The 288358-nt window shown below is 46.1% G+C and overlaps 5 protein-coding genes and 3 long non-coding RNA genes across 14 annotated transcripts; 3 read left to right on the top strand and 5 right to left on the bottom strand.

Annotated features, from left to right (window-relative positions):
* Window positions 1-50839: 50839 nt before the first annotated feature.
* Window positions 50840-52681, bottom strand: LOC135391408 (uncharacterized). The gene is made up of 2 exons (XM_064621663.1): window positions 52511-52681; window positions 50840-51667 (listed from the first exon to the last, which is right to left on the bottom strand). Exons 1-2 carry the CDS (start codon window positions 52664-52666, stop codon window positions 50840-50842), a joined length of 984 nt encoding a protein of 327 aa, XP_064477733.1. The 5' UTR covers window positions 52667-52681.
* Window positions 52682-61348: 8667 nt separating this feature from the next.
* On the top strand, window positions 61349-64281 carry LOC135392797 (proton-coupled zinc antiporter SLC30A2-like). Of its 2 annotated transcripts, XM_064623514.1 has the most exons (9): window positions 61349-61515; window positions 62585-62660; window positions 62719-62836; window positions 62992-63094; window positions 63146-63292; window positions 63345-63498; window positions 63551-63719; window positions 63777-64017; window positions 64075-64281. In XM_064623514.1, the coding sequence occupies exons 2-9, from the start codon at window positions 62641-62643 to the stop codon at window positions 64218-64220; spliced, it is 1098 nt and encodes a 365-aa protein (XP_064479584.1). In that variant the 5' UTR covers window positions 61349-61515; window positions 62585-62640; the 3' UTR covers window positions 64221-64281. The 2 variants fall into 2 exon arrangements, with proteins under 2 accessions (XP_064479584.1, XP_064479585.1); XM_064623515.1 differs by lacking the exons at window positions 61349-61515; window positions 62585-62660; window positions 62719-62836 and adding an exon at window positions 62892-62935.
* Window positions 64282-74100: 9819 nt separating this feature from the next.
* Window positions 74101-100423, bottom strand: LOC135391317 (probable ATP-dependent RNA helicase DDX52). The gene is made up of 13 exons (XM_064621551.1): window positions 100233-100423; window positions 100017-100128; window positions 99289-99344; window positions 97342-97527; window positions 97199-97279; window positions 93535-93703; window positions 93396-93462; window positions 91712-91915; window positions 89803-89893; window positions 84890-85163; window positions 84433-84508; window positions 74940-75104; window positions 74101-74235 (listed from the first exon to the last, which is right to left on the bottom strand). The coding sequence occupies exons 1-13, from the start codon at window positions 100317-100319 to the stop codon at window positions 74175-74177; spliced, it is 1629 nt and encodes a 542-aa protein (XP_064477621.1). The 5' UTR covers window positions 100320-100423; the 3' UTR covers window positions 74101-74174.
* LOC135391319 (uncharacterized) lies at window positions 80729-84411 on the bottom strand. Of its 2 annotated transcripts, XR_010421906.1 has the most exons (4): window positions 82753-84411; window positions 82529-82614; window positions 82288-82459; window positions 80729-81292 (listed from the first exon to the last, which is right to left on the bottom strand). It is a non-coding gene; the product is annotated as an uncharacterized LOC135391319 (long non-coding RNA). The 2 variants fall into 2 exon arrangements; XR_010421905.1 differs by having other exon boundaries at window positions 82529-84411.
* On the top strand, window positions 83850-85370 carry LOC135391318 (uncharacterized). The gene is made up of 3 exons (XR_010421904.1): window positions 83850-84085; window positions 84863-85179; window positions 85248-85370. It is a non-coding gene; the product is annotated as an uncharacterized LOC135391318 (long non-coding RNA).
* Window positions 100424-108721: 8298 nt separating the features above from the next.
* Window positions 108722-115168, bottom strand: LOC135390474 (uncharacterized). The gene is made up of 8 exons (XM_064620180.1): window positions 115019-115168; window positions 114701-114840; window positions 114346-114504; window positions 114129-114219; window positions 113557-113688; window positions 113289-113466; window positions 110250-110323; window positions 108722-109392 (listed from the first exon to the last, which is right to left on the bottom strand). Exons 1-8 carry the CDS (start codon window positions 115166-115168, stop codon window positions 109111-109113), a joined length of 1206 nt encoding a protein of 401 aa, XP_064476250.1. The 3' UTR covers window positions 108722-109110.
* A 15632-nt stretch (window positions 115169-130800) lies between these two features.
* LOC135391314 (uncharacterized) lies at window positions 130801-259605 on the bottom strand. 5 transcript variants are annotated; one of them, XM_064621549.1, is made up of 5 exons: window positions 230128-230350; window positions 196165-196232; window positions 139620-141990; window positions 136078-136258; window positions 130801-132932 (listed from the first exon to the last, which is right to left on the bottom strand). In XM_064621549.1, the coding sequence occupies exons 3-5, from the start codon at window positions 141938-141940 to the stop codon at window positions 132849-132851; spliced, it is 2586 nt and encodes an 861-aa protein (XP_064477619.1). In that variant the 5' UTR covers window positions 141941-141990; window positions 196165-196232; window positions 230128-230350; the 3' UTR covers window positions 130801-132848. The 5 variants fall into 5 exon arrangements, with proteins under 5 accessions (XP_064477619.1, XP_064477618.1, XP_064477616.1 ...); XM_064621548.1 differs by lacking the exon at window positions 230128-230350 and adding an exon at window positions 221649-221865; XM_064621546.1 differs by lacking the exons at window positions 196165-196232; window positions 230128-230350 and adding an exon at window positions 258537-259605.
* LOC135391316 (uncharacterized) lies at window positions 201763-203981 on the top strand. Its single transcript, XR_010421903.1, has 3 exons — window positions 201763-201975; window positions 202174-202333; window positions 202828-203981. It is a non-coding gene; the product is annotated as an uncharacterized LOC135391316 (long non-coding RNA).
* Window positions 259606-288358: the final 28753 nt, after the last annotated feature.

Here is a 288358-nt window from a genome sequence, read left to right as displayed (position 1 = left end):
AAGACAGGCGGTTTTTGCTAACGATACCTTGTCAGAGTTTCTCCCTGTCTCAGCAGGCATACCTCAAGGATCCGTCCTAGGACCACTTCTTTTCCTCATATACATTAATGATCTACCCCAATCCCTTTCTTGTTCCGTCCGTCTATTTGCTGGCGACTGTGTCATTTATCGTCAGATAGAATCTAGTGCTGATACCGAACCCATTCGAAATGATCTTTTTACAATTTCTCAGTGGTGCAAAACGTGGCTCACGTCACTAAATGTTTCGAAATGCAAAGTTATGACTTTTGCACGTTCTCAAACTAGTCCAAACCCATCCTACTCACTTAACAACACTCAGCTCTCATGCGTTTCAACATATAAGTATCTGGGGCTGCATTTGGATTCGAGTATGCGTTGGGCACTTCATATCCAAAAAGTCGTCGCCGACGCCAATAGGAGCCTCGGGTATCTTCGTACGCACCTTGTGCTTGCACCACCTCATGTAAAACTGCTTTCATACCGCGCATTCGTGCTGCCCAAACTCGAATACGCATCGGCAATATGGGATCCCCATCGAGAGCACTTAATTAAAGCATTAGAGTCAGTTCAAAACAGGGCAATGCGCTTTGTTACATCCAACTATTCTAGAGACGCAAGTGTTTCAAATAATAACCTTGACGTTGATATTCTCGTCAAGACGGTTGATAGCCAGGCTGTGCCTCTTCCATAAAATTTATCAGAACACAAACGCTCGCGATCGTCTCCTAGTCCCTGCTAACTACATTTCATCGCGTCTGGACCACATCCATAAGATTAAGCTACCCCACTGTAACACCACTTCCTTTCTAAAATCATTCTTTCCTAAAACAATTAGTTACTGGAATCTACTGCCTGAACATGTTGCTTGTACTCACGACCTTGCTGGTTTTAAGGCTGCCCTCCTCCAATCCAGAGCTTCAGGTTCATCATGCTCTTCCCATGGTACACGTCCTCATCCCTTATCAACTTGATATTTCATTTTTCACTTTTTGTAATACTTTTGTTACACGTTTCTATTGTACTTTTCTTATGTGCTTCTCTCCACTCCGTTATGTAATACCCCCTGTGGGTCTTTAACGGACTTAAATAAAAAATAAATAAATAAAAAAACTCCCCTTGGGAGGGCCTCGATATTCCCAGTGGCGAAATCCTCGATCTCGAAATTCACGTTCTCGAAACAATGAAAATCAAGGAGAGTGCTCGGTTGCTTCGCAAGATGATGATGATGCAAATTCACTGGTTTTCGATGTCTGTGCAAGTCGTTTAGCGAACGAAAGCCACATTTTAGCAGTCGTTAGGCTTGGCAGGGCGGACACGACGGAGAGCAGCATGTTGGTTAGTTTATTATTAGGTTAGTCCAAGTTTGGTGTTTGCATTTTGATGTCCAGGTTAGTCTCACTTCGTCGTTGGCAGTTTCCCGCGCGCGATTGTGCATTTTATAGTCAGATATCATTTATTTACAGTGGTTTATTTTGAAACGGGGATTTCGATCACTTTTCGAGGTACTCCCCACCCCTTCGCAACGCTACACTACCCTTCAACGACCCTTCACAAACGCTACACAACCGTTCAGATGACCATAGACAACGCTAAAGCAAGACAGCATTCGCAGCCAAACGAGTCTTCCGGGCTAACTCCGATTCAGCTTGGCGGCGCCGCCTCGAAGCCTTCTTTTGCCGTCGCTGGTTCACACAGCTTTCATAACCCTTGGCGTGTCCACGCAGACACGTCTGCTGAACCTGTCGACCACAGCAGCTCCACCTCCACGTCTTCGCGGCTAAAAAAAATGCTTTCACGTCATAACCACATGGTATTACTGCGTCAGACATCATAGTTGATACCCATTGGCCGAAGGACATTGCGCGCTCCGCGATTGGTTGGCAAAGTTTCGCAATAACGTTCTTTCGCGGGCAGTCGGCAGCCGCCGGCTCTAAAGCGAAACGCACCGCCTCCAAAATATTGTCGCCACCAGCGCAGCTGATCTGAAGATCCCTAATTGGCCGCGTGATATATGAGTAAATATTTGGACGCTCATTGGTCTCCGAGAATTGACGTCAGTTTTACTTCGCGCTGATTGGGTGAGAGCCATTTTATTGAAGCGCGAGGACCCGAACGGCCGGTCGAACGGAGAAGAAAGAAAAACGGCGGAGGAGACATCATGTCTGTCCGGCCACGCGTGTTCTCTCGGACTACAACGGTTGTCCTCGCAAACGCTAGCGGGTAGTTTCGATAGAGTTTTGAGTGCTTCAGATTTCGATTGTGGCGAACAGCTAGTGTGAAAACGGAATGGCAAATACAGTTGATCATCACGACAGCGGAAAGACGAGCATGGCAGGGAATCCCTGCATCTCCAAAGGACGCAGAAATCGTTCGTGTGACGTGAGGAAGTCTGAAGTCCTTCCGATGTCCCGCAGGTCAACGGTAAGAAAAGTTCTTGTTACCGAAGGAAGTAATGCAGGTTTATCGTGTGAAGTCTATTACGTACAACATTTACGAGTCAGTCTGTACGTTACGTTAAAGGCGTTTCATAGTGCAGCGCGTTGCCGTAACTTGTGCGTTTCGAATATGCCGCTAATTAAATTATATGAATGGTTATGGTATAGTTTCTCCTCATGCATGTCGCAATCGTTCAGTCACTGTGATCTACGAACGTTTGTGACAAGTGTGCTTTGGTGTTCAAATACGAAATCAACATCGATTGCCTATTCATAACAGTGATTTTCGTACAGAGTTACGCATCATCAATAAATTGTTTTTATTTCATTTTCAGTTCTCGGCATCGGCAACACATGGCCCAGCTGTTTTCGGAAACTGTACACCTGTACACATTGGGTTTGCGAACTGCGGTTGCCTTTTGAACTGCTCTTTGGCGTCCAAGCACCTAAAGCTCCAGTGAGGCCTGTTACAAGATGTGAAAAGATATGTACTGTAACTTTTTCTAAACCGTTCGCGATGACAAATAAACTTGCTTTATCAACCGCAATCGCTTTTTGTTTCTCTGCTTTCGAACAACACATACGTTACTCTCAGCAAGAGCGGAAGAAAAACAGACGAAGCTGAGACCGGGGGGGGGGGGGGGAGGGGGCACGAGAAGAGGCAGACGAAAAACCCAAGGAAAGAAGAAAAAGGAGGTTGAGAAAGGAGGTCGGTCTGCGCATGCGCACTTGACCCCAGCTTTTTTCCCGCGCTGCTGATCTGGGCCGCTGTGAGTGGCTCCTGGAGATCACGTGGTTTGGGCGCCCGCCATTTTCCCTGGACCATTGCGCCTATGGGAGCTTCCGGCGGATGCAGACGGTCTGGCGGGCAGTTACGAGAGAAGAGTTCGCTGGCAGTGGCTCGACGATGTCGGTTGACAGCACCGTATGACAGTATCGTTCAAACAGAAGCGTGGTCGCGGATTTGTTCGTGTTTCAAAGTGGCCCTGCGCGTGTTGTGATGTTTCCCGACACAAGTATCCTACGAACAGTCTTTCCAGTTCAAAACTGGAATGCAGTTGTGAGCTGACGCCTGAGGAACACTTTTGAGCGCCGTCGCATCTTCAAATGCAGTGACAATGGAGACAGGATTCGGTGTCGGTGGAAGAAAAGCATTTCCCGTTTCGTTGTAACCTTTGATGTACTGCAAGCAACGAACGAAGATGCTCACCGTGAAATCGCATGTACTCATATGAGCGTCGCTCGCTTCTAGGAGTAGACTGTGTGTGTGTGTGTTTTTTTTTTAGTTCAAACTTCGTTTGATTGCAGTCTGTCAACGAACACAACGCTTTTGGCTCTGTACGCACGGTGAATATTTCTGTCAGACTTTTGAGTCAGTACGATGCACCAAATAAAAGTGTATTTTGTCCAACATTTGCCTTACATGTTTTATACTGAATATCAAGCGTCAAGCATGAAAACCAGTAAAATTCGATGTAGCCGGGACCGGCCGAAAGGCAAGCCAAACTGAGAGACCACTGATTGGCCGAATGGTAGGCATCATAGTTCATTTTCATTGGTTGCATGTCCAGTGTTGCCTGAATTATCTCGAACTGGGGTTCCAATCCAGGTACCTCCCCGCATTCGAACCTGGGAGGTACCCCGGTTCGAATCCGGGTGCCGGCTGTGCTGTCTGGGGGTTTTCCTCAGGCGCTTTCAGACATATGCCGGCACAGTTCCCTTAGAAGACGGACCAGGACGCACATCCCCCAGGGCGTCAGTCGTGACGTTGCCCACCTCTGTGAGGCCGACAACGGCGAGCCCTTTCACCAGCACCACCACCACCACACATCTCGAACTATAGGCTCTATGGGCATCTGTGGGGGCCTTGCTGCACTGCCGCCTCAGCAGTGCCAGGCAGTGAAACGTGCAGTATAATGCTATTGTTTGGAAATACTCACGTGACCTCTAGCGTCGGGCCAATCGTTGAACGGCGGTTGAGTAGCTTTTTGTTTTGCTTTTTTTTTTCTCCCTGGGTGACGTGTGACGCTGGCGAGACTTGCCCTCTCTCATCTTCCCCTCCCCCGCTCCGCTGCTTTGGAGGTTCCGGGTGGTTCGGGGGGTTGTGGATTTTCGTTCACGTCGAGTGAAATCAATAAGAAAACGTGGAAGTGTTGGGTGTTTCTATCACACAAAGTACTTTATTTTTTGGGATATGTATTTTCAAATCACAAATATGCAGACTGCTGTAGCTGCGCCAAACACGAACATGGCATGAACATTATTTCTGAAGTTCGAGTGATATGCCGAAGCAACTTGCATTCACTGATATCTGATGTCTGGAAGATTTCACAGTGGAACAACAGCATATTGACTGCACAGGCATACACATTCACAGATCCAGCATGACAGAGACAATGTTCATATCCCTTTGCTGCTTGTGTAGGCGTCTGGTGGACCCGTCACAAAGGAACTTCTGAGTAGTATATGGTCTGGTCGAGGGAGACCAGATGAGAATCCTAGGCGCGTTTATTGACCCCTGGGCCGACTTCACTCGCGAATTTTTTTCCCCGCGCGGCGGGCGGCGCGTGTGCAGAGGGTTGTCCGTACGCTGACCGGCGGGGGGAGGGCCGATCGTGCGCTTATCGTTGCGTACTTTTCAGCCTGGGCCGACTCCTTTCGCCATTATTCTGCCTGAGCCAACTTCACTCACATTTTTTTTTCTGTTACAACAGGTGTGCGGTGGGCGGTTTACATGCAGGTATAAACATGCAAAGGATACTCATACACAAAAGTACAACTGCAAATATATTTATTCAAGTCAATACTGCCAGGAATTATGTTGTGACTTTGTGTGGAGGAGAAAAACCCAGCCAAAACCCTGAAGCAGAAGAAACACAATACAATACTCGTAACAAAGAATATACTTATTACAGGTACGATACAATTGCATTGAAGAGGTATCACACATCAAACACAATATTTTTAACGGTAATCATACACACAAGTTTTCAATAAATCGGAATTAAAATGGAATAGCACATTTCATCAAATAAGATATTCTTATTCAATACGATTACAATCAAAATTACGAGTTTAGTTATAAAATGTCTCAGACGTGAGCACCATCATTGCAACAGTGGAGCTTTAATTACAAGTTCTGATAGACATGGTACACATGTGTTCCATCTTATCTGATAAGTAATTTCGAGCACAATATGGAAGCTAAGTTTAATATTCCAACATGACACAAATTTAATTAATCAGTTTCTTATGAAGTGAATAGCGCAGACATAAGGAAATAATTCGAATCAACATGATCAACAGATAGCATTAATATAAAACCAAACCGACATATCCTCCAACGTGTAGGGAAATAATAGCTAAACTATACCATATCAAAACGAGAAACGAACACCACATTTAATCAAAGAATATATTCTTAATCAATATGATTACAATCAAAATTACAAGTTGTATTATAAAAAGTCTAATATTCCTATACTTGACCACCATCATTGCAATAGCGGGATTTTAATTACAAGTGCCGATAGATGTATGTAATTAATTGTGAACAGCAGAAACCCTGGAATACATCATCCTTTTGCATTTTCATCATCTCATCATCAGATTGAACTTTCTGTATTAAGTGTACTGGGGTAGCCAGTTTGACTTCGTCGAAACTTACATCCCCATTTTTTTCTTTATTCACATCACATCACATCACATCACATCCTGGAATACCATGGGACACGAACGACACGAACACAAGAGGAAATAAAATCTATAACGAAGGACACTACATTTAATCAAAGAAGATATTCTTAATCAATACGATTACAATCAAAATTACAAGTTTTATTTTAACAAGTCTGAGTCGCGATCGCTATTATCGCAACACTAATAATTTCCTCATTATCATATTTCTTGTTAAGTGTTTTAAGTAATTTCAAGCACAATAGGGGATCTAAGATGCATATATTTTGTTCCAACATGGCACAGCTTTTAATTAATCAATTTCTTATTAAGTGAATAGCGCAGACGTAAGGAAATAATGAGAAACAACACGATCAACAGATAGCATTAATAGAGAGCCAAACCTGCGCATCATCCAACACGTAAACAACACGTACAGGCAGGAAAATAATAGCGAAACAATCTATAAAAACGAGAAACCTTACAAATTTAGTACTGTGACTAGCACAGGCTTAGCGCTGAAGAACAGAGGAACACTCTAAGCGGGACGTTCTCCAACACGTAAACAACAACAGAGGAAAATAATCTATCATTGAACCATCATAAAATCATCTTCGTGACTTAATCTAATCGAACACCATACAATTTTCATTCTAACGAACGCTACAAACCTTACATTGATGAAGGCATGCAACACATGGGCACGGTACACTTTGAGAGGATCTCAGTTTTTCTTCAAAAGCCGGGCGACATTATCTTTCTGTCTATACGACCAAAGCGAAGCAACTGTGCATGCTTTATCACTCAAAGGGTAGGTGGTAAAGCACTATTCCTTCTTTCAGTAAACGGGGGGGGGAATATAGGTTTATTGCAAAGAGAAAAAAAAACAAAGAAAGAGGGGAAAGGTTAGCCTGGCTCCAAAAGCCGACTTGCTATTCCCGCGTAAAAAAAAAGAAAAGAAAAGAGGCGCAGTCACAGGCTCAGCGCGAGCCCTGTGTCAGTCAGTTCGGATCTGTGAGGCTCAGGTTTGGATGAGCTCAGATCCTGCTCTGATCCGCCAGGAGAATGGGGGCGATGAGGTTTTCAAGGCCTAGGATCGATTGAACTTCTGTGAGAACGGTGCAGTTAGGGCACGCAGTAACTATGGCCTTAATTGCGGCGAACAGCAGTTTTAATATGACCGATGCGACGTCCTCGCCGCGTGTTCGGTCTAGGGCGGCACGGGATGAGGGGGACGGGGATTGGGTGTTACTTGGCATGGCAGGTGCAGGATGCTTAGCCGCTGTGCGCTTCGAAGCGGCCGCTCGAGGATCGCGCGGCGGGAGCGGAGGGTAGTCGCTGTCCGCCCACAAGGGATGCTTCTCAGGGGCAGGGCTGTTGGTAGGCGGATGGCGGGAACCCGTTATACTTGGCGGGGTAGACGCGCGCTTCTTTTTTGGCTTCCTCTTGCGTTCAGCCTTCCTGACTGCTACCAGGGCTTCTTTGTAGCTGCTCGTAGAGCGGGAGCAAACAGGACGCTCTCAAGGTCAGATAAGATAGTACAAAGACGATATATTTTACTGTACATCGCAAATAGATGTCGGCATTATTCGTGGGGATCACTATCTTTCCACATCATTTCCTTGAAACGGAAGTCTTTCGTCAAAGCGGATGACAAGTCGGCTAGGTTTGTACTGAGGCGATATTTTTATTGAACATGTAGAGAAAGTCCAAATTATTCAATGATAGAAACAATACTCAATCAGAAACGAGAAACAAATTTAATTACATCATTTTTTGTAATATCTTGCAATAGAAAGCTCTATATAGAGGAACCAGACAGAAATATCATATGTGAAATGTAACTCAGAAATATGAGGCATTCCCAAATCAGAGATTATTTTTACTAATGTCAGTCGAGTGAACAATTGAAACAAATACAAGACAATAATTATTTCAGGAAGTAACTTTCCAACTCATAGAATATCAATCGAGTGAACACCTGAAACAAGCTCAAAACAATAATTAATTCAGACAAATCATTTCTTAGCAAGCAGTGTGAATACACCACAGAATCTGTACAGAAACTTGTCTTTTTCAATGAATAAACAGGATCAACTAGTGGATTCAAGCGATAAAGTGAGTGATGAAAGCCCACGACTTCAACACCAACATCAAGTTAGGGAAGGGAGGATTCTTGCGCAGTCTTGTACATAGAATCATTGAAAGCACACGTTTTTTCTTACTCATCATATCTTTTTGTAAATCAATTTCCATAATTCTCACGGCAGGTGGATATTAATAACATTCTAAACCAGATAGCATAATAAATTTTGAAACAATAAAATAAGCATAGATATGATTTTAAATAAATGTAGAAGCACACTCGAAAACAGAACAGACAACTGCTATACATTGAAGAGATGGACGGATTTTGTACTCGTTACCATAAGTCATGGGAAGATGTGATCAAAAACTGCCTCGAAAAGGAAGAGCCGCGAAACGATTCCATTATCACTGCATTTCAATACGTCCTAGACATGGTCGTATTCGGAGATATGGTACAAACTACAGAATTGAAGGTGCAAAAATTTGTATGCCGAATCTACAATAGTTATAAAAATATCTGCACATCAACATCGGAAGGGCCACTGGGATTGATAGCGGAGTTTTTGAGGTTTGCTAATGAAGAATTGAAATAGACTAGACCAGATGTAATTGTAATCATTGCAATGGGCATTGCATTCATCAAGAAAGCAGTGAGATTAAACTATCATATACAAACGCTCTATATTGCACGATTCATTACGGATTTGTTGAAATTACACCTAACTATTGAGATGGAAAGTACATAAAAAATCTTATCACATGATATGTTCCACTACCACGGCTACGTAATTATTTTCTTCTACCAGTTCTTGCAACGATGTCGAATGAGCAGAAGTTCAATATTGCTGTGCAAGGTCTGATGTATCATCACTTATTGAAACTCAACGAACATATCAACTGCGGTGGACCACCGGACGCTTTTCATCTAATACTGTCTTGTACGCCATTCAAGCATCTCCATACAAAGAAAGGAAACATCAATAAGAGATTGTGCAAGTTCGTCGCAACAAAGTGCAACTTGCTGAAGCGATACAAATACGGCGACAACGTATCGATTGCATTAATCAACGCTGGATTCAAGCAACCAATAATAAGACACCATTATATAATGCATTCTGAATTCATCAATCAAGACAACAAACGAAAACTTCAGAGTTTGGAATAGGACAATTGTAATTTATCGAAATAAACAAGCGTATAACTGAAATAATAAATGTAATCTTTGTCATCAATATAATGAATTATACGCATCGCAATGAAAACAGTTTGTATTTAGCATGGTTAGATTGAGAACAATGATTGCTAAGGAAACGAATATTCCACACTATGTGCAAGAATTCTCATATGGAATCAGAACTGACCATCAAATAGGTTTTACCCGACTACACGCTGTACAACTTCAACACCCGGATGATAGAATTGCCGGAGAAGGATCAGTCATTGAAATTTAGAGGCATGATACATCACTTTTTGTTTACAAAAGAGGATCACTAATCTTTTGCGAAAACTTATCATATTTCATGAATTAAATTCCACACTGCATGTATATTTGTCACACATTTGGACTAGCATGAGCAACATGCTAGTCCAACAAATGTATAATTGAAAGTATGTCTATAACATCTTTTGACAATATATGTTGAAAGGAATCTCTTATCAAATGCCGCGATGCAAATGGAAGATGTTACAAGCATGACGTGCAGGCGAAGTCTACATTTCTAATCACGTAATCTTCGTAACACACGGCACAAAAACGTGTATGAGATAAATTCTAAGTGGCAATCAGATTTTGGGAGAAGCGAATCACACAATTGTCATCAGAATTGTTTAACCAATACACAATGAGGATGAACACTATGCATAAACACAATTGAACATATGTAATCTTAATTATAATAAGCAGATCAGCGCAGGTCACACATAAACGTAGATCCAATTCACAAAATGTACTCGAGGTTTCCCATAGCCATACTGAAAAACTATCACCCTATTCTTAGTGTCATAGCATCCGGGCACTACAAATGAAAAGGCCATACTTGAATTTTATAAGTTTTTAGCTCATAACGTGGTAAAACGCAAACTCCACACTAAAGATCATTTTCTTGTTTAAATTTTCAAAGTCAAAACTGTACACTCTTTCTTGCATTTTTTAAAGATATCGATTAAAAATTTTGTGCATATAGTCACACATACTATACAAGATATTTGATTGTGGCTTAAATGCTAAAATTTATCGATTCACTTCCAGGAGAAGCGGAGACTACCACACATCAGTAAGTGTTTAATTAACATTTGAGCGGGTGTTGGGATTTACGATCTGTGTTGTAGAATGTGTAATTTCACAATACGCAAGCTTTAGCTCGCTCACGTTGACAAGCACTCTTATGCGGTGACAGAGAATTTCAATCGAAGAGTTTGATATTTTCTATATACAGTACAACGCAATGTGGATTCTCTGTGCCATGGAGATTATTACGAATATTTTCCGAATGAAATTGACTTAAAACTCGAAGAAAGGGTCATCCGCGTCCTCGAAGACGTTTCGGCAACACGCCGGGCCACATTTCCCCAACGCCGTACCCGAAACCGAACGCGATTCTGCGCCCGACGCGTTAACGCGGTACTGCACGCGAGCGTGTTGCTTTTCCCCGAAAAGGGTTCGTCGACGCGGATGACCCTTTCTCCGAGTTTTAAGTAAATTTCATTCCGAAAATATTCGTAATAATCTCCATGGCACAGAGAACCCACATTGCGGTGTACTGTATATAGAAAATATCAAACTCTTCGATTGAAATTCTCTGTCACCGCAAAAGAGTGCTTGTCAACGTGAGCGAGCTAAAGCTTGCATATTGTCAAATTACACATTCTACAACACAGATCGTAAATCGCAACACCCGTTCAAATTTTAATTAAACACTTACTGATGTGTGGTAGTCTCCACTTCTCCTGGAAGTGAATCGATAAATTTTAGCATGTAAGCCACAATCAAATATCTTGTATAGTATGTGTGACTATATGCACAAAGTTTTTAATCTATATCTTTAAAAAATGCAAGAAAGAGTGTACAGTTTTGACTTTGAAAATGTAAACAAGAAAATGATCTTTAGTGTGGAGTTTGCGTTTTACCACGTTATGAGCTAAAGACTTATAAAATTCAAGTATGGCCTTTCCATTTGTAGTGTCCGGATGCTATGACACTAAGAATAGGGTGATAGTTTTTCAGTATGGCTACGGGAAACCTCGAGTACATTTTGTGAATGGGATCTACGTTTATGTGTGACCTGGCTAGTTCCATCTCAAATCGAACAATTCGGTACACTGGATGTCTCGAGTGAAGGAGAAAAAAATATATGTTGAAACCATCGGTGAGTTAGGAGAAATAAACGCTTTCGGAATAGACGATTTCAGAAATTGCATGGATGGCCCACCAGAGAGCGCCGTGTTGCGAAAGCCCCGGTGCACCTTGGGATTTAGTTTTCATGAGTCAGAGAGAAGAAGAGCGCAAACGGACGACGATGTCGTCGCGCGCAGGTTTGAGCGTTCCCTACAGGGCTATTTCTTGTCGCATTGTAGTAATTTCTTGATCTGGCTTTAGACCGCCTAGGGCACAATAGGCTCCTGGGTTGGCAGTGCTGTGTTTGTTTTGGTTTCTCTGCAAAAAAATATCAAAGTTGACTCGAAGCGCCGAAAAACACCATATTCACTGCAACTTTGCGGGCAATGTAAAAAACAGATAAGATTGAGCATTATGCCGTTTAATTTGTCATTCATGGGGCTATCAAATTATATATCATTTGTTACTCTACTCTGTCAGAAACGTAAGTGATATCTCTTTAAGTAACACCATACCACCGGAAAATGGCGAATTTCGGAAGCCTTTATCTAAAAAACCCCACCAAAAAATTTCCTCGAAAATTTTATATGTCGTAGCTAGTCCCTTAGACTAAGCACAGAAGAGAAATCTAAATTCGGACTTGATCGGTATGTGCAGTATGAATTTTTTGCCACCCTTACACACGGAGCGCATTCAAGTGGTGGCCCCGTGTCCCGCGTGTCGCAAAATCGAATTTTCCAAAGGGACTTTCAACTTCTGTCTTCACATGAAAGTAACTGGTACAGTTTGAAGCCGTTCTGAGCGTTTTTGTTCATAATGGTGTTGTAATCGCTGAATGTACATTGTCGAGCAACCAGATGTGCTAGCACTTTTTTGCGGGATGTCACACATGCATTGCAAGTGCTGGGAGCCCGTGAAGAACAGAATGCGTTTGCATCTTTGTAAGAGGTATATCTTTTCAGGGTGATTATAAACAAGCATATTTAGTGTACACATTAAGTCAGGAGAGACGCAGTGACTTCCAGCATTCTTTGAAACATTTCCTTTCTTACGGCTCCATGACCTCGGACGGCGGAAATCACACAAAGGAAAGTGTCGTTGTGTAGTTCTTACGCACACATTCAAGGCTAATTCATGGTGCCTTTTGTGAACCTTACCGAAACAGCCCGACTGGCGCTGCAGTCCAATATGTTCTTCGGTTCGACATGCTGCGACCATGGGAAAATCCTAGTCGGATTAACTCTCGGAAGACACCTTGCGCAAAGTTTCGCATCATTCGCGACTACAGAAGTGCACGGAGTGCCCTTATACAGAGCATGTGAAGACATCTGCATTACTGTACTGTGTCGTCCTGGCATCACACCTACCTCAATGGCCTCTTCGTTGTACAGCGCTGACCGCGTGTATTGCGCTGACAACCGCCTCACACACAGGAAAAAAGTGCTTCGGACAAAGAACTTTCGCTTTGCTTCCGAGATCGTCGTAGCTGCCATAAAGAATGTGGTTCTAGCGGATCAAACCGAAGGTGTACACTCTTAACTCCGTACCCTTTAGTAAAGGGTAAAAAATCGCAATATTTTACCCTCTATTTCAGAAGCTACCAGGTACCCTCTGAGCGACCCCTTTTATAAAAGTTACAAGGAAACCCACTAATTAGAGGTTACGGCCTTCAATCCAGCACCTGCCCGTAAAGGTTACGCCAGCGTGCGGCTTTTTATACAGGATGTTCATTTTTATTCGCAACAGAGTAGCGCTCATTTGGCAGGTGGGGTATGTGAATTTTTGCTAATTAGTCGATCCGTAGTTACAAACACATGCGTCAGGAAATGTCGGAAATGTTTGTAACTACGGATGGGTTAATTTGCGAAAATCAACATAACCCATCTGTCAAATGAGCGCTGGTGTGATGCGAATAAAAACAAACACCCTGTGCGTGGGATATCGACAGACATTTACAGAACACACCAAGGTACCAAAATGAACCAGCAGAAAAGGAGATCTTGAACATATGTATATTACAACAACAGAAGTCTGTCGAGAGGTGACACATTGTGCACAAGTGCGATTCTGATGTGAGGAGAAACCATGGTCGCTTTACCATGTATGTGGAAAAAAGAACTATCTTCTAAGTGAGAAGCAATGCATAAAAGTGCGAGGAAGCTAGCGAGTCAAAACAACTGACCTATGTTTGCTAAGCTGAACACACCCAACGAAATGGAGAATTGCAGCAGAAAAAAATTTATTCCACATTCGTGTTGCAGAGGCGAGCGCAAATGGCAATACAGTATTACATAAAACGCACACAACCTTGAGGAATATGAGTGTACAGTAACGCAGGAGACACTACATTACTGCGTTATCAGCGTTGGAGGCGCTCTGGGACGAGTTTGTGAGGTACTGCATTGCGCTGGTGACGGTATGTGAACCTGCATGTGGGATCCTGGGAGCAAAAGTTTGGGCAATGAGAGTAACATTTACGGAACCATTCAAATCCGTACAAAGCACAAGGTACAAATCAGCATAAATGCGGGAAGGCGCTCAATCCGCGATTGAGTCTTAGAATATCGTAAGAATACAACAAGTAGGAAGCTGCGAATTATATATCTCGATGCATATATCCGCAGCTCGCAAAATGCACGCCGGTGTATTGACTTGGCGACCAAGTAAGAGCAGAAAAGTAGCAAGCGTAAGTGGCGTTCATATGCAGGGCCGCAAAACGCTTGCCATAATCACAACAAACATGCGCTAAGAGCTCTTGCTATCAAAATAACGCACGTACCTAGCACAAAATGTACACTTACCCAGTGTATGAAGTGTGTGAATTAGGGCTGCCGTGGTGACGTTCGTTTTCGGTTATATATTCTTTGCAATATTCGCACTCACTACACTTTCCCCTCAGAACACCGAAAATATACTTGTTTGCTAGCGACATCTAGCTTTTCCGGTGTTCCTGACGATACTATGATAAACGCGAGGAAAACCACTGATTAAAACAGATTACACTTGTTAACGGACGGACGACGAGCGTTAAGCGTTTCAAGGAAACCGCTCTCAGTGTGGATAGACCTAGATCAGGCTCGGCTACGCAGCGAAATCGGAAATCTTGGTGGTTGCGGCATTGACAATTGTTTTCCACCCTTAAAAAAGGAACATACTATCTGTATTTCAGACTGCGAACTTATAATCTGTGTTCATACAGCATTGATAACATGTAGTTGACGTATAGGTGACGCTGAAACAGATAAAAAATAACAGCGTAGATTCGCAACTGTCGTCTCGAATGGGAGGCTGAAACGCGGCATTATGCTGAAAAACAAAAGGAAAACAAACGATAAGAAACTAACAAAGAGATTATCGTTGGAGATTTCGCTTAGAAGTTACAGTGTCGGAGTAGAGGGTACATTTATAAGTTACAACAAGATGTTTTTGTTTTTTCCGAGATGTAACTTCTATTCGTGTTGTAAAGACATGACTTTGGTCGCTTTTAACCTCTAAATATACGTTACAGTGGTGTAACCTATAAGAAATCTCGAAATCTACGTCTATACAGAAGTTACATGTTTCTAAAAGTTACAATAAAAGGTACGGGTTTAAGATATCAGAAATGGCCTAGCTGTGCAGAAGGTGCTTCAAGTACTTCACAGCAAAGGTGGCTGAATCACAGTAAGCAGCAATGTCGCCCACATTTCAAAGAACTGTTTGTGCACCAGCCCGACGTGGTCGAAGAAATCATATCATCTGAAGCCATTAACGTCACACCGCTTAAGTAAAAACGGAAGTTGGTGAAGGCATATGCACAGCGGAAACACTCCCAAATACATGAAGAAATGGGCAGAAAGATAGGCCGTAAAGTGGAGACCGCTTTCGGCGTTGCCTTGCCAGGAACATCCCGGAGTAGAGACCAGGATTGCAGTCAGTTAGCATGTAACGTGAGGAGACCCTATCAAGAAAATCTGACAAGAACCTGCCATCAAAAGTAACATTAAGGAAAGTGGCTCCTACAACAGTCTAAAGCAGTTCATGACACGAGCACTCTCATCCACCCAGGATGTTCTGCATTACTTACGTTATCTTCCTACCTTCGTTACCTTGTCTTCTTCGCTGTCAAGTTGTTTTTATTCTGAGTACTGTAAATATGCTTCGATATGAGCACTGTGGACAAATATACCTCTTATAAAGACGCAAAAGTATTCTAAAGCATTTCTTCACGGACTCCCAACACTTGCAATGCATGTGTGACATCCCGCAAAAAATGCGACCACATCTGGTTGCTCCACAATCTACATTCAGCGCTTACAACACTGTTATGAACGCAAACGCTCACAACGGCTTCAAATGCTAGCAATTAGTTTTCATGTGAAGACAGAAGTTGAAAGACCCTTTGGAAAATTCGATTTTACAACACGCGGGACACAGCGTCACCCCTTGAATGCGCTCCGCGTATAGGGGTGACAAAAAATTTACAGCGCGCCTACCGATCAAGTCCGAATTTTGATTTTTCTTCTGTGCATAGTCCAAGGGACTACCTACAACATATAAAATTTTAGAGGAAAGTTTTTGGTGGGCTTTTTTAGATAAAGGCTTCCGAAATTCGTCATTTTTCGGTGGTATGGTGCTACTTAAAGAGGTATCACTTATGTTCCTGACAGAGTAGGGTGACAAATTATATATAATTTGATAGCCCCATGAATGACAAATTAAACGGAGTAAAGCTCAATCTTATCCGTTTTTTATATCGCCCGTAAAGTTGCAGTGAATATGGAGCATTTCGGCGCTTTGAGTCAACTTCGATATTTTTTTTGCAGACAAACAAAAACCGACACAGCACTGCCAACCCAGGAGCCTATTGTGCCCTAGATGGTCTAAAGCCAGATCAAGAAATTACTACAATGCTACAATAAATAGCCTTGTAGAGAACGCTCAAACCTGCGCGAGATGACACCGTCTTCTGAAAGGCCGTTTTTTCCTCCTCTCCTATTTCCCGAACCGGGCAGCGCAGAGAATTCCGAAAGCGTTTATTTCTCCTAACTCACCGATGGCTTCAACATATATTTTTCACCCGTTCATTCTAGACATCAAGTGTACCGGATTGTTCGATTTGAGATGGAACTAGCCACCTGTGCTGATTTGCTTATTATAATTAAGATTACATATGTTCCATTGTGTTTATGCATAGTGCTCATCCTCATTGTGTATTGGTTAAACAATCATGATGGCAGTTGTGTGATTCGCTTCTCCTAAAATCTGGTTGCCACTTAGAATTTATCTCATATACGTTTTTGTGCCGTGTGTTACGAAGATTACGTGATTAGAAATGTAGACTTCGCCTGCACGTCATGCTTTTCAAGTTTTCGCAAAAGATTAGTGATCCTCTTTATTAAACAAAAAGTGATGTATCATGCCTCTAAATCTCAATGACTGATCCTTCTCCGGCAATTCTATCATCCGGGTGTCGAAGTTGTACAGAGTGTAGTCGGGTAAAACCTATTTGATGGTCAGTTCTGATTCCATATGAGAATTCTTGCACATAGTGTGGAATATTCGTTTCCTTAGCAATCATTGTTCTCAATCTAACCATGCTAAATACAAACTGTTTTCATTGCGATGCGTAGAATTCATTATATTGATGACAGAGATTACATTTATTATTTCAGTTATACGCTTGTTTATTTCGATAAATTACAATTGTCCTATTCCAAACTCTGAAGTTTTCGTTTGTTTTCTTGATTGATGAATTCAGAATGCATTATATAATGATGTCTCATTATTGGTCGCTTGAATCCAGCGTTGATTAATGCAATCGACACGTTGTCGCCGTAGTTGTATCGCTTCAGCAACTTGCACTTTGTTGCGACCAACTTGCACAATCTCTTATTGATGTTTCCTTTCTTTGTATGGAGATTTTTGAATGGCGTACAGTACGACAGTATTAGATGAAAATCGTCCGGTGATCCACCGCAGTTGATATGCTGGTTGAGTTTCAATAAGTGATGATACATCAGACCTTGCACAACAATACTGAACTTCTGCTCATTCGACATCGTCGCAAGAACTGGTAGAAGAAAATAATTACGTAGCCGTGGTAGTAGAACATATCATGTGATAAGATTTTTTATGTACTTTCCATCTCAATAGTTAGGTGTAATTTCAACAAATCCGTAATGAATCGTGCAATATAGACCGCTTGTATATGATAATTTGATCTCACTGCTTTCTTGATGAATGCGATGCCCATTGCAATGATTACAATTACATCTGGTCTAGTCTATTTCAATTCTTTATTAGCTAACCTCAAAAACTCCGCTATCAATCCCAGTGGCCCTTCCAATGTTAATGTGCAGATATTTTTATAACTATTGTAGATTCGGCATACAAATTTTTGCACCTTCAATTCTGTAGTTTGTACCACATCTCCGAATACGACCATGTCTAGGATGTATTGAAATGCAGTGATAATGGAATTGTTTCGCGGCTCTTCCTTTTCGAAGCAGTTTTTTATCACATCTTCCCATGACTTATGGTAACGAGAACAAAATCCGTCCATCTCTTCAATGTATAGCAATTGTCTGTTCTATTTTCGAGTGTGCCTCTACACTTATTTAAAAGCATATCTATGCTCATTTTATTGTTTAAAAATTTATTATGCTATCTGGTTTAGAATGTTATTAATATCCACCTGCCGTGACAATTATGAAAATTGATTTACAAAAAGATATGATGAGTAAGAAAAAACGTGTGCTTTCAATGATTCTATGTACAAGACCGCGCAAGAATCCTCCCTTCCCTAACTTGATGTTGGTGTTGAGGTCGTCGGCTTTCATCACACACTTTATCGCTTGAATCCAACTCGTTGATCCTGTTTATTCATTGAAAAAGACAAGTTTCTGTACAGATTCTGTGGTGTATTCACACTCCTTGCTAAGAAATGATTTGTCTGAATTAATTATTGATGAAAGTTTGTTTTGAGCTTGTTTCAGGTGTTCACTCGATTGATATTCTATGAGTTGGAAAGTTACTTCCTGAAATAATTATTGTCTTGTATTTGTTTCAATTGTTCACTCGACTGACATTAGTAAAAATAATCTCTGATTTGGGAATGCCTCATATTTCTGAGTTGCATTTCACATATGATATTTCTGTGTGGTTCATCTATATAGACCTTTCTATTGCAAGATATTACAAAATATATTACAAAAATTATTTTTGTACCATCTTATCTGACCTTGAGAGCGTCCTGTTTGCTCCCGCTCTACGAGCAGCTAAAAAGAAGCCCTGGTAGCAGTCAGGAAGGCTGAACGCAAGAGGAAGCCAAAAAAGAAGCGCGCGTCTACCCCGCCAAGTATAACGGGTTCCCGCCATCCGCCTACCAACAGCCCTGCCCCTGAGAAGCATCCCTCGTGGGCGGACAGCGACTACCCTCCGCTCCCGCCGCGCGATCCTCGAGCGGCCGCTTCAAAGCGCACAGCGGCTAAGCATCCTGCACCTGCCATGCCAAGTAACACCCAATCCCCGTCCCCCTCATCCCGTGCCGCCCTAGACCGAACACGCGGCGAAGACGTCGCATCGGTCATATTAAAACTGCTGTTCGCCGCAATTAAGGCCATAGTTACTGCGTGCCCTAACTGCACCGTTCTCACAGAAGTTCAATCGATCCTAGGCCTTGAAAACCTCATCGCCCCCATTCTCCTGGCGGATCAGAGCAGGATCTGAGCTCATCCAAACCTGAGCCTCACAGATCCGAACTGACTGACACAGGGCTCGCGCTGAGCCTGTGACTGCGCCTCTTTTCTTTCTCTTTTTTTTACGCGGGAATAGCAAGACGGCTTTTGGAGCCAGGCTGACCTTTCCCCTCTTTGTCTGTTTTTTTCTCTTTGCAATAAACCTATATCCCCCCCCCCTGTTTGCTGAAAGAAGGAATAGTGCTTTACCGCCTACCCTTTGAGTGATAAAGCATGCACAGTTGCTTCGCTTTGGTCGTATAGACAGAAAGATAATGTCGCCCGGCTTTGAAGAAAAACTGAGATCCTCTTACATTGTACCATGCTGGTGTGTTGGATGCCTCCATCAATGTAAGGTTTGTAGCGTTCGTTAGAATGAAAATTGTATGATGTTTGATTAGATTAAGTCACGAAGATGATTTTATGATGGTTCAATGACAGATTATTTTCCTCTGTTGTTGTTTACGTGTTGGAGAACGTGCCGCTTAGAGTGTTCCTCTGTTCTTCATCGCTAAGCCTGTGCTAGTCACAGCATTAAATTTGTAAGGTTTCTCGTTTTGATAGATTGTTTCGCTATTATTTTCCTGCCTCTATCTGTTACGTGTTGGATGATGCGCAGGTTTGGCTCTCTATTAATGCTATCTGTTGAGCGTGTTGTTTCTGATTATTTCCTTACGTCTGCGCTATTCACTTAATACGAAATTGATTAATTAAAAGCTGTGCCATGTTGGAACAAAATATATGCAACTTAGATCCCCTATTGTGCTTGAAATTACTTAAAACACTTAACAAGAAGCATGATAATGAGGAAATTATTAGTGTTGCGATAATAGTGATCGCGACTCAGACTTGTTATAATAAAACTTGTAATTTTGATTGTAATCGTATTGATTAAGAATATCTTCTTTGATTAAATGTAGTGTCCTTTGTTATAGATTTTATTTCCTCTTGTGTTCGTGTCGTTCTTGTCGTCATGTCGTTCGTGTCCCATGGTCTCCCAGGGTCTCTGCTGTTCGCAATTAATTACATACATCTATCGGCACTTGTAATTAAAATCCCGCTGTTGCACTGATGGTGGTCACGTATAGAAATATTAGACTTTTTATAATACAACTTGTAATTTTGATTGTAATCATATTGATTAAATGTGGTGTCCTTTGTTATAGATTTTATTTCCTCTTGTGCTCGTGCCCTTCTTGTCGTCGTGCCGTTCGTGTCCCATGGTCTCCCAGGGTCTCTGCTGTTCGCAATTAATTACATACATCTATTGGCACTTGTAATTAAAATTCCGCTATTGCAATGATGGTGGTCACGTATAGGAATATTAGACTTTTTATAATATCACTTGTAATTTTGATTGTAACCATATTGATTAAGAATATCTTGTTTGATTAAATGTGGTGTCCGTTTCTTCTTTTGATATGGTATAGTTTGGCTATTATTTCCCTACATGTTGGAGGATATGTCGGTTTGGTTCTATGTTAATGCTATCTGTTGATCGTGTTGATTCGAATTATTTCCTGATGTCTGTGCTATTCGCTTCATAAGAAACTGATTAATTAAATTTCTGTCATGTTGGAATACCCAACTTAGCTTCCATATTGTGCTCGAAATTACCTACATCTATCAGAACTTGTAATTAAAGCTCCACTGTTGCAATGATGGTGCTCACGTCTCAGACATTTTATAACTAAACTCCTAATTTTGATTGTAATCGTATTGAATAAGAATATCTTTTTTGATGAAATGTGCTATCCCATTTTAATTCTGATTCATTGAAAACTTGTGTGTATGATTACCGTTAATAAAAAATATTTTGTTTGATGTGTGATACCTCTTCAATGCTATTGTATCGTACCTGTAATAAGTATATTCTTTGTTATGTGCATTGTATTGTGTTTCTTCTGCTTCAGGTTTTTGGCTGGGTTTTTCTCCTCCACACAGAGTCACAACATAATTCCTGGCACTATTGACTTGAATAAATATATTTTCACTTGTACTTTTGTGTATGGCTATCCTTTGCATGTTTATACTTGAATGTAAATCGCCCACCGCACACCTGTTGTAACAAAAAATGTGAGTGAAGTTGGCCCAGGCAGAAAAATGGCGAAAGAAGTTGGCCCAGGCTGAATACGCAACGATATACGACAATATAACGACAATACGCAAGATAAGCGCAAGCGCAGCCCTCCCCCCCCCCCCCCCGGCGGTCAGCGCACGGACAACCCTCCGCACACGCGCCGCCCGCTACGCGCGGCAAAAAATTCGCGAGTGAAGTAGGCCCAGGGGTCAATAAACGCGCCTAGGATTCTCAACTGGTCTCCCTCGACCAGACCACATACTACTCTTGTGCAGCTGGTGTGCCGAAAGATATGAAGATGCTCCAACCGCTCAGGTGCCTTATCCATGTAGATGCTTTTCTGAAGCAGGTATGACTTTAGTGCTTACACCTGAGCAATGAATATCAGAATAGGAATAAGAAACGTGAAAACCAAAAATTCCACTTGCCGAAATGCTGCGCATATGCCACAGGTGTGGTGCTATGCTATGCTAAACGGGAGAATGGAATAGGAACTAGCTTACCTGTCATCGAGTGGTTAGCGGAAAAATTCAGTATTGGTCCTTCTTGAATCGTTGTCGCGCCAAGCAAGCGAAGCAGACCTGCCTTCCACTTATCTATCACTGAATTGGCTTGCAGAAGTATCCAAGAGTCCCCGAGTTTTTCAGAGTCAATGTCGACAACATGTTAAGGGGACGTCCGGACAAGGACACTAAAAACCATCCAAAGCGGTACCGGCATAGATGCTTTGCTGGCGTCCCTGCCGCACCCACCATATTTCGAAACTTTATGCCGAGTTGCTCCGGCACCGCCGACAGGGCGTCACCCGCTTGCGCGTGCCACGGAAAGTTCATAATTTCAAACCGACCAATCAGCACTCGTATAACGGGGGAGCGGCCACAGGAGCCATTGGACTGGTGAGGGTTGAGAAGTCACGCTTCGACGTAAAGATTCTGGCGTTTCATGACGTTTGATGATGCGAAAAGCTCGCAGCGCCTCACTTTATTCTGCAAAGGAACTCGCGAGTTTCATCCCCTTGGCAGTGCCGACGCGCCGGCGCCACGCGTCGCACTCTCCACGCGCCCTCTCCTTCCCTCTTCACTCACCGCGCATGCGCGCCGCGCCTGGCTAGACAGACAGACCACGCCGCGATTCTTGCGTAGCGAGGACTCACGCATTAAAAGACAGAGACAGTGATAGAACTCTTTCTTTCTACTTTAATGCAGAATGGGCACGCTCAAGAAAGCGTGACTCCGGAACTTGTCTGGCGTCGCATGGCCTTCACTCTCTCTACTCCCTCCATGATACTTACTCTCCGCTTGACCCTTTCATTATTGAAAACAAAAAACACAAAAAAGATATCCATGTTCCGAGAAGGGCCTGACCAGATCATTATTCACCCAAATCGCCCGAATCACTTCAAAATTTCATCTCACACGAAACCAGCCTGCACTGGCGTAGTGAGCCACAATGGGTGTCAAATCTCCTCACCCATCGTCATAACATCTGTTTGTTTTTGACCAGATACTTTCGCTTTTCAAGTCACCACAAGCCAAGACTTACCGCAGGCCTATACAGATACGCCGGAGTGCGCGCGACATTTCAGAGATGTGTGGAGTGTGCTTGGAGAAGTATCTCTTGAAGTTAGGTGAGCGAGAACATGGGCGACTCTGGTGCAAAACCCGTGTACATCAGCGACCACACGCCTCTACTCTGTATAACAAGTGCGAGCTGGGACACGGAGGTGATACCACACCTCACAAGTCTGGTATGTGGAACGTATAACATGTGATATAATGACGGCGTTCGGTAATTGCTTAGCGATGGCATGATCAAAGGGCCAATTCTATTGTGTGATGTGATGTGATAGAGGAAGAAAAAAAATGTGAACGTAAGTCCCGACGAAGTCAGACTGGCTACCCCAGACGACTTAGCCAATTCTATTGTGTTCGCGTGTATCGCCGCATCCTGTACGTCCCCGGCGTCACTTCAGAGCTTTTATTAGTTCACTCGGAGGGACACACGTCGGCTATCAGGTTCTGAATATTACGATACCAGCATCTGGCGCTACAACAAATTTCAAAACCATACTCTGGGCGTAATCATAGTTGTCTGATGAAGTAAGACCATGAGTTGCCATTATACTGTGGGCGCGTTGATATGGTTGATATCGATTTGTGCAACTTTGTTCTTTCGAGTAAACAAATGCGGAATATAAAAAAAAATTACGTGGAGGGGCTGGTCGCATAAATTACGACCTGCAAATCTGCATTCATGAACAAAATATGCATTCATGTGAAATAAGAACACGAATCCATAACGTATCGGACATTCAACAAGCTAGGGAGTTTTAGTGTGCCTAACGAATCGTGTTCCCACCCAAGAAGAGGATATGATAAAGTAAGCTGTCAAACCCAAGGTCAGGAATGTGATGTCAGTAAAGTGAAAGAAGTGTAGTGCGATTGGCTTATTTTTTTCGGAACTGTTATCGTGAATACTGTTGTAATCTACTAGAACTCCCTACTATCTTCATCCGTCGTTACACGGTAACAAAATAGAAAGGAAGAACACCGGCTTTGCTTTTGGGTTTTTCGTTGAATTTGCGTTGAGTACGAATTAAAGAAATATGGGTGAGGCATTTCGGGGGACGTTAAATCATTTTAGGTGACATAGGCGGCAAGTGCGCGATCGAATTATTTTGAACATGATGGTAATTGATGTTCTGAGGCTGGAACACGCACACATAGAAGGGACAAATACTTACAACGCCTCGAGTGCCTACCACTTGGAGGAAGGAAAACTAAGGAGGGAGCACGACCGTTTCTTTCCGAATCACAAAAGTGTAGTGGAAGTGACGCATCATGAGGGCGTCATATCGATCAGGTGACTGGAGGCAGCCAATCTGCGGTGAGACATCGCCACAACTGGGACAAACAAACTGGGGCAGCTGCCGGCGTAGATGGCGTTTTGTGGCGCCCGGCGAGATGCTAGAGAGCTGGGAGAGGAGAATTGTTTGTCCCAGTTGCTTCTCCTCACCCAAACTTCCGGAATCGTGCAAAATGACGTCACACTCCCTCCTTATTTTCCTTCCTCCATGGCCTACCATCATGTTCAGTAGATGCCGCTTGCGTCGATCACGTCGTATGAATGTGTGTATGAGTGAGGGAACATATAAGAGTGAAAGTGGGATGAATGAGAGAGTCGTTCGTTTGTCCCTTGAGATGACAACCCCCTTGGAGAAAAAAAAGTGTTAGCTTAGCTCAACTGGTATAGAACCCTGGACCGGTAATCCAGAAGATGTGGGTTCGAGTCCTACAGCTGGCTATCCTTTTCAGTGATTTCCTTCTTTCATCTCCAATTATTTTGTCGCATTAGGCGCAAGGGTGTCACTTGTCCAATTATATGTGAGCTTCAACAAGAGCAACAGTAATCCTTGTGAGCAACATTGATGACTCATGTCTGTCGCACGTATCGATTTGTTTCTGCTGGGACCTTCTCAGTTCATATACCTGTCGAAGCGCAGTCAGAATTGCTAATGGACCGCCAATTGATTGGGCGGTTGCAAAGTAGAGCAGTTGACTTGTGGTGTGTGTGTGAAAGCTACCTAAATAATCGAACTGATGAGAAGGTAAAACTGCACGGGGCTCCAAAAAGTAATCGAAAGAAGGTAACAAGTGCCCATATGTCCTTGTCTACTAATATGGCACGCGTGCCTAGCTATATGACACCCTGCCGTGCTTCTCCCGTGAGCCGTATACCACCAATGCCAAGGTTGCAACTGGCCAGGCCAGTTTGCAACTGTCTCGAACGATTTTAAACTGCAGCTCAACTACGGCGTATAGTCACACAAGGGCGACGAGGAACACGCGTAACCTAGAGCGACAGCTTCACGGAACATTCTAGTGGAAGCTAAAATTGTTCACGCGACGGAAGTTCCGCTGCGTCTTATGATGAGCATTAGCACGGCACCGGAATATCAGGAATGGCGTACTCCGCACACAGCAGACGACACCTGCACTGTCGTCTGCTAAAGAAACGAGCTGCAAGATATATCCCCCTGGCTAGAAGAGCACGAAAAACACGTGCCTTTTTCGTTTATGACGTTTTGCGCATCTTACGCTGGAGTATTCCGGGGAATGTCTCTCGTGTGAGTACACGGTAAGATTAAACTTTCTAAACTCTCAAAGCCGTTATTCGCAGAAACCTCGCTACAATTTCCAATGGAACCAACCGTCCAGTCAAACGTTCCTGAAGTACCTGCACTCAGCCCCTATACATTTTCCCCCATCAGCACTGAAGTACACCACAGGAACGTCACCATCTACGCGGCTTTTCCTCTCGCTATCGCGCAGAGATCCTTTAAACTGATACTTACGCATTATTTATTTCCTTGTCGAGGCTAACGTGCGACTCGGCACTCATACGGAAAGAAAATGCGTTTCGCTAAAAACGAGTGGCAGGATCTTAAGCAGCGGGGGATGTCGAGCTGCGTTCACGCGCCATTTCTTCGCAGACGGCGACAATGGCGGACGACCAGCAGGCGACAGAAGAAGATGTTACGAGATGGCGCGCATGGCAGGTCACGCACATTTCACTCGGCCATTGAGGCGCTCATTTCTTTTAGCTTTGGTTCTCGTTTTTCGCTTCCTTTATATGTATATGTACGTGTCCCTCTGCATCCCAGGCAAAGTAGTGGCGTTTGTTAAACGTGGTACTTGAACGCTTCCCACGGGGCACAAGGAGTTGCTGGTGTAGCACTTGTACTTGCAGTGAGCTATGCATTTGCTTCTCGAGTGGGAAGTTTGTACTCTCTCTCTCTTTCTCTCTCTCTATCTGTCTCTATCTATCTCCCTCTATCTCTGTCTCTTTGAGACGACATATACACGGCGTTCCGACAGACATTTTCCTGTGTTCTGGTCAATTACTCGCTCCGTACGTGTTTCGGTACCAGTCCAAAACGCATTCAAAAATAATAGCCGTAAAGCAGCTAAAGCTTGACATGTATTTCTGCGGATTCCGTTTCCAGAATAATAGCGCGTTATTATGGACGCGGTTGCTCCCACTGGAAAGTGGCAGAGACAGCTTCTTTGAGAGAAAATGGCTGTAGCATATGCATGGCTGTAACGCCAGCTTCTACAAGAAACAGCAAGTCCAGCATGTATTCTTTTTTTGTCCCGGTACTGACAAATCTGACTGTTGCGTCAATCTATCGATCAACGCACCAGTATAAAAAGCGAAACCTGTGTCTATATTTCATTTTGTTCACGCATCGCCTTTTCTGTTGTGTTCTAGTATTGTTTTAGGGAGCTACGAAGACTCGTGGACCCACTTCAATTACAACCTGCACGTGCTTAACTTTGTATTTCGGGTGGGGGGGGGGGTACGCTAAAGTTTGGGTCTACGATAACAGCGCTGGAAGGTAGTGTGTCGTGTGGACCCATCTATTTGCCATGCGGCGTAGCGCATGGTGGTTCATGTTAATGGAAGAAGGTCAGCTGTGTACAGTATTTTAACTCCAGTATGACTTAAACGTATTATGCCCTAGTCAGTCGGCAAACTTAAGGCCGTTAGCTGAACGGCCGTAACTTCACCTGTAGCCCAACCATCATTTCCAAAGACATCGTTCTATGCCCCGATTTGGTAAAAACGGGAGGCATGCGCCTTTTTTGTGACAATTATGATATTTGTCACAAAAAAGGCCTACGCCTCCCATTTTCAACAAATCAGGGCAGAGAACGACGGCATTCGACATGATGGTTGGCTGCAGGTGAAGTTACCGCCGTTCAGCTAACTACCTTAATATACCCCCCCCCCGTCTGACTAGGGTATTTCTGAATACCGATGGAATACCGATGGACGACGCTGAAGTGTGTGGTCGACCTGTCAGTGGAGGCGGAACACTCTCAAAACGAAACTTCACCAGATCGCACGCTGAAGGTCAAGCATTGAACAGAATGATACCTCTATCACTCTTGATTTGAGGAAAGCGCTTGACGTACGCCTTTTCGTGGCAATTAACATTTCTGCATAAGTGTCACAAAAAGTCGTACGTCCCTCATTTTCAACAAATCAGGGGAGGTAACGATGTCATGTTGGCTAGGAGCGTGGTGAAGTTCATCGTTAAGAAGTTCATTCCCCCAGGGCGTCAGTCGTGACGTTGGGGCCGACCACGGCGAGCCCTTTCATCACCACCAACACTTTAAGGGTGTAGGTCAACATTAGAGGCGGGGAAAACATGAACAAAATACACATCACACAGGGGTACGCAGGCGTATTAAACACGGTTAAAACAGAACTTCAACGGATAGCACAGCCCCGCCATTGATTGATATCATTATGTGTCCTGATTCGTTGAAAATGGGAGGAGCGCCTATGCCTGGGACACACTATGCATGTCTCAGGTAGGTGCCTGCCACTGTTTTGAACAAATCGAGACACAACAACAACAGCAGATGATGACGATGACATGGGGTGTTTCACCGCGATGGTGCGGTATCCTACCCCATTGCACGTGGAACATTATGTGAAGATGATGAAGGAAGGATGAAAATACGAGAGCGTCGAGAGCGAGAAATTTTTAAACCGTCTGGAGAAATCCAGTGGACGACAGAAAGTCCATGAACAGGTGAAGGACCCGACGATGGAGCACAGGGTCCTCATAAGGGCCAAGGAGTGCAGCTAAATTGAGAGGCCTCTTGTTGATACGAACAATGCTCATCACACGTATACGCCTTTGCGGGCGGCAGAGTGCACATTCCATAAGAATGTGCTGGGTGATCGCCACGACACCGCAGGTGGAACAGAGGGTTGTGTCACAGCATCTGATCGTGCACTTGAATTGCGGGGTGAAAGACACATTGAGGCGGGGACTACGCAGGAGGAAGGTAAAATGGCGAAATATACGGGCAGGGAAAGAAAACGACAAATTTGGGTCTAGCGAATACATGAATCGGGACACAGATTGATATCGTTCGGAATGGTTGGCTAGGAGCGTGCTACGGGATAAAGTTCGGCAAGCCTCAGACGCTTTCGGACATATATATGGGCACAGTTCCCTTAGAAGTCGGCCCCGGACACACACCCCAGGGCGTCAGTCGTGACGTAGCCCACCTCTGTGAGGCCGACAACCACGAGCCTTTTCACCATCACCACGACCATCAGCGAGCCAGCTTCGACGTCCCTCGCCGTCTGTTTTAACATTGTATACACCCTTGAAACACAGCTTCACCACATAGCACGCAGTAAGCCAACCATTGTACAGAGTGATACCTCTATCACTCTTGATCTTGACGGGTATCTTGATTTATGGGAGGCGCGGGGCGTAGGCCATTTTGTGACACTTAACATTTCTACATCAGGGTCACAAAAAGGCGTACACCTCCCCGTTTTCAACAAATGCGGGGAGAGAACGATGTCATTCGAGATGATGGTTGGCTAGGTGCGTGCTATGTGGTGAAGTTCATTTTTAAGATTGTAGAATAGAGATGAGACCGGTGTCACTGCGAACACTCTTAAAAATGAACTTCACCGCACAGCACGGTCCTAGCCAACCATCCTCTCGAATGATATCGTCGTCTTCCCTGATTTGTTGAAACCGGGAGGCGTACGCCTTTTTTGTGACAATTATGAACAGCATAAGTGTCACAAAAAAGGCGTGCGCCTCCCGTTTTCAACAAATCAGGACTGATAACGATATCATTCGAGATTACGGTTGGCTAGGAGCGTGCTATGCGGTGAAGTTCATTTCTAAGAGTGAAAGACCACGCTCTCAGAAAGGAACTTCACCGTACAGCACGTTGTGCGCCAACCAACCGCACTGCCACAAATGATAGGGTGATCGCTTCTGATTTAAAGAGAAAGAGGGGCGTACGTCGTTACAGGTTGTTTCTTTTTGGCTGCAACAAATTTTCATAAAAGGGTGACTTGTCTTAGGACGCTTTTTCTTTCGTCATTGCGACGTCATTGATTGCTCGACCCCGCAGCATTTATTGACGCACGTGTCATTGATTGACGACGTCATTTCGTCATTGATTATTCGACGGAACTGCTACTAGGAAGCCGTGTTTATTCTCATTTAGAGGACTAATTAACAGAGCTATTTTAATCAACTTTTTTAATTATTGACTTTAGGGAGCACATTGCTATTGTGATATTAAAGTCTGATCTTCACATGATGCGCTCGAACCACTGACGGAGCACGAAAGTAATCGCAGCGCGCCCCACAGACCTAATTATTTCAGCTCTGCCGTCTGTTGCGCACCTCAAGGGATCGGCAAAAGAGCGACGGTAGCGTCGATATCTCCGCCCTCACTTAGAGTCACAGAAAGACGTAATGTTTCGCAATCTTCGTTTCGTTTTGTTTTTCTTTTTTGCTCTGCAAAGAACTTTGCGCATCACCACTACATATCAGCTCGCTCACCGAATCAGAAGCGGTAACCCTATCATTCGTGACAACGGATGGCGGACAACGTGCTATACGGTGAAGTTCTGTTCTGAGAGTTCAGGGAATACATCAGAGCACGACGATGTTCGATCACGGGCATGGGTAGCCAATGTGAATGGTGCGGCAGCGAGCTGCAATATACTTGATTCATTGATTACCTAACCAACTGTATAGGGGCGTCGTGCTACAACGTAGAGATCGAGGGCCGTCTTTCATATGATATTACTTCTGTTTTATTTTGCACAGCACAACAAAAATTGTGTCCTATAAAAATTCTGACTGGATATATAAGCGGTGAAAGACGGACTTTGCGAAGCGAGGGCCCTGATAGAGCCCCCTTCCTGTCTAGATCCGGCACACTGACCAGGAGCACGAATAACGACCTCATATTCTCTACAAACTCTGAGAAGGCGAAACACCTGCTTCGCATCACCATTGGCGAAATAAACGCGACTTGAATGTGAGGTATAAGAGGGGCGCATGACGTGTGGCTGCGTCCGTCCGACCGAACGCTTCTGCTTCCTGGTTCTGTCAGGCAGGATTATTCGCAGAGATGTCTAGGCTGAGCATTTCATTTATGCTCCTTTCAGATCGATGTGGTGATCATGACGTCAACTCCAGTAGGGAGGAAAAAGAAAACGGCGACTTTCTATGGAGGGCCGTCCGTTTATTTATTATCTCCTTTACGTCTACATACTACGAATTTTTACCACTTGCACTCTGATACATTGCAATTTTATTACTCTCCTGTCCACTGGCCATAGTGTCACCTTGTCGTCCAGACGAGCGATAACTGTAGCGCTGAGATAACGGTGGAAGTCATAAATCCTGGCAGCAGGCACGCCGAACGAAGTGTGCCACGAAGTGGGCTTGATTTAGAGAGAGTCGTCTATATTGCTCCTCCCCGTACCAGTATTATTTACGGGGTGCGTGGTAACCTGGACGTGATTCGCATCCCGATGTTTGCGCTTCGTTCACGTGCGATGTCACGTGTGACGCTGGAACGACCAATGGACGGACGCTCTTTGATTTACGACAGAAGAGTCGGTACCGTGAGCACGCTGTTCGTCACCGTCCCGCTAATGCTTTCATTTTGTGTCGTTCTCATTAATTTAACTGAAACCAGATTGTGCGTGACTGCCGCTCTGAGGACATATCGAAATTAGTTGGTGCCGACAAATTTAGAAGGATGCAGTACATGAGTATTGTTTCATACAACGTTAGTACTCTGTTTTTCGTGTAGTTTAGATTGTGTAGTACTTTGTCACGTACCGTAAAACAGTAAAAGTGTTTCGCTATTTCTACGTAGTTTTTTGCTAACTGATGTTATATACCCACTTCCCTCTCTAATTCCCAAAGGTAAAATAAATAAATTAGAGGATTTGCCCCAATTCATGTAATTAATCGATGCATATAGCGTTCGACGCTGCTGCGCGGCCATCCATAGAATTCAATTGCGGCGCTGGTTTAGTACAGCTGACCGACCGTCTGGTATGCAGAATGTATTCTATGGCGACGTTTACATGAATGCGAAGGAAGCGTATCGTGCCCAAGTTGCACTTTGAATGAAGTCTACGTTTCCGTTTACATGTAGGCGTATCGGGTGCAGCGCCACGATAGTTCGGAATTGAGGTAAGTGTGTACCACACGTTGATCATACTGGTAGCGCACAAGACACAAGAACACAGAAGAAACAGACGAACACTTCGCTGTCCCCATGCACTGGACTATAGGTGGTGCAACGCTGTATCGTATTTTAAAATTAGAGGTGGACCTTCGCTCCAAATGTGAAACCAGTCTAGTCCAGCTCACTGGTTTCTTAATTGATAAAAATAAATAAACTGAAAATAACGTAAGGAACATATCCTGTCCTTGAACTTCGACTCCTTCCACTGTGTACTCAGGCTGTTGCCATGTCAGCTCGCAAACCTGGAGGCTGCATCTCTTCCCGAGCTTTTTAAAAGTGCTCTTGATTTCATCTCCGCCTAAGGTCAAGGAGCTCAACACTATAGTCAGTGAGAACATAAGTCATACATTTGATTCCGCCCACACACAAGAATCGCTCCGCGCGCGCGAATGTAGTGCGGCGCGGCCAAGTGGGGCAGTGGGGAGAGAGAGAGCCGGCACTACATCGCGAAGCGAGGGCGTCGTGCAAGGGCTGGTAGCCAATCGCAGGCGACTTCCACGGATGAGTGGGCGGTCCCAATTGTAGAGCTTATGTTGTCACTGACGACAGAGACTTTCCGAGAACCTGCGCGCTCCATACGGCCGATCGGTCGGTCTGTCGCTTCTTAGTGGAGCGGCAAAGATCGGAGCCGAACCAGAAAGCGCTTCCGGGAACCAGAGAAAGAAACCGCTACGATACACGTTGACGCCATCTTTCGTCAAAACAAAACCTATCAGGTGGAAGAAAATTCAAGTGAAACGATCTCAAATGCGAGTAGAATGAACAACAACGTATATGCAAATTACGCAGTCGCCGACATGCACGTACGGAACGCGGAAACACCGCTCTTGGAGCACGAGTGCATGGGCATGGTTCGGCGCCCTTAGGCAAACTGGCAATCGGAAAAGCAGCGGTGGGCTCCCTCGCGAACAGGGACATGTGTGAACGCGTTCATTTAAAACACTGTTCGTCAGCCAGCGCGGAACACCTATGGCTAATCGTCACAGCTGTAGGCGAACAAGGACTCTGTGTACCAGTGCTGTGCATGGCCACGGCAAACGCAATAAAAGCACATAGAACGAGGAAACCTATGGGTGCCCTCACAGACACATCTTGCTCAGGGGAAGACTGGGCACAGTAGTCATAGTGGGCAAGTTCAACTCTCACTGGATGGAGCTATAGATGGAGGAGACAAACTAGTGAACAATTTAAGGGCATGGTGGAACAGCAGAACTTTCAGCACAGCAACAGCAGCAGAACCACCATTTACTAAATATGAGTGACAGCTGCACCGGACAGGTAACATGGAACAGTGAGACACATCATTCGACCATAGATTATGTTCTCACCCAAAAAAGTAAGTTATATAAGCCCGTTTCCTTGTCCATGATATGTAAGTGCCCTGGGACAGCCAGTTCGAATTCGTCGTAACTCACATCCCCATTTTTTTTTATCACATCACCATCACCACCACCTTGTCCATGAGCACCGACAAGACGACGTAAAGAGCAGTGGCAACAACTGTGGCGACCGGAGGACGACCACGACGCGCCTCTGCTGCCACGCGCCACTGCGCCTGCCAACCAGATCTACCGGCACCGCCCTAGCGTGAGACGTACCACGCACATCTGCCCGCTTGGACATTCTACCATCGCTGGTCAGGACTCATGTAGAGGAAGACCATCGTCCTCTACAACCGCACAAAAAATAGGCCTTTAATGGAAAGCAAAACAGAAGAAAATCATAAAGCTGTAGGTTGGTCTGTGGAAGATCAGCAATGAAGACGACGTGGAAAACTTTGCCCATGAACTGGAGAAGAAACAACAACAACTTTACTTTGTGATTATTCCTGCACCTGTATTCGGTCAATACAAGAAATACACGAAGATAAAACAACTACCACAGGAACCTTTTCTGAGCTCGAAAACGAAAAACACATAGTGATTTACATGACGGAGTACTTAACGGAACTCCAAAGGAGCCTAACAGTCGTTATTGGAGTCGTATCACAACCATAACCAGAAACGACCACTTGGGGTTCTTTCGACGTGCGCCGGTAATCTGCAACACGCTGTGCTGGATGCAATGTTTGCCTCCCCCACATTGCTATCGTCCTCGGCAGAGTTTGAATCCGTGATCTTGAGCACTGCAAGCCAACACGTTACAGACTGAGCTACCGAGGAGGAAAAAGAGAACGACTACACTCTAAAAACTGGCGTGGCGGAACTTGCTTCCTGTTGTTGGCCTTGCTTATGTGGGCAGTATCACGACTATAGACGGATGGGATGAGATTAGATATGATAACAGGTGTAGGAATGTTGATGGCCAAGTTAAGATGTGGGGCGGTCACTGCTAGAATTGGGGAGAAGTCCGAGCAAAGAAATTTCTCTCATAGTCTTCGGGCGAGTCCAGACTCCTCGAGAAAGCAGACGAGGCTGCAAGTTTTTGAGTGTCCCTGGAAGAGCCTCTGAGATGTAGGACAAATTCCTGCACCGTTCAAGGTATTTTTTTCGCACCACAGCATGACAATGAAGCAGGATGTGCTCGATAGCTTCAATTTGCTGACAGTGTCCGCAATTTGCGTTGTCTAGAGAGTCAATCTTGAATAATTGGGATTTAGTGAAAGTACTTCCTGTTCGCAACCTGAAGAGCAGGGTTCGTTTACTGTGGGAAAGTCCTTTCAACGGGAGATCAAGTCGATGATTTTGCAGGATGTCCCGGACCTCAGGGTGCTTCTTCTTCTTCTTCATCATCTTACTGGATGGTGTCTGGAGCTATGTGGAGCTATGCCATTGAGGACAAATTTTCTCTTACTGTCTCGTGAAGTTAGAAAACTGTGGAATAGCGCTGTGGTCCGGCAGTGGTGCTGCGGTGTGGCAGGTGCTAGTTGGCCCGCTTTTTCGTTGCCACCGATGCCGACGTTGCTTAGTATGGCAATTGGCCTACACTCTAAAGACAGGATGGTGGTGGTGATGCTGGTGAAAGGGCTCGCCGGTGTCGGACTCACAGTAGTGGGCAATGTCATGACTGGCTCCCTTCAATACATAGCACGCTCTTATCCAATCATCATCCCGAATGACATCGGTGTGCCCCTCGATTGGTTAAAAACGGGTGGCGTACGCCTTTTGGGGTACGCAGCGGGAAACCCACCTTCCCCACGCCAGGCCTGGCATACTGACGGACGTCCTCTTCCTCGAATGTTCTTATGGAGAGCGACTTTCAAAAACTCGCGACCTCGTGCATTTTCTTCAAGGAACGGGCCTCGCGGAAAGACCACTCTAGCGCATCTCTCATCTACAGTGTGCCTCCGTCCCATCAGTATCGGTCAATCTGCCTATGCCCCACTCTGAAATCGTCATCTCTCCTCTCCTCCTCCTTTTTCTTCCCCTATAGTCGTGACGATGCCCACTTGAGTGCGGTCAACAACGGCAAGATACTTCGATGCCCTCCCCCCCCCCCTTTGGAACACTTATGCAGTGCCAAAAAGTGCGTACGCCCCACGCTTTCCACAAATCGAGAGTAATATGACTCTGTGCAATGGTGGGCCTGCACCCTACTATGTGGTCAAGTTCTGTTTTTACAGTGATGCACACTGGTGTGCGGCCAACACTGGCAAGCTATTCCGGCATCACCCCCCTTTGTTTTTAAAGTGTAGACTCTTACAGACAAATCACCATATACTAAGCAACGTCTCACGCTTCTTATGTTCATCCCATATTATAGAATCATGGACTGGTGTCTGAAAAGGCATATTTCAGCGAAACCCACAATGGGCTTCGAAGTGGACGTCGCGGTAGCGTCAACATTTTCACCCAGACACAAGTGATTGAGACCTCGATGGCGGACAAGGCCGAACTAAGCCTGGTGTTCCTGAAATCAGAAAAAGCTTACGACCGTATATCTCACACAAGAGGCTCTAGAGCGAGCTCAGTAAGATTGGGGTGGACGATGAAATAGTTGACGCCCTTCAGAATACCTATAGTCCAACTGCACAGGCATCTACTGTTTGGGGAACTACGAAACCGAAATAATGCCTATTTCGAGAGGGTTACGACAGGGCTGCCCCCTCTCGGCAATACTCTTGAATATACCGGGTGTTTCAGTTAAATCCCCGGGCTAAATAATTCGCGAACCGGTGCACCAATCGAATAACTTTCTTTTTTACAAGTATCTGTCCAATACCGCCTACAAGATGCGTACCGCGTGAATGAGCGTGAGGCGCTCATTATTTAAATAAAAATTCAATTGAGTTTCGTGAAAAAAAGCTAACTTCTAAAGCAGGGCGCCGTCGGCATTAAAATGGGTACTACCCCTTTTGGGACCTTCAGTGGACACCTTTTAGAGAAAAATCTGCCACCGAAGTGGGTCATTTGTTGCAGTAATTAATTGGTTTCGGTTTACGTATTTTTGTCGCGGCTGGTCGCGGCGAAGCGCAAAAGGACGTAATTCATTGGTGTAATTCATTGGTGTAAGGACGTAATTCATTGGTGGACATGGGAGTGAAAGAGCGTCCTTTTGCGCTTCACCGCGACCAGCCGCGACAAAAATATGTAAACCGAAACCAATTAATTACTGCAACAAATGACCCGCTTCGGTTGCAGATTTTTCTCTAAAAGGTATCTACTGAAGGTCCCAGAAGGGGTAGTACCCATTTTAATGCCGACGGCGCCCTGCTCTAGAAGTTAGCTTTTTTCACGAAACTCATTTGAATTGAATTTTTATTTAAATAATGAGCGCCTCCCGCTCATTCACGCGGTGCGCATCTTGTAGGTGGTATTGGACAGATACTTGTAAAAAAGAAAGTTACTCGATTGGTGCACCGGTTCGCGAATTATTTAGTCCGGGGATTTAACTGAAACGCCCGGTATACATAGACGGGGGGGGGGGGGGGGTACTAAAGATGTTAGACAATAAAGACCCTAGTCAACCTTAGCCCCACCCCTGTTCCGACAGACGCTCAACAACAGTCGCGCAGACAGTCGCAGACTACCGAGACTCGGATAGAAACAACGGAGATCCCATGACCTTCGCCGACGGCGCCGTAATTCTTTCTGACTGGCAAAAGAATGCAAGAGCTCCTAGATAGTTGTGAAAAGATAACCAGAGAGGACGACCTTAAGTATAGCAGCGACAAGTCGCAGTGAATGGGATTCAACGCCCAGAGTGTACCCACACTTTTCTTACAAGACGACCTTTGAACAACGTGCAGTTCGTACAAGTATTGGGGTGGGGGTGGGGGGGGTCACCGTTAATTTTCACCAGCTAAAGCTACCTGGAACCTGGCAAGGCATTCCAACAACCCATACACGGTCTGCTTGATACTGTGGAAGACCGAGGCGGTACCAGCATCCACCCAAGAAAATGATGTCGTCAGGTATATGACCACCAAACCCTGCTGGTACTGGACAGGCATGGTACGAGTGGGGCGATGGCTCCCCGGGGGAGGCTGCGCGACGGCTCACTTGGCAGTGACTGATGAGACGGTTGGTCCACATACCGGGAACTCGGAGAACTTCATCCGAAGAGTCTCCCATCCTGGACAGAATATACAACGAGGGGACCACTCGACAATTAGCGAGGTTGGAAAAAGCATAGATTGAGAAATTAACCGTCAAAAAGAACTCGTTACAAGTTAAGTTACCGTGTGCAAAATGTAACTAAGTTAATAACGAAGTTCTTCAGCATGAAATGTAACTCGCAGTTACTGAGTTACTTTAAAAAAAGAACGACTTCCAAGTTACTCCGGACACAAAATAGCATTACGCAGGTGCAGCGCGCGTGAGCAGTTGTGTTAGACCTTGAGTTGCCCGCGGAGGAGTGCAACACGCTTAGATCGTTTTCGTTTATGTCCAGCAGTAGACCTCTCCCTGTTTGTAAACAAATGACGTCATAGTGTTCGATAGCGCCAAAATTTGGTAGAATTGAACTACGCTCGAAGCTAGAGGTGAACAAGGTCGCGCCCGAAAGCCACGGTCTTGAGGGGGTTACGACATGGTCCCTTAAAGGGACGCGACCTTCGGTCCTACTTTTCTTTCAATTGCTTTCAATGGGAGACAGCGAACAAGTGCCCATTCGTGGAACCCAGCCCTCCTTCCGATTTGTTTCAGTTTCAGTGTGTCTACCAATGTCATGATGACATTTCTCTGGTAAAGACCTATTCGAACGCTTTGTACCTCACCCCCTGTGGGCGCACAATGGTTCAGCTTCATTTCAATGGCAGCCGTTCTTACTTCCTGAATAAAATAATGTCATTGGTTGAATATCATGTTTAATGGGAAAAACTGCCATGAAGGAACCGGAGAGAAAGCAAGAACATATGTGGACGTGAGTGAAAAGCGAGTTAAAAGTAACTTGTAACTTAACTTAAGTTACTTTGGCAAAGCTACGTGAAAAAGGAACGAGTTCCTCTGAAAGTTACCACGGCGCAAAAGTACCGAGTTAAGTTACAAGTTACCAAAAAAAAGAACTTAGTTACAGTAACGAGTTACCTCGAACTCTGGGAAAAAGAATGGGCCCGAACCCCCCGTTCGAAAAGATTACATTAATTACTGACTCCTAATTCTCGTTGTTTATGCTCGAGAAGAGATCGCAGCAAAGGAGGAGCGCCTGTGGGAGGAGGCGATGTCAAAGAAGAGAAGCCTGGAGACATACGCGGCCTATATGGAAGCACCAGCACCTGCAGCAAAATATAAGGGAGACAGAGGCAGCGCGCTTTTAATAGGGTGCGTCCTCATTCAAAAAAGGATCGATTAGCTCTTGGAAGAGGGTGGTTATGTCTACTTTATGGAAAGGAAGAGGAAGACCATTCTATTCAGATGTGAGGCACGCAAGGCCCTCAGCACCCTAGAGGAACACAGCAAGTATACGAGGGGAATAGGAAGGTAGTCGGACACTCTACAAACAGAGATTCACCGCATAGCACGCTCCTAGCCAACCATCATCCCGAATGACAACGCCCTCTCCCTTCATTTGATAAAAACGGGGGTGTACGCCATTTTTGTGACACTTATGCAGTACATAATTGCCACAAAAATGACGTACGTTCCCCGTTTTCAGCAGATAAAGGGAAAGAACGATGTCACTCGGGCTGATGGTTAGCTCTAGGAGCGTGCCCATGTGGCGAAGTTCATTCCCCCTTCCCTGCCAGAAAATGCGCGCAGTCGCACCGGGACGGGAATGGAGCGGCGGCCTTGCCGGCTCAGCGCCAACACCATGCGCCATCTACGGGAGTGGGAGCGAAGAACGCAAGCATTGACGAGCCATCCATGATGCATGGTGCGAAGTTGTCAAAAGCGTGCAGTGCGAACTCCTCGCGAGAGCCTGACACGCTTGAACTAACGCACGCCTTTTCTCAAAAGTGTTTAGGTGCCGGACGGAACCAACTAGCTTCCTAAGAGGGAGAGGCAGAATTCTAGCTGTGACAATCTTTACGCTGCATCGGCGGACTGATTGTTTCCTCTCTTCTCTTTTGGACGAAAGATGGCGCCACATGTATCATAGCGCATAGTGGTTTGTGGTTTCTTTCTCCGGTTCTTAAAAGCGCTTTGTGGCCCATACCGGTTCCTTGCCGTTACTCCACGCATCGACCGACCGATCGACCGTATGCAGCGCGCCGGTTCCCGGAAACTCCCGAATATTTTATTCGCTAATGTTTCCGAGAAATGCTCGCTATTCGTCGCGAGAAAACCAGCACGTGACTGTCAACTTGTCGCTGTCGCCATTTTCTCGGCTCTACTATAGTTGCGTATGATAGCCGATCATCGGCGGCGAACGCCTTCCCGTGATCATTCCTGTATACCTGACGCGCATCTTTCGTTCGCGTGCACTGCACACGCTAACAACAGAGCTTCCCCGCACAGCACGCTGCGCGCCAACCATTGCCACAATGATAAAGTTATCGCTTCTGATTCGGAGAGAGAAGAGGCGTACGTCTTTTTGTGTCACCTTGGATATATGATAATTACCACAAAAAGGCGTACGCCCCTCTCTTTCTCTCTCTCTCTCTCATTTTCAACAAATCAGTGCACAGAATGATATCACTCGGAATGACGGTTGGCTAGGAGCGTGCTATGCGGTGCAGTTCAGTTTTTAGAATGTCATTTATACCCAACGCTGTTAAAACAGAACTTCACCGCATAGCACGCTCCTAGCCAACCGTCATTCCGAGTGATATCATTCTGTGCATTGATTTGTTGAAAATGAGAGGAGGCGCCTATCTGGGACAGATTATCTTGTCCCAGATAGGCGCCTCCCCCCTGTTTTGAACAAACCATGACACAGAATGATACCATTCGGTATGATGGTTGGTCAGGAGCGTGCTATGTGGTGAAGTTCTGTTTTAACAGTGTAGTCAGACGGCAAACCTAAAGCCATAGATTGAGAAGTTACCCGTCAAAAAGAACTCGTTACAAGTTAAGTTACCGTGTGCAAAATGTAACTAAGTTAATAACGAAGTTCTTCAGCATGAAATGTAACTCGCAGTTACTGAGTTACTTTAAAAAATAACGAGTTACTTCCAAGTTACTTACTAGGTTACTCCGGACACAAAATAGCATTACGCAGGTGCAGCGCGCGTGAGCAGTTCAGTTAGACCTTGAGTTGCCCGCGGAGGAGTGCAACACGCTTCGATCGTTTTCGTTTATGTCCAACAATAGACCTCTCCCTGTTTGTAAACAAATGACGTCATAGTGTTCGACAGCGCCAAAATTTGGTAAAATTGAACTACGCTCGAAGCTAGAGGTGAACAAGGTCGCGCCCGAAAGCCACGGTCTTGATGGGGTTACGACCTGGTCCCTTAAAGGGACGCGACCCTCGGTCCTACTTTTCTTTCAATTGCTTTCAATGGGAGACAGCGAACAAGTGCCCGTTCGTTGAACCCAGCCCTCCTTCCCATTTGTTTCGGTTTCAGTCTGTCTACCAATGTATGACGTTTCTCTAGTAGAGGTCTATTCGAACGCTTTGCATCTTACCCCCTGTGGGCGCACAATGGTTCAGCTTCATTTCAATGGCAGCGGTTCTTACTTCCTGAATAAAATACTGTCATTGATTGAATATCACGTTTTATGGGAAAAAATGTCATGAAGGAACCGGAGAGAAAGCAAGAAAATATGTGGACGTGAGTGAAAAGCGAGTTAAAAGTAACTTGGAACTTAACTAAAGTTACTTTGGCAAAGTTACCTGAAAAAGGAACGAGTTCCTCTGAAAGTTAGCACGGTGCAAAAGTACCGAGTTAAGTTACAAGTTACCAAAAAAAGGAACTTAGTTACAGTAACGAGTTACCTCGAACTCTGCCTAAAGCCGTTAGCGAGACGGCCGTTACTTCACCTGTACTCCAACCATCATTTCGAATGACATCGTTCTCTGTACCGATTTGTTGAAAATGGGAGGCGTACACCTTTTTGTTACAATTATGCAGTTCATAATTGCCACAAAAAGGCGTACGCCCCCTGTTTTGAACAAATCAGGCCAGAGAACGATGTCATTCGAAATTATGGTTCGACAACAGGTGATGTAACGGCCGTTCTGCTAACGGCCTTAAGTTTGCCGTCTGACTAGGGTATTACAGAGTTTGTATTTTTAAACACTAGCTACGACAGCAGCATAGCTGTTGAGTTACACGGCCTTGCGGATATCCTCAGCGGAAGAGAGTATAAAACTACAAGATGACAATGTACCGAAATTAATTTAACTCATTAACTAGGGAATTTCGGGCAAAAGCGAGATATCAGGATGGAAGACAATCCTCCTTGAAAGCCATTCCATGTTTTAAAAATCCAGAAACCAGCGCGTGCCTCGAAATATTCATCGCTGAATTTGCAATCGCTATGCAATAGAGTCGGATTGTTCGAAATATCGTTCCCGAAATCGGTGTCATGAACATCTCGCAATCTGGATACCCAGTCGCCAAGCATGTTTCGCTTGCGTCCCATCAACATGTCTGCGTTGCAACACCTAGATGCCTTTTCAAGAAGATGACTTGAAGATAACAAGAGGATAACTTGAAGACCACAAGATCACTTGAAGATACTTTGAGAAGTAATCTGTATGTCATCTGTGCTGCCTTGTCCACTTTGAAGAGGAGGTAAAGCATGATCCTCAGGAAAAGGGAAACGAAAACCCTATAGGGGGATTAACGTTTTCTAAGTAGACATGGGAAATGGTCGGAATTACCTCAAAATGCTCTCTTGTCTAGTAGAGCCACGAAATAGGATATACTATGTCGAAATGCCTCTTGCAAGTATAGTTCTAGCATTGTTAAGTGAAATACTGTTGCACAGTCGACTTGGATCAAGAGAACCATCCAGTTATGTCCCCAGAAGTAGACTTCTGGGTCCCGAGCTTCCAAGGGGGGCGGGGGGGGGGGGCTCATATGTAAATGGACATATATTTGTGGGTATGTGCATTGGTAGCCGAGCTGTATTGGGCAATCTCAGGAATTTCAAAGGGTGTTGCAAAAAACAAGATGGTGTAACCCCCTTGTAACCAAGGTAACCCGCGATACGAGGCACTCTCGGACACAGAAGGAAACGACGATATCCCAAAAACGGAACGGACCCTACCAACCAGACGTTACGGCATGGCTTTTCTTGAAGAGTACGCAGTTCCTGGAAGAATCCGAATTGCTGTAAATTTTACAGGCATATGGTTTCTTTTTCTCCGGATTTTTTCTCCAAAATCTGAAAACACTGAACCCTGTAGCATATAACACAGAACTCGGGAAATCTTCTGTCGTGAAGATGTGCTCCAGCACAGTCGATCCTTGTATCACGAGCACAAAACGTACACAAGCTATCCCATTCTTGGATTTTTTCTCAATATATCAGAGCATGCCTTCTACGGTTGAAGGACTAGACAGACACTAGACAGGACTAGACAAAACACTACAGTTGAAAACAGCAGCAGAAAGTAGGGGTTGAAGAGATGCCGCGAAGCCATCAAGAAATAGTGAAATTGTGCAATACACCTCCACGCGTGTTTACCAATAATGGTCCTGTGTTTTCTGCACTTTGTCTTTTCAAAGACAAAATAAGCGGCGAAGAATACGGCGAACGTCCAGTGTATGAACACTGGGGTTCGGTTCTGGATTATATCAGCTAGTTGCAAGCCACTTGTTTCATAAGACTTCCATCTGGTCCCAAGGCTTCGAGATCAGAGCCCGTTTGCATAAAAGTTGAGTACGAGTCACATACTCATTCGGGTCTTGCCAGGACATTGAGCACATGCTCGGTGCGCGAGCAGGAAACGCTGCCAAGTATATCGAGACTTGTACTCAACTTTATGCAAGCACTCAACTTTTATGCTTCCGGCCGAGGACACCAGCAACTTGACACCAGGCACAAGTTGGTAATTCGAACGCTCCACCTCCAATGGATTCCCTCACATGTGGGCATAGACGGCAATGAACAAGCGGACAACCTTGCAGCAGCGCACCAACTTGACGCAAGCGTACCTGCCCCTATTGACCCTGACGCCACGTGCACGGCAATAAGGGATCATATCACCATGGTTCATCTCCAAACAGCAAACACTCCTGCAGAATACGCACCTGCCTGTCTGACCAGAGGACTTCCGAGACACACTGCCACGCTTATACATCGCTTGAGAACGGGAAGTGCCTTTACACCAGCGTTCCTGCATAAACTCGGACGAACAGAGTCACCATACTGCAGCAGCTGTAGAGAACTATCCATATATGCCATCTTCTCCTTCGTTGCGGGAGGTATCACAGCGAAAGGCAATCCCTACTTCAACGTCTTCAGGGCACAGGAACGACTTTACGCTCTTCTAATGACCTCATGCATCATCAAGGGTCAAGATATACCCTAAGGAAAATTCGGGACGCACTCCCCAGCTTCCTAGAAGACACCGGACTTTCGTCAGTTTTGTAATTTCATCCACCCCCTAGCCCCTCTTATTCCTCTTTCCTTTCTTTCTTTCTTTACTATTTCGCTTATGCTTTTCCTCCCTTACTCCCCTCCCTTGGAAATGTAACTTGCCGACATTATTCTGAGCAGGTAGACCACCACCTCAGACGAGCATAGAAATCATAAGGAGAGAAGCTAGCTAGAAGAAAAGCTGGGAGAGAGAGTGATGGGGAAGGGCAAAGGAGCTGTACGGCGAGGACGAGACCTCCTCCCAGCGTCGAAGTACTGGAGGCAGGGGGGTCGGGGTCGGACTTGCTCAGAGAAGCGTGACCACAGGGGAGCTACAATCCGTTGGTCATGGAAGGCGTTGCCTTCCGTTGGCTGCTTCATTCCACTAAACTTGACGCGCTCGTTTTCCTAAGTCCATCACTTGCTATCTAAATTCGGCGTATACTGTGTGAGAATCTCACATGTATTTTTTAAACAAATAAGCAGCGAATATTTACCCACAACATCACTTGCTTGTGTGCTGTCGTTCGTTCGTCACTTTATTATCACGAAACTCGACAGACCAAAGAATGGATTGAGCATGGCCGGTGGTTTCGTTTTTGCCATTTCCGGTTCCCGTTTGTTCGCAGAGCAGCATGAAGATGATGGTTGTGTGTATTCATCTTTGGATTACTGTTGTCTTTGGAAATTCATGCCTACATTCGTTACGATGGGTAACGATTTATCGATTTTGCTCATAAAGCGTACAAACGCCACTTCAACACGTCATAGGCTGTAAACATGTTCATCCGTGTCGATGGAGAGTAAAGGTTGACGGTGCCGCAGGTAATCTCCCAGATAAAATATGATTCACGTTTGATATGAAAATGTTTATCTTGTGATACCGATAGCACTACTCAATTCTGCGCGCATCTAAAAGGTTCCTACGTACTGAACGCAATTACACGGCGTGCCTCGCTTCCTTCGCTGGACGTCATTCCCTCCATCATATGCCTCCATCAGCCTGTTTCTCCGTTTGTTATTCCACGTGACTTCGCAGGGTTGGCAACCAACGAAGCAGCTCCGCCATAGTTAGGGGGCAGAAATTTGTCCACTAACACTGTCCATGACCAACGGGTGGCTGCGCCCGGGCGGTCACGCTAGGGGATAGGAGAATCCCATTGACCGCGCACCAAATACGTTCTCTAGAGTCTTCCTATATTAACTCTATGACTGGAGGCGCCATGATCGAGATTGTGGATTCGTCCACTGCCTTTCCAAGTTCAGGTTCAGGCGCATTCGGCGCCAGGTGCGCATTCGGTGAAGGCCAGGCGCATTCGACGCCCTGGTATCCAGTCCAATCCAAGTGGTGCTTCCTTCCGCTGGGCTCCGTGTGCCATGCCGCGTGCGAAGTCTATTTGTTTTGTCTGCTCTCATCGTGTGTGCTTGGATTGCGTCTTATTCCGTAAGGAACGCGTATCATACTGTTTAAACTTTGTGCTGCGACATTCGAGAACGGCGCACGGAACTCGTAGGAGCAGTGGCATAGCCACGGGGGGCTAGGGGGCGCTCGAGCCCCCCCCCCCTACCTGCCACAGACCTACCCACACAAATCGTGCAAATCCGAGAACATAATATATGTGTGTGGGGGGGGGGGGACCAGTGTGACGATCGCGAAAGTTCTTGCAGTACATGGCGTCCATCTAAGAAGCACTCTTGAATGGTTTTCAAAGTATGCGCTTTTCAAAATACTTCCAATCTCGTGACACCACCTCATTGGTCATGACAGCCTCGTAATCGTACTGTGAACGTCTAAATCAACTATTTTCGTTCCTTTTTTTAATCCTCGGTTTGCAGTGTGCACAAGTATGTGTATGTTGTCGACACAGGATCAGCGGGGAGGGGGGGCGAGTTTTCGTATCGAGCCCCACCCCCCTACCTTGGAGGTCTGGCCACGCCACTGCGTAGGAGACACCGTTCGTAACACGCTAGGCCTACCTTATTTATCACGGCGGCTCGCTTGTTGAGATGCCCCACTTCGCTGGCTTTCCCGCGAGGGACGTTATAAGTACGGTGTGCCGTGTGTCGAGATTTCAGCGCACGTTAAAGGTACTGTAAAGCAGTAGACCTGTAATCTCAGCAAATTTATCTATTCGATAGTACGAGCCCTCGGTACTCTTACGTCATAATTTTCATCACACACAATTTTCATCAAATTAAAATTTAAAATTACGGATAACACTGTGTCGAACCACCACAGTCGCCACCAACTGCGCATTGCTCGCCAAGTACGGCGGCAATACTACATTGCACGCGCATATCACTGTGTCTAAAACAAAATAAGGCTGCGTTCCAATACCTCGCGCCCACGAAGCCGCATGACTAGGCAGCTGAGTAGACCCCTTTGCTTGTCACTATTGGAACAGGCTTGCCTAGCCGAGGCGCCTGTGGCGCCATCTCGTTGCTCACGCAAGAAATGCGTACGGCGCAAGCGCAGCAGGGGCCCTATTCCGAGCCGCTGTCGAGCGACAGCGACGGTGTCGATAGAGGAGTATCGGTAGAAGGCGATAACGAGCACCGGGAACGACACCTGCCACTTTTGGCATTCCCATGTAGCTTTTAACGACAGTGCGCTTGGTTTGTTGACTGTCGGTAGAGATTAAGACGTCTGGGAACGAGACGTCGCACTCTGAGCCAATAGTGTAGCAGGAGGAGAATCACGCGGAATGCCTTATTTTGGAAGCAGACGACGACGACGCGTTGACGATGGAGAAGTCTCGCGCTTATCGCTCAACGCACGAATAATATGAAATTGTGTTGCTGTTCGTGATAGAGCACCGCAGTTTAGTCACGGACATTTTGCTGACGACCTACACGCAATCAGAATCAGTCGCGATATTAAATTCCCAGAGAAGGAGCTGTCAGAACAGTTAACAAGTGGAGAAATGTAAGCTTTAGGCAGACCTTTGTGTATTGTTTGATATGTATGTTAGTGGAGAATTGTCTCTGTGGCAAAGTGGTTTCAATAAAGACGTTTCATCTTATACAAACCCGTTGTCGCCCGATCTAAACACCGGCGCCAACCGTGACCGTGTTTAGCCACGCGACTTGCAGCAGTCTTGACAGCTCTCGCTCCGCTTAACGACAGTATCATCCACCATATCGACAGGGTGGAGGCTGTCGTTCCCGTGAGCGACACTGTCGCTTACTTGCGACGCGTTTGGAGCGCAGGGAATACCAAATTCTCTTCGATAGCGTTACGTTGCGTCACATACCACGTGTTCTCGCTCCCGAACGACACGTTCGCGCTACCGACTTAGATCGGACTCTAATGCGCTAAGCTCTAACGGACTCTAATGCAGGACTCTAATGCGCTAAGTTTGTAGGACATCGCGCATAAACTGTCACATTCACAACTAAACGTGTGTTGCAACTCTCTATGCAGTTTTAAAGAACATACCACTATGTGTAACTTTACATTTAAAGCAGGCAGAAACAGCGGGCACGCTGGTACCGTCAACGCGCGTCTCCATCCCGGCTGTCAGATGGTCAGGCGTGTGGCGGCCCGTGTGTGATGACGAAGACGTGCCTCTGCTGCCACGTGCTACGGCGCTGGCACGGCAGTTCTACCGGCACTGTCCTATAGCGTGAGGCCACGCGCATCTGCCCGCTGGGACATTCCATCGTCGCCGGTCAGGACTCATGTAGAGGAACTCCACCTCCTCTACATTTGGTGACCCGAACAACGAACACCATGTTCGGCATAATTCGGCCCAGTACCGTCCCAAATTTCTGCAAGCCCACCTCCGAAGGTACGGTGCATCGTTCTACCGAGGAACCGCTAGGCGACGACGTCAATTCACCGCGGCTCCACTCATCGCAACGCCCGGTCGCGCAACACCATGGTTCTACCCAGCTCGCTCAACTACTCAGCTCACATCGCCATGGTCTCTCACTCTGCGTCACGTCGCCACATGCTTCGCGATGGCACTCCTCGGGCTTTCACCAGCGGCACCTTCACGAGCATCACGCTCCCATACCGGTCCCGGTACGCCGCTGGCCGGCTGCATGGCCCCATCCTCATCGTAATGCCATTCCCAAGAACCCTGCCCGCCTTGCCTTCCAACCAGGCTTCGATACAGAGTGCTGGTAGCCCATCCAATGGCGCTAAAGAGGCACCGGGACCAACGTTCCACCGGGGACACGAACGGAGGTCACTGAGTTCTACTCCCGGTCTCCCCGTGCTTCGCGATGCTCCTCCCCGGCACTCTTCTTGGCGACACTACGAGCTCACCGCTCACGAACCGGTCGCGGTTCTGTCGCTCCATCCTGCATTACGTTCTGCCTACCTGCCTACTCTGGTCTCCGCTTCAGCCCGCCCCTGGAACCCTCCCGGCCAGATCTTCTGCCCACTCAACACAAGACGCAAGACCAGCAGTCCCTGTACTACGTGTTGCCCATCTTCCTCCTCTTCATGCATCGACGCGGCCCTCAACCGCCAGCTCTACACCGCTCCGCGTCTGAGGGGGGGCGTGATGTGGCGGCCCGTGTGTGATGACGAAGATGTGCCTCTGCTGCCACGTGCTACGGCGCTGGCACGGCAGTTCTACCGGCACCGTCCTAGCGTGAGGCCACGCACATCTGCCCGCTGGGACATTCCATCGTCGCCGGTCAGTACTCATGTAGAGGAACTCCACCTCCTCTACAGGCGTATAACTAGACTGCATCGACGCGCACTAGGCGGTAGCCGACTGAATAGCGGACTTGGCGAGATTTGGAACGAGACTTAACATGGCGGCACTTCCGGTTAGACCGCTAGGCAGTCGACTAACCGGGGTTATACCGGGGTATTGGAACGCAGCCTAAGTCGGTTACGTAGTCCCCACGAACAGCAAGCCAGTCGGGAACATAGATCACTGTTGCTTGAGGAACTTGATGATTATTCCTCGCTCTGAACCGTTTCACTAGCAAATTAAAATATGTAGCCTTCATCCTTCGCTATGTGTTTTATGTTGTGTGTCGCACAACGATATTTTGTTTTTCTCGTTGTGCTGGGTATACAAGCAACAAGCTGTTAAACTACACAGACAGCATAACCTGTCTGTCTGCTGCTGTATGGCACCTTTAAAGAACCCTTAGGCAGGCAAAATTAACCTACAGACCGACAACTGTGGCTTTCGTTCAGGATCATAGTTGTCTCGCGATGTAAAGCCGCGAGTTGTCATTATTAAAGGTGTAGCGGCCGGTGGACAACGACGAAGAATGCCACGCGCCTGGAGCACCTGCCTCAGGTCCACCGGCGCGGCCATGGAGATAGGCCACCGTCATCGCCTCTCCGTGGCATACCATCGTCGCCGGTCGGGCAGACACGCGCCTCACAGCTTCATTAACCATCACTTCTGCCCGATGTTCACCGCACCCCGGCGCTCCTTCACTGCCGGCCGCCACACTCGAGCCTCACGCTCACCTGCCGGTCGCGGCAGCCGACGCCACGGCACGCTTCAGCCGGCGTCTCGGCACCTCTCCACGGCTCGCACAGCCTCACCCTCTCCTCCCCTGGGACTCAGAGCTTCGGCTCCCGTGCCGGTAGCGGCACCTCAGGACCTCCACTTCACCAGCGCCTCCCTGTTTTCCCCGCTCTTCTCGGGCTACCGGATCTGTGATTACTCATCAGCTGTGATGCTTCGCCAACGTCTTCCGTGCCGTCATCCTGTTCAACCGTACATGCTAACCACGGTCGCCCTCGCTGCCCTCCTCCAGTGAAGTCGCGGACATCATCTGCTTTATCGCCGCTCCGCGTCTGAGTGGGGGAGTGATGTAGCGGCCGGTGGACAACGACGAAGAATGCCACGCGCCTGGAGCACCTGCCTCAGTTCCACCGGCGCGGCCATGGAGATAGGCCACCGTCATCGCCTCTCCGTGGCATACCATCATCGCCGGTCGGGGCTCATGTAGAGGAAGAGTATCGTCCTCTACAAAGAGGATATGAACTCTACCAAACTAGCCCGCCGACTGTGTCGGCACCAAACGGCGGTTTTAACTTGTTGGCTTTGACACCATTTGTATAAATGAATCCGATAGGTCCGTATCCAACCAATGCGATCACGGTTACCTCGGCTGGGCTCTGCGGTCGGTCGGTCCACCACTGTTTTTCAACGTGAGCACGCATTTCTTCTTATTTTCATATTCAAGCTTGTGCAGAAAGGTGCCCGCGTGCTCCGTAGACGAAATGCCTACGCTGTGTGCTGTCGTCGTCGTCGTCGTCAGAGCCAGAAAGGAAGTGAACTGCACCACATCGTAGAAAACAAGGCGCGTCAAATGAATGACGCGCAAAAGCATTTATACTGCACGGTCCCACATTTTCTGTCCAACATTTTAGGCCATATTACCAACTCGCGTAAGTTCGTCACTTTTTCTCGCTGCTTCTAGACTGCGGAGAGCAGTCTAGACCTAGCAGTCGGACCTGGAGCAGACGACGTTATGTGTACCTCCGCGTTGGCGTCTGATTGGGTGCTACAATTCTACGAATGACGTAACAATGGCTAGAGGTATCTGGACGGAGGTATCCGAAAAAAGTGCGTTTTTGTATTAACGCTGCACCCGTTATGGAGGAGAAGTATTGAACAAGAACTGGCAAATAGAATTACGAAGCGTAGAAGAACAATATTGCACCTAGTGGACGTGCTCTTTTCTAGGTGGCGCGCCGAACAATCTGGCGACAGCGCCAAAGTGGGAGAATTTTAACTCTCCGGTCGCTCCCCGCGTCGCTTTTCCATCACTACCGAGTTCACTGCCATTCAGAAAAAAACAGATAAGGGAAGTAAACGAAATGTGGACGATTCTTCCGATTAAAAACATGGCCGCTGCACGTTAGTGAGTGCTCGTTTGCGGAAGCTACACGACCGCTTAGCGCCTTCTTTCTCCACTCCGAAACTTTACTGCACGGTCCCAATTACACCCGTAGCTCAACAGCTGCAGATAGGAGCAGTGGCGTAGCTAGACCTCCAAGGTAAGGGGGGCTCGATACGAAAACTCGCCCCTCTCCCCTCGCTGATCCTGTGTGCGACAACACACACATACTTGTGCACACTACAAAGTGTGGATTTAAAAAAAAAAGAGTTGATTTGGACGTTCACAATACGATTACATGTGTAGGCTGCCATGACCAGTAAGGTGGTGTCACGAGATTGGAAGTATTTTGAAAACCATTCAAGAGTGCTGCTAAGATGGACGCCATGATCTGCAAGAACTTTCGTGATCGTCACACTGCCCCCCCCCCATATATTACGTTCTCCTCGGATTTGCACGATTTGCGTGGGTCGCTCCTTGGCAGGTAGGGGGGGGGCTCGTGCCACCCCCCCCTAGCCCCCCCGTGGCTACGCCACTGGATAGGAGTTCCTACCTCCTGTAATAAGTCATCCTTTCCACAACGCAGTAGAACGAAGAAAAAGACCATGGACTGGAGGATACCTTTGCGTGAAACAAACAAACGAAAAGTAATTAGAGTATTGGGTAAAAAAAATACCGGAAAAAAGTATTTGAAATAGACTAGAGCAAAAACAGACTTCCCAAAAAGTACAGAGCAGACACAAAAAGAAATAAAGGTATATTCAAAATAGAGTACTGGAGATATGTACAAGTCTGGCTAAAGTAATGTTTTCCGCCATTTCTGTAAACCAAGTGATGAGCAAGGTGACACATTCCGTGAATTATGGTGCCCGCTACTTCTGCGTCAGCAGGCTGACTTGCTGAACCCTTACGCAGAGCTTCTGCTGCGATAAAAAATTCTTCCTTATTACGGTCCGTGTTCCCTGGGCTGTATCTTCCTCTGCTGCCCACCATAGACTGAACGTCCTCTCTCTCAAAATCGCACCGGATCTTAAGATGCTGCGATGTAGAAACTGCTTTCGAAATATCCGCAAGTAATTCGACGTGGTTAAATTCTTGGAGCAAGCGAGCTACCCTTGTTCCAAAGTCTTCATGCTTGGACAGACTTTGTGATAAGGAGTTTTGAAATCTTGCCAGAAAGTAATGTCGTTGCAGTTCGGGCTTTTGAATGCGGTTTAGATCACGAAAGCATCGCCTGTCTGTTTCTTTCATGAATTGACAGTTGTGTGATAGTAGCAGTCTATAGATGAAGAACGGGTCATTCCGAACTGCTCGGTGCAGTGTTGATTCTGTGTTGCTAGGGTGTAACCATAGCTCAAGGCGAGGGGCACTTTGCAGGCAGTGTTGCACTCGAATACAATCTCTCTCGTCTATGGCTTGGTGCATCTCTTTCCGTATGTGTTCCCATTCTGATGACCTCTCTTCGTACATGACGGGGCGGTTGTCTTGAGGTGACGCTACCGTTGTGGCTGTGCAGAAGCGAGCGTCCTGCAACGAAGTGATGGAAATTAACTTGCTGAAGTTAGATCAATGAACCAGTAACTTGATAACTTGAAGGTGTCGTGACTAATGTAAAGAAGTCAAATATTAGGACACTTTTATATGTGACAGGACAATATTATATGATATGAAATTATATGAGAATTGTCGTAAGAGACATGAAATTAAAGAAGCACTGAAGGACTTCAAAGAAATACGTCTCCGCCAAAGAAATTATACTGCAGCGCCACCGTATGCCAGCGGCAGGTGCCGCATATAGGGCTGTTCCCTCTTTCGTCAGAAATTCGATGACGGCACGATGCCTTATGCTATCCATCGCTTCAGCCATTGCCACCTATAGCGGTGTTTCAACCGGAAGATGGCATCTCCCCAGAACTTCATAATATGCTCTTATTACATTTAAGACGAAAACACATTTGTCAAGAGTAAATATACGTCAGGAAGAAATTTTACATACAACGTTTCAAACACTGTGTTGGCCACTGGTAGTTAAATGCAGTGAAAAAAAAAGGGGCAAGGTGCACAGGGGGGAAAAAAAACGGTGCGACGCAAGGTCGAATGAGAGAGCAGAGCCACGTGACTATTACGTAACTATTATGTACCAGGATGGTGCAATATGCATGCAACATTGCAATAGCGTCACTGTATTGCGTATCATGCATATAGGCTTACCACAAAAATACTTGGTTACAGTAACGAGATTCTTTGCGTGCTTCTTTTTTAAATATCAAACTTCACAACCCTACATTATTCGCGTCACATTGATCGTTCCTCAAGAAACCACACAGCAAGAGGTGCGGACAGTATTCTGAAACAACAGACTCACCTTACCGCGCATCTGTTTCGTGCCTGATGCTCGTCCACTTCAGAATCGTCGGTGCCGCAAGTCCTTTGTATGTGAGGAGACCCGTCGCATGGCAACACGATAACGGTATCGTTTCCACTTTCCACTGGCAAGCACTCGAGCCCAGACGATATGACGCCCATTTCCGAGAACCCTTGCTTTGGGTGTTGGAGATAGGCAATAACTTTTTATCTCTCAGTGGTGGCAGTCTAAGTACCAGTACCGCGACCCCTGACCACAACGCATTTCTCTTTCGTTTTGTCATCTTACCTTCTCATTCCACAATGTTACACGAGTGAAGTTTTCCTTCACGGGTCTTCGCAGTTCAGCCGCAAGCCGACAGGTGCCGGCCAAATGAGGAGGAGCGAAGTGTGACACTTCAAAAATTCGGTTGGAATATCGCAAACATGGTTTTACAGGTTGATTGATTGATTGATTGATTGATTGATTGATTGATTGATTGATTGATTGATTGATTGATTGATTGATTGATTGAAGAGAAAAATATGGGGAAAGTTGTACAGGTTACCGGTAGAGAATATTGAATCGCTTTACAGCACCAGGATGTGCAACGTCGTTTTCGCCTGTTCGCGGTGGTGGCGATGCTGCCAATGAAACATCTCGCCGTCGGCATCACGGAGGCGGGCGGCGTCACGACTAACGCTCTGAAGGAATGTGCGTCCTGGGCTGACTTCTAATGGAAGTGCGCTGACATACATCTGACAGCGTCTGGCGAAAACCCAGGAAAAACGCTGAACAGCACAGCCGGCACCGAGATTCCAACACGAGTACCTCCGCTGTTCTCAACCTGGGACTTCCCACGAACTAAGCCAATCAAGGCACGAATTTTAGCATCCAGAGTTTGCGAAATGGGAAATGTGTTGCCCTCACCGACAGCAAGGCGTCCCTCCTCTTCTTGATGTCGTCCCGCCCCAACCTCATACAAGATATAGACCTTATGGCGTTAGTCTCAAATCATTAGTCTCCGTGCGCTCCTTAGCATCGTTCCCAGCGACGGCACAACAGGGGTGAACTGACAAAATCGCTGTTCCCATTGGGATGAATACTGGAGCATTGTTAGAATATACTGTCGAAAAGGAATGAAATTAAATTCGCGTTTTGAGATGATTCCCAACATCGGTGAGGATGCTCATTGCGATGTGGTCGTACACCACGTTCCTCCGTTAAGCGCTCGGTCCCGAAGACTGAGAGGCTTATGCACTCGCCCGCCTACACTCGGCGTTTACTGACGGACAAATCAACACTCTTGCCAACCCACGATTCCCTCGACAATACTTAGTTCGACCCAGGGCGATCAGCACTCGTTAGAGCACGATGTTGTAATCGTCAAAGGAGTGACTCAGGGGTACAACGATAACAATCCAACACAACGTTTTACTACAATTTTACAAAATTAAAAAGAAACAACCGGTGAATGCTCCAACACGGAGATTAATTATAACTAAATAATACAAGGTGCAATGCTCATTAAGAAAACATTATCTACGTGGAAATGGCATTAACACAGTTTCAACACGGTGACAGAGAATTTCAAAATCTTAGCTGTTTTGCACAGAAGGTCCGAATGTCCATTGTCAGAAAGGTGCTGTGATGAGTCGGGTCGCGTGGCGGGGGTCCTTTTCGGTCTGTGGTCTCTGCGGTATCTTTGCACGACGCATCCAAACAAAGGAACTCGCCGATGTCTCCCCCCGAGGACTGACGTTGCCGGCACACGCTTGTTTCCAAACCACGACTAACCTTTCTTGGTCTCGCTCCTGGTCTGGTTCACTGTTCGTTTTGCTTCTTCTGTTCTTTTTTCTCAAGTCCGGGGAAGGAGGGATTCCAGACTTCCAGATGCACACACACTCGGTGGTGTCACTTGACACAGTCTGCGACCACACGACCAGGGGTTCGCTGCCCTTCCCAGTGTTCGGTCCCCAGACATAAACACTAACTGCTTTTCGCAGGAACAGGGCCATTTCGACGTCTAGACAAAGTACATGACGTAAAAGACAAATGCAGCTCTCGGCTACCGTACTTTTGGCTACATAGTCCACGTTCGAAAAAGTTCCTGAAATGCGCCAGAATCACGGATTTGTGACAAGCATGACTGACGTTAACTTAACATTCCATATAACTGGTGGTGGTGGTGGTGGTGAAAGGGCTCGCCGTTGTCGGCCTACCAGAGGTGGCCAACGTCACGACTGACGCCCTGGGGGAATGTGCGTCCTGGGCCGACTTCTAGGGAAACTGTGCCGACATATATCTGAAAGTGTCTGAGGAAAACCCAGGAAAAACCCCAGACAGCACTGTTCCCCATATAACTATTCATCCCGTAAACACCTGAGTAGCATATCAGCGTTCGAAAGATTACAAAGTTTTAGTACATCGAACGCTACCGCCTTTGTGTACGTATAAGGTATAGCGTTGATGGTTCTGCGCATGCCCATAAGAGAAAGTGAGCTTCGCGCAGTGCGCAAAACCACCAACGCTATCCCTTACGTACGCAAAGGCGATAGCGCACGGTACACTAAAACTCTCTGTCAAGGAAAAAGAAGATTGCTTGCTTCCGCGCGCGATACGCACAGTTGTCCACGTGAGGAGTGCTGGCCGATGCGATATCTTTTCTACACCGGTTCCCAAGCGGGAGAAAACGAACGGGCACGAAGTGTACACGAACGGACACGAAAATGAACGAAAAACACACTGGAAAACGAAGGAACTCGGCAAACGGCAGTCCACGCGAGCACATTTCCTGTGACTACCACGGGATGGGAGCACTAATTGCGGCGCCCATTCCAGCCGGATCCCGCTCCTTTTCTTTCTTGATTTATTTTGTCTCTCTCTCTCTCTCTCTGTGGCAAATTGCCGCAGTTCTCGGCAGGCAGACAGCCCTCTATTTCATTTGGGTTTTGTTTTTTCTTTCTTTCGATAAACAATACTCTCCCCCCCCCCCCCAAGCCGGATCATACTGACGTACTGCTCGCGACACGGTTGTCTGAAATAGCCTGCCAGTAGTTTTGCAGGCTATATTTCCTAGGTTGCCCTCGAACATTCCAATTCCAACATTCTATTGAAAGGTGGGCCATGTGCTGCATGCGTTTCTTACGCAAACTAAATTATCTTGCAACACCTGGAGATTTGAGATTGTTTAAACCACGGGGCGCTGATTTCAACCCCCCCCCCCCAACCGTGTCGCAAACAGTACAACAGGTTCCACGCCAATTATCATGTTTTCTTTTTTTTTTCTCCAATGGGAGCCCGGTCACGTGGGCCTAACTGGTAACACACGCGCAGACGTAGCTGCAAGACGCACCGCCACAGCTGCCACTCCTGCCACTGCACCTCTGCATACCCCCTACAGTTTCGGCTCGTCATCTATTCCTCCCGTGCCCGTGCGCAAGAGTTCAGATCTGAGGCTCCCTCCTACAGCAGTCACATGCAGTCCATCGACCCATCAGTTGCCTTCATCATTGCGTGCCACTGAGGTCGCCACGAGGAATATCTTCAGCACCTATTCCGTCTCAACGTTGCGCGCACCTCATTGCTTCTATACAAAATGGGCCAATCCAGCTCTCCCTGGTGTTCTTGCTGTGGCGAGGTAGTCGATATTTCTCAATTATCTTCTGCACTGCCAGCAGCACCTTCCCCAACGGAAAGCCCACCGTCGCCGTCTAACGCCGCTTGGCTGCAACACAATGTCTATGACCGCCCTCCTTGGTCCCGTTCCTCGTCCTATCCGGTGGGTCAGTCACCACAGCCCTGCTCCGCTTCCTCCAAGATTCGGGCCTTGCGTCCGCCGTCTGACCTGGCGCCATGTCGTGCCTGTGCTGCGCTTCTTTTTTACCTTTCCCCCCTTCCTTCTCTTCTTCTTTGTCTTTTCTATGTTTATGTTGAGTTTCTTTTCTTTTCTTTTTTTATAGCAAGCCGGCATCAGCCTGGCTGACATTTCCTCTTTCGTTTTCTTTCTATTAAACATATTTCCTCCCTCTTTTTCTGGACTCTGGCCACACTCTTCAAACTATTTGTTGCTGAACGAGTAACGAAAGGCGGTCGCCTCTGTGCGGTTTAACTTTAAGGGCTGAAAAAAAAAAGCCAATCAGAAAGGGGGGAAAGAGAGAAAGGAAGCCTGTTTGATTATTTCGCATTTTGCTGCGTAACGTTTGTTGATAGCTGATGGGAGTGGACAACTTTTATCCGATTTGTTAAAAATCCCGCAGTGCTGCACGACAATAAAAACACAACAAAGTAAAACCATGACGCTTTAAGTCATGGATTTTTTTTTTACAAATCGAACAAAGATAGAAAAGTTGATAGCATGCACGCCTTTCAGGCTCACTCAACAACCCGTTGACCAGCTCTCGTGGCATACTGGTTAGGATGACCACTTTCCATGCCGAGACTGGAAGGTGACGCGGGACCGGATCACGGCCCGCACTGGCTGCGCTGCCCTAGGTTTTCCCTGGGTTTTCCGGCAGATTTTCCAGAGGAATGTCGGTACAGTTCCACCTGACGTCGGCCCAGGACGCATACTAACACTCCCCACTCCTTCCTGCTACCCTGTCTTTACTGTCACACGTCTCACCGCTCAAGGTCACAGTTGCTTAGCAGCGCTAACGTGGAATTTTTAAAAAATCAGCTCCTTGCAATCACAGAGCGAAATCAGTATTTTCTAGCAGCCTGAAGTGACAAATTAATTTAATCATCGAAGTTTGACGAAATATTTGGCAACACGATTAGTCGTAGCGTTTTCTAAGATAAGCGCTGATACAGGGGTGGCACAGAGCTGTCATTCAGAAATGTCCTAGCTTTAGTCTTCTTTTTTGCGCGTGTGAGACGCTTTTCGTGCACGTGTAGACAAATCATGGGACCGAAAACCGGAACACCCCTCGACGAGTCCAATAATGTTTCCCTCATGGTCCGCCAGTCGAGCGCTTGTCAGGGCGAGACCACGGTAACGGGAGACTGCCAAGATTGGTTAGAAGCAGACTTGTGCGTAACGCGTTACTAGTAATTGCGTTACTTGTAATCAATTACCTTTTTGAGTAATTTTTCGAGTAATCAGTTACTTTAGTGTCAAAGTAATTTTTCCAGTAATCAATTACTTTTCTGAGTAATCGATTACTCAGTAATTGATTACTTTACCGGCAGAGATTAGATTATCTTTAAGATGTTCTGCCCCAAGTCGAGCCCCTGGTGCCATCAGCCTTTGTTTTGGCTGTTCTACTACAGCACGCGGAGGTCACTGTAATAACGCTCTGGAACTTCAGAGTCTCTCTCCCTAATCTCTTCCTACACCAGTGTGATGGTACCTAAAGCTTTGGAGGTTTAGTGAGTCATGGGGAAGTTCCACGCAATGCTCTTCCACAATCGGGTCAACGTCTTCCCGGGCGTACAGTCAGATCTACTTGTCCTACGTGTTTTTGTTTGTTTTGTTATTTCAGCTGTTCCGCTGTTGAACCTTTTTTTTTTTCTGAGGCACACAAAGACGGTTATAATTTGCGTGAATGCAGAGTAACGACCGAAGTAACGCGTTACTTTTGTACTCGTTACTCAATTACATTCGAAGTCGAGTAATTGGTAATGGCAATCAATTACTTTTTCCACAGAAGTAACGGTAACGGTAATCAATTACTTTTTTCGAGTAACGGGCACAAGTCTGGTTAGAAGTGGCGAGCCATAGTAGGTCCCGACAAGGGTTTACGGAACACGCGAGCGGTGTATTTTCTCCTCGGTGCGACGCTCTAGCGGCAAGCGGAAGCAGGCTTGTTCACTCGTTCAGAGGAGTTAGGGAGCCTCCATGTGCGTCCCCTTTTCACGGAGGCGACAACTCCGTCGTCTGCTACGAGCGCCGCCATCTTGACCCCCACATCGCATCAGGCGTCAGCGGCGGGGTTGCGTTTGTCTCGATTTTTCGCGACAGGAAGAGGGTAAAAGCGGAATGAAGGATATTGGCGTGGCAAAACTGTCATATATGCTAGTACAGCTGGTCATGGGTTGTAAAATATGTTGTTAATGCTTTGTAACGTTTGTCTAAACACATCACTGCACCTGCACACGCAGTCGTGTCTCGACCAACGATTTACAACAGTAAACATGGGAATGTGTATAGACAACAGAAATATGTTAATTGCAAGCAGATTTTATTACAACATCTCATTCAATAGAATAGAATAGAAATAGAAAGAAAAAATGGAAAGGTAGGTCGCACTGGTGCCGTTTTGCTTGAAAACGATGTTTTATCGACATGCTTTTGTCGCAAGTGCACCCTCAATCGCAGTTGTACAAATTTGTCCACGATCACATGATATAGTTCTTCTTTGTGTTGGTCACAAGCTGGAAAATTATTGACCACGTTATTATGAATAAAAGTCGACACAGTCTTGAAAGGTGAGTGCATCGCATAAATGCGTTTCGAAGCAGATATCGCCCTGAATGCCTCTTCACATTGTACGCTGCACGCTGCCCGAAGATTCATTGCACCACGTACGTGTTCACGAAGCTCAATGAGCTTGTTGTGGCTTTCCGGAGATTTGACGTAATTTAATTTAATTTAACATAACTAACCATAAGGTCCTTGTTGGTTCCCATTCTGCTCGCTTTACTTGCGCGAGCCAAACCTCTTTCCGCTTTTCTGGTGCTGGGAAGCGAAACAAACGCGCACCTTTCCGACAGTGATTGGCACACTTCGGCACACAGCACCCTGGCATTGTGCTGCACGACGTATCATGCGAGCAGCGCGCGTTGCAGATCTCCACGCACGCTGGTCTTCGTCCGCCAACCGAATGTATTTGCTCAATCAAATAGGAACTGCTCAAACAAGAGCGAACGCTGGTTCGCGACCTAGCTCTTGAGCCGACAGACCAAACGACCTCATACTATGGTGGCTAGAATATGTACTCATACCAACAATACGGAGATGAACTGAACCTTAGCAGTGGTTCTCAAAGAAATAGAGAAAAGAAAGAAGGAGCACTGTCATGCGTAAAGTGCAATGCAAAAGAACTGTGACCCGAACGTGGTACACGCAGAAAAAATGGGACGGAACACTGGTATTACCCGAGAAAATGACTCGTGGAACGACCGATTTCAGCAGTAATAGAGGCAGTTCCGACACGCTTGTTGCACGCTGGATTTAAAATTCCGGAGGGATGAGTTGCGATATTTGTTCCCAAAACAGACAACGTCGCTAAGATACAGAAGAAATGCAATCACTTGCGTGTACATGTGGCGGATGGCCGCTCGAACGCGCAAAATGCACAGCAGGCAATGGGCATCGTGTAGCAAGTTGGGAGTCAAAATGCTCCGCGCGAGGGCGAGGAGGAAAGGCGGCGTTGGCACGGTTATAGGGTGTCTCCCCCCTGAAAAGCGGAGAAGCCGCAGCAACCCATGGAGGCTCCCTAGGAGGAGTCAGAGCCGTTTGGCTCTGGGAGGAGTGCGCCGGCAGCGACACCAAGACACCAATTCAAGCCATACCGAAACTACAGCGGTGTGTCGTACCCAGCGCTCTACTCCCCCCCCCCCCCCCCCTCTGAACCAGTGAACAGGCCCGCTTCCGCTTGCCGCTATGGCGTCGCACCGAGGAGAAAATACACCGCTCGCGTGTTCCGTAAACTTTTGACCGGACCTGTAGCTACACGGTAGCTACAAGGGGAAAGAACAAAACAGAGTATATGCCCCCAATTGCAGGGCGCGAGAGGTTCTTCCACATCACTTTTGTCGGAAAGAGAGAACACCGAAATGCCCGTGCTCTGAAATATACTAGGCACGGGACCAGCTCCGGTGGCGCAGCGGTAACGCGTGCGCTTGGAGACTGGGAGGTCCGCGGTTCGAATCCGCGGGCCGGCTGTGCCGTCTGGGGTTTTTCCTGGGTTTCCCTCAGATGTGTAATAGGCGTATGCCGCCACAGTTCCCCTGAAGTCGGCCCATGGACGCAGCTATCCTCCCCCCGAGCGGATTCCGCTCGGTCTTCCACTTCACCCTTTCCTCTCCTCCTCTCCACCACCTTTCCCTTCCCGAGAAACATGCCGCCTAATCAGGCAGGCAGACCTCTCGGATTCCTCCCAACGACACTCCTCCCCCCCCCCTCCTCCTCCTAGGCACGGAAGCATAGTTGTTTCGTCAGACCATGACATCCCCGGTATCCACTACTGAAATGCCACTGGGTTCGCGTCATCCTCATGAATCACTTCCTTCTTCAAGTTTTCAGAAATGATTTGCACACAGCTGTTTCTCTTTCTCTCTCTCTCTCTCTCTTCCAGGCGGAATAAGCTTCCCGTCGTGTGTTGACACGCTGGTGCAAGAAGTTGTAAGACGTACGAAAGATGGACGTATACACGATGGAAGAAAAACTCCGAGACTGAGGAACAAGCAACATGACAACAATTTGTTGTTCGGTGTCGCCGCAACGCTAAAACTTTTCGACCATTCCTCCTTGTCTGCAAAGTCTGTTTTACAAAATCGTAAACATGTAAGAAATAGCGCCGTATCTTGGGCTCCTTTGATGCACGAGAAACAAAAAAGAGAGCTAAGAAATGGCTTTTGACACATCGTTCGAACCTCAGTTCCTGATACTGTACCACAAACCTCTTCCCAGACGGAGAAGTCCGCCCTCTGGAATCCATCCTTCGTAGCTCAGTTTTCGTGTTCCTCGAAAACTTTGGACCCCGCGTAGATCGGGAGCGCTTCAATATTCTTCAGTAGGACTTCGGGAAATGCTCACCGATAGCGCGGGGTATCCATGATAATTTTGAGGAGCTGAATCGCCGGGGGTCGCGAGCGGGATTATTTGGCGTGCAATGACCATAGAATGACTCCTACATTTGTCTATCCCGCCGACGAGGGAAATCCATCGCGGCATTTTGTAGGCGTTCGAAACGTTCAATGAAGGTCAGTGATAAACTTGCGGACAAGATAAGACGCTTGCAAGCAGCGCGCACCTTATTTACGTTGGGTGCCGCGTGCACCTGAGGCACATCGAAGGCGTCTCGAGGTAAGTGTGGCTTCTTTTATGGAAGATCAGAATAGTTAGGCCTGTGCATGTAGTCATTTTAAAACCGAGACGAATACGGAGCAAACAGCTGTGTAACGGGGATCGGATACATATTCAGCATGTATACGCAATATCTACGTACGAATCAGAATATCAAGTAGCGCTCGTCGTGTTTCATGCCCTCTCTTGCGCCGTTTTCGGCAGTACGTGTGCATCCTCGGAACTATTCGAATATATTCAGTTTGGAAGTCACATCGATTGGATTTGAATATAGAATTTAGTACGTTCAATTAGGAAACCGAATTTAAAACACAATTATTAGCCCGGGTATTCGAAAAATTCGAATACTGTTTCCACGGCACTGATAAATGTATTCGTACACTGTGGGGAACAACTCTCATCGGTACAGTTTACCGCTTCACCCAGCCCTACTACTGGGTGATCATCCCGTGTTGCCGTTATTAAACGTCCATTACTTTCGGAGAGACGATCTATCTGCTACGTAGTTTAATATGCATGTTTATTACCATATCATGCCCGGCCAAGGACGCCAGCAACTTGGTGGCAGAGTAAAAGTTGCTTAGACAAGCCGTCTTCCGCGAGGGACGTTAAATACGGGGTGCCGTGTGATGAGCTTTCATCGCACGTTAAATGCCCTCAGGTGGGTAAAAGCAATCCACAGACCGACCGCTGTGGCGTCGCTCATGATCGTTGTCTCGCGACGTAAACCCCCAATTATAAAAAATATTAAAAGAACCATATCATGTTATTGTTTATACCTCAATTTGCTAAGTATATTGTTTTTAGCATAATCGCCTAACTTTTAACTAATGACAATTTTCACCATTGTTTGTTTGTTTCACCAAGGCGACTGTAGCCTTAGTTGATTGCGCGCCATTAAAATCATCATCATCATCATCATCATCACCAAATGTATTCGATAAACAAGTCAATTTTGTGTAAAGCGACCAGAGTATAACAGGTCACCACTGTAATCTAACCTCTAACGCGTCAGATCTACCCGAATTTTTTATGCCAATTTTCGAGAGCTCTATGTCAATTTTCAAAGGACGGCAGCTTCTGAGGACAAAAAAGGCAACATTGTGGCTGGGTCATCTTCGTGCAATGGAAGATACCCCACTTCTGTGAGTATTCCATGTGGAAAGTAGTAGTTCCGAATTGGCTGATGGGTTATCCACGCAGGAAGTCACCCGGCAGCGGCCGCTATGAGTCCTTCGTTGCAGCGGGTTCCTCCATCGTCTATCGCTCTGCCGACCCCGAAGCAGAGCAGCCACCGAGAAGACGAAATTCAGCTTATGAGGTGAGGAACACAAATGGCGGCCGCATTCCGCCGAGGTATCGCGTTCCAGTGTAGTGTTTCATTCCTTCGCTGGCCATGCAGTGCAGCGGTTCTTCGCAGGTGTGTGTTCTCTTTTCATGCGTATTTGTACGTGAAAGCTTGCTCTTGTCTCCTAGCACTGCCATCCACCGTCGGAAGATGAAGTGGACACCTTGGCACGAAAGAAACTCATCTTCGCCAGTGTGCTCTGTCTCCTCTTCATGATAGTCGAAGTAGTTGGTGAGCTGCGTTTGAGTCTCGGGAGGAAGTGAGAACGGAAACGTATTTCAGGTGGCCTGCTGGCCAACAGTTTGGCGATCGCCACGGATGCAGCCCACCTTCTAACAGATTTTGCAAGTTTCATGATATCTCTCTTCTCCCTCTGGTTGGCTACGAGACCTGCCACAAAAGGGATGAGCTTTGGATGGTACAGAGCAGGTACTAGTACCTCAAACGAGAAGGCCATACAACTAACTGACATATTTGGCAGAGGTGATAGGGGCTGTGACCTCAGTGTTGCTGATCTGGGTAGTCACCGGGGTCCTGGTCTTTATGGCCGTGCAACGGATCATTAACGATGATTACGACATCGATGCCACCATCATGCTCATCACGGCGGGTCTGGGGATAGTCGTCAACATCATGTGAGTGCAAGAACTACTGGCCCTCTTGATCCCACGCTTGATTACGTTGCAGTATGGGTATCGGTCTGCATGGGGTGTCACACGGTCATTCCCACGACACCCCGAACGATGCGTCGCGGGGGAACCGAAACCTGAACGTTAGAGCAGCTATGATTCATGTCATTGGAGACTTCCTGCAGAGCTTGGGTGTCTTTGTAGCTGCGCTCATAATATTTTTCAAGGTAAGGCAAGGTTCTCTAGTATATACGTGGTGAATCAGACGTCGCTCTTCCATGCAGCCAGAGTACCGCATAGCAGATCCACTCTGCACCTTCTTGTTCTCCGTTCTGGTGCTTCTTACAACGTTGGCCATTCTGCGCGAAGCCCTAACGGTGCTGATGGAAGGAAAGCCCAATAGCATCGACTTCAGGACCGTTCTTCAGCTCCTGGCCCAGCAAGATGGGGTCCACCAAGTGCACAACTTGCGCATATGGGCACTCTCCATGGACAAGATCGCTCTCTCGGCTCATATCGTTATTCGTAAGAAAGGCGGTTGGTGGTTTAAGGAGGGGATCAGTAAGTGGTGTTTCCTTTCAGGGCCCAACGAGGACGGAATGAAAGTCCTCAAGAACTGCTCACGAATGATACGTTCAAACTTGGATATTTTCGAGATGACCTTACAGGTTGAAGAATACAACGAAGGAATGGACGATTGCGCAAAGTGTAATGATAGTCAGACCTGAAAAAAAAAATCCCACAAAACTGCCTCAATAAATCTCTGTACGAATCATTTTGAAAAAGCCACTCATTGGTCCATGCATTTCGTTTGGGATGTGTCTGTTGCAGTCAGTGATGGGCAAGTACCCCTAAATTTACTTAAAAGTTAAGTACAAAGTACCCGGAATCATTGGTACCTGAAGGTACAGTCCAAAGTGCTATGTTTCAATGTACTCCAGGTGAAATACATACAAAGTTCTGGGGAAAGTACTTCAAAGGTACTCAAGTAGTTTACAACATTTGGTGCTGTGAAAATTCGATAAAGAAATATTTTGATTGGTATTGACGGATTTCTTTTTAGCAAGTGCTAGTTCTGAAGCCCAGCTACCCCAGAGAACAGTTATCTTCTTCAAAAATACTGCATCCAGACACAGCAGTTACATACTGATATTTTCAGTTTTTTGTATTTGCATTTTCAGTTGGGTGCTTGAGTAGTTAATTGGGAAGTACTGGAGGGAAGTACTGAGAAAGTACAGTACCAAGTACGCACTTTGAAATGTATTTAAAGTAGTGCTCGGTGGCTTCAAGAACTCCCTATCACTGGTCTGTTGTCCTTCTGAGGAAACCTACGATGTGACCTATATATGACCTGAGTTTTACGATCTGACGTGTTCAACGCTTCTTAACCAAATCATAGATTTCTTCATAAAAATAACGCGTGCAAAGCTCACTTTTCTGTCCGCCTTGCGGAGCTCATCCTGCCCGTTGTCACTGAGAAAGAAAAGTACATCCAACGAAACATCCGCACGCTCATCCCCCGGCGAGCTCCTACATTGTTCGCTCATGCTACCCACTTCTCCCTCATTTGCCACATTCAGTGAGAATGCTCATGAGTAAGCTTTGCCGAGGTATGTTCGCATGTACTGTTGGAACGGCCGAGTTTTACGTCTCCTCACGCATATGATGGCCCAAAGTTAGTGTGGCTGACTCACTCCTTGGATCACTCCTTCCTCCAAGAATCATACGCGGCTTTAGGTGAACCAAAAATAACGTGGGCTTTTTTTTTTCTTCTTCTTTTTTTTTTTTTTTTGTCCCACACAAGCTGACTGCTGTGTGCTAGCGTTGTCATTTATTGAGAGGTGGAGGATGGGACAAAAAAACGCGGAGTGCTATTGTTGTTGCGGAAAAAAATGCTTCAATGAGTATGTTAATAATTGATAACAGGCTTGCGCCGCACTTGCGAGACAGGTTGTACACTCTTAAAAATAATGGGTGTACTTAACTCCTTTTCCTTGCCACATATATCAGGGAGTGTGTTGCACATGCTAGTCAACGATACACATTCCGCTTCCGCGCTATCATCCTCACCCCCTGTTGCCTTTGAAGATAAGAAAGAATCAGAACACACGCTGCATAGAACATAAGACGACGGGCAAGGGGAGTTTTGGTAGCAATGCAAACATGGTGAGTCATGTTTCTTTAGAATTGCTTTGTGTGTGTTAGTACTTGAGTATGGATTACTGATGCGCCTTTATTAGAAAAATATGTAATTGTACCTACGTTACTGTGTTCTTCCGTGCACGCGTCTCATTGAAAAAGCGCTTCGTATGCAGGGGCGTGCAAATTATTGCAAATAAAGAACGGCAAAAATAGTCTCTTTGCCCCGTCGAAAAGAACGCTCCCCGTGAAGAGACCCTTTAACTCCCTACTGGAGAGTAATTGTACACTCCAAAGGGAGTGATATATGTGGCAAGGGTGTACTCCCCAAAAAGGAGTCGCTGTTCACCTTTCTTTTTTTTTAGGCGTGTAGGTGGAGCGCACCTATCTAGCTTTGTCAATACAGCCACGACGCGCGCAAGTGGCCGTGATACAGCGCAGGGTGCGCTTGGGAGCTGAAATGGCGGACTCCGTAGCAGACGGCGCGGGTGTCCTCGCTCTAGAGGGAGCTAGCATTGGCGCCCAACGTCTCTGCAGGGCATGCGGGGGTTTTCCTCACCCAAGTTATCGACTAGAGCAAAGAGCAATTGGAAACAGACTCGTACAGACCGCGTTGTGACACACGTATGGTTATCTTATCACCGATGGTCTTACCATTGCTTGACGAGACGCCTGCCGGTGGAAATTTTTGTTGAACGGCTTGTATTTCCGGCCCCTACTTTGAAAGCTTGTTCCTCGCGCGACCTACTTTTCGGTGGATTTTCGCAAACCGAGATACGTTCCTTCCTTGGATTCCTAGGAAGAGAGGCCTTTCCAGGATAAGATAAGATGGATGGAATCTGTTCAATCGAATTCGTCTTGAAACACTTTGTGTATGTGTGTGTGTCGATCAGGATTTACAGGATGGTTCCTTCTTTGATAACTGCTTACCTTTGTACTGCCGAAAAACTCCACCTATGTGTAAAACCCTTTCGAAAACTACGCTGCCGTTCCTCTCGTAACAAGCATGTGCGGATCATCTAACGACACACTGCAGAAAAGAAGTTTTCATTTTGCAGCGTCGACATCGGCAGGGGTTCGCTGGCGGTCAGTTATCAAAGTACTTCCCGCAGTTATCAGAAGCCATGGATGCCATGGAGGCATCGGATGACTTTCTGCTGTTGTTCAATCGTAGATTGCCTTATGTTCGTCTAGTGCGAAACTGTGTGCCATGACCACTAATATGAGGCGCAGTTCTGTATCGCGCCCATTAAGCTTTAAAAATTAGTGAAAGCGTTTAAAAGTTAAACATCGCAGAACATCTAATAGGGGTCACACATATATGGCCGAAAAATATAATTATCAGACTGCGTGGTCCAGAACCATTTTACATTTGCATGACACCATAAGCACTTCTGCCGCGGCAGACACACAGCCTTGCTAAGCCTAACGGATGTGGAGGCCGCAATCTTGTAAAAGGTACCTAGAGAAGCGGGGAGGGGAAGGCAAAGCCAACGCCACCTAGATACAGAAGGCCTGCTCATTGCCTCCTCTCCCTCCTTCGATTAAGAGTCGGAATTCACCTGCTACTGCGATTCATCGTTCTGCGAATTCAAGACCCCGCAAATGATTATAGCTCACCTGGAACCTGCAGACCTAAATATTTAGACAAAAAGTGCAAGACGCTTTCCAGAAAATCAGTTTTGAGAAAGATTGAGACCTTTTTGCGCTCTATTTCTAAGTTTTCCCGTGTAGTACGCGGGAACGTTCAATCACAACCCCCAGACGACGGTGGTTCGTCTTCATGGCCACGACTGCTGAAAGCACGTTCGTGATTGGCTGTGGCAGTTGAAAACACGATCCTCATTGGCTGACTCTTAATTGTTACGTCATGGCGACGAGTGAGCAGGCTTTCTCTATCTGGGTGGTGTTGGTAAAGCTTCTCTTCCTCCGCGCTTGCTTTAGGCGTTGATGGCAGCAGATTGCCGCCAGTAGGCAACGCAGCTGATCGTCTTGTAGAAGCTGTCGATAAAAGTTAATTTTCGTATGTTTCACACATACGACGTTCATTCTTGTTTCATTTTCGTCGTTGCTTTGTTCAGGAAATTTTTTTTAGTTCACTTTATTTTCTTAAAAACCTTAGTGGTCCCGATACGGATCTAGGTCTATAACTTTATCTCGGCTGACCTCCTTGTACGACACGGAGTTCAAGGCGCACGTACATGAGCAATAAGATACAAATCCCACAGCGAATCAGTGTCTATTATCAATATTAAGGGGGTCAACCAAAGCTAGTGAATGCATCATACAGGTTCTACACAGAATATGAGAAGAAGCGCGGGTTCCAAAATTCTTACCCGCACCTTGCGGCACCCGCGGCTATAGCCCGCGCAACCAACGCCACCTAGATACAGATGGCCCGCTTACTGCCTCCTCTCCCTCCTTCGTTACGTGGACATATAATGTCAGAATTCGTCTGCTACTGCGATTCGCCGTTTTGCGAATTCAAGAACTCACAAATAATTGCAGCTAACTTGGAACCTGTAGACCTGAATCTGCAGACAAAAAGTGCGACACCCCTTCCAGAAAACCAGTCTTGAGGAAGATATGGAACCGTTTTGCACTTTATTTTGAAGTTTTCCCGTTTAGTACGCGGGGACGTTCAACCACTACTCGCAGACGACGGTTGTTCGTCTCCATGGCTACGACCGCTGAAAGCACGTTCGTGATTGGCTACCGCCGTTGCACGATCCTGATTGGCTGACTCTTAATTATTACGTCACGTCGACGAGTGAAGGCTGGTTTAGAGCAGTGTTTCCCAAACTTTTGGCGGTGACGGACCCCCGTAAGCGATGAGAACCAATTCACGCCCCCCCACCCCCACCCCCACCCCCATCTGCACCTGCAAACACACACCGTCACAGCCAGTGCATAACCAGCAACCTCGTCAGCTGCTGCGTGCTTTCGATACAGCTTCAGAAGCGATTCCGGTCCGGTTTCTTCTTCTTGTTTGTATGTGTATGACGCGGACAAACGTGCATTGCAGGACTTTTCTATCAGAAATTAGAAGCTAGCCGTTTAAGCATGCTTGTAGCAATTTTGGAAGTTCTGGGTGTTTGGAAATCGGGCAGCATGTACGAGCGCGTGTTTGCGGGGACGAAAATCCTCACTGAAATATGAGAGACGGTCGCGGACCCCCACGGACACTCTCGCGGACCCCCAGGGGTCCGCGGACCACACTTTGGGAAACACTGGTTTAGAGTACGACGGAGCGGGGCGTAACGACGCGCAGCGCACAGCGAGCCTCCGCCGGTGAGTTCATAGTTCGACAAAACTCGCCGAAGAGCGGCGCGGCGGGAACGCGCGACTCTGGCGCGACTACATCAGCCGCCGTGCGCGGAGTAGAGCGATGCTCTACATCTGGCGGTGGCCAGCGCGCTTTTGAACATCAGTGCGTATACAAGGTGTTTCTTTTTACCTGCAACAAATTTTCTAAAAAAGGGGAGTTGCTTTAGGACACTTTTACTTTTGTCATTGGATTACTCGACGGGGCTGCTACTAGGAACCCAACGGGAATTTGCCGACTACCGATGATCGGCCGGCCATCGACAGTCGGTCGGCAAACGACTTCATTGGCCGAGAATGCTTGAGACAAACATGGTCTAATGTCACCAACAGAGTAGCGCACTAGAGAGACGCTGGCCCCACAGCACGCCCTGGCACCTTGCTGACGTGTTGTTAGAGCCTTGGCATGCATCGTCTGGCCAACATCGGGTGGTCATCGCGAAGAGATTCACCGAAAAGAACGCACAGTCGCTCTTTTTTCGGTAGTAGCAATACATATCACGAGATTTAAACCGTGTCCTGTTCTCTACCCAAGTGGAAAGTGCCGACTGCCAACCATCGGCCAGTGGTCGGTTTGTGATCGGCATGCGACTTAGTCGGCCACTGCACCTTGGACCACCGTCAGTATGATGTCGTTCACAGTTGTTGGCGAACGATGTTGTGCGGCGATTTGCGGGCGGACTACTGCGAGTTTCGCATAATATAGGCGGGCCAATGTCGGCCCTGCACTGCAAACAAACCCGAAAACAATGCAGCTACTACTCGAAACAAAAAACAAGAAAGAAAAGACGCTTTGACAAAAAGTCGGATGACAGGCATGATAGGCAGAGCGAGATTCTCCAAGCCGTCGGCCAGGGGGCAGATCTATACCAAGAACGAGCTCGCTGGCCAAGCACTTGCCAGACACGGCTAGGTTGGCCAGCCAAACTCTTGCCAAGCTTTGTCCAATCTCGGTATGTTTCCTTGGGGAGTGGGAAACGCGGAATGATGTAGCACTCCATAAGTTCAACTTTTGATTGGCCAAGTGATTGTCTCAAACCAAAAGCAGTAAGAAACAGAGACGTTATCTTCATGGTGAGTTAATACGACAAGCAATTCCTCATTTCAGTGTTGTTTGTGTGCGCGTCGACTTAAACTTAGACACCTCACCCTTCATTTTGACTCAGGACCATCAAATTTGTGGAAGCTCACGAGACAATCTATGTAGTATTGTATCTGTTCTTCTTCAGGAAAGAAATGCTTGCGCTTGTCCCATCCTAGAGTTGGCAATACGAGAAACGCAATTGCTTTTCTTTGTTAGCTGTGTGATTCTAGTGGTTTCGGGCATATTGCGAGCTTTTATTATTCTCCTTCTCTCTCTACTTTTTGGCACTTTGAAATGCCATGTCCATTGTGGGAAATTTATGTCCTTTAAAACGGCGTGCTCACTCTCCGTTGTGAGAAACAGGAGCAACAAATAAAGAATGATAAATCGTTATCCTGCGCCGCGAGACAATTGGGTATGAATGACGTCCATGCAACGTCGGGCCTACTGCTCCTTTACTGTGGGGCCCATGGTCGGCCCATCAATAAAAAGAGATTGCTGGCTAAGGTGAAGCCAGGGAGACCCCAAGCTGCAACCAATCTGGGTTTTATGCTGGCACTACCTTGGCCCTATGACGTTTAGGTTGGCCATATACGTTGACCCAACCTCCAGCAGATTAAGTCAGGCCGCGTCAGGCCAATGTCAATCCCCGACCTTGGCCCGGTCACTTTTACGTAGGTCGGGCCGACAACTTTTAGTCTGACACTGTACATTGGGCCGACTTTGTGCCGACATTGTTTTTCCCCTTGGGAAACTACTTTTTCTCAGCCAGGGGACTAATAGACCTCTACCTGTTTGTAAACAAATGACGTCATTGTTCGACAGCGCCACGAGTTTCGTAGAGTTGAACTACGTTCAATGCTAGTGGCGAACAAGGTCGCGCCCGAAAGCCACGGTCTTGAGGGGATTACGATGGCCTCTGAAAGGGACGCGACCTTCGATCCTAGTTTTCTTTCTATAGGAGGCAGCGAACAATTGCCCATTCGTGGAACCCAGCTCTCCCCTTCCGATCTGTTTTGGTTTCGGTGTGTCTACCAACGTCATGATGACGTTTCTCGGGTAGAGGTTTATTAGCTAGAGATATTTTCATCAACTTTTTAATTATTGACTTTAAGGAGCACGTTGCAATTGCGATATTAAAGCCTGATGTCCGCATGATGTGCTCGAGGCACTGATGAAGCGCAAAAGTAATCGCAGCGCGCGCTACGGACCTAAGTATTTGACCGCTGTAGTCTACTGTAAACCGGAAGTGTTCGGCGAAACAGCGTCAGCGACGTTGATATCTCCGCCCTCATTTAACGTCACAGAAAAGCGTCATACGCGATGTAGGGAACCCTTATCGCGGTATGTTTCACGATCGTTGTTTTGTACAATTTCTTTTTTGCTCTCTTTTCTTCCTTCATGTGTTCGGAGTAGAGGTGTGCGCCGTGGGCATTTTTTTCGGCGGCGGCGTAGAGCACGTTGAAGGCCCGGCGGCGGCGGCGTCAGCGGCGTCACGCCGATGCTGTCATATCGGCGTGCGCCCCGTGGGCTGTCAATATGTTCTCTTGTCCAAAGGGGCGCACGAACACGTCAGAGCGGGGGTATTTTCTCCTTCATAGACACCGCGACGGTGGCAGTATTTACTGTACCTTGCACCAAACAAGTGCGTCAGCACTGGATAGTATTATGAAAGAAAACCGAACACACAAGGAACATTAGGAGAAGTAAAGCACTTCAAGAAGGTCGTCGCCCAAGAACTTCGACTGGGCGCTGGAGAAAACAACATAGCTAGATAATCAGAACGACGAGCCATCCCTTTAATAGCAAATACACGTAACAGTTATAGCGAGTGCTGAACGTTCACAGGACGGCGACGCGTGAAAGCTCTGTCCACTGATCCAGTGGCTCGAACGGAAGAATGCGAACGTTAAGCAAAGAATATGACATAAGGCGCACCCACCACGTCATTGAACAGTATTTTTGCAGAGGCTGTAGTTGTCATGGATAAATGCTGTAAAATCATTTAATTTCGCAGCCCTAAATTTTCGCGAATCGAGTAGGGATATATTCGCAACAACTAAATTTCGCGCGCTCCTCGAGTTCCTCGAATTTTCTCGATTCGCAAAATTCGCGAAAATTAAGGTCTCGCGAAATTAAAAGGGCAATCCACGTGAGACGACCAAGTGCTTCGGAGCGATCGAGCTGATTGGTGTAGGTGCTAATCTGTTGGCCAGATAGATCGCTTTCCAACCCAGATAAGGCGAAGCTCGCGTCACTTCTGCGCTCGGAAATTGCGTACTTCTTGTTTCGGCTCATTTGCATAGCGACATTCAGCGTCGGACATTTCAACACACGTGCCCGTTTAAGAATTTCTTAAACATGGAATGGCTTTCAACAATGAATATCTTCCGTTCTGCTATCCCGTTTTTACGCGAAATCCCTTAATTAAAGAATTAATGAATTTGAGGTAATTAATGAACTCAAAAGCGGCATCTATTTCGTTCCGCTATTCTTTAAACAAAAATTTTGTGACGAATAAAAAAACAAAACACCCTGTATATGGATAATGACCAGTGCTATGGTGTTGGTGGATGACCGGCAAACAACCTGCAAGAATTGAACGACAAGTTTTCCTGGTGTTGTGCCTCCAGGAAAACGAAAACTCTAAAGCATAAACAGCATATCAGGAGATGAAATTGTTACTGCTAAAAACACCACAAATGAAGCCTGGAACCTAAGATGAAAGAAAAACAAACAAAATATTAGGTATGGAAGATATTCGTTTATAGAAAGTGGATCAAAATGGGCACATTACACAGCCGCGCCGATTTTTCAACATCGGCGGCGGCGGCGGCGGCGCGCCGACAGTTTTGGTACGGCGGCGACGGCGAGGTCCCGACCTCCGGCGGCGGCGCTTCGGCGCGGCGGCGCACACCTCTAGTTCGGAGTCGCTCGCCGTATCACTCCTCTCATTCTGCTGGGCACGGCTCTCACCAACACCACCTAGATAACACAAGGCCTCTTCTTGCTTCCCTCTCCCTGCGTGTGACATAACGCTAGTTGCTCGAGCCTGATCCCGACTCCAATACCCTCTGCAAGTAACCGAGCGTTCTGCGCATATCTCCTCTCCCGGTTACTCCACTCGGGAAGCCCCATTGGCTACGGCGGCACCCTCCCTCTTCCCTCTCACTGCCTCCTCTCATGCGCAGAGACGCACTTGCACACCGTATGGCTCGATGCATGCTGATGCAAGCGTTGTGCAACTTGCCGGTCAACTCTCCATGCATCTAGTGTCTGTTTCGTGAGATTTTGGCCCGGCCTACATGTCATCTACGTGTGCTCGTCACGAATCAACAAACTCCAAACGCACCAGGATGAAACACACGACCCTTCAGGAAGCCCTAGAAACTTCACTACGAACCAGAAGAGAACAAGTAACGAAGAATTCAGTGTCTTCTATGAAGACTTAAAAAGCAAGTTAGGAGGCATCTGCAACACCTGGACAATGAGTGTGACCGACAAGTGTGTGATGTTTCTCCACATTGAAAGCAACCCATCATTGTAACCATTTAAGCGTTCAAAGGAGTAAAGTAGTATTTTCAAGGTTCAGATAAATATATAAACTTAGAAGCGCTTCATTCAGCAGATGGCCAGTGCATACCACACACTGCATTGGCTTACACCTGCATAAAAGAAGGAAAAAATGCACACATGCAAACATGTGTGCTACGATACATTTTCGAAATGGTGCAGTTTTGGCAATAGGAATCTGAATGCTCACAAAATGGTTCAAACCATTGTTCTATCAATCGAATCTGAATGCTTCCTAACCCCCTATCTCCTGCCATCATATCAGTTTATCTCAAAATAATCAATATTCTTCAAGAGCTTATCCGGTAGAGCTGTTAACTTTTGAAATACCGTCAATTTTTGTCATCTTGCAATGGACCGCTGTACCAGAACTATCGTCTACCATTTCATGCACCACTGGGTTATGTTATCAAGACCACAGCTTTTTTTTTTTTTTTTACCAACACTATGTCATGAATATAACCCACTGAGAGCCAGAGGGGATAACAAAAGTTTTTGCAAACTTTATTTTTTGTTGGTTAAAAAGGCACTGTTCATATGACCTATGCAGAGCACACTGAAGCTACCCTTTATCACCAGTCAGCTTCTGCTTCTTCTGCTTCCTGCTTCTTTCAATGATTCTCCTGTGAAAAGTGGGAAAACAAGTTGGTTTGAAGAAAGCAACTTCTGTCGGATAATGCTGACAAATATTGTTGAGGATGCTTTTACAAAAGATCACAGCTCAAAGGAACTGTAAAGTGAATAGCAAACCTGTAGAAACTGTGTGCTTTTCTGAAAGTTTGTAACTTGGACACTTTGGATACGTAATAACTCTGCTGTACATTGAGCATTTTTTCAGCAATAGAATTTTAAAGATTGCTGCGCTAAGCAAAACTTGCAGACTCCGAGATGCACCAGTCTCGAGGCGACTCATGCGCCATCTGTTGAAAACGCAAGCAACTAGGCGAGCCAGGTAGATCGTAGCGTTCATCATGAGTGCAGTGCGAGTTTTGTTGTCGAAAGTGCGTGGTTGGTGTATGATGGTCCACTACAGGTTTTCCCGCCCATTTTAGTCCAACCTGAATTAGTCCATGTGCCATCTGAAATAATCCAGGTGCTATTCAATTTAATCCGGGTGCCACCTGAATTAATCCATGGTGTTTTTAAGCAATATAACCATGTGTTCACATGTGGGACATCCCCGCAGAATATTCTAGTGAAAGGAACAATAAAAAGTTGCAGACGGGGCTGAAGTTCTGCTGCGTCTTATGTTGGGCATTCGCACGGCGCTGAGATATCGGGAGTTGGAAGTTACAGTATTTAGGTTCACATATTCATAGAAAGGTACCTCTTGTGCCTCTGTTTGGCTAGCTCATCCTTAGGTAAGGTAGATATGTGGTGCCGTTTTATTCCACGTTTCAGGAGGTCCCTCTTCTGGTTTTTGGAAGGACGTGGCAGCTCCAGGAGATACTGGGGCACTTCATATCCTGCTTCAGCAATGACCCTTGCTATACTGTGGAAGTAATTTAGGAGATAACTATAACGCTGAATACAATGTTGAGTATATGGCATGCACAGGTAGTTGCTTTGTACTCGATTCCCCCCAAACACACACACAAACACGAAAATGGTAAGACAAGAGGCTCAAGCATATATTGGTTGTGAATATTTACAGTTAACCTCATGGGAGTCATGGAATAGATGACTACTGTAACGGTCATTGGTTCTGCATGGAATACATTTTTTTCATTTTGGGATAGGTTTGGGTTAAACAACTACTTGTGGGAACTTAAATTCACGAAACACGCAGTCTCGTATCACTCCGTCACTTCAGAGTTCAATCCAAGGTCAGGCTGGAATTACTAATGATTCAGAAACGAGTTATGAAGCAGCGTTATATTTGGTATTGTAATTCCACATTATCACGTTCTTTCTTCAGTCATTTAGGTGACCCACAATGTTCATATTCAGTGCCCAACACCATAACATCAAATTTTTTGGTACTTAAATATGCAAATATTTTGCGCACGCCGAGAAGGCGACTTTTACAGCACGCACTGTAAAACATTTAATATTTGCATGCCCTTAATTTTTGTGAGCTTCGTAAGTATGGAAAATATTTTAGAGACACACAGAAATTTTCAGCCGCTATCGCAAGCTTTAACATGTAATGTAGCTTTTAACTAGGGCCCTCAGTTTTCGGGTTTTATTTTTTGCAAAATTCGGGGGGTAAATATCGGGTTAAAAATCAGGACCTGCAAATTCGGGTTAAATCGGGCTATATACTGTGGAACGGTGTATTTTCGGGTTAAAAAAAAGTAAGATACTTTTTTGTGTTGAAAGTGAAACAACAGAATATTTATTAACTGGCAAGCTGATATTACACTATGCCACCACTGAGGTTTTCACTGACTTGCATTCACAAAAAGAATGAGCTGCATGTTGAGCAATGCATCACCCATGGATGAACGCTGAGGGCGCTGCAGGCAACGTAACTTTGAAAAGCTGCGTTCAACATCGCAGCTGCCTGTAGGCATGCACAATAGTGCAAGTGCAGTGCTTGCGAGTGAGGCGTATCTATCCTGAACAGAGGCCCAGTACTGTAGTATTGAAACATCAGGGTTTGAAGGTGGGGGCTCCTCGAGGTAAGTTTGAAACTGCTGCTTCAGTTCCTCATTAACATCTGTGGCAAGGGCAAACATATCCTTGTAGACATCGAAGTCCTGGCTACAAAGGCCCTTCTTGTAGGGATCTAGAACTTCACTCTTCTCCCAGATGTTTGCCTGATCCAAATTGGATCCTGTTTCGGTGAGGTTGCGCCTTGTCGTGTTCCTCCACTTCTCCAGTAGCTCAAAAGAGAATGTCCTGCAGGTTTTTTTGGCCTCTGTAGATATATCTCTGGGCATTATGACGAGAAGAGTTTTTGCCCTCTCACTTGTTCCAGCAGTTTCCTTTATGTCCTTGAATATCTGCGGCAACTTGACACCAAAGAGGTAGTTGTACTGGGGAAGCAGTAACTTTCCACTTTCAAGGCTACTCTGAATTTCAATCACTGGTCGAAGACACTCCAGCACTAGAACAGCCTTTGCATAAAGCAATGTCTTGCGTCCATGGAGCAGCAGTGCTATATCCTTTGCTTTGTTATGGGAACCAGCATGCAGCTCTGCAACTTCTGTTAAGCAGTCCCAGTTCTCAACTGTGGTCTCAAGGCAAGAGAAGAAGCTTCCCCATCTATGGGGCACCACTGCACATGGTCGCTTGATGTTTGTTGCCTCCACACCATTTGCTACACACAGTGCATAGTACTCACTCAGTAGTTTGTTGGCATGTTTGAACATAGCACCAAACTTAATGGCTGCCTGCTTCACATCAGCTACGGACTCGGAGTTCAAGGCATGACTAACTGTCACATGCAGAAGATGTGGGACGTCACGCACATGGACAGTTTTCACAAGTTCTGCCTCGCGCACGTCCTTCACCATTTTCCTTACATACTCAGCTGAGTCACTGGACACAGCAATGACATCGCGCCAGGTTTTGCCCAGCTTTCTTAGAGCATCCGTCACTACATTGGCAAGTGTAAGACTATTGCACACATTGACCCGTGCCACATCTACTAGCAGCACGCGTTTCTCTTTTCTACTGGGGCTGTAGTAACAGACCAGTGTGTTCACTGTTGGCACACCCGTAACGTCTGGCGATTCATCTACAATCACTGAAATTTTTGACTGGCCAATGTCTTCCGTGATGTCACTCATGTGCTTGTCAAACACCTCTTTCAGGTACTTTGAGCGTAGCTGGGTGCACCCAGGCATGGTCTTTGCAGCTGGACAATAATTTCTCACAAAACTGCCCATGGGCCCATCAGCCTGCTCCAGGCTGACCCCGCTCTCACAAAACGCCTTAAAGGTCAGCTATGCCGATATCCCAAATAGTCGAAACTGTTGTGATATTCTGAAAGCCCACATCCAGCTGTCCCCAAAATACACCTTCATTCTCTCAGTTCGGTACAGTACCATGTCAAAAAAATAGGTAATTCATTCCGAAACACACATGGGCGCAGCCATTTTTATGACGTAAATGCGCCCGAACGGGCATTGTGACGTGTACGCGCCTTCGTACTTGTCAGTGGATTTCAGCTACGGCTTCTCGCGGCTTCACGTATCTGTGCTTGAAGATGGCGGACAGCCGGGTTCCACCGTTCCGCGATAAGTAAACAGTGCAGAAGCTGCGAACTCATTCGCGAACCAACCTCTGTGCGATGTTGTGACTGGAATTCGTCGTTTGTGTTTTGTGAGCACGTACAATTTGTATCAAGTCGCGTCTGCGTTAGCCCCTTTACAGCACTTGCCCATTGTAGAGGCTGACGTTTCGACAGCCGTGTCAGCAAGAAAATGCCGACAGCGTTTTCTTACTGCAGGAAAATTGTGCTATGTATTTGAGAAACCGCATACTGCTATGAGACAAGTTTTACGTACGATTTATCAATGTGCAACAGCGTCGACGACGGTATGTAACGACGAAAGACGTAAAATGAAATACAAATCACATTTTAAACTTTTTGTGAGATTCTGTGCATTTTCCAGAAGCTTTCTTTGAATCATGCACTCCCATGTCACGCTGCGTTGTGTGGTACGCTACAAACTACTGCATTTTATGTCTAACATCTGGATATTGTTTGTAATGAACACCGTCGCACAAAAACATGCACACGAAAGCTCCAGTAGCCATGTGGTTGCACACTATGCAGACGCAAAAGAAGTACCAGAGCACATATTGCCACTTAGAAATGTGGTGCCTGAAGAGTTAGGGCATAGCATAGATCCTAGAAATCAGGTGCACCTTATCCTTCTGTAGAGTGCGCTTTCAATTCACAACTCAGCCCATGGGGTGTAAAAGTACTAAAGGCAATTATGTGACTTGTCGTCGTGGGTGACATCACTGGCCAGCCTCGGGATTAATTCCGTGCTCAGGAATTATTGTACAAATCACTTTGTATGTAGGACGTGATAAGCAATATGTAAGTTGCAACCTTGTCTGCAGCATTCTCAATGGCCTCTTACCTTTACAGTGAGAGACACGTTACCAAACCATTTAAAAAGGGCCGTGTAACTTGAGTTTTTAATTTATAAAAATATAAGTATACAATATGTAATATGAAATAAAAAATAACATTTATAAAAATAATGTATAAAAAATAAATAAAAAGGCTTCATGGAAGCAATCCGTTAGCATACCCATTGCACATGAAGCACAATTATATATGCTTGGACATCATCTAATTAATCTTCTGAACCATATGTGTGGCTGCATATGAAATTTTTTATGCGCATCCTCTACCTTCCTACTCCTACATGTGCACACGAATAACAGTGCATGTATGTGAAGTGGCAAAAAGCAACGCTAGACCCTACCATCATTGTGCCCCTTTAACTTTTCCACATTTATGTCTGGTGAACAGGGAATATCTCACTAGAAAAGAAGACATTTGCGCATTGTTTGGCAAGCAAATAAATATATTTATTTACATTTTCCATAAATCAACAATGTTGTGACCTGGTGCAAATATTAATGTCAACAAGTAAAGTACTTACAAATTATTCCTATGTGCTCAAATGCAGATATGACAATTCTGTTTTTGTACCTCAGCACAGTACAGTTTCAAAATTAACAAACTGCACAGCATCAGCAATCTTAAAGTATCTGAAGAGGGGAATCACATAAAGCTCCAATAATAGACTGTGCAAACAAAGCTAAAAAAAAAACAAAGTACTTCAAGAAAAATCTGAATAATCGGTTGCCGTTGTGATATGTACTACTATGCACAGTTCATTAATGGAACATGTTACCTCATTGCATTGCCTCCATGTCAGCTCTAGAACAGGCAGCTTTTTAGGTCGCTCTTTTCGTGTTTTTCTATTGTCTTTTTTTCTTTTCTGTTTTTGCATTAGCAAGCATGGCCATAGTGAATCACAAGCAACCAAGGGCAGGATGAGACATCTACAATGCGACTGCTAGCTCTAAACTGATATATTTATTAGCAGACTCTGGAATATACACATATGCTGCTAAGAAAATGACAATTTAACCAATAGAATAACAGACAAGAAAAAGGGTTATATATCTTCCCCTCTCCTCATTCTATTTCACACGCAGCCCTAGTATCATTCTGAGTGTGTCCGTGCGTTGCCTTTGAGATAACGTATCTCTGACAGAAGCAAATCCAACAGCGGACTGCTTACGGATGCAACTATCTTGGATTTCTCTAACCACTTGTTATTTAACCGCTGCCTTGAGCTGTGTGTTCTGGAAATTTAGGCAGCATCCAGAGCCCCTGCTGTGTTGCCATGTTTCTCAAGGGCCTGTGTTTCACTATGGCTCTCAGATACAAACTACCCCATTTCAACACAGTAGAAAACACAGATTTGTAAATTGCATCTGTTGATTGCACTGTACATACCCCCCACATAAAGGATCATAGTGGATACTACATCTTGTGCGATAATGTCAGGAACACAAAAAATATAGATTTTAAACCACGCTTACGTCGTCGTAGTAGTATTTGTGTGAAGCTGCGCAATTCCTGTCCTGCAAATAATTTCAACCATATGTTTCATCTGCCAGCGTGATGATCCCCTGAAAAGCAATTCACACTTGGCGGGAACTACCGGTTCTGAAACCTATCCCTGACATGTGTAGCCATCAGGGAGGAAACCCAAGGGCTGCGGTGGAAAAGACAAACACACACGGGCTATGTTCTCTCTGTGTATCAGCTGCTCTGGCTAGGTTCCTATTCACGCTTAATGGCCGTAGCAGTAATGCATGAAGATCACTGCTAAGTTGTGTTGAGAAACACCACTTTATGTTTGCCATGTCTAAATGAAACGTACCTGACATGATCCAAATTAACCGTTCTGAGTCTGGAACACACAAAGAGAAAAACGCAACACACGCCACAACATTAACAGATAGCAAATGAGCTGTAGTGAGCTCCACCTTGGGACAAAGTCAACAAGTACTTCACCAAAAGTCAATGAGCGCCTGAAATGTAACATCTCCAGTGGCGTAGCCCGACCTCAAAGGTAAGGGGGGGGGGGGGGGGGGGGGGGGGGGGGCTCGATACGAAAACTCCCCCCCCCCCCCCCCCGCATATCCTGTGTCGACAACACACACATACTTGTGCACACTTCAAACTGAGGATTAAAAAAGGGAACGAAATAGTTGATTTAGACGTTCACAGTCCGATTACATGTATAGGCTGTCATGACCAATGAAGTGGTGTCACGAGATTGGAAGTATTTTGAAAAGCTCATACTTTGAAAACCATTCAAGAATGCTTCTTAGATAGACGCCATGAACTGCAAGAACTTTCGCGATAGTGACACTGGTCCCCCCCCCCATATATTATGTTCTCGGATTTGCACGATTTGTGTGGGTCGGTCCGTGGCAGGTAGGGGGGGGGGGGCTCGAGCCCCCCCTAGCCCCGCCGTGGCTACACCACTGAACATCTCTGACTGGTAGCAGGATGGCCCACGTTCAATTCCTGGTGCTAGCACTGACTGGCTTTTTCACGAATTATTTGTTTGAAGTTCCGATGTGCTTGAGAACCATTCGTCAACCATTGTATCCTCATGAGGTGATGAGGGTTTGTCATCCCAAAGAGACTCCCTTTCTGGCATGTGTCCTTATGGATGCTCATCACTGCAGAAAAAAAGAAAGAAAGAAAGGGAAAGCATTTAATGACAAGAAATGGATAGTCGCATTTACTGCATAATGATTGTGCACAACAGAAAGAATACTTTTGCACAGAAGGCTGTACTTCTTGATGTCTAACATCAAGTTACAAAATTCCAGAATATATGACATGTTGTAAGGTAGAGAATAAGTAGAGTTATTGAGTTGTCGAGTTGAGTTGAGGGGGCAGTTGTACCCCCTTTTTATTTTATTATATATGATTATATAATTATCTTTATGTCTGTACCACCCCTCGCTCTCTACATTACAACATGTTTTATATTCTGGGATTTTGTAACTTCATGTTAGACATTAACAAGAGCAGCCTTGTGCACGAAAGTCTCGTCTCATTAAAATTTAGATGCTCTCAACAGTCTTCTTTCTGTTGTGAATCTCTATCGCAGCATACCTGCACATTGCTGTTCTACGTACTGTGACTTTGCAGTAAGAGTATGGACTTTGGGTAAAAAGACTACACAGCACTGCTCAGGTATTTTTGCCTATCGAACAGTATGTATGTATGCAGTATGCACACAGTATTTGTGCACCGGACCCACTAAAAATATAGTGAATGTGGCATTGCCCACGGTAATGCACCAAGTTGAACACAATTATTGTAGAATCCAGGTATTTTAGCTTACATGTCAAGCCAGTACCACACCAGTATCCAGTGTGAAGTTGTGACAAATAAATAGTTTCCATTTTTCTTAGCTCTCAGAAAACAGACAGTGAATTAATAAGAGTAGACAATGTTAACATGAATTCTGGGCTATTCTTCAGATGAAGATTCACAGATAGTAAAGGCACCTTCCTCAATGGACGTTGATGACACTGAAAATTCTAAAATGTTATCAGAGGCGACATCAGCTTCGGTGTGTCAAAGGATTGTATGTCCAACAGTAATCCAGCTAACAGTAACAAAAATGTGCAAAAGACAAATTAACTGAACTAATGTAACGTACCTTCTATATCAGACAGTAAAGCTTGTAACACCCCATCCACAGGAACCAGTGTCCAGACACAAAAGTGCTTGAACTGGGAGATAGCAGCTAACCGGAATGGCAATCTTTGTTTTCCACCCTCGAAGCACAGGTTGTAACTTTGAGGGCAGATTTAAAAGTGGTGTCAAAATGTCTGCATGCGAATGCACATGAAAAGTTGAACATAGATGAATACTCAAATTATAACATCACAGTGTCATACCTGTTGGTGGAGGTGGACTGCAATAGCAATTTCTTCATGACCAGATGCAAGCCAGATCATGCTTCATTTCCGCCTTCAGCGTGCACCTGTGATAATTCAGAAGTTAGATTATCAATAGTACTATTGTGTTGTTAATCGTGGTTATATCAGAGCAAGCGCAGTGGGACAGCTGCACAATCGATTCATTAAGCTTGCTATTTTTTTATATCTAAACCTCGACTTACCATTTTTTGCTCTCGTTTTTTGCCTTGATCCTCCGTGGCACGTTCAAAATGTTATGCGTCGGGCACCTCGGATTTTCATCAGACGATTACGTGCCGAGATTCCAAATTGCCTCTGGAGTCGCGCGTAACCTATGATAACATTCGTGGACCAAATCCTTGCAGTGGAAATTAGCAGGCACCACTGTCAGCCAAGAGCTTCGCACTGCTTGGTCTTTTGGCAGCTTATAATAGGTAACACTTGAATGCACCGATGAATTGTTCTAACAGCGTAGCACTCTCGCATCTTCGACAACTTCGCCGTGTCATATTCACGAATCATATCGCTCCAACCCATAAAAGGCAAGGTCAGAACAAGGAAGTGCACTTTCCAAACGACGCTGTGCCAAAAAAAAACATTCACATGCTTTGTTTCCGGCTTAGCAACAACATAACAGCTGTTCGCTTATGTACGATGCACAGAGGAGGAAACGAAAGAAGCCAAGCAGCCAAGCCAAGAGTCCATGCCAAGCCAAAGACAGATAAACCGAGAGCAGTGACGTCGGTGCGCCCGTGCGCAGGGTTTGCCGACGGTCTGACGGCCGGGCGTGGGAACTAAAAAAACTGTTTTCTAAAAAACTACTAACAGTTGGAGCAAGATATTTCGCACACATATTCAGTGTTCGGTAATGAACACACAGCGCGAGTATCGCTCAGTTCTGCGGCACTTCAAAATCGGCATATCTGACCTTTAACACATGCGTAGATCGCGCCATCGGTCATTTTCTCGCGCTCGCGTTGGCGATAGCATGCGTCGAACATCGTTGGCTGTTGATGCATCCTTGCTTTCATCTTTGCATGCCTTGCTGATGCGAGGTGCTCTCGTATGCGGTCATACGGTTTCTTTGCGGGATCCGTAACCATCTCCATGCAGCAACACTTGCACACCAATGTATCCACCTCGACCTCAGCTGTTCGATTTGTGACAACTTCGAGGTCTTCATGTTGAGATGCCCAAGATTCCAGCGATTTACGTTTTCGTCCCATTTTACGCGTTAGCGTCCGAAAGTAAAGAGCCGCGTTTACCGGCACAGAAACAAGCCACCAGACACGGCGCGCGAATCTTCTGATTGGTCGGTTTGGCGAACGCTGGGTGGGGTACGTTGCATGAGATGCTCTGGAGATGGCGCCCCAACCGCGGACTTTTGATCTTTTGAGCTAGCAACACAGCACGAGGAGTGCGTCATAAGGAGGAGGAGTTCCGTGGGGAAGGAAGCGAAGGAAGCCAACGGGGCATGCAACGGGGAGACGAACTACGTTCTATTGGCGCCGCGTAACGCTACGCGAAGCGGACGCGGTAATACCTTTGAATGTAGTGTGCTCCGACTTTTGGCGGGTCGCCAGGTGCGCAGCGTAGACCGCAGTAGTTTCTGCAGTAGCGAGTGGTCGCGGTGACGGGCACATTTTGCGCGCGTGCGAATGAAGTCCTGTGTACGGGTGTTATCGGGTTAAACCCGAACCAGTTTGACTAAAATCGGGGGGTAAAAACGGGTTAAATCGGGTTTTACCCGAAAACCGAGGGCCCTACTTTTAACTTCCATGCAATTTACAGACTCTTATAGTGCACCCGTCCGATTACTCACAAATGTAGCCCTGACGAGAATAAACTCAGCCGTGCACAGCGTACGAATAATATCTGCTTACCTTCTGATGTTCACCACATCCTGTTCTGTGAAAAATGTCACTGCGCGTCCCCTATGTCCTGCTCGCCCTGAGCGGCCTAGAGAAGAACAAATGCCTCAATGCCTGCCACGTCAAGCTTACCATAGGCATGAAATGTACTAAGGCCTCAGCAAAGCAAAGTTGGGGATCTTTCCTATCACTGGAAGTCACAACTTGTTTTCCTTGAAGCTGCTCTGTATACAAACGAATGACATTTGGTGCGAATGTCACTCGTCTGCGTCAGAATGCCACTGAATTTGCTGTGTGACAGGGGTAGAAGAAAAAGATGCACAATCCAGGGCTGCGGAAAATTCCAGTGTTTCCGCAACCTTGAAAATGGCATTTTCAAATTCCATGGTATTCAAGGGTTTCAAGGTCCAGCGTGAACAATGATTTGCACTCCTTCATCTAGGCACTTTGGAAGACTGATTCTGCTTACCGACACGATGGACATAGGAGACAACTGAAGGTGGGACATCGTAGTTCAAAACCAGGCTTACACCCTTAAAATCAATACCACGGGCCATGAGATCCGTGCAGATGAGAACCCAGATCTTTCCAGAGCGGAAGCTTCGAATCACGTTATCACGTTGCGTAAGCGTCCGCTCAGAATGAATAACGTCAACATTGATGCCATCGTAGATGAGCTCATCGAACAGCTCTCGGGCTCTCTCCTTGCTCTGTGTGAAGACCAGGACAGGGGGCTGCAGGCCCTATGGATTAGAACAAGTAGGACTTCATCAATTGCAAAGTTAGTGCTTTTCTGCAATAATGATCTAAACAGGTGCCACTTTCAGGAAATCGGGCAAACAACAAAAAAGGATGACATATGAATCAAGAATGGACTTCCATTGATCCTTCGGCATGATACTTGGGCTGCATTCATCTTCAATGACAATAGCACTGTTGTTAACACTTGATGAACGACCTGAACGTTGTATTTCTGACACACTGCTCACACACCTCCTTATAATTTGGAGTTGGCTGTGCAAAATGTGCGTTTGGAACACGCATGGCATTTTCCACTGCCTGTATTGGTCACTGACTTTGCATTTTGGCAAGTTTATTTTTAGTGATTTTTGGGTTTCACCCACAGTGGCGGTGATAGAAAAAGGGGAGGGGGGGGGGGACAGTTTTCACCAAGTTTAACCCTAAAATGCAAGGCTCTAGTTATACAGGCCATTCCATGATCTACAACACTGACTGCAAGGTCCAGTATGGTCCTCTAGGGGCTACACATCAGCCCATGGGATTTCCATCATGATTGGACAGTCAAAAATGGACTTTTGAGCGGGCACCTTACATCTCCTATCAAGGCACACAACATGACATTACATGTGCCTGATTCAGTGTACAGAAATCGCAAAGTAAGCTTGAGTAGAAGGGGTGATAGCGTTTGAAGAAACAGCAGGCAGACGACGAGTGCGGCAGCTAGCTCCCAAATTGCAGTTCTGGGGAGGGGTGGAATTTTTTTCATTTATTCCATCCTTATGAAGCAGTCTTCATGTCTCAGTGTCCAAACCCTGATATTCAGCAACAACTACTTTCTTTTGGAAAAGATGACTGGGGTGTTTCATTGCCAGGGGTGATACTTGACCCTACTGTTCGCAGTAATTTCTAGAGGTGTGCGAATACAAAAATTACCACTTCGATTCGAGTTCGAGTATTTCATGCCCATTTGCGAATCGAAATCAAATTATTTGGATGAATTTCGAATCGAATTTGAATGTCACAAGATACTCATCCAAATATTTCAAATATCTTACATTTAGCCTTGTTTATAGCTTGAGTTTCGTGAAGAACTCAGTATACCTTGCTACATTCCCAAATACATAATGAAAACAGGTGTGGACCTTGTGGATATTTCTACGGGGAGCTGGCATCTACAATGACGTGAACACTGAAACTGTGATAGTAACATCAGGTATCAGATAACAGGTATCATTTGGCTGTTATGCTTATAATTAGGGAGTGACTTTTTCGGATTAAATGCCTTTCTCAGATTCGGGGGGTAAAAATCGGGCGCTATTTTTAAATCTGTAATTCAGGGAGAAATCGGGCGATAATTGTGCCTTCGGGTGTTTTTGTTTCTCCTCTGGTCTATTAAGTCCTTTCCTAATCTCTCTTTTCTGTTTTTGTTTTTGTTTTTTTTGCGGGATTGTGACCTTCCAGCGGTAATCCCTGAAGGCATAGACAGTGTTGACACACATGGGTGTATTGCTTGGAACGTAAGTGACCCATTCTTACATGTGTTACACGCGGCGACCTTTATTCGTCTTCAGTGGAAACGTCACTTGAGGATTTCATAGTGACTGGAATTCGGGGAGAAATCGGGTTTAACCCAAATTGGTCGGAGGTCAATTGGGGGGGGGGGGGGGGAATAACCAGGCGGAATTGGGTTTAACCCGAAAAAGTCACTCCCTACTTATAATGGCCAACGATTGCTCTTGTCTTTTTGAACAGCTCCTGACAGCCCCGTGTGCTTGTCTTTTGCATCACCAACAGCTAACTGTAGGCTGTGTGCCATGCATGGTATCTCATGCCAAGACAAAGCTCGATGGCCGACTTCATGTTGCGAGCATTGTCCGTGATAATGTACACTGGGCAGATATCAGTTGGAATGCCCCATTTTGTCACCAGTTTGTCAAGAGCTGACGCAATGTTAGCTCCAGTGTGCTTGCCGGAGAAACGAGACGTATTCAGGTGGTAGCGTTTCAAGGAAAATGCTGCATCCAGAAAGTAGCAGGTTAGGCTGATGTACGCCTCGTTTGCGCACAAAAGTCCACATGTCAGACGTGAACTATTATTGTGCTATATATTTAATGTGCTATTACTTCTGTTTTTATTTTTCCATAGCACAAATACACTTGAGCCCTTTTATAACGATATTGATGGGAGCACGAAATCCGATCGGCGTAACAGGGTAACGTTGCAGACTAACTTTCGCGAAACCGCCGGTTGGGATCAAACGGTACAAGCAGAACGCCGCTCAGATATGCACGTTTGTTGTGAGGACGAAAGCATTTTATCTTGTTCTTGATTGATGCAACATTGAGCTGAATGCTTTACAGGGAAACATACCCATCAGTACCATGTAATGTTCCGCACACATTAAGGGAGCACAGAAAGCGCTTCAGTCACGACCATGTTTTCAAACCAAACAGTTAACCTGAGTGGTAAAACACACCATGTGAAGTGATTCACTCGATAGATGCATACATATAACAAAAGTCGATTTTGAAAATCATGACCGCGCGCAATGCTGACAATTCCTGCAACTAGCCGCCAGAGTCGTTTTGACGTCATCGCAGTGCAACCCACTAACTGGTTTTCTTGTTTGGAGGAGCGTCGTCTGCTACACAGAGAAAGAACTGGAACTAGAAGAGAAAAAGAAAAAGAAGTTCGAAAAGCGCCGGCCCAGATTGGAGCACACTCTCTTGTTACCTTGATGACATCACAATCCACCTCGTTTCGGCCTGCAGAGCGAGTCGAGCGGGAACGCGCGCGTCGATGTTCGGGGGCATTTTATTTCAAGAAAAATACTGCGTACAGAGAATTTTTTTGTGTTACATCCTTTACATCCTTTCGCAATTCACCAGAAACAGAAAATCTTTTGGGTGGCTTTCTGGGCTCCTTTAAGGTCGACAACTTCATCCAGTCAATCATTCTCATTATTGGAGCTGCGCTGCCCATTAGGACGCCCCTCGTCCACGAGTAATTCTTCGACACGTGTTTGAGTAGCGATTTGGAGCTGTCTGCCAATTCATATTTTGGAACGCACTGCACTTTGCAACCGTTTGCACTGGTACAAGACCCGTCAAGCACTTGCAATTCCAAGTCTCGCCAGTTCGACTCAAGTCAAGCTACCGTGTTTTTAATTTAAAGCAGCACAGAAGTCATTTTTTAACACCTGTTTTCTTCCTATAAAACTGTTAAGCAGGCCAGTAAGATGCATCGTGCGAAGTAATTCACACCACAGAGTCATAGTTATCGCAGAAATTGAATTTAAAGTACGCCACAGAAAGCGACCGTGCGCAACGGTGGTGGAGAGCAGTACCAGCCTGTGGTCTGCCTGGAACCTCGCGCTGACGCTATAAGGAGAACGCTCGCTGATTGGTCCAGAGAAATGGTGTCTGCTACTCTGCTGTCGTCTTCTACTCGGCTGTTCGGGGTTCTGAAAAAGCACTGCTATTGGTTCGGTCATGATTCGGCTGCTCCTTCTATCCCCAATTCTCCGGGAGAACTGGCAAAACTGGTTTACGGCGGCAAAGGGATAAGGCGCTGACCCCCAATGACCGACGAACCAGAACGAGTTCTCCTCATACTGTCATCGGTGACGTTGCATCGTACATTCTCCTCCCCGTTATACATACCCAGAGTAGTGAGTTAAGGGTGAACGCGCTGAGCCATGCTTATGTGAGCTTTTTTCTGGGAAACAAATTGCACACGTCAAAACCTGTCGCGCTATTCGGCAAAATGACACACACACTTTCATCAGACGTCTTAACCTGATTTTTTTTTTATGACCCCTCTGTACTCCTTTAATGCTCATGGAGCCTATGGCTCTCGAATGTGGCTCCTTCTTTCGTTTTCAATGAACTAATGGAATCTTGCTTCTTGTTTTTTGCACATTGTATGGGCCATAGGAGAATTCTGATCACTATACGCCAGCAAATACTTTCACAACATTCATTATACTTTTTTAAATTCCGTGTCAGCGCTCGAAGCAACTGCGGCTATGAGTGGCATACAGATGTGGACAGATGGAGAGAGGACAGCAGGAAGTAGTGGGGGACAGGGAGGTTAGTATGCGTCTTGCGTCGACTTCAGAGGCAACTGCGCCGACGTTCGTCTGGAAAGTCTTCTGGAAACCCAAAGAAAGCCTGTCGCTGCACAGCCAGACAGTACCGAAGTCTTGTTTACACGTACTTCAGAGGGTGAACTGATGGGAACCCGCAATTTGATCATAATATCAGACGCACATTGACCCAGAACGTTAGTCATGACATTGCCCACCTTTGTGAGGCCGACAACGGTGAGCTCTTTCAGTACTACTACCACCGCCACCACCAATCGTAATAATCGTAGTATTGGAGTTATGGTTATATCAAAGAACGTAATACGCTAACTCGTCTGTAGTCATAAACATTCTATGCGGATACAAATGATTCCTGTGAATATTTAAAAAAGATATCATTAATAAATCCGGCACTGATAGTTACTGCTTAGCGTAGCGTTAGCTGGTGCGATTTCTCCCGGAGGGTTTGCACCAGGAGCTAATGTCAACAGTTGGTGTCTATAGCAAACAACAAAAATAACGCATTCCTGCAAGGTGATCTGAACGCATCTTACCTTTCGCACAAGGTCTCGAAATGCTGTCAGCTTTCCAGACTCATCGCCCACGAACATTAGTTCCTGCTCCACTGCCTCAGTTGCACAATTCCTTTGGATGAAAGCACACATTAGAAAGCATTCTCTACAAGTGCCTTTTTTGAAGCTTGGCAAATTTGCCACTTACACTTGACTATGAACTGAAACAGGTGGCCTAATTTGCATTTGTACATGCAGTTGGGAAAAGTTCTATGAAAGCCAAAAGTGACCTGATGTGCCCATTTTGGTAGATTGGACCCGCTTTTTATGGACACAGGCCCCCTGTCCCACCAGTCTGCTTGTGGGACAGCATTTTGCCAATTAAACTTGATGACGAGTTGGCTAACAAACCATTCCAGAAGCCGATACTTTGTCGAAAGTAAACTTCGCTTTCGTACGCTCTGCTCATGTTGCTGCCTCGGTGGGAGCTTGGTCTTGGTACAATGACAAATCATCGTGGCACTCACAATAGTGATGAAATAAAAAGTGCAAGTACAGCGATTTCGAGGGGCGATTTTCCATTCGTATCTGCAAGTATGACGAAACACTAAAGAGAATACATCCTGGTCAAAGTATTTGATGTGCATTCTGTGTAGTACTATGTAAAAGTAAAAGCTACATAAAAAGTACACGCAGAAATACGAGTACAAATATAAAACATGAAGACAAGTAAGTAAGATAGCAGCACTGGTATGGAAAGAACAGAGTTTGACTTGTTGACTGAAACACCCCTTTCCCTAAAGTGGATGTCCAGCTGATGTGGGGCCTAGGTACAGTTGAAGCTCGATATAATGAAGCTCCTAGGGAACACGATTTCTTTTGTTGCTGTGAATATGTCGTTGTATCAAGCCTAGCGACACATGGCAGCGAGTTGCGGCAGGGAATACAAATTATTTTGCTGTACCACGAATTTCGTTGTTATAGTGCTTCGTTATAACAAGGTTTTGCTGTCATATGGTCACCTTAATGAAAGGTCAAAGCAATATATGAACGAAGAGGACCTTAAAAAAGGAAGGACAAGTCAACAGAAACTATACACTTCTGAGCACTCCCAGCTGCCTTCAACGTATCATACATAATGAGTTACCTCTATAATTAACAATTATAAAAGGATGCTAAGCAGAATGAAAAACTGTGGGTACGTACAAGCATAAACGAATGCATGTGTGCGTTCTAGTCTCTTCATTTTCTCTTTCACATAATAATCAGGCAGGAAGTCAATCAGACATTACAAAAGAGCATGATTATTGCACGTAGCAACTGCTAATGGAAGAAAGAATCTAAGTGAGTTATAAAATCTGGTCCTGGGAACAAGGAAGATGCACACATGCCACTGCACTGCTTATCGCAGTGCAGACCACGTGTGCCTACCTTCACATTCCCAACTTTGAACTGGTGAACAATTATAAAAGTAATAACTGTTTATACCTTCTCAACATTCCCATCCTGCCACCAATTCGATTTCAGAAACTGTTCAGTCCAGTCACAAAAAATATTTTATTGACTCTGCATTACCAGATTAGTAAGACGTGAGCACTTAATGGCGAAGTACCGGAGAAATGTTGGTGAAGTACGGTACAAAGCACACAATTTTCAACGTAGTTAGTAAAGTACAAGCACTCAGAAATGCACTTAAAGTAGTACATGAGTACTGAGTACATATCACTGATAAATTCTAAGCAACTGTCAATTTGAGGATTTCTGAGAAACTGAGGAACCTTCACAAGACAGCAAAGCCAGTGATCAGTTCTTAGCACAGAATCAGTAGTTAATGCTGCGCTCCTGGCACCCATAGTACTAAATCTTGATGCAACCAAAACACATGGTAGCCTTTGCATATCATTTTAAAAGAATCATGAATCAAAATTAAAGTGCTAAGAGTGCAACATACCTTGGTCCAATATAAATACTGAGCAAGGCATCAAGATTGAGTCGACACCACTCCTCGAGCTCAGATGCTGCTGTTGCACTGAAGAGGGCACGGCGCAGTTTGGCCCCACAGCACGCCCTGTATATCTCAGCTAGTTGATCCCTAAAGCCCTGCTGACCAGCTTCAAAAAGTTTGTCAGACTCATCCACAACAAGCCACTCAACGCTGTAAAGCAAGGTCTCCTGTTAATGCTCTCAAAACTGTTGTTACTGTTAGGGATACAAATCACATTTTACAAACAGAACCATATGATATTTTTTTTTGGGGGGGGGAGAATATTTGAGTTCTCGAATTCGAATTGAATATCAATCACTCGAAGTATTCGATTCGCGAATCGAGTATCTAATATTCGGTTCTCCGAATATTCGACTATTCCACAAATATGAACGCCACCACCCCGAAAGTGGGCTTCACCTGATGCTTCCCTGCATGAGGTGAAGCCTGCTTTATGAAATCGCTCGTGCTGCAGGACCAACACAACACAGACGGACCGTTGTTGTTTAGCGTGAGATAACGTTATCCCAAGTCAATTGTGTACACTCCGACTGGGGATGGGGCAGCGTCCCTCCCACATGCGCTTTAGCGGCGCCGTCTGGGAATTTTAACATCCCTTACGTTCACGATTTCAGCAATCCAATATCCCAGGCATGACATACACACTAAAGCGCAGAAGTTAAAGGATGTTCGTGGCAAAGCTGAGGCAGGGCACCAATTTGTTTGTTTCACAAGTGACCTGTGGATGTTCAGAAACTATCACAACCTCATCTGTGTAACATATGCCGCTGCATGGCATCAAATTTTTAAATCAAGATAACTGTCCCAGTATGTGTAGACTCAGCTGAAAAGCCGGAAACACCATAACATAAAATTAAAGAGTAAGGGGGCTTCCCACAGAAGATTCAGGTGTCTCGCTTGTGACAGTTCATGGCAGAAAAATTACACTAAAGACACGGGCTACAAATTGCAAACTTTTAGTGCAAAAGGCATGCATTGTAAAATTTGCACAAACATTCGATATTCGATTTGGTATTCGGCATTTTTTCCCCATTCGATTAGACTTCAAATATTCGAATTCGCACACCCCTAATGATTTTATTTGACCTTATTTATTTGGACGTCCGTATTTTGTACGGTCAAATTCATCAGTGATATCACTCTTGTCCAGCAAAAGGCTTGGATGGTGCAGAGGCAACAATGGTACTGTTTGCGCTCCCTCACCAACTGGGTTATCCTTCCACCTCTCAACATGCTTGTGAATTTGTAAATAAATTTGCAGTGCACAGTCACATGCTCATGTGGTGAAGCAAATACATGTAGACAGTTTCCAAGGCCGCTTTGGAATGAAGGCACTAAGAGCTGATTTCTGCCATTCACTATAAAATTCAATGGCTCAAGATCGACCAGTGACTGTAAATATCGCAAATAAAACAGCAAGAGTGGTCTGAGTACTGTTAAACAAAAAACACTGCAGCTTCTTTCTTCTAATTTTAATGTAATTTGTAAAGTTATAACAAATTTGCGCCGTTGAGTCTGACTGCTGTCAGTCTGACTGCTTGTGCCATTGCCGATGGTAACCAGGTAGGACTCGGAGCATCAAGTTTTAAAGCCGCCAAGTTGTCTGAGAACACATAAAGTGAACACTTACCATTTCAGTGAAATGATGCCTTCCCTCAAAAGATACACGAGACGATTTGGAGTTGTGACCAGGATATCTGCTCCAAAAGATAGCCTAATTAGTCCTCGTGGTACAACACCTGTTAAAGTCACTCATATTGTACACCTACCAAATTTTGCTTTTGTGCCCAGACTTCTCTTGGCAGCATCAGTCTTGCTGAGCACATAAACTCGGAGGCCCGAACCTTCACAAAGTGCCAGGCATTCACGACATGTCTGCCGAGCAAGTTCTCGTGTCGGTGCCACGATGAGACCCCTGAAACCCACCTTACAGGGTTGCTGCATAAACAACATTAAACTTTAGTAATGCCAAAATTCATTTTCCTGCCAATCTGAAACTAGCAATGCCACTCAATGAGATGTGTGTATACATTCAGGAAATACTGCATACATGATGACAAAATAAGTATTTAAATCAATTTAAACATTTATTATACTGAAAAACAAGCTTTTGGACAGAGCCCGTCCATCATCAGGTGCGCGTTTAAGGCAATCATTGTTTAAGGCAGACTCACTTCTTAAAGTGCCACAACGGACTAAATCTCGTGTCTTCAGAATCCTGCCAAAGTTATGTTACTGAAATCTTCTTGTCTCACTTTACATTCGTGCAAAATATTTTGGCTCTAAGCGACACAAAAGCTTGAGAAAATTAATTTTTAGTTTTGAGAACTGCAAACGTCATGTTAGACTCCGACGGAGTGCCCGGCTCTCATCTGGCAATGTTATTGCTCTTTGCGTCTTCCGGGGGGCTCACTCTTTGCACTCCGTTAGCGGAGCCCCGCGTGACATATCCTCAGACTTCTCTGACCTCCGAGAAAACACAAAGGAGGGAGAAGACATTTCTCCCATTTTCCCCTCTTTCGATCAGCGTCACGTGACTTTTCCACCACGTGACCCTCTCCGGACGCTGGCGTCGTTGCTAGGAGACGAGTGCCCTCTCCAGAAGATGATATCTAGAGCCTGAAGCTTTAAGGTTTAACCCGATTCTTCCCCGAATTTGCACCCCGATTTGAAGGTTGCCTCTTTAGGGTGAAACCCGATTTTTACCCGGCAAATTGCCCTCACTGAGACGTCTGTAGGAATGCACACTAACTTGATTGGCAGCAAATGCAGTTACATCACCGTTTGTACCAAACAAGTACAGTTCATTTGAGTAACTGAGCCCGATTTCTCCCCAAATTTAGCATACTGGAAGTTTTCCCCCCCTGAATTTGCATGAATTTAGAGCAGATGTTTGTTTACGCAATCTTTACTCCCTGAATTTAGAAAAAAATATTTACCAAAAACTTCAGGCTCTAATGAAATCATTGCAATTTGTGGGCTTATGATTACTTCACCCACTCCTCACGTCATCGAAACTTGTGGAGGCTCAGCAGATCTTCAAAAATTGACAGAAATGCACAGCGTTCGTAAACAGGATTAAAATTTCGCGTATAGAATCATTGAGGCACCTTCTTTTCATGGACTCAATAAAAATAAACTCTGCTTTCTGAGTCCAGTGTGGCACTTTAAGAAAGTCTACGGGGAATTCTTGTTCACTAGGTTCTCGTAAACCTCGCAAAATTTCTGCACAAAACAGGTACAGGCATGTTCGTCTTGAGTTTACCTCGGGAATGACACATTTTTGAAGCCCTGAAGCCATCCGCTGATTTTTGGCGAATGAAAGTGTGTCAAATTTTCAATACATGGGAGTCTACAGGAGACGCAACAAAGTTGTTTCTCTCAGCACGCACAGCAGCGATAACTGGGCCAAAATGATATCATTCCCTACACTAACACTCTAGAAATTGATTGAAATCCACTAATTCGACAAACTTACTGCAAAGATATTACAAAAGCCAGGAATCATAACGCAGGGAGGAAGAAATATCACCGCCTTAACGTAACATAGACAACAATTTAGTCGGGCGTTTCATCTACCATACGGGAGACATGGGAGCCACGATTCTAGGTATTTTCGTGGCCCCCACAGTTGATCCTGCGCCGAGGTCACAGCGTTGTCATACTTAAAAGTGTCTCCCATTCTTCAGCAGTGGTCAACAAGTTCAGTCTTTAGTCTTGTGGCGTTTGCTGCCTCGTCGATGTCTCGCCTGTGTTCTTTATCACAGTCATGGCAGTCTAGCTTGTACACGCCGCCGCTTTGAGATCCCGTAGTATTTATATATTTTTTTTCCTCCCTGTAAACTTATTGTAGCTTTCCGGATCCCTGTGTATGAAAATGGTGCTTTTGGCGTCTGCTAGCACGTGCTGCGTGCTGGCACTGATTACATCAATCCCTCAGAGCGCGGGGGGGAGGAGGCAAAACAAAGAAAACAATTTTCCGACGGTGCTGCCATCCCTCGTCGGAAGCGCATGTAACCAGATCACATGAGTCCGCCTTGAACAAAGTCCTGCTACTTCTTTCACCCTTAATCAAGCAATGAATCTTTGCTGGAGAACTGCCTTGAAGAGTATTTTTGCGGCTTCACTAATTCACATAATTTTACTCGATCCAAAAATGGATCAGTTCGAAAGACTGAGTTTATCTCAAAGCTGTTTAAGTTGTATTGGTTAAGTTGAAACAGAAGTGGAGCTAGGGTAGAGGACTTGTCATCCTGCTTATAAAGAATGCTATCACATTCGAATGCTTTCTGGCATGTCACTCTTTAGCACAAGTGCTTGTCATAGTTGAGAGTTATTAAAGCGAAAGTTTGCTCTCTGAGCATTCAATTGTATAGCCAGAAAAATATTTTGGGAGGGTTTCTAGGGGACTTCACATATGGAGGAGAATTTTACCCACGTTTCCCCCTCCCAGATGTACTACCAAAGCTACGATTTTGAGAGGATGGGGGTTTGAAGCCCCGAAACCCCTTTGGTTATGCCACTGGGAGCGGCGGAGCTGCACCTATTGCGAGAAGCAAGCGGAAAATCTCACGAGCTCGCGCGACTTTTCCCTCAGTGCTACCTCCTGCACTTCCTCCTCACGTATTCTCTGCACTGGTATGCAAGGGATTCTGCAGCAGGAGAGAACCAAGTCAGCCACCAAGGGGACACCCACATATCGTAAACTAACGTTGTGCATATGTGTTTCTCCACAAAAATTCGAAACATGTGGATTCCGTAGATTCGTGATAATAATTTATACAGCTCAATGTGAAGGAGGGATTCGGTAAATCAGGGAGTACACTACCTGTGGAGAAAAATATCTACGAATTGATGCTTGGAGAGAGAACTGTCCCTTTAAAATTGCACAGCATGAGCGGTATTATACCAATTGCGTAAGACAGTGCAAACAGTCATGAGCGATGTTGCAACGTTGTTGCAACGACGTTGTGCAACGCCATCATCATAGGTTATAGACACACTAAGTGACGGTTCACCAGTAGATACACATATATAGAAAAAACAACAGAAAGAAACTGAATTATCTTTCATTATACCTGACTTGACTTTGCTTAGCTTAAGAGTACTGAAATTAAAATCCAATAGCATCACTAGACATGCCTGCCTGAATGCAACTAAGCAGAAAATACCATAATGAGAAATAGACTCTGCTTTGCTCGTGTCTCACATTTTGCTTGGTTTCACGTTTCGTATTTCATGGAAGGTAGCAAAAATGAAGAAGAAGGTCACCGCTACCAGTATTTGTAGCTGGGTAATAAATTATCGGTACCAACTGGCAATGTGGCTCACACTGTGCCAGAACTACTACTGGTTCCAAAACACACAACAGTGATCATGAGGAGTGCGATGGAGAATGCAGCGCAGGAAACAACACAAGCGTAAAATGCTCACCTTCAGGTGGTGCACAAGTGGGATTAAGAATGCTGCCGTTTTGCCCGAGCCAGTGGGAGCACAACACATTAGCTCTCTTCGCTGGGGCAGAAAACGTAGGGTAAAAGCTCATTAGCAGTGAGGAATTCATTATGCTTCCTTACTTCCATCATAGCTGGAATCGCCTGCATCTGAACAGGAGTTGGTTCTGCGTATCCCAAGGAACGGACATTATTCAGCAGCCACGCCGGCACTTTGTACCTCTTCGTTAGGTCGTCGAAACAAGTCACAGGATAAGGTACATCAGAGCCCTTCACCTTAATCCCGTAGCTTTTCCGTAGCCGACAGACCTAAAGACAGAACGCAAAAGAAAGGTTGAGTAGACTAATAAAGAGAGAATGTGGAACAAAAGAAAAGGTTTTTCTGTAGAACACAGCCAATTAAAGGAGAAGCGAAGGACCTCTCCATACCCTGTTTTTTCTGTGACAGGTTGCAAACAAACAAGCAAAAAAAAAAGCATGATAGCTTATCTACAGGGTGTTTCACCTAACGCGATAAAAAATCCTAACTGGCGACGTACTTGCCGGAGGATTGTGGGACTTTCGGCAATTACCTTGTGGAAACTTTTGCCACCATCGAGGAAGGCTTTGAACAATTTTTAATTGCAGGAAATTTATTTTTTTGAGCTGAAGTTTGAAAATTGCCAAGCGAACCCCACTTTTTTTTTAACAGAAATATTAAGTCCTCCATGGATAACCCCAAACTCAACAAAAACTATGCACAGTATCGCAACAGAAACAGTTGACAAAAATTAGTAAAATTTCCACGTTAGCCCCGCCTGCTTGATTGTCGCAAAGAAGAGCGCACGTAAGGTGTGGGGAGAGGAGGAAGTGTTCCCGCCTCTTGTTTTTCCTTTCTTTCCCTCGCTTTGACCTTGATGCTGGTGACAACCATCTTACCACAAGTAAAATAAAACAACAGTCTTATCACAAAGAAGGCAAAACCAATGAAGGCAGGGACACTTCCTCCTCTAAATCCACATTTCAAGCGCGCTTCTTTGTGAAAATCAGGCAGGCTGGGCTAAAGCGTCACTTTCACTAATTTTTTTCGACTATTTCGGTTGGGATACCGTGCATAGTTTTTGTTGGGTCTGCGGTTATCTGTGGCGGACTTCATATTTTCGTTAAAAAAAAGTGAGGTTCGCTTGGCAACTTTCAAAGTTCAATTGACAAAAATAAATTTCCCACAATTAAAAATTGCCCAAAGCCTGCCTAAATGGCGGCAAAAGTTTCCAGAAGGTAATTGCCGAAAGTCCCACAATCCTTCGGCAAGTACGTCGCCAGTTAGAATTTTTCATCACCTTAGGTTAAACACCCTGTATAGTACACATGGCAGGTATTTGAAATTGTTACACTTTAGTGCCCCTTTAAGCTCACGATGAGAGACTGCAAGCAAATGAGTGAGGTTGACTTAGTGGGGACCTGGGTTGAGCACTGACTCACCAACACTGTGCTCCTTAGATCACGGCAGCAGGTTTAGCAGGCTGTGCCCCCAATGTCATGCTGCTCCGCACAAGGATTATATGTCTAGGTGTTTTTGTAAATTGATTTGCTCAGTCAAAATGTGCAGCCAAATTATTTTCATAATATCTCGTCGCTTTGTTGCTTTACGTAGCGAAACAACGATTATCATGAGTTGCATCACGGTGGTCAGTCTGTGAATGTATCGTGCCCGCCAGAGGATTTTTTAATGTGTGCGATCATCTCGGCATGCCGTATTTAACATCCCTCGTTGAGGATGGTGTGCCCAAGCAACTTGTATCCAGCCACCATGTTGCTTCCGCCGTGGACTGGGTTCAAACTCGTAGAAAATATCTTGAGTGATCACTCCCAATAGGCTACCAGATTAACTGAGCAGAGCTTCGAGCTATCCTATATGTCACTTCATTGCTCCATTTTTTTGGGCAAATCTTGTACTGCTACTCTTGTTCATACGTAAGGTCTTATTAGTCGCGGATGGATGAGCACTAAATAGGAATAAGTACAGCACAGTTGGAGCTATTATCGGCTGACCTATACTGTTAAATGCTGCAGCACATAAGATGGACTTACCTCCTCGAAACGTTGTGCTTCAGTGTTACCAACCTTCTTCTTCTTTTTTGACTTATCTGAGATTAAATAGTGATCGTTATGAGCAACAATGGATATGGACAGCCAGAGCATCTACAAGTATCGATTGTGACTGTTTGAATAGATGTGTTGTGTCACTGCTAAAAAATTTCCACAAGGCTTTGGGACAGAGCTTGGAGTTTAAGACAGATTGGCAATATGTTCCACATTGGTAAGATGCAGTGGCCTGATTTAAGCTTGCAAAATTCATGAATTTGTTGCACCTATGATACCTAAGCGTTACTTCAAAAAGAAACAAAGCCTGCGACTGTCTTACACTTCAAGTCTACAGCGTTATAATTAATAATTGGAGGTTTACGTCACGACACAACTGAGCTACAGCATTATAAGTACACAGCATGCAAAAGAAAGGTTGTGAAGGGCAGGAACGTCAGAGAAGATGTCTTTCTCCTTGATCAGAGTTTAGATGGCACAAACTTGTGTGTTTTTGCGGTGTTTTGAAAATGAGGAAAACATGAATGTCCCAAAACCGAAATGGAACAAAAATCTAAGTTCGTAGTTCCCGCCACCGTTTTATTCCTACGGATGGATGTGCACACAGATTGATGTTGTCGTTTGACAACTTTCAAGGCGCACTGTTAGTCCATGTGAAACAAACCGCTAAAAAATTATTAGGCAATCACTTTTTTACGGGTAATATAGCCGCTTACCATTCGCCGGTTCTGGTGGATCTTGGTTTTGAGTAACGTTTGCGGTGGTTGTGCCGCTTGACTGCGCAGGTTCTACGCTTTTATGTTCGCCTGTCCGCTTGGTTTTTATTATCTTGACAAAATATATAGGGCAGTGTTAACCAATTTCCTTGATTGCATGTAAGAAAATAATTTGAACATATCTCGCAGATGACAGTGGGCCACATCACAACCTACCTCAAACCTTTCTGCATCTTTTTTAAATTTTCGAACATCGAAGTTTACACCGACACATAATTTTCTAAAGAAGTCGGAGGTGTCCATTGTTAAGCAAAACCTAGAGTACCTCTGTCACACACATCCACCACTTCACCCACATGTGCGAAACCACGGAAACATTTTTGTGTACATGCTTGGCTTGGATCGTGGCTTAGAGCTTGGATTCACCCTGTTAGTTTCCAATGTTGCCAGACTAAGCACAGAAATAGAGAGCGACAAGCGTTGCCAGATGTCAACCCCCATACATGGAGATGAGCGCCGATAACAGTGTCCGCATCCGCACGGTACCCGCGCATGTGTCTGCGACTGCAACCGCAACCGCGGCAGTTGAAATAGATGCGTGCACACGAATACTGGATGTATCCGCATGACGATAACGTCACATTACAGACGTTTCTATTGTTCAGCTCAGAAACTTGACGCCACACAAATAGACTGACGCACCTTACGTGTGTATTTACTAGTATTTCCTTCAATTACCTACACACTTTCTGTGGAACGTTACGTCACCCACAGTTTCAAAGGCACAGCAATGCCAGAGCCGGATTCCACGCCATTTTGAATTCACTGCGTCCTCTCGAGTGGGGGACGTCAGCAGAGGCACTATTTCCGGATAATGGGGATACCTGAGCGAACCGTAGAAACCTACGGTCTTCTCCGCATTTTATAGCCGCGGATTTCAAAACGTTTTAATGTTTTTGCAAGGTTGAGCACTCGTCACTGGTAATGGGAGTGTGTATATTACATTTAACGTTTACTCAAATGTTTGCATCATGCACTCATAGATTTCGCTCTGAATTTTTATCAGGGTGTCGAACCGAACCCGAACCGAAAACCGTACCCGAACCGTTATTTTTGCCGGAACCGAACCGGAACCCGAACCGAAATTTTCATGACACTGTTGAACCCGAACCGGAACAGAACCGTAAAAAATAATAGCGGTAACCGGTTCGCAACAAAACGGTTCGGACATAAAAGAAGTCAGCATAAGAGTTCCTCTCTATCCCCGAACGAAGACACATTGGTATCATCATCACGCGCCTATGGATTTCAGAAATGTTCACCTAGCAGTCAGACGACGACGTATAGTAAGTATACTTTGAGCGTCTTTTTAACATGTTGAAGCGCAGTTGTCCTTGTGAGCGCCGCGGCTACCGCCCCACGCACGCCGTGAGGCGTCTACTCTTCAGAGACGAGGTGTCACGCGGACGAATGAAACACGAATGGAGTAGGCCAGTTATATAGCTCTACAGGACGAATATGTGATCAAATAAGCGCCCAAGATTTCCCTTTACACGTGAGCAGTACAAATTAAACAAGTCAGAAACATGAGAAGTGGAGAAGGAGCGTACGCAGAACGGCGCCTGTTTGATTGGTCGTTAGTTTGAAAAGTAAATGTGGTTCTGCTTATTGGTAGAGCAGTTGTGTCGTGACACATTGCCGTTGTGTTGTCGGCACAGTTCCCTTAGAAGTCGGCCCAGGACGCACATTCCCCCAGGGCATGAGTCGTGACGTTGCCCACATACGTGAGGCCGACAACGGCAAGCCCTATCACCACCACCACCACCACCACCGTTGTGTTGTGGATTAACTAGTACACTGCTGTGAGCTCGGACAGAGTAAGGCTGGCAGGCTTATTTTCGACATGCTTCAGTACGGTTTCAGATCGATTCCCACTGCGAAGGCAGTGTGCCGGCAAGTACTGTCGTCTATGTTACGCTGTCCATCTTATTAGGCTTCCTTTAAGTGTATCTTGCTGGCACTGTGCGTGTGAAAAAAGATATTTTGGGAACAGAAAGTAGCAGGACTACGCCGCTTCAACAGCGTGAACTCTAGTATCTGTGATGCCGTTCCCTAACATGATGCGTGGCCCTGAACGAATGCCCTTGCTAGCGGTTCGGGTTTATCCTTTCTGTCATGGAAGCCATAGTTGAAGGCGGCCACCCTGTCCAAGTCCGAGTAGGTCAACACGCTGTGAGTGATTAAACCATTCAGCACTGGCCACGACGGAGGCGCCTCTCTGGCCAATGGGGAGGCAGCTCGCGCGACCCGCAAAATGCTGCGCCAGCGGGCGTCGGCGGAATGCCCGTGTCGTCTGCTGCATATACTCGCTTTTACTGTCCTGTCTGTTTAATTTATTTACAAAAAATGTTGCAATAAGTGTTCATCCATTTCTCATTTTTCTCGCTAAAGGGCTACCTCAACGCTAGAGACGTCAATGCAGACAACAGCAGTAAGCTATCAGCCACGCATTTCCTGATAAAAACAGTTTTATGGAACATAAAAAACGGAAGCGTTGAACCGGTTCGCGAACCGGTTCGGGGCTGCGAACCGGTTTGCGAACCGGTTCGATTTCTGGCGTGGCCGAACCGGAACTGAACCGGAACGAAATCAAAACAACGCGAACCCGAACCCGAACCGAACCCGTATTTTTTGCGGTTCGACACCCTGATTTTTATCTCAAAAAACAGACCGAGTTTCAACCTTTCAAAATATCACGCTCGTATAGTAGACATGATTCTGTTGATAGTCCGAGCAAAGATGAAGGAATCGTGTAGCAAAACCTATAATTACTAAAAAGAAATCTACTAAATAAATAAATAACTAATCTTAAAAATAAAATAAATAAATAAATAAATAAATAATCTTAAAAATAAATAAATAATAACCATAAAAATCTAAACAAATCTACCCCAATTACATTATTTTAGCTACAATTTCTCCTCTCCTTCGTCTCGCGTTCGTATTCGCCTCGAGATTGAACAATGTCGCTACCATGCGGCTGCTCCGTGAACTGCCTTTAGTGGGGATGGCTTGCGCCGGTGCTTTCGCTGTGGTCATCGTGCTCGAAAACGTTCTTGGAAGGCTCAGTTTCTGGACATTTGACCTTTTAAAATCGCTTCAAAATGAGTGAAAATGACTTAGTATATACCTTTTTTTGAACTTGTCTAGTTCCCTGCACCAGCGTGCTTAGCAGGGAAGAAACAAACGTGCATACAAACGTACAAAACGTGCATATGTTCCAGTATGCGGATTCCTTGTTGATATCATATTTGTCGCTGCGGTTTTGTGTGCCAAATAAAATGTACCGAGATGTGAGGTCAATATTGTAACAGTTTTCTTATCATAAGTACGACAACGTCACAGTTATTTATAGAATGGTTTCTGTGCTAGCAGTTCGAAGTTATTTAATGCTCAGTTATGATATTATACGCGCGCTAAACACAGGTTGTATCGAATGTATATGAGTACACGGAACGCGTAGAATGTATGAATGCATGAATATACAAGGTGATTCACGAACCATGTCATTTGGGGTTTGTAAGAAAACGGTGGAACGGAAAAATATGCGGTCAACGGCTCCCGTGTGGCAATTAAGCTTGCCATGTTCAAAAAATACTTTTGTCGAATTTCAATTGCGATAAATTGAAATTCCTGCCTTGTTTCTTAGTTTTTTCTTCGCAGCTCACGCGCCGCTTACATGCTTGAGCTACGCCGCCGTACGTCACTGGTCACGTGAGGGGAGTCGCATACGTCACGACGTCCTCTTGTTCTGTGGTGCGCTCTTTCCACCAGGAGAAGGATTTTTCAAAGGTGTGCGGAACAGAGCCCTCGCGCTCGCTCTGTTGGTCATCTACGCTCATCGTTCTTTCACAGGAACTCATTTTATTCAGTGGAAAACACTCTGCACTGAAAAACGAAAAAAAAAAATTGGGGGTCACCTCGGTGCTCCTTTAAATATCATCACTGCTTCCGGAGCTGCGGAGGCTCAGCCGACAACCAGATCAGCGTGACGTCACACACTAACAGGAGGAGTGAGAGGGTCTCGCTCGGAGGAGAAAGGCGCGCCGCCGCGGCAACCCTTTTCTCAAGGCTGTACGCTGTACGGTGTACTATGAATGGTGTAGGGAGTGATGTTTTCGCCTTTTTTCAGAGAGGGAGTTCTGGCGTGCTCTCAACATCCGGCATCTGCTCCTGTCATGTGTATTTCATGGAATAGCATCATGGAATAATTTGGGATTTTCGATACCACGGTCAGTGGTCAACGAGGAAGAAAATGACACCATAGTTTCGAAATCAACTGGAATGGATGCTGGCGTCCTAGTCTCTGAGGACTGTAGCACAACTGTTGCCAGGACACTAACTGGGGCTTTCCACAAGGATGTCATTGGTGGTGAACTTTTCTTTGGACTTTTTGGTTAGTGACATTCTTCAATATCGTAAGAACTTGCACAGGCACGAACACTTCGACACCACATCAACGAACGCTAGAGAGCACGATTGATTGTTCGTTGGTGTCTGTGTTCGTGTCTGTTCACACCGAAGTCACTGCGATATTTTACGGTTGGACCAACCTTGCATCGAGCGCGTTAACCTAGACAGTTTTCTGTCAACAGCAACAACTTTATTTTTAAGATGATGATTGGAGAGTTTCTTCTGTCATACTAAAGAATAAGTTCCGGATTATCGGAGCTCTTTTGTTACGATTGAGTTAATGTCCGAAATCCGGAGAAAAAGTGACGGTCATGCAAAGACATAAGAATACTGTCACGGTCACCTTTTCACGGTCACGGTTTCCTTTTATCTACAACAAATTGTAATAAACAGGGGAGTTGCCTTAAGACGCTTTTACTTTCGCCATTGGATTACTCGACGGGGCTGCTATCCGTATTTATTCTCGATTAGGGGAGTAATTAACAGAGACATTTTAATCAACTTTTTAATTATTGACTTTAGGGAGCACATTGCAATTGTAACATTAAAGCCTTAGCTTCACACAACGCGCTCGAATCACAGACGAAGCACGAAAGTAATCGCTGCGCGCGCCACAGACCTAATCGTCTGTTGCGCACCTCAAGTGATCGCCAAAAGAGCGACGGTGACGTCGATATCTCCGCCCTCACTTGGCGTCACAGAAAAATGTAATGTTTCACGACCATTGTTTTGCTTTTTCTTTTTTTCTTGCAATAAGCTCTACCCCAAGCAGCACACTGTACTGAAAGTCGAGTGCAATAGGGGTGGACGGTATGTGTCTTATCAATGTTCCTTAGTTTCACGAGTCTCTTCAAGGTCTTCCACCTACCCGTCCACCCCTATTGCACTCGACTTTCAGTACATTGTGCTGCTTGGGACACTTCACCACTACGTATGAGCGCTTATCGTACCGGGGAAGGGCAAGAGCCGTGTTCGGCAGGATGAAATGCTTGATACGGCAAGCGACTGCGAACACATGAGGTAACGAAAGGAAGAAAAAAGAAAAACAAAACAAAGATCCTGAAACATACCACGATAAGGGTTTGCCAACATCGCGTTGATATGTTTTTCTGTGACGTTAAGTGAGGGCGGAGATATCCACGTCACCATCGCTCTTTTGACTTTCTGTTTCGAGCGGAAGGCCGAGGTGAAATACTGGGTTCATAGCACGCGGTAAGATTACTTTGTGTTACTTCTGGGTATCGCAACTGGGAGACAACTAGTGAGGTTCCCAATACGTACCATATTTTCCAAATAAGGCAACTTTGCTATTTTTTATCTTCTCAAAGGCAAACCTCAGAATCTTCAGAACTTAGGATGCAATGCCCCACCCCTGAGAATACGTGAAAACAAGTTCAGCTGAATATGTCAAATACTTGTGAAGATACTTGGCGTCAAACTTCGTAGGAAGCGCAATGGTCGAAATGCCCGCACCTGAATGATAATTCATTAAAAAATAACCACAAATTATTTTCAACTACTTTCAGCGCCAATATGCCTCCTAGGGGCTCCTGACAAGGCTTTAATATATGTTTGAGAGAAAAAAATTGGAGAGGTCGACCGGACCACCCTGCTAGATTCGGCGTGAGATCACCCTAGTGATTGGCCAGAGAGCTCAAAAAGTGGGTGGAGCTCCAGGTATAGGCATGTCCCATTAATGGCCAGACTCCCTATGGCATACACGGCACTGGTGGTGGTGGTGCTGAAAGCAAAGACTCTAGACAACACAAGTGTACGAAGTAGGGGTAGTTGGTATCTTGACATACTGTTGAATGCAGCAAGAAACACACAAGGAAGAACGAAGTTGACACCACGTTGTTGACACAGCAGCTATACAGCAGCCGTGGTGTCAACTTCGTTCTTCCTTGTGTGTTTCTTGCTGCATTCAACAGTATAACTCTAAACAACGTCATCAAAGTAAAAAACCGGGCTTGTTGGTGTTGACCTTGCATGATGAACTAGCACTGGGAACGGAACAGAGAGAAGAGACGACAGGACAGGTGCTAGACTTCCAACAAAAGAATTTATTGGCAACACAATGCTGTCTTTAAGTATCACACTGTATCTAGAGAACGTACTTGGCGCGCCGTCAATGGGGTTCTCCTATCCCCCAGCGTGACCGCGAGGGCGCAGCTATCCGTTGGTCATGGACTGAGTGGACGAATTTCTGTTGAAACGAGTTGTGTTTGTTGCCAACCCTGAGCAGTCACGTGGGATAACAAACGGGAAAACGGGCCGATGCAGGGAACGACCAACGACGTCCAGCATAGGAAACGATGCAAGCCGTGTAATTGCGTTGAGTGCGTACGAACCTTCGGGATACGTACAGAATTGACTGGCGCTGTCGGAATCACAAGGTAAACGTTGTCATATCAAACGTGAATCATATTTTATCTATGAGATTACCTGCGACACCGCAAACTCTCCGCTTTCCACCGACACAGATGAAGATGTTTACCGCCTATATGACGTGCAGTGATTTCCCCAGAAATTCATAACTGGGGGGGTGCCCCGAGCTTTCAAGGGGGGGGGGGGGGGGTCATGCTTGGTGAAGGTTCCACTTACGGAATTTTTCTTAGACACGGAAAGAATCGTGGCACAACGGTGTCATATCTGCACAGCTTTCCCGGTTTATTTGTACATGATATTACTTTAGAACACAGTACATTAGAACAGAGATTCATTGTGAACGGCATTTCAACATTAAGATGCATAATCACACGACGGACAAAGATAAGAAACTACCATCTTGTCAACGAACACCTAGCAATCAACGGTGAAAACCTTAGAATACCTCGCTTGGTTGAGTTGTGCGCAAATGGCTCTTGATGATCCACATTGAGTTTGCGTGCTCATACATACGCGCTATATGCATTGCACAGTCACTTTCAAATGATTTTGGACAAATGCATGGTACAATCATCTGTATGACTGTGGTCCTACAGCCCAAGTTTGACAGCACAGGATGTAATTCGCTGCGCCGGACTCACTACCAGAGCGTGTTGGTGGCCGAGCTGGGTGGAGTCACCTGAGAAATTTCAGGGGGGGGGGGGGGTTGCAAAAATGCAGGGAGGGTGTAGGGAAATCCCTGATGACGTGCTGAAGTGGCATTTGTATGCTTGAAGCCTGGTTTCTAGCTCTGGTGCTCCTCTACGGCTGGCTCTGTTTTGTGAAGCTGGTGCAAATGTTGTGTTTACTTTCCTCGTCCGTACGTGACTACCGTACGTACCTCGTTCGTGAAAACTTGAGTGCTAGCCCTGCAACATCTGAAACGTGTGACGAAGGCACTGTATAGTGCGTGCGATATCAACTCTGGTACCCCGATTTGACGCCAGATCAGTGTCGAAGCTGCCGGAGATATGTTGCGCGAACAGTGTTGCATCGTATCCATATCGTAACCACAGCTTTCTTCAGTGGTAGTTCTTTGCCGTTCTCTCGTCAGCTACTCCTCTAGAGCTGGGTCTGTATTCTGAAGGTTGTGCGAACGATGTGCACCATATTTTACTCCTCCGTAAAAACGGGATTGCTAGTCCTGGAATATTTGAGACATGTGGCGAAGACATTGTAGAGCGGACAATATTTGCCTGGTTTGATCAGGGATCCGACTCCAGTACACTCTGAAAAAAAAAGGAGTCGTGCCAATGCCTTTGTGGGGGTAAAATGGCTTAACTCCGGGGTGCAAAATAACACCCCTTTTCAGGAGTAACAAGAACTCCAGGGATCAGGGAGTAAAAACTTAAACCCCCTCAGAGAGTTAATGTTACTCTAACAGAGAGTAAAACTTACACCTCACTAAGGGAGTTAATATTACTCTAACAGAGTAAAACGTACACCTCCTTAAGGGAGTTAATGTTACTCTAACAAAACTCCTGCATTTACTCCACCATGAGGTGTAAGTGTAACCCCACATATAAGGTAAATTTAATGCTATTTGGGAGTTAATGTAAGCCCATTTAGGGAGTATTATTACTCCAGCAATGGAGTACAAATTACTCCAGTTTTCTGGTTCCACCTCCATATCCATGCAACAAAATTCTTGACCACAGCAATTTCAAGTGAAATACATTTATTATAACTCGATTACAAATTTATAAGATGAGAAAACAAAACAGTACAAAGTATAACAGTTATCCACTGTTCTATGAACTTACTGCAGCAGCTGACTGCTATCTTAAACAGACCGAAGGGGGAGCTTAGTAAAATTGGGCGTTCTCAGGAAACTACATTTAAAAAATAGCGTAGTGGAAAAAGAAATAATCTAGAGTACTCAGCTTGAATTATAGTGGGACCAAAGACTTAATACATCATGCAACAGCTTGTGCCAAAGTTAGTTAAGACATTACATGTAGATTGCACACTTTACCAATAAAATAAAGAATATTTAACCTGACTAGTAACCACCCAGTGACCTTCCCTGGTGTTTACACACTAAAGCTTAAACACACTTGACTAGAGCTTGAGAACTCCAAACACAGAAGCTTTCAACAAACATAAATGACATCAAAAAGCTCTGTGGTCTTTCTGTCTGCATTAGTTTCTATCAATGGCTCTCGCAGACTACCGCTGTAGTAATTCTCTGACTCTAATGCTTAGCCTCTAGTGCGGCGAGGTCAGAGATTACTCGTGACACAAGAATGCCGTTTTTTTTACTGCTGCCGAGTCCAAGGTAGTGTTCAAAAAGGCTCAGTGTTCTTGTAAGTAACGGAGCATACTTTAAATTAAAAACCCAGTAAAGTTCAAATATGATGCATATGGCTGCTATGGTGTCAACCGCCTCATAAGTGCACCCTTCCACAGCAACTCGACATGGCTGGAACTTGAAAGGATCCTGTGTCACAATTGTTGGATACACAGCTGTGTCCTCCTAAATGAAATTGGTGCAGAGAAGTGAGAGAGAGAGAGCAGATTAGTACGATGTGTGTTATTTTTGCACAGACTTCAATTCTAGTGTGGATGTAATGCAAAACCAGGAAGCGCAACAAATCTAACACAGCCTAACTCAAGATGTGAAACAGGCAGCTTTTTCAATTTTCTGAGGGTCGGTCAAATGAAGAACAAAACACATATGATAACAGCAGAAGGGCAAGGGCGAGCTGGTACATAATTACGACAGTTTTCTTCCGTATCTCGGCTTTCACTGTTGTACACATGATAACACTCATTAATAGATTCCGTGTGTAAAGAACCTATAGCTCCAGCACATTATCAAGAGAAGGGAAAAAGTTAGAGCACGTAGCTTGTAGAAACATTTTGTTTAACAAGCCCACTCCACTGACTTGTGGACTGCCACCTATCTTTTTAAACCTCTGGTGACAGAGGAGAAGTCTATTTCCCCTAATGATTGGCTACACATGCATTGTGTCCATCCTCAGTGTGCATATCCTCAAAGCAAGGCATATTGCACAAGAAAATAGGTTTAACCAGGATACAAGTTGACTGACTTGTTGGCAACCGCAACACTACAAAAAAGAAAAAAAAAGGGCACAGAGACAACCCAGCCAGGCGATACTAACTTGTCGCGCTTTCAACCGTCTAATGGCGGAAAACTTGCCACCTACACTTGGTAACCCACTGAAGTATAGATAGAAAGCCATGGCAGTAAGGGCACAACTAATAACTTACAGTGGTAAGAGAGTGATTTGATTTCATTGATCTACGTGATATAGCCACGTGTATTAGCATTTCTAACTAACGCACGCATTCCAAAATATGACTGCTTACCATGGTAAAGATATCACTTGCACTTTCTTTCAATAGATGTGCGATGGCATGGACAACTCCCACTGAGTAGCAATCTGCAACATAGAAACAGGCAATCAGAATGCAAGCAGTCGTATGTGGTACATGCTGGCCAACTGAATGCTAGAGGATGAGCATGTTGGTTGAAATTTAAATATGTGAAAGTGCAGGGGTGTAACACAAAGGAAGAGCATCAAATACTGTCCCTGTCTGTTGCCCTGCCCCCTGGACATACCGCTTTGTAAATGCTCATACTGTATGTGCAAGTAAGACATAGACGGAAAAGGACAAAATCCAGCACTTCCAATACGTACAGTACCCCCAAACATTCACATGTCCTGAATATACAAACAAACAACACCCCCTATGGTCTACCAGCAGCTGTCTAGATTCATATTAATGCATTATCTGTGAGCGCAACCACCTCATTACTGATGCATATGCTTGTCGTTCTGATAAGTGCGCCCTCAACTATCTGCCTTCCAATCCCATTACCAGCCAATGTATACAACCTTGGTATCTTCTACCATTGACTTCACCAACGTCTGCCGCTATGTTCTTTCATGGTAACCGGGACATTACCGAGAAATGACCTTCTATGCTCTTTTAACCTATTGTTACATCAGCTGGTTTGGCCGATGTAAGACCACATGCAAAACAATAAAAAATATAATTCAATTAATTAATGGGCACGGGGTTCACATTTGGTGATCACAGCCGGTAGACTGACTTCTCTCATGGGCATGATTAATGATCCCCGTAGAGCGAGCAGTGTGTTCTAGACAGAATGTTAGCAAATACACCACATGTGCCAGCGGTGTGGTGTATAAATTTACACTGTCCTCGGGCAGTCTTACATCGGCCAAATTGGCCGATGTATTAACAATATGTTAAACGAGCATAGAAGGTCATTGCTTGGTAACAGACTTGTACACGTTACCGAAAAAAAAAGGAACTAAATACCGTTACTCGTTACCACGAAAAAGAAAGGAACTAAATACGTTACCAAAGCAGCAAAAGGAACGCGTTCCCGTTACTCGATAGTAACAAGTAACTTTTACGTTACCACTCTGTCACAGAGCCACACCAATGTCAACATCAAAATTGACACGTGCTTTATTTGGTCCGACAATTTCCATGGAATTCGTTTTCAAGAATAGTTGGTACTCGACATGGGCATTGGTTATTTTTGGTGCGTTTGCTCAAGAGAGTCTCTGTGGCAAGACTGAAAAATTACTGTAGAAAGGCATGGCTGCATCAGATACGGCCACCTTTGTTTGATGCATGTATTGGATGTGCCTGATCAGTAACAAGGCTGATTTTATTTCTTTTTTTTGTTCTGTGAATTCAAGGTCAACAGCTGCTTTTATTCCCTTATTTTGGCACCACTGTTAGGAGGCTACACGACGTCAGTGCAATACTGTGCATTTATTTGAACTGATAAACGCTACACCAATGTCTACACCAACGACTACAAGCCGGTGTATAAGCTGGCTGTTTGCATGGCTAACTTTTCCTTTCTTTTAATAAACATGATCCCCCCCTCCATTGTAAACCATCAGATCAGTCAGGGTTCTTGAGCTGCCTCCTCACAACACGTCATTGGCCCCAGGTGGTATTCGATTGATTCGTGAAAAGCAGTGCCTTTAACGTATAATCCCTCGATACGGTAACTGCTATAGCTAACTAAAATATTGAAGGCGCTTACCCGAGCACACTTCTCCAGATTCGAATGCGAATATTCGGTCATTTTAGTTTGGGAAGGCAAAGAAGACACTAAAATACTATATTCCCGTCACCTTTTGCCACCTTCACCCTGAACGTCTCGTACAACCCAGGCCACGCTCACGTGATTATCATCTGTGCCATCTTATAATCCAATGAGTGATCCTCACTGGAGTCCACAAGTGTGGAGGTGGAAGAGAAAATACAGGGACTAAGGTTTCTTCCCGGGATACGCTGCTAGGCCAATGACATGCGCGAGCTGCATATAATAAGCCTGAGATCTCGTGGTCCAGGTCGGGTGGGTCAACTTTACAACAGCACGGGGAATCAGCAGAGAATGACAATGCTATCTCCGGATCCGAGTTTCGGCGAGCTTAGTTACTCTAGTATCTCCATTGGCAGCTGCTGGGAGATAACACACACACACACACACACGAACAAAACCAGGGTATTTTTCCAAGAATGATTTCATGGTCAATGACACGACCGGGAACTGTTTCGGCATTCGTCATGCAGGCCGCTTTAGGACTCCACAAAAGAATGACTGTCGACCAGAGGCTCCGAGGAGCTGAACATCCACGTCAGGTCACCTCGTGTTAGAAGTGTACGAGATTTCAGGAATTTCCACATAGTAATTGCCGATGTAGTCCATGTTGAAGCCGAGTGTAAACGTAGGAAAGGAACGAGTAACGTGAGTAACGAGTTACTGATTTTTGTAACTGAATACGTTATTAGTTACAATTTTTAGAAAAGTAACTAGGTCATTACTTCGCTACCGAAAAAAGTAACTGGTTACTGGGTAACGAGTTACGTACAACTCTGCTTGGTAATGACCTGGCTAACTAAAAAGAACGTACCCACTGACGGGGGTGCAGGCAAATGTAAGAACATACAAAGGTTGTATACAAGGCTGATAATGGGATTGAAAGGGAGGTAGTCGAGGCCACGTTTATCAGAGTGATGAGCGGACGCGTAAGCCACAATTTGGTTGCGCTTAGAGATAAAGAGCTCACCACAACCAGAGCAGCCGCTGGTAGATCATAGGGGCGTTGTTTGTTTGCATATATGTGTATTCAGGATATGCGAATGTTTGGAATTATAAACTACGTTGGAAGCACGTGCTGGTCTGTCAATTTGCGTCTGTGTCGTAATTGCACATACAGTATGAATGTTCAGTACCAACGACCCTAGTCCCTCGGTATGCTGTAAATGTTATGGCCTAATTTATCCTTTTTCCACACAAACGACAGTACTACATGACACATTGCAGAAATTGTCTATGTGCCTTGGACTTACATTTCTGTGTATCCAGACTTGATGACTGACTGAGCTTGTCATTTATAAGTGACATCACCCTCGCTGTGCTCTTTTTCTGTCTCGCGAGCTTCATAATGCGTTCTCCCTTTGTGTTAATAAATTCGAGAAACTCTTTTTCTGGATCTTTCCCAGTGAGCCGCATGAACTCGTCATGAACCTGAAACAATTCGTCATGACACAATCAAAACTCTGTTCAACTCATCTTTGAAGTACAGACAAAGGAATATTAACAGCAACAAATACCAACCCCAGTGGCAGTTCCTAGTGTTGGATACCGTTGCACCACCTCCTGCACAGCTGGTGCATCATTTTGCAACCATGCTCGTCTCTCAGGGAATTTGTCATCATCACTTGACTGTTCCACAAAAGTTTGTGCATTCTGCAATAGCATTAATGTACATGGATAATTACACCCCCCCCAAATGTACAAAGATATGTGTCGCACTTTTCTGGCTACTATTGTGAACACACCACAGTATGAAAGCATCTCCTCTTGGTTTGGCTGCACTCAGGCACCGCCCTCCTTTTATGCAGCTGGAATCTTTCTCGTTGCTCTTGGACTGCTGGCACATCTGATGGTTTTTTTCTTTGGTTTTTTGTGCGGAATCTTAAGGCCCGTTGCCATGAGTCCTGCATTTCAAAGCCATGTTGGCTGATTTTAATATATTGAGATTACATCGCACACAGCACACATTAACACCAGCATGGGAGCCGAACTGCTAGCTCCAGGAAAGAGAATGAACATAACCATGAATAAGACTAATTGCCAGCAATTTCTGAGTGCTATGAAACAGTGAAACATTTGAACATTCAGCTCACAAAGCCACTTCCTGCCGCATCTTTTAGCACTGGGTATGCAAACACTAGCTGGCGGGCAGCTTCGTAGTAGAGATTCTTGCGACCTGGGTATCTATGTTAAAAAAACAAAAATAAAAATGTTGATATGCAAATGAAAGTTAGCACATGCAATGTACTGGCTAATTTGCACCCACAACTGCAGCAAACGTTGCACAGTCTTGCAAAAGTAGGAACTTACAGGTCATATCGTAAAATGTCGGCATGGAGCCATTTAACAAGTCTGTTGCGAAGGTCAGGGGTGATGTTTGTCTGCTGCACATCTTTAATACACTGAAGGACATCGTACGTAGGTTCAGGAAGCCTGTACGGTCCAGAAGCTTGTGCAACAGTTTGCTCCCTGTACAAAAAGGTGGGACATATGGGGGTATTGAGTGCCAGTGCAAGGCACGTCACAGATCGCGCACAGTCACAAATAATGATTGAGACCCCGCGCAGCGCTCATGTTCAAAATCATGCACTTCTCTCGAGAGTCTAGGCAGGCAGCTGGCTAGTTCAGCCATTGTCAGAGTTGCTGCATGCTTTACTGTGCTCACGTGACAACATGAAGTGCCTCGGATGAGCCCCCTGCCTCCTCGTGTGAGCTAACTTTCAGAACGACATTAAGTTTGTCGAGGTCCTCTATAAGGTCGCTGTCTTCCATGTCAACATACTCTGAAAATTTCTTGCTGTAGAGCTGTAAGAAGTAGAATAGCGATGAACTTTTATGCTGCGTTTTCGCAAAGTCGCAAAGAAGGATATCTACACGTGAGCAAACATTTGTAGTTATGGGTAGTCTTTCGTTGTCCTGAACTTTCAATGCTCGAAAGAATGGGTGACATAAACCAGACGTAATCACAAATGTACGAACCCACCTGTATAATTAGTGATGAACCCGGCGGTACAGCACTTCCCAGTTCCGACCTCAGAAAGGCGTCCCGGACATCGTTGATACGCCGATCTCCGCCAACACGTATTATTTTCTTATGCTCCTTGTACATAAAAAGGCACTCCACGGTTCCCATAGTTGAGGTCGCCAAGGAATGAGCTAATTGTACTTATCATACGCGAGAACAGCAGTGTAATTTGGAAGGTTCGACACGCGAAAACCAACGAACGCAACGAACGACCGGTGAATTGGCGGCAACAGACAAAAACTTGTGATTGGCTTGAATTGGATTTCAGATTTAGACGGATTCGGAGCCGGTCTTCATTCTTCCTTCGCATCAAGTTTTTTGTTTATCGATACGCACGTTTTTGAAGGCTATACATACTATGGTTAGTTGCTCTTTGATCTTTGCTGCTTTTGCAACGTTGTCTTGGCGGTCTTAGTTGTGAGCTTTGCCGTAGCCGAAGCCAGGAGCCAATACGAGCTTGCCGCTTGCTGCAGCTGTTGTCGTGTGTACGTCGCAATGTATCGAGCCGCAGTTTTGATGTAAATGTTGTGCAACTGTGCTTGAAACTTTGCAAGGATGGCCTACTATTGCTCTAGCTGTCCGTACTTTGCGCCCGATTACGCATACGTGCTACGCCACATAGGATACGCTCATGCTCACGAACCTGGATTCGCCGTCACATGCGGTCTTCATGGGTGTGCTCGAACATTTCACACCTACAGAGGGCTGATGAAACATGTGAAACGCGACCACCCGATGCATGGAAGAGCACACGGACAAAATGACAGCAGTAACACGAATCAAGGCGCAGATGACAGCATGGAAAGTATCGAACAGGATCCCGTGCAGAGCCCGCATACACAGCCCTCGTCCAGCAGGGAGTCGGAAGCCCGGGAACAAAATCCCCAAGAGCAAAGTGAGGAGAATATTTCAGACCCAGTGTCATTCTTGAACGTGATGAAGAAACATCTCGCCATGCTATTCTTGAAGACACGAGAGGAGTACCGATTGCCGCGCACCGTTGTAAGTAGCATCTTCGGGGACTTTCAAGTTTTCGTCCAGTTGCTGTTTGACTTTTTTCAGCGTCACTTGAAAACTGTTGCCGAACAGAACACGCCACAGGACGCGTACGAGAAACTCTTGACGTTTCTCTCGAGTGATGTGTTAGATGTGCTGTGGACAACTATAAAGAGCGACTACATCTTCATGAAGTATGTTAAAGAATCACTGCCATACACAGAACCTCAGGAGATTCGTCTGGATGAATCCGTCACTCCCTGCCGCTTGTTATATTATATGCCCATAGGCAAAGTCTTGATCAATATGCTTTCTGCAGATGATGCAGTTGAGAACATACTGGGCGCAAACTGTGAGCCAAGTAACTCGGGTGTCCTCTCTGATATTCTGGATGGTGATTATGCAAGGCAGAGGGCCATTCTCCGCAACAGTGATGCTGAAACTATAGTGCTTCTTTTGTACACAGACGAGTTGGAACTTGTTAATCCATTAGGGTCTGCCGCAGGCACACACAAGATTCTTGCTGCATACTTTTCTGTGATTAATTTACACCCCAAATACAGGTCACGACTAAACGCTATTCATCAGGTCATGTTGGTGAAGTACGCTCATGTAAAATCTCTTGGAATCGAAAAGGTGCTTGATCCACTGATCAAGGAAATCTCACATCTGCACCAGCATGGACTACAAATCACAGTTGACGGACGGACAAGAGTAGTCAAGATATGCCTATTGGGTATTGTCGGTGACAACCTGTCACTTAATCGCATTGGTGGCTTCAGCAGCTCATTTGGTAGTGGCCACTTTTGCAGGTTTTGTGTGACAGACTCAAAGTACATAAACAAGGTGACTAGTGAACACAACTGTCAAATACGTACGGCTTCTGTGCATGAAGACCATATTGCTGCTGTTGAGGCTGACCACACCAAATCCAGGCTTTATGGAGTTGTCGCCAGGTCGCCTTTGCTGCACATTCCTGATTTTGATGTCACACAGCAGCTGCTACCGGACGCAATGCATGACATTCTTGAAGGTGGCATTGCTTTTGTTCTAAAACATGTGTTGATGTCACTGGCAGATTCAGGTTTAATCAGTGCGTCAAGTCTGAAGGTGATATCCACATTTAAATATGGGATTAATGATAAGAAATCTAAGCCCGTTCCCCTGCCAGATTCTTTCCTTAGATCAAATAGCCACATCAAAGGAACCGCAAGCCAGAAGTGGTGTATTTTTCGTCTCTTGCCTCAGATGATCAGCCACTTGGTACCTGAAGGACATCCAGCATGGGAAGTATACCTGCTATACAGGCACATTGTGGACATTATTCTGGCAGACAAGGTTCCAGCAGACTGCATTCAATACTTGCAAGTGAAAGTAGATGTTTTTCTTCAAAAGTTTGCTGATGTGTTTCCAAACCAGAAGTTAATCCCAAAAATGCATTTCCTTGTCCACTATCCCCGCTTTATGTACTTGTATGGGCCACCAAGAAGGTACTGGAGCATGCGATTTGAGGCAAAGCACTCGTATTTCAAGAACATTGCTATGAAGTCCAAATCCTTCGTGAATATTTGCAAGACGATGTCAACCAGGGGACAGCTGCAACAATGCTATCACTTCTCGGCAACTCGCTTTTCAAAGCCTCTTTCTACGAGTACAGGGAAGAGCGTACTGTGGTCGGAACTTCCAGATGCAGTAAAGTCTGTGTTCCCTGCAGGTGTTTCCGAGAATGAAATACTCTACAGTGTCCGATCTGCAAGTGTCGATGCTAACACCTACCAAGTTGAAGATGTGTACTGTGCAAGCTGGAAAGAAGAAGCTCCAGTTTTTGCACAGCTGTCTGTAATGATTATTCACAGAGGAACGCTATTGTTATTCGTTGAATTGCTTGACACACTTCAGTTCAATGAACATAGGCATAGTTATGAGGTAAGGCGTTCAGGTGTGCACACACTGCTATCTCCAGGGCAGCATCCAGAATACAGTGCATTAGACTTATATAAACACCAGGATAGATATGAGGTGATTCCACACTTCGAGCTGTATGAAGAGGATCCTGCTAGTGGAACCGGGTAGTACATGGAGGCGTGATCAGAGTAACATGCTATGTGGTTGAAAAAAAGAACCAAGGGACCCTGCTGATATATAGCCAAACATGACTGACATGTTCTTTTTGCTTTCCTGTAGCAGTCAAGAGACCTTCTAAATTTCTTCAACTGTGGAAAAATCCTACGCTAATTGATTACGTTTATAAACACATGTTTGATTGTTTTTGCAATTTGATATTGTCATGCTGTATTTGTATACATGTATTGCAAGTTTCTCACATATAATATGTAGTTTGCTATACATGGTGTCCTACTACAAATAAAGCAAGAGCTTTTCATATACATATATTTTCTTTCTCTCTTTGTGCGACCAAGAGGTTATAGTGCATTCAGGCATTACAGCTTTTATAAAAAAAAATGAAACAACACCAAAATCCGTCCCTGATAATATCTTGCAACATATCGGGTTAAACGACAGGGCATAAAAGTAATTTCTTAATTAATCAAATCAATTGACTAAGTTTTTATTTATTTATTTCCATACACCTCGAGGGCCCAGAGAGCATTACTCTAAGTCTTCCATCGGTTAAATCATAGAATTCACATATGCGTTATTCCGTCTGGGGAGTAAAATGTGAGTTGTGGGAGTAAACAAAGAGTAAAACAGAAAATTGCATATGGGGTAGGGGTTGCAAGGGTGTTAACTGGGAGTTTGTATGCAGTAGGGGGCATAAAACTACTTAAAACTCCGGTTCGACTCCTTTTTTTCTCAGAGTGTACAGTGTGGAGGCTGCCGAAGACTTGCTGTGCGACCAGTGTCTGGTCGTACCCATTTTGTCATCATATGCTTCTTTAGCAGTAATTGCTTTTCTTTGGGTCACTCCGGTGCAGCTTGACGCCTCTGAAACGCTCCATACTCTGTGTTGTTAACTGATGCATGTATCATATACGCTGTTGCTGTCGTAGATGACCTTTCGTAACAATGGCAGACGTGAAGACAAGATGGCTCGTGGGAGCCATTGCCTGCCATTAGCCCCCGGAGACGAGGACCTCCGGGGTCCGGGAGCACCGCGTGGAGGCTGCAGGTTGGACTTTCGCTCCCTGACTACCTTGTGGAAGATGAGAGGGTGATAAGATGAAGAGATGATGTGACAGGGGTGTCACCACGTGAAATAATGATACGACCACAAGGCAGACGGATAGCGAGCGCGTCTAGCTCATGTAGATGCCCGTGAGCGCTCTGATTCGTGCAGCCGTGACGTCGTCTACCTTGAACAATAAGCCGCGGGTGTAGTCAACGGCAGCCATCCGGTGCCTGAGAAAGATGTCTGCGACCAGGCCACGTACCTTCTTCCCGATGTCTTCGTTGAGAGGGTCACACAGCAGAAGACAACGAGCTATCCTTGCTATGTCCATGTAGCCGAGTTTTTTGGAGTAGCTGCGTAGGATTTTTGCGATGATGTCAAGGCAGCCTTCACTGATGCCCGGGATACGGCTTCCGACGTGAGCAGTCAGAAGGGCTACATGCTCTTCAATGCAGCCCTCGGATCTGGAAAAGCTGCGCAAATTTTTCCGGATCTCCGGAAACACATCCGGTGCACCTCTCTCCAGATTCCACGCTATGGCCTCGAGAATCGCGAGCAAAACGCTCGGGTGGACCGGTTGACGACGAAAAATCCGCGAAAAGAACCCCATTTCCGAGCAGAGCTAGAGCTAGGAGAAACTAAATTGTTTTTTAGAGTAAAGCTGTACCACCCACTTCCTCATCGTTTATTGGGTGACAGTCATTCACTGGTTTCAACATCTGGAGTCCCTGCTTGTCGAATAGAAACGTAGTCATAAACACATTATATAAAAAATATATGTTAATAAATGCGTTAAATACGGCATACAAGAATAAAAGACAGCCAGTCGTTAGCTGCATAATGTGCTTGCAACTTTATTTTTTTGAAATCAGAGCTACAACATGAGGTAGGTACATTACCGACTAAAACTAGACGGATAGCACCGCCACCAAACGGAAGGAGAGGGAACGATGCGATAAACCATAGATTGAGAAGTTACCCGTCAAAAGGAACTCGTTACAAGTTAAGTTACCGTGTGCAAAATGTAACTAAGTTAATAACGAAGTTCTTCAGCTTGAAATGTAACTCGCAGTTACTGAGTTACTTAGAAAAAAAGAACGAGTTACTTCCAAGTTACTTCGGACACAAAATAGCATTACGCAGGCGCAGCGCGCGTGAGCAGCTGAGTTAGACCTTGAGTTGCCTGCGGAGGAGTGCAACACGCTTAGATCGTTTTCGTATATGTCCAACAATAGACCTCTCCCTGTTTGTAAACAAATGACGTCATTGTGTTCGACAGCGCGACAAATTTGTTAGAATTGAAGTACACTCGCAGCTAGAGGTGAACAGGGTTGCGCCCGAAAGCCACGTCTTGAGGGGATTACGATATGGTCCATTAAAGGGACGCGACCCTCTGCCCTGCTTTTCTTTCAGTGGCAGCGAACAAGTGCCCGTTCGTGGAACCCAGCCCTCTCCTTCCGATTTGTTTCGGTTTCAGTCTGTCTACCAATGTGATGATGACGTTTCTCTGGTAGAGATCTATTCGAACGCTTTGCATCTTACTCCCTGTGGGCGCACAATGGGTCAGCTTCATTTCAATGGCAGCGGTTCTTACTTCCTGAATAAAATACTGTCATTGATTGAATATCACGTTTTATGGGAAAAAATGCCACGAAGGAATCGGAGAGACAACAAGAAAATATGTGGACGCGAGTGAAAAGCGAGTTAAAAGTAACTTGGAACGTAACTTAAGTTACGTTGGCAAAGTTACCTGAAAAAGGAACGAGTTCCTCTGAAAGTTACCACGGTGCAAAAGTACCGAGTTAAGTTACAAGTTACCGAAAAAAGGAACTCGGTTACAGTAACGAGTTACTTGTAACGAGTTACCTCGAACTCTGCAAGCTGTTCCCTAGAAGGATCACACAACACCACCCTGTTGTTTTTCTTTGTTTTTTGTTGTTGTTTTTTTGTCAAGTTGTTGTTTTGTTTTTTTGTTTGTGTTTTTTGTTTTTGTTTTTTTGTTTTTGTTTTTTTTGTTTTTTTGAGCCCTGTTGTGCTCACGTGATCCCCGTACACACAACACTGCTCCCTGATGCGTCTTGCACGCCCCGTGCGAAAGTTGTTCTGGGCAAATGACGCTCGTCCCGTGTCTTGCGCGTCAACTTCATCTTAGCGGTGAAGCCTTCACCGTGAAGCGGGAATGTGGTTTGTGCAGGTCGTTGGAAAGTATCTCCCCCCTACGTTTTTCCAAAGGAAGATTGCAATGGCCCGGAGCGAACACCATGACAGTGGCTGTACAGATATGCTGTACCCTTCGCAACCTGAATCCATTGCGGCCATTTCGCAAGCTAGTACGATCTTTTCCACAACGAGGGAGTCCGCAACATGTGAGAGAGAAAGAAAGGAAAAAAAGTACTATCGACTGACACGCAGACTGGAGCCCCAGAGTAACGTTCCGTCCCAGGCGTTTTCCCAGCACACTCCAATACCCACCAAATACCTTACAACATTCCAAAGAACTTCCTTTACCAGCATACAAGGTAGTAGTCGGCCGTGATGGGCGTAACACACCATCTACAGCGCCCCCTGTCTTATACGTTGGTTTCGGCACATATCACTGGGCGCGGCCATGACGCAGTAATGGCGACTGCAGTAATGGCGACCGGGTGACGTCAGGCAAGATGGCTGCTTTCTAGGAAACTGCCGTATAGTTTGCCGTCCGTGCGGGTGCGGTTATATAACCGTGGATCCGCGCGACATCCTGGTGTTTTACGAATAAAAATAAAATGTTTTGAAATGCGCGCTGACAAAATGCGGGCAAAATCGTACGCTTCGGCGGCGGTGCGCGCGGCTGTCCGTATTTTATGCGCAAATAGTATTTCTCTCGGGCTGCGTTCCAATACCCCGGTTAGTCGACTGCCTAGCGGTCTAACCGGAAGTGCCGCCATGTTAAGCCTCGTTCCAAATCTCGCCAAGTCCGCTATTCAGTCGGCTACCGCCTAGTGCGCATTGATGCAGTCTAGTTATACGCCTGACCATCTGACAGCCGGGATGGCTGACAGCGGGAAACTCTAGTACCTGCTGCGCTTGCGCCGTACACATTTCTTGCGCGAGCAACGAGATGGCGCCACAGGCGCCTCGGCTAGGCAAGCCTGTTCCAATAGTGACAAGCAAAGGGGTCTACTCAGCTGCCTAGTCAGGCGGCTTCGCGGGCGCGAGTTTTTTGGAACGCAGCCTCGATATGTGCACGTCATCCTCGTCATCCATTCATCTATGTTGTTGTTGTTGTCGATATGTCCCCTTATGGAATCGGGATCACGCAGTGAAAACAAAATTGTGCCCAAGTGTGCCATTCCTTACATTTACCAGATAGTTTCTATGCTGAGAAGTAGATTAGATTAGATTAGAAATAGAAAGAAAAGAAAAAGGAAACGTAGGAACGCTTGACGTGTGAAAGCAGTGAATGATTTAAAAGATTATTCCAGCACGTATGTCGTCGAGGTATTTCGTCAGTGCACACAGCGCAAGTGGCTGGTGCTGCCTTAGCCAGCTCCCCAGTATCTTCTCAACACTAAAAGGTCGGTTGTCAAGTTTCGCGAGGGCGTTCTTCAGTGTTCGCCGACTAGAGTCGAAGCATCGGCAGGTAAAAGTAAAGAAAAGTAAATGCTGAACAGTAAAAACGTTTGTAACATAACTTTTTCGTCATGTCGATTTTTCTTTACAAATGCAGTGATCGCGAACGTGCGGATATTCTCAATGTGCGCGGATACACCTATTTCAACTAGCGCATTTGCGTTCGCGGGCCTCACAGAATGATAGTAGAAAAAGTGACAGTTCCTGAAATTGAGAGAGAGAAGGTATGGTCCCGGCCGAGGCCAGACGCGATAAACTATGTCTGTGTTATCTCTTTCTGCCATGCCGGTGTGGGCTGGGTTTCCAACCTCCTTTCGTCGGACTGACAATGGTTCCGCTGAAAAATTTGCCGGGCGCTATCCTCTGCGAGCTCCGTAGAGCATGATTTTTTCCCAGCGATTTTTTCCGGTATGATAGCTCCTCAACATTCCTGTCAATTATAATTAATTTGAGGAAATTCGACACGCTCTTCACATTGGTGGGGTAAACAAGTGACCTTTACTTTGCAAAAATTTACATAATTAAACTTAGGTTACATGACAGGCACATCAGGAGATGGCAAAAACCTAGGAAGAACAAATGCCGTTGACACCATGATTCTATGTGGCGTAGTTTTTTTAGTAAAATTCAGTAACACGTTTTCTGGGACACCCTGTATATCTTTGCGAATTTTATTTTTGATTCCATCTATACTTACGTTACGTGATTAAAAGTTCATACCGGCAGCCGTCTGTTACGAAGAAGAGGTTCTGTCGCTCTCCTTGCCAATCGATTCCACGTCAAGAGGTCCAACGGGTCAAGAGATCCATCGAGTCAAGAGATCCACGGATGGATCTCTTGACTCGGAGGATCTCTTGACCCGTTGGATCTTTTGACCCGGTTGGATCTCTTGACTCGTCTGAGGGTTCGCCAGCCTTGGATCTTTTGACCCCTTTGTGTGACGTCGTTAACTCTAACATCGCTAAGCAGAAATGACCCGTATCGAAATACAAGGAACCCGTTTTACGTGGGGGGTACCACCCATCTTGAAAAGTTTCCCCCCTCACATATACTAATGTGCCACAAACAGGAAGTTAATATCACCAACCACTCCCATTTTATTAAGGTGTATCCATATAAATGGCCCACCCTGTAGAATACAAATGCAGGTGGCAAATCAACATCTCATTTTTATTGACTTAGTTACTTTGTAACACATAGCGCAGTCAAAGAAAAGCCGACAGCTCTCTCATGTCATTTGTGTTAAAAACAGGTGGTTGCATTGTAAGATCGACCTGTTTGTAACACAAAATTTATAGGAGTGCTGTCTTCTTTTTTTTTTTTTTTTCAGCGCTTCGTGTTAGAGATTATTTCTATAGTTAGCGTGGGCTACGTACACTCACATTGGGTGGGCCGGCTGCTGTTTCAAACACTTCTCGTATCACAGCAGGCTCATAGTCGAAGAGCCAAGTCGCTGTTGTGGACACACGTTCTACATGGCGGAACCGTACGATCATGGACTCTCTCAGGATACGAAAGATAGCTTGATATGCCCGAACATCTTTGTGTGTGTGTTTCGGACAAAGGCAAAGCAGTTTACGGCTGGGCCCATTATTATTGGTAACAAACTTCAGTTCTGGCATAACGTGGGGACGGCTGCGCCAATGGACACAAGTACAAAGAGAGCTCTGAGTCCAGCAGTATTCCCTGCATTTTGGGGTTGAGGTCAATGAACGTGACAGGTCAATGTTGATTGGAAACAGAGGTGGGGAGTAATGCATTACAAAGTAATGCATTACCGGTAATGCATTACTTTTGAGTAATGAGTAATGGTAATGAATTACATTTTGCCAGCAAGTAATGAGTAATGGTAATGCATTACATTGCGACTGGGTAATGCAGGGTGGCATTACTCATTACTTTTGTCGAATGTTCATTGCGCCACGTGAAGATTGGGAACACATCCAGGTTTCAGGGCAACAAAGAAAGAGAAGGGCCCAGTTCAACAGTCGGCGGTGTGTGTCACAAGTGTCCATGATGGTATCACCGATTTTCTCCTGTACGCATTTGGAGTAGAGGATAATCAACGAAAAAGAAACATAGCCTCTATTATGGTAACAAGTGACAATTGCACTAGTGATTCGCTGTTTTGGTATGGTACCGTGTTAGTTTCTCTTGTGCTGTCAGAGGTCGTTTTTCTGCAAGGACAGAATTTTAGGGCTGGGCATAGCGAAAAGGCAACATGGAGCCGGCGGGTGAAGACTTGTCCCATTCGTAGGTCGAATTTAGTGCGTATATCGAGCCAGTTAGTTGGGATGGGAGACATCTTAAAGTTCGGTGCAAGCTATAAGGATCGCAGCCTGGAATCGCTAGATGGGTTCCCGAAAATGAAGAGACTATTCATGCAATACAACACAGAAATTCAGTTATTCCCTCCGGTGAACGAGTGTTCAGTACGGCAAAAGATGGGGGATACTCGGGTGGCTATTGCCTATAACAAAAAAGCGAGGAGGAAAACTTATGCATAGCATCTTTGAGGCTTATGCCCTAAAAGGTAAATGTAATGCCAGAGTAATGCCATTACTTCGTTGAAGTAATGGCATTACTAATGCATTACTAACATCGAAAAAGTAATGACTAGTGTAATGCATTAGTTTTTTTATACAAGTAATGAGTAATGGTAATGCATTACAAAATAAAAGTAATTTCCCCACCTCTGATTGGAAAGCACAGTCTGACAGTATTTTCCCGCACGGTCAGTAAAAGAATAGAATAACCTGACAAGGGTGGGGGCTAATGAAAAGAATGCGACAAGGATAAGTTTTAAACTCTGCGGCCTACGATTCTTTGTAAGTTGAGCTCAATATTCTCTCGGAGAACAAGGAGCAGTCGAAACAGGGACGAAGACACAAGAAGACATACAAACAGAGGCTCCAACTCTAGAGCTCAATATTCTTGGTAACAAGCATCCGTTCTGGCATAGCGTGTTACGGCGCTAGGGACAATGGGCATAAACGTGCAAAGGCAAAAGGGGGACTCGACTCGCCGCCGTAACCTACAGCGCAACCACAGTATTTTCTCGCTTACTTTTTTTTGTGCGTGTGTGGTAAGAAGAGAGAAAAAACCGAAAAGTATTCACTGTTACCGGCCATATTACTTCCTAACTTAATAATACGTACAGGGCAATCGTTCTGCAATGAACATGGTAAGGGATAGACTTTCTTTTCTGTCGGGAATCCTGACCAGTATGACGCTTTGACTGGTTGGATCTCTTGACTCGTCCGTCACGTGACCGGTTGGATCTTCTGACTCGATGGATCTCTTGACCCGTTGGATCTCTTGACCGGGATGGAACTCTTGACGCTCTGGATCTTTTGACTCGCCTGTCACGTGACCGGTTGGATCTCCTGACTCGATGGATCTCGCGACTCGTTGGATCTCTTGACCGGAAGCGTTGCCGATTAGTCTTCCCAACATGCCTCTCTCCATGCAGATGGCGTTGATAAAAGTGGGCGCAAAATCAGTCGCTTTTATCCGTCACCAGCCATCACGGAAGACAAAAAAGGCAGGTAGGACTTTGTCCTGTTTTCTCCGAGGTTCACCATGTTGGTAACAACCAGATCAATGGATAAAAGGGATTCTCCAGGCGTAACTCCGGAGGAAGTTGTGATCGACGAAAATGGGGCGAAGGGTGTTCGGACAGACGCAGTGTCCGACGAAAAGAAAAAGAAATGGAGCTGCAGGCATTACAGCTGCAGATTGAGTTGGAAAGGTTAAAACTTGCGCGAGTGCGGGCGGGTAACGGGAGTGACGTGCGCGCTGGCGGGACGCGGAGCAAGATTGGGAAATACGCGAAAGAATTGAGAGCAGCACTAGCGCCCATGCCAATGTCAGACGCCATGGTGCCCGCACGGTTCAAAAACGTGGATACGCTTTTCGCATCGCTTGAAATTCCGGAATCTGTGCAGGGCACAATTATCTTGCCCTTTCTAAATGAGAAGGTCAGAACGCTCGTCGCTAGTCAATCTGATGGCGAGATAATGCAGTACGAGGATCTGAAGCAATTGATTCTGAAAGAGCTGAAGCTCACTGCTAATGAGTACAAAAGGCAGTTTAACACGGCTCGAAAGGGAGAAGGCGAATCTTGGAACCAGTTCGCAACGACGCTAGAAACCCTGTTTGCGTATTACGTTAAGAGCCGAAAGATAGAAACGATGGTGGATCTAAAAGTAGTTGCGGATAGGATGAAGCTCGTTATGTCCGAAGACATGCGCAGTTATGTAGTACAGAATGAGACAAAGGAATGGCTACAGCCTAAGGAAATTGCGGAACTCGCCGAGAACTACGAAAAGAGCCATCAAGGCCGTAGGGGATTAAAGCGAGAAGGTGTGGTAACGACAAGGGGGCACAAGCGAACGCGAAGCAAATTCTCAAGGCGCGTCAGTAAGGTCGCTGAACAAAGGAGATAGGAAACCCCCTAGATGTTACAACTGTGGCACACTGGGTCACATGGTCAGGGACTTCCCACAGCCGAAACAAAGGAAAACGCACGAAAAGACTGTTGAAGCAATGGAAGAAGCATCAAAGCTAGTTGCGGGGGTGTCGTGCCTAGACCACCTAGACATGGAAGGGCGGGAAAGCACAGATAAGGCAGACGCAAAAACCGTGAGTCTCAAGGTCGGGGACAAAGCAATAGAAGCCAGGTTGGATTCGGGTGCCGACATCACGGTAGTTAGCTTGGACGATCTGCCAGAAAGATGTTTATCCGATACCAGCGGTACAATCAAGCTGAGAGGTGCTTTCGGGCCCGCGATCACGGCTGATCTGGTGTACGTCGCGCTCAGCTTAATAGGGAAAGAGGGAAATGTAAACCAACAAGTACTAACTCTATGTGCAGTTACAGAGGAGTTAGCTAAGGGTCTTGGGGCATTACTAACCCCTGAGGATTATGATGAATTAAGCAGAAGGGAGAGAAACTAGAAACCGAGACCGGCAGAATTATAACTGTGGAGCAGGAAGTAGGCCTAAATGTGGCACCGGCGAAAATCCTCGAGACTGTTGACGAGGTAGAATTTGAAGAAGAACAGCATGATGAGATAAATGCGGCCAAGGTGTTAGCTGTTGAGATGCAGGACGGTGAGGAGGCAAATCAGCTACAATCTGACTTCCGCAGGGGACAAAAGAGTGACCCTACGTTAGCTGACGCGTGGGCACAGGCGGGCAGCCACGGCATAGCCCTAGCTTGGCTAACATCTCTATAAACCCATAATGAAGAAGAAGAAGAAGAGTAGAAGATGATATGCTATTTCACGTGGAGGAAATAGGTGGTAGGAAGGAGAAGCAGCTGGTCTTTCCTAAGTCACGAAGGGAGGAGGTGCTATACGCCTAGCCCACGAAATGCCATGTGGAGGTCACTTCGCGGAAAAGAAAACTAGGCAGCGCATCCGAAGCGGATTTTATTGGCCTACTATGGTAGCGGACATTAGATCCCACTTTCAAAGCTGTCACCCTTGTCACTCAAGTGTCGTCCCCTCCCAGGACTAAAGACCGCGTGCCCATTACACCACTTATAAGCCCCCCCCCCCCCCCCGCAACAAAGGAGAGGGCAGCCTAAACTTAGCAGAAATTGGGCATGCACATCTGGACTGAAATCAGAGTGAAGAGCTGACAGAGGTTATTGAGCAGTTCGCTCATTGCTTTTCAGAAAAGCCGGGTAGACGTAACGTAGGGGCGCATCCCAATCGAAAAATCCGTCAGAGCCAATCCTAATGGGACCATTAGGCCGATAGGCCTATCGTAATTTCGGACATCTCCAATAAGACTAACGGTTTAGCGGTTTGATGGAACCATTAGGACCTAAGGGTCTAATGGCCTGATGGGAGCTCCACAAAAGTAAAAAAAAAGTAAAAGAAAACAAAATTTGTTTATTTCTTTCTTTTTTCCGACATCATGACAGCAATTAATTTATCTTTCTCTGGGACTCTCTTTTGTTTCCAAGACTTTTTAAAGTATACAATGCGCGCAGGATTTGATAAGATAAACGCTCTCCAGAGCTGAAAGACCAAAACCTCACTTAGGATGGCAGTGTCCATTTCATTTGATGCAATGGCATCAAAGTGGAAATGTCCAAAGAAAAATTCTTTCCCGGAACAACACCGCAAGCGGTGCTCCCCCGACGACCTTTTTATCGGCCGTACCATTCAAAGACACGGCCCACCCAGGGCGGACCGCATTATCGAGGGGCCCTTCTCCAAATATGAAGGACCAGCTCACTTTCGCCTCCTTCCACCGCGACCGAGTTGAAGAGAGACAGCACATATACTATACTTGTAGCTTGTCTTCCGTGATTTGGTGAGTCCGACAGCCCTGTTTACTGCTGCTGTTAAACCGAAGGGGTGAGGTGTCTAAATTTATTTAATTTACACACACAACATTGAAGTGAGGAATGACTTGGGTTATTAACTCAAGGCTACCACAACGTCTGTGTTTCTTACTCATTTTGGTTTAGACATTCTGTAGACCCATCGAGAATCAATCTTCTGCAGTGCAATCGCGCTTTTTTTGTTTTTCTCGCAGCACTCCATTCCATCAGGGAATTCTGTCAAGACTAGGAAAATGTTTGAATCTGCCGACACGCGACATCCAGCGGATACGCGGAAAGCGACGTCCACCTATGAAGCTCCTAGTCGTTCTATGGATGCTTATGGTGCATGGCTCGTGGCCTCTTATAGAAAATTGCAAAAAATTGGGCTGTTCGGTATTTCATACTTTAAAAGAGATTAAAAAAACCGTGCCGTGAAACAAACAAAAGGACGACACATAGCACAGACTGAATTTTATTGACAGATCTGCCTCTTAAATAACCTGAGCCAGCAACGCCCTCTTCTGCAAGGTTACCCTCTCACACCCTCAAGCCTGCGTAGTGCCTTTATCTTTTCGAAAGTATAGGACTTAGGAGTTGTGTCGCCCTTTTTGTTTGTTTCCCGGCACGGGGTTTTTATAGTCTTTAATACCTTTTATAGGCTGCAAGCGCCGCGCGATACTCAATCGTCCTTACACGCTGCTGCGTTCGCAGCTTGAGCCTCTGAGTTGGGTGTTTACGTCGCGAGACAACTTGAGCCTCTGAGAGCTGACCAGTTTTAGGGAAGTTTGACGTCGGTTACATATCACGAACGACTGCATCTTGAATAAATATTAGAATATTCCGAGTCGTAATGAGTAAGACGGCATAAAAAAATTTGTAGCTTGACGGTCGGAGGTCTATCGGCCTGTCAGGACAATGCGAGCTGCTATATTGAATACGGAAGAACGTCGGCTACAGCATTGCTTATTTTTATAACAGCTAGAACTTTCGACACAACGAAACTCTAAAGGACAAGACTAGGACCGGACGCAAGTTCCGCCTTAGCTTTTAGACTTGTGTCCTTTACGACGTCCTGCATGGAATGTTTTGGCGATTATATGCTTCCATATCTCTGATGTCCCGTTAGGGGCCCCTGATCTACAGGGAGGCATACCTGTTCGACTGCAAAGCCTCGTTGACGTACCATTAAGTTCTTGTGTGGGACCACTAAGCTCACTGATGGGCAGTTGGATACCCTTTGTTGAGCTGTATATAAAAGTTGTTTTGTTAGTTCCGACTGCTGGGCATTTCACTTCACCCGGAACACCTGGGAAACTTCACTGGTGGAACAACAAAATGATTTTCGAATGAGTGCAGAATCTAGTAGTGTAAATGTTGCAAAAGTATGCTAAATATTCCAAAGTATGCTGGTATACTATAATGTTGTTACAATGATTTGCAATCTGTAGGTAAGTTCGACTTTGTGAAACTCATTCATTGTAAATTACAATTTTTCCTTCCTGTGACCAATAATTCGTGAGACCTTAAATTTGTGAAAATGAGGTCTTCATGAAACTTTTGCTTACTTATTAGATGTATAGAATAATGAGCAAAAGAAACCACTGTATTGTGCATTGCGTACTGTGCAGGTTGCTCCTCCCACCAAAGACAAAACATCTATGAAAGTTATACATTTTATTTCTGTCACTACAATAAAATAAAAATTGAATCACTCGGTATGGCTGTCCTAATAATATGGCCAGTTTTCAATACAGTTTCAACTCGTAGATATAGCATAACACGTATCACAACATGCACTGATACAACGTTGTGTGAAGGAGCACACAAGCATCATGGCCTCAAACAGGTCTCCCTGCATACAGAATATAAATTGGCAATGTGCCAGTTTAACAAGAAAGTTAAGAAAGCTTAAATAACTTTTTCCTTTCACCACTCAGAATCACACTGTTGACAGTTAAGCTCCGCTTCTGAGAAGAAACCAGTGTTCAACACTGACTGTGCTGTACGGCTCTTCAGTTCTTAAGGCACTTGCGGCTAAACTCACAAACCATGCGACACTGCCCGTGAACTTTCATAGCTGCAGATATGTCATGTGCACTTATTAATATTTTGGAGGTTCAATGCTAATGTACTGGGTTAAGGTAACATCTTTCACATACTTGAAAACTATGCACCATTGTCACTGCTAGGAATAGGATTTGTATTTAGGCACAGTAATGGGGGGTAAGGCCTAAACATGAATGCTCTTACTGCTCAGTGATGCACGTCAGGTTCTGACACACATGCTGAAAACGATATCTACAATGCCGAGAAACGTCACTCTGCCATACAATGTTCGCTTCTTCGTTGTAAAGAGGAAAATAAGTGTCGAGCCAATACATGATTGTAAAATGTCACTCCTGTATGTTCATTGTCCACTCTGCGAGAGCAATGGAACATGATAGGTTTTTGAATGCCTTTAGATTTTAAATCAAAAGTACAGGAAGTTTACTGGCCTGTCCAAGTAAGAGTGGTGCAGTACCATATTTTACTAGGAGTTATTCGGAGCACAAAGTTTTTGTATAGCCGCCATCAGATTTAAACTGTGTGACCGCTTGTGCCGCGCAGAATTCAGCGGTGTGAAGGTGTTCGGTTTGGAACTAGGACTCAGGGCACATGCCGCACCGTTATGGAGAGTGTGAGTGCTCAGCGATAGCGGTTGCGGGCTGTAGCCAATCACGAACGTGCTTTCAGTGGTCGTAGCCATGGAGACGAACCACCGTCGTCTGCTAGGAGTGGGTGAACGTCCCCGCGTACTAACTGGGACAACTTTAAAGTAAAGCACAAAACGGTCTCATATCTTACTCAAGACTGATTTTCTTGGAAGTGTGTTCCACTTTTGTCTACAAATTCAAGTCTACAGGTTCTAAGTTAGGTGCAATGATTTGAGAGTTCTTGAATTTGCAGAACGGCGAATCGCAGTAGCAGACGAATTCTGAATTTATATGTCCACGTCGCGAAGGAGGGAGAGGAGGCAATAAGCAGGCCTTCTGTATCTAGGTGGTGTTGGTCAATGCTAGGTTGGCCAATGCTGTGTGGCAATCACATGTTCTGGTTAAGTCTGATGGTGGCAGTACATCTCACGGTACTCAGGGCTATCTGTGTCCTAACAAATGACACATTCGATGTCCTGAGCCCTCAGCAAAAGGGCTACTGTTACTACGTAATATAACGTTTGACATCGTATAGTTTCATTGCCTAAGGCCTCAGCTGGTTGAATACATCAGTACTTTTCTTGATATGCCTTCAACCCTCCAGATCTAATTCGTCGCTGTTTAACAACCTCTCAAAGCTTCCAGGAAGCAAAACACACAGGCGTAAATAAATCAGACATATATGTAAAAATATTGAGGAAAGCCATCCATCTATACATGTCCTCACATTTATAGGGGCTCTCACAGCTCGTAAACTTACTTTGCTTACCGTAAAATAGCTCACCAAGGGAACAGACCGTTAATTATAATTGCAGGCTCGCTTCTATGCTACAGCTTGCATACTGCTTAGCTCAGCTTAGCTGTATGGAGTAAAAGCTTGCCTGCTGCCACTTTACAGAACAGTTCCTCTGCAGGCACGGATCCTTGGTGTAAAAAACACCATCGCCAAAACAATGTCATCCTGTACATCACTGTGCTACAGTGTGGGGCTCCTCCTCAGACCAAGGTGCTTCTTTATGACTTGACCGTATCTGTTTTCTGGATACGCTGTTCCCATTGTGCAATCAAAGCGCTGCGGCGTCTTGCGCATCCAGAATTCTGTGCAAAAGAAATATGACATTTATTTGTTGCAATGAAGCAATGTAATGAATGCTCTTCCTCAATATTTCTGAGTATTCAAATATGTATTCCTTTCAAATATTCCTTTTTCCCATGGATAATATCACAATGGAATACTCTGTCCAGCGTTGTAGCTGAAGAGCCAAATGTTGAGATATGTTCTACGCTAGGTTGTGCCAATGCCAACTAAATGCCAATGTATGCTGGTGTAGTTATGTGGTGCAGACTGTATGTATGTGTGACTATTGTAACTGTAATGCCTGCTGTAATGCCCAACTGTAATGCCTGCTGGCGATGTAGGTATTTAAATTTAAAAAATTGACGACTGGACATTAAAAACGCAGTGCAAATTTGCAATAATGATATGTTTTAGCTCAGTAGAAATTCCTCGTGGCAACTTTCTCATGACCCTACTCCACCTCAGGACACCCACATACTCTCCCTTTTCCAAAGGGACGACTGAGCTGATTGCAACACAGTTGTGCGGAGGTGGTCGGGCTACTAAAGAAACTTCACTATATGTATCAGTAGTTCATGGCAGGGGTTTCAACAGATCGGGACTGCAGGTTTATTTCACTATAACCATATCCTCACTATATCTGGGTTCACTATAGGGTGTTTCACGAAAAATGAGCCAAAGTAAAAAGCAAAACAGAAATGGTTCATCGCACACGGAAAAGATGACTGCATAGTGTAACCAGTGCTGTGATGATACTCAAACTGTTTTTGTTTTGGAGTTGATTAATTAATTAAGCGAAATGAATTCATCAGTTTTTCAATTATAAGGATTAGAGCCAAAATGTCAATGAAACAGCTGTAGCGGGCGATACAATGACACAAAACCTGTTGATTGCAACTTTGTACCTCTAATGGATACTTCTTTCCTGGTTCCAAAAATTAACTTTCGAGTTTGCATAAAACCGAAGTGGGACACCTGTCGCAGACACGTGAGGAGTCAATGTCAAGCTAAAATGTCAATGAGAACTGTGACTATAGTCTTTGTTCGATAACAGGATGCTCGAGTGCGCTGTGATCCGGCACGTCTGCAACAGGTCCCGCGTCCGTTTTTTGCAAACCCGAAAGTTAATATCTGGAACCGGGAAAAAAAAAGAAAGGATCCGTTAGAGGTACAAAGTTGCAATCAACGGGTTTCGGGTCGTTGTATCACCCGCTACAACCTTCTCATTGACATTTTGGCTCTAATCCTTATAACTAAAAACTGATTAATTAATTTCACTTAATTAATGAATTACAAAACATAAAAACGTTTAGGCACTTACAAACATATACTCTACGTACTTCAGTGGCCTTGCACTGGGCTTTCAATGGTGAGTCGCTCACCCTGACGAGAGGAATCGCGTGTTACGTGACCTTCTGACGCCACCCTCTCAAACGTTGCCTGCCTGCGTACTGCTGGCGACGGCCCAATAAGGCCGAAACAGCTGTCCAGTACTGGCATAGCGACGTTTGGGCACTTACAAACATATACTCTACGTGCAGCCGAAGAGCTCCGGCTAATTTTTTTCCTCACATAAAATAGTTTGATTATGCTCACACCACTGGTAACACTATGCAGTCCGTCTTTTTGGTGTGCGACGAATCTTTTTTTTTAACTTTCGCTCATTTCTCGTGAAACACCCTGTATAGATGTTCTACTCTACTCCCACTTCATACCAATTTCGTCGCTTCGGGCACAAGCACGGGTCAGTCCTCGCTCAGAGATCCCTAGAGACAAGGACTGGCTGCGAGCGCACGCTATTTTCCAGGACTAGTGTGCGAATGACGGAAGCTTTTGCGGGAGCATATCAGAGGATTTCGGTTGGTAGGATTTCGGATTCCTTTCATTACAGGGTTTTCACGTTCTGAAGGGTTCATGAAGAGCTCTTTTGTGAGAGGGTTTTCGCCCTCCCGTTGCTCTCCCCAAACCGTCTCCCGCGATGATTGGGCAAGTCGTATGAGGACACCAATGGAAGGTCACTCCGCAGTGTCACGCTTCGAAGGAGGGAAGATGGAAGGCGCAAAATGCAGTTTCATTTGCGCGTAAATAACGACGATGCTGAATCCCGTTCCTGTTTGTGTTGGTGGCAAAGCAACGGAATCTTTTATTCCACGAGGAGGAATTTTTACTCTTTAGGGTGGATTCACATGAGGGACGGGAGCAGGGAAAAGATCCATTGGCGTCGTCAGGAATTTTTTCAGGGGAGAAGGGGGGGGGGGTCCTCACGGAATGGGATCCCCCCCCCCCCCCCCCATGACGGCGCCCATAGAGAAATCCTTGCAAGGCGAGTGACGTCACCAGGACCGTTTCTATGGGGCAGGCGAACTGTCCGCGCTCCCTGATCTGGTACGTCGTGGACCGGAGTGCGCACATTTCCGTGGCGTAAAAGCTGTGACGTTACGCAATCCGGGGATCCGTCCGTCGTGCGAATCTACCCTTAGTCTCCCTTTACGGTGAGGAAAGTATGCTGGAAATACAATATAACACTAAACATTACAAAAATAAAAGTTATACATCTTGTGTAACAGTGTGTCATTTCGGCTGTCTGATACACCTGTTACATGGGCAGTCTTCAACGAGCGTTGAAACCAACTGCCTTGAAAAACGTGCGTAGCTCCAAATAATGGTACCGTGATGTTACACGTAAGGTTTGTCTGCCCAGTGTGGCGACATGTTGCACGTGCTGCAGGGTAGGACTGCGGATAATTTCGACCACCTGAGGTTCTTTTGACGTGCGCCGGAAATCTTCGGACACACAGTGCTGGAAGCAATGTTTACCTCCCCCACATTGCTACCGCCCTCGGCCGGGATCGAACCCGCGATCTTGAGCTCAGCAAGCCAGCACCCCACTGAGCTACCGAGGATGGTACGTAGCTCCAGCAAGTGTGTAATGTGTCAACCTGTCAAGGAGCATTGGATTCAATGCCCTTTTAGAAGTTGACACATTACAAGGTTGCTGGCGCTACGCGCGTTTTTCACTGCAGTTGGTTGCAAAGGTCGTCGAAGAATGCCCGTATATCTGGGGTATAAGTCAGGTGACTCAATTGCTGACGACTGCTCGCAGCTGAGGACCGCCGACCTTGATGTACAAACTAGGAAAAGAATTAAGAGAGGCTGCGAGCTTACGTTTCCATCAGAGCCACTAAGTAGTTGCGCATCTTCGGCACCATCAGTCCTGTCTGAGACTTGCTCTTGAGCCCACAGGTTCTCTACAGATGATGTCATTTGATCCGGCGACGAGGGTTTGCCATATTCATTAGAGGAGAGGTTTGGCTGTGGCTGTCCAATCAGTCTTGTTCTCTGCCTCCTGCAATGAAGCACAAATATCAATCAAGGGCTGCAAAAATCTAGTGTAGTGTACTACACATACTACATACTTTTGCGTAGCATACTTTCAATATTGCCAGTGTGACTAAATTAGGAAGCAGCAATGAAAAATCGACAATCACTTTTCCGTTGGACAATTAGACAGTTCATAAAGAACGACCACTCGGAAGCGAGTCGAGGTTAGTCCACCCCTATGGGTTAGTTCCCCTCGTGCGTACTCTGCTGTCCACAGGTATGCCTAATCAGTGCCATAGATAGAGAGAAAGACGTAGTTCCAATTTTCGTAGCACAATATGGATCAACTACATAGCATTTGTGCAGGAACATTTGCTAGCAGGTACAGCATTTCAGTCAACCTGGTCAAAAAGTGTACCACGTTCAATGCAGAAATATCTTTCGTTTCTTCCCATAAACAAGAAAGACAGACAGATCCTGCCCCAGGATTTGGAGGAAAAATAACTGTGGCATCATGGAAATGTGCGCACTCCGGCCTGCGAGGGACCAGGTCAGGGAGCCCGGACTGTTCGCCTCGCCATACAATCGGTCCGCGCGTGGAGTTGTCGGGCCGCGTGACGTCACTCGGGTCGTGAGGAGTTCTCCCTGCTCCGGTCTTTCGTGTGAGCCCACAGTAAGCCTCTGGCGAACGCACCACCGCACACGTGCACCCAGAAACAGCGGATGACGGCATCGTACACGCGAGGAACCAAGGGCGCGTTCCTCAGGGGTTCACATGAGGGACCGGAGCAGGAAGAAAGCCTCGAGACCCTAGTGACGTCACGCGACCGACAGGTATATACGTACCCGGGCGCAGAGCTCTTATGCTCAGCCCGCGCGGATCGTTTGTATGGCGGAGGCGAACGGTCCGCGCTCCCTGATCTGGTCCCTCGCGGACCGCAGTGCGCACTTTCCATGACGTAAGCTCTGCCGTTTACGCAGTCCGTGGATCGATTCCTGGGGTCGGTCCGCCGTGTGAATCTACCCCATCGCAAGTTCGCGTTGGCTCCGCCCTCGTCAGCGCCCCCAGACCGTCCAATGGCCACGGTGCAAGTGAAAATAAATAAATAAAAGCCAACTGTCATGCAGCACGAGAGCGCGTGGAAAACAGCATTCTGTTCTACATTTATCGTCCATTGTCTGCTTGTGTTTTGTTCGCGATCTCTAAAGCTTCACAGAAATATTGCATGGAAGATACAGCCTTCACGACGGTAACGTTGCCTTGAGTTTGAGGAAAACGAAAACACTGGACCAGAAGGATGCACGACAGTCTATGAGTCGAGAGTCAGTCTTGTGTCCTTCCCGTCCCGTGCTTTCGTTTCCCTCATTTGTCAGGATATGTCACGATACATAGCTTACTTGGGTTGAGTACAAGTTTAGTGTTAACACAATGCTAACAGTATGAATTCGAAATATTCCTGTCACCATGCTCTCTTCGTCCCTTTTCCCCACGTGGTAACGAAGGCTGAGAGAAGGAAGGTGCGGTATTTGTGCACTCAGTCGTCATCGGAGATGCCCTTTCTTATATTAGAACACATTTTATTTCCAATGAGAACGTCAAACCTCGAATATATTTTCGTCGTCCAATCTTCACTCTGAACGCCGACGATCATAGGAGCACGGGCTGGCAGGGAACGGCTCTTTAGCGCTCACCCCGCGAAGAGTACCACGTGGCCCGTCTTCTCCTATGGTGATGGGCGGAACCAACGCAAACTTGTGAATCTGTTACGTGGCTACGAACACGTGCCTAACCATTCAACGGCCTCCCACGAAGCGCAGGCGAAAGCGGAGCAAAAGCGAACTTTCAAAACTACGAAATGGCGAGGAACGCGCCCCAAGTTTTATTGCACACGTTGTAATCGTTTGAAGAGACAATTATCTGGAGACCTAAGGAGACACTTAACTGGTATTAGGAGCCTATAAGAACGTATTCTTCGCCCACAAAATAATTAAACAAATAAATAAGAAAAGGAAAGAAAGGGAGATATTTTTGACCGGACCGGGCAGAGAAGTCATAAAAGAACTAGAGATCAGGGGCAATGTAGTCGCCTTGCAATGGGTGCCATCGCACAAGGGCCTACCTGGAAATGAAAGAGCCGACACACTAGTCAATGAGGCTGCAAGGCTTCCTCCTACATTCCCCGCTATTCCAAGTAATGCTCAAGCACAAACTGCTATAAATGAACATGTATGGCGCTTTCACCCCGATGCCAGGACAGCGATGCAAACAGCTCGCCCCTCTGCGTCACAAGGGGTTTCACAATGGAAGAAACTTCGCTTGAGATTGCGAACTCGAAGCGCCAAGACTAAGGACGTCCTCTGCATCACAGGACGAAGTAAAGATGCGCTGTGCAACACCTGTGATGTCGAAGAAAATATAGAACATATCTTGCTTCACTGTAGAACATACGAACAGCAAGGGAAGCACCTAATGGAAAGAATGGGTAACCTAGGTCACCCAGACCCCTTTCTGGAGTCACTCATTTACCCTACTGGACCAATGTCAACGCGGCGGGCAACACAAATCATAGTCCTAGATTTCATGATGGAAAGTAACCTCCTAGGTATTCTCGGACAGCAAAGAAGAAATAGACAACGCTGTGAACTGAGTTACCAACAACCTATGACAACTTTAAAAGAACGAACCTGTGACCAACTGAAAGTGATTATGGTGAATGTATGGTGTGAGCCGAAGGTGACCACCAGATGGCACAGCCACCAAACTTTGCACTGAACGTATCATCGTCGTATGTGTCGTGTGCCTAGTTGCTGTGTCCCGTTTTTTCTTTTTACTTGCCTTTTTTTCTCTCTCTGTGTGGCAACTTGCCGCCCGTCTCGGCAGGCAGACCGCCCTCTCTTTCTTATTTTTTTAAATTTCTTTAGATAAACAATACCCCCCCCCCCCCCCCCCCGGGCAGAGACGAAACCTCAGAGCACTTCCAGCAGGTTAGCATCCTTCACGTTGTTAACTAAAGTGCGTGCATTTGGTGCCAAATGTTCTCGTTCAAATGGTGTACATTTTAGAAATGTAAAGGTAATATTGTCAGAGCTAACATGGCAATGATAGGGAATGTGGACCCCTACTGGCTCCATGTCTCGAGATCGCCAGACAGTATTTCAGGTCCTCAACGTAGTCGCACCCGTTGCAGTGTCCTCTTGGCTCTTTGCGCTTGCGATGAATATTTTGCGCTACAGACATGCTCTGGTGCACCAAGAACGGTGTGTGAATGTGCAATTAGCTGCCAAAAAATAACACGTTATTGTACTGCCTGATAGGCGCAATCTGCAACAGCGATTAGAAAATCGAGCGACCCGTAACGTCAGAGCAGCAGTAACGATCGACTTACTTCAGCTCTTCTTCCCTCTCCTTCATGGCACGCATCTCCTCTTGGATTTTCGTTTCCGCCGTCACAAAGCCCTTGCGGTCCACCCCGCTTCCTCTTCGCACTTGCGGAGGCTTCAATTCACAGTAACCCAGACCCGGACCTATCTCCGAGCCGCATGATCCATTGTGCTGCTGTGTGAAGACCAACTCCTTGCCGCGGCTTGCGATGAACTTCTGCATGCTTACAGCTCTCGGAGGGTTACCGTTCTTGTTGGTAACTGGCGTTACTCCTCCGGCACATTTTCCGTTCGATACCGGTGTTGCCGGCTTGGTAGCCGGCGGGGTCTTTTCGTAAATCTCGACGTTGGGAATCGATGTATCATTTGCAAGAAAAGCAGGCTGGGGCTGCTGCGGTGGCGTCTTCGCCTCTTCTGACCGGCCAGTCACCAGGACGTTGCCAATTCCAGTAACTTTAGAATCAGTCCTTTCTTGAGAGATAGTCTGGATGTGTCCTGAAGCCCGCAGGTCCATCTCACGTTGCGTTTGCTCTTCTATCTCTTGCTGGATTCGCGATGTTGCCAGCAGTTTCTGAGCGCTTCCTCTAACCGGGCTGCGGACTGCATTGTTCACTGGCTTCGCAGCTACTGGAGTGGTTTCAGTCTTCTTAACGAACCCTTCAGCTTGCAGCTGTCCCAGAAGAAGTTTTTCCCGTCTAAGCGCTTCTTCGCGATCTTTTGCCATGCGAATTTCTCGTTCGATTGGCGATTCTCCGTTAGATGGTGAAAACACGGTAGGGGATAGAGACTCTGTCTCGTCAGACAGTGGCCTTACCGTAATGCGATCCTTACGCCTTGAGCCGAAGGACAAACTTGCTTGCCCACTCTGTACGGACTCTACGCTCATAGTCCTGGACAGCCCAGTGGTGGACGAGGGAGTCGAGCTTCCGTTTGTCATTTCGGACGCATCTGCGTTGTTAGACTTCTGCATCCCGTTCTTGGCCACGAGTTCTCCTTCAGCTTGAAGTCGTTCGCGAAGTTCCTTCAGTTCTTCTTCTCGCTCTTTAAGTTCTCGGATTTCATCGGCGATTCGAGAGTCCGAGGGACAGTTGTATCGCTTCTCTACAGGTGCCGGGAATGGCGCAGGTGATGACACTGCTGGCGTAGACGGTGCGCTGTTTAACGAAGTTTGTCTGGTAGTTGTTACCGGCATCTTTGGAGTCGACGTTGGTGACGTGACTTCTTTTTCAACGCTCGTGGACCGTTTCATTATTTCTTGGGCTAGCTTTCGTTCTTGAGCGATCATTTCTTCTCTTTCTTTCTGCGCTCGGATTTCTTTGTCTATTATGGTCTCGGTGCTCCTAGTCCGCAACTGTGGATGTTCTTTCTTCACGGCCTCTATTTCAGGCGTCAGCATTACCTCAGTATGAGTTACAGCCTTGACAGTTTCGTCAGTGACATGTGGCTGGTGGAAGTCAGAGGACTGTTCTTCGGAAGTTTCGTCAGCATCTGTCGTCTCGACGCAGTCTACGAAGACGTCGACGTTCGCGTAACAGGGTCCTTCACTTTGGCCGTCCTCAACACTTTCACTAGTGGCAGGCACCACATCCGGTGTCGATATCGATGCGGGAACTTCGGCATATCCGAGCTCCTCGTTCACCACAGGCGCCACGAATGGCATTCCGTTCACGGAAGTCGCATCGGCTACAGAGGATGCATCCTCGTACGTGGGTTCGCCATCATTTCGGGGCTCGTTGTCCGTAGCTGTCGCTGAAGCTGCTTCCTCCTGGGAGATCTCAGCAGCCATAACAGCATCACATTCAGGATCCGACATGACAGCTCCCGTGGCATCTTCGGTGTTCGATGGCGGTGGTGACAGGTCAGCTGAGAGTTCGCTGGACAACGATGAGTCGTCGTACAGCGGACTTCCATTTTCGTTCGCGTCATCGTGTTTCACTGCGGTACTTTCCTTGTTCTTCCTAGCAGCAACTGGCATCACTTCTTCGTAAATGTTATCTTCGCCTATTTCTTTCTCGGGCACTTCGCTGTAGACATGCTCTCCGTTTTCCGCCTGCACTCCGTTAGCGTCTTTCACAGCATTGCCGTTCAAATGACCGTTCGCTGGAGTGTCGTCGTAGTCCACTTCCGTTTCGTGGCTTCCATTCACATTTTCTATTTGGGTTTCCTCGTGCTTGCCGTTTTTTAGGCTTTTTTCGGCATTAAGATTGTTCAGCACCATCTCTGTTTTCGTTATATCTACGGCATTGCCGTTGAGGGGCAGCTTGCCATTGACCACCTCCTGCGGCACAGGTCCATCGTCGAAGCCGATCAGGTCTTGTTCAGACATGCTGGCGAAGCCGGAAGACTCCTTCGGAGGGGACGTGGAATCCAGGGAATCTGAGAAAGAAAAGAAGGGACACTATAAGAATTACAGAGGTCATAGAGCTCTGTTCTACTCTGAGCCACTACAGAAGCAAAAAAGAAAAAGCACTTTAGAGGAATACATGGTGCCCCCTAAGAACAGAACTTCACCGCACAGCACGCTGAACGCCAACCATGGCACAGAATGATAAATTTATCACTGTTGATTAGTTGGACACAGGAGGCGTACACTTTTTCTCGAAAAGGCGTATACCCCGCGCTTTTCATAAATCATGTCTGTTTTTAGAGCATACAGCATAACATGGATGTGGGTGCTCAGTTTACGAGTGCTTGCAGATCTACAAGCAGCGAGCACCCACATAAAGTACCCAAGCATGATTCACTTGTATTTTCCCCTCTGGCTCGATAATAGTGTGTTTTTTATTACCTTTGCTCCTCACTTTGTTTTATTTTCGTACTTACTTTTTTGTTTGTAAATGTAAGACCTGATGCAGTCAGTATTGTATGGCATTGCGATCGCCTCTACGATGGTGATGTGAGTTTCGACGAAGTCGAACTGGCTACCCCAGTACGCTTACACACATAAAGTACAAACAGATGATAGATTAGGAACAGAGATGATGTTGGAGTTCAACATATGTAGTTCACGATGCTTTCATTTAACGAGACCGTGCCTTTATGAACAGTTTCGAACAACAACAATAAATGATGGAAAAGTCATGGCGACATGGGATGCTTCACCGCGATGGCCCAAAGGTGATCGTCAGGCCCTCGTCGGTGCTCTCTCTGCAGACAAGACAAGATCACAGTGGCTGCATGACATTACACCCTATACTCTCTGCTCCACGCAGTGGATCCTTCACTTTCACTGTCGCTTCCTCATCGCCTTCCGCGACACTACGCATCCCTTCTTCACCGCATGCGGCTGAATGTTGCATTTACACCAGTTATGAGGCAGCGTCTTGGCCGTGCGCCCTCGGACCTTTGTGCAGCATGCAGTGTGCGTGCACACCTGCACCACCTACTTATGGACTGCCCGGACTACCAGCGGAGCGTGCGATCTTGCAGCACGAACTGCATGCGATCGATAATCGCCCATTTACCATAGGCAAGGTGCTGGGCCCATGGTCCCGTCCAGCTCATACACGCCAAGGTCTGCGTCAACTTTAGGACTTCCTGTCATCAACAGGCCTCTCCACCCTGCTTTGATTACCGGACCCCTTATCATATCCATCATCATCTCTCATCACGTACAAGTGGCACTGGGGCAGCGCCCAGCCTGCTGGCCGGCATCAGCCCCATCTCATCATCGTATCTCTATTTGTGTGTGTGTGTGTGTGTTCACCGCGATGCTTCCCCGCAGAACCCCACCCCACTTTAAAGGGGTTCAGATGGGATCCCCTTTCTTCCACTATTTCTGAGTTTCCGTTCTAAAAAAAAACGGCTGTGTTTCCCCGTTGCCTTCCAATTCAGTTTCGTATTTCTTATTAAGCGATGTAATATGGACAGCATTATGTCCTGGTGGAGTTTACCATTTCCGGCCATTTGTAAATAATTACCGGACTTCAGCCTGGCCCATATCACAAAATATGTACCCGTTCCGCGTCTTGCACTAACTGACTGATCCGATCACTCACGCTTAGGAACTTCACTTTCGCTCCCCTGGATCCCTGCCTGAAAGAAAGGTTCCTTCAGAACGACCAACTGCGCGACCTTAACATTCACCTCGGTCTTCGTTGCACGAGCAAGACAAGTTTTTCGATTACCGCCAGCAGCTACCGTTCGTTCATTCCCCTAGTTACAGCAAGAACAACGCCGTTGCCAAACGAGTTGGGGTGCCAGAAGAACCAACAGGCAGGGACCTCCTCGGCGGCGCCCCTAGCATGCACGGGAGAAAGCTCTTCCGAGCCAGCGACCGCCTGCGGTTCGACGATCGAACGATTGCGCTTCCTCTGTGTTCTTCTGCCAGAAGGAGCCGTTCAACGAACCGGTTTCACTCGACGGCAAGATTCCGTTGTGACGCCCCGCAACAAGGGGAGTCTGTGACGACTGAGTGACCTCCTGCTGATGCGTTCCAGTACAGAATTGCCGAACATGTATTGGTTGCTGTGCCATCTAGATCGGAGCTGTCGACCGGGGATTTCTCCGAAGATTCTATCGGATCACGACCTATTTTGCTGGCCTTTTGTCAACGTCCGGGATGCGGGGCCGATGGCGCGGAGATGTTGCGCTATTAAGATCGTTTTCTGTGCCGATAGATTAAAAATCGCTCTGGTCACCAACCCTGTGGCGCGTCCCATATCAGATAATTGAATTTGTATTCGAGAGAAATGAGGTCCACAAAAGTGCTTTCAGTACTTTCATTGCGCTCGGGAATGCCCGTTTGAAAACTTTACATCCTGGAGCTACCCGAGACTGGGAGGTACCCCCGGGTTTCAATCACGGTGAAGGCTGTGCTGTCTGGGGTTTTTCCTGGACTTTCCTCAGACGCTGTCAGACATATGTCGGCATAGTTCCCTTCGAAGTCGGTCCAGGACGCACATTCACCCAGAGTGTTAGTCGTGACGTTGCCCATCTCTGTGAGACCGACAACCGCGAGCTTTTTGAGAAGCACCACTACCACCTTACACCTCTGAAGCCGAGAGTTTCCTGGTTCCGAAACACGAAGAACAAATAGAAAATAAAACGCGAGACACACTGTTGGAGGAGTAATAACACCGGCCGCGGCACGTCCAACAGATCCCAAAAGAATATCTCTCTCACAATCTTATTGTCTCTTGAAACAACCTGTCTACCCCTTCAAACCAAAAACAAGTACCTCGCTCACTTCACTGATCTCTACGAAAGAACAAAAAAGATAAAATCGTACCCAACCCGTAACAGATGGAAGGAAAGCAAGGAAACATATAATTCGTAAGCAAACGCACAATGTTCCTGAAACCAGGTAATTTTCCTATAGGCCTTCTCTCGTATATCTTCGCGACAACAAAAAGCTGCGGAAAGAGCTGAGGTACTCTGAAGCGTCCTATCTGATCATCCTTCAATCGCGAGGCCCATAAAAAATACATAAATAATAGCCTCCTCTCTGCAGGCCTTGCTATGGTCAGAGATAATAAAGGGTCCCGAAAATGGTTGTGACCACGACCGTCCAAGCGGCACATGCACGTCCGTCCAGCATTTACTCTATGCAACCAGTACTCAATGAAGCAGACTCCTTTTTTTTCTTAGTCTTCTTCTTTTTGCTTCTCCACGGCCTTCGGCGCAGCGGACAAAGAAAGAAAATAAAAAATAATACAGGGCACATGGACGAGGCTTCATGAAATGCGCGTACCTTCAAGAAACCATCATTGCACGAAGGGTGGGATGCAAGGAGGAATGAGCCCCATGCAGGAATAAATGACCCTGTTGCGGAGACTTGAATGGATTTTGAAAACGTCGAGTATAGACTTTGGAATGCTTCTTAATGGAGTTTAGAAAGAAGAAAACGGCTCCGACCGAACGTAAACGTCGGCAAGAACTCTTCCCATTTTTTATTTTTTTATCTTACAAGATGTGCGCGTTCAACGACGTAAAATTACTTGAGTGTGTACGCGTGGCGCTGAAGCAGCACTTGGGCAAAACGAGGTGCTGACAGATCCGGACGGGCTGTCCTCCCGCAGCTCTAACAGCCGTTCCATTACCGGAAACAGTAACGGAAACGTAACCGAAATGAAATGGAACGGCTGGTATCAGAAACGGATAACGGAAACGCAAATATAGCAGTAACGTAAATGGAAACGGTAACGAAAATTACATCTGTCTTTTCCCGGTATTTTGATACTCTACTCAATACTTTGTGCGACAAGTATTGTTAAAGTATTCAAAATACTTTTTTTCAGTATTCGCTACTCAGTGCTCAAAATAATTTCCTTCCCCGTCAGGCCGTGTCCAGATTTTCAGTTCACTGGAACTTTCCCCCCTGTTATCTTTCTTTTTTTTTGGGGGGGGGGGGATTTCGCACATGTGTCATTTCTCATCCTGTGCAATAGGCTGGTCCCACGCTTGGCCTTCCCTTTCAATACCCCGACCCCTTCGTAAGAAATCGGTTCCTATTCATATAGCCAGGCGAATCGCCAAAGGCTTAGGCGCAAGAGAATCTCGGCATTTATTCCCTTGGTCAGCCAGGCAATAAACACGCGCCAGATGTTGAAAGACCCGAGCTGACATACAGGAAGGATTACAAAGTTTTGGGTCAGGCTCGGGACATATCACCAAAGTTTATTGAGTTCACCAAACCTAACGAAACATTACTTGACACCAAAACCTTGCAAATAAAAGATATGCTTAAGTATGGCGGATGAAGTTTATTCCTTTCATTTGTACGGCCACGTTCAGAATACGCGTTTCACTTACTGCCTAATACTAAAGTACTTTAAAGAGTATAAATACTTCTTAGAGTATTTAGTACCCTACTCAAATTATTTTCAGTTTTGAATATTTTGTGCCCTATTTTTGGAATACTTTTTACGCGGAGTATTTAGTATCTTATTTTGAATACTTTTGCGCAGTATTTTGCACATGTCTGGAATGCGGTTAATGGACATTGCGGCGCCGTTTTGCGGACCCTTGAGTTCGTTATGCCTTGTACAGTAACCACGAAATGGCCATTCGTACAATCGTGATTATAGAGATTAATAACTTCAATAACTTTCACAATCACGATAACTCTGAAGCATTTTGAAAATGTGAACGAAAAGTCGCAACCAGAACTGTCTGCACTGGTATTCAAGTATAGCGGATGATAAAAAAGAAGAAGAAAAAAAAAGAGAGGAAAGCAAACGAATCTCTTTTAAGTTGAGGAATTAATGTGCGGGATGGAATTAAATGAACCAACTTATACAGGAGCGCATATAATATGTGATGTAATCCATATTGAACATTTGCAGTTCATGCATTCTGTTATACGCTATGCAAGTACAGGTCAGCTGTGTGCGTAGCTCCCCAGGTTCTTTCTTTCCCCTACTGCCCGTGCACTCTAAGACACACACACACACAAAAAAGAGCAAAGTGGAGAGCAATTGCAGCTTCTAGTCCCTTAGACTGCAATTACTTCCTATTCTCGACCCCATAACCCCGACATTTGCTCCCCAGGACTGCACATATAGTCACTGAACTTCGCAAATGGTCTTCCGAACGTAACAGTCTACGTAAATATGTGCTCTTGGTCCATTTGATGGCATGAGGCTGCATGACTCAGCCAATGTAGCAATTTTCTACCCATACAGAGTAAGGAACAGATAGCGCTTCTTTCTTCGCAAATTGTGCCCAAATGCAAAACAACAACAATAAATGATGACGATGAGATGGGGTGTTTCACCGCGGTGGTGCCCAAGTGCAAAATCGTGCCCAAATGTAGGCAAAAATGCATGTTGCAAGATTTTATAGCACTCGATATATCACGGTTGACGGTTTCATGCATAGACACGAATCATATGTACCTGGGACTCTTAGAACAGAGCGTGAAATGTAGTCTCCACTCTGTGACATTCATTTACTCCCGAAAAGACCTATATCTTGCGGCAATGCATTTAGTCCCCAGTGGATTAAAACTACTCCTTTTTTTCTTAGAGTGTGGTGCGACCTAACTGGTCTACCTGACAAGTAAGGGGGCACCATTTCAACGTGAAGCGCAAGGGGTCTCCAGTGGACCCACATGCCAGTCAACTAATACTACCCCTTGTTGCGTGCCTTGTGATTGGACAGACACTTTCAGCAGTTCTATCACCACCACCAAGCATAAGTACATTAAAAAGTAACATACTTTTCTCAGTGCTGACTTTGCGAAACAGCGCTGAAATGTCATTGCACCAAATTTATATCGGCACCCACGCTGTTACAAACATCACTCCGAATGCATACCCGTGTTCCTGTTCAAGGAACAGAAGACCCGCCCTCAGGCCCGGTATAAATAATCGTGCGTGTACGCTTGTTTTATCACGAAAATATGTGCGCTGGAAAAACAGGTCTAGGATTGCCGAAGCCGCAAACTCCATTCATGAAGATTTTCATTTGTGTTATATCTTTATCGTTATTATATATTTGGGTTATCGAAGTGAGTGAATTGTAAAATAGACGACGACCCTTTGCTATTGATTGCTTGAAATATTCTGGCCGTAAGGATATCTAATCTTCATTTATCATCAGAGCCGTAGCGATGTGTGTGTGTGTGTGGGGGGGGGGGGGGCGGCGAGAGGGCCAGTTGCCCTGGGCGCCCTCGCCAGAGCGGGCGGAAAACGGCAGGTCCTGGCAGGTTGGTTGGACAGTATAAAGCAGGAATGAAGAGAATTTGAATTTACGATCTCGGTAGTGAGAATAAGCGTTTTCTTTTCTTTGTTTACGGAGCTCCTGATGGCAGTGAGAGAGAGAGAGAGGGGGGGGGGGGGGGGAGGCGCTTCACGTTTACGCTGCCCTGGGCGCAAACTCGCCTCGCGCGACGGCTCTGTTTATCATCATCCTCTTCAAGTTGTGACACTGTCCACCAAGGTGATGTCCGCAAAAGGTAACATCACCACTGAAAGGATGTTGTATGGAGTAACTACGTTCAAATATTTCAAGATGTTGCATCATACGGCATTGGACTTTGCAGTATATTATACAGGGTGTTTCAGGTAAATCTCCGGGCTAAATAATTCGCGAACGGGTGCACCAGTCCAAGACCTTTCTTTCTTACACCGCGACCAGACGCGACAAAATTATGTAAACCGAAAGCAATTAATTACTGCACCAAATGCCCCGCTTCGGAGGCAGATTTTTCTTGTAAAAAAGGTGTCCACTGAAGGTCCCAAAAGGGACCTTCCCCATTTTAATGGAGGAGGGGCCCCTTTTAATGCCGACGGCGCCCGGCTTTAAAAGCCATGTTTTTTCACGTAATTCATTTGAATTTGTATATAAATAATGAGCGCCCCCCACTCATTCACACGATGCGCAGCTTGTAGGTGGTACCGGGCAGATACTTGTAAAAACGAAAGTTCTTCGACTGGTGCGCCGGTTCGCGAATATTTTATCCCGGGGATTTAACTGAAACACCCTTTATATGCACATATATTGTATGTTATAGATGGTCTCCTTATTCAATGAGGTACCATTTTCTGAGGAAATGCATTTGGCATCACTCCTTTACACAGATAGGCCAGTGTTTTTCTAGAAATTCACCCAGCATCGCATGATGACTGATCACATGACACGATCACACAGTTGACTCGCGATGTAAAAGGCACGAATTATAATTATCATCACATCATGGTGGGTCTTACTCATATATGAGCATCATAACTCAACGACACCGTAAGCAATAACTCGAATTGAACAATCATGAGCCATCAACTTCCAACCTCATCATTTCGACTTGAATTTCAACACCACATCACATCACGTCGCCAGCCCATTATTCAAACATCAAACCATTCTCCAAGGTGTGATGTCGTCGAATATAAAAAAAAAAAAAAAAAAAAAAAACACGAAGATATGAATCATGAAATTTATCAATGCGCTGGCTCTGCTCTGTCGTTACTGCCTCCGGCGAATTGTGAGAGCAGTATTATGCTATGCACCAAAAAGGTGGAACCTCAACGCAGGACAAATGAGAAAAACATGCAGTACCGGTATAACACATTCGGCTTTAGATTTATCGGGCGACAACGCGGCTATCTCACTCGCTAATCACGGAAAAAAAGACTGCTGGAAAACGTGATTTAAAAACTAGATGTAGTGGCATTCTAAATATCTGATCCAGATCCATAATTTCAAGGGGACACCGCAACATTAAACCACAACCGCGTAAGCCACCGATACTCATCAGCCGACACACGGAAAATAGGAAATGAATTGCTGCAAATTACTGTTTTTTTTTTTTTCGTTGTCCTTTATGCAAATGCATTCTGAGTAACGCCCGCGCTACGCTTAACGCAATCTCGCGACACCTGCGTCAGATCATTTTTTGCTTAGCGTCGTACAGCTTAGTAGAGCAAGGCTACAGAGCATTGAACCTATATATGCTTCGTGTGCTCGAAAATTATAGGTCCGCACGATCAATCATAATTTCGCATGCGAATAAACTACCTAACTTATCCATACCCTATATACTCGATCTGCATGCTTCACGAAAGTGAATTTTTCTTTTTTTCTTTTTCAGTTCCAAGGGCGTGCTGTGACTTGGAGGTGGGGTGTCCGAATCCTATACCACCGACTGTGCTGTCTGAGGCTTTCCCTGAGCTTACCGAAAGGCTTTGCAGACGGATGTTGGCACAGTTCCCCCTGAAGTCGGCCCAGGGTGCACACTAACCCCCCAGTCCACCACACTCATTCCTGCTGTATCTATCGTCCTGATCTCTATCTGTCCACGTCTGTACGCCGCTTATATAGCCACAGTTGTTTCGCGGCGCTAGCACGGAATACAACAAAGTGCATTTTCCTCTTTCAAAACCACATTTTCAGTGAATACTTGATCTATATACTGTGTTGCCATTCACTCCCACATTCATACAGGCGACCACACTCGAGGCGGGCGGCATATCTTTCTCATGTAAAGTTTCATTCGTCTCGTCCCATTGGTGGTGGTGGTGGTTGGTGACGAAAACCGGCTTGCCGTTGTTGGCCTCACGTATGTGGGCTGCGTCACGACTGTAGCCAGGATGAGATGAGATCCCATTCCATCTCATCGCATTGCTGGTGCCTTTCCTTCAACCGCCACCATTCAATTGAAACTATATGTATACTAGTTATTTCGTCTAAAGATTGGAAGGTGGTGGGTTCGTGTCCTACCACCGGCTGTGTGGTCTGAGGTTTTCCGCCATACTTTCCTGGCAGATGTCGTCGTGATTCCCCTTTAAAGTCGTCCCAGGAGAGGTGTAGTAAGACTCCCTGTCTCTTCCTAATACTATCCTCTCTCCATCTGTACACCGCTTACAGTTGCTTCGCGGTGTTTATTGTACACAGAAAGAAGGAAATGTTTATCTGCTCTCTCGCGGCATTCATTTCTGCGGATGTCCCGATAACCCTTTCCCGGTACCCCAGACGCGATCTTGCGTAATTATGCCGAACGAACAGAAAATATCCACTCGAGCATCCGGTTAAGTAGAGCAAGGTTAGTTAGACGGAAGCATTCATCCTGGTTATACAGCAAGGCCACGAGGTAGACATTAGTGCGCATGACGCCGATGATGATGGTAACGATGGCGAAAGAAGCACCCTTCGAAAAATACGCGTAATGTAAAAGCTACAAACGCGAAGACAAAGCAACCGAGAGCGACAATAAAAAGGTCCCGTAGTGGGCTGCAATCAGACCAAAGCCGAACATACCTGAATGTCTGAAAGACCAACGCCCTCCTGGTTGTCGGCGACTAGACTCCACCCAGATGCTTATCGAAAGCACGACTGTAAACTTCATGCTCGCGACGGGGTGGTTTTTCCGTTGCCTTGATACTTCTGGGTAAGCTAATCCCTCAAAGATATTACCAGCCTGCGTTTTATTGCCGTGAGTGTAGAAAGAAAATGAAAACAATTGCGATTAAAAAATAAAAGGTAGACGTTTACAACCGTGCATGGTCTGGAGAGTCCTGTATCCGCGTCCTTCCGAGCCGGCGCCGGATGAACTTCAAAGTTCCTTGAGGACAACGGCCTTCCCGATTGATTTTCGTAGTCCTCCGGGCATTCATCAAGTTGGCTGTGCGCCAGTGGTTTTTATTCTTCTTTATATTTTCTTACGCTAAGCCGGCACTCGCTACACGAGGAAAGCGTTACGGCAGGGACCACAACATATGCAAGGGCAGCACAAGTGACAGAAAGGCCAGCGGTGCGGCCATGTCGTCAGAGGGACCGTTCGTCACGGGTCGTGGCTGGCCATCAGATACAGCATACATAAGAGAGCCAACCGCTAATAACGCGGTCTTCGATAGATAATTCGTGGCCTTACGTCGCGAGTCAACTGTGATCATGAGGGACGCCATAACGGTCGGTCTGTGGCTTAGTTTTGCCCACGTGAGGATTCTTGTGAGTTGATGGCGTCCTCGACCGGGATCGAACCTGGAACCTTGGGATGAGAGGCGCACAGGCCACCAACTGATCCGCCGAGACCAGCCATCGTCTTCGAAGAAACGCACCGCAACCAATTAACGGTTAATTCCGGTTAAGGCCAGTTCACAGGTAGATTCTGAGTCGCACAACGCTGTCATTGGTTCCGGTTGGTGCGATACCTTCCCGTTGATGTTACTGGTCTGCTAAAACTACCTGTTTCGAGCCCGAGTGTTCCGTTTCATAGGACTTACTCTACGTAGTATAACGGAAATATATGCATATCGCCGTTCGTTAGAGATGTTGCTGCATTTTTGTTTTGTTTTCTTTTTCCCCTTGAAAAACATAGATATAAACGTAAAACGTACATTTTGGTTGTATGTCTCGGAAGACAAGTTTTTTCATGTGTTAGTTGCGCATGCAGTCGTCAACGAATATATACGAGCGTGATATATAAAGTGACATAATTGGTGACGCGATATACTTGCTTCGTGAGCTTCCGCGTGTGACGCCTAACATGCGCAACAAAACAGTGGCATACAGAACGCTTAATTTCTAATTACGTAACTGTCATCAAATATTAATGTGACAGTGGAAACTAATAGCATACTACAATATCGCATGACAAGGCACCCCGTAAAAATAGAACTCCACACCGCATAGCACATTTTGCGCCAACCATTGCTACGAATGACAGGGTTATCGCTTCTAATTCAGAGGGAGAGGGGGGGCGTACGCTTTGTTGTGTCAATTACTATTATTCGACATTACATAATATTTTACTAAAAACACTCCAAGTGCCGGGAACAAGCATTTTATTTGAAGAATCCTACACCGGCAGCACAACAGGTTAAAAACAATATTAAAATTGACGTTTCGTCACCTTCACCTGATAACTTAGCACGTGAGTGCTGTTGGGGGGTTAGAAAGAACTCGGAATCGTGGTACATCAAGACAGGTAAAGGTTGCATGAACAAGCATCCGGGTCCCCTGCCGGATAGATATACCCCACTATTTAAGTAGACAACGGACGCCGGGGAACCTCATTCTGATGATGAGGCCTTTATAGGCCTCGAAACGTCAATTTTAATATTGTCTGTTGTGCTGCCGGTGTGGGACTCTCCAAATAAAATAATATTTTACATTAACCTATTACGCACAGAAAAGTACACCTTGGATATGTCATTCAGAACATGTCTGATGGCACGCTTTACCTTGCAAGGTTCCTTTCAGGCAGGAACACAGCCTCTACATACCTCACGATGTACGCAAGACTATGAAGCATTTCATGAAGCAACACTGATCAGTATCGGAAGCCGGAAGAAAGACTCCATAGTACACCCTTAAGCACAAGATCGTCCCGACCATAGCGTGTACTCCACTTAATACATCTATCATTACCTGCTTTTTCTCACCCCCCCCCCCCCCCCTGCGTGATGAGCTGCACTCTAAGGCCTTCCGAGACTCAAATTGAGTAATTACATCTGGAACACTAGTGTTCAAAATTATCCCTCGGCAAGACCCACGTGATACGCGCACTAGAAACGCAACGCTAGATGACGCAACCGTGATTTACGCAAAGCCGTTCACACGGGGGACCGGATGGGCGGTCATAGCTTATATAGAGTTGGTCGAAGATGCGCTTGCCCGGGAAACCTAGATTCCAGAGCACCGACGGCGGTCACTCTCAGAGAAGGCACCCGACGATGAGTGGCCTATCATCCTCACGTGAGTGGCCTCATTGAGCGACCAAGGGTGGTCAGACAAAAAGAGCATACACTCCCTGAGAATAGTTCCTGGTCAGTCCCGTTTCAATCTGGGGAAGCCACCCCCTCCGTCTCGACTTTGCCCGCACCCCATTGCTTCTTTACAAAATGGGCCAATCCAGCTTGTGTTCCAGCTGTGGCGAGGTGGCCGACATTCCTCATTGTCTTCTGCACTGCCAGCAGCACATTCCCCAACGGCAAGCCCTCCATCGCCATCTAATACAGCTGGGTTGCAGCACACTGTCCATGGCCGCCCTCCTTGGGCCCGTCCCTCGGCCTACTCCGTGGGTTGTAACTACAGCCCTGCTCCTGCTTCTTGGAAGACTCTGGCCTTTCGTCTGCCCTCTGACTGGACATTCGTGTCTGTACTGCACTGCACCGCGTGCCTGTTTTTCTTTTATTTTTTCCCTTTTCCTTCTTTCTTTTTGTTTACTTTTAGTTTCTTTCTTTCTCTTTATTTCTCTTTTTCGGAATAGCAAGCTGGCAATAGCCTGGCTGACATTTCCTTTTCTCTTTCACTCTGTTAAACATATCCCTCCCGGGGAATCGATTAAATAATTCCGCGGTATACGCTGCGAAATGCCGCAGTGATTAGCTTTTCCAATCTAAGGGTTCTTCGGTGTTCGGTTCTTCGGTGACCCCTAGTGGTGTTCAACCTGACGGCGTGTCCAATTAAACCTCTCCCTGCGGTTGTAATTATATGGGCTGCAATGGTGATTCCATGTCGCGACAGGAAACAGGTTCGAACCCACAGCCTTAATGTTGATTCATGTTACTGCGATGACGGCTGCCGTACAGCGTCTTACGTGTACCTTCGTTCCATCCTAAAGGATGTTCCGTTGCAATGATTCGCTGTCAGCGTCAGACGCTTTTAGACATATATGTCCCTTAGAAGTCGGCCCAGGACGCACATTTCCCCACGGCGGCAGTCGTGATGTTGCCCACCTCGGTGAGGCCGATAACGGCGAGCCCTTTCATCACCATCACTGTAACCGCAGCAATGTTAATCAGCCTTTAGGACCAGCCAGAGCCCAAGAGTCACGGGAGCAGGATAAGTCTAGTGTAACCTGATACATGTTTGACGTGCCAACCAAGTCGAATGATGATGATGATGATGATGATGACACTGATTTTGGGTTTAATGGCGCAACAACAACAAGGTCGAATGAATGAGATTGGTGAACATTCATTTTGATTTGTGACAGTGGTATGCTACAGGAGGGAAAAGCTGTCAAACGGCATGAAACAACAGTTTCGGAGATACACTCTCTTTGGGAGCCTATCCAATACAGTATAGATGAAGCATAGCAGAAGTGAAGCAGCCAGAAGCCTCAGACCAGGTGCCGCTGGTATTTCGAACAGAGACCATTCTTCTATGTACGTACAAGGGTGCGTCACGTAAGACTGACAAGAATTTTATTAAATTGGCGATTTATATGTTTCTGTCGCAAAAGTCGTTGAATATATCTATTCCCGATGGGGCCTACTCAAAGGTGACGGTGTATCAGTAATTAGCGCAGCCGTTAATTAACTTTCATAATTAATCTTCATAATTAGTGAAAATAGGATGAGCGCCGCGTGATTGCAAAGTTGTAGAGCAAAACCATGAAGAGTCTACCCCGCAAGAATCGAAACCTGGGCTTTTCCAAAAAAAGAAAAAAAATCGTGAATTTAATAAAATTCTGGTCAGTACGTCTTACGTGACGCACCCTGTATACTGGGCGAAATATCGGCATTGTTGATTTTTCACATTTCGATATTCAGTATAATAATGCAATCTAAAGACTACGTGCCGCTAAAAAATATAGGAGAAATAAAGAAGCCACTAGAGCACCGCCCTTGGCGACGTATCTGGTAAGAACTGTATCAGGGAGGAGATTTAAAGGTCATACGAGGAAAGCAACGATAACGAGGCTTCGCTCTTGCTACGACAATCTCTGCTTATCGTTTGACTTGCCTACAGCAGATGGGAAGGTATTGGTACCGCAGTGGTTTTAGATTTAACAAGAAGTCCGGGATGTACATAATCTGTAGGATGCAACTTATCTTCGCATTAGCATTTTATTCGATGTTTCAGCGAGGTCAGCCAAAGGTGAAATTGTATATCTGTGATGTCTCCTTATCTGGAGCTGTAATGGGGTAGGGTACTGCTCTTAAGCGGTGAATCACCCCAGGCCATAGTCATGATTTAGTTGTTGTTGTTGTTATCTGGAGCTGGACGCTGTTTTGCACGCTTGACAGGTTCGATTTATCATTCCTGAACAAACTTTCCTGCAACACAAAGTTTAATTTTGTCCCCAAGCAGCACAATGTACTGAAAGTCGAGTGCAATAGGGGTGGACGGTATGTGTCTTATCAAAGTTCTTTAGCTTCACCAGTCTGTTCAAGGCCCTCCACCTACCCGTCCACCCCTATTGCACTCGGCTTTCAGTACATTGTGCTGTTTGGGTCAATTATTTGTTTAACTTATGAACGTATCTATTATTACTTTATTTTTAGCACATCCATAAAACGCCTTAGGAACTGTTTTATTTCAGCTGTAAGGACGGGTTTCAATTATGTAAATGTCTGCCTTTAAACGACGTGATTTTTTTTTGTGAACACTATAATATTACTGGCTGAGAGAGGGAAGTATCAAGTTCCCAGACGACATTACGGATGTCAGTCACTTAAACTTCTGACTCGACATGAACTAGGTGATACAAAAGAAAAACAATTAATTAGTGTGCGTGTTTAATTCCAAGAAAATAGAAACCAATTAACAATGGCTGAAAATTGCAACAGTAATTGCAACTACGTGAAAACCGAAATGCACTTCACGAAAGAAACGCTCCAGTACATGCACTTTATACGTCCGACTGGGCATGTTGGTAAAGCATGACGCACAGAAAACGCACTATAGCAACAAATTTCCAGCGCACTACCTCTTTGTGCGTTGTGTCTGTGTTTGTCTTCCCTAAGCGTTTCTACACTAGTCAGTATATACATGCAGCTTACTTAATGAATGGCCGAAACGATGTGTAGGAACTAGGAAGCAGGATGTGTTTCGTAATCAGATGTACGTAGCAGAAAAATGTAGTTTACTGAAGCCACGCGGAGAATAATATTGCGCACGATCTACGTGAATTTTATACGTGTTGATGGACAAGAGAATTTCGACAAGCGACACTCGTCGCGAGGCGAGCTTGCGCCCGGGCCAGGGTAAACGAGCCCCCCCCCCCCCCTCTCTCTCTCTCACAACCGTCAGGAGCTCTGTAAACAAAGAAAAGAAAATGATCATTCGCACTGCCCGAGATCGTAAATTCAAATTCTCTTTATTCCAGCTTTCCACTGTAGAAACAACCTTGCAGGGCCTGCCGTTCGGCGCCCCCTCTGGCGAGGGCGCCCGGGGCGGCTGCCCCTCTCGCCCCCATCGCTACGGCTCTGCCCTGACATTTGTATACGAATATATTTGACATTTGTACATATTTGCCCATTACATCAGGCTGCATTTGCAGGATTGCACGATTACGGCTCTCAGTAAAGCGGAACACGTCGACATAAGAGCAGTTCGGTACACTTTGCTATACAGGAGTTTTCCTGCATACAGTACCGACATTTCCTCTCATATTATTCGAGAAAAAAAACGAAGAGAAAGCACGAAAGTAAATAAAATTAATAAACCTCCTGAGAAGTATAACTTTGTGTATTCATATACGTTTCTTCAGACGTCAAGTCTACAGCATCGTACAGTTGTTACACGTACGCTTGATCGTGACTACGTGATTATGCATATTTTAAGTAACGCTCAACCCCCCAGTCGTTCGTCATGAATGCATGAGCCGTTTTAGAAGAACTTGCGTGCGCTGGGGGATGGCGGTTAGTCAGGCGTGTGGCCGCACACGGAAATTCTTTTTCAACGAATTCACGGCATAGCGAAGCCGAGAAGAGAACAACTGGCAACGCGCCCAAGGCGAAAAATTAACGAACCCTTTAAAAAATGAAAAACTTTGTATACATATTCTATATAAACGTCATCGTGTCATGTCATGTTGCACTATGCAGACGCATACCCATATAGTATCTTATATATATTTAGTATGTTATTATATTAACAGTACTCTCTCTATATAGTATAACAATTCTTTTAATTAAATAGCTTTTTGATTTGCCGTTGCCCTGTTAAAGGAAGCTACTGAACCAAAAAACAGTGTAAACTTCAAGGAAACGAGAAATAAATAAAATAACGCGACACGTCCTACACTGCATTTCAATTATTGAGTAGTGAATTTGTTTTTTACTATTCGTAAATTTGTTGCCCGCAGCTTATTTACTTACACCGCTTCGTGGCCGTTCGCTTTTTTGACGCAAGCACATATAAACACCCGGTGTATTACGTAGACCAGTACTCATCAGTGTCATGTATGCCATATCAGTATCGTAGCATGTTATCATGTACAACGAGAGCTATTAAGCGTTATGCATTATTACAGTAACCCACACAACTCAACGTAATGCTACCACGCAACTCACTTCAGACGACCGTACTTGAGCTACTTCCAGTTAATTGATGTAAGCAAAACAGAAAATACGCGCATAATGTGGTCGTATCAAGTGGCCTAGATCTCTATTTTATTTTCGCCGCTTCCTATCGTATATCCTTCTAACCACAGATCAAGGGCAGTTAATGACGTTGAACAGCGTATACAAACCGATGTGACAGTGATGATGGTGTCTTAACATAAAAACGCGATTCAACGAATGGGCGCCGCCATTAGTGCTGTCACCCCGTGGTGGTCATAGGAACTGTGCACATCTGGACTGCCGTTTGCCGAGTTCTTTCCCCGCGTGTGTTTTCGTTCATTTTCGTGTCCGTTTGTGTTCATTTCATACCTTTTCATTTTCTCTCGCTCGGGAACCTGCGTAGAAACGATATTCTCACGTGAACAACTGTGCTTATCGCACGCGGACTCATGCAGTCTTCTTTTTGCTTGATGTTTCGAACATTGATACGCTACTCAGATGTTTCCCAGATGACTAGTTATAGGGAATGTTAAGATTTTAATCGGTCATACTCATTAAAGTCATTAAGGACGGCGACCACCAGTATTCACCCCGATGGGAAGAGCGATTTTGGCAGTCCACCCCTGTTGTGTCGTCGCTGGGAACGAGGCTAAAGAGCGCACACAGACTGGTGGTTTGAGAGTAACGCGACAAGGTCGAAACAGAGCACTCTCAGTGCATTCGACTGGTAGCATTTGGAGCGCTCTAGAGTGCTCTCATCAACGCCGTCAAAGCGGTTGCGAAATCTGGTTAGGTTCCGGCCACGTGACTGCTCCAGCCTCCGCTGAGTAGTGTTTCAAGTGTCTCTGTTCCGCCATGCCTGCCATGCTCTGCATTTTGGGTCGTCGTCGTTGTGACTACGAGGGAAACACCGGAAGTCACGTGATTTAACATTCCCTCTCCGCTCCTCTGCTCGAACCTGCCGCGTCCGGCTTCTGCACGATTCTTCCGGCTCGGAGCCGGAGTGAGATGCGGTCTGACCCGCTCCAGCTCGGAGTATCGGGACGACCAGTCGAAGACACCATGATATAACAACAAATCGCCGAAGCGCTGGAGCGTAGAGACACTTACTTCATCGATTGCGGCCTAACGTCCCATACAGTGGCCGCTTATATTACACAAGACCGGAAGAGCTTCCTCTACCAAACTACTCTACACGTGGTGTTGTGGAAGACATAAAACATCCCTGTGAACGCTACAGTGGAGCTCGTCGCCTCCTGCAGTCGGAGTTTGCAGCACCGAGCAACCGGTCTTCCAGTGCCCTCAAAGTACTCGGTCCGTGACAATCTCGAGTCAGGCATCGAGAGTTCCGGGTCGTTGTAAAATATTTCCGGGACATGCCTTGCGGACATCATGTTTTTGACGCCATAGCGGCATCACGAAGAAAGTAGAACTCAGCGCCTACGCATAGCCATTTCGCACACGCGTTGCAAATCCCACTCTTCTCTATTTTTCACTGATGCAGTTTCCTTCCCGTCATTAACCCGACCAACCCCTAACGGTCGTTGCGCGCAGTCAACCGTAAGAGTACTAGGGTAGGCTGTTCCACATTCGTGCAAACCACAATATCCACGTTATTTTTCTATTGAATCCAATCCAATCCAATTTGTGGACCATTTTCGCGACGTCTCTTCGAACATAAATGACGGTACAAGTAATAATAATTGGGTGTTTACGTCGCGAGACAACTGAGATCATGAGCGACGCCACAGCGGTCGGTCTGTGGATTGCTTTTGCCCACCTGAGGGTTCTTTAACGTGCGATGAAAGCTCATCACACGGCACCCCGTATTTAACGTCCTTCGCGGAAGACGGCGTGTCTAAGCAACTTGTACCCTGCCACCAAGTTGCTGGCGTCCTCGGCCGGGTTTGAACCCGAGATCTCGGGATCAGAAGGCGAACACGCTACCAACTGAGCCACCGAGGCCGGTGACGGTACAAGTGCTAAAATAAAATTTGTACCAGTCAAATTTATCAGATTTTTTTTCTTAAAATGTAGCTGCAAAGTAAATTTAATTTCGAAAAGAGTAACTGTAGCTAACTCAGTTACTACTCGCATTTTCGAAGGCTTAGCTGTAATTGTTAGTTTTTGATTACCTTATCCATGACTGTCAAAACCCTCGCAGCTAATCTAGCCTTTTCTTCTTTTCTTTTTTTTTTTCCTGCAGAAGGCTGAGCCTCATTCTACGTTTAATTTTCAATTTAATTTGCCCCACCAAGCCAAGGCGGAGCCTCCGCCGTAACGTCGACATGCCAAGCATGCGGTGCAACTTGCGCATTGTTAACACGCACGTGCACGTGCGATAATTGAGGCGGACAATTGCCAGGACGTTTTCTTCACGCTGTACTGCTTTCCGCGAAATAACTATTACATATTCTGTCACGCAAGCAGTGCGTAACCGTTAATATTACCGCGGAAATGAGTAATAGCCGAGTAGTGACACATTGAGGTTAATAATATTTTTCTTTTTTTATTATTGCATATATGCGCTTGCGGAGGAAAGATAGATACGTATACACCGTATATCTGGCAGACCTGCAGAGCACATCAAGGACGGCTCCTGTTCATCATACGCTACGTGCGCGTGATTGCCAATCATTTTCCAGCTTGACGGGTATACCGGGCCATCAGGTCACGGAAGGCACCGATGAGAGGGCCATTTTGATTGCGAAAGGAAATCGTCGGTTGCTTTCCCTTATCACGCGATTCCCATCGGTATTCCATATAGGGACGCTTCACTGCCTCGGGAAGAGAAAGTTTATGTAACCTCAGGGGGCACATGTACACTGGATCGCGATGAAACGGGATGAGAGTTTCATGGCGAGGATGCAGCCAAGTGACAGGTGTAATTGCTGTACGGTGTCTTCCTGGAGTTTGCAGAGTCGGCGAAATGATGATGGTGATGATGGCAAAACATACGGATGTATAGAGGAAGAGCGAGAAGTACGGGCCGTTATAGCGAAGATGTTTAGTGCTCGAAGGTAGCAAACAGAACGAACTGTCACAGTATCTCCATCGTCTTCCTTGACAATGCATATGTGGGCCCTACTTAGACAGCACATAAAACAATCTTGATCTCTTTCTCGATGGACGGCAGGCCAGTCTCTCAAGACCTTCACTAAGACAAACGGTGTGTTGTCTGTTCCGTCCAGGGCTCTCCGCAGAGCTTACCGGCTCGTGCGTGAATCAGGATATCACTCCACACGTTGAGCACGTCGATAGGTGAAAGGCGTGAAGGCGTTTGGAGTTTGGAGTTTTCTGGCGCAAGGATATCGAAGATCAAGCTGCGCCGTATAGTGGTATGTAGGTGTATCGTAGTCACTGTGATGTCTTGTGGTTTTACTAAAATATGATATTGTTGGGTTTTCCTGCAATATTTAATAATGTATACACGTACTAATGTCAGATAACAAGTCACGTCACACGTCATTGTCCGTAACATCGAACCACAGGGATGTGATCCCTTATAGGTATATATGGTGGTCAATGTATAGACAAGTAGTTCTACGTGATGTATTCAAGGCAGATAGTCGAACTTAGTATATTAAGGGTACTGAGCGGCGGAACTTTGGAGAAACACCAGGCAAGGGAGTTGCCAATATTCCTCTGCTTCGCGTACGAAGCTTCGGCGGTTCTCCTGGCGAGGGGATCACCCAGCCCTCTACCCCGAAGGGATTCCAAGGGTGCTCCAGGCGAGGGAGTCACCAATATTCCTCTGTTCTGATGAACTTCGGAGCACACTCAGGCGAGGGCCTACGTCCCTGTTCCTGCGGGTTCAGTGTTCAGAGCGAAGTTTATCTACTGGGCGATCACTGGGTTGAAACAATGTCAGATGTATTGGAGGAGCTTGATGTCCTTAAGGAAGTTTAGTACAGAGTCAAACTCCACAAGCGGTTCATCTCCTATCAGGAGCGCAGGATGAAGTGGAATGAGCATATCGTAGATCTGTTTAAAATGCTTTCGTCGTAGCCGTTCATATACAGGGCATATCAGCAAGAAATGAAGTACTGTGAGGATGTCATCACAGAATTCGCAGCGAGGCGGGTCCTCTCTTTTAAGAAGATATGTATGGGTAAGAAAGGTGTGACCTGCACGCAGCCTGCACAAGGTCACTTCTCTTCTGCGGTCCATTCTGTTAGAAACATTTGTCAATGACAATGTTGGCTTTATCATGTGCAGCTTGTTTCTGACTTGTTCATTCCAGTTTCGCTGCCAGTCACAATGCAGAGCTTTCTGCACTGCTCTTTTGAAGTCATGCAGCAGAATTCTTTGTTCCGTGATATTCCCCAAAAGTGCCTGTGCAGCCTCATGGTCTGCAAGTTCATTTCCTTTAATTCCTATGTGACTTGGAACCCACATAAATTTCACCGCATGTCCCATCATCGAAAGTGTTAGAACACTATTTTGGATATTCTTCACCAAATAATTATTTGTTTGCTTGGTGGACGTTATAGCTAAAAGTGAGCTCAAGGAGTCCGTATATATGACAGGCGATTTAACACTGTGTTCCTTTATGCTGTCTAACGCCATGTTAATCGCATACAGTTCTGCCGTAAAAATGCTGCAGAGCTTATTTAATTTCGTCAATCGCTTATATGTACTAGCAACGAAAGCACACGCAACTCCAGTTTTGCCTTTTGCACCATCAGTATAAAATTCATCGTGCTTCCCGTAACTGTCCTTTATGGCAAGAAATTCTTGTTTGATGACCTGCGGATTGACCGCTTTCTTATCATATTTAGTTAGTGCAAGGTTACATGAGAACCTCTTTCTCTCCCACGGAGCTGTACTGGCAACTGCTCCAAAGAGGGGGTTCTGGAAGTCCAGGAAGTTCACCTGTTGAGCATTTTGTTCCAATCTCATACTTAATGGGGGAATTACTCTTGGTTTATTTGCGAAGAGTCTTTTGTATCGGGTTTCAGTAATGCATCCATGTGCAGGGTTTTCTGGTTGACTCCTTATTTTCGCAGCGTACATGAAAGAAAGGAATTGCCTTCGCCTTCTAAGGCTGCAAACGCCTGACTCTGCGTAAAGACTCTCCACTGGAGTGGTACGGTATGCTCCCGTCGCCAGGCGAAGAGCTTGGTTTTGTATGGGGTCAAGAATTTTCAATGCTGATGGTCTAGCTGACCCATAAATTGCAGCTCCATAGTCAAGTATTGGACGTACAGCGGATTTGTAAATTTCCACCATTGTGTCTTTGTCCGCTCCCCATGATTTATGTGATATTATCTTCATTATATTAAGAGCTCTATTACATTTCTGTTTGATGTGTTTGATGTGTGGTATGAATGTCAGCTTATGGTCGAAGGTAACACCAAGAAACCTGTGCTCTGTTCGTATTGGGAGTTCACGCTTGTTTAGCTTAAGGGTCGGATTTAGGAGCATTCCCCTTTTGCGCGAAAAAACCATACATGTAGACTTCTCAGCCGAGAAACGAAAGCCATTTTCGTCCGCCCAGTTGCAAAGTTTGTTTATAGCACTCTGCAATTGTCTCTCCGCCCCGCGGAGGTTAACCGAGCTGTACGACAGTTGGACGTCATCCACATAAAGTGAAAATGGGATGTTTTGAGGTATAGCCTTAGATATAGAATTAATTTTCATTATAAAGAGCGTGACACTTAAAACACATCCCTGCGGGACTCCGTTCTCTTGAATAAAGCGTCGAGAGTATGTGGTTCCCAGGCGTATTAGGAACGTACGATCTTGAAGAAAGCTTTCGAGGAACCTGATCATACGTCCACAGATTCCGTATGACCTAAGATCTCGTAGGATTCCATATCTCCAGACAGTATCATATGCTCTCTCCAAGTCGAAGAATACTGAGATGCAATACTGGTTTCGTACGAACGCTTCCCGAATTTGTGTCTCCAGACGTACTAGGTGGTCTATTGTCGACCGACCCCCGCGGAAGCCGCATTGGTATTTATTAAAAACGCCCTTATCCTCTAATACGTACACTAAGCGGTTGTTAACCATACGTTCCATAATTTTTGCTACCGAACTGGTCAGTGCAATCGGTCTGTAACTGCTAGCTAATGATGGTTCCTTTCCAGGTTTGAGTATGGGTACGATAACTGCTTCTCTCCATCCAGAAGGTAACTTCCCTTCCCTCCATATCTGGTTGAAAAATTTTAAAAGTGTAGCCTGTGACTCAACTGAGAGGTGTTTGATCATATCAACGTGTATGGAGTCCATCCCAGGGGCTGTTTTCTTAGCAATGCACAAAGCCTGTTCAAATTCGTCAAACGTGAAGTCTGTGTTATAGGGTTCAGTATCAAATGTGCTAGTGACGATACGTTTATTTTCTTCTCTGCTCTTGTATTTTAAAAAACGTGGACTGTAGTGTGACGAACTAGATATCTCTTGAAAATATTCACCCAGGGCATCTGCTTGTTCGTCTAGGTTCTCGCAAGGTACTCCATTCACATGAATCATAGGCATCGTAAAACCTCGATAACTACCTCGGATTTTGTTTAGCCTATCCCATATAACTTTAGATGGGGTGTTGCGATTAAGAGATGTAAGAAATTCGTGCCAAGATTTTCTTTTGGCTTTTCGTTGAGTGTGCCGCGCTGCAGCACGCTTCCTCTTGAAATCTATAAGATTTTCCAGCGTTGGGAACTTACGAAATTTTCCCCAAGCTTTCCTCTGTTCCTTAAATGACTTTTTACATTCATCAGTCCACCAGGGTTTAGGACGTTTAGGTAGGGAGGTTGTTGTTTTTGGAATAGTTTTTCCAGCAGCGTGTATTATTGCCTCCACAATGTTTTGATTCGCCTCGTCGACTGTCATATCAGAGGATAACGGTCCCAATACGCATATTTTTTGGAAAGCTTCCCAATCTGCGCGGGACAGTTTCCACCTCTGCGGCCGCGTTAAAAGAGAATTACAATGTTGTACATACTTCAAGTTTGTCGGGAAATGATCGCTTCCATAAGGATGGTCATTCACTGACCATTCAAAGAGTTGAAATATCGATGCAGTGCAGAACGATACATCTAAACACGAGAAGGTATGATGTAAAGCATTATAATAAGTAGGTGCTCCCATGTTCAGCACGCACAAAGAATGGGCATGTATTACATTTTCAATATGTTTACCACGTGTGTCATATCTGTTGCTACCCCACAAGGGGTTATGTGCGTTAAGATCACCGAGAACCACAAATGGTTGTGGGAGTTGCAACAGAAGTCGCTCTAGTTCCAGGGGATCAAAGTCAAAATCTGGAGGGATGTACAAGGAGCATAGAGTAAAAACTTGATCGATGCAGATCTGCACTGCAACTGCCTCAAAACCTGTGACAAGAGGAATTTCTTTTGCTGGTAAATTTTTCTTTGTAAGTATTGCCACGCCTCCAGAGGGGCGCCCTGTGTTAGTCCTCGCTTTAGAGAAAAGATTAAAGTATTTGAATGGGTTTATGTTATTTCCGGGAAGAAAAGTTTCTTGTAGGCATATAGCCACTGAATTGTACCTTTCAGTTATGGCATATACGTCATCCAAGTTGCTCCGTAAGCCTCGACAATTCCACTGTGTAATGGAAATACTCATTATTAGAAGTGTGCCTTTCTAAAGGCAAAGTAATCTTGTTAGGCTATATTTAAAATTTCAACAACTTATTTAAGTTGTTGTCGTGCCTCTTCCTCTGCCTTTTGAACGTTTCCCTTTTGAAGCCTCTGTTCGGCCATGGAAGCTAGATGTACTCGACACTGACTTCAGCGATGCACGGTCATCTGCATCCGAAAGTTCCATGGGTTGTTGACTTCCCTCTACTGTCACCATTGACTTCCCCCCAGAAGATGGGGTGGCGACAGCCTCCGAAGAGGTTTCTTCACTGGACTCCGTTTGGCAGGCTACGGAGACTGGCTGCAGTCTCTGCGTACTCCGCCTAGTCTTTTGGGGAATGTTGGGTTGGGACTCCGGCTTAGAATGTGTCCGAGTCTCAACGCACGCCGGGGGTGGGGCCATTCCCTTTCGCACCACCTCCGCAAAGGATCCAACTCTTTGGAAATCAAGCTGTGATTTTGCCGCTTTATACGATATGTTTTGTATTGTTTTAATCTTTAGAATTTCTTTCTCCTGTTGCCATCGAGGGCATGACCTTGAAAAAACTGGGTGATCGCCTGCGCAGTTTAAGCATTTAACTGCATTAGTACAAGATTCAGGTACATGGTCTTTTCCCGCGCACTTTGGGCAGATTGCTTCGCCACGACAAGTTTGGGAACCATGCCCAAAGCGCTGGCATTTAAAGCATCGCCGTGGATTTGGGATGTATGGACGTACTTGGCAATTAAGGTACCCCGCTTTAACTGTAGGTGGGAGAGAATGCAAACAGAACGACAGTATAATGTGTTTTGTCAGGATTTCTTTGCCTTCCCTACGGATTTTTATACGCTGTACCGCGGTGACCCCTTGCGAAGACAAACCTTCTAAAATTTCGTTTTCAGAGCTTGTAAGTAAATCATCATCTGAGATAACACCTTTCACGGTGTTGAGTACACGATGTGGGGTAACACAAACGTCCGTTCCAGCAATCTGCTTGGTGGCTTGCAACGCGTCACTTTGTTTCTTTGTCTGTACCTCAACTTGTAGATCTCCAGAAAAAAGCTTTTTGGCTGAATAGTCCTTTCCTACAATCTTTTCGATGTCTTTTGCAATCACGAATGGAGATATTCTGCTCATTGGCCTCTCAGCGTCGGCTGAATGTACCACCAGAAACCTCGGGAAAGAGAGCTCTGATAGTGAGTGTTCTGCGTGTTTCTTGTCGACTTTCAGCGTGACCTCGGTGCGACTCCTTTTCAGGGGTCGATCTTGTTTTTTGTGATTTTCAGAACCCATGAAGTGGAATAGAAATATTCGGTACTCACGTTATGCCGCCCACCACCGAGCCCAACTAGGGGGCGCGTTCAACGCGCCAGCATTTCGGCAAGTACTATACCCTAGAGCAGTGTACTCAGAGAGGTGAAAACGCTGCTCGAGGTTGGTCCTTGCCACTGCCAAGACTTGGAGAGGGAAAGAAAAGGGGGTATAGAAGGAAAGGAAAGAGGAGTAGGAAAGGAGGGAAGTGTAGAGGAGAAGGGGCAGTGACTGAACTGCATAGTCCTGGTCGGACCTCCCAGGACCTCCCGACTACGAGAAGTCAGGGGCCAAAGCGGTGTGTTGCCTTCCCAAAGGGGCCCTTACGGGTCCAACACAACCTCCGGGTTGGCTCAACCGCCAGGACTCCCATTTCCCCGGACACGGGTGAGCTACGTACAGTTCGACGTAGGGGTCTCGACTCCCACAGCGACCCAACCATAATGTGAGAGCGGGCTGCTGCGACAGGTCGGACCTGCCGGGCGATGGGGGCGCCACGTTCCCGACGCCGGGGGGCGTGAAGGCGTGAAAGGTGAAACACACAAAGGCGTTCCCGAAAGGGACATTCAGTCTCAGCTGGAAGAATTATTTATTAGTTATTACTAATAACTAATAAATAAGGTTTCCAGTGGGGGCAGTGAGAGTGCTTTCCGTCGATCATCGAGATTTGGAGGTCGGTTTTTGTAGATTTATTACTGCCTGCTGATATGGCGACATGTTGCTCGGGGAGATCATGCGTCCTGTGCGCACTTCATAAGGACATGAACCAACATTTGCATTAGAGCGTCCGAAAAAAAAAAAGCCACGGTAGACGCCCTAGACAGCAAAGCATGGGATTTGAACCTGGGTCACCTCCCAGATACGGAGGTTGGCAACAGTCTCGTTTCACGAATTTTCAGAATTTTGAACGATTTCCATTGCATAGGATATCGAAGTCAGAGGTTGTATTAGATATATCATGAGGTGAGAACGCAAGGATTTTGTCCCACATCAGTATATGTGCATCTCATTTATCCCGCACTGCTGTCGACAGCCAACACAGTTCCTTTTTCTGCTGAAGAGAAGTACGTGTGGGATACTGACGTCAGCGGTTTCCATGGGATAACAAATATCATTGAGGGCTGCCTGTTGTTGTATGTAGTCACTATCCGAGAATCTCCGTTCAACAATCTCATTGTACGTATTTATGATTGCTGAAGACGTGCGTAGGAAATCACCACCACCGCTTCCTACAAGTATGGCTGAACTGAACAACTGAAAAATTGCAAGTGGCTCCCAATTGCAACTGAAAGTTTCCAAAGCAACCGTGGATCTGATGAAAGTGAATGACACACTAATCCAGTCGTATAGTTGAACGTTCTGAATAACCAGCACTCTTTGAATGTAACGAGCCCCGCCGATGTGCACGGAAGCAGAAAAGAACGTTTTGTTGAAAAGGTAAACCGTATAAATGCGCACCCAGCAAAGTCACCTCGTGACCTAGTGGAGCCGGGGGCCAGGGCAGAATGAATGCTGGCGCACAAGCGGACGTCCGATGATGAACGGATGCCGCGGTCCCTTTCCCCGCCCGGACGCATCCGTAGGGCCTTGAGGTTGGCCGCTTGGAAACAACAGACGGGTTTTCGGTAATGGGCACTGCCGCACCAAAGTATTATATGCTACATTCCATGTGCGGGAATCACCACGGTCTTCCGAGTCAGACTGTGAAGTATCTCTTTATTATCGCCGACGACGCTACACGCCTGTTAAGTTCTATGATCATCGAGAGCACCTCTCTGTGCAGTTTGTAGTAAGTCACTAATTAAGGAGCATTTGTTGACTGTAGTTATTTTATTTTTGTTTGCCAGAACCCGGTTTACTCCGTCGCCTATTTCTTTCCAGAGAGTTTTGTTTAAAGTCAGTTTCATGGATACACTGCTCCATGAATAGATGCGGATTATCTCCAGACGTCCGTGTATGAATGGGCATTATGACATGCCGAACACTGGCGTCTGTCTTCCCTCGGGGACTCGAGAAACATGAATTGAGGCCAAACTTGCCATATGTAGGGAACTCGTTTCCTGCGAGCCCTTTTATGTTTTTGTATACATTTCGTTTTGAGCCACTAATGGGTTTTGGATTTGTAACATTGTTTATTTGTGACAATTATCGAATTCTGGGAAGTATCCTTTGTAATTTGCTCGCTTCAGGATTGGAGCATTTTGGAGACCTTCGATAACGGACCAATCCTGGGGCTGAGAAATGTGAAATTTGCATCTTTGATTTTGTTTGTGCAATTTGTGGGCGGCACCCTGATTTTGAACAAAAAGGCCCGTCGCCCATGTGTAGGAGTCTTTGATCTGATCTTTGTCGGACTGTCTCTTCAGAAGTCGTCTTGCTGTATATAGATGTAAATAAACTTCTTCCGCTGCGACCTGGACTGGCCTGGCTCTCTCCGCGGACCGGACTCGCGTCGTCCCACCACCACCCCTTCACGACAACTCTCTTCCCCGGGACCCGAGGAAGAAGTTGACTGGCGCAGCCGACAGGATGGGATTGACAGCAGCGAGGTGAGCCGAAACCAGCCTGGCCTTTGATCAGCAGGATGTCGACGAACGGAGGAGGCAACATCTACGTGAGAAGCCTGTGTCGCCGACGCTGAGTCAAGGCAGCAGCGGAATCACGGAGTGGTACCTTGGAGGGAGGCTTCGTGGACAGCAGAAACAGCGACGAACAGGAGGGCCATATCTACGTGAGAAGCCGTTTCGTCAGGGCTGTCTGCTGTGAGACCGGCGTTATCTACGCGAGAGGCCGGGAACCTTAGCGGTTACCAAGAAGATCCAGAGGTGGAGGCGAAGAGCGGCAACATCTACGTGAGAAGCCTGCTTCGCTGGAACGGAGACGTGCCGGCGTTATCTACGTGAGAAGTCGGAGGCCTACGTGGTCAGCAACGGAGACGACGCCCGGGAGGCAGCGGTGAGCGGCGCAGGTTAGCGGCGAGCGACATCTAAGTGAGAGGCTCATCACCGGCTGTGGAGTGTCTGCGTCAAACGTAAGGTTCTGTGCTCAAAACGTCACGCTATTGGATTCACCAGCAATCCAGAGAAGGCATCGGCTTGGGAACATCGACGTGGGAATTAACATCGAGAGTTGACGGTGAGTCCCTTTTGCTTATCAAGTTCGAGGGCTCACCATGTCGATATTGGCTAGGCGTATGGCTGAAAGCGGTTGTACAGAGATGTCAGGAAATCGCGCACTTAACGGCATGATCACTCATGCAGATGGCATACGTGACACGGGTTCAGGCACACACAAAGTACCAGAGAGTGTACTTGAGAAGCTGCGCTTAGAAAGAGAGTTGTACGAAATGAAGGTAATGTTGGCACAGTTTGAGAAGGACAGGGATAGGCAGCACAGGAATCAAAACCTTTCCACGGAGAAAAAGGAGCAGGCAGCGACACTAGATAAAATGACGCGCGGTGGTAACACCAGTATCAGGCACATCCGTACGGACCAGAGAGGTACCTCTCAACCTTATCAAGGTGGTGCAATAGTTTACGACAAAGGTCAGTGCTCGCAAGCGCATTCGAAGGCAGGGAAAGTGGAGGACCGTTCTCCCCACATGAAGGAAAACGGGGAATACAGTGCAGTAAGCAAGGTCACCCTGTTGTGTGAAAGAGATTCGAACGTGTTAGATGACACGGGCGCTCCGACAATTCGGTTCTGTATAGACGAGACCGATGTAGATACGCGTCTTGAGTCAGGGGCAGACGTAACTATAGTCCGTAACGATGTCGTGCACGACAAATGGCGAGAAAAAGAAAGCCAAGAAGTAGGACTAAAGGACGCTACTTATCATATAGCGGAAGCAGAGTTCATGGAACTTCCTTTAGGTTTTGAATCAGAAGGTGAATGCGTTTTGCACGTGCTGACTTTCCGTGCTGTAACTGATAAACTATCCGAAGGCACAGATACGTTAGTAACGCCGAACGAATGTGAAAAGATGCAGTGCGCCAAGCAGGGTTGTGAGAAAGAGGCTGAGGAGATAGAGTACCCTAGAGACGGAGAAATTCCAGCTATTTCGAGAAAGCTTGAGGAGGAACCATGTTCCTCACAGGAGGGGGAGAGTAAGGAGTCGCACCGAGCCCATCACTCAGGGTTGATCGCAACGGACAGCCGAAGTAGCGACAGATCAAGTACTGTAGGTAAGACCCTGATTCAATCGGCACGCGGTCAGCTCGACGGGGTACAGGAGCAGTTAGTATCTGACTCATGTAGTAATGCTCCTAGCGACGACTTCTCCATCAGTGGACTGGACGCAAGTAGCTACTCAGATAGTGACGCTCTTGCAGATGTACCTGAACGGTCTGCTGCAAAGCTGAGGAGCAGTGACGTAAATACGCATGCATGTGAGACTGTGCGAGACTGTGTGAGAAACCCAGTTCAGACTATTCTAGCTCAGTGGGCTGCCATGAATGTTAGAGCGCCTACAGAGGACGCTTTCGGTGTCATATGTGAGAACAAGTCCGACGCAAATGCATGCACTATAGAGTCTGCGTCGGCTAACTACCGTTGCTTGCATTGTACTATTGATACAGTGGTGTTCGACACTCAGGATTGAACACGATACACATTTCACACTTTTGCTTGTACAGTTTTGTTCCCGCCTTGCGAACACGGCTACATGGTGAGTCATCGGACTTGATAGTGATGGGACTTGCCCTTTAGAGACTTTTTAGGCTGTGACAATCCCCTGCGTTGAAGTTTTGATTTGTGATTCTTTTCTAAATCAGTTTTAGAGCCCTTTGTCTCTCCTTACCTTTTTTATTTGTTTGCTATGTTGTGCTTTCTAGAAGCCCGCACAACATAGTTAAGGGGGGAGGTGTTAAGTTCTATGATCATCGAGAGCACCTCTCTGTGCAGTTTGTAGTAAGTCACTAATTAAGGAGCATTTGTTGACTGTAGTTATTTTATTTTTGTTTGCCAGAACCCGGTTTACTCCGTCGCCTATTTCTTTCCAGAGAGTTTTGTTTAAAGTCAGTTTCATGGATACACTGCTCCATGAATAGATGCGGATTATCTCCAGACGTCCGTGTATGAATGGGCATTATGACATGCCGAACACTGGCGTCTGTCTTCCCTCGGGGACTCGAGAAACATGAATTGAGGCCAAACTTGCCATATGTAGGGAACTCGTTTCCTGCGAGCCCTTTTATGTTTTTGTATACATTTCGTTTTGAGCCACTAATGGGTTTTGGATTTGTAACATTGTTTATTTGTGACAATTATCGAATTCTGGGAAGTATCCTTTGTAATTTGCTCGCTTCAGGATTGGAGCATTTTGGAGACCTTCGATAACGGACCAATCCTGGGGCTGAGAAATGTGAAATTTGCATCTTTGATTTTGTTTGTGCAATTTGTGGGCGGCACCCTGATTTTGAACAAAAAGGCCCGTCGCCCATGTGTAGGAGTCTTTGATCTGATCTTTGTCGGACTGTCTCTTCAGAAGTCGTCTTGCTGTATATAGATGTAAATAAACTTCTTCCGCTGCGACCTGGACTGGCCTGGCTCTCTCCGCGGACCGGACTCGCGTCGTCCCACCACCACCCCTTCACGACAACTCTCTTCCCCGGGACCCGAGGAAGAAGTTGACTACGCCCATCAGGGTGTCGTATGTATGCACCCAGGACCGTATGTCATTATAACCTTAGTACCTACGCTTGCGGGAGTAATGCATATATTGTCCCCGTTTGCTGCACGATGTTCGCGGGATTAGAATAGATAACATTCATCAGGCGAAACTCCAGCGTCACCGCCCTTGCCCCCGTCCTCCTGGTTCACCCCTCATCTCACCTTCACGCTACACTCGTGACGTGACGCTGACCACAACTGTAAAGCCAACGACGGCAATCTGGGAGGCTAGGTTCGTTTGGTGTAGAGATAACTTGATGCGTCGAGATAAGTAATCGGGACACGCCTATTGGACAGCGCTGCGCCCGGTGCTGCCCACTGTCCAATAGACGCTGTTCCTATTATTTTTGTCGATGCATCAAGTTATCTCTACAGCGAACGAACTTAACCTCCCTGTTCACAACATCACCAGCAGCAGCAGGATTAGATAAGCATTACCTATAGACAAGCCCAACGAAACCCACCAACCAGCCTAGCTTTGTTTAACCTAGAGAAGCATAAGGTAGATCACAACACTTTTGCCACCCTCCTTTTTCAATTGCATATCTAGTAAACGAACCACTGCGTTTGTCCTATGTCTTTACATGGGACACTTCCTTCACAACTTCACACACAAAACCTCCCTTACATTCCTCAAAATGTCCTTGCGTGTACACGTCAAGGTAAGATAACTTACGCAAGCATCATATGTAACATTAAGAGCCTTGGGTCGTTATTTTGTGTTCGAGGGCACCAAAATTAGTAGAAACAGAGAGACTCAAAAGGGACAGGCTGGTACGCTACAACATACACATTGTAGTACAACATACACTGTCGTATATTTTGCTGAAGAAGAAGCTGACAAATACAACATGGTTTGTCCAGAAGCATCACACAAGCCGTAATATCCATGCCCCCGTATATCACCTAAAGAGTTCCATCACAATTCCAGGACCTATTGGGGAAACCTATTCAGGATTCCTTTGCCGGTTCTCTTTCAGTTCGTCTCTTAGTGTGCCGCTCCGCAGACCTCCTTGCGGCTTCCCTTCCAGGAGCCATACATTCATTTCGAAGAGTGATTCTAAATCTATGATGTCCGAGCTACGCAACCCGTAATCCTGATAAACCACGGAACCCCGATGGTAGAGAGATGCTGCAAAGCCCGCGGCTATCTCCATTCAGCGTTGAAGGTGTTCATCGAAATAACTAGCAAGAACACGGATGAGATATCCCTAGCCACACTCATTAGAGGCCAGAGGCGGTTATCAGCAAGAGAAGCCACCGCCCAGTATACAACAGGGAGAGACACGCTCGAATGCTGCAGGTTTCACCGGATACGAGCTGCGAAAACAGACGTCCGTGTCGTGTCCCACCCTGGACGATCGCAGGTTGCAAAAGCTATACTCTGCTCGTGCAGCTAGGACCCGAGTCAGCAATGTGAAGCCATGAACCCTTCGACATCAATGGTGCAGTTACCAGTAGGTAACTACCAGGTACCAGGACTGTTTTCCTTATATCACTAGCCCCGATACACCAAAACAGCTTTCCTGACATCGTCGTGGACTGACTGCTCTTTGATTTTTGCTCACTGTCCGGGCCATAACACTCATTAACGATTGCAGGAGCACGGGTTTCTTTTTTACGTTTTAATTTCTTGTTGTTAGCGTAAGTTTTCCCGCATCTTGAACCCGTGGGGACTAACTACCCAACATTTTTTTCGTTTTCATCAAATCAAGTCAAATCAAATCATCTACAGGGTTCCTGTTTTCGAACAGCATCATGAACTCTTTGGGGACTATATTCTCCCATGCAGTCCAGCGCCACCGAACAAGCGGGATATGCTGAATGGCATTATGTCGACATGCTATAACGTCCATTCTGAATGCGCCAGGCATCTAGCAGATGGTGTTTTGCTGCTTTATGGCACAAGAGCAACTAAAGGCAACTGTGGATTCTGTGCCCTCATGTATTACCGTAGTACGTACTTGACCCTGTATGCCTATAAACGTGGGCACAATGTCCACGAAATGGTGTAAGGATTGCAACGATGACCTCCTGCAATAACATCGTTTTACAGATGATGCATACTGTCGAAGGTATACTCTTTGTTCTGCTGTTGTCCTTTTTACGCGATAGATATTACTGTGTCTCCAGTATCTCCTAAACATAATATAACTATTTAGGTCGACTTTAACAAGCTAGTCTTGCGCGCACTAGTTTGGAAATCATTCGAATACTCGACCACGGAGACGTAACAAAGAGGAAGAAGCGGGAATAAATATATGCTTGTCGTAAACTAGATGAACGAAAAAAACTTCCAACTGGACAGAGCCCCATCCACTGTCCCACAACTGACTGAAAAGAGAGCGAAGGAAGCACAGAAATATACCTCACCAGTGAACTCACCCAAATCGCAGAGTCAGCTCGTCAATCGAGTGCTATCCTCTCTGTCATCAAGCACGGTTCAAAAACACGCAACCGAAGGCTCCGCTTCAAAGCACATTCAACTCAACGGCACGGGAGAAAAAAACTATTCCAAATTTTCCCACGATTGACGGATCTTGCGCATTCCAGAAGTCCACAGGGCACACACTCTCCAAAGCCACCCACAAAGTTCAGTATCGAAACACTATGATCTCCTTTCTTTTTTCCTAAAAAGTTAACCACACGAAGACTTCCACACGCACGGAAAAAAAATGGTTTCCCCGCGTCCAGCGACCTGCTACACAACAGGATCTGGCCGCAACTGAAGCAGACGACCGCGAATGCAGTTCGTCTGCGAAGCGGTTCCCTCCTCTCTCGCTCTCATTCGTTTGGGGATACCGAAACTCGCTCTCGCATTGGCCTGTAATAACTCGCACTAGCAGAATCCATTTTTAAACGTTGGGGTGAGGGTAGGTCAAGGGCCAACGGACCTGTTTTGTATTGTATGAACGCGTTCTTGGCGCTCATTTTTTTCTCCTTTGCCGTCTGCGTGCCGGCAGGTCCACGTACGGCATTCTATGAGACGCCGGCTTCAACCAGTTCAAAGGGCAATATGGACGATACAATGTTCTCTTGCATCACGAGACAGAGGCGTTTAGAAGGGAGTCCTATATTTGCCGCTAACCTTCATGGCGATCTGACCGTAACGTGCTGCTCACTGCTCACCTAAGTTTCGAGTTTCCGTTTTTGCGACTGTTATTCTGTATCCTCTTATCCGTTCCCGTTTCGTTATGTTCAATCTTCCTAGTTCTCACGCGTAATAACGCGTAGAGAATGCGATGGCAGGATGTTCATCGGTTCTATTGAGGAGAGAATAGAAAGGTAACACCTGCAGAGAACACGCATTCCCTCGGGGTCCTACTAGCAACGCAAACTGGTTGGGGTACTTTATACGATGTGCTTGTGATGCACGCGTTGGCCTAAGAATAGTAGCGGAGCAAGCAAATACTTAAATACGAATTCGACACATTATTTACTCGAAGTATATTTCGAGAGAGGTGTGCAAATAGTAACAATACAAATGCTCAAGAACTCAATAAACGGTAGCCCGCCATATACTTTGTTATAGCTACTATTTTTCTTTGTGAGTGTGCACCGTAGAATATGATAAGCAATAACCTCGTCTAGTCTCAGCCGTGTAACCAATGAGTTGCGATAACAGCTCTAGCGATCCCATGTTTCGTCGTGCGCTGAAATCTCAACACACGACAGACAGTGCACCTCGCGTGGGATGAGGTGGGGGGTGTCCAGGTAGCTTGCCGTTGTTGGCCGCACTCAAGTAGGATGAGGTGCCCAAGCAATATACAGCATGGCAGCAAATCGCAATATAAACATCGACCAAGAGTTTAGCCAGATCAACGCAGTCATCAGTTCAATAGTGGCAGTTGTTGTGTTTGTCCTTCTGTGTTTCTTGACCTCAACACAGTCAACAAGACGGGAAAGGCATGCACGGGTGAACGAAAGTAGCAACTCATATCCGCCGAATGGCGCCGGGTCCCGCGTTATCATTCGAAGCCATCGAATCAAATCTGTAGCAAAGCAAGCGATGCCGGTAATACTAGCCGTTTTAGAGGATAAAGCGCGCAAACATTTAAATTTAGTTCCTTCTTGCGAATTCCAGATATTTCGTTCGGATTAGCGTCGACGCGTAACGTCCACAGCTGCGCCTGAATCCCCACGGAGATAGCTGCTTAAATTCGACCAGAACGTTGCGTTATCGCCGCTTTATCGTCGCGAGCAAATGCGGAAATGCTAATTATTTAATTTCCCTCTTTAGTCTCGTTTCTCTGCCATGGACGCAAGGGTCAAACAAGTGATAAGGCCCGGCAATGCCTCTGGTCAGTGTTTACCAGATAGGGTTTAATGACCGGTTCGGGTGGCCGCGTTATCAGTGCAGGTATCGTTTAAAGGCGACCGAAAACCAAGGTCGTCCGCTGCGTTGCCGCGACCAGTATTACGAGTCAAAACATGGGTGTATTGGACGAAGTATGCTTCGTGGTCCATCTTTGACGACATATGATGTATCCGACCGGTTATTTGCAAATGCTGCAAAATGGCAATATTTGCGGTTTTTTTTTTCATTCCACTGAGCGCCGCGAAGCAACTGTGGCAAGCCGGTGGTAGGATTCGAACCCACTACCTCCCAGTATTTAGCACGGTGTTGGTTACCACAAAGGCGCGGATGGCTGCACCCTACTCGGCCATGCCGCTGATAATATTCGTGACAAACATTCGAAACTTCCAGACGAACTGTCTGCGGGGTGCATTCTTCCTGTCAACTAAGGGCGGAAGAGCTTGCTCGAGAGAGCTCCAGAGTGTGCGGTATCCTGTCCTCCTTTATGGTCTTACATTGTCCCACAGAATACTACACTGCAGCCTAACCACTAGGCTCATACTATAGGCTCGCCCAAATGCCCCACTTGCGCTGTTGAAGCGATATTCAACATCTTCTCCTCGACTGTCACAGATTCGACACCCCTCGAGCCACGCTCAGACGACGCCTACCCGAGCTGCGGTCCACAGACTTTTCTCTGGCCACTCTGCTCGGCCCAGTACGACATCCCACACAGCGGTCTGTGATCAAAGCAGTTCTGACTTTCCTGAGCGATACAGGTCTGATGCACAGCCTGTATCGCGCCATCTCATTTTCTAGTGGCCCACTCTCACCCTCAACGCATTAACCTCATCTTTTTTTTAAAGTAATCTTTTTCTGTAAACTATCTCATCTTTCTTTCACCGTTTGTTATTTCATCCTTTATTTCCTACTTCTTCTCTTTTCTTTTTGTTTATTTTATTCCTCTTTTATTTATTTTTCGTTTTTCTTTGCAGAATAGCAAGTCGACGTCCCGTTTGGCTGACCTTTCCTCCCATTTCCCCCCCGCCTTTGTTCTAATAAATATCCCCCCCCCCCCCAAATGTGAATGAGTGAAAACAGATGAATTTCTCCTTAGGGTACTTGTTGACAGCATGATTAGTATGCATGTACGTATACACGTCCATCCGTCTATGGCATAGTATATTCTAGATGTGTGACAAATAAATAAATTTGTAAACGGTATCATTTCTTTGAGCATGAGGATGTGTTAGGGCAGGGACAGGACCAGACTCAACAAATTTGTTTCGCGCTAATAATCTGGCACAGTAAACCAGAAAGTAGTTTCATAAATAAGCTGCTCCAAGACAATTTTCTATTTATAGCTTCTTACGCTCTAAGGAAAGAAAACGGAATGCAAGAAGCGCTACTCTTAAAACAAGTTTCAGGAACATGCTACGTCCCCACACATTCATAAAGTATATTTTACGTTTATTGCCTTTTCAGACGCAGCCCGAAACGTGAAGTATCTTTTTCCTCCACTGAATATGTCCATAACGATTACAGAACAGAGACCACTTGAGACAAATACATAAATTGCCGTAGTTATTTATTACTAGGGCCCGGATCTTAGGCATATGCCTATAAATGCCTAAGAGTGCCTAAACGCGACACTTTCCAGTTTGCCTGCCTTTTTCTACATCTCATTCCAAACTTGCCTTTTTTTAACCTTGCCCTCTTTGTCCACCTCTTCTTGCTTGTAATGTGTAGTTACACACAAAAACTAATTGTAATGGTAATGTGTTCGACAGGTACAAGGATTGTCTGCCTGTATGTGTGGCGACGTGTTGCACGTGCCGCGGGGTAGGACTGCGGATAATATCGACCACCTGGAGTTCGTGTGTCGGAGATTTCCGGCACAAGAAATAAGAACAAGGTTGCTGCTAACTACGAAATATGGCAGTCATCGAAAGAGCCAGACGCCAGGCCAAAAGCCAGTTTGTCCCTTTGTACGTAGCAGCCTCAGAACAATTACTTTCCATCGTGCTAACTATGTTCCAACTCTCCGTGCGACACGCCGCTCGTGCAGCAAAGCGTGATTTTGGCCTCCGACGACCGCGGTAGAGCATGGTAGAAGCGTCGTGCAAGTGTGCCATATTAGGTACGTGCTCAATGGTATATTTTCTCTCTCTTTTCCTTTTTTTTTCTTTTTGTTCACGACTGTGCGTTGCTTTCATGCAAGTAACTGAAGACACTTTGGATAGCTAGAAGATGTTTAGGTAGAAGATAGGATTAAAACACGCATCCGTTCGTGGCGTTTCCTTCGTGGTTGGCCGAGTTATATCGCTATAACGAATCACGTTTTCAGTATACCGAAAACATGATTCGTTATAGCGCACTTTAAGGACAATGAGCGGCTAAGGTATCAGTGTATAAGTGCTACCATCTTGGGAATGGCCGCCATCTATAGAAGTATTATTATTATGATGATGATTGCAGAGGAAAAAAATATGGAGCTGTGAGCCCGGTTACCGCGGGACAAGCTACCCAGATCATCTAGCAGAGAGAGAAAAAAAGGAAGAAAGAAAAAACGAGGAGTTGAAGCTTGTGTAAGTATCATATTATTTCAACGAGCTCAAGCACAGGGGGGTGTGACGTGGGGATCTCATCCGGCATCTCATATAGTGAAAAGCTTTACGAGAGAGTCAGTTTACATCCTCAGGATAATGTGCTTATTTTCTTTTTACTGTTTTTTTTTCTTAAATGTCAGTCCATGTCGGGCCTTTAAAGTGCCAAAAATACCGGGCCCTATTTATTACACGATAAAAAAAGTACCGTTTGAAAGACGCCAAGGTTAAAGCGGACAGTGATCATTCGTTAAGCCAGACGAAACGGACGACAGACGGATGTTCAGGGAGCCGTCGCGGAAAAGTTAGTGGAGCAGAGCGGGCACAAGGTACGGACATACGATGTGCTTTGCCCGTGCAGACAGTCGTACACGATGCATACGGACAGGAATTCGCTTTCTGGTCGGACTTTTCGGAGGCCTCACGAAAACGAGACTGCTTCTTTTTCTTCTTTTTTTTTTTTTATTCTATTCGTTGTACCAGAATATGTCCTACTTTTCGGAAATCAGCGAGCGTGTAAGGGATGTCTTTTCGTTGCCATCTTCTTTTGCTGACTTCTTTTGTTGGGGAGAGGACGCAAAGAGATTCTCAAGCGTAATATGTGTCTAACAGAAAGGAATGTCCGAGAAAGACTCTTTTCTACCGCGCTGAAGGTTTGTGGGCAACATGGTGAGCAGCTCGTTATGACGGAATGGCGTTATAAACCGGTTTCTAGATCTTTTGTCGAGAATCTGACAAAGCTGATCATTGCCCGTTGTGAAGAAAGACAACAACTCACAGGTGAAGCCGGTGGCATAGCATGTTCCACCACTGAGGTGGAGTACCTTAACCCTGGCTATTGTGAAACAAACGTTTCAAACGTCATTTTGAAAATGCTGCGGTCCTTTTCGCTTTTATTTTCTGCTTGTTATAGCGATGTATTGCTGACACTACTGGTACACACATGTGGCGACCAATAAAATATAAGTAAAGTAATGTACATACTCAGTCGCCGTTGTCCTGGAAGCGACTTTGACTCAACTAGGTCTTGGGTTGTTGGGCAGCGCGAGTGGCTCTGCTGCAAGCACTGTCGAGTTTCTTGCAAGCAATGGTGGATTTAGCTTACCATGCTTTCGTCACTTTTCGTATTTTACATACAGGTACACTCTTCACTGGTACCAGATTGCATCAGTGATACTATCTCGAAATCACCGCGTTCCCCTGCCCAACTGTTTACAGGCATTTAACCGACGTGTAAAGTGATTTAAAGTAAAAGACATTTAAAGTCCAGAAGACTACACGTACACGGTCTACGCTGAACATTTTACGAAACGTGTCTGGCATTGTATTCGAACAGCCAGGTAATTCGCCCGTCTGGCCGCACGGCTGTGCCCTATATCTCCCTCAGGTGGATTGCCCGGGTACCTATTCCAAGGTCAGCCAACAATTTGCAACCGTTTTCCAGCGTCTTCTTCTTCTCACACTTATTTCTCTTTCTCAATTTACACCAGACTATTCTGAGCGTTTCCTGACCTAGATTAGGGATCACGTAATCGTAGTATATACGAAAGAAGTCTTTGTATTCTGCCGCTTGGGTAAATGGTCCGCTCGTTTGGCTCGCGATTCGGGGCGGTCCACGCTTCTATATTGCGCTTTGTCTCGAGGGGCGAGCATTCTCGTCCGCTGGTAAAATGCTGACGAGAGCGTGCTCAACGTGCCAATACGCCGTTATGGGCGCGGTTCTGGCCTGATTGAGGCTCAAAGCACGACCTACTATACATAGACACACGGACATTCGCAAGGTTCCCAGCACAGGGGGTAGTAGTTCCAGCACTCGTTGCTACGCGAAGGACTTGGTGCTACGTTTCGTCTACTCGTACTCACGTGACTAGCTAAACCGAAACCATGAGTGCGCCAATGATTTTGGACGAAGAAAAAGGTTCACTGCCAGAGCCGCCCAGAGATATAAAGAACGCCGGCTCAATGCATCCTCTTCTTGCATCCACGTGCACAGATAATGTCTGCACAATGTCGGGATTGGTCGGGACGTCGTCTGCTTCAGACAATCGCCGCAGACGATTTGTGGCTAGTGTGGACGCACATTTCCCCAGGGCGTCAGTCGTGACGTTGCCCACATACGTGAGGCCGACAACGGCAAGCCCTTTCACCATCACCACCACCACCACCGTGGCTGCCCATGCGGCTCATAGTGGCTCGTCTGACACTCGTGATTGGTGGACTTCGTATTGACTACGTCACGTTCTTTGAACTATCAGGCATTTGTCAAGGTGGCGTGGCAGGGAAGATAGCATGCAGCAAACAAACCATGCTTGCCATGATATGATACCGTCCAGACACTTTCCTCTCCCAAACTGATGTCAAGCAGTGCCACTAGTGGTCACTGTCGTAATTACCCGATTAGCTACGAACCGCATATGAGCATCCAGTTTCGGTTTGACCATGGGCTGCGACACCTTTGCTCACATCAGAAGGTGTGCCAGCGACACTGGCGTCACTAGGGGAGTGCGGTCCGCACCCGCTGACGCAAGGGAAGGGCGTGACGTACGCGCCGCACCAGTACCTCTCTTTCTCTGCGAGGACATGAGACCTCTGCGAACAAGCGATTTTTATTCTCCCTCTGGAAGGATGTATTGTTAAATATCGCGTATACCGTCTCGTATGGAAAGGTATCCATTAGGGGGGAGGGGGGGACGCAAAGAGCTCCAACACCGGGTGACGCGTACCCTAGTGACGCCACTGGGTAAGGATAATTGCGGACTGTCTTGAGGTACCATAAAACGTAATCAGCGAGTTTTGACTCGAATCAGTGGCTTGGATGCTCGGAAGAACAAAAAGAGCAAGGTAGTGACAGTAACATCATGACTGTGAAGCCGCTGCCTACATACCGCAATTTTAAATAATAGGATGCGAGTTTAGTTGAAAGATTTTGCACCCTAACTGTGACCATCGTAAGAAAGCATGTGGCAGTGTTTACTTAGCACTAGTTCTGTGTCTGGACTGGCCCTTTAATAAAAGTGTAGACAGAGCCAGGTATTGACAGAGAAGGGCATGAGTATCCAGAGAACCGAATGTGACGGAAATCAGATCAGCTTTCACTTGTGGGAAAATGGAAAGCAGAAACAAAAAGTCGGAAAGAACTACATAAGAAACGTTGAGATCCAGATGGACCTTGCACTTGAGGCAAGCAGAGTGTCCCGATAAATGAAAAGACAAAAGGGCAAAACTCGATTCCAAAAGAACCAGGTTACCTTTCACAACGAGTGAAAGAAGGAAAAGGAAATGTTGCAAGCAGCAAAGAAACTTTTTTTTATGAACCTTCATTAGGCCAATGGCAATATAAATAAAAATTAATCAAAATTCAAGGTGCACAAAAACAGGATGTTGTATCATCAACCTACAGGATAGCTGAGCTGGGATCAACTTACAGGATCCTGTCTATGGGCTACGTACGGAGCAACGCAGCCGAGAGAAAAACCACAACTATTAAAGGGTACTCTACAAAAGCTCGATGAAGAGAGAGAGAGAGTAAGGGTGAAATATTGCGAGCTATGACGGAGGTAGCACGGGATAAAGTTTGAGTAAAGTGCTCGGAGAAATGGGTAGAGCAATCGACGCTCAGAAGACGCTTTCAAGAGCGACGTACAGTGTAATTTTCGATCTGCTCCAGACAAATAAACGAGCCAACAAACACTAAAAAAAATCCAGCGTAGAAAATGCTGAATAGGTTGGAACAGGCTGAAACTTTGCAAGTTTTACAAAGCAGTTCAAGGGCCGGCTGCAAGCATGTACTTGACGAACCTGTAATATGCCGCAGAACGTTGCGTGCACATCCTGCGTCTTCATCCTGCATTACATAGGACTGTCTCCGCAAGGAACGCCACCTGGCAGCGTTGCAATGTACACACAACAGCCTTTGAATGTCGGTCAGTGACACGCGCAGGTGCCTCGCTGGAAAAAAGAAAGCCCTTTTCCCAGCATTCATTACTACAAAGACATCTGGAGACTGATGACTGATATGGCCATGCGTCTTCTCTTGGCAGCCCATATACACGACGACAACAAAAAGAAAACCTGCACGAGGGAGCGAAAGTATGCCGTCAGGACTGCATGTGAAAACAGAAACGAAACGAAAAGAACGTCGTCGGATTGTTCCGGTGTATATTGATTGATTCATGATTGACCAATCAACTGCAGACTTCCTGCACGTGCTTCCCGCGTTCGCTTTATGGCGGCGTATAGGAGAAATTCGTTGCCTTGAGAGGTACTTGCATTAAGTAATTCGTTCCAAACACTTTATGCGGATGACTCGCTTGGTGTGATTTGAAGTGATTCGCTTGATGTGTCCGCGGGCAGCGTCAGTGAAAACAAAAATAACAGATATTATTTGCATTTGGTGTACTTCCACGCCTGTCTGAGTGGTTGATTTTGGTGTGTGTGTGTTTTTTTTTAGTTCCGTGTTTGCGCCACCAAGCAACTATGGCTATGAATAGCGTACAGACGTGGACTGGTGGAGAGAGGACAGCAGGAAGGCGTGGGGGACAGGGGAGTTTGTGTTCGTAAATTGGGTTTGGCACATTTTCTACGCGGCGCGAATGGAGATTGACTTATACAAAAAAAAAGAAACAAAAAAAAAGATTGAAGAAACGAAAAGAGCCATACATCGCAAGATAAGGCTCATAGTTCGTATTTCTCGTAGTAGTGGTAGGATTCCCACATTCAAAGGAAATGGAGGACATTCGCTTGGAGATCTTCCAGAGACCTTATGGAAAACTCCGGGCGAGCCCCGAACAAAATTCCCACTGTAACACACACACACGCAACGCCATTCGTATCGACTGTCCTTTGCAACGCCGTCATTGAAGCCTTTGTATTCATGTCAATTCGCCCGCCGCAGACAACCTACTTGTTACAAACAACTACTTGTACTTGACTCGAACAAAGCTCACCCACACGCCTTAGCTGGCGTGGTGCTTGTGTGGAACATTTTCCCTTCGCGCGTGTTGAATACAGCATAGCGGAGGTACAATCAACTAACCGCTAACTGCTAAAGTGGAGCGATTCTTTTTTGTTTCGTTTGCACTGCATTCAACGTGCAGACTGTGCCAAGGCGACTCGAAAGCTTTTTTATCTCCTCACAGCTGGCTTGCTAAAGCAGCGGAACAATGTCGCGTATATTCCGTATCGGGTCTGCATCGCAGCTGAGGGTTTACGAACTGATGGGCATCAGATCACAGTTTTGCATATCTTAACCACGGAGAATCCAAAGTATGCGGACGCATGTAAGAGGATTATCAAAAGCTCGTGTATAGGAAACACGGAGGTATACCGCCATCGCCCTTCGAGGGTTTGTATACGTCGGATGCTTGGTAAAAGGCCATCGACATGGCACTTCGACGTACGTCCATAACGAAGGCTGCGGAAGTTTTGCGAAAACAGTACGTGCTGGATCACAGTAGATACAAAAAGGAATCGGAGTTGCGTGTGTACCATGCATTGTTACAAATAAGAGGGAAGGGGAAGTGAAAGAAAAAAGGTTAAGCTGAAAAGCGGTGGGTGGGGCTTCCTTGTTTTAAAATGATATTCCAAGTCCAACGTGCTCTGAACCGAATCCCTTCCCTTCTATATTTTTACAAGCTGCTGCCTGCAGCTTTGGACGTCCCACATTGTACTTTGTCACAATGTGAAATAAAGTTTCAAATTCAAAATTCAATTTATTAAGACGTCTATACATCCTAAAGGCAGAACTTCACCGCATAGCACGCTCAACCGACCGACCAACCAACCAGTATGTGTAAAGTGCTACAGAAAAGGCGTGTGTTTCCCATTTTTAGCACTCTTTAACAATCACAGGACAGGACGATGTCCTTCCGAATGTTAATTGACTTACAGCGTGTTCTGAGGAGAAGTTTTGTTTTTAGAGTGTAGGGGTGGCCGCATGGTAGCAAACATAGATAGATATAGAAAAGAAAGAAAAAATGGAGAAGTAGTAGGTCGCGTCGGTGCGACCAGCTGCAAACAGCAACAGCGAGCGTTCAACCGTGATTAAATTAATTTTTGTAAAGTTTTGGTTAACGAGTTTTGGTTGCTCAGTGAGCAGCACTCATTGAGGTACAATTTGATCAGACCGCCAAGTTGTCTTTGGGAGACTACCACTGACGTCAACGGTATGGTCCAAGTGTCTCTCTTTGTCGCTGAGGCCTGTTACAGCCGAAATTATATACTATTATATACTTATATATATATTATATACTATTAGTGAACACTTTCACTGTTTGATATCGGTTGCTATGTTCTGATGCCCCAGCGAATGGATGTAAGGTTAGAGTGACTATGAACCCTTTCCATGGGCCGTACTATAGTCTTTACAATATGAACGTACCGTCGACTGCATGTTACGCCGCACGTACAAAAAGTCTTGAGCACGATGCTAAACGCGCAACTTAACAAGGACAAAGAACATACGATACGACAGAGCGCTATGTTTGGCCAGTATGATAAACATTCGTCAGGTGAGGTGAATAACAGGATACGGGCTTCAAATCAGCTTCTGAGGGCCTCATCCTACTACACATGCATAAGTGCTACAACCGGGACATTTTACTTCACACGGTTTAATCTTACTTCCGAGCGATTCGTCAATACTCGAAAATTCAAGATCGGGGGTGCGGAGTGTTAAGGGTCCGTCTTCTGCCCATTTGCTTGGTACTTCGAAAACGCGCAAGTTACCCTGCATAAACCCCTGGTTTCCCTGAGTCAACGAAAGTACCTTTAGATAAAAAGTAAATGACAAGCCCGCGAGATAAGGTAAAAAAGTACCTTTTAAAAAGTACTTAAGTCAAAGTATTTTTCGCAAGTAACACGTACAACAGGCACTTTGTATACGTTCACGTGCCTATACGCCGGGAATAAATTGTGTCTTAGACGTCTACCATGAGCACGAGTGCTTCAGCGCATCAGTCATCCCTCTTATCGTGCTTACACGCTAATTCAACCATCCATAACGCATATGAATTTAAAAATAATTAAACAATCGGGGATTCCTACAGAGCTGGAAACGATGACCGTCCACATTCGTAACCGAAGTAAAAGAAACAGCCTTTACCTTACGTTAGGCCGAAAGAGGATTAGAGGAGGCACTACTGAACTCACATTTTACGGGGCGAGTACAGACCTGAGACCTTGACAGACACAACGCCCAGCTTGTGGTGTTCAGCCGTCTGGAAACGATGGATCATACGGGAGCGGCCCTCTTTATGGCACGTACTTCTCCCAGTGCATGTTCAAGATAAACGTGTTTCGTTTGGCTTAAGAGTCTACATGGGAGTGGCAGGTTTATCAGTTCGGATGAAGTATTCGGCAGTTTTATGGCGAGTACGGTTTCAGACCTGCTGGTGGTCTTCTGTTACCATGGAAGGAACGAGTAGGAATATCTTCCAACAAGCGTACATCGAATGGGATGCAACGGTTCAGAGGCCTTTGGGTTCTGTACGAATGTAGCATGCACGAACATTCGTTGCAACCCCCCCCCCCCCCCGTGTAGGTTGGGAAAAAGTCACCTGTCCAAACCGTTGCGGAGAAGGATTTCATGGAACGAAGAACACATTGTGAAGACAACAACTACTACCTGCATGGCGATGGGATGAGGTGTTTCTCCGCATGATGCTACAGTCGCATCGATCCATTTGACCTGTATACGTTACGATCTGTACAACCCACAAAAACAACGGCGTCTTGAGGAGGGTATTAGGGCGCAAAAAAACAAAGTACTACAACAAGAAATACTGATAGTGGCGATGTACGAGTAAATTTGTAGCACCTGTCCTGTCGTCGTCTTCTTCTTCACTCTGTCCCTCTTCCCAGTGCTAGTTCATCATGCAAGACCGACACCAACATGCCCGGGTTTTTTACATGGATGTATTGCCACAACCACTAGTCGCGGGGAGTAAATTTTAGGGTCAGGGACTATAGAATGAGAAGTACTAATACGAAGTATAAAGTACAAACGTAATTACTCCTCTTTTCTTAGAGTGTACATCCGAATCCTTGGTATGACATGATGCCCTCATGGCCAAAATGCAAGTTCTCAAGGGCATAAAAGTCGCAGTGTGAGCCCAGCCAGTGTAAAGGAGACAAGTGTCCCTTACAAATTCCACGAAGAAAAGTAGTGTGTGACGGTGCTGCGTGATACACTAGGGCAGAGGCCTAGCACTGATCCCAACCATTTGGAAGCGCAGCCATTCGATTCGGTAGGATAAAGGGCGACTATAGGGTTCCACTGCACCACCAATGCTCATGTGACAGGGGATTCAACACATTTGAGAGGTAACCCCATTAATAAAGCGAAAAGCTTGTCTCTGAAGCACAATCTTCGAGCTGTCTATAGCCTTGTTTCAGCTAGCTTGTTCTAGTTTGTTATATGACGTGCCTGTCACGGTTCGAATCAGAAAAAGTTCGCTAGAAACGAATTTTTTCGAACAGTCCGACTAGAAGTGGAGCTGAAGCCTATCTTATGACTCGACAAATCGCCACGTATTGTTGTTTTGTTACAAATATGATGGCTCGAGTTTAGCTGCATGGGAGCTATATGATGATTTGAGAATGTATACTAGCCAGATGGAAGCACTGAAAAATTACACGAGCGCCACCTTTTGGGGTCTGCTGGTGCCGCAGGAAGACACAAACAACGTTGCACAAACCATACTCATTTTCCGATGCATTGTGTGCATTTATACCAATCAATTTTCAAGCTTTCTATTTCAAATTTCAGAATCTATACGAATAACAATGTTCTTAACTTTGGATTAGAAAAGATATCTTTAAACATTGCGAACATCGGTGAATATGCAACCTACGAAACATGTATCAAAAGTTGAATGTTCAAAGCCAAGCTGCAACCCTACGTAATCTCCCTAAAACAAATTGTGAGTGTATTTAATAGTGTCGATGTCGGAACCATGACATGTATGAGGTCGAGAACATGTCATTCCTACCTGAGTGGAACACAGTCCACGTACTTAACAATACGGCGTTAACAGCTCAACGAACCGTGGCCATGCACTGCAAGTCGCCTCTAAAAACGAAGACGACCCACAGGACGAACGTGTCTTTGTCGAATCGCGCACCAATTAAAAAGAAGGCGGAGCATAATTACGCGTCACGGATGACGCTGTCATTCGCCGCCTAATCAGGAAGCAGTTCGACGACTCTTCACAGACGCATTGAGAAGAAGGAACGAAGACGTCTGTACGATTCTCAGATAGCAGACGACACAAAAAAAGACGTTCACTTCCTGTCGTGGGGGCGGAAGTAGTGATGGCGATGACGATAGCTAGAGCTGAAATACCACCGCGTTCGAAAAGAGCGAGAAAGCTACTCGCGCGCACGTATTTGTCTGCTCCAGTGTTTTTGCTTGTTCTTTTTTTCCCGGTAGACAAAGGAAACAGTAAAAGTGAAGCGGAAGCCGCGCGTGGGTGGTCGTTAAGCCTATATCTAATAGGCCCCTCGCACAGTGTTTGACACGTGCCCGTCGTTAGCGCGGCGGCATGACTGTAAGCGACAGAAAGGGGAACTAAAGTGCAAAAAAATTCTCCTCGCGTAATGAAAGATGCCGTTACCTTGACATGAATACAAAGGGAACGGGATTGATCCGTTGTGTCGCTCGTGATTTATTAGCGAAAGAAACTGAGATTTACTTTTCTTTCGGAGTAGGCCTCGGATTGGTCGCCTCAAAACCGATCTCCCGCGATGATTGGCCAAATCGTTTGCGGAGACCAATGACCTTCTTTTTGCGGAGACCAATGTAGGCCTTCTTGAGGACGATAGGGAGACGGTTTTTTGTGACCCATACAACACCACCTAGATAGAGAAAGCAGGGTGTGGCACCGAAACCGAACCGAAAACAGTACCCGAACAGTTATTTTTGCCTGAACCGAACTCGAACCGAAATTTTCGTGACACTGATGAACCCGAACCGGAGCAGAACCGGAAGAAATAATAGCGGCAACTGGTTCGCGACAAAACGGTTCAGACATAAAAGAAGTCAGCACAAGAGTGCAAGTGCCTCTCAATCCCCGAGCGATGACACGTTGCTCTCCATATCACGGATTTTTCGCCCAGCAGTGAAACGAAGACGTATAGTAAGCATGCTTTCAGCATCTTTTTAACACGAAGAAGGGCAGTTGTCCTTGTGAGCGCCGCGGCTAGCGCCCCAGGCACGCGCTGCGAGGCCTGCTCTTCAGAGAGGGAGCGCCACGCGGAATGAATGAAGCAGGAATGGAGTAGGCCCGTTGTGTGCCTCCATAGGACGAATATGGATTAAGCAAGCGCCCAACATTTCATTAAACAAGCCAGAAACATGAGAAGTGGAGAAGGAGTTTACGCATAACGTTGCCTGCTTGATTGGTCGAGGTTTGAAAAGTAAATGTAGTTCCGCTTACTGGTAATGCAATTGTGTCGTGACACGGGTTGCCCTTGAATTGTGAATTGACTGGTCCACTGCTGGTGGGCTCGGACAGAGCAAGGCTGGGAGACATTTTCGACATGCTTCAGTACGGTTTCCGATGCGAATGCAGTGTGCCGGCAAGTACCATCGTCTATATGTAAAATGCTGCCCATCTTATTAGGCTTCCTGAAGTGTATCTTGCTGGCACTGTGCGTGTGAAAAAAAAAAAAAAAAGAACGGAGAGAGACAGAGAGAGAGATTTTCGGAAGAGAAAGTAGCCGGACTACACGGCTTCATCAGCGTGGATGCTATTTGGAAGTGTTCATCCATTTCTCCTTTCTCTCGCTACAGGGAGTACCTGACCACTAAAAACGTCAATACAGACAACGGCAGTAAGCTATAATAAGCTATGCAAATCCTGATAAAAGCAGTTTTATGTGAGATATAAAATGGAAACATTGAACCGGTTCGGTGCTGCGAACCGGTTTGCGAACCAGTTCGATTTTTGGTGTGGCTGAACCGGAACGAAATCCAAGCAACCAGAACCCGAACCCGAACTGAACCAGTATTTTTGGCGGTTCGATACCCTGAGAGAAAACCTGCTTACTCGTCGACGTGACGTAACAGCTAAGAGTCAGCCAGTCAGGACCGTGTTTTCAACGGCGGTAGCCAATCACGAACGTGCTTTCAGCGGTTGTAGCCATGGAGACGAACCACCGTCGTCTGCGAGTAGTGACTGAACGTCCCCGAGTACTAAATGGGAAATCTTTAAAATAAAACGCAAAACGGACCCATACCTTTCTCAAGACTGATTTGATTTTCTGGAAAACGTGTTGGACTTTTTGTCTGCAAATTTAGGTCTACAGGTTCCAAGTTCGTTGCAATCATTTGCGAGTTCTTGAATTCGCAGAACGGCGAATCGCAGTAGCAGACGAATTCTGACCTTATATGTCCACGTAGCGAAGGAGGGAGAGGAGGCAATAAGCAGGCCTTCGGTATCTAGGTGGCGTAGACCCAACCGAGACAAAAAGAAAAAAGAAAGATGTCTAGTGATTTGTGAAGATACCTTGTCACCAGGGCCCGATTGCACGAACGGTCAGGCAATTCCTCAGTGCTGCCCTTGGTAGCTTCGGTAGTGCATTCTGCACACATGTCTGTCCTCGACGCTTCACTTTCTTAGAGCACTGGCAAAGCTACCGAAGGCAGCGCCGAGGAATTGTCTCAATGTTTTTGTGCAAGTGGGCCCAGGTATAGGCGAGTAAAGGAGGAAACGTTGTATTTGATATTTTCGTGGACGCGTGGAGGGGAAAAGTAGCGGTATTCCCCGGAGCGAGGGCTACCCCATGACGGAAGCATGAAATTCATTTTTTGTAGGCGGGGAAGTCCGTTCATGAAGTAACCTATACCGTTAGAAGGTTTAAAAGAATGCACTGCTAAATGCGAGGCTAGCTTAAAACCATTATGCTAATGGATATCATCGCGAGAATTGGGCCATGATGGATTGCTGGTTTGTGAGCCTCACACCTGTAGTTTTTGTATTCCATATGGTCTCCCATGTATAAAAGAGGTGCGTCGAGTTGTTGCTGTCTGTAAAAAGAAAAAAGAAAGCAAGGGAATTTCTACGGTGGCATGGAACACCATTATTCTGGTCCTCTTTTGACAATGTAAAGGAGTTAAAGCTCAGCTCCGCCGATTTTCGACTGCGACAGAATGGAGCCATGCTTGGGCTGTGCGTTCGTTTCCGCACAGGGAGCATACATGTGAAAAATTTTCACCCATTTGTTTGTAGTTTTTAAGAAACAAATTTTTAAATTTTTCTGGCACGGCGGTCCTGTGGTCGGCAAACCCTGACCAATCCCGGCTTCGTCCTGGCTTAGCCGCGCTCGTGGCTTGGCTAATGCCAAATCGTCGATGCGATGGCGGAGATCAATGGGCGAAGGTGAATGTTTTGGGTGTGTTCCGTGATATTTGCTGTCGTTAATAGCCTCAAAGATAGTTTTGCCGGTCTTCTTTAACAAGCCTTACAGGATGGCCTCGTTGTGCAACGACGGCCGTCGTGAGCGGACATTCTGTGCTTCATGCTACCAACAAGACCTAACACCTAACGTGTGACGTACACTTACGCATTCTCAACAGCTTTGGCAGCGCACTATGCGCGGACTTGCTGCGCGTGCAGAAAGCACCACCAAAGCTATTGAGAACGAGAACGTGCTCGAAGACGAAGTATTCCTTATAAGAAACATAATAAAACGGTGCGGTGGTCCCCGATAGCTCGTGACAGCTGTTTCAGCACGATACAGCGGCCATGACGGAGTGTAAACACAAACTGGTTGCCAGGCAGAGCTGGCTAGGTGTGGCTATCCAATCCGCGCAGTTCCAAGTATGACGTCACAAGTGGAACCGCCGCCCGGTAGTTTTTCTCAAATTTCTCACGAAGGAGTCTGGAAATTTGGAAAGCAATGTGCGTTTATGAATGAAGTTAGGACGACGGTTCTGAATATCACAACGTCTTCATACTTTCGGAACAGCAGCGGAGCTGCACTCCAACAAGAGGGGTGCAGCTCTGGCTGCCCTTGTGAATTTTATTGCGCAGTGTTCTTTAGAATCCGTTTACTAGGTGGTTTCGGTTTAAGTTTAGTTTTGTGTGCACTGTCGGTGTGTGAGTCTATGTTGTGATTGTTGCCGCTGTAGCGTATATCTTTGGCGTTGCGTATGTCGTTGATGTTGAGCACATATTGGCATTGCCTTGTATAAAATTGTGGACCCGCCAGCACATTCTGGTGTTGCAGTATAGCGGAGCCCGTGCGTTTTGGTATGGCTTGCGAAAGTGACGTCGACGTTACTTGGTTCTTTTTTTCTTAGTTGCAGAATTGGTCCGTGGCCAAATTCCTATCTCTCCATCCCTTTTTTTTTTTCGACTTGTCAACGTATCATTTTGGTCCTGGTGAAACTGGCCCACCCAATGTCCTGCGTGACCTTCATTAGAAGCCCAGAGTTCCCCCCTTTTTTTTGTCAGTCGAGAACCCATCTAATCTATTAGGATTGAACAACCTCCCAAGCAGCACAATGTACTGAAAGTCGAGTGCAATAGGGGTGGACGGTATGTGTCTTATCGATGTTCTTTAGTTTTACGAGTGTGTTCAAGGCCTTCCACCTACCCGTCCACCCCTATTGCACTCGACTTTCAGTACATTGTGCTGCTTGGGCTAGCCCATAAACCTTTTAACCTGATATCAGCAGCAAAGCATCTAATCAAACATCCATTCATCTACTTTGCTTCCTTACGCTCGAACTTGCTCTGCTGTGTAACACTGAACCAAAAGTGCTCCTCCACGGTGCTTCCCACGAACGACAACGTTCCCGTACGCGTTCGCCAACAGGCAAAGTTACAGACAAAGCCTAGGAGTGCTACTTGGTCGTTGGGTCAACTCATCGTTGCAGCGCCTGACCATCGAAGCTCTTGGACATTTCCTTACGGCCACAGGACTGACCTCTCGTTTTAGCTCCTTTTAGCTAGCTGCTATAACAACCCCTGAAGTAGAACGTCTCGTATTTTATGAAAAGCTTCAAAAAGAAAAAGAACACAAATATATATATATATATATATATCTGCGCTCATAGAATCTGATACCGTATGGATGAGGAAGTTCCGGGAGCTACCTACTGCGTGGACAGACTGCAGACCGGAAGCCAGCTGACCAGCACGCGACAATGACTCTTTGTCTCCAAGCTTATACTTAAAGGGCACTTTTTTTTCTTTCTTTTTTGTCCGAGGCGCGCATTTCGGGCCGAGTCTTTCTCACCTGTTATCCATCAGGGAGCTCGCGTGCGTTTTATTGCTTCCCGCCTGTGTACAAACACATGGAGATGGAATGAAAAATGCCGGGTAAGATATGAAAAAAAGAGAGCTAGAGGTCGTCGCGGCGGCTTTATGAATGCTCCTTCACGGTATTGGCGTCGAGTTGGGGCCGGTGACTTCCGCTGCGACGCGGTCCCGGAATTCTCGAGTGACCCTATATAATTCGCAAAGGGTGAGACGCTGCAGAGCGCCGCAAGGTCGCCGACCGCAAGGTTCGTGAAGAAGAAGAAAAAAAAAAAAAAGCACTCACATCGGGTGTAATCCCGGTGGGAGGAAAGTATAGTCCTCGGGTTGAATTCAGTTTCGTTTTCCGACTGTTGTTTGGGCGATGTTGCGGTAAAATGAAACGCAGGATATCTACCTCAGCGCAGACTTTTTTGTTCCGGCAATGATCGGCTGCTCTTGGCGTGCATGCTTTCTTCTTCTTCGTCTTTTTTATTCATTCACTTTATCTATTTGTTCGTTGACCTCGGAAATTTGATTCTCAAATCCACACAATCTTCACTGTCTTATATGATGTCAGGGTGTCTACAAAATTGCAGCCTTCAGTAAATTCCCTGACGTTTCCAGGTTTTCATTGACTATGTCGAGCGGATTCCCTGACCAAAGCAAAAGGGAGCTTGGTGCCTGCTGCTACGTTTTCATACAGATATCTCGAAAAACACATTATTTATTGAGTATTAGTGAGGCTGCCCTACACTCTTTGAAATGATGGTGGTGGTGCTGGTGAATGGGCTCGCCGTTGTCGGCCTCACAGAGGTGGGCGACGTCACGACTGACGCCCTAGGGGGATGTGCGTCCTGGGCCGACTTCTAAGGGAACTGTGCCGATATATGTCTGAAAGCGTCTGAGGAAAACCCAGGAAAACCCAGGAAAATGAACTTCACAGCATAGCACGCTCCTAGCCAACCATCGTCTCGAATGATATCGTTATCTGGTTTGGTTGAAAACGGGAGGCGTACGCTTTTTTTTTTGTGACAATTATGAACAGCATAAGCGTCATAAAAAGGTGTACGCCTCCCGTTTTCAACAAATCAGGGCAGAAAACGATATCATTCGAGACGATGGTTGGCTAGGAGCGTGCTATGCGGTGAAGTTCATTTTTAAGAGTGTACTTTTCTGCATCAGAGCTCGTAGTATTGACTACTCGTGGTAAACGCGGCTGCGGCGTGGCAGCTCAACCACTGATCTGCACTCGCGATTCGCTGCACGTCGTCACGGCACTTGTCCGCAATTTCCCCTGATTTCAGATGCTTTTTGTCAAATTTCCTGACAATTCTCGGTTTTCCACAGGTTGGTAGGCATAGCCCAGGATATGGGTCACGGAAAGAAGATTCTATAGAAAACACGACAGCATTGTAGGGCAAACGAAGCGCTGGGTTGCACTAGCAGTTTTGCACTAGCTCCGAAAGCCGCATTCGAAAGCCACATTCTGTGCGTGGTCTTCGTAAACCGAGGCATTAAACATGTTAGTATATACTTCTAACCCCAGCGGATCATAAAGGCTGACAGTTGAGGCGGTGACAAACACAATATTCCCAGACGCACCAGATAATGAGGTCTCGAACGCGAAACCCACAACTCCACTCAACCATTCATTCAGCTATAAGAGAATAATTGCAGCCGAGTAGCACAAGTATAGTTCCCATTGCATTGGCGAATAATATAGAACAAAGATTTTTGAACCGGAGCCCTTGTTTTTTGTTTTCTTTAAGTAACTGCGAAATAACTGAGTTACTTGTACTTTAACTTAGCTAGTTTCTATTTGTGCAGAGTAACTGTACCTGTAACATAGTGACTTTATTCGTGTAGTAACGGTAACTCTAACTCGTTACCTTCTCGAGTAACTTTTCCCCAAGACTGCGCTGAACAGTAGTCTACTCTACATTACGAACGATGTCGTAGATCTGACAGCTGCCCATCGACATGATGTGTTCCACTCTCTGACATCAACGCTCAAGACTGTCAGAGAGTACTCCTTATTTTAGAAACGCAGAAACGTGTTCTCTACTGTCTGGGCATTCGGAATAGCCAGCCAGCCTCTCCACGCGCTTTCTGCCCTTAACCAACCGTGAAGTACCAGCACGAAACGAAAAATGACTTACCCCTTTTAGACAATAGGCATCACGTATGGGTGAATTCACAACAACTCGGTAGACGGCAGTGTACTCACCTGGAATGAAAAAAAAAAAAAGATACGTTAATTATAAAACAGTAAGTGAACTAGAGATGTGTATGGTGTTAGAAAACCCATACGAAATAATTGCAGCAGGCGGACAGAACACTTATAACGGAGGAGAAAATATCTGTTTATCTACAATTTAGCATTTACACTGTTAGACGTAGTTATATGTTAAGCGAGACTGAAAATTATCAATTCTTGCGGTATCGACATAATGGCAAGCATGTAGAGATGATAAGATTTGAGGAGAAACTAATATCGCAACTGCGCAACGAAAAGAAGAAAAATTAAAAATGAGACGGACGTTGAGACTGTCGGGACGTTTCGTGTAGCATATTGCACTATAGCATTCGATTCACGCATCTTTTTCGCTATCGTGACACGCCCTATCTGGTTTGCCCGCACAGAACGACCCATGAGGCTGGATTCAATGTAATGTAAGGAATAAGCTGAAACTGATTTGCTGCTCCTGATGGCTACGTAGCCGACACGTGCGAAGTTGGCGGCAACTTCGACACAGCGTTGCCGGTACAGTTTTAATTTTAATTTTCTAAAACGCTACGAATACAACTGAGAAGAAAAATTGTGACCTCATGCTACATTTTCTGAGATTGCACCTCTTTCGCTTTACAATATCTTTAAATGCGAACCCCACCAAACACCAGCAGAAAGACGAAACGAATCGCCACCCGATCGGCAATATATCGGAACACCTTCGCAAACCGTTACAGCTCGAAAACAATCCGTGACACGAAGTTTGGTCTGTGTGGTCATCCGTTCGTTGCTCCACTTGATGCCAGCGAAGAAGAAAAAAAGCCCGGACAACCGAGAGATTCGTTCGAGGGCCTTTTACGCCAAGACGGCTATCGCACCATCATTGACCGACTCCGTCTCTGCATTATGACCTCAATATTGCAAAGAATGCACTCGACGGAATTGCGTCGACAGAAGAGCTGTCTGCATATCACCTGCCAACAAAGAGCGAATTGACTGTGAATGCTGATTTCAAATATGAAGCAGTGAGTGCTATAAAGCTGCAGATGACTCAATAAGTCGATTTATAGGTACATGCGGCCGCCTTTCATCAAACAGAAGTGTTCAACATAGGCTGTTTACGCTTGTGTGTGTTCGATAATCTGTTCTTCCCTCTCTTGCTGTTGAATTTGGATGGGATAGAACGGGTTATCTGCCAACACACCAGAGCAAGGTTGGACTGCAAGGCCCATGCTTTCTATTCCAATACATGGACATATTACTTGTTCTTGATGGATATTATAATAGCAATATAATAAAATCTGTGATTTCGAATCGTATCTAACATTCATATTTCTATGTAATATGCGAGTAATAGCAATATTGCCTTCATACATGTGACGTGGATTGCAAGGCACGAAAAAGCAGAAATACAAACATTTTGTGTAATATAATGAAAATCGTGGATGAAACGAATGAGTAACACTTTATGAGATTGTAGCTATGCGAGTACGCTGATTTTCTACACTACTGATACAGTATCAGTATCTAAGTTCAGTGGTACTATAGCCGCTCAGCAGCTCACCGTAAGTATCACACGTCATAGAACATTACAATGCGTGCCGCTACTTCCTAATTCTTAATACTAAATATTATACTGCAATTACTTGTACTTCAATACGGATACAAATACAACAGACACAACATGCGACGCAAGTATTCAGATATATTACAGAAAAATAATATTACAGTGCAAAACGATTACTTCCCACGTCTGTCAAGTGGAACTGAATAGCCGTTCCCGTTTCGGTTTTTCCCCTGAGGTCATGCGACGGCATTCCAGTTCCGCTGAACATGTTTAGTTCTTTATGTCCCCCCCCCCCCCCCACCCCGGGTGGCGTGTGTCTACATCTACAATGCATGCCTCTGATGCGTGCCTCACCTGTCACGTGTGCGTGTGTGTGGTCCATCCGTTTCATTTCCATCTCACTCACACAAAATTGACGGCATCTTTGTTGGGCACTGTGCCAAATGCGTTTGAATGCGATATCTTTATGGCCATCGTAAAGGTGTAAATTTTTGAAGAAAATGCCACTAAATTTGTATTTAAAGGCTTTTGATGTCTCGCAAAAACGTTTCTTTATTCATTTCATTTCTGCATCGCTACTGCGGCGGTTGCGCAATTTCAATGTAACCGCAAAACACAGTCGGGCAATCACGTGGTAGTGGCAGTGTCACGTGGTCCTACAAAGACACGCACGGACGTACACGATGTTTGGCGCTATAGACGACCCTCTGTTCACAAACATGTGACGTCACGAGAAGACCGGTTCGAGGTTATATTTTGCTGTGGAGGGCATGAAGAGGAAAAAATGCGTTGGCTGATAGACTGATAAAGCTGATAGTGCCCACCAGCATGCTTTGCACGGCGACGAAACGTATCGATGACGTAGGGGCTCAGGTCGTCTAAAAAGGTGTCGCTTTAGCATATTGTTGGGGAGGGTAGGAGTTTCACGAGTCACCAGCGACTGGTTTCTACCATGAGTGAGGGGTGAGGGGCGAAGATGTATCTTCTTCCTCACAATATCCAATATGCAGTGGTCGGGTGCCGCAGCTCCAATGATGAAATACCTCGTGCCAATATCGTCAGCATCATGTTGTCGCTGTTGTTTCTTGTCGACAAATCATTTTTAATCGCATTTGGTTTTATGTGCGGTAAAAGCAACGTTGCAATAGTTCCTTCTTCAAAGATATAATACGACGAGCGACCAATAAGTTCCAAGCCTAACGCGGTAAGTAACAACTACAGGAACGAGACCTTATTTTGTTCGGTCCTGTCCCCATGAAAATCAATACACTTCACCCACCCTTAACAAGTTTCGGATTCCTAAACGGAAGGTTTCGTCATACCCCTGAAAATAATGTTCAACAGCGTACATCAGCTCATAATGCCGTGATATCGATTTCCTCGTGGGAGATTTTTCAAATGACAAGGGGAAATGGTAAATCGGAAGAGCTAATGCTCATAAAAAAAAAAAAAAAAAAAAACTACCGAATGAAGCTCGATATTGTCCGACAGAGAACACCACCCCCCGCAAGGTCCTTCTAACCTTCCTACGAACAACCAGCCCAAAACCCACAGCTCCCCAGGCGTCTATATAGCGTCATAGGTCACAATTAGCCGCCGTTTTCAGGTTCTGGTGCGAAAGAAGTTCTGAGAGTAGGATATCGTCCAGCATGCCCTTTCTGCAGTGTACAAGGTGCTTTTCGTGCACTTGATCGTATGCGCGATATTCTTTTTGTAATTAGGAGTAGATTACACGGCAACATGTTGCCTACCAACCCCGAACCGCACTCTCTAGGTCTCTTAATCAGCCTGACTCTCCCTCCCCCCCTTCTCCTCTCTCTCTCAAAACTGCTTAGTCCCCGGCCAAATCCAGCCCACCAACGCTCTGCCCTCAAAGCTCTTTTGACCTTCTTGGACACCACAGGACTTCGATCCCTATTGTGAGGGGGCACATGATTGCATTCCACACATCACCACCAGCAACGGGGTAGAGTATCGCCCCTGGCGATGTTGTTGAACTAATGTTGTTGTTGACATGCTGCACGTGCTGCAGGGTAATTTTGAAGTTCTGTTTAACGGTTTCTTGTCGGTGCGTATACTTCAAAAGGCTACAAAGGCCGGCCCCTCAGAGCAGCCTTATCCTGAACCACATCGAAGGCTCACTCAGGGACAAAAAAACGTTCCGAAGCAACGCAACGTTAATAGCAGGTCTTGAAAGAACGATTAAGACAAACACAACATTTAAGCATCCATAATCTGGAAGACTTTCCGTCAGCTGAAGCCTTTCAGTTTGAAGCAAGTTTGAAGCAAGTTTGTCTCTACCGCTGCGGTAGTGACACGATGCATCGCCAGAATTACACGGATGTCAGCATTCGACGACTCACAGTCGCAACGCTTTTCTCAGCCATCGAAGTTGTGCTAGTTCGAACGGCTACCGACCCCACTACCAGTCACCTTGCAGTCCCGGCATGCATGGCGGAGTTTGCAAACATGTAAGCCTTGTCTTGACTGCTGATGTTGAAAGACAAAGGCCTTTCAACGGGTCCTCCAACGGCCTCTTTGAACGCCTATTTAATGAATCGGCATAGACCTGTATGGCCCATAGCGCAGCCAGCTACCTTTCCCCAAGTCTCTCTTTTATAAGGTGGTTCGAGGCATTGCTTGTGCTTCGTCCATTTACCCAATTGACAGCGCGCTTTTTATCCTGCATGGTCATGATCGTAATCGTCACCATTTCGTCATCACAGGTGCGGAGTTCCCCCTCGGGTTTGTTCGGGAATTAATAGGAATCCTTCCTGGGCACCAGATCGCTAACTTACCGCACATACATGTTTTGTAAGATTACCATAAGAATTCAGAGAAATGCCGCATGGCGTCACTCTCTTAGGTACGAAGAGGGAGAAAAGTTCTGCGGCTGTGAGCAACTATCCACCGAGGTAGACGGCAGATGATTGGACTTCACAGTCATGCATCACAGACTTCTGGCACACTTCAAACCAGGCAGAACAAGGATTGATATGCAGAAATCAACTCAAAGTTATTGTTGTCGCTTCGAGAGGACACGGACAGGAATCCTCTTGGAACTCCGGTCCACTGCCACACCATGAGGTTCACACATACACACACACATAAAGAGACGATGAGATTGCCATTTGTAGATAGTGAGAGATGACGACGGAGATGAGGATTCAGGTGATCAAAGCAGGGTGGGGAGGCCTGTTGATGACAGGAAATCCCAAAGATGACGGAGACCTTGGTGCATATATGAACGCTGGTGGTGGTGGTGATGATGAAAGGGCTTGCCGTTGTCAGCCTCACAGAAGTGGGCAACGTCTCGACTGACGCCCTGGGGAATGAACGCTACTGGACCATGGCCCCAGCATCTTGCTTATGGTAAAGGGGCGGTGGTCGATTGCATGCTTTCCGTGCTGCAAGATCTCGCGCTGCGGCTGGCAGGCAGTCCATAAGTAGGTGGCGATCCATGAGATTCAATGTAATTCAATTCCTTATGTCTTCCATCCGCTTTTTGGCTTCAGGGCATCGGGGTGTCCGTAGGGGGTTTCAGGTACGGAGGGATCTCTTCTCATTACGAGTGAAATCACTCTTTCGCGCCTAAATGACACGTGTATTATTTATTCTCTAACTGAACATTGTAAGACTTTCGAAGAATTTGAACGCGCATTTTCTTTGCAGTCACTTTTCCACTAAGGTTGATTGTAAATGAACGCAATTGGCACCATTATGCATTTAATGACTCTGCTGACAACAACGGCGGTATTGTTCCCTTGCTATGGCTCCAAATACAGATTGCTTCTCGGCTTCGTTTGACAGGTAGCAACTGTTGGACGACATTAAACGTAAACACCTGGTGTATCATCCGTTAAGTACAGAACACAAATGCCGGAAGTGTTACGAACAGCTGCATTACTTCACCTATCACCGAGCTAAGCGACGTCACAATCACCGTAAGTGCCGGTACATAATGGTTGCGTTGTAATGACAGCGGAAAATCACTAATTGTTTCCGTGTGCCCTATGTCTATGAGCATGAGAAGCGACAAAGATTTTGTTTAAAATTGAATGTCTATAAAACAAAGTGGTACCGTGCTTCTCGGATCCATGAAGAAAGCATACAAGGAGGCGCTCTAAGGGTATCCGAGAGAGGAGAAAAGTGTGGGGCAAGTGGCAAACGAGGGTGAGTTTTAGATTCTTTAGGAACCCGCAAGAGTCACGTTATCTGAGTGGGTCAATAAGAAAGCTTCGCACACTCCACCTTGGGCGCTATCGACATTTCGAAGCTAACTTTCAAATGCTAACTAACTTTCCTTCCTTCTTCATTCATTGTTTTTAGGCACTTGACGTTTGTGTGTTTGTCTTTTCTTCTGTGTTCCAGCTTCAGAAGACCAATTTCCATCGTTTCAAATGGTATGGACAACCGTAAAGCAAGAACTGCCATATACCCATAATGGTTGCTAATTTGAGATACACTTCTTGGTTGGAATAGGAACTTTCCTCACATTTCTTCCACCATGGTCGGAGCAGACACTGGAGCTGTGAGTATTGCTACACTCTAAGAAAAAAAAAAGGTATGATTTTCTACCCATTTCGGTAGAGCTGCATTGCAACCACATGTCTATTCCAACCAGTTTTACCTTTTGGGTATAACTGCAGAGTAGAAGCAAACTACAGAGTAGAAGCTGTCGTTCTACCAGCTTGGGTAGGAAATTCTACCATTTTCTCTTATAGAGCAAACGTGAGAGAGAGAAGCAAAGGAAAGGGACGCCGCCGCTTATACCCGCGGGGGAGAGGTCGCGTGTGGATTGGCACAAAATGGTAGAAGTACCGTCCTGCTGCAACTGTGGGTAGGAAATTCTACCTTTTTTTCTTATAGTGTAGGTTTACATGAGCGGTGTGACCGCATGCAATGGGGTAGGGTACTGCTCTCCAGCGGTGAATCACCCAATGTCATAGTCACGATTTATCGGTTGTTGTTGTCGTTGTTGTGACCGAGGAGACAGGGATGATAATGAGAAGTATGATGTTATAGGCCATGGAGTCGCAAACGCAATGCAAGTGGGGACAGCTTTGAGATGGGATAGCAGTTCTACAGCAGCGTTGGTCCAGTTGCTGTGGCGCACCGCACCAGCATTGACACCATGCGACACGGATGAAGACAAGAGATCAGTCCTGTACCCATAACGAAATGTCCAGGAGCTTCGACGGCCAAACACTGTAACGATGAGTTGGCCAGCGCTCTTCTCAGTATCAAATAGCTTAGCCTAACCTTGGCTGTGCACAAACGAGAGTAGCGCTGTTGTAGCAGCAGGTGCGTTGTACGGCAAAGGCGGCCGTTCTTTGCAAGAGGACCTATGCCTACATGGGGGAACCTACGAAGCACCAGATGACTAATTTCGTAAAATCATTTAATGTATCATATGTGAAGATTTATTTATGTAATGTGAAGAACCAGCGAAGTCGAAGTGTCGCTATGGGTGGAGGAAATGTATCACGAGGACGTTTGTTTTCAAACAGATCCCTCCGCTATTCGCGCTGAGAAATCAACTAGCGGATAGAAGACCCCGCTGGCGTCTCGATAGTTTGCTGATATGCGTAGTTTTACTGTGTTTCTACTTTCTAGTATCAGTTGTTGCTTCTTCAGTTGGTCTTGGAAGCAATGTGTGACACATTTGCTATAAGTACGAAATGCAGTTACTAAATGTGCTTCGTCCAATCTTGTCTGTTTGACCTTATACGACGAACCACTAGAGGTGTTCCAGTACCCAAGAGCGACGCAAGTAGCTATTGAATACGGGTGTTTGTGCAATCGCAAAATGCGATACTCTACCCCAACTTCTATAGGGGAAGTTCTGTGAAGGACATAATGACAAGCCTCACGGTTACACTCGCCAGCGGCATGGCCGAGCGGGTTAACGTGTCCTGCTCGTTGGTGGTAGCCAAGGCCGTGCTGAAGACTGGGAGGTGGTGGGTTCGAATCCTACCACCGGATGTGCTGTCTGCGGTTTTCCCTGGGTTTTCCGAAGACTTCCCAGACGAATGTCGGCACAGCTCCCCCAGAAGTCGGTCCTGGACGCAACCCCCAAGTCCCCTACTTCTTCCTGCTGTCCTCTCTCCATATGTCCACATCTGTACGCCGCTCATAGCCACAGTTGCGTCGCGGCGCTAACACGGAATAAAAAAAATCATTTACACCAGTCGTTTCCCCTCGACATTTTTGTCGCGTAAGCCTTACATGACGACACGGGAGTGACTTTTTATTATGAGTCTGTCCGGATCACATTATAAATCTGTTCGATCAGATTCGGGTAGGGATGGGCCTGGGCCGGGCTGAAACTTCGGCTGCGGGATGGGGCAAGGGCAACAGCTCCTGTAGATAGCAGAATGCCTGCGCCCTACGTCACACACGGGGACCTGCATCAGTTTTGCGAGCTGCTTTGCGAGCTGCTTCGAGCTTTTCTCTTGTTCGCTCTTTCGTAGACGTCATAGCAGCGTCCACAGTTGTAACAGCAGGCATCCCTGTGTGACGTAGGACACAGGCCTTCTGCTATCTATAGGAGGTGTTGGCAAGGGGCAGTCAAGTCTTCGTGGCTTCGAGTACGGGTCGGACAGATAGATCTAGGCCCGTGCAGTGCTCTAATCTTTGTTGGCCTCATTGTTTTTTAAAAAATAAATAGCCTCTATCCTTAAAGCTATATCTGTATTGCTTAAAAGGCCATCCTGTACATGAGGATGTAATAATGTACGGAGGGGTCGCTTCTGCCACCATGACGTAGGCTTTCGTCCCTCAATATAGCATCGCTTTGATATACCGGTAGAATGCAGGCGTTGACCTTGATGCGTAATCATGGAGTGTTCCGTGAATCAGGCAAAAGTGTTCAACAAGCATTGTGCGGCAACGCGGACTTGCTTATGTAATGCACGCCTGACTAACCGTGTACGGTAAACAGGAAAGGCTGATTCACACAGGAGAGTTTTAGCAAACCGTTCATAGCGCTTGCGTCGAATACTATCAAGCGGAACCAATCAGTGGATAAGATTCTGAGACACACGCGACTGCGATTGGTTCCGATAGGCACGATAACCTTACCAACCCAAGCAGCACAACCCAAGCAGCACAATGTACTGAAAGTCGAGTGCAATAGGGGTGTACGGGTAGATGGAAGGCCTTGAACAGACTGGTGAAAATAAAGAACATTGATAAGACACATACCGTCCACCCCTATTGCACTCGACTTTCAGTACATTGTGCTGCTTGGGAATGTACTGAAAGTCGAGTGTAATAGGGGCGGACGGGTAGGTGGAAGGCCTTGAACAGACTCCTGAAACTCAAGAACATCGATAAGACACATACCGTCCACTCCTATTGCACTCGACTTTCAGTACATTGTGCTGCTTGGGAACGGTTTCCTAAAACTGCCTACTGCTGCGTTTACGGTTGCGCTTGGACGTTACGTCCGCTGAGCGCCAATCATTGCAACGGAACGTCCTTCAGGATGGAACGAAGGCACACGTCAGACGCCGTGCGCAGCCGCAAACGCAGTAATGTGAATCAGCCTTCACGGCGTGAATCGAGACGAGGTAGTAGTGTGACCGTCCAAGCCTGTCGATATTAGCGAGTTTTAGTAATTCGTACGATATCGCCTTTGCGTACGTAAGGGATAGCGTTGATGGTTCTGCGCACGCCCTTAACAGAAAGAGAGCTTCGCGCAACCACCAACGCTATCTGTAACGTACGCTATCGCCTTTGCGTACGATGTACTAAAAGTCTCTAATAAATGCTGAATCGCTATCTAAAAGTAAGTATCACGTCAAATATCACACAAGTGTCGCCCGTAGACCGTGTTTCCGTTCCTGATGTTCTTCTTTGCTTCGGGCCAAATAAAGTGATGAAAGCACTCCACTGTCGAAAAGTATTTTCTGAAATTTGCGGTGAGTTCCTGGGCACCTTTTAGCAGTACTTATAGCGGACATATTTGGGTTTGCTGAATGATAGAGAAACTGTGTACCCGAGCTTCAGTGGGTGATGTCGATTCACGCGATCAGCCTCCGTGTTCGACTGATTACGTGTCAAACAATGAAATATAACACGTACTGTTCATGTAACCCTAGATGGAAATGCTATAGGACCATATCGATGGGCTATACGAGACACTATAAGGCGATAAGTACGACAAATCATTTTCCTTTATCACATCACATCACGACAAACCACTATTTCGTCACAGAACGGCTACAGTGCGACATTGGAATGTCCGAGAAGCAAAATGCGAACGGTCAAACGCAGAGCAGCCGTTTCGATGGCTCCGATACGCAAGAGTAGCGTTCATTCCTCCCTCTGTCGAATTTGTCTCCTGTTTTTCTTTGTCCTTAACTACGCTATCTTGCATACTTGCACGTATAGGTTCAACCATTTATAGAACAGATAAAACGTGTCGACGTTAAATATAGACACAGGCTATGCATAGTCATAGCTGCCAACGGGAGGACCGCGATGGTTATCGGGGATACGCTACAAAACCCGCACGGATCGAAGCCCGCTATGCATGTTGAAAAGGGCACGAATGCCATAAAAGTCCGCTACAGGTTATTCGAGGAGAGACACACGGGGACATTCTGCTCTATTTCTTGCATACCTGTGCGTGAGGCGTTTGAGGGGGGGGGAAGAAAAAAGGGAGGGAAGGTCAGCCAAACGGTATGTCGGCTTGCTATTCTGCAAAACAAAAAGAGAGAAAGAAAATAAAAATAAAATAAATAAAAAGAGAATAACCTGGAAATAAAGGATAAAATAACGAAAACTGAAAGAAGGATGATGTCGATTAAGGACGAAAATGATTTAGGATGAGTCAGCCTTTCTACCAATAAAGCTACGCATTTTACGTGGATGGACGAAATATCATCAATCGCCCATCGTCACACATTTCATTACCCAAGCTGCGCAATTCTTGGCCTAATATTGGCTGGACATCCGTAATATTGGTTCAGTATTGGTCCAGTACTGCCAATCAGTCCAATTTTGTGGTCCAATTTGCTAGTTAATTTGTCTCTCACTATCCCAGGGCGCAATGGTTAGCCAAGCAGCACAATATCTTGGTCCAGTATTGGCTGGATATTATCCTCACCCAGCCAATGTGTTGGGCCGTGATATTGAGCTGTTGGGATACGATTGCGCTCTGGTGTGGCGAGTCACAAAATTAAGTGGCAAATTTCCTCATTCATCATCACTAGATGTACTTATTGTTGTTGTTACGTAACCGAAAGTTAGTTGCAGTTACGAAGACAACAGGATAGTTGCCCAAGAACCAAAAGGCTCGATTGCGATGTATAGGTGGGTTCCCTACTTGCTGACAGCACCCGCACATGTCAAAAACTGAGGCCGAAGAAGCAGACTGTAAAAAAAAAGAAAAAGAAAAGAGAAGAACACCCCTCCTGCACGTTTCAAACAGAATATTTCCCCTTTTATTGGGCAATGCTCTCCATTTATCATCTTCAAAACAAAGTTGTTGTTGTTGCCGTTGTGGACATCTTATTTTGCACAGAGTTACATGAATTGCTGTCACACGTGTCATATGGACAGCTGGTGCGTAACAGTGACCTCTACACGTGCGCTTCATTTGGGACGTGAACGTTGGGTATACCTTGGGTATCCCCCGGGAGAAACTCATTCAGTGTACCTGGGAACGAGCACAGGGCAAGGAAGCCTTACAGGACTCGCTCCGTTGAGCGCTCATTAAAGTGGATCCTGAAGACGTGATCTCGCGCTCCGCTGAAACCGAAGACCGCTCGAATACATACAGTGAATACTGAATGAAAGCTAGCTTATAGCTAGCTTTCATTCGTTGCGTCTCAAAAGCGGTGATAAGGCGGAAGAAGTGTCGAATGTGCGCTCTCCGTTCAGTGCGCAAGCAAAGGGAGGCTGGTGCAGTGACGTCACGTTTGGTCACGTGACTCGGGAAAACATATTGCCGCACCGGAGTCACAGTAGGAGGGCATGCCGTGAGTTGTGTGTAATTATGAGGGGATGTTGTAAAAACACACGCTGTTGCCTCATTCGACCCCCAGTACGACGCCTTGCGACGCATCCCCATGTTTTCCCGAGTCACGTGGCTCAAAGGCTGCGCGCGACGTCATGTGCATGAGCCTCATTGCCCTATGCCCCGTCAAAGAGGACAAGAAGAATTCATTGCTCATATCCGTATAAATGGCAATAATATAAACCCCTTCTATTTTTTTCTTTTTTTCCCTTTTCTTCTTTCCCTTTCCTTTTCTTCTCTCTCTTCCCCTTTTCTTTTCTCTTCCCCTTTTCTTTTCTCTTCCCCATTTTTGGAATAGCAAGCCGACCTCCATCTGGCTGACCTTTCCTTGCTTTGTTTCTTAATAAACATCTCCCCCACCCCCCCACCCCGCAGTCGAAATCTATATTGATTTAATCCGAAGCGAAATTCCTCCGCAAAAATTGCTTCAATCTAAACTCAAGTCTTATACCCACCTAGCCATATGGGCATCTTCTTTAATCGGCACTTGAAGTACAATACCCTTTTATACTGCCCCGGTGTGTGTACTTTTGTATTGACTATACACAGTGAGGTAGTGAACATTTCACGTGGGCACCTCCACTTAGCGTTAAATGCTGAAAACTCCCACTACTGAGACGACGAATAAGGACAGACACAACACGGCACTGAACTTCAACCAAGACCGTGTTGTGTCTGTCCTTACTTGTCGTCCTAGCACTGGGGTTTTTTAGCATTGAGCGTTATGTTTTTTTACCAACCAGCCCAAATTTTTACCTTGTTTCACGTCACCCCCACCTGGATGGCAGCCTGCCGTCCCCCCCCCCCCCCGACTTCCTAGTATATCACGTGACCAGAACTGTTACTCGAATCTCTCTGCCATTATCTTTTTTTTATTGCAACTCCGTCTGGGGACACCTTATTAGTTCTCACTTCATTCCCATATCATTCACCGAATCGCTCATGCGCAATCAGGGTAGGAATCGTAGGATACAGCAGCCTCAGCAGTGGAACACTCCATGTCACCGTCATCACGGGTTTGTTGTTGTCGTCGTCGTCGCCGTCGTCGTCTATATCATTTCAGACATTCGCCGTCTTGGTATATACTTCGTTCAGTTATTCATTTATTTATTTTTCTTATAAGTAATGACGGTCGCTTGAGTGACGCTTCTAGAAGACGAATACCACGCGCGGCCTGTCATTTTGACGCCATTTCTCCCACGCCGTTCGCCTTACGGAGACGCCTACCTCCCGTGCAGCTGAACCAGTGCGGTCGGCGACCTCCGAGGGATTGATGCCAAACTAGCACAGATTGAGGCGTGACAATAGTTGTTGAAAGAACGTTCTCTTTCGGTCGCAGACGGCCATTTCACGCTCTAGTATCCCAGTCAACAAAAGGGTGGAGAATGAGAAACGGCGAAAACGGAAGAAATTGGAAGGACTTAATTATCGCCCCAGCACCTCAGCCCTGGCGACTATTTATCGAAGGCTATGGAAGGAGGGAATCGTTGGTGGCAGGCGTTGTTCGGAGGGCGTAGCATGGGGAAACGTGAAGCGAGGCAGTCATTTAAAAAAAAAAAGTAACTATAGGTTACGGCTACTGCTATAGTTTTGTGAAAATAGTAACTGAATTACAGTTAGAGTTACAGAGTTACCTATAATTAAAGTCAGTTGGTCACTTCACATGTTAAAAGCCGAGTAAATGCAACTCTCAAAAACTTCACTTCAGGTCTTACACTGTCAAACCGTACATATGCATGTTACACTTATAGGCAACAATTGTTTCGCGAAGTTCTCGTCAATAAGATCGTACGGCTTCCAAACCTATCCTTTTTCGCAAGGGATCGGAATGGGAGCTGACTCCAAACCGAAAACTGCTATGAAGCGTTGTTTTTTGCTGAACCGGAAATGAGCAGAATCGAAATTATGCAGGGTGTTTCACTAAACCTGAACGAAGCTTTTAAAAAAAACTGGTAAATGGTACGCCAGCGAGACCGTGTTGCATGGTGTTGGTAGAATTCTTGAGCTAGCAAGAGTACCTTTTGTATTGACCGCAATCAATAATTTAATTCAAATTATGTAATGTTCTGAATAACAATATTACAGCCCAATTGTCAATGCGAAAGCTGCGGAGCGCGTCCAAAAAGACCGGGATCACCTGCTTCCGGTTTCCAATCAAGTACCTCCTATAGATGGTCCCTTTTTCCAGGCTCAGAAGAAAGCTTGTGGAATTTCAAAAAACTTCCACGTGACCTTTCGCCTGCGCGAAAATTATATGTGCGTTCAAAAAAAGAAAGAAAGAAAGAGAGAGAAGATTTACAGCGCGTTGGATTACTTCAGCGCCCTCAAAGAACGGAACGGAGCCTGCAGCTGGCCGCTACCAAGCGACAAGCACGCAAAAGAGTTGATCAACCAAGGATCCCTAACGCTTTCTCGTTACAGTGTTCTAAAGAAAGACAAAGCGGAGGATACGGGAAAAAAGTATAGCGCTACCTGGCCAACATGACTACAGTCACAGCTATCGAAAAAGCAACTTGTTACAGCTAGAAGCTACTTCCAACGGCTGTGGAACTCTTTTCGTTTAATCGCTTCAAGTAGCTGGGCAGCCCACCCCGTCGAGAGAGCGGTGATGTTTCATAACAGTCCAGGGTGAAGGCAGGGTGTCATAAGCCTTAACTAATGTTATGGGACTGCATAAGGAACAAGCTTGATGATTAAAACAAATAGGATTGCAGACCGCTTTCCCATTCATTGCTCATTTCTGTACAGGCTATGTGCTCTAAGCTCTCGCCCCGTTGGGTTGCAACTTGTTCGGCACAATCTATGGAGAACCACATGAACAAAGTCACTTAGTGCGATATGTGCATGGTGGGCTGGAAACACCACAGCGAGATCCGGATGAACACTCGTAACTAGAGATGGGACGAATCCAGAAATTTCCGAATCCGAATCCGAATCCGAATCCAAGGAAGGTTCTGCGAATCCACGAATCTTACGAATCTTTCGAATTCTGTCTTTAAAAAGAATTTAAAAATCCAGGAAAAAAAAAAACTTGTACTGAAAAGTGTTCAGAAGGAGAATATGATACGTTTAATGAAAAACAAATTAAATAATAGTTCAGTTTCGGGAGAAAATATACCCATATAGTTCTTCTTAAACGTAATTTATATAACATGTTGATCATCGACTAAAGAAATACATAAATTCTCGAGTCTGAATTATTTTCATAAACCTAAGCAACAATCAAAAGCAAAACCATGTTACTCTTACACTTGTACTGTAACAGTTCTTGCCTGAACCCTTTCAGTCCAGAGCAATGTAAAAACAAACAAACAAGGAAACACCCGTCGGCCAATGAGGCTATCGGCGGACTCCAGAGGCGCCAATTTGAAAAAGAAACAAGCAAACGTAGTTGGTGGATTCGAAAGATTCGATTCGCCATTTTGGGCACTGGGATTCGGACTCCCGAATCTCGAATCCCTGCCTAGGGTTCGATGATTCGTTTGGCACATCCCTACTCGTAACCCATCTCCTGCACGAATATACTGCCGCTATACTATGCGCAGAACTCTCTGTAATTCCTTAGGGCGTACGAGGACTACAAGAGCACGTCAGGCCTACAGAAGCCGCCTGCATTTTCGGAGAGAGTCCTCTTATGAGTGACATCCGCGTAACCATAAGGTGTGACCCTGAAGTGCGACACTCATGGGAAAGTATGGTGAAAGCAGATCGAAGAAGAAGGCTCCAGGGTCGAGTAGAACAACAGTCTTCGTTCGAAATGTCGCGGATACCGACCTGAGACAATTGTGCTTCGAAACACACTGATGAGAGCCGTTTCGACGAATACAGACGCTTCTATATACATACATCCACACGCGTACACTGTTATTTTCCCAGTAACCCTACCCACCCCACACACATACCCTATTATGTACGTCCCAAAATATCTGTTGAACAGGCCAAAATATACTAAATGAAAAAAAGAAAAAAGCAGCAGACACCCCCACGGAATTTCCAACACCTCCGAGAAGAATATCCTGCATAAATCCCTGCGCGCACAAAGTCCTTATCAGCGCAATGGCCACTAAAACCGGACCCATTACAACCTCACCACCTGCCTGGAAACGTGTAAAAAAAAAAAAAAAAAAAAAAACGGCACTTGACCGACAAGAACGTTTTTGCAGCTAACAAAGCGGCCAACATGGACTTGTGCAACGGCCTTTCAAGGGCTCGGTGCATGTACACAGTAGCTGCCGTCAAAGTCGCGTGGCCGATGAGCGTTTGCACGTCAGCGATCGCCGAAAAACCGGTCCCGGACAAGTTGGTCGATTCTTGGCCTGTTTCGTGACTCGCGATTATCGCTTCATTTTGCGTTACTTATGTAGCAGTTCGAACTAGCCGCTACTGCGTACCCGTTTCGGATCACTTGCTACGGCTTCACGCTCAAAGAACGGACGAGAGTACAACAACGGCCCATACGCCAAGGCGAAGGAACCAACAATGACTGGAGAGAAATCCAGACGCATACCACAATACGACCTTCACGGGCATCATGGGTCGCCGGAATGTTTCACAGTTGAGTTAAGGCCAAACAATGTTTGAGGTCGCTGTAAACAGCGTTATATGTCGTGTACTTGTTAATAAAAACTGTGCGATGGAAGAGGTAAAGTGGTATAGGGCAGTCATAAGGGGGCTTTTCGCTCTTTGTTGCTTGCTGATTGATTGGCACTGAGCCACTGCCGAGTTAGTCGAGCTCTGGCTTTCTACGAGTAGCTCTAGCTCAATCTGCGGCCGTTGTAAAAGGGGTAAATAAGTTGGGTCTGGGAAGGTAATCACAATTGCCCCTGCTCCGAGACAGGCCTATGCCGCACGCTCATGGTTGTATATACACAGCAAAACGGCAGCAGATGGAAACGCGAGGAAGCATGAAAGGGACGAACATGGACAGACTGAACGCACTGAATCCAGAAATGCTTTGGTCACAGAACCTACAGCTGAGCCAAGGCAGAAAGCAGAAAAAAAAAAACAAAAAACAACAACAAACAAACAGATAAAATCGAAACAGCAAGGAGCAACAACAACATGAACAGTAAATGAAGGATAAGTGATGATGACATGTCATCATCACTTATCCTTCATTTACTAGGTATAGGATCCTGTGGCTACTACGGGGAAACATCCCGGGATGTTTCCCCGTAGTAGTCACAGGATCCTATACCTGACTTGACAGCGGTTAATATGAGAGGATGAATTATGGTGAACGCGAAGCGACGACAGGTCGGAGTTCTGTTTGGAGCTCTTCGAGGAGTCCAGTGGCTTGCATGAAAGCAAAAAGGGAGCGAAGAGCCCGGCAGTGATGCGCAGGGGAGCTCCATGGGCCAAGTACTTTGGACAAACTGAATGGTCTATGCTCAAGGAGTTCAAGTAGGCGCCGAAACACCCGGCAACAACAAGCAGGAACAAAAGCAAGCCAAATATCGAATTCACTGCTGAGCCATTACCGTATCACATTAATACTGAAGGTCCTCGTAGATTGATACGAAACTGATATGCATTGTGATGATGCGGCAGGGTGAAACCACTTAAGTTGGAACTCTGCTTTGGTCCCACACGTACTTGGGTGTAACACAAGGACCAAATACCATGGTTCTATATAACTATATTGCAAGAAGCGCATATAGGAAGCCCGTCCGCGTAAGGTGGCCAAGTCACCGACGCTAATGAGCATATTGACTACTGCAAGGAGTAAACCTTTATTAATACATGATACAAATACACTGCCGTTCTTCCAAATTATCCGCGACAATTTCAGGAGACGGAAACACATTCTACGTATACACCTTTTGTGAAGGATTAAATGATCAATTAACTCACGCCGGAGCGAGATTACCTCTGGGGTCAGCGAATTTCGTGAATCCCACACTTGCTTGGACGCCATGGTTGCAGTTAAAGGGGTTGAGAAACAATCTGTAATCACGGACACTCAACCATAACAATGCAGTTCACATACTCTTACGCGCAATGGCTTACTTTCATCCTGAACACGTTGTTTTTCGTAATAAAACAAAAATGGGCACGATAGACGGGACACGAAGTCTGGGGAGGAGAAACCGGTTACCATGCAAACAGACGCGACTAACAGCTTCCCATGCATAAAGAGACGCGCGCGACGACTTCTTTCAACATACAGTAGAGTGACGTCGTACTTAACAGGTGATATAGAAAGCCCACCCACCTACACCAGTGAGGCGAGTGAAAGAAGCAACTTATTCTTAGGCTGAACGAGCGAATAAAATGGATCCCGTGCGACAGCGAGAAAGCGAAGCTGACCATGACAAGGGGTTTCGTTTCAGTCACACAGTATGCCTTCGTGAGGACTTGGCATGCTCCCAGTGCTAGGTTCTTCCTTCTTATTTTCTTTCTTTTTTTTTTTTTTTTTTGTGCTAGCGCCGATTCTCCTCCGGTTCATAGCCACCTATTCGCTCTGATGCACTCTCCTAGACCGGGTGTGGGACATGAAACCGCAGCTTGGTGCCATCCTTTCATACTACTCTCTCTTAGAGTCAATAAATAAAGCTACGCTCCAGAGTATCGACACTGAGTTCCAAGAGCGAGCATGCGCCATCTTGTTTCTGCGCCACGCTACCCACGCGCACGCGCACTTTAGCGCACGATGCCATCTATCGTGCGCGGGTGAAATGTTCCTTTCGTTTGCAAGCAGCAGTTGACGGCCTTGAGCTCACCTTGACATCTCTGGAACGCTCTGGTTGACAATACATGGATTATCGCACAGCAATCATACACGCTTCTCTATCCCCCAGGGAACATTATGTTAGCTGTCTTTGATCGTCAAATGGGGATGATACTAGTGTGGTGCGGAAACAAGATGGCGCTCCTCCTCTCCCTTGGACCTGTGTCGATACTCTGAAGTGTAGCTTATTTAGTGACTCTACTCCCTCCTATACACCGGAATGCACCCTCACAGACCACATGATGGACGCACAAGTGCAGCATGCACCTCTTTACCTACCACTCTCTCTCTCCCTCTCTCATATAAACCAGAATGATCTTACAAACCCCGTGATGGACGCCCAACTGCAGCGTGCACCTCCTTTCCTAATGCTCTCTCTCCCTCTCTCATATAAACCGGAATGCACCCTTACAGACCACGTGATGGACGCCCAAAGTGCAGCATGCACCTTCTTTCCTACCACTCTCCCTCATATAAACCGAAATCCGCTCTCACAGACCACGTGATGGACGTGCAAGTGCAGCATGCACCTCCTTTCCTACCACTCTCTCTCTCATGTAAACCGGAATCCACTATCACAAACCACGTGATGGACGCCCAAGTGCAGCATGCACCTCCTTTCCTACCACTCTCTCTCCGTCTCTCATATAAACCGGAATGCAACCTTACAGACCACGTGATGGACGCCCAAGTGTAGCATGCACCTTCTCTCCTACCACTCTCCCTCATATAAACCGAAATCCGCTCTCACAGACCACGTGATGGACGTGCAACATGCACCTCCTTTCCTACTACTCTCTCTCGTATAAACCGGAATGCACTCTCACAGACCACGTGATGCACGCGCATGTATAGCATGAACCTGCTTTGCTACCATGCTCTCTCCTTCTTTCATATAAACCGGAATGCACCCCTACACGCTCAAGTGCAGCATGCACCTCCTTTCCTACCACTCATATTCGGCACCCCGAATACCGAAAATGAACTGGCTCTGACGTCAGGGCAGGAGTCTCCGCCAGTCAGAAAGCGCGAGAGAGATCACGTGCTTATACGGCTACCAATGGACATGGCCGGAACTCTGACGTCAGAGCTTGACGAGTACGGGATTTCGAGGGTATATACCTCGCCAAATACGACACGTACAAAAACAATGGACCTTTTGCACAACGCTTCTGCGCATGCCCAGTGACCCTGACGGCGTCGAAGAAGGTCCCCTACATATTCGATAGATGGCGCCAATATGGCGCCAGCTGTAGGGTGCCTCGATGCCTGTGCTATACTTGCGCCCTCTTTGCAAAGGGGGGCGCAAGTATCGAGGCACCCTAGCCGGCTGTGCATTGGCGCGCGCCGATCGTGTTTCGCTGGACAGCCGCTAGGATACGACGCGAATGTGAAAAAGGTCCATTACCAGCGGGATGGCCAAGCGGGTTAAGGCGGCCCGCTCGTTGGTGGTAGCCAAGGTCGTGCTAACGACTGGGAGGTGGTGGGTTCGAATTCTACTACCGGCTGTGCCGTCTGAGATTTTCCCTGGGTTTTCTGAAGACTTCCCAGACGAATGTCAGCACAGTACCCCGTGAAGTCGGCCCATGACGCATACTACCCTCCCTACTTTCCTCTCTCCATCTGCCCACATCTGTGCGCCGCTCATAGCCACAATTGATTCGCGGCGCTAACACGAAATAAATTAATTAAAAATTCATTTTTCTTCAATACTCATTATTCTGTGTAATACAATGTACGCACGACGTGATGAACCACACCTATCAAAGTGTTACACCTTTATTTTCCGCATTTATGCGCGGGTGATTAAAACTAGAGTTTATTATGAGATGCTAAGGCGTACATGTAGAGTAGTTGTTATATATTTTATCGATTGCGACAGCCCCCGCAGGTTCTGTTCAGGGACCCTGCAACGCCGCAGGGGTGAAGTACGAAGCCAAAAAAACAAAACAAAAAACGCGTGACTCCTGCAGACATGCCTAAGCGGGAGCAAGTGCAACAGCTGTGTGTAAAAGTGTCACGACTGCTGATACAGATGGAAAACAATGTAGTGGAGCATAAAGAGAGCAAGGTCATACGTTGCGCTCCCCTACATTCATCGAAAACAGTGTACATAAAGCAGTGCTATACAGGAGCGTTGAAAGTTATAGCTACGGACCCTCAGAGCATACCGAGATTCATGAAGAATACTGAGTCAAGCGCGACAAAAACCTGGTTCGATTACTGAATCGGTTCTATGCACGGCTTACTATGTGTACTACATTACATACGACCGGAACATTTCCCACGCGAGACGTATACACGCGTTCTTGCTGAAGTTGTAAATTGGCTTTTCATTCTACGCGTTTTCTTGGGCACTTTATTGCAGCCGTCTGCTACGTTACGTGAGATGAACTCAGACACTATTCAAATTCCAAAATCGATTTTGCCTTGCATTTTATGTCGCAAGAGACGCCTCTTGTGTGCTAAAATTAAAGATGGCCAACCGAATCCTCGAATCCTATAGGCAGGGATTCGAGATCCGGGAAAAATCCCAGTGCCAAGAACGGTGAATCGAATCTTACGAACCCACCAGCAATATTTGTTTGTTTCTTTTTAAAATGAACAAAAATCTGCATTAACAACAACTTTATTGTTAAGATGAGGAATGGGGAGTTTCATCGCCAGGGATGATACTCTGCCCCATCGCTGCATTAATTTAAATCGGTGGTGGCTGCACTAATTTAAAGCTTTCAGCTGTGTTTTCTTTACATTGCTGTGGATTGCAGGAACTCCTACATTACAAGTTGAAAAGTAACATGGTTTTGCTTTTATTGTTCTTAGTTTTATGGAAATAATTCAGACTCGAGAGTTTATGTATTTCCTATAGTCGATAAAGAACATGTTAAAAAAATTACACCGAAGAATAAGTTTATGGGTATGTTTTCTCCTGAAAGTGAACTATTATTTAATTTGTTTTTCCACGAAGATATCAAATTCTGGTTCAAAACACCTTTCGGTAGAAGTGTTTTTTCCCATGGCTTTTGGACTCTTTCAGGAAAAGATTCGAAAGATCCGTGGATTCACAGAACCTTCCCTGGATTCGGATTCAGAAAAGTCTAGATTCATCCTATGTCTAGCTAAAACTTACGGAGACTACTCGCCAGCTACTAAACCGCCCTCCTATCAGCACATGCATGGATAGAAAATGGTCCGTGTCATCGCGTCATTCAGAGTAAGACTGTTACCAGAAAAAATATTTGCAGGGTGTCTGGCAACGGTCGTCGCAGAAAAGCACACCGCACTTTACTTTCACAACCCGCACACTCTTTGTAAGGCAGGAGAACAAAAAACAAAAACAAAAAAAAAAACGAATAAGCGCGAACTGCGTCCGACTGTCGTCACCATTCTTGAGGACGGTATGGCCGCCACGCTCCGATTCCGCCCACAGTTCAAGGTTGGATAACAAGATGCTCTGGCATAACAATACGTCCTGCATGCATAACTGCTCACTTCCCATCCTTGAAACGGTTTCGACGTCGGCCGACGAATGTCTTCCCCTGTGTGTATACGAAGAAGTTTGCATACTATACCCTCGTGTGCAAACAAACCTGCTACGTGAGAAGCTTCCAAGGCTTCGTATTGGCCGTACGTGTGTCAACACCGAACCTTCCGACAACAACAGGGAGCTCTTTCTGTAGTACCACCCCCACCGTCACCGCTGGAGGATCACGGTACTCATTCAAGGAATGAATGATAGCCTTCAAGGGCTCCACGGTGAATAGTCCGGAGCAATGTCTTTGTTGCGAATCATGTATGTAAATTTACGCCTCTTCGTTGGTCTCGCGAAAAAAAAAAAAGCTCGTTAGTGTAACACCTCTCCATAAAATAGCAGCTGTAGACAAGACCATGTTGTTACTTCACATTGTTGCGTGCAAGAGGACTGCCGAATAAACGCGAAGACGCAGGAAGGCACGAGGGAACGAATTCACAAAATACACACACACACACACACACACACACACACATAAATGGGATGATGATGTGGTGGGTTCGACCATGGCCCGAGAATTTTGGCTAAGTTGAACTGGCATTGATCGACGCGTTGCAGAACAGTTTCCATGACGGCGCGCTCGCGATCGTACTGTTCGCAGACCAGGAGGACGTGATGGAGGTCACCGCACACACCACACGTGGAACAGAGGAATATCACACAAACACTATACATGACTATTATATTTGGGCTTTCTAAGTTGGTAAGGAGTGGTCCAGAAATACCCGACTGGCTTCCAAGGAAAAGGGGGCCCCAAGTGTTGTTGTTTTTTTCTTTTTTTTCTGAGTTCCCAGAGAGAAGTGATCATTCGTGGCTTTGCATCGCGAAACAGCTATGATCGTGAGCGCCCGGACATCAGCACTTGACACCCTGTACGTTAGGACCCTCGTAGAGGTCGACGTATCTGAGCAACTTGTATACCGTGCAACACTAAGGCGCGATACAGTTTGGAGCAACAATCAGCCACGGCAACCGATTCAGCAGCAAACACTGGCGGTAAGTATAATGCCAGAATGGACGGCTCCTGAGGCAAAAATAAGCGACACATGAGTTGCTTCGTGAACAGATGATCGAGTTTCCCAGACGACATGCAAAGACTGGTACCGTGAGGTGTACCAGTCATATTTTCCCTTTGTGACTCTCGTGGCACGATGTCCACCATGCCGTGAGAAGAGGTAGCCACGGAATAGTACGATGACACTCGCACGGTACGTGGAAACCACTTTGCCCCTTGTGTCCCGCTGATTTCCTGCAGGTGTGTGTCAGCAGCGAGACGTGCTCGAAGCGCGTCACAATCCGGCTCATTCACGAAGGAGTTCCTTCAAGGGCAGAGTGCATTCTCGGGTGAATAGCCTCCGCCGGACGTACGCATTCCAATGAGCGTAATTACCATAGCTTTGTGTGAGGAAGCGGAACATCGCGGGCTGGGAAAATCAGTACCATCGACGATTACGTCATCGGTTGTCTCCTTGTCGTGCCTACCAGCAGCCTGGGTTGGATTGGATTTTAATTTCAGTTGATTGGATCCTTCCGATCTTTCGCAGCGGCTCTGTTTTGTAGGCATACGACAGGAGAGGTAGATTCGAGACGTATATGTATATATATATATATATATATATATATATATATTTCAAATGCTTAGGACGGTGGTTGACCACGAGAATGAAATAAGCAGGAAAAATCGGAAGACGACAAAGAGCTTACAGGAAAACACAAAGGCGAGTTTATTACAGTCAACCCCCGATTTATGAACCTTCGATTTATCAATTCCCTCGTTTTATGAATAGGAGCACAAGGAACCAAACTTTTTACATGAGTTTTTCCCTCGTTTTATGAATCTCGGTATCCGAATAATGAATGGAATTTCTGGGAACGAACTAGGAGTTGCCCAGCGTTTTTGCTCTCAATTTATGAACGGATCGTTCCGAGGTCAACAGAAACCTTCAAAGGGATTATTCGTGGTCTTATGAATGACGCCTGAACAGACAAAACGTTTTCCAGGTATTGCACCCTCGGTTCTTAACCCCTCGAAATCCGAACAACAAACGGGTTTTTGCAGAAGTGTTCCTGACCTCAATTCATGAATAAGGTGTCCGCTGTCACCCGGAGATTAATAAACGTATAAACATAGGTTAAAAGCCTCAGAGGAAATCCGAGACCAGTTGAGTGCGAATGTGCTGACATCTCCTCTTTCCAAGATTGACACAGCGGAAGGCATGGTCCAAAGCAAAATTAAACTATTTAGTATTGCATAATAAACAGAGTGTGAATGCGCTAACATCTGTGCTTTGTGAGACTGATACAGCAGAAGGCATGGTCGAAAGCAAAATTACACAATATATTGCATTATAAACACAATACCAACTCGGAAATACTGTTCCATTTGCTCGATAGTACTCACTTAACGGAATTTTCGATTTATGAATCTCTCGATTTATGAAGGATGTTTCGAGGAACCGAGGGTGTTCATAAATCGAGGGTTGACTGTATATAGGGATAGGGTCGACGCTTCGGCAGTCAGCGCTGCCAGCGAGTCCCGTCGAAGGCAGCGCTGACTGCCGAAACGTCGACCCCTATCCCTATATGTATCAATAAACTCCCCCTTGTGTTTCCCTGCAAGCGCCGCAGCCGCCATCTTGAGTCCCATGCGGCACCGCCATCTGGCGGTGGGGCATCAACATAATGATCTCTCTCTTTCCTCTGCTCAAGAACAGCGCGCAGCCTGGCCACGGTTGCTCGGCAGAATGGGGCCCGCGGACGTACAAGATTTCACAATTAAACTGTCAAAGTCGCAAAGATTAATACACCACGGAACATTATTACTCGGTTATTTGCCGTTTTTTATGCTTTGTGGTCAGATATCAACGGTACAGATAATTCTGTCCTGTTACAGATAATATTTGTGGCCTCATTATAGGGGAGGATTGAAGCCACTGCAACCGTATTTTTATTATCGGTGTACAAATTTATGCGAATTTCGCGGCCGCTCAAAAGTCGCGAAACACGTGACCCGTCAACACAGTTTGAAGTTAATTCTGCGGTAGGTAACTGCCCTGGAACCGCGAAATTAAGTTTGAGTTTGTTTTGCAATTTACTGGCGCAAAGATATCGCGAAATTAAGTATACACGCGAATATCTTAGCAAGCGACTGAATGAGCGGTTCAGAAAATACATATACATCGGGAATTAAAAAAAAAAAAGTACAGTATGTACACGTTCTTGGCCGCACGACTTTTGCTGCTGTCAGGAGATGTAGAGCTAAATCCAGGACATATTGATATCCAGCTGTCGACAATTTAATCTGTGTTCAGACATCAGAGGGAAAAATCTCTCAAGACATCTCTAAACGAGTCCCAGATTTAACAGAAGTTGCAAAAATTTAAGATAGCCTCGGAACAGTGGTGGAACTGCTAGGACAGGTTTCAGAGCATTTTTGGAGCAGAAAAACCATCACTTTGGAGAAGATCTAGAGCGTACGAATATGAATTTTGCAGCATCTGTGGAGCATAAAAATTCGACATTTCGGAGGAACTTAGGAACGCAAAAATTTTACTTACTCGTCACTGAATCCTTGCCATGCTTTCCATGCCAATGAAAGTTTCTTCAGTTAGTGGTTGCTCGTGCCGCTAACAAACAGCAGGAAAATGGCTCCGCTGCTCTGCTTCGCGACAACTTACCCGTGTGACAACTCTTCGCGGTCTCCCCTACACTGAAATTAAGGTAGCCAATAGTCCTCTTCAAGGATGTTGAACGGGCCGGTTACACGTCCCCCCCCCCCTCCCCTTCCCCAACCGTTCGCTCAAACGTCTTGCCATTGCAGCCCACAGGAGTGACCGGCTGATAACTGGTAGTACTTGAGGATTCCAGTTCCGGGGTTTGAAGAGGGGGAAAACGGTGGTGGCAATCCTCCATGCATGGAGACGGTAATGAGCCCTGTGCTCGAATACCTTTGAAGAATTGGACCAACTTTTTTACCTTTTTTTAACACACCAGACATGTGGTGAAGCATGGAACACGTAACCCAGTCTGGGCCTGGTACAGTTGCTTTGGCATTGGCAGACAATGAGGAGCGTGAAAGTCCCACCATAGATTCTTTTGTTTCTCAGCACGCTGTTTAGCCTGGCATTCGCTGCTATAGTGGGGAGGGCTTGAAATGTTTGGGAAGTGTTGCCCAAAGGCATTCGCCTGTTCCTTTTCTCTTTTTTGCTACAGGAACATTCATTCACACTCTAGAACAATGGTTCTCAACCTATGTTATTTTAGGGAACCCGTGATCGTGCCTGCACGAGTTCAAGGAACCTACGACACTGCAGGAAATGTGTGTGGAGGTGGGAGAGGCGAACTAGATGTCGTGCAGGTAACAAATTTTTGTTCTATATAGCTGATTATTTCACTGCGCAATTATCATTTTTGTAATTGTTCATTGTTTTGTCACAAGATGTCGCTTGATGAGTGCCGAATTCATTCAACTGTTTCACAATGCTAACACGCAGATAATAGGCCTCTACCTGAGAAACCTCAGCATCGCCGTTTATATGCCGTCAGCGCTTCCTCGACCAGTCACGTCGCTCATCTACAGGCTTCGCCTCAACGTGCCATACAGTGGACGACTTTTGTTTAAGCTCGGCATGGTCCCGTCCCCCAACTGCGGTCTGTGTGATGTACTTGAGGACGTGGATCATATACTCCAAGACTGCCCGAGGTACAGTGCACACCGTTGTACCCTTGTCTCGTCGCTGACCCGCCTGGATAACCGGCCATACTCCACCGAAAAGGTTCTTGGGTGCTGGCCAGCAAATCAGCTCATACCTGCCATGCGCGCCCTCGTGCAATTTCTCGTCTCGACGGACCTCTTTACCACATTGTGACGCTCTTTGTTTTTAGTGCATTGAGATTTCGCACGTGGACTCTTCTGCACTGTTGCTTTTGGTGCCAAATTTTGTGGTGATTTTTTCATCCATTCCGTTTCCATCCCGTTTCAAATTGTATGAATTTGTGTAGTTTCCCTCTCTTATCTCAATAACGCGTCCTGGAGTAGCCAGTCCCGAGTAGCTCGAGACTAACATCTCAATTTCTTTCTTTTAAAAATCAATCAATCAAACCTCATCATGACGTTGGTAGACAGACTGAATCCGGAACAAATTGGAAGAGGAGGGCTGGGTTCCACGAATGGGCACTTGTTCGCTGCCTCCTACTGAAAGAAAAGTAGGACCGAAGGTCGCGTCCCTTTCAGGGACCATCGTAATCCCCTCAAGACCGTGGGTTTCGGGCGCGACCTTGTTCGTCCAATAGCTTCGAGCGTAGTTCAACTCTACCAAATTGGTGGCGCTGTCGAACACTATGACGTCATTTGTTTACAAACAGGGAGAGGTCTATTCGTTGTGGGTTGCCACTGATGCTTGTATATCCTAAATCCATGTAGGCGGAAGGGTAGCTCCGAAGTTTATCCCAAATAGTTCCGACTTTCTTAGTGCTTGTAATGATTTCGAAACACAAGAGAAAACCAAAAGCGTGCCGCGGAGAAATTGTCGGGTTTAGTGGCACTATATTCGCGGAAAATCAGGACAGGGCTCGCGGAACCCGGGTTGAGAAACGCTGCTCTAGAACATCAATTGGCTAGCGATATTATAAGCCTGTTCTTCCAGGTTTCTAAAAGGGGAACGGAGTGACTGATACGTTCCCCTCTAATCTTGCGGAGTCAGTTGCAAACCACTTTGAAAGGGGTATTGCAAGATACAGAAGATACGAAGTTGCACCGAGAGGACGGCGTATCTTGTTTACGCGTCCACCTGGCCTTCGCTCTTCCCTTTTCGAATAGTAAAGTACAAAAATGTGTGGAGGCTTGTGGAGTACCTCCGAAATGTGCCCCACGCACGATTTTGAAGTTTGCGAGTTCGCACTCGCTCGTTCACCAGGGCTGTTGGCCGTCTGGGGAGGCGACAAGATGTCTTGTGGCAAGGGATTGTCTTGCTGCGTCAAAGATGACGTTAGTGATGAGATTGTTAGATTCGTCAATCGTCACCCTATTCATATCGGAAGGAATCAGAGAGAGGTTACATATTTCTGAAAATTGCTTCCAGACGAAAGTTTTCATGCGGGAGGGCGCATCGTCAGATTACTGACTACAGGAAAGTATTGTACCACCACTGTACCACTATATCAAGCCACTGCCACTTCCAGGAACTGGCCACTATACCAAGTGGGTTTTCTCCTACAGTCCATTTCATATCTTGAACAGAGATGAACTGCAAAAGGACAGATCTAAGAGTGAGAAAGACTGGCTAGAAGAACGTATGCATCTGGATGCCCCTGGGTGTAAAAGACATATGGACGACGATGGATGGTTCATGCTGCTGTGACATCATTCAGACCTCATATCCCCAAATTCATAGTCGACCCGACGGCACCCAAAGTGCCTCCATGGACGCTGCCATCGCCGTCTGTCACTGTCTCCATCCCCGGTCTCAAGAACAACAAAAAGAACTATCCTGATTTTATTCTTAGGCAACTTACCCTTGACTTCGTCGAGGCTCAATACCGCAACAGTACCGCTGTATACACGGATGGATCGTCGACCAGGGACACTTCATCTTCAGCCTTTGCCATTCCATCACAGTCTGTTACACGTGGGTGTCGTCTATCTCACCGTACCTCATCGACATCCGCTGAACTTTATGCTATCTTGTTATTTTTGACATATGCGGAAGACTGTGAACCGCGGCACTGGGTAATTTACACAGACTCCAAAGCAGCTCTCCTGTGCATTAAGAACATGGGCATCCGCGGTTCCCTTGCCTCAGTGGTGATAGACATCCTGTGCGCCCTGAAGTCCCTACAAGATCGCTCCCACTACGTTGCCTTTCAGTGGGTTCCAGGGCATTGCGGAATAACTGGGAACCACGAGGCCGACGCTGCCGCTGCCGCTGCACACCAACAACGACCTTCTATGCCCATTATACTCTCGTGAGGAGACAGAAGATCCCTCCTCAGGCATTTGTCCGATTCCTGGTCTACCCTACAGTGGCAACACGACATTCCAACTATGTCCTCTTTGGGGAATGTAGACCCAACGCTGTCATACCGACTGCCTGCAAAGCTTCCTCGTCCTCTGAAGTCACTCATCCACAGGCTACGTCTGAATGTGGCCTTCACTCCGTCCTATCGATACCAGCTAGGCTGTGAGGCTAGCCCTATGTGCAACGAGTGTGGCGTACTTGCCAACGTTGAGCACATACTCCTCAGCTGCCGGACCTATCTCAACGAGAGGCGTGCACTGCAGTCGCAGCTTGCCACACTTGGCTGCCGCCCCTTCAACTTGTCGACCATCCTCGGCCCTTGGGACACCGCGGCCGACTCCAGGACGGCCTTACGTCACGTGGTTGACTTCTTTGAGGCGACAGGCCTAAAGGACTCACTATGACCCCAGCAGCGCCCTCGGACACTCCCACCACCACGATCACGTCCAGCATCGTCATCGCCACTTCGACCATTCCCGTCATCTCTCATCGTCATCACTGATCATTGTCACCACTCATATTAGACCCCTAGCTATGGGGTAGCGTTCCACTCCTAGAGTGGAAAATCTCCCCACTTCATCATCACAATATATATGTTGTTGTTGTTGTTGGACGACGATAACAGGAGTTTCTCCAACATTTCCCCTCGAGTATAGGTTCTTGTACTGCCACAAAGCGAATTGTGGGCATTGAAGTCACAAATGAGTTGTATGCTGGCTGCATAAATCTTCTACGTCATTTTGTGTAACGGTTTAGACACTCTGCATCAAGAGGGATGCCGGGTTGAAAGATGAAATGAGAAATTTCCGAAATAACGACAAATGGCAAATGACGAGCAGATGGCGACAGTTCTGTCAAGACACATCTACACAGCCTCCAAGACTGTAACTATGTGAACTGCTTTGGCTGGAACAGATCCTCGTGCAACAATCGCTACACCACTAGATGCTCGGGTTGCGTCAAATCGATCTTTATAAAAAAAAAAAAACATTTTGTCTGCGCAGAGGGTTTGGTATATGTGTCTTTAAATATGTTTCTTGAAGACAAAAACATGCCGCACTGTACGTGTCGAAAAGATAGATGATATCATTTAAATGAGGAAGTACTCCGCGGCAATTCCATTGGAGGATCCCTGCCCCGTAATGATAGCAGTACTAAGGAGAAATAGAATGTGCACTACAAAATTTTGCCGACTAGGAAGTAATCTCATCATCTATCTCTTGGAGGAGCGATTCGTTGCCGCGGATGAGTTTTGCGAGCCGCCGCAAGCTCTTCATCAGAAACGTCTGGCTTCCGTAAAAACACTGTAGAAGTCGACGAAGACGTTGCTGATGAACAAGAGAGAACTGATATTTTGAGGCTGGAACAACATATAGAAGGGACAGATACGCAGATACACGCAGGGACAGATACACGCACCCCGCACCCCGAAAGTCGCTGGAGAGGCGTGTTTTTTTTTTCCCTCCTTTTATTAACAAAACACACAAGTACACACACGGTCGCAACGCCGTGGGCCATTACAAAACGTCTAAAGAGAAAACTGAAGACCTTTTGAATTTGTACATACGATTTTACAAGTACGTAAGGGCATGTACGTAGACAATGTTTCTAACCAATCTGGCAGCTCTAAACATCGCATAAGGCACAGCTTAAGTTGAGATATTTCTATCTTAAAGTATAGCGTGTTAGCTTAGCTCAATTGGTAGAGCCCTGGACCGGTAATCCAGAAGATGTGGGTTCGATCCCTACAGCTGGCTAACCTTTTCAGTGACTTTCATCTTTCATCGTTGCTGATGGCTTGAAAAATTTGAGGGGAGTCAACGTCGTGCATGTAGCAGAGCCAGACTTTCCGTTGTATTAGAGTTATTTCTTTCTGCGACCCACCACATCATCATCCCATTTATGTCTGTGTTTTTTTTTTCTGCGATTGTGAGCTGGTGCTCATAAAAGACCATTCTATTAATCCCAGGTAAAAGCGCGAAAGGAGAGAAACACAAAAAACAGACGACACGCCCTGTTTGTGTCGTCTGTTTTTTTGAGTTTCTATCTGTTACCTGGAATTAATTGAATACCAACAGTCCCAGATGGATGTTTTAAGTTCTGAACTATAGACATCGCACTCCACAGAAGCAGTCTGTAGGGTGGAGGATGACGTCGATGGAAGGACCACGGGGCTGCTGAAGGAGTTGAACTGGAGGAAGCAAGTGTTTTCGTGCCTTCGCCTCGATTTGTTCTTGAGTGTACCTCCGTTACCAGCTGTCTGTGCGGAGGAAGAGATTGTTTTCGGTTTTTCTTTGGGAACGGGTGCGAAAGATCTCTGGAAGGTAAAAAAGGATGCCCTCTACTTATAGCCTGAGGGAAGCCGATATGTTGTGTTACTTTTGTGCGCAACACTTCCTTTTCCTAATTAACGCGTAAAGTTGGGCAAGTTGTCTCCATCATCATCTCTCACTACCTACAAATGGCACTGGGGCAGCGCCCAGCCTGCTGGCCGGCAACAGCCTCATCGTATCTTTATGTGTGTGTGTGGGCAAGTTGTTACATACTGAACGCAATACAGCGCAAGAACGAGGACAAAGAACGAACCAGACAACGCATAGGCGCTGACTAACAATCCCCGTGCTAACAACTGAAGTTTATTCTGCAAACCGCAGGAAAACAAAAGGGAAGGAAGGGCTCCTTTTCATATTTCCACTTTGGACACGGCCCAGAGTAAGAGGGATGTTGGCCTGCGCAGTTGACGCAGTAATCGGGCCCTCTGCACTCTTTGGTGTCGTGGCCCTGTTGGTCGCAACGAGAGCAGCACGGAGCAACTGTCGGCCGCATGGGCGAAACGATTGCATTTAAAACACCTTAGTGGATTAGGAATATGCGGACGGACTCGGCCGATAGGTAACGGACCTTTATTTTCTGTGGGAGTGTGGGAATATCGAAGGTGAGTACCACATTTCTAGTTGTCATGTATTCGTTGTCCTTACGTGCCCCGACTTTCCTTCTTTACATCAATTACACCCTGTGACTGTGGTTTGAGACTCCCTAGAGTTTCCTCTGGAAAGTGAGTTTCTCAGTGATCACACAACGCCGCGGACGTTCAGGGTTTTATGCAAGGTAGCCGAAATTTGCCTCCTCAGCATTTCTCTCGGCTTCAGAACATGATTGCTATCGGCCTCAGAGCCACATTTAATCTGGAGATCTCCCGAACGAAGCTTCTCAATTTCAAGGATGTTCTTTGAAAGTGACGATATCGTTTTTTCTTTCGATAAAAAAATTGTGACACATTTCCGAGTGGTATACTTTTGTCTTCAGAGCTCAGTACTATATACTTTGAGGGAAATTATCTGTGTTCTGTGTTGTTTGTTGTGTAATAGAATGACGTGCAAACGGGTAATCCCGAACTGTCGCCCATGCTTCATACCCATACACCATGGGAAGGCTCAGGATAAACCCATCGGCCGGGGCTCGAGCAATACCCCGACCGCTACCGTTCGAGGGCTTCTACCCTAACCCTTACACCCCCTCGGCACTGTAGGCAGCCTTATGCCTTATCGGGGCTGGGGTTCGTGGTCGCGCCATTCACCAAACACCGGCAAAAGACGACGCCCCTAGCGGTGATCCGTTATTTGTATTGATTATCTTTGTATCAATGCATGTTGTTATAGTCTGACTCACTCGATGCTTACACTCAGTGATGATTAGCGAAGCTCATTTAATGATTCTAGGATAGACCACGCTACAGCAACAAGTGTCATAAGCTGCGCCTCTTCTCCGAGGAGTTTCCCCCGTGACACCTGCGTGATGCCCGCTACCATACACCCCCAGACCGGAAGTTCGCCCTCTCCTTCGACTTCCGTTGCGGACGAAATCCCTCGGAGATCCAATAAAGAAGTGTAGGAGTCGCTCCCTACCCGCGTGGGAAAAGCACTGCCGTATCGACGAGGGGCTGAGCCATGACCGAAGTTTCGGGAGGAAGTAAAGAGGGGGGGGGGGGGGGGAGTTAGAAGTAGGAACCGCACGAATGAGCGATGGAAGCCAATAAGCTTCGGAACAAATATCTGAATAAAACGAAGTTTGCTGTTGCTTTATACATATAGATGTCAAACAGTTTGGCATAGATGATTTAAGAAGCATGTCCGAACAACGTTCACTGAGGTACAAACAAGGCACGAATCAAGAAAAAAACATCATGCGTAGCGCGCACATGACGATACGATTGCGCATGTCGATAAATTGTACGAAATATATACATCGCGAAGAATTAAGTAACGTTTTATTATAAAAGATCCGGATTCACAAGCCACTTATGCGAAGTTACATCCGTTACAAATCTGGAGTGTGATAGCACTTTGTTGATTATCTCATAATAGCCTGGCATGAAGCTAATGTATAAACTCACTTGTAGCCGATACTGAAGAGTAGCAAGGGCACGAACACGAGCTTCACTGTCAACAGCTTATTTTCACTAAAGTGGCTTCTTAGCAGCAAAAATAAGACAAAAAGGGTCAGGGCGTACCCAAGTGATCTGTTAGCTCTAGATAAGTATTTTCCTGTAGTTTTTTTTTTTTTTTTTTTGTCCACATAATGAATTTTTTGTTGGCGTAACTGCATGATGGCACGTTAACACATTTGCTTTCGCCTGCTTTATCAATTAGATAGGCTTTTTTTTTAAAAAATAACTTTCTGTTTTCCATTTGAGAGACGCTCTTCGTCTCAAGCGCCTGTTACAACCGCGCACACATCGCGAAATTTCACGCGATTATTCGGAGCAGCCTGCGGTAGTTGAAACTGCAACGCAACATGCGAAGCAACGAGATCATGCGGGCTACAGCTCAGCAGGGGACACTGTCGCAAGCCAAATGTGCCTCAAGAAGAATACCGCATGGCATTGAGCGGTGATTCGTGCACGAAAGTTTTTTTTCACGTACAGCGTCAGCGATCTCCTGGCAGACGCGGTGAGGTACGGTGCCGGCACGACGACACAACAACAACAACGGTGGCTTTCGCCGGGTTTCCATCCACTTACCGTTCAGTGGACAGTTGTATGCACGGTCACGCAAAGTTGTTTCCCATTGGCTATTATTTCACAGGCAAGGAGAAGGTACCGCACAAACAAAGGTCTATCAGAGTTCAAATGAATTGTGGGGAGCACAGGTTACACGAACACATGCAACAAAGCAGCAGACGAAGGTTGGCCAGACGCGACAGGTGGTTGGTTGCGCTCCCCAACACACCTGGCGCCCGACCGCAGCGACGCCGCTGGGAGATATGTTTCGCAGAGGTGGCGATAGATGGCAGTACGTTTGTTGTCACCTGTGGAATTTATGTGACTTGAGGCTTCGCAGTTATGAAAGTGTTGTATGCTTCTTTTGCAACCACTGAAACGCATTCCTAACAGATAATTGATCAATTACATATTGATTTGGACGTTATGGGATGAAGTGAGCTTTTCTACGACTATGACGTGTGACTTTTTAGTTTGTCTTTCAAAACCTGGAATTTCGTAAGGACTGCTTTCTGTTTTTCTTTTCAGCTTTTCCCAGGATACAACCACTGGAGGGAGTGGCAAGTCCCGACGCCCTCGTGACTAATAACTCCACATTTTTCGTTCCTCCTATGATTAAATCTAATATGTTCAAAATAACAGTCACGTCTGAATGTGGTATCTCAAGAGGCTTCGGATCGGAGTCTTCTGATCTAAAGTAATTTCATTTTTCTCCTCTTTCATTTCAATTAAAATTTTCAATTTTTAATTCATTTCTTTCATTTCAAGCGAAATTGCTGCCATTCGCATCGTCCGTCTACGTTACGCTCCAACCTTTTACGCCAACTCCAGAGTTCGCGTGAGTCATCTGCCATCAATGTAATGATGCCGTGTTGTTACTAGTGATGCAAAAATATCGAAGTTTTCGATATCGATAAATATCAACATCGTAAAAAAGTAATCCATAAAATTATATTTATATCGATAAATTATTTCATCGATATATACATCGGTATTTTTAAAAGAAATATCGATATATCGATGTTTGAAAAGCCGTCACGCCATTACTTTAACAATTGAAAACAGTTCCCTTGTTTTGTTATCTTCCATGCCTGTTACTAGTTCACCTATTACCGCTGAGGCAGGTGATGAAGATGGTGGTGGTGGTGCTCGCGAAACAGCTCACCGTTGTCGGCCTCACAGAGGTGTGCAACGTCACGACTAACGCTCTGGAGGGAACGCGCGTCCTGGGCCGACTTCTAAGGGAACTGTGCCGACATATGTCCCACAGCGTCTGAAGAAAACCCAGGAAAAAACCCCAGACAGCACAGCCAGCACCAGCATTCGAACCCAAGTACCTCCCAGTCTCGACGTGACATGGCCAGCACGCTAATCACTCAGCACCGCGAGCTGAGCATGTGACGAAGACGGCGACGAACAACATGCATTACGAGGACTAATGAGGATACGTCCTCAATAATTATTGTGAGAGAAAGATTGGGGAATAAGTGCAAGAATTTAGGTGAGTGCAGAAGATGCCTCCCTCTTCGGATTCGCACCAGCTTGCCTGCCCCCTTCTTTGTTCCTCGAGGAACGGATGTTTGCGAATACGGAGCCACGCCAGCAACGCAAAATCCTCGGTTTCGACCGCCGTGTACGTTGCGCGCTCGGTGAACTCGTTCTGCTTATTCCGATGCGTCGTTCGGCACGAAATGCAGCCCCGGACGATCCACAAAATTTTAGAAACTAACTGAGTTTTCCCTTAACGTGCATCACATCTTTACAGGAAATATCGGCATCGTGTTGCAAAACCAAATCGAGAGGGAGAAAGAGAAAAAAGACATCAATAAACTCGTTGACCCGCTCCTTTCATATATCGATATCGATAAGAATATCGATATCGTTCCATCCCTAGTTGTTACGCGCAAGGTATGTCTGCCTGGTGTGGCGACATGTTACACGTGCCGAAGGGCAGAACCAAATGGAAGCGGTGCCGAGAGTAGGTGCATTGAGCCAATCACCGCTGACGAGAGCGTGCGACACTTTCTTCTTTTTCGCTTCCGGTTTCCGCTCTCAGGACGTTCTGCTTACTTTCTAACGGTCTGCACACGGGCAAGAATCAAGTCCTAAAATAAAATCTGATGAAATGATTTGGTGTTTAGCCTTCCGATTGCTTTTGTGTCTGAAATATATGTCCTATGAAGTATGCACGTGTTTCGTTGCAACGCACTGCCTTTTAGTATACCATGTTTCATAATGCTACGGGGAAAAGATGATTGACTCACTCTCCCTCTGCGAGGTTGAATATCGCAATGAACGTATACCGCAATGTATCTGTTATCATAGACCGACTATATTTATCGGAAAGGGCCTCGGTTCAGCAGCATGTGTTTCAAACGGCAACCCCTTCCACATGCATCTTCTCTTTGCTGACGTCCTGCGTGTTCGGATCGAACCATGATAGGTCTAACCGAACAGATTATTCCGATTTCCCTTTGCTTGTCGTTGATAATAGAACGACACATAAAAAAAAAGAGAGAAAGAAAAGAAAGAGTGGAGCACACACTGGAGATACACATAAAGCATCCTCTCCCCGAGATCTTCCTGGAAGATGGCGAAAATCTTTTGCCGCCATCACTAATCTGGACCTCGATTATAAAAACAGACGATGCATTAGCGTAAACGATTCTGCAGCCTACGCCGTTGATAATATAGAAGGTTGATGTTTTTTCCTTGCACGATCAACGTCTATAGAGTGGCTTTTGTTCTTGCTGTTCAAGCACAACATCAGAATTCCTGATGCGATATCTCTAAGTACCACTCAGAGGCGACCTTTTCTTTCTAGTAATTTCACGGTCAAGCCTTGCTGTGGTGCGACGGGTGCATCGACAGGTGGAGGAAACGTTTCCGAAGTTCCGTGATGTTGTTTAAATACGGCCGTGGTTGGTATTTTTGTCTGTCGTTATAGTACTTTTGCTATGTAGTTGCAACCCTTCATAAGGAGTTGCTTTCAGAACGGTGGGGTGGTCCACCAAGCATGCTGGTCACATGTAAAATGTAATTCGTGATGGCGATATGCAACAAGAAGACAAGGGGCATAGGAAGAAGTAAACAGGACAATATTACAGGACAATTTCTATGCCCTTGTCTGCTTGCTGCATACCGCATCATGACAACAACAACAACAACGACAAATAAGTAATGATGATAGTGGTCCCATCATGAGCTTGTACCAACTACTCCGGATTGTTCCTATATTATGAAATGTAATTCATGCGCATGGTGACAGTATAAGTGTGAAAATTTAGCACGGCATACGGAATGAAAAAGGAGTTGCCCGAGACACTTAAGCACGCCACACATACACACATCACTAATGCCCCCAAAGATCTGGACAAACAATCAAGAGAAGTACCAAGGTATATCTAAACAGGTAGCGCAACTCCCAGGCCCCTGTGTCTTCAGAATGACGCCATGATAGAGACGGTCAGCGCCATCCATCCGTTGAGCGGACTACTACCATTGTAAATAAATGACGTCAGGGAGGACGTCACCACTATGAATAATAAGTAGTGCATAATTAGCCATGGCGCGTTTACATTCGCGCACTGTGTTTGCGTTGTATACCCTTTCCCTCACCCAAGCAACAACACCAGACGAGAATACAGAAAAATAAATCACATCAGGTTTAATTAAACATATCAATTCAAAATACATAGAGTTATCACAGATTTATACGATTCCAGACTTAAGGGCATCGTGATGACAACTAAAGAAATTAGGAAGGTTCACTTAAGTTCCATTTCTCTCCTAGAGCTACACGTACACGTAGCGATTAGACGTTTGCATTTATTCAGTGAGTTACTATTATAGGTAAATTGCAACGAAACGTGTCATCGTTGGTGCACAGCTGATTCCTGCTAACACTCACGCTATCATGGCCGCTCGTCCCATGACGAAATTTTTTTTCGCGGGGCCAGCAACAGGGGATGCATTGTATTTTTCTGTTCACACAAGTGGTTCTTGGTCTACAGCTCCGAGATGTGAACGTCGTTTCCTGTTTAACCGAAAAAGTGTACCAACTCAGTGTTACAATGCACGGACACAGAGATGCACGGATAAACACCGTAAACACGGCCACTCTGACACATGCGCAAAGGGAGCAGGACACGGAAATGTACTCGGGTGGTAAATGATTTTGTATATGTGCACGAGCGGAGCAACAGAAAGTTTTTTCTACATTGAAATTATGAATAACCTATTAGTACACATACAAGCCACCTCCATGTTGTAAAGTTTTTCTGTTTACTACCGTACCCCTACTGTCAACACCCAGGATCGCCCGCGCCTCTTGCTGGTGGCCTTGCCGATGGGTCTGATTCGGTATTTCCGCTACCAGTTTAGATGTACCTTGGAAGTACCAGATATGCGTGTCCCACCCTCCCCTCCGAAACGCCCTCTCCAAGAGATGAAAATCCTGAGACAATCCCTTCGTGTATGTATACCTATATGTAGCCTTTGATCAGTACTGTCGTCACTCTGCGTGTTCTTCCTACCAACAACTTCTTGCGTGCTAAAATCTTTAGGCATGCCTCGTTTGCTTCTCTAGGAACGAGTTGAAAACGAAGCCGCGAAATTTGAAAAAGCACCACGTGACTACCCGCCTGCGCGCCGGAATGTATCTCCCTCATGCGGGTTCTGAGCGAACGATATCAGCTTCGAATAGTGGCCTCGAAGCTGGAACTGGATCGACCGCAATGTGGAAGTGGTGGATGAGGAGGGACTTCGTTCTTTTTTTTTCCTTACAAACAAACAAACAAACGATTGAGAGTGACACAATCGAGGTGCGCAGGCGCGTGCTCCCCTTCTTCTTCTAGTTCTGCGGGAGTATCCAGTAGGGAAGTACTTCATTGCAAACAACCGAATCTAAGGTGTCTGGAAGCGCTCTACAGCTGTACTTGACAGTCGGGCACTAAAATTGATATTATATTTAAAATTCTCGCAAAGTCTTCCAAGTCATAAATTTCGTAACGAAACTGTCAAGTGAATGGCAAACCTGTAGAAACCGTGTGCTTTTGTGAAAGCTTGTAACTTGGAAGCTTGAATTACATAATAGCTCAGCTGTACATTGACCATTTTTTCAGCAATCGGATTTCAAAGATCGATGCGCCAAGCAAAGCTTGCGGACTCCCAGACCCGCAACCTTGAGGCGACTCGCGCGCCATCTATTGAAAACGCAAGCAACTAAGAAATTAGGTGAGGTCGTCGCGAGTGCAGTGCGTTTAAAGTGCACAGTTGGTGTATACCAGAACACTAGAACGCAAACCAGATGTCCGTAGAAATCGCCTGGATGCGGGGTTTTGCAGACAGCGGCGATGACAAGCGACTTTCACAGTTTTCACCGTGGGTGATGGCGGAGGAGCAGACGACGCACAGACACTGAGAGAGAGAAAGGCCGACAGGTAGCGCACATTGCATACATTGTTCTCACAAGTTACAACCATCAAGAGTTGCTGTTGCTCTTCAAAACGTTGCCAATAGTAATTAGTAACCTGCCGCAAATGCGTTACGTAGTACTTCGATGTCACGTGATATATGTCCGCCAATCCGGAACCGACGCCCATTTTGCCCTCGGCGACAGTCGAACGTCGCCGCTTTTCACCTTTTAGAAGTTTTCAAAATTGATTAGTACGAAAAGTATGAACAACTGACAGGTGAATAATTGTATATGTTATCACACAGTCAAGTTGTACATCATGGTGTCTTGAAAAATGGTGGTTATATTTAACTTTACAGTTCATTTAAATAATCATAATTAACCAATCATGGGCAATACAGCAAAAACCTTACCTGCGCAAGACAAGTTCCAACAACGTACAACTGTCTTCATTGGATTAGGATGTATACTTCGAGACAAGTTAACACCTACAGGTCAACTCCGCCCACAAATATAAAGATGTCTGTGATTGGCTTAGGTGACGCACGACGCCTCCGAATCATAACGTTGTGCGAACGCATTCCTGCTTTCGGACGTACGCTTTCAGACATATGTCGGCACAGTTCCCCTAGAAGCCGGCCCAGGACGCACATTTCCCCAGGGCATTATTGGTGACGTTGCCCACCTCTGTGAGACCGACACCAGCGAGCCCTTTCACCATCACCACCACCACTATCACCACCACCACCACCACCACCACGCATTCCTGAAACTGTTGCTGGTACATGCCGCGCATCTGCATATGCTTTGAAAGCAAACCCGTGAGTCGCATTAACAAACCACGTGAATCGACTTCCGCGTCTGAATGGCACCCGCCATAGTCTCGTACGCCTCGCTCTCAATGTGCGGGTCACATTCTGTGTTGGCGGAGATATACCTCTCTGGCTGTAATTCTTATGTTGTTTCGGACTATAGTACAGCTTGGGACAAAAGTTTACGGAACACCGGGGTGTCGCATTTCTCCAATGGAGCGACAACCTAGCAGCAATAAGGAGTGGACATACATATTGAGAGATGAATAGAATAGCCCGCCACCCGTTTCCTATTCGATCGCTTCGTGATAGCTAGCAGGGAAGCGCTCCGATGAAGAAATACGCAGATGCCGTGTTCCGTAAACTTTTGTCCCAAGCTGTACCTGTGTTTGGTTTGTTTGGGGACTGTTCGGTTCGTGGACCATACGTTTATTAGAAGGATAGTATGTACAGCTCCAGTCAACCTTAATAATAACACCGGAAAAAAATATGGTCTCGTTCCCGAGCCCGATTACAGGAACCCCTGGGGCCTTGAGGAAATCTTAATTGAACATAATTGTTCTGTTAGTTTAACGCAATTATTTTGTTCACTTAACATTACCCCAGTGCCCCCAGGGTGGCTCTTATCGCGCTCGGAAACGAGACCGAATTTTTTCTAGTGTTATTATTAAGGTTGACGGGAGCTGTACGAGTATGTATGTATGTATGAAGAATGTACCGGGTGGCGCAGCACACGACCGTTTAATTATAGTCACACCCTCGTCAGCGAAGCAGTGGGGCGTTCAGACATTCGTAATCACTCGTATCACGACGGCGAGATAAGAAGTACAGATAGGCGCAAAAGGCAGCACAAACTGCGATGGTTCAGCTGTAGGTAGAGTGGGATGAAGTCGGGTAGTTTGTGGGATCTGTCTGCCCAGACATTCGGCCGTAGTTGGGCGAATTCACTCGTCATGATGGCCATCGTGGACATCATTCAAGATCACATCACGGAGAATAATGTCATGCAGAGTGATGAGTTTGTGATATTGAAGTTGATGTTGAAGTTGAACTCGCAGGCTTTAAGGGTGGTGTCAAATGACGGGTTTTGAAGTCGAAGGACGGATTATTAAGTTGGAGCAGATTGATGGGTTTTGATGTTTATGAAATGCAACGGGATGTGGGTAAGCCCCGCCATGATGTGACGTTGGATAGATTTCTAGAAAACTGCATACCTATGGCTTTTGCCCGTTACTCGTGCAGAGTGAAGCGGGACGTGGAAGGGGCATGCTCAACTAAATTTAGACTCAAGGCTCAACTAAACTCATCTTAGACGCGCTTTTGATGATCAGTGTCCGTCAAGAATCTCGGCGCAGAGCCCCTGGACGAGCATCCGTTGATGTGAGGATAGTCACTGAGGGAGCGATGATGGAACACAACAGTAGGCGCACGGCGTGACTTACTCCCGCCTCATGTCAGGCAACATCAAGAAAAGGAGGTACGTCCTCTGCATATTTTTGATTATTCCTGCATAGAATTCAACCCAAGCGGTAGACATCTGCAGCGGCCTTTCTTTAGCGGTTACATGCAGTTACAGTTCTCAATCTGATAGCTTCAACTCGCACTGATTATTGAGGTTGCATTATTGTAGCTCACTCTTTGCTTTGACTGGTTTTGGAACTGGTTTCGGATCGCTCCTTGTTGTGGGGGATTAAAGGGGCAATAATCAGGTATACAACATGCACTTTCTTTTTTTTTTTTGAGTGCATTATGATACGTTGCCGACGGCGAACGTTTTCCAAAAATTGTTATCGGAAAAGAGTAAATAATGGCTGCAAACCGACCGAATATTCACTGCACTCTTTCGCGCTCATGCCCCGCTCTGCGATGACCTGGCGACACGTCATTTTGACGTCGCGCACCATCAACCATTCAAAATGCGGAACGCTTATACATTGATTTTATTGTAATATCGGGAAGTGAGGTGAATTCCAAACATTTCCCCACTTGTCAACCCCAAGATAACCATGCAGTTTAAAGCGTACCAAAGCCCACAATGTTCCATTCCATGTGCGTGCGCACTATGTTTTCAGTGCTGTATTGCTCCGCGAGGTCATCGCGATGTTCCGGAAACCGGTTCCCTCGCGAGCCGCAGCTTGTCTCAACGGGGACCGTCATTGGCTAGGCGAGCGAAAAATGCCCCATCCTCAGGGCCTGGCGAGCCCTTTCACCACTACCAAGGGCCTGGAATGCGGAACCCCGGTGCCGGCTGTGCTGTCTGGGGTTTTTCCTGGGTTTTCCTCAGACATTTTTTGAATAAACATATGTCGGCACAGTTCCCTTAGAAGCCGGCCCAGGACGCACATTTCCCCAGGGCGTTAGCTGTGACGCTGCCCACCTCAGTGAGTCCGATAACGGCGAGCCGTTTCACCGGCACCTCCAACACCACCGGTGTTGCTATACGTTGTAACGTTGTAACGTGACTCCGTTCCAAGGATGAAGGAAAGACCCACGCGGCCACGTTCTTTCATGGAGCATAATAATTGGAGAATTTTTATCGAGCTGTTTAGTGCCCCGGCACACATGAACATCGTGAAATGAACAATAAAGGAATGGTCCCCAACATGTGATGAAGTTCAGTGCCGTTCAGTAATGGCTTAGCATGCATCTAGGATTTGTTAGGATGTTCGCACCATTGCTGTCCAGAGCGTATTAAAAAAAAAAAAGCTTACTCTCACCGGGGATACAAAAGACACGTAAAGAGCAGACGTAGCTAGAACCGGATTCAGACCACGGAACAAGAGCAGTGTTTCTGCTGAAAGAATAATAAGGCAAGCAAGCTAGTGCGGCACGGACTGAAGATTCATACCTTGAGTTTGAGGAGGACTGAAAGGACACACAACTACACTAACTCAGAACAAGCAACGAAATGTTTAATTTAAACATTTCAGAACACAATTCACACAATTTCTCTTTTGAAGTGTAAAAATTAAACACTTTTTTGCTGGTTTTGCGTTAGTGTGGTTGCGTGGCCTTTCAGTCCTCCTCAAAGTCAAGGTATCAATCTTCAGTCCACTATTTCTTTTCTTTTTCTGTGGTTTTCGCGGAGGCTTTGAGGCAAGTTTTTGCATTGTTTTCTGCGAACCCTTTTTGACGTTGGTCGTTTGGTTGGTCGACAACCAACCAATAAATTATCCACTTGGAGGACTGCTTACCCCTTTGTTGCAAGCATTCACGTGCACCATAGCTGTATTGATGAGAGTTTCAAGTTTTTTACAGGGACGTCATTACAAATGGTTATTCCGGTCACAGGAATCCTCTGACCCAACTTCGACGAAATTAATTACCACATAGGAAGTTGCGTCTGAATCTCCCATGCCCGGTTCCACCAACGGCGTTTAACATTTGAACCATCCGAGAGCAACGGTCCCTTAACTTGAATTTAACACTTAACTCTGCTTCACTAAAGGGTTCTATGGTCACTGAAACATTCATCCAGACTTGTGCCCGTTACCAAAAAATAGGAACTAAATACCGTTACCCGTTACTTCAGAAAAAAGTAACTAAATACGTTACTCGTTACCAACGTACAAAAGTAACGAGTTCTCGTTACTCACAGGTAACGAGTTACTTTTTCGTTACCGCCGCATAGTTAAAGGAGCCAACAAACATGCCGTCACTTGCCTTCAACTCATTATTAATGAGAAATTGCACTTCACAAGAAGCTGATACTCGAAATTTACATCAGTGATCTTCGTTCTCTTTCGTGTAATGACATCTGCTGCCGAAATGGGGGTTATCGGAGGTTATGAAAACACAAGAAAAGACACTGGTTTTCGTGCCACCGATCACCAACGGTTCCCAAAAACAGACGAGGGGCTGCGTCATAATTTAGGGCCCTCAGAAGCTTAGCAAAGACAAGAAAAGGCTAGAAGTCGAAACGCGTTTTTTTGTAGCCACAATTGGTACCCATCCTTGGGAAGGAGTGGTGGTCGAAGATTACGGAAACAAGAGAAAAGACAAGGGTCTTCGTTTAAGACGATTCAGCACGTCAACACATCCAACGAGGGACTGCAATAATACTTTGAGTCACACGTAGTCGTGGGTCACGCAGGTCCACGCATTGCGCCACACGGAGTGCCGAAATGTGCTCCCCCGCGCTGAAGAAAAGGAACGAGTAACGTCAGTAACGAGTTACCAATTTTTGTAACTGATTCCGTTACTATTACCATTTTTTAAAAAGTAACTGAATCGTTACTTCGTTACCAAAAAAAGTAACCGTTACCAAGTAACGAGTTACTTGTAACGAGTTAGGCACAACTCTGCATTCATCACATCACCAAGTAATGTTTCATAAAAGGAACTGAGTTTTAACTGCAAGTTTTAACAACTCTTGATCAGTTAACCAGCGTTGATGAAACCGGGATTCAATGACAGCTCAAACCCCTCAGTGAGGCTCCCTGTTTCCATCCTGCTACGGATGATTACTTGCAGTTTCACGACCGAAAAGCAGACTTCCGAATTATACACGAAGCAAAAAATAAGAAACAAAAACGCAGTCATGTATTTGTCCCCTCTCCCGTGTGGAGCCATTTAATCGTCTACAGATGCTGTTCTGTGTATATAGGCGCTTGACAAATCTACGTTGTTCTACAATTCTTCTTGACGATAAAGAAATGTCTATAGTTACCCGGAATTGAATTATTTCCGAATACTGCAAGCCTGAGCAGCAATTTGTCATATAATAAAAGTTCATTGGTATAAGCACGTTATGCTCTTTTTAGTTTTGGTGGCTCATGACACATGGTCCTCCTGGAGGAGGCAGAGGCGTGCCGTGCCGGTCAGCCCACGACGCTCTACCATGCGTGACGTCCTGGTCTTGCTCGCGTTGAGCGGACCATATGGGAGTGGACACCACATTTTTGACCGACGCACTCCACAAATGATGCCGACTGTGGGGAGGGTAATGAGACATGAAGTGGTAGTACGAAAGCGCTTCGCACCTGCTCCCAGAGTTCTGTCCTTGACGGACCACTATAGAGTACGTCCTCCAGTGCGCGGCCAAGCGCATCTGACCAGTCCTATACCAGCTTTTGTTACTTTTTATTTCTCATGTCTCGAAAGAAACGTTGCCAATCGTGCTTACACGAATGCTGGATACACCTCAGGAGATGTGAGGATCGTCTCGAAAGTGAGGTGATTGGGATAGAATATTTCACTGTAAAAAATAAATAGATAAATAAATCAAAGATCTTCACTGCATGACATGTTGAAGACAAACCATTCCACAAGATCGTACCTTTGTCACTGCTGACCGTGGGTACAGAGCGGGCCTACAGTCTAATCTTTAATACGGGAACAAGTAATTTATAATGCCTTAGTCCAACTTCTTAAAATGTCTTCAAAACTTCTTGAATGTTTTCTATAATGCCTTAGGTCCTCCCAACACGGTTTTCTATACTTCAAGGGTGGGACATTCACCGATCCTATAATACTTCACACCTTCCTTTTCTTTTATCATCATCGCATAGTGTACAGTGTTGGACAAACGCTCCGGCGCATTCTTCCCTCACAGTGACACGGTAGCAGCAAATAGGACCGTACGCACTTACAGACATGTGCCGATAGGTAACCTAGTCATCTGCCATACGGTCCCATTCGCTGAGGTGATCGTCGACTAGGAGCGTGCTATGCGGTGAAGTTCATTTCTGAGAGTGCACAGCTGTGGGCCAACGACGGCAAACTTCTTAAAATCACGTCCACCACCACCTTGTGACGATCAATACAAATGCAAACTGTTGCAAAAAAAAAAAAAAAAGACATATGCTCCATATTTTGCAACAAAATCAACGATGCCATTTTGAATTATGTCTGCTTAGAAGTGTGTCATGCAGTGCATTAAGAATATACTACAGACAAGTGACAGACAGTCGGACACATTTTGAAGTTGAAGGAATTACTACAGAAGCTGCACCCTAAGAAGACTTCCTCGCACAACACTAACCAATCGCCACACAGAACAGCATCGCTCTCTTTCTTGATTTGTTGAGAATGGGAGGAGTACGCCCTTTTGGGACAATTTGGATATACGATGATTGTCGCAAAAAGGAGTACACCCTTCTCTCTCTTCAAATCAGAGCGATACAACTGCATCGTCATGCGGCACAGTACACTCTTAAAAATGAACTTCAACGCATAGCACGTTGCTATAGCCAACCATCATCCCCAACGACATCATTGTCGCCCCTGATTTGTTGCAAACGGGAGGCATACGCCGTTTTTTGTTACAATTATGTACTGCATAAGTGTCACAAAAAGGCGTAAGCCTCTCGCCTTCGCTTGCACGTTTTACGCGTTACGAGCTTCGCTTGCACGCGTTACGAGCTAACAGGGGCGGTGCACTCGTCGAGAAGAACGAAACACGTGCGCGCGATACGTGAAAGGCGTGGTAGACGTCACGCGCAACATGTCACGTGCCCATCTTTTTGAACATGGAGGTAAGAAACTAAGGAGAGGGCTAAAAGATCGGAAGGCCGTGGGACCCCTCTAGCGGTCGCTCCTGGCAATACCACGCCCATCTAGTTGCCCGGTCACGTGATCCCCACATGTTTCGGCGTTATGGCGGTCTGCGCGGAGGCTTTGAAGTTTAGCAAACTTCATCTTCAGCAAACGCCTTACCTTCAAGGGGCCCATTCGCACAATACTTTGAAGGTTATGGGTTGCTTCAACATTTGCCGCGTGATAAATCGCAGCAAAATAGCAAAACAGAAGAGAAGCCAGGCAATGTCACGATGACGTACGTATATCTTCTAGCGATTTAGTGATCCATTGCTTCCACACTGAGATGATCTATCTTGTGTTTCAACGGGTGTGATAACTTCGAACTCCAAATATGTTATGAAAGCGGAAACAAGTTATTCGGCCGCAGCTCGTCTCTGTATTCAGGTAAGATACGCCGCGGACATGGAGGACGCCATGTTTTATGACGTCTTGCCGTGACGTTTATGGCTCACGTGTGTGGGCAACTAACCACAATGCCATGCGCGGGTCACAGCACGCTCGCTTGCATTGGGAGAGGCGCTTAGGGCATCTCCTTAGTTTCTTACCTCCATGTTTTTGAATTTCCCGCCACTCGCTAGCTCGTAAAGACGATGCCATTCGGAACTATGGTTGGCGCGTAGCGTGTTAGGCAGAGAACTTCTGATTTTACAGTGTGTAAAGTCTTTTGTAAAGTCCTCATGTCTTTGTATGGCCAACGTGTTGAATCGGCATCCGCATCCTTAGTTAATGCCAGGTGGGAGTAAGTCGCCATCTTCCCATGCATTTCTCCCTATTCAGCGCGTCAAACGGCGGCGGCAGCCATCAGACGTCCCACAGTTATTAGCACAGAAATATCTCTCCCCATACTTGGCGCAAAGTATAAAGTGTCTGGGCACACTGTGCCTAAAGTTGGATGATTGTTTGGATCCAAGTGGATTACAGACTCAATCCAAGCCATCCAACTGGCAACTTGTCCAAGCCAAGCCTAAATGCTCCTAATGTCAACAAGAAGCACTGCGAAGGCGAAGATAATGCGAAATCGTCGGTTTGTGAATTGAGGAAACGTATTTTTCGAAGTTCTTGATCTACAATATGCTGCACAGTTTTGTGAAATTGGTGATTTGTGGCTTCCGGGCTTCAAGCCTTGTTTACGTCGTCACGTTTGTTGGAGTAGTGTTGTCGGTGCTGTGGCCTTTACATTTGCGTGCCATTTTCCACTTCTACCACGAACGATTACCTGCGTTTGTTTTTGTGAATTCATTCCAAGTTTAGCGAAGTGAAGTACGCATCATATGGATCATCGTGCTAGCTGCATCATGCAATTGAACTATTAACAGATGCATCAAGTTGTTTGCATCGAATGAACTTCGCATTTTGACGGTACTTGGCACAGAGCTCTGTAGGTCGATGTGCGATATCACAATCTGCCGTGATTCAGGCAGAATAGCTATTCGAATGCACGAAGTAGAGGGAAAAGTGTAGGTGAATGAGAAAGCAACACATAATTTTGTTGCAACAAAGAAAATCTGTTTATTAATGTGAGTCATGATTTCATTAGAGAACAGTACAGTAAAATTAAGCTGTTTCACGTGGTAGTCAACAGACATGTAGCTGCTGCTGCCAAGGAGCATGTAAAAACCTAGTTGTGGATGGGATGCTGTTCTACGGCGTTACGTCTGAGCAAACTATACTTACGTCTGTCTTATTTTTAGTATGCTCCCTAGAAAAGGGAAGAAAAATGTGGAGGTACAATCTTTCAGTTTTCCATCTGTAAATCAGGATGACATCAGTTGCTGCTGATGCTTTTGCGTGTTATAAGCATCGTAATTTTTCTCTTTTCTCTGCGCAACTGGACCTTAGGTAAAGGAAGTCAAATATACAGTTGTCACAATTAATGGTCACAAATGGTGCATGTTGTGATATCAAACGTGCCTTGCATAGTTTATTTTTGCACTAAAATAATTTTACATCATACATATGCATTCATATTGCCACTAATTAGTAGATGATGCTAATAATCAGTAGGAGATGAGTGTAACTTGAAAAATTCAGACCGTAAATATAATGTTGAAGGTACACAGGCTGTTCGACACAGGTACACCTCTACAGTAAAAGAATGGATGGTGATCGTGAGTAGTCTACTTTATTGTATCGAATACAATTAACACACAATTTATGAATGGTCAATATTCCTGCAAAATATTATAATTAATTTAGATTCATAAAGCGAGGCTTATAATTTCGCAATAAATAAGGAAATGGGTTTTGTTTGAGAGGGCACTGTTAATAAAATAAAGGAATTTGTGAGTTTCATCAATCAAGAGATGATTCTATTTTGTTTCAGTGAGAATACAACTGCATTGACTTTCTCTGTAACAAGCTGTGACTGTATTACACAGGGGCATTCACCACGCCACGCTGCACTGTCAGTGTCGGTACTCCCCATATACAAGAGATGATCGACTGAGCAGCCACGATGTAGAACATGTTGTAGCACATAGCTGCTTGATGTAGACAGTCGTAGTGCCCGCGCACTTTGCTGGAGATTCTTCCTTGGTTTTGGTATAATTGCACAAAAATTTAAGCCATAGTTTTGTGGTTAGTACATGAATTTTAGTCATGTAACATGTGCTAGATGAATACGCCTCACACAAACTATCTAGCCACCCTTTTTTGGCTTTTCTGGCTTTTAAATATTACATTTATGCAGCAATCATGTACTTTTAATTAGTACTTTACTTTTTAAAGGATTTGAAATTCCTTGCTCAAGCAAAAAGTACGCTGCAAGCAGACTTTCAACTGAATGGGCCGAGTGAAGACGTTCCTGTGTCATGGCTTTATTGCAAATGCTTGAAGAGGTTTGCATCTGAGACACACTTTGCTGTTGGTGTACTCTTGCATGACCTGCACACAAGCACAAGCAGGATAAAATTGAGAAAATTCACGGAGAAGTACAGAGGCACACTGACACTAAAAGGAATGAAACAGTGTAAGTTCCATCACCTGAACATGTATACTTTGCATAATGTAAAAACCCCGAGACTAGGGAACACGAAGGGACAGACACAAAACGAAGTGATGTATACTTTGTTGACCTGGTCCCGGAACGCCAGGGCACGCACCAGGCTTCAGTACAGCTCGACTGCGTCCACCATAAAAGGAGCATTGCTGAAAATGAGTGGAGCACATGAGGTCGTGTTTGCAGTCAGTGTCGGATTTCACATTCACTTCCTCAAGTCGCTGAACCCATTTCGAATATCGTTCCGTATGTTGTTGTGGGAGCCTGTGAGGGCGACAAATTTTCATTAACAATGTTACAGAAACAACAGAAGTAGTGCCCTTTTTATCTTTATGTAGCACACGCATAATACACCTTCAAATGTGTCAGAAAAAGCTATACGATCTCCAACTGCAGGTGCATGCATCCCAAGAGCCTTCCCGAGTGGAGCTGTTAATGGGATGGTGTAGGATCTGCTTGCCATATTCCCAGAGTGAAAATATCTTAATGTTTGTATTATCTTGAGGAAAATACAAGGTGCTCCTATATGTGTGTGTACTTGTATCTGAAATGCAATTATTTTCTAAGTAACTTGCACTGCTTCTTTCAATACCTTTTCTCAGATGGTTGAACAAAGACATGGCAGATGGGATCAAATAAATATAAGTAACTGGGATAAGGTGGGTGCTAAGCGGCATGCTACCTTGCGGCATGTGCCCTCTAGTCAATGCTGTGTTAGTAAAATATTTCTGATGGTGAAATTTATAGGTTTGAGTGAATGTTACAAATATAAAGCTATGTTTGTACATATTGGCACTCTGATGTACAAAGCTGCACGGCCAGGGAAAGACAAACTCAATTCACTCAAAAACATAGTGGAAGAATTTCACACACATGAAAGTAGGAAAAGTAGGCTACTTACTTTAGGAAAGATGCTCCTGATCCACGTTCTCTGCACTGCTTGCAGTTCTCTTTTATGCATTTATTGGGCAACAACAATAACAACTTTATTTTAAGATTATGAATGGGGAGTTTCATGTTTATGTTGCTGACTTCCGAAACAGAGCGTCGAAGCTCTCGGATTCCGGCTCCATTTAAAGGCATCGGTAACCACGATATCTTTGAAATCGCCAAAAAACTCACTAATTAAAGACACGTTCACAAGTATTATGGCTTGACAGGTTTGACAACCACGGAATAGAAACCGAAATCTAAGTAGGCTCAAGTTAGAAAGCTCAGAGGTGGAGGCCAGTCTAAAAGAATACGGAACAATAAAACACACAAGATATGACACCACTCTAGATTTAATCACTTTTTATCACATTTCACACGTCTTTGTTTGGTACACACAGCGACAAAACGACAAACATGAACCAAACCATTGTTTAGATTTCCTCCGCCAAAACTAGCGGGCTCCTTCAGTTCTGGCCTGGCAACACGGGGACGCCTAATGGCGGCTTCCTTAGTTTGACGGCAGTTTTGGGTGAGCTCCGGTGACCTGGTTAATGCCTTTCCCAAAGCTGCTATCGCGTGCTGTATTGGCGGCGAGCGCGACCTACAGGGGGCGCTCTAAAGTCACGTGATCCGCCGGTAGTGTGGAAACAACGGGATGCGTGTCTGCTGTAGTGACCGCGTTTGGTCGTGTTTATGCGGCATTGCGCTGTTTTTAATTGCAAATCGTCATAAGCTACACTTGGAATGAACTTCCAGAACTAGCCGAAACATGAAAAGTTTATAATATTACGCTTATCTTGATAATCAAGCGGCGAAACGGAAAGCAAGCGCCAGAAAAATTGGTTCACTCTGAGGCATGTTCGTAGCATTTCGACGAAACGTACGTCGGAATGAAATAAAAGGGTAAGGTACTACTTGGTGGACAGAAAATTGCAACAATATGGTGCTCTTGGTTTCCCGTCCAGATCCGAAACGTTGTTTTCAGGAACGAAATATTGTGCCGTCAAGAAATCTACCCACGAAGGCTCGAGCTCGACAAGCCTCCATCAAAAAGCCGGCCTGAGAAAATCGTCATTGCGCTGCACTGTCAGATATGCTTTTGGGCGATTTCGTTTATTGTGCTATCGATCTTCGTAGTGCTTTGCCGTTATCGCAGAATACAGATTAGGTGTCACACCTGAAGAAAATTTGTATCACATCAGTCACATATCTCCAGCTAGTCATGTAGCAATAAAAGTGTACTCTATGGTTTCCACTGTAGAGTAGTGCACGGCCTTAGACATCACACTGTACAATATAACAATAATCATATTAATGAAACAAACAAACACGAATACATACAAGTTCCTACTGGCATCCGGAACGAAACTACTACGCACACACAAGATAGCAACATATATGATCACTGATGGCAGCGTTCAATGTATGCAATATGCAGCTCCTTGAGGACTGTCACTGTAGTGCTAAAGGGGGCGATCAAGCTTGCACCTCACACAATGCAGACCTGTCGTTACTCGTTTAAATGAAAAAGGGTGAAAACTGTTAACACATTACCATTCGAAAGTTTATCTGTATTGAATAACTCTGTACCGGCTGCTAATGTCCACGATCCTCAAATGTATTGTTACACGTTGCACTCATTCTACGACGCCCCGCTTTTTTTTTTCAGTTCGAACTTTACGGTGCCCATCAGCAACCGGATTGGTCTCAGTAATTCTGCACTACACCAAATAATTGTAATCAAAGATAATACACTGACGGTAACCAAGCACGACAAACAAATAATTGTGACACGGCGCTCAAGGCCGATAAGAAGGCTGTTTTCACACACAAAAATATCCGCATCTGTAAGCTGGTGTGGGCATCGATAGGAAAATTGGAAGGCAAAGTTCGTCCGCGTAACAGCACTTCATCACGCGTGCACCTTTCTAGCGCGCATAACAGGAACATACTCATTACGAATTCAATGTTCATTTGACTCTGTCTAGCCACAATTCAGGACAGGCAACATTCATGCGGCTGTCCCTCCGCTGAACACCATTATCAAACTCAACTAAACGTGCGTTGGCAAGCTGGCGAACGGCGTTGCATCCACACTACGCAGTTCGCTCCGCCGCCGCGGGAGGGGCGCCACCGTTCGCGTTCGTCCCCAGTAGACTGGGAAGTGCTGGGTTCGATTCCTCCCACTGGCTGGACTGCTTCAGATTTTCCCTGTGTTTTCAGGCATGGCCTTCCTCACGGAAGCTGGTACATCTCCACACGAAGTCCGCCAAGGTCGCAAACTAAAACCTTGTCCGCCTCACCTTCGTGCTGCCCTCTCTCCATCTGCCCACTTTTGTACGCCGCTGATATACCACAGTTGCTTAGCGCGCTAACACGGAATTAAAAAAAATGAAAAATAAACAATGACCAGCTATAGGCATACATGGTCTATTCTGCGGACCTCATGGACACTTTTTAAAATTTATTTTGCTCTTTGTACCGTCATTATAGCCCGTGCTATCTATAAATGTGCGTCTTATCTGGTTTCTCTGCAATTACGATCTCCATCGTAGCAACGTAGGAAGTTTTTCATTTTCCCAAGATATTATCGATTGCAAACTTAACTTAATATCAGGCACTATGCAGGAAATACGGAGTTTTCAGCCCAAGTCATACATGTGCGCGGGTGTCCTACATTCCACTCCTGATATTTCTGTTCAATCCCAATAAAAGAGTCAGCAAGTTCGCGGAGTCGTTTCCTGTGTTTCCGCAGCGGCCACAAATATTGACCAATCACCAGCTGCCTCCATCCGTCTTCCTCGTTCAGCCTCTACACGGAAAATCATTGGAACGTCCTTGAACGGCCTTCGTTGGGCTTGTCAATGCAAACTTCCTTTCCCGTTGGGAAACGAAAAAAATGGGTGGATCGAAAATTATTTTTGTTATTGCGCGTGCATTGTATCGGCGTTGACCTGCCGTAAAGGAGTCGGGGGACAGCCTCATAAATCGAGTTCATTCAATAAGGTAGGCCCCCAGTTCTCCAATGTCACAATTTTCGTCAAAATCATACTCATGGTGTTTTTGGGAAATCGAAATTGAAAATTGCGGGGAACACTGCAGGCGCCGAAGTAGACACAAACTTCGCATTGGCTGTCAAGTATACGGCGGCAAAAATACATCGCATGCGCATAACACTGGGTCGAACACAGTCACATCTACGGCGCGCACCCTGGTGGATAATAACAATAAGCTATAATAACAATAAGCTCTTGGTACACGAGCGCCAGTGCTGCTCCATACGTAGAACGAGGGTTGTCCAACGCAGGGCGTATTATCTCGACCTATTTGATCGCAATTTTGACTACAAAACTTTGTTAGAGCGACATATCACATGTGAGCTATGTTGCGACATACTGATAAGCAACAAGCTCGACGCTAACCAGAGAGTTTTACAATCTTTCCCCACGTGATACGCTCTCAGCCAACTATTCATCCCGAATAACATCGTATTAAAGCGCAGTCTGACATTTTAAGTACGAATAAGGTCTGTCTCCCCTGATTTGTTGAAAAGGGAGGCGTACGCCTCTTTTGTGACACTTAGGGGGGCATGTTGACTGTCACAAAAAGGCGTACAAGCCGCGCTTTGTACAAATCAGGAGTGATAGCGGTATAAGTCTATAGTTGGCCTTCAGCCTGTTGTCTAAGGTTCTGGTTTTATCGGTGTATAGAAAACCATAATCCTTAATGATATCGACCTCTCTCCTGTTTTGTTGAAAGTGGTAGGAGTACGCCTTTTATGGACGCTTTGTATTTTGTATTAACTTGAAAAAGACGTGTACCTCCTGTTTGGAACAATCAGGGGATAGTCTGTTGATGATGTAATATCTCGTAATATACGAGGCCGCGATCATAGTAAGGCCGTGGTCACGGCACTGTGATCACGGCCTTGAATATTATGAGATATTACTCACGACCTTGGACATACACACAAGCATGCGCCAAGTCTGACCACAGCTCATTTGAGAGATTAGACACCGCACATGTGTTCAGAATTGTTGGCAGCATTGGAAGTCCACAGCCGTAAACGTCCTGCTGGATTTCCTACAGTGCATGTTTCAACCGTGACCACTGTCGGCTGCATTGCCCCAATCCGCAATCTTTGAGAAACCAGATGAAAGAAACATCGAAACGAACATGGCGTAATGCAACGCGGAGCACCACAAGATGCCCGATTCGGCACTTTATTTTTTGTAAAAGGAAGATGATGACTCCCAGGTGTTGAAAGCTCTCTACTCCAATACTGTCAAGGTAACGATAGAAAGTAAAATACGAGGGGTGTTTAAGTCAAACAGGGACTTTCTCTCTCCTGAGTGTACAAATGGCTCGCACTACATCTTTTTCGTCATTTTCACACGCGACAGGCCTCCGCGTCCACCACGTGGTGGCCCAAAGTTTGTGCAAAACAGAAGACACGTGCTGGACAAGATGGCGGACAACGAGGTGAGCGCGCACATCGGACAGCGAATTGTCATGAAGTTTCTCGTGAATGAAGGCGTAAAGTCATCTCAAATTCGCAGAAGACTTCAGGCTCAGTATGGCCACGACACACTTAGCCGCAGAAAAGCGTTTGAGTGGTGCAAACGGTTCCGAGACGGCCGTACGTCAGTGCAGGACGATCCCGGCCGGGGCGGCTCAGAGCCCAGTGTAAGAGTTCCTGAGAACATCCAACTTGTGGAGCGCCTGATCCTCAGGGACCGACGAATAACATGTCTCCAACTGGCTCGAAAGACGGACCTTTCTGTGGGAACGTTGAACACTATCATTCATGAATACCTCCAGTTAGTGCCCGTTGGGTCCCGAGGCAGCTCTCCGTGTTTGACCTGCAGAGAAGACTGGAACTCTCACAAGAGCTAAGTTTCGACACTGAAGTAAGTACCGTTTCGACACTGAAGGACAGCCGTTCCTTGATCGGATCATCACGTGCGATGAAACGTGGATGCACCATTTCACTCCTGAGTCTAAACGCGCATCAAAGCAGTGGAAGCATCCGGGCTCGCCAGCTCCCAAGAAGTTCCGAAGCACCCCGACTGCGGGTAAGGTCATGGCCACGGTTTTCTGGGACAAGGCTGGCGTTGTTCATGTTGATTTTCTGCCTAGTGGTACCACCATCAATAGTACATATTACTGCTAGGTTCTCAGGGATGTGCATAAGGCACTGAAGCAAATGCGGCCGGGCCTCATCACCAAAGGAGTCCTCCTCCTACAGGACAATGCACGCCCGCATATTGCGCATCTCACGACACGCACCTAACAGGAACTTGGCTGGGAGTTGCTGCCACATCCCCCTTACAGTCCAGACCTCGCCCCCAGCAATTTCCATCTCTTCGGGCCACTAAAGGCGTTCCTTGGGGGCCGCCACTTCGGCTGCGACGATGAGGTCAAGAATGCTGTCCGATCATGGCTGCTACGCGCCGGTAAGGATTTCTACGCTGCTGGCATCCAAGCCCTCGTGAAACGCTGGGACAAGTGCATTAGTGCAGCTGGAGATTACGTTGAAAAATAAAACTAATTTCTCGCCTGCAAGTTCATTTTACTTTTGCGAAAAATTAAAAGTCCCGGTTTGACTTGAACACCCCTCGTACAAAAATAAAACACAAAAAGCTGCAAATGCCAAGGAAAACTAGAAACGTGTCCACATTCCAATTCACATTCCACACACATTCAGTTCACACTTCATTTCCACACACAAGCAGTTCGAAGCACCACGCCCATCATCTATTTTTAGACCGATACCAGCACTGTTTTTGAACTGCACTGCTTACCGCTTCTCCAGCTCGTTCTAAAAATAGAACTTTACCTGATAATGCGCTCAATGCCGACACTGCCACGTAATGATAGCATTATCCATTCTGAGTTGAGGAGAAAGCGGCATGTACGTCGTTTTGTGAACATTGTGATAAATAATTCAGTGTCGCAAAAAGCCGTACGGTCTGCAACAAATCAGGATACAGAACTGTGACGTTCAATCCTAAATTACTGTTTGCTAGACACATTTATGCGGCGGGGTTCTGTTTTTTTCAGTGAGTCATAAAGGCTGACTAAATGTATGTATTTTGGAGTACCGTACCTGAAGCACTGTATAGACCTCTACCCGCAAACGTCACCATGACGTTGGTAGACAGACTGAAACCGAAACAACTCGGAAGGGGAGGGTTGGGTTCCCTCCCACTCTCCCATATGTGCCCAGCCTGGACACTTGTTCGCTGCCAACTATTGAAAGAAAAGTAGGACCTAAGGTCGCGTCCCTCTCAGGGGCTATCGTAATCCCTTCAAGAACGTGCGTGCGCGACCGGGTTCACCCCCCCCCCCCCCTAACGTCGAGCGTGGTTCAACTCTAACAAACTGGGGGTGCTGTCGAACACTATGACGTTATTTGTTTACAAACAGGGAGAGGTATTTTTTCCTATGGACATGTTTCTGCGGGTCAAGTGGCGCTAGCGAACAGAAACGTCAGCACCCAAAAATATGCAACGCGCGGCACTGTAGTTTAGCAGACGGCGGCAGCACTTTCAATTATAGGTTCTTGCCTTGTTCGCACTTGGCAAGATGCACAGCTTTTTCTGTGGTTTTCCTACATGTTTTTCAGCTTTCTTTGGCTTCATACCGCTTGAAACACCACGCAGAACCCGCTGATGAACACAACCTACTGTTTCGATCCGTGGCCGCTTGGGCGTGAAATGGCGCTGTGCAAAATTCGCTGCAACGGCCATACACTTTTATTATTATTCTATTATCCTACTCAGTACCTTTCCATTCCGTTTCAGCTATACCTTTTTCAGTATATTTTCTATTCTGTACTATAATTACTTTTTTTTGTCTGTTTTCAAGTCCTCTTCGGTTTCAAAACTTCTCTCTGCGGCCTTTTCAACCTGCTTGACCTTACTTATATGAAGTCCATCTTATGGTACTGCTTCCTGACCTCAAACGATTGTATCTTTCCCTCACGGAAATTTTCTTTTGTGGGCTTATGGCACGCGAATTCGGGGTCTCTCTTCAATGGTCATTTTTCTTCTTTGAACACAACCGACCAAAACTCGAAAAATCACTCGTACAGTGGAAGCTCTGGTTGCCCACCATATCATCATCCCATTTATGTGTGTGTGTGTGTGTCTGGTTGCCAAAGAAGATTAATTTTCGAAGAAAGAACGCAAGGCTGGCAGAGGGGCATTTTGAAATGCTACTACTAAATGCTAGCTGCTACCAATCACTAAAGCCCATGCTTTATGCTTTCTTCTGCTTGACCTACTCTGCCTCTTTCCTGTTTGTCTGTTTGTTTGTTTTTTGTTTGTTTTTTTCTTTTTCTGGCTCTATTGTTCCACCCAGAAACTCGTTTTGGAGTAGCCAGTCCTCACTGGGTCGGGACGAACCTCTCCATAGTTTTCTTTCTTATCCAATCCAATCCAATCCAATCCAAAGCCTACGCTGAAATAAAAAAAAACAGTTTGCATGCTCAAGTGTAACGCACCTTCAATAATTTTGAAGTGTTTACTACCCTACTCCAATTACTGTCATTTTCAAGTATTTGCACTGTATGAATTCAAATTCGAAAGAGAAAGACATGGAGACGTAAGCCACGATGGCAAGTATAACTGTTCTCAGGCTGGAACAGACAAACTGACGAACAGAACAGAAGCCTCAAGGTGACCCAGGAACATGAAAGATCCAAAGATGGCAGTCGTAGAAAAAGCCAGACAGCGACGGGAATCTCAGCCGCCATAACTTAAGTGCGCCTAACGGATTTCGTCACACTGACACAGCTTACTCGTCAAGGGTCCCGATTCAAAGAACAGGACACTGTGCTCACTAAAATACAGCAGGAGGCAACGACATCTGGTGAACATAATGTTGGCTCGCATCAGCATAGATGCCGCGGCTATTCGGTTTTAGTCACATTCTTCCTTGTGTGTGTAGATAATGCTATGGTATGGTACGGAGTAGTAAGAAAATTCTGCCAAAAGGTAGCGAGAAGTTAACGAAAGATATCCTAACGCAAAGCAGGACAGTTGATGCGAATTCAATTATTCGTGTTCTCCAGCTACCCGTATGACTTGTATTGTTAGGGAAGCCACATTACTAATATGAAAATTAAGCGACTGAAGGTACTCTGGTTACTTACGAATAATCTAACTTCTCTTTACGGGGATAACTACTACAGCTTTTCTGAACGGGGTAACCCACGGTTTAATCATACGAGGCACATCGAGCAGCACATGTTTCGGACAAAACACATTCTTGCTTTCGCCTTGTTATAAGAGATTGGGATCAGTTACCTTCGAGTGCAGTTGAGTGCGACACGCTATCAGCCTTTGTTACCTCTATCCGTAGTGTTTTTTTCGTGTCAAGACTAACGTCATTTTTTTTTATTGGTTTGTATGTTCTGTATTGCACTACATGCTCCTTCATTCGCGTTCATTTTCCGATGATTTGTACATAGTTTACCCCTCCTTCTACGGCACAAGGTGACAGAAGTACGAAACAATAAGAAAGTAAGAAACACAACCTTTATCCCGAATGACATCGTTGCCCCTCCTGATCTGTTGCAAATTACTATCCTACGCCGTTTTGGGACAATTATACCGTTACGTTAATTGTCACAAAAGGGCGTACGCCCCGCGCTTTTCAAAAGTCAGGAGTTTTTTTGTATTCCGTGTTAGCGGCCGCGAAGCAACTGTGGCTATGAGCGACTTAGAGACGTAGACAGGTGGAGAGAGGGCAGCAGGAAGGAATGGGAGACAGGGGGTTAATATGCGTCCTGGGCTGACTTCAAGGGGAACTGTGCCAACATTCGTGTTGGAAGTCTGCCGGGAAACCCAGGGAAGACCTCAGAGAGCACAGCCTGTAGTAGGATTCGAACCTACCACCTCCCAATCTTCAGGACGACCTTGGCTATACCACCAACGGGTCAGGAGCTAAGCGTGCAACAAGTCAGCATGCTAACTGTGATGTAACCGACCTGCATCAAGCAGCCTGTTGTTTCTCATTTATAAAGCGCAATGTCAGGGGTTCAAGTTCAGCCGATGCGTCAACCCCTATGTGCCTATCACGACGTATATAATTAAAGAGAAATTAAAAAAGTCTTATGCGACCTGGTTTCCTTTTCTCACAGTGACGCTTCTCCAAGGGCAATCATCAATACCGTTATATTTCATTCGGCTGCAACAACAGAGCGTGAATTACGGCTCATAATAGCCGTGATTATAGGATGAAGCTCGAACGAGACGGCGTCTTCACTCCGGTTGTTTGCGCCAAATCGGCCCGGAAGAGATGGTCCGTCTCTTTTTTTCACTCCCTCGCGTGGCCTCAATTCCCTACATAGAATGATAAGTTATCCTCCACTTGCTGAATTCCTTGGCGTATAACGTATTCGTACTTCGTGTAGCGATATTCTCTAACGCATCGTCCACATTTTTAAATGTATTTTTACTTCAGCATAGAGCGATTGCGGGAAGCCATTAGAGCCGTAGGAATGTCCAAAAATGACCTCAATAGCCGTTTGACTCTGTCTGCTTTCAAATGAGGAGATATGCATGCAATGCCGACTCTGTACCATAGGAGATCGTGAAGTAGGTATGATCCCTGAAGAGATGGAAGTTGATTGATTGATTTTAAAAGAAAAAAATGAAGATGTTAGTCTCGAGCCACGCGGTGACTAGCTGTTAGCGTTGGATGGAAGTTAGCGGACATGTCTTAGCTGTCTTGGGTGATTTGGGGACAACGACTCCTTTTTGGTTGATCAGCTAGCAGAGGCTTGCTCCGTCAGAAGGTTAATATTTTACGATAATCATACTTACCGAAGCAGCACAATACGTTGTCTCAATATTTGCTGGATATCGGCAAAACTGGCCCTGTACTGAACCAATGTTGGACCCGGTATTAACAATAGCCAGCGTATATTTGGCCAAGATGTTGTGCTGCTTTGGTATGCACTGACTGTTCTCAACTTTATAGCCTGCAAGAGATTCCCCATATGACACCGCGAGGAATTAATTGTCAAGGTTGCGTGAAATATGCCTTTGCTGATAGATTCCTTCCGGTGGGGATCCTTAGAAACATTCCTATAGAGCGTCCAGAAGCGTCCAGAAGATAAGCATTCACGGGTCCTTCGTCCACTTAACTTGTGATCGCTCACAAAACAAAGACAAGTCAAAACGGGAATTTTAATCTTATTTAGCGCTAGAAAAATTTATGTACAGTCGATATATCCAACAATATTTCTACATTGAGAAGCCTTTTTCTTTCCTTTTTTTTTTTGTCAGCCGTGGTTAGCCGAGAGCACTCGCTAATATATATATATATATCAGATTCAAGCTATAGGTGCTAGATGTTAAAGAGTTGAATTACAGATATAACAGGGTTGCAACAGAGCTCGCCTGTCGTGCCGGGTTGGAGAAACTAGACGTATTAGACGCATAACGATTATATATATATAGGTATAACAAAATCAAGTAAGTCAAGGAGTACACCCTGGAAATCATCGTCGCGTACTGGACGTTGTACTGACAAGTCACTTGATCGAAATTAAAAGTTGAGGACCTTACGGATTCCACGGATTACGGAGATGGTCTTGTTTGCACACATCTGGTGAATAGTTTTCGATAGCACAACGGTTGTACTGTTTTCCACATTCCTTGTGTGTATATCGTGAGAGAAATTACCTTCACCATTGCCAAATGGAATGTCAGCAGCAATTTCTTGGATCGTTTCGTTTGACAATGTTTACAATAGCTGTGTTCACGATAACAGTTCCGAAAACATAAGAAGCCAATCACGCTCTTACCTTGGAATCGCCCACCTCATCATCATCCAATGTCTGTGTGTGTGTGTTTCCATGGAACGAGTGGCATCACATTGCTAAGCTTGGATTTGATAACTTCTTTTATCGTATCGTTTTCGTAGAATTCTTCGGATGCACTAAAAATCCCTAATAATCTAAGTGCATGAATCCATGAATGCAGACTGGCGTAGTCCTGGTTTGTTGTTACCCAACCTCTCTCTGCATAACCTTTTTCGCATATCCTCCTCCATCAAAGTGCGGTTTCAATATCTGTTGTTCTCTGAGATAATTCCCGACCACGGAGGAACCATGAGGAATCACTGCACGTGCCAGTGTCGCCAGCAAACAGTCCTGTATAACTTGTGCCACTATATCGAAACTGCGAATCATTTATATCACGTAGCCGCATCCGTGAAGCGACTTTAACGGTCATCGCAGTCACAAAACCTTGGTAGGGCCTTTATGACACACATATTCCTCGATCGAACTCACAAGCTAGGTATCGTGTACCCCCGTTGTGGACAAGGGCATATGATGGCCCATGAAGATGACCATGCGTGTAACCCACATCACCAATAGTTCAAACGGGGCACAGTGATAAAGATCACCCATGTCGTAACCCGTCATACGTAAGAAAATGACAGTATATAATTACTGGCTTGATTCATCACCGGGACAGAAATGCAGGCCATGTTACTCGCCAGTGTCTCGATAGAGTAGAAAAAACAATGAATATAAAGACACGGGTCATGAGTCGTTTGCCGGGCCTCGTGATTTACTGTCGACAGTTGTTCTTCCAAATAATGTCAATATTCCCCCTGGTTGCAAACCTAGTCCGCTGCGTGCTTCGGCTCCTTTCAATGTGTCTTAAAGTCGGTTAAATGTTTCCAAGTATATAGACGTAAGACAACTCACCTGAGAACTCATTTTCGGTCAACTCGGGATCCTCATGGCCCTTAAGTATCACCGGGTGTTCCGAATCATCCACCTTGTCGCTCATATGGTCACTCAAGTCATCCATTTCTGGCGTGGCGTAGTAGGCACCCATGACTGACAACTAACTGATTGCTGACTGTTCAACAGGAACCGTGTCGACGAGCGTAAAACACAAAGGCGCCACAAAACAGGAGTGTTAGGATTCGAAACGTCAGAGGCACTACAGTACCGAAGGGTATCGTGACTACTAAAAACTCTGGCAACGATCCAAGACAAGCACTGAACTCTGTCACGGGCACTGTACAGCGTATAGTACACTGTCCCCGCCAAGTAGCCGTCAAGAAGATATCGCACCTTGCAGCGCAATGTTCTGGGTCGTCGACGTGCTGCGAATTAAATTCCGCCGATTCAGTTGAAGGAGTTGCTAAGTAAAGCACAGGAGGCCGTCGTCTGTTTTATCCGTTATACGCTCCACGCCGTTCTCTCAACCGTATCTTTTCACTCGTCGATGAAAAACCGGCCGAGAATCCGCACTACTGACACACAGAGATGCCCGCTGGCGATATTACACCCGTCTGCTTCTCACGTAAATTTGTAGCGTCGTTCCTGCTTTGTAATCACTGCGTCGTCGTCGTCCGCCTCGGGATTGTGCTACTTGCAGTCTCCAAGTTCAGGGGGGTCTTCTGCTTTCAAAAGGCTCGATGTTGTTTCCCCGTATTCTCAAGGTCCTTCATCGAGGAAACTCGCGTGGGTTGAGCACCGCACTGCCCGTACTCATCTAGATTAAGTGTCGTCTGCTTCGAAAGCTGGCACTGCGTTATCCTTTCTGAGTTCAGACGCCCGCCTATATCTCCTTCCAAAACAGCGCAGCGTCTACTGTAGTTTACGTGACTTTTGTTTACTACACTGGTACTAAATGCTCTTTCGAACTGGTTGCCTTCTGCTTTGCACAAAGTTCGCCTGCAGCCAATACTTCACCGTGGAAATGATGCCACCGGGGTAACCGTATGCGTGTGAAGTTGATGGGCCGTAAATCCAGAAGCATGCACTGTTTGAGTTGTCGCGCCGACGTAGCGAGCAGGTATTGAAGTGGAGCCGGCGTTTCCTTCCCCTCTGCCTAATGGTTGGCTTCATTTCGTTCTTGTTGGTCGGCTATATTTGCTTTCGCGGAGCGCCGTCCGGAAGAGTGACCCTGTCTATGACGTCAGAATGGAAGAGAAAAGAACAAGCGCGGCCATGTAGAACGGAGGCCCGATGATGGAGCTCAGAGGGTAATGTTGATGTGAGCCCAAGAAGCTGTGGAATGCAGAAGGGTCTTGCTGTGCAGCGTACCTAATAAGATGTCGTTGTTGTTTGATAAAATGTGAGAGAAATTAAATCCTAGTTGCTTTTTCAGGTGACAAGGTCTTTATATCGCTGATATTAAAGCAAAAATCTTGATTGTCGGAAAATGAGTATACATATTGCAAGAGGAGAAGAATCAGGTGTAAAGTTTTCCCCCGAACACCCAGTCCCACATCGTCATTGCTACACTCTAAACACAGTGCTTCATCGCCTAGCACGCTTCTAGTCAACCACACTCTCAGAACGGGGGGGGGGGTCGAAGTAGCTTGCCATTGTTGGCCGCACACGAGTGGGCATCGTCACGACTATAGCAAAAAGAAAATAAGGACAAGAGAGTTGATGAGTACAAAGTAAGGCATAGGCAGGATGTCCGATACTGATGGGACGGAGGTGCACTGTGGATGAGAGGTGCACTAGAGCGGTCTGTCCGCGAGGCCCGTTTCTTGAAGAAAACGCACGAGGTTGTGAGTTTTTGTAATTCATTCCGGCGCATAAAAACCTTCGGGGAAGAGGACGTCCGTCAGTATGCCAGGCCTGGAGTGGGGAAGGTGAGTTTCCCGTGTAGTATGGTATGCGCGGCATTCTGTCAGGATATGTTCGATAGTTTCCGGATGATGCCTGTGACCGCAACTGGAATCCTCCCTGGAGCTGATCTTGGACAGTTGCGAGTTCGTGAACGCAGATCCCGTGCGTAGCCGATGGAGCATTGTCTGCATACCACGGGGAAGATCTTTCATGGGAAGATCTTGATTTTGCATGATGTCCTGTATGCAAGGATGACGCACTTCAACTACGTCCATATGCCTGTCGGTGTCGGCCAGAACTGGTAAGGATGGGCTGCAGCTGAAGTGTGCTGAGAATGCTAGCTGGTCCGCTCGTTCCTTGCCTCTGATACCGACATGAGACGGGATCCACTGGAGGGCAAGATCACCTCCGATTAGCTTATGCCGGGCACACGACCTCCTTATACACCGGGCTAGGATGTTACTACACATGGGGTCCATCACGTTACAGAGTGCACTTCTGGAGTCCGTAAGTAAAGCGGCGTTAACTATTCCAGTCACTTGGACCGCAGCAGCTGCGTGTAACAGGGCCAGGAGTTCGGCCGTCGTGGATGATACAGGGTAACGAGTTGATTTCCCTCATTGCCAGGCCACGTTCATTGATGGAATGTAGTACGCACTGGTAGCGCTTCTGGCACTGTCGTCAATGGAGCCACCTGTGAATACCAGAGTACGGGAGTGGTATACTTCGCTTATCAGGTTGTCAGCCGCCATTCTGGCCACCAGTGGGCTGGACTCACTCTTCTTCCGCATATCTGCGATGTGAAGCGTTGTTGTGGGCACAAACTCACGCCATGGCGGCGTAGGTGGACTGGCTGGGAGCCGTGGTAGATCTCCACTGCTGGCCAGAGAGCTGGTGGCGAGCCCACCAGCCAGGCGCCCTAGGGAGGTGTGTGTCCTTTGTTCGAGGTCCGTGAAGAGGGAATGCTTGTTGATAGATGTTGCCGCGTCATCCAGAAACTGGAGTCCCTTGAACTGAGAGTGGACACTGACAGGCTTTTCCTTAGCTTCCAGGTACGTTTGGGTGACGCTAGAAAAAGTAGGTAGACCAAGCGCAGTTCTTATTCCGACGCGATGAAGACACCCAAGGGCCTGCCACTGTGTAGGCGCAAGGTCTACGTACGCGGCCATCTAGAGAATACGTGACAAGGTGACAGCTTTGTGCAGGATGAGCAATGACCGCGCATTGCAACCCCATGATTTACCGCTGATTCTGCGTAGCAAGTTAAGCGTTTTCTTCCTCTTGCAGATAGTCTGGGGGGGGGGATATATTTATTAGACGAAAAAGAAAAAAAACGGGGCAACGGTCAGCCAAACGAGACGTCGGCTTGCTGTTCCAGAAATAAATAAATAAATAAGGAAAATTAAGAAATAAGAAAGATAGTCTGGTTCACTTGCTCAGACCAGCGTAATGCGCTATCGATGGTGACACCAAGATATTTGCATGACGCACATCTTGGGATGGGAGTGTTATTAACGCTGGGGCTAGGAAAGTCTTTGCACACGTACAGAACAGGACAGAACAGAGCTTCACCGCATAGCGCGTTGTCCGCAAACCATTGCCACGAATGATATTGTTATCGCTTCTGATTCGAAGAGCGAGGGGGCGCATGCCTTTTTGTAGCAATTTGGATCTATGATCATCTCTACAAAAAGGCATAGGCCACTCTCTCTTCGAATAAGAAGCGATAACCCTATCATTCGTGGCAGTGGTTGGCGCACAACGTGCAGTGCGGCGAAGTTCTTTTCTGAGAGTGCATAATCCCGAATGACAACGTTCTCTCTCTTGATTTGACGAAAACGGGGGATGTAACTCGTTACCCAGTAAGGAGTTACGAAGTTTTTGGTAACGAAGTAACGACCTACACTGTTAAAACAGAACTTCACCACATAGCACTCTCCAAGCCAACCATCATTCCGAATAATATCATTCTGTGTCATGATTTGTTCAAAACATGGGGGAGGCGCATATCTGGGACAAGATAACCTGTCCCAGATAGGCGCCTCCTCCCATTTTCAACAAATCAATATACACAATGATAACATTCGGAATGATGGTTGGCTATGAGCGTGCTATGTGGTGAAGTTCTGTCTTAACAGTGTAGTTACTTTTCTAAAAACTATAACTAATAAGTAATAACGTATTCAGTTACAAAAATCGGGAACTCGCTACTCACATTACTCGTTCCATTCCTTCCCCAAGCAAAACAACGTGGTGACCCAATATTGGACCAATATTGGCAATACCGGCCCAATACGGGTCCAGTCTTGGCCCAGCATTGGGCCGACATGTTGCGCTGCTTGGGGATCATTTACGCTCGGCTTCAACATGGACGACATGGTCAATTACTATGTGGAAATTTCCGAAATTCCGTACGCTTCTAACACGAGGTGACCTGAACTGCATGTTCAGCTCCTGGGAGCCTCTGGTCGGTAGTCATTCTTTTGTTGAGACCTTAGGTGACCGGCATGACAAATACCGCAACGCTTTCCGGTCGTGTCATTGACCGTGAAAGCATTTTTGGATAAAGACCCTGGATTTCTTTGTGTGTGTGTGTTATCTTCCAGCTGCTGGCAATGGATCTCTTGACCCGTTGGATCTCTTGACCCGTTGGATCTCTTGACCCGGTTGGATCTCTTGACTCGTCTGAGGGCCCGCCAGGCTTGGATCTTTTGACCCCTTTGTGTTACGTCGTTAACTCTAACATCGCTAAGCAGAAATTACCCGTATCGAAATTCGAGGGACTCGTTTTACGTGAGGTATAAATAGAATACAAATGCAGGTGGCAAATCAGCATCTCATTTTTGTTGACTTAGTTACTTACTTTGTAACACATAGCGCAGTCAAAGAAAAGCCGACAGTTCTCTTATGTCATTTGTGTTAAAAACAGGTGGTTGCATTGTAAGATCGACCTGTTTGTAACACAGGATTTATAGGAGTGCTGTCTTATTTCTTTTTTTTTCTTTTTTTTTCAGCGCTTCGTGTTAGAGATTATTTCTATAGTTAGCGTGGGCTACGTACACTCACATTGGGTAGGCCGGCTGCTGTTTCAAACACGTTGATTATTCAAACACTTCTCGTATCACAGCAGGCTCGAAGTCGAAAAGCCAAGTCGCTGTTGTGGACACACGTTCTACATGGCGGAACCGTCTGATCATGAACTGTCTCAGGGTACGAAAGATAGCTTCATATGCCCGAACATCTTTCTTTGTGTGTGTGTGTTTCTGTATCAAGTTTTCCCTTAATTTTTCCCGCCGTCCACAAAAGGACAGAGACAAAGCACTTTGCGGCTGGGCCCATTATTATTGGTAACAAACTTCAGTCCTGGCATAACGTGGGGACTGCTGCGCAAATGGACACAAAAGTATAAAGACAGCTCTGAGTCTAGCAGTATGCCCTGCATTTTGGGGTTGAGGTCAATGAAGGTGACAGGTCAATGTTGATTGGAAAGCACAGACAGACAGTATTTTCCCGCACGGTCAGTAAAAGAATAGAATAACGTGACAAGGGTGGGGGCCAATGAAAAGAACGCGACAAGGATAAGCTTTCAGCTCTGCGGCCTACGATTCTTTGTAAGTTGAGCTCAATATTCTTGGTAACAAGCATCCGTTCTGGCAACCAGCTCCGGTGGCGCAGCGGTAACGCGTGCGCTTGGAGACTGGGAGGTCCGCGGTTCGAATCCGCGGGCCGGCTGTGCCGTCTGGGGTTTTTCCTGGGTTTCCCTCAGATGTGTAATAGGCGTATGCCGGCACAGTTCCCCTGAAGTCGGCCCATGGACGCAGCTATCCTCCCCCCGAGCGGATTCCGCTCGGTCTTCCACTTCACCCTTTCCTCTCCTCCTCTCCACCACCTTTCCCCTTCCCGAGAAACATGCCGCCTAATCAGGCAGGCAGACCTCTCGGGGTTCCTCCCAACGACACTCCTCCTCCTCCTCCTCGTTCTGGCATAGCGTGTTACGGCGCTAGGGGCAATGGACATAAACGTGCAAAGGCAAAAGGGGGACTCGACTCGCCGCCGTAACCTACAGCGCAACCACAGGACCTTCTCGCTTACTTTTTTTTTGTGCGTGAGTGGTAAGAAGAGAGAAAACACCGAAAAGTCTTCACTGTTACCCTGCATATTACTTCCTAACTTAATACTACGTAGAGCGCAATCGTTCTACAATGAACATGGTAAGGGATAGACTTTCTTGTCTGTCGGGAATCCTAACCAGTATAACGCTTTGACTGGTTGGATCTCTTGACTCGCCCGTCACATGACCGGTTGGATCTCCTTACTCGATGGATCTCTTGACCGGGTTGGAACTCTTGACGCTTTGGATCTTTTGACTCGCATGTCACGTGACCGGTTGGATCTCCTGACTCGATGGATCTCCTGACTCGATGGATCTCTCGACTCGTTGGATCTCTTGACCGGAAGCGCTGGCGATGCATATACTGGCTAACCTTTCCTTTCTTTTTGCTTAATAAACATATCCCCCCCTCTAAACTCGCATAAACTCGGATTCTGAGATGACATTGTTATCCTCTGCTGATTCCCTGTGTTGTTGTAAAGTGTGTTCACCTGACCTGGACGACGAGATCCCGGGTTTATTATGTGCAGCTCGTGCGTGTCATTAGCCAAGCAGCGTATCCCGGGAAGAAACCTTAGTCCCTGTATTTTCTGTCCCACCTCCACACTTGTGGGTTCCAGTAAGGATCACTCGTTGGATTATAAAATGGCACAGATGATAATCACGTCACTGTCGGCAGAGTTCCCTTAGAAGTCGGCCCAGGACGCACATTCCGCCAGGGCGTCAGCCGTGACGTCGCCCACCTCTGTGAGGCCGACAACGGTGAGCCCTTTCACCATCACCACCACCACCACCACCAGGTCACTGTGGCCTGGGTTCGACGAGATGTTCAGGGAGAAGGCGGCAGAAGATGACGGGAATGTGGTATTTTAGCGTCTTCATTGCCTTCCAAAACCAAAATGACTCAGTACATCCCACACGTCGTATTCGAATGTGAAGAAGCATGCTCAGGTAAGCGTCTTCAACATTTTTGTTAGCTGTAGCAGTTACCGCACCGAGAATTATACGTTAGAGGCTGCTTTTCACTAATCAATCGAATACCTAGTGGAGCCAATGCGGTGTAATGAGGAGGTAGCCCGAGAACTTTGGCTGGTTTGGTGGTTTACAACGACAGGGATATGTTTATTAAAAAAAAAAGAAAGGAAAGGTTAGCCATGCAAACAGCCAGCCGATACAACGGCTTATAGACGTTGAAGTAGCTTTTATCGCTTCACATAAACGCATAGTCGCGCTGACGTCGTGTAACCTCGTAACAGTGGTGCAAAATACTGGAATAAAAGCAGCTGTTGACCTTGAATTTACAGGGGAAGAAGAGGAAATCAGCCTCGTTACTAATCAGGCGCATCCTATTTCCAATACATGCATCAAATAATCATGGCTGTATATAATGCTGCCATGCTTTTCCACAACAATTTTTCAGTCTAGCCACAAAGGCACTCTCGAGGAAACGCACCAAAAATAACTGATGCCCATTTCGAGTACCAACTATTCTTCAAAGGCGAATTCCATGTCTATTGTCGGACCAAATAAAGCGCGTGTCAATTGTGAGTTTGATATGGATGGCTCCGTAATAGCATAGTAACGTAACAGTAACTCGTTACTGCCGACTAACGGGATCGCGTTCCTTTTGCTGCTTTGGTAACGGGTAACGTATTTAGTACCTTTTTTTCGTAAACGTGTACAAGTCTCCGACTTCCGACTTCGAAGGGAACTGTTCCGACATATGTCTGAAAGTGTCTGAGAAAGACTCAGGAAAAAACACAGACAGCACAAGAGAGAAACTGATGTTCTGAGGCTGGATCAACATAGAAGGGACAGATACAAACAAAGCCTCAAATTGCCTAAGAAATCCAGAAGATGTGGGTTCGATCCCTACAGCTGGCTAACCTTTTCAGTGAATTTCATCTTTCACCAGACAGCACAGCCCGCACCCGGTTTCGAACCCGGGTACCTCCCAGTACCAGTCTCGACGTGACATGGCCAGCGCGCTAGCCACTGAGCCACACGAGGTGCTGTGTGTTGTTTGTGACACCTTTGTATATATGTATCCTATAGGTCCGTACCCAACCAATGCAGTCACGGTTACCTCGGCTACTGATCGGTTCCGCAGTCAGTCGGTCCGCCACTGCTTTTGAACGTGAGCACGCATTTCTTCTTGTCTTCGTATTTTGGGCTTCGTCGCAAGAAGCGTGTTTTGGTATAGCTTGCCGCACCCTAGCTACCCCCATATCATCGAGCACTGTGAGCGGTACACGTGTGAACGCCGGGTACTTCGACGCCAACTTGAACTCCTCGACCATAGACCATTCAGCCTGTCCAAAGTACTTGGCCCATGGAGCTCCCCTGCGCATCAGTGCCGGGCTCTTCGCTCCCTTTTTGCTTTCATGCAAGCCACTGGACTCCTCGAAGAGCTCTAAACAGAACTCCGACCTGTCGTCGCCTTCAATCTCACCATAATTCATCCTCTCATACTAACCACTGTGAAGTGGGGTAGTGTCCTGTGGCTACCACGAGGAAACATCCCACGTCATCGTCACTTCTTCATTTATTGTTGTTGTTGTTGTGTTTTGGTACTCGCATGCTTTGTGCACGAAATGCCTACGGTGTGTGGTGTCGTCGTCGTAGTGCTTAGTGCGTCGTTGTGGTGTCGTCGTGTCGTAGCCAGAAAGAAAGTGAATTGCACTGGACCATATGTGACACTTGGAGTAGATACTAAACACCGTATCGTAGAAAACAAGGCATGTCAAACGAATGGCGAGCAGAAGTATATTGCACGGTCCCACATTTTCTGTCAAACATTTTAGGCCATATCTCACCAACTCGCGTAAGTTTGTCGCTTTTTCTTTCTGCTTGACTGCTCACCGACCAAGAGCAGACGACGTTATGTGTATACCTCCGCGTTCCCGCCTGATTGGGTGCTACAATTCTACAAATGACGTAACAATGGATAGCGGGAACTGGACGGCGGTACTTCTACTCGTAAGTATCCGAAAAAATGCGTTTTTGTATTAACGTTGCATCCGTTATATGAAGGAGAAGTATTGAACAAGAACTTGTAAATAGAATTAGGAAGCGTAGAATATCAATATTACACCCGTAGCTCAATAGCTGCAGACAGGAGTTCTCACCTGTGTTCATCACCCAGTTCAAGAACAAAGGAATACAAAAGCTCAGTCACAGTCATAAAACAATTGTTTACAAAGTAAAATTAGGCGCTAACTATGAAAGTGCAATATGCAGGTGGCTACGTACCAAACAGGTTAATATCTTGTCGAGAGACGACTTTCAATGGTAGCTTATTCCACATGTCCATAATGTGTTGATCTGGTGAATGGAGAAATCTTTTGGTGTGGGCTGGATGTGCACTAACGTTTTGTGTGAGTGGGAAAACCGAGATGCAAGTGAAGGGGCTAGCGGGCAGTAAATACAATAATACGAGACTACAGTGATACAAGACTCACGCTGGTGATTTTTTGCCTGATTCACAGGTCAGACAGGGAAAGAGATGGCTTAATGTAGGAAATGCTGCTGTACAGGGTGTTTCAAGAAAATCCTCCGGCTAAATAATTCGAAAGCGGCGCCACCTATCTGGAAACTTTTTTTCGGTTAGCACCCTTGATGCGCCGGCCACAAACTGGCCGCTCAGTTTCTCATTTGCATGCGCTCGTTAATTGAATAAACACCCTGACTTTTTTGTTTTACTTCGCCGGGCCTTGGTACCTGTGCCGTTAGCAATGGTCACTCTGAGACAGTGCCAAACCAGTAAAAGGACAGCTTCGACTTTTAATGTTTTTTTTTTTTTTTTTAGTGATTGACTGGTTTCGGTTTACAAATTTCTTGCGCGGAGCAGTGCAGGAATGCGCTCTTTCGCTAAACTGCCCTGCGCAGAAATTCGTGTTAATCCGCTTACATTGGTGGCGGGTCAGCCGCAAGATAAGGAACAGCCGCGAGTGAGGGTTTGATATGGCTTCTTGTTTTCTACTAAACTCGTAAGCAGGATTGCGGTCGTGCCATTGGATGGACCAGACAGTGCGCCTTTATCGCCATAATGACAATCAGCCGGATTAGCCATTGCACTGGTCGGATCGCAAGTGAGTTGACCGGAGAGTTTCTCTTTGTGCATAATCATTTCCTTGTGCATATCCAGAGGAGTCAGGATCCCGTGCTAGGGCAGTGACACCATTACTCACATATGACTCACTCCGACCGTTGAGGAAGAGCTGGAATTTCCTGCTTGGTCAAGAGCCCAAGGCAGGGGACACATACCGATTACGGATAAAAGGAAGGAGGACACTGTTAGGGGGAAGTAGTGTAAGGTAGGGTAAAGAAAAAAAGGAAGGGTATTTATTCGAGTAACTAGTTACATTTTACAGTTACATTCACAGAAATAGTAACTAGTTACAGTTAAAAGCTACTTCTCTGGAAATGTAACTAGTTACTGTAACTAGTTACCCCCAAAGGTAACTAGTTACAGTTACAAGTTAAAAGTAACTTAGTTGCTACCCTAGACTGGCTCTGATTCCCGCGCTCACCGCGCGTGTTTGTTCCGTGTGTAAGGCTTGTAACCCTTTCCCCGTCGTGTGGCGTGTCAATGTAACCTCCTTTCTTCGCAGCTTTGCGCTCAAACTACGAGCCGTCAAAAAAGAGGCGGAGCCGAGGGCTCATTTCCAGGGATTTTCGGCGAATTTATTTCGGCAATTGCCATTGCATTACGAGTGGGATTATGTGCTATACTGAGTAAAATGACCACGGGGAACCCATTTCCGCAAAGAAAACGTTAGGTTGCCTTGGGAAATTTCGGAGTTCAATTCAAGAAATTAACTTTCCGTCGATTGAAATGAAATAATAATGTTACCAATATGTGGCAAAAGTTATTGGTAGAAAAAAATCCCTTGACCGCATCTCTCCGGGGCCTACGTTTTTTACTATGAATTTCTATCATGGTTGGTGGACCACCCTGTATAGGTATGTTGTCAGGCGATGCTGATGTACGAAAGAAGTGACAGGGCGCTGACAAGCTGGTGCATGATGAGAGAGGCGGAACCCGAGACGGGGAAGGAGAGAGACGACACAACAAGAATTCTCGAGAATTCTCGATTCTGATGTATTTGCATCTGGAAGTGTGCATGGTTCTAGACTTTTTTTTTTATCGCGTAATCTGGATATCGGCACCTCTCGCGTTGTGGCTTACATGTGACCAACCAAGTGCTGTGCCCCTACACTCTTAAAAATGAGGGGGTGGGTGATGGCAGGATAGGCTCGCCGTTGTTGGCCACACAGAAGTGGGCGTCGTCACGACTATAGCCAAAAAAAGAAAAGGAGAACGCATAGCAAAACAAAACACAAAGGAAGGACGGACGGATGGAGGATAGAGGAGGTTGAAGGATGGGGATGCGGTGAGGTAGAAGAACCAGCGGGGTAGAGGATGTCTGCTAGCGAGCCCGAGGTGGAGCGAGGGAGATGTGTTTCGCGCGCAGAATGGTATGCTCGGCAGTCTCGCAGGATGTGTTCGATTGTTTCGGGTTGTTGACAGTGGCCACAGCAGGCGTCACCCCTAGAGCCTATCTTGAACAGCTGAGAATTGGTGAACGCGCACCCAGTGCGGAGCCTATGGAGCATGGTCTGGATGCTTCGAGGAAGATTTTTCGTGGGAAGAGGAAGGCGATTATGATGCATGATATCCCGTATTCCAGGGTGGCGCTGTTCAACAAGGAGCTGAACAGACATCTGCCTGTCGGCGTCGTCCGGAGTTGGCAAAACATTGCTGCAGCCCAGGTGTGCCGAGGACGCCAGCTGGTCCGCCCTTTCGTTGCCGCCGACACCGACGTGGGACGGTATCCATTGGAAGGCGATATCGCCTCCAGCTTGTTTATGTTGGGCGCACGATCTTCTGATGCTTCGCGCTAAGATGTTGTCACACATGGGGTTCATCACGTCCCATAGGGCGCTTCTCGAGTCTGTGAGTAGGACTGCTCTGGCAAACCCTCGTACCTGGACCGCAGCAGCTGCATGCAGGAGAGCCAGGAGCTCAGCAGTCGTGGAGGATATCGGGTAACGCGATGATCTCCCTTGCCAGGACACGTTCACTGACGGGATGTGGAAGGCACACGTGGCTCTTAAAAATGAACTTCACCACATAGCACTCTCCTAGCCAACCATCACCCCGAATGACAACGTTCTCGCCCCAGATTTGTTGAAAACGGGAGGAGGAGCCTATTTTGTGCCGTGCATAATGGTACAAAATAGACTCCTCCTCCCGTTTTCAACAAATCAGAGGCGAGAACTTTGTCATTCGGAGTGATGGTTGGCTAGGAGCGTGCTATGTGGTGAAGTTCATTTCTAAGAGTGTACTAGCGCTTCCTACAAACGACAAAACCATACATGTGGGAACGTATAGCGGTCTGTTTTTGATTACTCACATGTAACGAGAAAATGTATCGTTTTCAGGTTGCTGCCACTGCACCACGTTCCATGTGCCCGCAATTGTCTTGCGTGTATGATTAAACCAACGACGACGCCAACCACAGCGGAAGCGTTTTGCGCACACACGTTTCAGCATGAAGCCTGCAAGTAACTTCTGAATACTGATTCTGAATTTACATATTGTAGCTGAGTAATTCCGAATGCCCAGGATGACACATGCTTACAAGTTACAACATTGTGACATCAGTGCAGCGGCATAACCACTAATGTAGTGCCCCAAAAAAATGAACGAGGGGGACTCTTCCACCTCATGTGAGGGCCTCATAAAACACCTCCTGAAATGTTTTTCTGGCTATGCAACTGCATCATTATGACGTAATTGTCATTGTTGTCAATAATTTCGTGAATATGTCTTGAATATATGAAAAAAAAAAGTCTGGTTGACAACATATGTCTTATAGGCATCATCAAACAAGAGCATATGTTGATGGGTAGCATAGGAGCATGGTGGGATAGGAGCAGAGCATAGCAGGAGCAGGAGCATAGGAGCAGATGGGTAGCATAGCATGGGGAGCATATGTTGTTTTGTACAGCACCTTATGTACTTTTTTAATTTCAGGTGGACTTAAGTTGTAGAAGGCAGCTAGTGGGGGGAAAGATCATGGTCATAGGTCATGTGGCTCCTGGTACATGCTCCTGTGGAATAACCTTTTCAGGACACACACATACAGTTTGCTCACAGAACCAATGAGTAGGTTGTTGCTCGAATACCGAGAGAAAATGGCATAACAGATACAAATATCGTATGACACAGTATGGGAGTAAAAACATTTTTCACGAGGGATGCATGAAACACTGTCGCAGTATTGTGTGCATGAACCATTGTGTGTGACACAAGCCGTGAGGGCACATCTTCGACCGAAATGAGACTACCTTCGGCCGTATTGAGACTTCGGCCGTAATGAGACACTTAGGGATTAAAGGGTTTTCGGCCGTAATGAGACTTCGGCCGTAATGAGATGTTACCGGTCGGATTGAGATGTTACCATTTCTGCGTAGGATAGTTTAGCGAAAGAGCGCATTCCTGCACTACTCCGCGCAAGAAATGTGTAAACCGAAACCAGTTAATTTCTCTAAAAAATCATTAAAAGTCGAAGCTATTTTTTTTTACTGATTTGGCACTGTCTCAGAGTGCCCATTGCTACGGCACAGGTACCAAGGCCCGGCGAAGTAAAACCAAAAAAGTCAGGATGTTTATTTAATTAACGAGCGCATGCAAATGAGAAACTGAGCGGCCTGTTTGTGGCCGGCGCATCAAGGATATGCTAACCAAAACAAGAAAAAAAGGTTTCCCGATTGGTGGCGCCGTTTTCGAATTATTCAGCCGCGAGATTTTCGTGAAACACCCTGTATACCTTCAGTATAGATAATATTAGATGAGAAGTAGAAAGAAAAATGGAAACGTATGACGCACATGGTGCGACCAACTGTTCCATGACGCCTGACCATATTGGGTCTAGACTGACCTGCCGAAGGACTTGAGTCGATGCATTTTTCCGGCGTGGTAGGCCCCGGATATTGACCCTCACTTCAGGTTGTTGCAGGGCCCACGTTGGAACAGCTGGGTACACGTTCTGCTTGTCAAGGGAGAATCAACCGTTGAGCCTGGCTAGTATGAGTGAACGTAGAGCTGAAGCTTCGGAATAAGGCTCGAAGCAGAGGATGGCGACGATGACGCGTTGCCAGTCGAGAGAAGTGGCGAAGCGACTCCTGTATCCTGAGAACAGGTACAGGTGGTTCCCGTGCCTCTGCTATGGCTACCATGTTGGAAGTTGCTCGAGGAACGCCAAGACATAGCTTACTACTCCTTGCAAGAACGATTTGTAGGGCTTGCTCTGTCGTGAGAGTGAGGTTGTGAAGCACTGGTATGTGGTACGCTAACAACTGGCGTATGAGGCACCAGTGAACACAAAACATTGCTTTTGTCAAGCTACCCCCATCGAGGGCCGCATAAATATATCAGTATACGTTGAGTTAACTCTCTGCTCTTGCCTTTAGACAATACACCTTTGCCGTTCACGATAAACTCCGATCCAGAGTACCCCCAGAAGTCTATGATGCGGCACTCGGCGTATCTGGAAGCTGCCAATATTCAGTTGAAATTTATTTAGATGCCGGCGCGTAAAGGGAAGAATCACAGTCTTTTCTGATGAGACGTCCATGCCGCTCTGCAGGAATGAATGAAGAAGGCGGAACTTCAGCTGCAGCCATTAAAGGCCAAAAATGATTAATTTGTATATGTACTTTTTTATTATTAAAGAGCTTCTTTGCCACTTTCAGTCTTCTTAGTGTCCGCTGCTTATTGATTTTTCACTTATAAATACATTGCATCACCTACAACAACAACAACAATAAATACACTGATGGTAATGAACGGGGAAATTCGCCACCTGGGTTGAGGCCCACTACCCCAGTTCCGACGGGACCGCATGAGATGTAAAATGGCAATGAGGGGACGAGGGGGAGGAAACCGTAGCAAAGGCCGCACGTCAGGATTCAAGAACATAAAGGAGACCGGTGTCTTGCAGAAAATCTAGGACAGGGCACGACGGTATTGATGTCTGTCCAGGGCCCAAGGACTGTCGATAAAATGAACGGAGCGGCAGTGATTGACTTCAATCGGTTGCGCAACCTTTCTCGTTGAAGAGAACACAGTCCACGATCACATGCTGGGTATCTGCTAGCGTGGCACACCTGGAGCATAATGTGTGGTCAGTGTGTTTAAAGAGTAGGACAAACGCGACACCGTGGCGGAGCCTGTGTATAACGGACGAAAAGTTACAAGGCAGCCGATTGGGCAAGTTGAGGGATAAATCGGGATCCACTTCTCTCATGAGGGTCCTCGATGGAACATCTCCACACCATTGTAGATGGGACAGGGGCTTCACCATATCGGCAGGGTATCTTCTTATATCCCCTTCGGAAAGGACAATAATTATTGCTGATCGGGACCCATACGCCGCTGCAGCATCCCTGTCCGCTTCTTCATTCCCGTGGATGCCACAATGTCCCGGAATCCACTGCAGGGATACTTCGTGACCACAACTCATCTGTAGACGACTCATTTCCTGGAAGGTGGATGTAACAACCGGAGCCAGGGATCCACGAAGCCCCATCACTTATAAATAGAATACAAATAAATTGGAGGGGGTGTATATGTGTATTAAGACAAATAAATTGTAATACTAGACCAACTAAGCAGCGAGCTCATCGTGTTCGCAACTCATTTTACATGCGTTTAGCAAATTCAGGTTAGTGTCGATAAAGATATCGCGGTTCAAAAACAACGCTGAAACGTCGTTTTTATGCGCGCGACGCTGCCTCATAGCGCCGGACCCATTTCATTGTGCCGATCATATCTACATTTCGCCTGCCGCGCTAAGCTTCACTGGTTACGCTAAGCTAAACTAACGGCATACAGTCAGGTTATCTGTCTGATAAGCACTCACTTAGAATTCTGCAAGAGTCAACGAGCGTTCCGCACACGTTCACTGTGCGAGATAAGAGCCTTTATTCTTCGCAGTATATCTCTCCGTATCGCCAACTCTCCATTTCAACGGCGCTTCCGTGGGAGGGCCGGCCGGTGACAGACGGCCGAGAATATCATAAGGGGGCCACCCATTGCTTCATATGGGTCGCGTCCCCTCTCCGTACCTTTGTCCGGCGCAGACCAAATGACCGGTCGTCGTGCAGTAACGCGAGCCTTCTTTGGAGGAAAAGGAAAGGGATTCAACGTACGACCTACGCAGGCGCTGCGAGCTAGAAGTAATAATGTTACGTTATGCAACGGTTAGCCTACTGAGGGAAGCAGTAGCATGAATGAGAAGTTGCAAGATGACGTGCATCGCACCTATGTCTATGTAAGCACCGCCGCACTAGGCGCAATAAGGTGCCACCTGCCACCTGCCAACAACAACAGCCATACATGCATGACGATGAGATGAGGTATTTCACCGCAGGACACATGGAGTTGTAACAATTTAACTGTAAAAATGACACCCCCCTCACAAATTATTTGAATCCTCCATTCTTTTGATCCACAGCCGCGGCACGTGCTGCAAATGACAGTAGTGATACAGCCTGTATCCTGAAGTTATTCGACGCACGAAGTTTTATTTTCGCAAACCAAAAGGGGAATTCTGTTGCGGACATCTTGCTGGGGCAACCGTACCTGGAGTAATTGTACAGGGGTAATGAAAACAGCCCTGCAAAGCGCAAGCAACACAATACCCTGCCCTGTGCGTATGTCCTGTGTAATATAATTTGTTTTCGTTCCTTTGATTCGTCCGTGTATTTCACTTTGGCATGTCGTAGATATTTGGCATGGCCTACTACAGTATGCTTGCCGATGTCGAGCAGGAGATCTATATAGACCTTGTCGCGTTACTCTCAAACCACCAGTTTCCGTGCGCTCCATAGCCTCGTTCCCAGCGACTACAGAACAGGGGTGATCTGCCAAAATCGCTCTTCCCATTGGGATGAACACTGGTGGCCGCCGTCTTTGACTGACGATAACGTAACATTTCATATAACTGGCCATCCGGTACTCATCTGAGTAGCGTATCAACGTTCGAAAGATCAAGGAAAAAGAAGACTGCTTGCTCCCGCGTGCGATATGCACAGTTGCTCACGAGAGGAGTGCTGGCCGATGCGATATCTGTTCTACACCGGTTCCCAAGCGGGAGAAAATGAACCGGCACGAAATGAACACGAACGGACACAAGAATGAAGGAACCCGGCAAACGGCAGTCCACACGTGCAGAGTTCGTGTGACTAGCGCGGGGTGGCAGCACTAATGGCGGCTCCCATTCCTTGAATCGCGTTTTTATATATAGAATATAATAGAAATTATCACGTCCGATGCTATAGTGCGCGGAGCGACTGTCTTCATCTCGAAAGGGGTCGACGTTTCGACAGGGGCACTGGCTTCGTCAGGACAATTAAAAAAAGAAAAACTTTCCTTTCTCCTGTTCTTTTTTTGTCCTGACGAAGACAGAAATTCTGCCAGTATAGACATTTCTGCCAGTATGTCGCCTCTCCAACTGGCTGCTCGCCACCTAGCGGACCCCAGCAGAAGCACTCAATGACTGATAGTAACAGCAGACGACAGGTATGTTTCGCGCGGAAACGAAACTGCCGCTACTTCCCTTCGTGTGCGATGGAGTTTCCCGGCTTACAGAACTCGAACAGCACCGCTTAAATCCGCAGTGCAAAAATACGGCATGCGAAGAAGAATATTCAATGTCGAGAAGGAGAAGAGGAAAAAGAAACTAGCACAGGAGCGGCGTGAACGAAAGCAACAGAGACAGCAGAAACGACACGCGACTTATGTTATTTGTACAGTTTTTGAAGCGTGTTTCGTAGAAGAAGGCATGAATCAGGTTGATTTATTCATCAGCAGTCATTCTTTTCTCCGCTATCTTGAAGACGACTCGAATGCCTCTACAGGTTGTTGGAGAGGCGAATACCTTCAACTCACTTTGGCAGGGTTTCACCAACCCCGATTGCCATTTGAACCGAGATCAGCAGTCCCTCAAACTGAATTTAACCCTTAACTCTGCTTCACCGAGAGTAGTTATTGTCACTGAAACATTCATCACGTCACTAGCTAACTTTACTTAACACTCAATTCCTTTTTTTTTTTAAGTTCTAGCGACCCTTGATCTCGACGCAAACATCACGACGACCTTCGGATTATGACAAACAGGACGCATAGTATAGTATGCCTCGCCGCGGGCATCAATATATCTGAAAGAACGTTGTAAGATATTATTACAACGTCGAAATTGTATTAGAACATCTCTTCTTGCGGCAGGCTGCGTGCCTAAAACATAGACGGGTTCCTGGTGTGCGAGTTGTCGCTTCCTGTACAGAAAATCAGGGGATTACTTCACAAAGAGCGGAGTTTGTAGATTTGAGTACGAGTACATTGTCTACCGAGAGACAGAGTATACTTTTTTGATACTGAAGATGTCCAACGAAAAAAAAAAAAAAAGAACCCAGAGCTGAAGGGAAAGGTCTCAGTCAATCAAAGCAAACGATGCACAGTTGCGGTACGCCCAGCCATTGGTTCTTACTATACGGAAAGCAGGAAAATGCGACTTCACAAACACGTGCATGATTAAGCGTCGTAAGCGAGGAAACAATAAAGGGAAAATGTACGTCAACCATCTGTAGACGGCAACACCTGCCAGTGCTTCTATGTGGATACGATTGGAGAACGCTGTATGGAGACATACATCAGAATATAAAGGGGAAGGTAATATACAAAGTACGTGCAGACAGGACCCATTGGTGCGAAGCTGCTTTCCTCCACTGTTTTCCTTCCTACTCTACAAGGTTTCGAGATCCTCACTCGATATGTGTATATGTGCTTGCGTGACAACGGAGCTGCATTTCCACTATAAGGATAACGTTATTTTTACGTATATATACGGCTTTTCGTTCGTGCAAATAGCACCATATTCCATGCTTAGCCGTTACTGACACAGGGTCGCTAAGGGGGGAACACGGAACACGATACAACGGACGTGAGCTGGGCCGTCTATCTGTCTGTGTTCCCTACCAATAATCCTAAAGGTTTGCTCTTTTAACCTTTAGGATGACGACCACAATAGAACACACACACACACATACATTGGATGATGATGAGGTGGGCGATTCACTGCCGCTGAGGCGGTATACATGCCTTATTGCACATTGGGAACGGATGAGGGGATGATGATGGGGGGAGCACTTTCAGGGATCCGTCACCAGACCGGTGGAGCGCAAGAACTCTGCAAGAAGACGAAGGCCTTGCATCTGGTGGGCAGCGTTCGACCATGGTCCGAGGATCTCCGACCACAATAGAAATCATCCAAGTAAGTTCCTGAAAATTAGTAAGCGTACCCAGTAAAATGTAACGAGTGCATTTCGACACGAGCAATTTTAGATAATAAGCTCACGAAATTCGTAAATATAGCTGCAAAAGGCCGGCCACGATTATGGGCGTTTCACATCCATTTTGGACCATACCTATATAGTCGGACCCTTTGCGCCTGTCTGTCCACCTTACACAGGAGAGTTTCTACCCGACACTCTCGTCTCAAACGGGTTATTTATTTATTTATTTTACCCTCAGGGCTTCTGTGCTAGTGCTAGGGCTTACTGTGCTAGTGGGGGGAGTGCGGGGAATGCAATAGGAAATTTGCATATAAATAATGAAACTAATATTACAACACACACACTGTACTAACAGAGTACTTCACTAACTACACTTGAACTGCAACATACACAGAAATAACTACAGATAATACGACAGAAGTAACTACAACTTATCACAGTACTACACATGAAGAACTAACGGTGCGTGAACCAATACTTTTGTTTGCGGCATCTTTAAATTTGTTAATATCGATAATTGGAGTAACGGTGCCGGGAAGGCACCTATACTCAATCTATATTGACGTGCGCGGTAAAAGGCTCGCGACGCATCGCTCCCAGTAGATAACAGCTGTGTAATTAGCTGTTTAGGAAGGCAACTTCTTTATCAGACAGTGCAACAGATGGTTGACTAACACACTTGCCTTCCCCAGTTAAAAGGAAAACATATGCTGGCACCAGGCAAATTTGAAACCCGCTGGAAATCGCTCGGGAGATCATCGAAGCCCATCACATATTTTTAACTGGGCAAGTGTGTTAGTCAACCGTCTGTTGCACTGTCTGATAAAGAAGTTGCCTTCCTAAACAGCTAATTACACAGCTGTTATCTACTGGGAGCGATGCGTCGTTCCGCTTGTGTGAAGTATTGAATGTCGGCACGTGTCGCCTGTTACCGGTTTGTGTATTTATGCCTCCCTTTTTTCCGCAACACACTTCAGTTGTGAGTGACGCCTGTTCTGTGTGTACCTTATGTCCTCGTCTTTCGCGTCCCCAAATATTGCAGTATGCTATCCCACCAACTAGCCCAACTTTCTGCACTTGGTTGGCTGGCTGCTGGCGACTTTTTATTCTCTCTGCCTGCCTGTCCATAAGGCGGCATGTTGCTCAGCGGGGGAAGGGGGTTAATTGGGAGAAGAACGATATAACCACAGAGGTAGAGCAATCGAGGCATACCCTAATCGGTCGATGACGCAGGAGCATGGCCCATATGAAGTGTTCTTGCCTGGTACTACAGAGGGAGCGCCACCTCTTAGCTGAATGAATCAGATGGTCCCAAGCTGCCACTTTCCTGCGTATTTCTTCCTAGAAACGGTATGCAAAACCTAGCGCCATCTCGTAGCACTCCTGCAAACCTGTCAGCATTCCGCCATGTCTGAGGCGCCCTACCCGGCCCGAGCCATGCACACGACTGTCGTACGACACTTCTAACGCGTGTCATACTTCACACATGCGCTGTTACACGATCTCATTTGCGTGATGAGACGAGGGTTTCAAAAGGGAATGCAAACCAGGTAAGAGAGCTTCAAATGCCTGTATTCCTCACTGCACTGAAATGAAAGCACTGAGCGCGGTGATTTCGATTTTGGGCAGGAAATTGCTTTGACCTAGTGCAACGCTGCTTTGTTATCCCATCCCAGGAGAAATTTATACAGTTTAGTACAGCCCATTTCGGAACAAGTTAGTGCACTATACAGCAGAAACATTTGGTGCAAAAAGCTTAGTAGGATTGCAGTTGTTGCTATGCACTGGTATGGAATCTGATTTTTCGTTATTAGAGTCTGCCACATAACTGTCACGTTACGTTGCGCTACATTTCATGTGACTGCTTACCAGACCGATAATCCGCCTCAGAAACGCCCGGCCTCAGACTGTGCACTCTGACCGTTTCAATCGTTTAGTGCGAGGACACTTCATGCTCGCCTTACAGTCATCTTCCACAGCTTCCCTAAGATAGAAATGTCCCCATGCTGGCCGTCAAGAGAAAAGATAAGTTCAGTGCTGACAAAGCAAATATTAGTTCACGGCACTTCAAAGAGGCTGATTTTGTCCCAAACGTGCCAAATGGAAGAGGATTCTCTATATGAATTTGCGGTGCAATCAAGGGCCCTATTCTCGTCAAAGTAATCGACCTCGATTACTTTGTGTCACGCTTGTCATTGGTCGTTACGTGAAGAAGGCGTGAAGAACAGAAATGGATGTCACGCGCCTTTAACCAATAGTAGAGCACTTCATCCTGAACTCCATGCTTTATCTACTTTATCACGAAGGCTGCAGATCAATAGCTCGACTAACGGTTGACGGCTCGTGATGTTCATTTCTGTTCCTCGCGCCTTCTCCACGTAACGATCCATGACAGGCGGGACACAAAGTGCTCGAGGTCGATTACTTTGACGGTAATAGGGCTCCAGTCTTCACGTTCAAGAAGAAGCGAGATATGAAACTACCGAATGAACACGTAGTATAGTGATGCAAAGCTATCGATAGTACATCGATACTGTCGAGAAATTCTAGATAGTTTTAGGATAATTGACCATCGATACTTGCCGCAATCGTACTATAAGGTTCTATTTTGTACCAAACCTTTCTGCTGTATACAGTGCACTAAATAGTTCTTAAATGGACTGTACTAAACTGTCTAGATATCGCGTTGGATGGGGTAAAAGAGCAGCGTTGCACTAGGTTAACGGAATTCTCTCTCCCAAAGACGAAATGAACACGCTCCAATGCTTGCAATTCAATAAAGAATACAGAAGCACTCTTATCTTGCTTGCATCCCCTTTTGAACCCATCGTCTCACAACGTGAAGCACATAGTGGAACAGCGCATGTGTGAGGCAAGACACGCGATAGAACAGCCAGGGTGTCGAACGGAAACGTTTTTCGTTCCGGTTTTCGTTCCGGTTACATCATAAACGATCCGGTACCGGTTCTGCTCCGGAGCAAAAAAATAACGGTTCATACAGGTTTTTAACCGGTTCCGCTTCTGCTGGGAATATTTATCCCCACAAAAAAAAAATCAATGTTACAAAATGTAAACCCGTTTGTTCCGCATACATGGTATTTAATATTAATAGAGAGCTGTGAAATTGGTAGCTCCTGATTCCTGTAGGTTACTGTCTGTTCAAATAGGCTTTCTCCTTTCTTGAAGCACATGCTACAAACGGACTTGTTTGTCGTGATGTCATACGTAAAGTACTTTCTTGCTGGGTTGGAGCGATCGCGTCCCATCCGAATGTCTGTTGCTACTGTCTAGCCAGCAAGCACCACCGCACGAGTACGACGTAAATCGAGGAACACCTTCACTCACAAACGCGCTCGACGGCTTGTTTTATTTTCTTCGTGTCCTGTCCACAAAAGAGTTGCCACTTCGCACGGGCTTGCCCTCGCGTATACGTAAATGTATTCAACTTAGCTGCTCTCAAACAAGGGACGCGTTGCGCGACATTACCGATAAAGAAGCCGTTATGCAGCCCCCTTGGGTCGCTGTTTAGTTGAGGAGAGTTTGCGGGGATAACATTAGAACGAACAGTACGGCACATTGCTAGAGAGTCACATGTACCTCTAAGTCTGTGTGCGTGCGCGAACGATAAACCATTACAAAGGGAGCCTAAGGGTCATAGTATACCGACATACATTCCACCGTAACCGTAACCCTCGTATGGTACCCATTACATGACTTCAGAGCACACGACGTCTGTTTCATTCGCCTATCCGTAGTCCAAACCGGCGAAGTTTTTTTTGGACCGAAAACCGTTAAATATATTTTTCGGTTTCCCTCCTGAGCAAAAAAAAACGTAAACGATTCCGTTCCGGTTCGCACCAAAATAGCGTTTTTTCTTCGGTTTTCGGTTCCGGTTTTCGGTTCGCTCCGACACCCTGAGAACAGCAGCACGTGAGTCGTGTGTATGACTCAGGTCGGGTAGGGAGCCTCAGACATGGCGGAATTCCGGAGGCTTCCGTGTGCGCTACAAGAGGGCGCTGGGTCTTGCATATCGTCTGTTCGGCGTTTAATACACCAGCGGTACTGTACCAGCGGCAACCATATGCTGATCCATTGTCGTCAGCATAAATAACACCGCACCCAAATCTGGTGGATGTGATGTGATGTGATGTGAATAAAGAAAAAAATGGGGATGTAAGTTTCGACGAAGTCAAACTGGCTACCCCAGTACACTTAATACAGAAAGTTCAATCTGATGATGAGATGATGAAAACGCAAAAGGATGATGTCCAGAGACGAACAGAGATGATAATTGAGTTCAACATGTAGGTCAAAAGTTCAAGAGCTGCGCCCAAGTTAGAGTAAAGTGGCGGAATCACAGGGGGCACACACAGGACACATCACACATTCACCGTGTCATAGGATGTCCATAAGCCCGGTTGCATGCAAAAAGTCTTCAAGTGCCCTTAGCATCTTGTCGGACGAAGGAGGACCTAATAGTTTCGTGATGTCGAAGGCTCGGGAGTCCAAACGAGAGAGGCTTGTCTCTAATGCCCTTCGAGCATCGACGTACTTCTGACACCTGAGAAGGATGTGTTCTACATCCTCTACAACGCCACACTCACTACAGTTCGGAGAGTCTCGCTTTCCGATTTTGAAGAGGAGACGTGCGCTGTACGGTACATTGAGCCGTAGCCTATGTAGGACAGTTGTCGTTTGTCGCATAAAGGAAGGTGGTACTCGAAAGCGTAACCCTGGGTCGACCTTATACAGAAGCGAATCCCGAGCCGATCCTGTTAACCAGGAGGTATTGCACATTCTTTGTTTTAACTCGTTCAGCATTCGCCCCGCGTCACCCTTGGTGAAATAAATGGGCAACACCTGGGCGCGCCTTAGTTGAAGAGCCCGGCGTGCAGCAGCGTCCACAGCCTCGTTACCTGCAATGCCACAGTGGCTAGGGATCCACTGCATTTGGATGTCATGACCTTTTAAAACTGCTTCATGGTGTGCGTGTAAGACATCTTGTGCTGGTGTCGCCAGAGATCCCGTAGTAAACATGGTAGCTAGGGTCTGTAACGCACATTTTGAGTCGCTATAGATGGTCCAGCGAGCAGCTGAAGATTGTGAGTTGATGAAACTTATTGCCAGGAGGACTCCATAAAGTTCAGCGGCCGTTGCAGAGGTGACGTGAGACAGCCGCACCGCTCTCTCAATATTCGCCTCCGGGATAACAAATGCACACGAGGAGCCGGATGATGTCGTAGAGGCATCCGTGAAAATCTGCATCCTGCCTGCGGAGCTGTTTAGTAGCTCAAGACTGAACTGACGAAGAACATGCGTTGGTATATCCTTCTTTCCCGGGAGTCCAGGCACACTAGTTCTTACGTCAGGAGGCTGCAGGACCCATGTTGGGATATCTGGTAATGCATGTGGCTTGTGTTTCGGAATAAGACCACGTTGTGTCTGGATAGCTTGGGTAAAAGAAGAGTGGTGACGACTCATAATGGCTCGAAGCTGAGGATGGCGATGATGACGCGTCGCCAACCGCACGTAGTGGCGGAACGTTTCTTGCATCCTGAGAGCTGATACAGGTGGTTCCCGTGCTTCTGCCATGGCTAAAGCGTTTGACGTTGCTCGAGGAAGGCCAAGACAGAGCTTGACGCCCTTTGCTAGGATAGACTCTAACACCTTCTCTGTGGTAACAGGGAGGTTGTGTAGCAAGGGGATGTGATGCGCAACCATCTGACTTATAAGAGATCGGTGAACGCTGAGCATTGCCCGAGGAGATGTGCCCCACCGGGAACCGCATAAGTAACGAAGAACATTAAGACGACTCTCAGCTCTTGCTTTTAGACAGCGCACCTCCGCTACCCATGACAAACTCCGGTCGAGAGTAACGCCGAGAAAGCGGTGATGTGGTACACGACGTACCTGATGATGACCAATTTGTAGCTGAAATCTTTTAAGATGGCAACGCGTAAAAGGCAGCATTACAGTCTTTTCTGAAGACAGGTCCATGCCTCTCTCCAGCAGGAAGTGCACTACGCGATCAAGTGAAGTCTGAAGGCGACGCTGTAAAGCAGGCCACTGCTTTCCCGATGACCATATACAGATGTCATCTGCGTAGAGACTAACAAATACCCCTTTGGGCAAGAGACGAGGCAGGGCAGCCATGACAGCATTGAAAAGTAAAGGACTGAGTACGCTCCCCTGTGGTACCCCTGCTGACAATGTATGCAAACTCGTGTCGCCTTTTGCTGTTCTCACGAAAACAGACCGATCATTAAGAAAAGCAGCAATCCAGCGAAGAGCCCGGCCAGTGACGTTGAAACTGTATAGGTCGTAAAGGACATGGTTGTAGCTCGTCGTATCATATGCTCTCTTTATGTCCAAGAAAACAGCTGCTGTAAGCTCACCCCGAAAACTAGCTTCTTCAATGTGAGTGACCAAGTTTATGATGCAGTCTATCGAGGTCCGAGCCTTTCTGAAACCTGCCATTTCGGTAGGTAGCAGACGCCGGAACTCTAAGAACCACTCTATTCGGCGTAGGATAATCCTTTCCATGATCTTACACACGCAGCTTGTAAGACTGATGGGCCGAAATGACGTCAACTCTCTAGGTGATTTTCCAGGCTTCAGGACTGGCACAACTTGCGACGTCTTCCATGACGGAGGGACAAAGCCGCGTCTCCAAGAGTCGTTGATCAAATTCAAAAGTAAAGCGCGCGACGTCGGTCCCAAGGAGGCTATAGCTTTGTATGAGACCCCATCGGGCCCTGGAGCTGACCGCTTCGTGGACAGGTGGATGGCAGCCTCCAATTCCTGTATCGTGATGTCACTGTCCATATAGGGGTCTTCAGCTGGCTGTGTAAAAACAACCGCCCTATACGCGGCTTGTGCCGAGTCCCTGTGGGATGTTGTGCATGACGCATCTGAGGGCCTAATAAAAAGCCTACAAAAGTCTTCCCCAACAGATTTTTCGGTCGTGCCCTGATGAACGGCTAGTGCTCCAAACGGCTTAACTTGTTCAACCGGGGAGCTTAGGCCCTTGATGATCCGCCAGACGTGTCCCGTAGGTGTGTATGGAGATAATGTAGAACAGAGTGCTCTCCATCTCTGCTTGGCTAGACGTTGAAGATGAGTGCGAATTAGTGATCGCAGCCTGCAAAGCTCGCGATAATCCTCAATGCAACCCGATCTTCGCAGTCTTCTTTCCGCCCTACGACGTATTGTCCGCAACCTTTCGAACTCGGCGTCCACGCTGCGATATTTGATCGGGCACGATATCTTTTTTGTTGCAGCTGCAATACTAGATGACAGCGCCTCGTTGAATTCGTCAAAAGTGGTGACATTCTGTAGAAGTTCCTCTGTCCTGCGTTTGAATACTTTCCAGTCTGTGACTCTTTCTTGTCGTGATCCGGCAACCATTGGGGAGTAAGAGATGAGTATAGGTATGTGGTCGCTTCCTAGTGTATCTAAATCCGTCCTCCAGTGCATGCGAGAAACCAGATCGGGAGAGCAGACTGTAATAAATCTGGTGGAAATAGAAGTTGTCTAGATCCATTTTGTGCTCCGAAGATAGCTCGTAGACGATTGTACTGTGCTACGAATCCAATCCAAGTCCGACCTCAACCGCAGCCGCCGTATAGGCATAACTAGGCAGAATGTACGTTTCACGATCAGTTTAACGGTACTGTAAAGTAGCAGGCATAAAATTTTATACTTCTGCCTTATTTGACAGCCTGGGTGCTCAGTATACAAACGCCACACATTTCGTTCAAATGCACCTCGTAGATTTTATTAGAAAATTCAGATTGAATATTACGGGCAATCCTGTGTCTAAGACCCACAAGACCCCACACGAACTCCGCAGTGTCCGCCATGTAGGACGGCAACATGCCAATAACAATGGGAGAGTACAGCGACATCTGTGGACGGCTATGATCACCACGCAGCTTGCAAGTAGACCTGTGCGCCGCCGCCGCCATTTCTCCGCGCGCTGACGCCGCCGCTGGCACAACTCCGGCGCACCGATATCCCGCGCGCGTTCCGTGTTTCGATCGGTTCCGCTGCGGAGCGGGAAGCTGAAAGTGGTTTCGCGGATTTCTGCCGGTCTTGGCCTCGCGAGTATTGAACTGTCATGGCATCAGAGACTGGATCTCCGTTTTTGAAGCGCGTGTCGTTGTTCTCTCTTCATAAGAACTCAAGTGCATTTAAAACGAGCGCGGTGTAGCGTTACTTTAGCACCTTAGTTTTGCAAGACGGTGACAAGAAGCGGAAGATTGGCTCTGATTTCTTCTGCGAGGAGAGCCTGACAAACGCAAAAGAGAAGGATGGAGATAAGCCCTTCGATAAGTGAGTATGTTGGTACATGAAAATCTTCTCACCGTTGCTGAACGAATGCATAACATTGGTAAAAGGAGACGTGTAGAAAACGCTCGAGCTTTGTGGCTCTTATACTGTCATTATTATTATTATTGTTGTTTTCATTCATTCATTCGAGATAGTATTAAGTTGATCCCCATGAGCACCGCGAAGGGGGGCAAGGGGGCCGTTGCCCCTCCTCCCCCCGCTGGCCGGGTTGATTTTTGTGCATGACAACTATGCCCTCTGTAAAAATTCCCTCTTAGGGTACAGCGCGTGTGCCATCATGTTACTGTGTACAGATTACGGGCTTTCGCGGCTTGTTCTAGTCAAAATGTGATCGTAGTAGATGTATTGTTTGTGATAAATTTGTTACGGTTCGACCTTTTTTTTTGAATAAAAAGTGGAATCTTTTTAGGATGTGATTTCGATTGTAGTCTAGACAGTATACACCTCGCAGGCCACCAGCGCTTGCGTACGCTTGTGGACGACTTACGCGTTTACGCCCTCGCGCCGCTGACGCCGCCGCCGGTGGCAAAACCGGCTCTACGCCGCCGCCGCCGCGATTTCTCCGCGCGCTGACGCCGCCGTTGGCGCCACCCCTGCGCTCCGATATTCCGCGCGCCGATATCCCGCGCGCTTTCCATGTTCCGATCTGTTCCGTTGCGGAGCGGGAAGCTCAAAGTGGTTTCCTGCACTTCCGCCGGTCTTGGCCTCGCGAGTATTGAACTGCCATGGTGTCAGAGTCTGGATCTCGGTTTTTGAAACGCGTGTCGTTGCTCTCTGTTGATAAGACCTCAGGTGCATTTAAAACGAGCGCGCTGTGGCGTTACTCTGGCACCTTAGTTGTGCAAGATGGTGACAAGAAGCGGAAGATTGACTCTGATTTCTTCTGCGAGAAGTGCCTTACAAGTGCAAAAGAGATGTACCAATGTTCTTGCATTTTGAGAGGATATATGTCAGGAACTATCTCGTTTGAACAAGCTTTTAAAAGAAAGTCCACGGAAGCCAGTTACTTAGGCCATGACTTAGCCGATAGAGGGTTGAGGTAGCCCACCATAGTTGGGGGTATGTAACACTGTTGCTCAACGAATAGGCGATTGTTCCTCACCAGGCGTTGCCCCGCGTCTTTTCACCGCAATTTCAGTTGTGATTAAAAATATTTAGAGTTTTTGTCGCACATAAAATTTGAAGTGTCTCTTTCTTTCGGAATAAGCTTACAAATGTCGCTGCCAATATTAACAGCTTGCCTGGTACTTTACAGTACCTTTAAACGGGTTAGACGTTCCACCGGAGCAATAACAAAGCACGCCAAACGACTGAGTGTCGTCTTAAATCGTTTAGTTCACTCATATTACAATCTTTATTTGTTATAAATACTTGAAAACTCATCCTTGCAATATGGTGTCTTCTGTGCCATTTGACAAACGTTCGCTGTAAGCTTAAGTCACAAGGAATATATAAGCAACAACAACAACAACAATAAATTATGGAAAGGTGATGATGACATGGACGCATGAATTAATGGTGAGCGCGAAGCGAAGACAGGTTGGAGTTCTGTTTACAGCTCTTCGAGGAGCTTGCATGAAAGCAAAAAGAGAGCGAAGAGCCCGGCACTGATGCGCAGGGAAGCCCCATGAGCCAAATACTTTGGACAAGCTGAATGGTCTGTGGTCAAAGAGCTCAAGTTGGCGTCGAAGCACCCGCCGTTCACACATGCGCACCAGTTGCAGTCCTCGATGATATGCGGAATCGTAGCAGGGGTGTGGCAAGCTGGGCACAGCGCCGTGTTACTGTAACCCGGAACACAGGGGTGAATGCGAGGTTGAGTCGTAGACGCCTCAGAAGTGACGTAAAGCTGCGATTGAAGCCACCTGGCATCTTAATAGATAGGCAGACGTGCATTGGGGTTTCCTAAATCCGAATAGATAAAGAGAATACATTTTCTCGCGATATTTTCATCCTAATTGTCAAACAGAAATCAAGCGCACGCAAAGAGAAACGAAGTCAGACGTCTCTGTGGTGTTACGCGGACGCCTCCGCATATCACACGCGGTATATTCGCGGTCTGTCGACCGAGCACTCGTATTTGGATTGCCTATGTGGGTCGCCA

The sequence above is a fragment of the Ornithodoros turicata genome, chromosome 4 (genome assembly GCF_037126465.1).
Source record: "Ornithodoros turicata isolate Travis chromosome 4, ASM3712646v1, whole genome shotgun sequence".
NCBI classification, from domain to species: domain Eukaryota; kingdom Metazoa; phylum Arthropoda; class Arachnida; order Ixodida; family Argasidae; genus Ornithodoros; species Ornithodoros turicata.
The sequence above is the reverse complement of the archived record's forward strand: the minus strand, read 5'-3'. Positions and strand labels throughout refer to the sequence as shown.

What these genes read in the sequence shown, in the direction of transcription:
- LOC135391408 (XM_064621663.1), bottom strand. Translation starts at nt 52,666, where the DNA reads ATGGGCGTCATATCGTCTGGGCTCGAGTGCTTGCCAGTGGAAAGTGGA. An exon ending in AGGCACGAAACAGATGCGCG is followed by an intron (nt 51,668 to 52,510) that starts GTAAGGTGAGTC and finishes ACTTCGTTGCAG; the next exon opens with GACGCTCGCTTCTGCACAGC.
- LOC135392797 (XM_064623514.1), top strand. Translation starts at nt 62,641, where the DNA reads ATGGAAGATACCCCACTTCT. An exon ending in GGGATAGTCGTCAACATCAT is followed by an intron (nt 63,499 to 63,550) that starts GTGAGTGCAAGA and finishes ATTACGTTGCAG; the next exon opens with TATGGGTATCGGTCTGCATG. An exon ending in CTCGGCTCATATCGTTATTC is followed by an intron (nt 64,018 to 64,074) that starts GTAAGAAAGGCG and finishes GTTTCCTTTCAG; the next exon opens with GGCCCAACGAGGACGGAATG.
- LOC135391317 (XM_064621551.1), bottom strand. Translation starts at nt 100,319, where the DNA reads ATGGACACCTCCGACTTCTTTAGAAAATTATGTGTCGGTGTAAACTTC. An exon ending in CACTTGTGCACCACCTGAAG is followed by an intron (nt 93,704 to 97,198) that starts GTGAGCATTTTA and finishes TTGTTTATGCAG; the next exon opens with CAACCCTGTAAGGTGGGTTT. An exon ending in GGGCACAAAAGCAAAATTTG is followed by an intron (nt 93,463 to 93,534) that starts GTAGGTGTACAA and finishes CTTTTGGAGCAG; the next exon opens with ATATCCTGGTCACAACTCCA.
- LOC135390474 (XM_064620180.1), bottom strand. Translation starts at nt 115,168, where the DNA reads ATGGGAACCGTGGAGTGCCTTTTTATGTACAAGGAGCATAAGAAAATA. An exon ending in GTTCATCACTAATTATACAG is followed by an intron (nt 114,841 to 115,018) that starts GTGGGTTCGTAC and finishes TACTTCTTACAG; the next exon opens with CTCTACAGCAAGAAATTTTC. An exon ending in GAGGCACTTCATGTTGTCAC is followed by an intron (nt 114,505 to 114,700) that starts GTGAGCACAGTA and finishes CTTTTTGTACAG; the next exon opens with GGAGCAAACTGTTGCACAAG.
- LOC135391314 (XM_064621546.1), bottom strand. Translation starts at nt 258,669, where the DNA reads ATGGGTGCCTACTACGCCACGCCAGAAATGGATGACTTGAGTGACCAT. An exon ending in GACCGAAAATGAGTTCTCAG is followed by an intron (nt 141,991 to 258,536) that starts GTGAGTTGTCTT and finishes TTTCTTTCTCAG; the next exon opens with ATTCCCTGGATTCCACGTCC. An exon ending in GAGAGGGAAGAAGAGCTGAA is followed by an intron (nt 136,259 to 139,619) that starts GTAAGTCGATCG and finishes GCTTCATTGCAG; the next exon opens with GAGGCAGAGAACAAGACTGA.